This window comes from Heliconius melpomene, chromosome 17, assembly GCF_056956725.1.
Source record: "Heliconius melpomene rosina isolate 202511_hmr_F chromosome 17, ASM5695672v1, whole genome shotgun sequence".
NCBI lineage: Eukaryota > Metazoa > Arthropoda > Insecta > Lepidoptera > Nymphalidae > Heliconius > Heliconius melpomene.
The window spans coordinates 11,091,091-11,379,448 of NC_140405.1; the positions used below are offsets into that span (position 1 = coordinate 11,091,091).

The 288,358-nt window shown below is 33.0% G+C and overlaps 8 protein-coding genes and 4 non-coding genes across 14 annotated transcripts; 6 read left to right on the forward strand and 6 right to left on the reverse strand.

The window, feature by feature from the left end:
• The first annotated feature begins 9,492 nt into the window (after positions 1 to 9,492).
• On the forward strand, positions 9,493 to 127,235 carry LOC146530271 (protein O-mannosyl-transferase TMTC1-like). 2 transcript variants are annotated; one of them, XM_085200363.1, is made up of 15 exons: positions 9,493 to 9,619; positions 45,881 to 46,429; positions 76,746 to 76,923; positions 119,722 to 119,795; positions 121,253 to 121,387; positions 121,781 to 121,951; positions 122,281 to 122,470; positions 122,919 to 123,040; positions 123,379 to 123,540; positions 124,400 to 124,513; positions 124,914 to 125,057; positions 125,707 to 125,906; positions 126,171 to 126,321; positions 126,569 to 126,686; positions 126,944 to 127,235. In XM_085200363.1, the coding sequence occupies exons 2-15, from the start codon at positions 46,140 to 46,142 to the stop codon at positions 127,226 to 127,228; spliced, it is 2,334 nt and encodes a 777-aa protein (XP_085056489.1). In that variant the 5' UTR covers positions 9,493 to 9,619; positions 45,881 to 46,139; the 3' UTR covers positions 127,229 to 127,235. The 2 variants fall into 2 exon arrangements, with proteins under 2 accessions (XP_085056489.1, XP_085056490.1); XM_085200364.1 differs by lacking the exons at positions 9,493 to 9,619; positions 126,569 to 126,686 and having other exon boundaries at positions 46,000 to 46,429; positions 126,944 to 127,066.
• A 3,759-nt stretch (positions 127,236 to 130,994) lies between these two features.
• LOC146530272 (uncharacterized) lies at positions 130,995 to 137,498 on the forward strand. Its single transcript, XM_085201008.1, has 4 exons — positions 130,995 to 131,917; positions 134,005 to 134,224; positions 135,465 to 135,657; positions 136,769 to 137,498. Exons 1-4 carry the CDS (start codon positions 131,246 to 131,248, stop codon positions 136,908 to 136,910), a joined length of 1,227 nt encoding a protein of 408 aa, XP_085057134.1. The 5' UTR covers positions 130,995 to 131,245; the 3' UTR covers positions 136,911 to 137,498.
• A 635-nt stretch (positions 137,499 to 138,133) lies between these two features.
• LOC146530273 (uncharacterized) lies at positions 138,134 to 140,479 on the reverse strand. Its single transcript, XM_085200727.1, has 5 exons — positions 140,190 to 140,479; positions 139,797 to 139,968; positions 138,997 to 139,217; positions 138,740 to 138,870; positions 138,134 to 138,380 (listed from the first exon to the last, which is right to left on the reverse strand). Exons 1-5 carry the CDS (start codon positions 140,331 to 140,333, stop codon positions 138,197 to 138,199), a joined length of 852 nt encoding a protein of 283 aa, XP_085056853.1. The 5' UTR covers positions 140,334 to 140,479; the 3' UTR covers positions 138,134 to 138,196.
• A 216-nt stretch (positions 140,480 to 140,695) lies between these two features.
• On the forward strand, positions 140,696 to 142,990 carry LOC146530274 (uncharacterized). The gene is made up of 5 exons (XM_085200722.1): positions 140,696 to 140,701; positions 141,635 to 141,812; positions 141,973 to 142,193; positions 142,408 to 142,538; positions 142,787 to 142,990. Exons 1-5 carry the CDS (start codon positions 140,696 to 140,698, stop codon positions 142,968 to 142,970), a joined length of 720 nt encoding a protein of 239 aa, XP_085056848.1. The 3' UTR covers positions 142,971 to 142,990.
• A 1,489-nt stretch (positions 142,991 to 144,479) lies between these two features.
• Positions 144,480 to 146,159, forward strand: LOC146530275 (uncharacterized). The gene is made up of 4 exons (XM_085200677.1): positions 144,480 to 144,844; positions 145,039 to 145,249; positions 145,580 to 145,676; positions 145,772 to 146,159. The coding sequence occupies exons 1-4, from the start codon at positions 144,713 to 144,715 to the stop codon at positions 145,881 to 145,883; spliced, it is 552 nt and encodes a 183-aa protein (XP_085056803.1). The 5' UTR covers positions 144,480 to 144,712; the 3' UTR covers positions 145,884 to 146,159.
• A 502-nt stretch (positions 146,160 to 146,661) lies between these two features.
• LOC146530276 (uncharacterized) lies at positions 146,662 to 152,894 on the forward strand. Its single transcript, XM_085200453.1, has 2 exons — positions 146,662 to 146,872; positions 146,953 to 152,894. Exons 1-2 carry the CDS (start codon positions 146,806 to 146,808, stop codon positions 147,288 to 147,290), a joined length of 405 nt encoding a protein of 134 aa, XP_085056579.1. The 5' UTR covers positions 146,662 to 146,805; the 3' UTR covers positions 147,291 to 152,894.
• On the reverse strand, positions 152,870 to 156,349 carry Arv1 (ACAT-related protein required for viability 1). 2 transcript variants are annotated; one of them, XM_085200451.1, is made up of 7 exons: positions 156,048 to 156,349; positions 155,453 to 155,572; positions 155,181 to 155,320; positions 154,693 to 154,829; positions 154,284 to 154,355; positions 153,725 to 153,877; positions 152,870 to 153,300 (listed from the first exon to the last, which is right to left on the reverse strand). In XM_085200451.1, exons 1-7 carry the CDS (start codon positions 156,144 to 156,146, stop codon positions 153,188 to 153,190), a joined length of 834 nt encoding a protein of 277 aa, XP_085056577.1. In that variant the 5' UTR covers positions 156,147 to 156,349; the 3' UTR covers positions 152,870 to 153,187. The 2 variants fall into 2 exon arrangements, with proteins under 2 accessions (XP_085056577.1, XP_085056578.1); XM_085200452.1 differs by lacking the exon at positions 156,048 to 156,349 and adding an exon at positions 155,777 to 155,905.
• A 10,511-nt stretch (positions 156,350 to 166,860) lies between these two features.
• TRNAA-AGC (transfer RNA alanine (anticodon AGC)) lies at positions 166,861 to 166,933 on the reverse strand. Its single transcript has one exon. It is a non-coding gene; the product is annotated as a tRNA-Ala (tRNA).
• A 21,455-nt stretch (positions 166,934 to 188,388) lies between these two features.
• TRNAM-CAU (transfer RNA methionine (anticodon CAU)) lies at positions 188,389 to 188,460 on the forward strand. Its single transcript has one exon. It is a non-coding gene; the product is annotated as a tRNA-Met (tRNA).
• Positions 188,461 to 191,866: 3,406 nt separating this feature from the next.
• On the reverse strand, positions 191,867 to 191,938 carry TRNAM-CAU (transfer RNA methionine (anticodon CAU)). The gene has a single exon. It is a non-coding gene; the product is annotated as a tRNA-Met (tRNA).
• A 6,069-nt stretch (positions 191,939 to 198,007) lies between these two features.
• On the reverse strand, positions 198,008 to 198,079 carry TRNAM-CAU (transfer RNA methionine (anticodon CAU)). Its single transcript has one exon. It is a non-coding gene; the product is annotated as a tRNA-Met (tRNA).
• A 59,942-nt stretch (positions 198,080 to 258,021) lies between these two features.
• Positions 258,022 to 263,756, reverse strand: LOC146530282 (chymotrypsin-like elastase family member 2A). The gene is made up of 7 exons (XM_085200980.1): positions 263,392 to 263,756; positions 262,406 to 262,606; positions 261,836 to 262,061; positions 261,316 to 261,425; positions 260,836 to 261,003; positions 260,113 to 260,269; positions 258,022 to 258,265 (listed from the first exon to the last, which is right to left on the reverse strand). Exons 1-7 carry the CDS (start codon positions 263,629 to 263,631, stop codon positions 258,030 to 258,032), a joined length of 1,338 nt encoding a protein of 445 aa, XP_085057106.1. The 5' UTR covers positions 263,632 to 263,756; the 3' UTR covers positions 258,022 to 258,029.
• Positions 263,757 to 288,358: the final 24,602 nt, after the last annotated feature.

A 288,358-nucleotide genomic window follows, 5' to 3' on the forward strand; every position in this document is an offset into this window, starting at 1 on the left:
CCTTTATGTTTTGTTCTCGACCGGACGTACGGTTTGCGACGACGCGGAGAATCGCCTGGAGGGTTAGTGTAGTATTTATTATGTATTTGTTATTATATTTAGTTGTATTTTAGGGTTCCGTTCTTTAAAAGGTAAAAACGTAAACTCTAATAGGTTCACTTTATTGTCTGTCTGTCTACCTGTCAGTCATATATCTCGGGATCGCTTGAAAGTGTCAAGCTGAAATGAATATCATTAATTCAGGTCTTCGGTTCTCGGAGCAAAGAAAAATCAAGGTTTTTTTGACATTGACATTGCATGCGTTTCCTATAAAATACTGAATTTTTTGCAACATCGATTGCGCCCCATTTCACCTACCTAAAATATAGAAAATATTATATTCTATTTGTAGATAGATATATATTATATGTACTTATTGCAGTATAGTGGTGGAAACCGGTCAAGAGTCCTAACATCGACCGGCCCAAGTACACTGCAATGCTATTACTATGCAAATTGGAGATTCATCCACAAACTTATATTATTTGGATGAATAATACTGGTATTGTCTTCATTGTTCAGTTTTGCTATAAAAGCTTTTATTATTTGTTTACATGTATGTAAATTTGAAAAATTACTGGGCACTCCACTACTGTGCGGTTTCGTAGAAATTTCCTTCCACGCGCTACCGAACTGTGGAATGGCCTACCCGCGGCAGTGTTTTCAGGTCGGTACGATATGAGTACCTTCAAAAAGCGCGTCTATTTCCACCTCAAAGGCCGGCAACGCACCTGCAGCTCCTCTGGTGCACGGGGTCGTGGGCGGCGGTGATCATCATCAGGTGACCTGAACGCTCGTTTGCCTTGTCCTTTTTCCATAAAAGAAAATATACTAAAAGTACAGACAAAATATTTATAATCTAGACTACTCAAGTAGAAAATTCTTCTTTTATACTTCTACTAGTGGACCCGGACGCGGCTACGCCTGCTTGGACTATAAGAATATTTTCGCGTCGCTCATACTCATACTATGTCGCTCGAAGGCTAGGTCATTTCGAATCAGTGACATCTCCTTAATTATTTATTAGAATGTTATACAGTAAACTATAATTTCAATCTACATGAAATGCTGAAAGTGACTATTATATTTATTTTCATAAGGATGAATATCAAAATGTCGTGGTAACGACCGCGGTCGCGTAGCAACGATGGTTGTTATTAACATGGCAGAATAAATTGCATGTCAAATTAGAAAGTACTTTAAAATATATTAGTATATATGTGTAATATAATGTTATATAGCCTATAGCACTTCTGAAGAATGCAGCTTTCATACAAGACAAAAACAAAGTAAATCGGACCAGTAGATCCAGAGATCTTAGCGTTCAAACAAACAAACAAACAAACTCTTCCGCTTTATTATATTAGTATAGATATCAATGAAGTAATATATCTACATATATAGCAAAGACTCATAGTATATACATTTGTGTAAGAGTATGTTTCTAGTATAAAGACTGGTGCATTGAGTGCCCGAGCTCGCCTTTGAGGCTTGAAATCTGTGTCGTGCCTATCTGATATTGCCTACACATAAAGGAATTTTATATATATACAAAAATATATATGTCCGTACGTACGTATATTACATATATATAATTGTTATTTATAAAAGCCGTCGGTTGCCGCTGTGAGTCTAAATTCGATGGTTATGAGTTCAATCCCTACAAATTGAGAAAATAGAGAACTGAGTGTCTTAACATAATGTTCCCTCAGTCTAATTTGCTATGCAATGAAAAAGGTGTCAACCTGCTTTGTTTTACTTGTAGGTGTCATTCTTTACACATTTCATATTGTTTATAGTCATTGACACAAGGTCTTACCAAACTGCTAAAAACCTTGGCCTTTTGAAGTAAATCTTCAAACATCTCGTACAGTTAAAATATCAAAATATGTGTATTAAAATACAAAATTACACAAAAATAGAATTACAGTAACATTTTACAAAAAAAACGACTGAATAAATAGAATTTTACTTCAATAAATGGGACGATGAAAAAATTTAAAGTCTCCAAATCAAATGAGTCGCCCGCCTAATTGTGTTTACGAGTGAACTTTAACTTTTTCTATCTAAAGTTACGCCACTTAACGCTGTAGGGGTGTTTAATTTTGTTCAAAACGCGACATTCCACTCAATTGCAAATGTATTTTTCATCTAAAGGCACTTTCGGAGAGGAAATTTTTCAATTTTAGTGTCTATTCGAGATGAATTATAGAGGAAAAAAGTTTGTGTATTTTAGTACAACGAGTGTTTGTTTCGGTAGTATTTCTTTTTTTATCATTGTGACTGAGTGGGAAATTGTCGGGCTGTAATTACAATGTGTGTGGGTTCAATCAATATTTGGGTAATTGATTATACCTAAATAGAGTCAGTCGTGGCGCAGCGGCCCTAGGGTGTAACTGTAACGCGATGGTTGTGGGTTCGATCCCCACTCGAGGAAGTGAAATATTTATTTACGTTTATATTTCCATTTATTCGCTCTGGTGCCGAGGCAAAGCGCGGCGTTAAGTTCTGTCGCTCAACACGTAATGCCTCCAGAGTTCGGCAGAAAGTGGGGAACGCAGTGTCTTAACACTAGGTTCCCCCTGCTTACCCTGCTGTGTGCGGGAGCTGAAGAGAGCTGAAGCTGAAGCTGATTATTTTTTTTTGTGCTTTTCCATTTCTAGTGAAACAATTACTATATTGGATTGTGTCATCGAGTTCTTCAAAATGGAATGTCCGTCTAAAATAAAGGATAATTGGAAAGCGAAATTTCAACACGAGTTTCCTGTCTAATTTGCCTTGATTGCTATATTATAGTATTGAAGAGATTATTTTTTTCTAGTTTTACGCTGTATCCCGGTCATAGGTACAGCTTACCTGGGAACCTTCCTTACCTCCCAACCTTCGTTCCTCACTGTCAGCCAAATTCTCGAAGCTCGAACTTTATCCCAAGTGACACAGAACCGGGGGACTATTTAAGATTCTTGAAGATTTTAAACAGCTTTTAAATATTTTATAAAATAGAAAATCTAGAAAATAATATGAGCCAACCGCTAAACGGATTGAGCTGAGCCTCAAAGGCGAAGACCAAACAGGTCTTTGAAATATTATATAAAATATATTATAAATGGACTTATAGCTAGTACCTAGAGATGTCAGTGATCGAGGATTCCGTACTAATTACGAGATTGTACATCAATGGGAAATGCAATTTATGCAAGTTAAATATACCTACATGCATATGCACTCATTTTGGATGAAATTAATAACCTTATGATAATTTTTGTTTGTAATATAATTTCTCATTTTTCAATTTTTTTTTGTAAAATGTAAGTTTTCAATTCTTGCCAAATTCCATAATTGTAGGGAACAAGAAGTATTCTATAGGTTTTAATTACGCGGCAGTTTTCTTACAAAATGCAACAAAAACGATGTAAAAATGCTGGTATCTTTTGAATACCTCGACTCAGAAGGTTAAGTTTTTGACCAGAACATTTGACATGAATTTCAGTTTGACACCTCCACGCAATCTCGAAATAAATGGTCAGAAGGATAAGGTAGTCCTATAGGAGTTTCATTTTTTGTGCTTTTAAGACACGGAACCCTAAAAAGTAACATAAATTCCAAACATCAAACAAGCACTTTAGTGCACATTTTACATACTTATATCCGTACTGGTCGTTAGGTGACGATTGCTATGAGAACTCTCCTGGCAAGTGGCTTGTTACACTAAGTCGCCTAAAGCCCGCTTTTGAGGGCGCGTAATAGTTCGTACGCATCATTAGAGCTTTGTTATATATGGTGTTCATTCTTAGGAAGTAATTGGATGGATCTTAAAGGTGTAACGTCTGGCTTCTGTTCTAGCTTTGGTTTGTTTATATATTTATTTAAAACAGATAAAACTTTAAAGGTCGTTGACGCAGCGTTGAGTGCCTCCACCCAATATGTAAAGTCTTAAAAGTTGTCTTAACTTTAGGTTCACTTTTTCTACCTTGTTAATGAAAAAATGTAAAAATAATATTTATATGTGTATGTATGCAGGCAATTCTTTAATTAAATGGAAAGTAAGAATTAATTAAATACGATAAGATAAGAAAGATGCGAGTATTCCTTATAGTTGTAATGAGGCTGTCAGGGCGCAGCGTTACGAGGTTATAAATACGACACTTGTGGGTTCCATTCCCACTTGGGGGAATGAATTATTTTCATTTCCTCGCTGTGGTAACGAGACGATGAGCGGCGTTAAGTTTCGCGCAACACATTCCGACACTCAACAGGCAATGTCTTCGTCTTCTTTGCTAAAAAAAATATAAAGGCTACAGTGTAGAACTAAAATAATGTAGTTCAATATGAGAATCTGCTGTTATGTTAGTTAGTATTGGATCGCTTAATTAAACCAATTTGAGCAATTCGGTATTGGTAGTTCACTGCGGTTTTTGCGGGTTCCAAATTCATACGTAATAGAAAATGTTGTTTTTTTAAATGTCCTAAATTTTAGTAATATTCTCAATGCTTTTCTCTTATTAGTGATCTCTATTATAAGTTTTTTTGTAAGTGTAATGGTTGTAGATTAAGTCCTCATTCGATAAAACAATTATTTTTAAAACTAGATTGTGTATATTTTCTCTGCCTTAACCTGGTATGTGCCGGATAAATAGGAAAATAGGAGAATGGAGTGTTTTAACGCTAGGCGTACCCTGGCTATCTTCCTATACACGGGCTGAAGTGTGAAGCTAAAGAAATAAAACGAAATTTTAAAATAAAATTGTGTACACACACACACACACAAGTGACGAACATATTGAAATTCCGTTGCGCTTGAAATTTTCGTGTGGAATTTCTACATGCTTTTAATCTTTAGCCTTTTCCTATAAGCATTTTATATTTTTTTTTTCTTCTTTTATATTTAATTTCTACATCTTCACGCAGAGCATGGTTAGCACAGATAACCAAGTGTCAAACTCTTTTTTTTTTCAGTTTCACGCTGTATCCCGCTCACAGAAGGGTATTTAGAGAAATCCCAGTGTCAAGACACTCTGTTCCCCATTTTCTGCGAAATTCTGGAGGTATTGCAGTTTCACTCAAACTGGGAACTCAAAGCCGTGCTTTGAGCAATTTAGATGAATTTTAAGGATATTGCATTTCGAAGAGTGGAATGAAAATAAGTTAAATAAGACCAAAATAATGTCAATATAGGTCAGGAAAATGAAAATATTGTTCAAATAAAAAATACCCCCTAGAATATATTGAACTCAAAACCACGTTGTGTACTCAGATACTTCTAATGCGCCTGTTGACGCAGCAAATTCAAATGATATGTAAACTCGTGGTAGTTCTCACTAACGTAGCTCTGCGTCCTAAAACTCAAAGTAAAGTAGGTATTTACGACTGTTTGTAAACATCATTATAATTTTCAAAGTAGGTACTTAACCGATTTTATTACAGTTTACCTGTTTTAATAAGGTCACAAGAAGTTCTTATGGAATTGTGGTACTTTAAATAACGATACTAAGATGGTTGTGAGTTCAAATCCGTACAAGTAAATAGTATAAGCGCAGGTATTGTAATATAGGGACGACGACAGTGTAATATATTTTTTTAGCATCACACTGTTTTTAGCTTCAAGCTGTAACCTGCGTATAGCAGGGTATGCAGACGGAATTAGGAAACCAAGAGTTATGACCCTCCGTTCCCATTACGATACTTTCCGACGAATTCTGGAGGATTTGCATGTTGAATGGTGAAGCTCAATGTCACGGTTATTAATTAGAGCGTTAGAGGTTAATTAGAGCGAGGAAATGAAAATAGTCCATTCTTCCTACTGGGAAATGAACCCACAATTGTTGAGTTCAAAGTCCAACACAGTGCTGGTAAGCCACGACGACACCTATTTGACGCTGTACCATAGTATTAAATTTCGTATTCGATAAAATGGGGTAGGATGCGTGAAAATCCAACAAAGAATAACGATTATATCCTACAGAAAAACCAATTTCTTTCTTTATTGTTCGTCGAAATTCAACGCAAAGCTTCTTACTAGAGCTTATGTCTCCTTACTCACTCACTCACTCACTTTTCCCCGTATGGAAAGTGAACCCATAGCCGTCGCGTTTACAATCAGATGCTGAGCTACACCAAAAATATTAATAATATATACAAAAATAGAATTCACTTACCAAAAACAATCGCCGCCAAACTTCAAACACCATATCTTAATCCAACTTTTGGCTTAAACATCACCACTTGTGTCGGACAAAGCACAAAAAAAAAACCACAAACAATCTGACAAATAATAAAAAATAACGACCAGTAAAGGACAACGGCGCGATAATGAAAACTGTAACGATATTAAAGCTACGTGCCGTAGCCGAGCTTGTGGCACTAGGCTTAATGAAAAATTTCATAAACCGCTCCACCAGCAGTGGTTGCCTTGGACTGGTTGCATATTGCCTGGTACAGCAGGGAGGTTGGAGGCTGGACAATTTCAACGCAAACACAACGTAATGGCCGAAACAATGTTGACTATTTAAGAAAAGAAAAAGGAAAAGTGCTTCAGGAGTATGAAATTTTGGATTTTTGTAATATTTCTTTAAATCAAGTTGAAACTTTCTTGTTTCTGTATTTCTGTATGCAAATAGCAGGCTAGGCAGAGAAAGTGAGGTAACACAATTTACTCCCTCTAGAGAGAAACGAACCCAAAACCATAGCGTTTATAGACAGCCTCAGACAAAATTACTGCATATATGTAAATTACTGTAATTAATAAATAGGTGCTACAGAATAAAGTAGATTTCGGTTTAATTTTTTACACTTCAACGAAATAATAACAATTCATTCTAAGAAATGAAATTCAAACATTAGTAATGTCGTGCTTAGAAACAGACGTTGTGTTGTTTCGTCACAGCGTCACGTGCAGAGACTCAAAAGTGAAAAACAGAGTGTCTTGACACTAGGTTCTTCCAGCTTACACTGCTGTACCTACAGGATAAATCGTAGAACTGAAAAAAATATATACCAAGTAAAACAAAAAGCTATATTTTATAGAACGATGCTAACACCCACGTCTCTATCACGAAAGTAATGGAACTCTGAAATAGAATGGAATCAAATTATATTACTTTACGTTCTTATCTAAAATGTCAATATAAATATCAAAGTAGTTTTTTGTTTTTATCTCTAGGCGTATTCGGATACTTGTAACAAATCTAGGACGGCGTTAATATTTCATTTTTTATGTACCTACTTATATTTTTAGGTTGACTTCAGTACTTGATTTTGCTGGAAATTGACTCTTAATTATAAGTATAAGCAACGACGACATTGAGAGCTGGTGGAAGTTGAAATTTCAGTTTCTTTTCAGTTTTTTCAATCAAAACACACCCAAAATGTAATCGGAAAGTTAAGAACGAACTAGTTTAGCACTACTCTTCTCTGACAGTTTGTGTAAAACTAAAATTGAAAGAAACTGTTAACTATTCCATAGATTTACCTTGCAGGTGCCCAGGGTCCATGGCGTTGCAAGGTGAGGAGCTTATGGAAGTGCCTGACGCTTTTCCACTGCCTGAGTTCTTCATTCTGCCTAATCACATTCAGAGTGATTCATATAAATTTATAGTATGAATATGTTTTTTTTCAACTTCACACTGCATCCCGCATGTAGCAGGGTAGGCAGAAGAAGTTTAGTGTTAAGACACTCTACTCCTCACTTTCTGCCTAATTCTGGAGACATTGCATGTTGAGTGGTGGAACTCAACCCCACGCTTTGCCACGAAGCCATGACAACAAACCTGCTTGTACAGTCACACGCTTGTGTCCCTTTGCCACGACTGGCCTCAATATATATTTAGGTATTAATATATTTTATTTTATATTAAATAAACTTACTTTAAAAAATTAAGCACAATTTCAAATATAGTAGAGTAGCAAATTACCTTGAACTGTCTTCATTACGTTTGTAGCGGACCAGTTCCTTTTCCGTGCCAAGTTATCTTAGAGTTAAATAGCCGTAATATAAATATTTTTACTCTCATAGCGTAGTTGAATAGTGGAGGTTGTGGTTTCAAATTCATTGAAAAAATGCATATGTTTAAAATAATATGAAAAAAAAAATATTTAGTGTTTATCAGTTTTGTAGCATCTAAATAATCATTTAGTTACGCACTGTATTCCACATAATAGCAAGGTACCTAATGTTCACTCCGTTCACTTTACATAGCAGCGTAACTCACCACCGCGATTCATCAGTTACCAGAGAAAGGTGCGTCGAAATACATATTAATGTAAACTTATACTTTTATTCTATTGTATAAGAAAAGCTTAAGCTATCGCTTTCATTAGTCGTGTATACAGCAACACCACAAAATGGAGTTCTATAATTTATAATAAATAAGTATTAACAAGGCTATATAGATAATTTCAATAGGAATAAATGCGGAGAGTTAAAAGTTTAGTAAATTAACATAAGAAACCAACACACAAGTAAATTTTTTTTCAGCATCACACAGAAGAGTAGGCAAAGAGAACCTAGTGTTAAGACAGCCCGTTTCCCATTTTCTGCAAAATACTAGAGCACCGAGCTTTGCCCCGACACTAGATAGGAAAAATATTAAACATGTCATTTCCTCCAGCAGGATTGCAATCTACAACCAGTCGCATTTGGGCCCCTACGCCACGACTGGCTTCAAAGTACAAAGTTCTATCACAAAATTTTCTTAACATACACCCCCACCCTCAAAATTTGAGGGGTAATAATTTTTCAAAGTAATGTACCGATTTGGCCTATCCGCAACTAGAGTCGACTAGACTAGAGTCGACGAGCTTACCACATTGGTGCCAAATTTTGTTTTGCTTTACGCAATAAAACTTCGTATCCGATGGTTGGGTTCTGATATTTATGTAACATGTACTTTAAAAAGTTTATCCTCCTTTGAGATAGTTTTTGTTTTTAGAAGTACGTGGCTTTGAAGACTTTGAGGTTATATAGTGGCGCAGTGGAATAGCATCTGACTATAAACACAATGGCTGTGGGTTTGGGTTCCCAATCGGGAGGATATCATTTCACCGCTTTGGTAGGACAAATTACTCAAAAGATTCCTTTTGAGGAAGTAGTAGTAGTAGTAAGAAAATAGTGTCTTAACACTAAGTTTCTATGCCTACCCTGCTATATTTATTACAAGCCGTATGATCAAACAAGGAAAAAAAATTGCAAATAATTTATTGTTTAAATTTTTAGAGAGATATCCCTCTCCATTCGTCATTTTTCGCTTATACAGGGGCTTGCTCAGTTTTATTTTTATGAATTCTGGCATTAGAGGACACAGTACACGACGTGACATTTTATTATTTATATCACAATAATTAATAATTTCTTTAAACTTTATTAATATAATTCCTTAATTCTAATAATTGACACACTGACCTTAACTGTCATCAGCTGACTAACCCATTTGGGGCAGATTCTGCGCAGAAACGCTTCATGTGGACTGTAACAGGATCCTAACTCTGCAGTACCTCCTCACGCCTGGAAGAGGGCGAACGTTTCGTTACACCCTTATCTAATCTAACGCGTGTGTTGTCGAGGATTTTTTTTTGTGGAATTAAGGTAAATATATATATATTTTGTATTAATTATTTGATTGGTAAATAATAAATTTAAAATCTTTTTTGATTGACAAGTTAGTTTAAGTTGGGAAATAAAGAAGTTTCGATTAAATTAAAATGACATTTGTTGATGGATCTCTTTTATCTGAATTGAATATATAAGTATACATATTTTATGTTTTTATCATAATTATGTTTAATATTTTTTTCTTATATATTTTATTTTTTATTCCTAAAATAACTTGGTAATATAATAATTGGACTCACTAACGAATGTTCGTTGAATTCGATGATTTGTAAGAGAAAAACAAGATACGTAGAAAAATGCGTGAGATTTGTCTTAGAATTAATTTTTCAAGTATAATTATAAGATTATATTTATTTTATCATCTTTCACCTTATGCAGATAATATTAATATAACTATATTTATCAGTATAAAGTGACAGATAAAATAAAATAAATCAATGCTTTAAATATTACTTAGGAAAAAAAATACTACTTAATTATTTGACTCTCTTCGAGGGAATAAAATATTTAATATTTGTATGTCCTCGTTCTGGTAACACTGCACAGCGTGGCATTGAGTGCCAGCGTAGTGATGAAGTGTCCTAATAAAAGAAACGTAGTGTCTTAACACTAGGTTCCGTAGTTCCCTCTGCCTAAATTTCTATGAGCGGGATACAGTGAAAAGCTAATAAAATTATTATAATCATAAATTATCATAATTTTATTAATTTGTTTAATTATGATAATTTATGTGGAAATTATCTAGAATTTTAGCAGTTCCTTAAGTGTCGTTCATATTAGTATGTGATTGTGCGAGTAAAGGACGAAAATTGAATGTGGAACCTGAACCCAAGCCCCTCCTCCAACTTGGACTATAAAAAAAACATAAAATCTCCGTGTAATAGTACTGTGAGAAAATCGGTGCCACCCATAATCTACTACTAGTACTTATAATGAAACGTTTCTCCACTGCGCTAAATAACCTACATTGCATAAATGTAAGTATTTTACTATTCCATGCGATATTTGACGAGGTATATTTAATTGCATTATTTAAACATTTTTAAAATATTATTGCGGACTTAGGAAAGAAAATTACTTTTTTAAAAACAAAGAATTGAACTCAGCGGAATTGGAACCCACGCACGTCTCGTGGAAACCGACCAAGCTTTTAAAAAAAAATAAGTCACAATATAATGAGAACGAGAAATAGAAATAAAAGAAAGCAATAACAAGAGTTGTTTAAGTTAAATTTCGTATATTCCTGATAGTCTCAAAAAGGAATCTACGCGAGAAATAAAAAGGTTGGCAATCAGTGTAAATATTTGATTGCATGAACGTAAAGCGGAGAAAGTAGGTAGCTATAGGCCAAACGGTCTCCAGATTTGATTTGTCAACTGGGCCCTTGTCCTTACGGAAACTGAAATTGATAGCATTGATTTAAGATTGTATCGTTTTTTCTTATTAAATTTGTTTTTTTAATACGCCTTTTTTTATTATGAGAATGGAATGGGAAAAGGGAAATATTGTTTACGGTATTGTAATGGGAGCAGTAAAAATTTTCTTTTATTTTACGTAGCAACGGTTTATATCACGTAGCAACGGTTACTTGATAAAATTGGTTTAATTTTTTTGTTTTATTGTTTTTTTTTTAGCAATATGGGGGGGGGGGGATCTGCGTATAAAAGGGTAGATAGAAGAAAGTTAAGACGAAGTGTCTTAACACTCTGTTCCCAACTTTCCGCCTAATTTTAGACTCGTTGCATATTGAGCGGCAGAACTCAGCACTACAATTTGTTCTGCTACCAAACAGAGGAAATGAAAATAATTCTTGCTAGTTAAAATCGAACCTGCAACCGTCGCGCCGTCATAACGTGTCACGAATATAACTACTAAACGATTTTTATCAACTTTAAAACCTTTTTTGTTGTATTAATTTATTTCTTTAACATTTCATACAAAGAAAATTCTAGGATTCCACAGCATATAGGAATTCCGTTCGTAAAGTATTTCAGGGTACAGCAAACTAACATTTATAAAAATTTTTGAGCTCAGTGACGTTTGAAATTCTTTTTTTATAATAGCTATAGATTGTTTCGTAATTAATGTTGGTCTGGAAATCTATAATAATTAAAATAAATATTTTTAAGGTGCACGCTATATCTAAAAAAATAAGAAGAAGGAACCTAGCGTTAATACACTCCATCCCTTATTTTCAACCCAATTTTCGAGGCATTGAATATCGAGACGGAACCTACCTTACCAGGGCACCGAACTGAAAATAATTAATTCCTCCAAGTGAGAATCGAACCCACAATTTACAGTCAAATGGTGTGCCGTTGCGTCATGTAGGCCTCTATAGGTAAATAAATATTATCATATATCTTCAAATGGATATCTTTAACGTTTCGTTTCCGTTTCCTTTATTTTCTGTGAACATAAATGGTTTTGGGACAAACAAGATTTACTCGTATTATGTCTGTGAGACATTTACTTGCATTTGTCTACAAAATATTATAGACTTTTTGAAAAGGAAAACTTTGAATTGAGATCGAATTCACAGCTATAGTGCCTCTGGGACATGATGGTATTCCCAGGGCGGTTACTTTCAAGACATTCCATATTGAGTGGCGGAACTTAACTACGCCCTTTATTTTGTCTGGGTGGGTCCCCAGGGTGGGAACCGATCCCACTACCGTCGCGTTTCTAGCCAGAAGCTGCCATTGCTAAATACAATTATACTTATAATTCATAGAAATAAGGAAGTCATTTCATGAGAGCCAATGGTCTAACCACCGAGGACGCAAAAGACCGTGCAAAGTGGAGTAGGTTGAGTAGGAGGGATCCTGGCAATAGCCGGGATTGATGCCAGGAGGAAGAAGAAGAAGGAAGTCATTTAAAATAACCATTTACAAACAGCAAAATGGATTTAGTGTAACTCTATCTGTGTAAAATATATATGCAAACAGGATTATAAATCGAGTTCTTATGTTTATTTAATTAAGACGGTGCTGGTTATCTAGTTAACGTATTATGCTTTGAAGTAAGTTTATTATATATACATACAAACAATAAGGGTTTAGTGGTGCATTGCAGATTTTGACCATAAATGTTTGGTGGTACGTGGTAGCGGGATCGATGCCTGCTCGAGGGAATGAATTAAGGAAATGGAAATTCCCCGATAAGATAACGGGTTGAGTTGAGATCTCTATGGTGGTCCAGTGTCTGCCCGTCAACATGACGGTTGTGTTTTCCATTTCCATTTGACGGAATGAATTATTTTCCTATTTTTAATGATTTTCAAGTGTTATTTCACACTTGGGAAATAAAAATACTTTAAAACGTATAAAAAAAGAATTATTTTCGTTTACTCGCTCTGATAAACAGACAGAGGGCGGCGTTGAGTGTCGCTATTAAACATGCAGTGTCTCGAACATTGGACAAACAGTGGCGAACGGAGTGTCTTAACACTAAATTTCCTCTATCTACTCTAGTCATTGTAAAGAGTCGATTAAAAAGTATTAAAACATTTATGTAAAGTAAAACTATAAAAACAGAAACGATAGATTGCACTAGTTGTAACATGTACCATACTAAATATAATAATGTGATGTAAGCAGTATTAAACTACAAGGAAACATAACACAAGTTATAAAGAGACATAATAATTAGTAATTTTAGAACTCTTCCTAAGTACTCTGTTGATCAGCTCACCTTAACACTAACACTGGTACTAAGTGATTCTCTGAAATAGCACGCCTTAATTAAATTGCTGTTTCAGGTAAATTAGTTTTATTATAGACACTATTGTAGCACGGCTCCTTAAGCTGACTAGATGGTTGCGAGTTCAAATCTCAAGTAAAAGAAAAATTGTAGTCATTTTTAGAGCTATTTAGCTTTATAGAAGAAGAAGAAAACTTTTTATTTCATTTTGTTTCATCAATTACGTACAGTACAGTCTTATTTTATTGTAAATGCTATAAAAGAATATAAATAATAATTATTATAGAATAACCAAATAGTTATCGTAGTATGTCTTAACCCTGCCTGATTTAAGTCTACATTTTCATTCCATTATTCACGATTTTTTTTGCTTCACGCTGAATCCCGCACATAAAATTGTGGACAGAGGGAATCCGTGAATTTAGTTTAACCCCGCCGCCCCTCATTACCAGAGCAAAGAAATGAAACTAGTACACATTTCATTCCTTCGAGTTTGAATCGAAGCCACAACCGTCTCGTGTAGAGTCGAAGGCTTGTGCCACTGCGCCACCGCGGCTCCAATCCATTCTTTTAAAGATATATCTATTTTAAAGATATATCTATCTATAATTTATATTATCATCGAGCAATAATAACTGCTTCTATATAATAAATAAACAACTTGTGTTTACTGTAAATAATAATATACGTATATACGTACGTTTCCAACGTAACGTTACTTAGTTGGTATTGACTTGGAGTACTTACTCGGAGTTGCAGCTTGCAGTGGGAGCACTGTCTATTTGCTTTGCAGCGCTTACCTCTTAAACTAATGTGGTGTATAATTGAAAGGGATTCTTAGATTATATTGTGTTATTGATATACTTGTGTGCTTTGAAATATAATAACTAAGCTATTGTAATGTTTGTATTAGCTATTGGATTATGAAGTAATGATTTAATTTTCTCTTTAAATTAAAATTAAATCAGCTTTACGCTATATCCTGTACACAGCAGGGTAGGCAGAGGGAACCTAGTAAAATACTAGGTTCCCAGTATTCCGCCGAATTTTGGAGGTGTTGCGTGTTGAGTAGCGTAACTCAATGCTGATCTGGCCTCTACATTTTACATTTAACTTGTCCATAATGAAGATAAAAAATAAAGCATTATATAAACTTGGTTGGAGAAAGCGTGGTTGAACAGCACGCTTGGGAACCAAGGCAAGGAAAAGGAACATTTTATTCCCCTGAGTTGGAATTGAACCAATAACGGTCGCGTCTACAGTCACTCGCTGTGCAACTGGGTAATATATAAATTCCATTACAAGTTACTCTATCTCACCTGGTTACAGCACCGACAACCAAACTTTCCGAACTTTCCTAACATTAACTAGCTTAAAACTAACTAAGCGAAAAGGAGCTTATATAGTGCATTATTTTTTATCTGCATTATGGGCAAGTTAAATGTAAAATATATTTGTTTGTATGTTGGCAGAAGAATAAGTTGCTCAGGAAAAGAATTTTTTCATTTTCTCGCTCTGGTAAGAAGAAAAACCGTTGAGTTTCGCCACTAAGCACATATTTCGTAGATTGTGATTGATACGTTTTACTCTGTTATGCAGGTTAGAACGTAAAACTAAAAAAAAAAATTGGCAGAGAAAACCCAGTGGCAATCCACTTCTTCCTCCTTCTCCGAGTTGTTTTGAAAGAGAAAATTGCGTGTACATTGTCAGACTGTGGCATATTGGTTTATATGGTTTTAGAAACGAATCTAAAACATAGGTATCATCTAATTTGAAAACTATTTAATTACAGTTATACGCGTCGATTCCATGATATACTTTATCTTAATATAATAAAGCGGAAGAGTTTGTTTGTTTGTTTGTTTGTTTGTTTGTTTGAACGCTAAGATCTCTGGATCTACTGGTCTGATTTACATTGTTTTTGTTTTGTATAAAAGCTGCATTCTTCAGAAGTGCTATAGGCTATATAACATTACATTACACATATAAACTAATAAATTAAAGTACTTTCTAATTTGACATGCAATTTATTCTGCCATGTTAATAACAACCGTCGTCGCTACGCGACCGCGTTCGTTACCGCGTCATTTTGATATTCATCCTTATGAAAATAAATATAATAGTCACTTTTAGCATTTCATCTAGATTGAAATTATATTTCTATAGAAATTATATTCTTATATTTCAAGCAGGCGTAGCCGCGTCCGGGTCCGCTAGTCGTTTATAATTTGACAATATGGAACATAGCAATTAATGCTTTAATTATGTATGACTTGGCGTATGGTAAATCAATATTTCCCTTGAAGAATAATGGTAATGAGTTGATAATGTTGACATGTTGACATGTTTAAATAAAATTTATCATCATCACATATTAATGGATTTTCTCTGCTTAGTGACATCTCTGCTCATCTATATATATAAAATCGAAAGGTCACTCACTCATCACGAAATCTCAGAAACTACATGTGCTAGGAATCTGAAATTTTGCATAGGAGTTACTTATAGGACGTAGGTGCTCGCTAAGACGGGAATTTGCATATTCGACTTCTAAGGGGTTGTTTTTGGAGTTGAAAGTTTCTATGAATCTTCGTTACTACAAATGCTAGGAGTCTCAAATTTTGCATGGACGTCACTTATAGGACGTAGGTACTCATGGAGACAGAAATTAATAATAACGTAGTTCACGCAAGCGAAGCCGCGCGCGGGCCGCTAGTATTATATAATGCGCTAATCTTTTTAGCTTCACGCTGTATCCCGCAATTAGCAGGGTAGGCAGGGGGAACCTAGCTTTAAGATTTCCCAATTTCCACCTCAGATGCTGTGAAATTGCGCTACGACAAATCATTCCGTTGTCTTTATTCCATCTTTTTCTCCATTCACACCATCTCTGGTTTATCCCTCATCCACGGCTAAAACAACAAGAACATAAATCACAAAATACACAATATGAATATTTAACTAAATTCAAGGGCCGTAACAATCTGAAAAGTTGCGGGCAAACAACAAGGTGAGGTATTACGCTAAACGACCGGAACCGTTAAATAATTCAGAAACGGTTAAACATTTAATGCGCTACGCTAAGGGTGACAATCCGCTTACGATGGTTGAGGAATCGATGCTTGTACCTTTATATTTGGTCGTTTTGGACGTTTATGATATTGCGGATCGTGGACTAATTTTTTTATCGTGGGATTGAGGTGAAAAATTTTAATTACAAAGTTAAAATTTTTATTTAAAATAAAGTTTTATGCTTTTTCCCACTTAGCAAGGTCAGCAGATAGACAATCTATTCTCCATTTTCTGTACAGTTTTTTTTGCGCCATTGTTTGTGGAGTGGCGTAACCAATGCTGCGCAATCAAAAAAAAATATATCAAAATAATTTAAATAAATCAGTGGAATATTTATTGAATATTATTTTTTTCTGTGCTAGTTACTAATGTCTCTAATTGGGGGCAGTGTGGAGTATAGCACTCTAACCTCCACGTTGCCCTCAATTATCGCAAAATTTCAACCAGTACCAGAAATAATATTCTGTTTTAATTAGTAGTGTAATTAGATATTTCAATTAATTGATATATTGTATAAACAGACAATAAATAAATGCCACCTATATCACTTTTCATCGAAAACTTTAATTATGCTTTAATTTTTACAATTTAAAAATTGGATGTGCTATGGATGAGTTCACTCGCCAGATTATATCCTCTAATATATAATTGTAACTATAAATAACACAGTAAATGCTGTAATAATTATAATAAATATATTACTTTTTATACCCCGCAAAAACCGACACAACAAAAACTTCACCAAATACAAAGCTTTACAAAAATCCATAGAAGCTACCTTGTTCTAATAACAGTGTAAATTCTTATATTCTTCGCAAATACCAACTCAATTGTGCCTTAACCTTTACATCGGTCAATAGACGCGAGGAGTGGTAACGAAGGGTGAATCCGATTAACGCTATGTTACCGCCGGGACTGGTGTTTCGGATAAGCTAGTTTTACGGTTTGGCCGTTTTGAGAACGGGCGGATTTAGGTCAGAGTGTGTAACATGATGAATGTCAAGAAAACGTATTGACGGTGTTAAATTTATTTACTTTTATGTTTTGGACGATGTAATTTTGCAGTTTTTTTTTGTCTTCATTATTTTTAAATAAAAAATGAATATATTTTAGAACTGTGGCGCTATTTGTAAATGCCGAATGTAAACGCGACGGTAGTAGGTTCGGTTCCCACTCACGGGGAATGACTCATTTTCATTTCCTTGCTATAGTGAGAACAAAAGACAATTGCAAGAAATATCTCAAAAATTAAACGAAAAGTGGGAAACAATAGTTCAATCTAGCTACCTTATACAGGGTGCAGCGTAAAGCTGAAAAAATATTCTCAGTATTTTTATCATGCTCGCTCTTTACAATAAGAATAATATTATTTTAATAGCAGAACTCCCTCTTCAATTAAAGATGTTTCCATTTTATATCAAAAAACAATGAAGAGAAGAGAATAGAAGGACAGAGTGTCTATTACTAAGACGAATTTTACTACCCTCCATTACTTTTCCAACTAGAACAAGGAAACCTTATGTATAAATATTTTCATAAATGGAATTTTAACCCAAAACTATCTTGATATCATTATTTACATACTTTATTGAACACATTATATGCTACAATGGACTTATCGGGAAAGCGATCTCTTTCAGTACTATTGAGAGGGCACGGGTCTGTATATATAAGGTAATATTTTAAAATAAACAAAACATGTAGGTATATAATAAATATAATTTTCATCTTACATCCTCAAAACTCTACGCCGGATTTCTTTTATTTAGAGTCACGCTGCATAGGTAGAGAGATCCTAATGGTAAAACACTCTGCTCTACTCGCACCGCCCTCGCCAAAATTAAAAATTCTTTAAATAATGCAAATCGAACCTACAACCGTCTCGTTACAGCCAGAGACTGTACTATGGCCTCAGAAAAATACTAGTCATTATAAAGTAGGTAAATTATCAGGTAGTGGAGTATCGATTGACTTATTCCTAGAAACAGTGACTCGTTCCATAAAACATAGATAATTAATTGGCTTACAATTGTTTATCATAAAGATATCATGCATATTATGTGTAATTCTATAAACCTATTAAGGAAGCCATGTAGAATATAATAGGATAATTAAATACTTATTATAATATCTTTTTCCGCGGTATACTTTTTAATATGAATAAGTTTAAAGTTATCTGTTTTTACTGTACTTCAAAAGTAAGGGAATAGAAAATCTATTTTTTTTAGACAGAGGGAACCCGTTCCCTTTAAGTCAATTCCTTTCCTCACCTTCAGCCGACTACGCTAAAAAAACAAGAAACTTAGCGTAATAATGCAATTTTCTATAACAATCTTTAAAGCAGTAAATATAAATAAGAAACGGGAAACTGAAGAGAATAGAGCTTGCTATAAATAAATACATTTATTTTAGTTTCTGCTTTGCCTTTGTAAGAAAGAGTTAATTCTATTTACTGCATCATAATGAGGCTAGTTCTAGTTCTGCCTCAGGGATAGAAAAGACTGGCTAAGTAATTTAATGAAGTAATAACAACTAATTTTAGTATAATTTCGAAAGAATGCTGGTTTGAATTAAGTTTTTACGAGCTATTTTGAGTGTGTATGGGTTCCAGCTTAATAAATAAATAATTTTAAAATGTTTATTTATGGTATTGAAGTCAGTCGTGGCTGGGGCACAAGCGTGTAACTGTAAGCGTGACAGTTTGTAGGTTCGATTCCCACTAGAAGAAATGAAGTTTTTAATATTTACATTTCTTTGTCTCTTGTGTAACCTAGTTAAGTTAAGACACTCGGTTCCCTCCATTGCGTGTTGAGTGGCGGAACTCAACGCCGCGCTTTGCAACGTTACTAGAGCGAGGAAATGAAAATATTAAATATTTTAGTGCTCCGAGTGGAAATCGAACCCGCAACCGCTGTATTTTGAGTCACATGCTTATACCCCTGCCACGACAGCCCCAAATACATACATACATATATACTATACATAATTAAGTTCACTACAATGAAACATAAGCACGTAATATGTTGAGGTCAAAAAAACCCGTCCAGGGTTGTTTAAATCTTTGATCATAGAATCCTATTACAGACTCGTTGGGCCTCTGCCCATGAATAAAATATCAGGCGGCGCCTCTCCAAGGAATACTACCGTTAAAACTCACAACTGATGTTCTACAGCTCGCTGTACTTGTAGGTTTCTGGGAACGGAACTTATCAAGTTTTAGATAGGGCTATAATTCCTTTTATTTCATCCTTTTTAGATGTGGATTAGTGGGAATTTAGCAGTGAATATTGAGAGAGATCTAATATATTTTTTTAATATAATTTATTTGCTTATAGTAAAGTACCTACTTCAACTTCACGCTGTATCCCGCACACTGTAGGTTAGGTAGAGGGAACCTAGTGTTAAGACTTTCTGCCGTTCCCCCATTCTGGAGACATTGCGTGTTGAGGGGCACAACTCAACACCGAGTTACTAGAGTAGTAGGTAGGTAGACTTACGTACTTTTATAGGTTTTTTTAAATTTCTCATTTATTTGACCATAAAATTGAGATATAGGATAACTTTATCAGTTTTAAAGACAGTTTTTGTAAGAACAGCCAGTAATACTTATGTGGCGTCTTCAGATATTATTGGAGAATTCGAGCTGTCCTGGCACAGCGTCACAGTATCACCTTTAAGCACGATGGCTGTAAGTTCGACTCCCACTTAGGGGTTAAAATTGTTTCCATTACTTTTCTTTGGAGATAAGACAAAGCGTAGCGTTAGATTCCGTTGAAATTTCTCTACAAACTATGCACTACTAAACTACTAAAGCAGAGTTCTGCTTTTGATGGTGAACTGTGCGTCGTCGGACCAGGAGAAGAAAAATATATTAAATAAAATCTTTTATCCGACGGGAATCGAACCCACGACTATCACAGAATAATCAATGTCTCAAATTCCAAATTTCGAATGACCGTGAGGAAGTGCTTAACACTGTAGAAATGCTAGTAAATTGTTGATTCTCGAGTTTCCCATACATTAACTTTCAAATCCGCAATCTGTTGCAAATCCGCATTCTGACCATGTTTGTTAAATTGGTTTAGCTTATGTCAAATGTTTGTTTAAGATTTTTTTCTAAGTATATTAGTAGTGCTTTTTTGCGTCACGCTTATCCCGCATATAGCAGGTTAGCCAGAAACCGAGTGTCAAGACTTTCCTTTCTCTACTTTTTGTCCTATTTTCGAGATTCGATTGTTATTATTGTAAAAAAACGAAAATATTTGATTCTCTTGAGAAGGAATCTAATCCACAACAGCGTTACAGTCTGACATTTAGACATTTCCGTTTCCCACTTTTCGAAGAATTCTTGAGACATTGCGTATTGAGTGGCTGATCTTAACGCCGCACTTTGCCTGATTACCAGAGCAAAGAAATTAAGACATTAAATAACCCACAACTATTCGCATTTACAGTCACACTTGCGCCACCACCGCACCGGTCTCATTATATATACATCTATTACATAATATAAGTAAAAAGATAAAACACGTCGTTCAGTTCCGCCACTCAACACACGATACCCGAAAATTGGGTGATATAATAAAGTAAATTTACATACTATGAAATACTTATAAATAAATATGATATATCTGAAGCTGACGTCCCCAAATATTTGTATAGGCTGTATAGTGTACACACATTTGTATGTATTACCATGTCTGGTGCAGGTACGGTGGAGAGCATGGTAAAGTCTAGTTGCTTTACTTAAGAGCAATTGTCTGTTTTAGTGCCACTAGCTTTTAGCTACGGCTTCGTCCGCGTGGTGAAATGGAAATAGGTGCCTGAGGTAACAGGTTCAGACGGTCATGTGCTTCGAAACTATTAACATAATGTAATATAGACTATATTTAGTTTTCTTCGATATATGGATTATAAAATACAAAAACATTAATTTAATTCGTAGTTTTTTTTATTCTGTTCTGAGGTTACTTCAAATAAACATTTTTTTTACGTTTTACTGCGCTTAAAATTTTTATACGTTTTCTTATTAAGTATTTTTCTTTCTTAAATATAGAAAAACACTTTAAAAATGTTTGAAAATATTTATAAAATTATTGTAGAAGTAAAAATATATTGAGGTGATTAATTTTATTTAAAAAGTAATATTTTTTTAACATTATCTCCTGTTATAATAATAATATGACCTAAATTAATAAAAATCCTTGTCGAGACTCTTCGATTCATTATTTCATAAAAGTGGGGATAATTGCAAATAATTCATTACTTTGGCTGTTTTACCAAGCTCGCAACAAAAAACGAAAGTAGATTTTGGTACTGGTCACTAGGTTTTCCACTTTATCCATAAAATTAGTAAAAATAGATAAAAATAGAAAAAAGGTAACTCCAAGGCCATGCTTCAAACAACCACTCGAAGACTTAAAAGAACAAGAACAATTTAGTAGATTGCAAAGCGGCTTTGAGATGTCTAAGAACTGACTTATCTTATTATGTAGAGGCTTAAATTCCCGGAAATATAAGTCAGGAATTACACAAATGCTTAACAGTGTAATTGTTTCCTTTAAATATATCAAAGGTTACATTGTTTGAGTAAACAAATTATGTTTTATTCATTTTTCTAAAATAAATAAAAAAAAATACTGTGGTGTTAGTAAGTTACTCAAAGGCGAAACTTAACGCAGCGCTCTATCTTATTATGAGAGCGACACAATTGATGACGTCAGCAACGAGGACCTCAAATTTAAGTCAACCATTCATATCGAGCTACGCTTGCATTTTTTTTTTTTCGCTTCACTCTGTTCCATATATTGGAGAATCGACAGGAAACCTGATAACCTAGTGTTAATACGGAGTGTATTTCAATTCCTATTAATTTTCCGCCGAATTCCCGAGCGTATTGCGTAATGAGTGAAACTAAACGCCGCATTTTGCCTCGATACCAGAGCGAGAAAAAGAAAATATAACAGTCGCAAGCTTATACTCTACGTTAGGATGGCCTCGGCCTCGCTTATAATCTTATACGGTTATTCATCAGTTGTTTTTGTTGTTAGCATTTCTGTAGAGAGATTTTACAAATCTTCGCCACCCAGAGATGAACGAATGAATCCTCCTTCGTGTCTTACTCATTCTTCATCACTCACTCATTATCCAAATTAAAATATCAAAATCCCTATTTCAAAATGTTTATACATAATTACGCCATCCAATACAGAAAATAATACAAATATGATTATAAAGAAACAAAAAAACCACCCTGTATACAATAAAGTAATACAAATTTTCGTAATATAGAAATCCCGACTTCGTGTTCAGGGTAATGGAATGTCATATTTCTTTACTTATGCGTAACATCCACACAAATCATAATAAAGCTAAAAATACAGGTCTATTTGTGTCCTGCTTACAATAATTTATCATGGGGTACATGGTTTTTACTGCTGGCAAGATTTATTTCTTAGATTCAATAGTTTTTTGAGATTTAAAAAAATAAGTAGGATAGAGTCATAGTGATCTGTCACTTTGATTTCAATTGTCCATGTAATTATAAGAGTGTAACTATCAATATTTGTAAGAATTGTACGGTCGGGCTACACGCGAGGATGGATGCTCATTTAGGAAATTAATTATTTTCATTTTCTTGCTCTGGTAATAAGAGAAAGCGCGATTTGGGGTCCGCCTCAGAACATAATATGTTCACTATATTATATTGAAATAAACAATACTAATTCAAAGCACTGCGCCAGTTTCTCGTGTTTTTAAAATAATTTTAGCTAAAATCGTATCTACTGCTTGTAATACTGATATATAATATACAACAATACTTTTCTTTTTTATTTTCACGTTGTCTTCCGTATATAGCATGTTAAGCATAAAGAACTTAGTGTTAACACACTCCGTTCCCGACTCTTCGTCCAAATTTTGGAACGTTACGTGATGAGGAACGAAAACAATTTAAATATAACTATTCCTACGAGTAAGAATATAAACAACCACCGTGTTTTTATCACCTCGTCAGCCAAAACCCCCATGTTATGATAAAGACAGAATCGATTACATACAAATTCTACCAAACCTAACAACCTAGAACCTACTGTAATACTGACAGCTTTATACGAAAATTCTTTTCCTTCCAATCAAAATTCCAGATCCAACAAAGAATATGCTTTACTTAAGCCCAAGCGCTCACCGATGCGGGTGCGGGCTCAGACGTTGCCCGCATGCCAGTAATTGGTTTTCAGATTTGCATCAAAAGAATCAAATTTTGATGTAAAAGGAATCGCTGGTGACATTCAAAATCAGTTGTTTTGAAGATATATTTTAAGTTTCAAGTTTTGTTGAACAGTGCTTGATAGATGAGGGTTCGACCCCTAGTTGAATGTTTATAAACGCGGTGTTCGTTCTAAAAATAATAGTGTACTGCTAAAAATATTAGATATGAATTTTTAATATTAATTTCAGCTTAATATGGGAGGTAAACATTGAAATAAATGGTCTGGACAGACGGATAAAGGAGAACAAAGTCATTATATAAGAGTTTCGTTCATTTTAAAGTAACCACCGAACCCTAAAAATAAACATAATCTTAAAATTAATAACACATCTACAATATAAAGGATGAGAAACGTTTCATATCCTGTCTTTTACCGCAACTCCTAAGGTTCTATAACATCTTAACAACCAAAGTAAGACGCACGTTACATAGAAATGTTAAAGTCGCTATAACAACTTCGTTCCTGACTATAAAATTCAACGGCTTCCCGCACATAAATTTATTTTGTGAACATGTGTTACTGGGACACAGAACAGGGGAAAAGTTTAAGATTTTAGCTTTCTGCTTCACGCTCTATCCCGCATTTAGCAGGCTAGTTGTTAGTGTTCAGATATTCTGTTTGCTATTTTTCATTGAGTTTTCGAGACATTATGTGTGGCATACCATACATTACCTGCTTACATTGTATAAGACAATTAGCGTAACTCAACGCTGCTCTTTTATCTATTCACAATCATCCACAATTATAACAAAATAATTATTATTTTCAACCATCCACTCACAGCCCTTCTCCATATTCTTACTTATCATCTATGATGCACAGATCCTGCGTACATCATACAAGTCGCGTAACTCGCGAATTGGAGTTTCATTTTATATGAACAGCCGGCGGATTTCTTTGTTCATTTGCATTTGTAATGCGATTTTAATGTTTAATTTTTGCGGAAATGAAAATTTTAACGTGGCTGTCTTTGTAATAACTTTTAAATACATTTTAATTTTCTTACGTACGTTTCTAGGTATGATTTAAGAATTCTGCCTTATTATTAAATGTGATATTAAATAAAGTGTGTAATATTAGGCAAGAAAACTTTTGTTTAAGCAGATAGCTTAATTGATGTTTATGGTCGGTTGTGAATAGGTGCGGGTTCGAATCGAGTTATGTTGTGTATCGAATCGTGTACAAATGTTTTTTTATATGAAAGAATCATAATAAAATTGTCAATGTTAATGAAGAATAGAGTGATATTAGTCACTCTGCTTTCTATTTATTCTCCTTATTTCAGAAAAATAAGGTAAGAAAAAAAAAATACACAAAATATTTTAGGCTCTCAGCCTGAAAACGCGACAGTTATGAGTTCGATTGCCATCCGAGGAAATTAAATAATTTCTCTTCCTCAGTCTAGTAAGAAAACAACCTAAGTTCCACCACTTAACACACAATATCTCTAATGCGTAGAGAACGGAGAGTCTTACCATTACTTTCCCTCTGTCTATTTATTATCTATTTCATATAAGATAATATCTTGCATTATTAAACGCTATGAGCGCTCCACCGCACTGTGCATGAAGTTTGCTTATATTAGCTCAACGGCCATTGTTACCAAGTTGAATTTACTTTACTTAGACAAAATTAAAGGTGTTTTCGCGCCGACTAATCCTGAATAAAACGACTCTTGCGGTCTCTGTTTACTTTATAAATTGAAAAATAATGGGAAGTCGGTCTCTTCGAGGTTGAAATTATTATAGGATGGAATATTTTTGTCTTTGTTGATTTAATGCGGGTATTTTGATTTTTTTTCAACTTTCTTCAACTTTTCGTTTGAATACGGAATATTCCGCGCGAATGACGGAATTCAAAGCCATGTCTTGTTTTATCAGAGTCGAGAAATAAAATGATACACACACACATGAAATGATAATTTAGACTAATCTAAGTCGAATTACTTAATATTAAAATAATTTAACTGAGAATTATTATTTTACTTAAATTTTATGTTTTTAACGCAAAGATCTAATACTTTAATCCAAAGAAAACAAACTCACAAAGCTTGAAAACTAAACTTTAAGATCAGAAAGATCTTGATGTCGTCCCAATTTTTGGAAATTGGAATTCGGTACATCTGGTAGATTGCACTCTAAAAATAGTATGAAGCTATTTAAAGGCATGCTACGTTTTCATCTTAGTAATGGAATACGGAATATACTAATTTTAGTCTTTGGAGCCAATCCTTGTTTAGTTTTCTTTATATGATAGTAAATCAAGAAATCTCAATGGGTATAAAAGATAAAGAAAGTAAAATTCCTTTTATAGGGTTCAATCAAAAGATAAGACCATTTATGCACCGAACTTGATGCATTTTGTATGAAAAACGTAATCAAAACCTATAGGGTGCTTTTCGTGGATTTACAGTTATAAAATTTGGCTCGCAGTGTGAGTTTACAATACAAATTAAGAAATCCGAAAAATGAAAATTTAAAGGTAATTCAGAGAAAAAATCATTACAAATTTATATTTATAGTTAATTTCATAAAAAAATAATCCATATGGGCAAACTTAAGTTCGTCAACTTTTATAAGATGTATTTCCCGTTGACCTACAATCCTGAAATTGGTACGGTAGCTTCGGTGGGCGAGTCCGATTCGCACTTAAACAGATTTTTTTAAATTAAAACATAAAAATTTTGAATGAAATTTATTCTGAAGTGTACGAATAAAACTTTGAAATAATAAAGTAAAAAGTTGACATCGTTGCTTAGCAAGAAAGCGTCCTACATTTTAAATTTAATTTTGAATTTTAAAATATTTTCGTTTCTGGTCTAGGTAGACAAACTGGGGAGTTAGGAGTCCAACACTATCTAGGGGGAGTCGCTACCCAACACTATCTAGGAAGGGGATGGAGACTCAGAAATTAAATTATGTATAATTTGGTCCGCTCTGTTAAGTTTGCTAAGATATTCCAGCTAATTATCGCGCCTCAATACTTGCGCCACTTAAACGTAATATCGGAAAAACACCATAAAACACAGTGATTAGTCACTTAACATAAAGTATTCTACGTATACCTATGAAAGAGAAATAGCGAGAAAAATAATGTTGATAATTGCAAACGAAAAAATTTACACATTGCGGCCAAATTGTGAAAAAAATGGTAATGGTTGCTCAATTCACACTCGGGGGAATAAAATACTTCCATTTCCTCGCTCTACGAATATCAATAATCACGGCGTTGAGTTCCACCACTCTAAAAATGGAGAACAAAGTATCCTCACAATGGTAGCCTGTGACTACTCTTCTATATTCAGAATATAGCGGAAAAAAACGAAAACGATATTTTAAAAGTATAATAGCTGAAAGTATAACAGAAATACGTAAATTCCAGTTATTTATACGAGTATAGTATATGGAAGCTTAAGCATGACGAGGCAACATTGATAATTTGCTCTCCTCAATTCCGCTAATGAAGCATATCGTAATTAAATTAATTGAAACCATATTTTGGTATTATATTAACATGATAATTACGTATACATATTCAGTTTCATTTGAGGAGCTGAGAGAATGATGACCTGCTTTTATTTTCAATTTTGTTATATAACATTTATATTCGAGGCCGTAATGGCGCTGGCGTATAAGCTAGTGACTGTAGAGCGACTTTTGTGGGTTCAATTCCCTTTTGGTGGGAATGAATTGTTATTTATTAATATTTTCACATCTTCGCTCTGGTACCGAGGTAAAATCACTGCAAAAAATTACATCATAAAAAATGGGCGAAATGAGGGGAACATGAGAATATGAAGAAAAAAGCTTTATCATATAAAAGTATAAAAGAATAATGCGAACCCAGTAAGTAATATTTCATCAATATTTTCTCACGTTAATATATTATATCACTTTCTATTAATGACGTATTTTGTAATGAAATCAATCAATTCGCTAATGGCGAACATGATATTACTCGCTAGTCATGTTTATCACGTTTTAAATATACAAATATAAGTTAATATTTTGGTAGCTTAACGTTATATCATTTTATTGATTTTGGTAAAATATAATGTAATATTAAAGGTGCAGTTAGAGACGGTTCGATTCCAGTTCGGGGTAATAATTAATTCTATTTCATAAATCTCGTCATAGGACAAAGCCCAGCTTTAATTTTGATTTCCTCCGCCTATGAGACGTTAAAAACATTTTTTTAGACATTTTTTATACAAAATGAACTACAACAGTAGTTTATTAATTATTCATTATATTACATTATATTATAAAGATTAAGCAGTTCTCATTTTTGGCGGCAAAGGTAAACTTTTAGGTTAAGAAAAAATAAGTAAATGATAATATTTACAATATAACCAATCCAAATGTAGTATAAAAGTTAGAAGGAAACTAGTCTTGAGAAATACCTTTAATCACTTATCGCCAATTTTTTAAGACATTGCGGGTCGCAGAGTGGCGGAACTCAAAACTGCGTTTTGTCTATTAGAGTAGAGAGAGTAAATAAAAATGAATAAAATATTCCCCTCAAGTGGGGATAACACACCCATTGAATTGAAAGTCACGACGGCCTCAATAGAATATATAAAATGTATAATTATCTTCACTACAATGTATAATTAGTTAAAAAGTATAAAATCCAATTAAGTTTCAGTAATGGGAACGTTGAATATTGTCACCGAACAATGGGCACGGACGGTCTTTTAATTTTCTAACCCATATTTATGAGCTTTTTCTGTTTTAAGTAACTTACGCTAAGCTTGAGCTGCGTATACTTTTTATAATGAAAAAATAATTTAATTTAAGAAGAGGGAACCTGGAAACATTGTGTTACGGCACTCTGTTCCCATTTAGACACGTTCGGTTCCCACTTTCCGCATAATTCTTTAGGCATTGAGTCACAGAACTTAACGCCACGCTTCATCTACCAGAGAGGGGTAATAAATAGAAATTATATATAATCACTGTTCCCTAGCGGGAATACAACTCGCCACCATTGCGTTTACAATAATACGCTTTTCCACTGTACAGTAAGACGTTGCCAAATCTTCTCCAATTATACATAAAAACAAACAATCTAAAACTCACCAACTCACCAATTTACCAATCAAACAGTCCACCAGTCAACAAACTTCCCATTGATAGCCTTCCCCCCGGAATAACCTTAACGATGCATGAGTATTGAGTATCGACGCCCACGAGTCAGTAATAACGGCGTGTTGTCATCTACTGACACTTGCCAAACGCAATGTACCGTGATGCTGTGATCTGTAGAATTTACTCTGTTCAAGCCATTTTAAACTTTAAGCTAAGGGGTTAGAGTGGATGTTTTGATGAGGTGGTTTATGCACTCATTTATATCTGAATAATAAGTAACATAGGACATTTTGGTTGTTATTTTCTTTCTTTATATTATAGAGTAAGCAGAAGCTCTAGAAAATGAGTCTTACAAGATTTTACATACACTAACACATACTGATACAGCAAGTTAAAGAAAAGCAAAAATAAGCTGCAATATATATGAAAAGAGAAAAATGATTATTCTATCTGAACTTCACTTTCTTCACCAGAACAAGCCTAATAGACCATGTTATGTCAACTTATAGGCGACGCTACAAATAGAATGTATGGCGCGCCAGCATCACCCCACATCGTTTGTCAATCCTCCAATTTGCCGGTGCCAGTAACTCGTTGTAGAGCCAAGTCTTGTTCCGGATTTTTACACTACTGTCTTTTTTATACGTCAATCGCGATTTACATCTTGTTGAGATAAGAATTGTTTTGCTTATAGCTAGGAAAAGTGTCGAAAACAGCTTTTTCTGTTCTTTTTCTTATATTGACACATAAATATTTGTTTACGCTTTGAAAAATATTAATATATATATTTCTGTGGAGGCGGTTTGGAGAAGGGTTCGATTTCTAATAAGGGGAATGAATTCTTTTCATTTCCTGGCTCTGCTAAAAAAACAAACGTGGCTTTTTTATCAACTTCTCATTATATCCCGCATAAAGCAGGGTAGGCAGAGGAAACTTAGTAATAAATAAGACTTAATAAGATATCGTATTTAAACAAAGGTATGTTTATATTTTTATTTAACTTAAGTTGTTACAAAATTATGTTTACTCTATTACCTAATTACATAATTGTAACGATAAACTAAATGTTTGTATTTGTATTCTATTTTCTGTAAATTGTTTATTAAAGTCTGGCAAAACAGTTATAAAAAGCCATTTAAACCTTTTGTACCGAATCAGATTTTTACAAGATAATTCTTGGAATCTGTATTCTTCATTTTACGGAAATTTACCGCGATTTTGTGAACTTTAAGATAAAATCTTTGACTGGCGACCCTGAAGATTTTAATTTAGGCCTACAAGAAATATTTTTTTTAAATTATATAAGAAATAAAAAATGCCTGTCGTGGTGCAGAAATAATAAATATAAATTATATTCTTATAGACACTTAAATATTTATTTATAATTTATTCCCATATTTATTAAACAAAAAGTGATGTTGGATTTACGTAACTAATATCTAATGCCTTCAGATACATGAAAAAGGAATGCCACCTATTACTTGGAATTTTAACCTATTCTGAAAACCGTAAAAGGATATACAATATGATGTAATAAAGGTACAGAATCGTCTTTTTAACCTATTTCTATATTATATTGCTAAAAATCCATATGAAATGTAAGGATAAACTAAACTAATCTATTAAAAAACAAAAAAAAAATCATTACAATAAAGTAAAAAAAAAACACTACAAAATCTATACATCAAAGGTGTAAAACCATCCACCAATCATTACCAAACAGAAGATAGTCCATTTTCTGTCCATTCTGTGTCCATTACAAATAAAAGGCACAGCACAGTTTACACAACGTAGCTTTGTGTTCCACGGAAATAAGGCGTATGGGAAGCAAACGAGCGTCACCGGCCGCACCATTTGTCAGTGCAATTGGTAGAGTCGAACGCCCGTGCGGCTCTCGCATCACCGAATTGGAGCATGTAGTGCTTAAAATCGATTCCGTTTTGTGTGTTTTACTTGAAACTTCATTTTATTTTGTATGTTTTATGTATTTTGCCATTATAGTTTTATGATTGGGTAGAAAAAGATATTTGATACGTTCTAATTTTTTTTAGAATTCCCCCACTCAAAGTGCTGAACGTCAATGTGTTAGTGTAAAGCTAAAAAAAAATTAAAAAAGTATGAAATAACGCTTTAACAATAATAAGATCTATTATTTTTAGAAATAATAAAATCATATATACGAGTATCTATATTATTTATACAACACAATACACGACAGTGGATTCATTGTGAAATACAATCTTGCTGTGATAATGTAAAACTACCCTCAATTCACCACGGAATTAAAAAAGCCGATACGAAATACTGATTGTTATTAGAGACAGCGCAACCCTTTACTCGTCCTCCGCTCAAATTAGCAAGACGCAATCATTTGTGGCCTTGTGATTAAATGGTAGAGTTAATTGTTAGAACTATTAGTTATCTCTAAACACGAAATAAATGTTAATTAAGACAATCTTACAATCGATATTTGTATTTTGATTTTTATAATCTTTTGATAGAAACTGTAAACGCAGTTGTCGGTTCGAGGTCCACTCGGGGTAGTGAACTATTTTCATTTACTGATTCTGGTAACTTTAAAATAGGGTGGAGAGTAGGAAAAGGAGTGTCTTACTAGGTTTCATCTGATGATTCTCATTTAGCCGCTATAAATAACATAAATTTACAGAATTTACAGAAGCTTAAAATAGAATAGATTGAATTTTTGTATCCATAAAAAGAACAAATTCTAATTAAAATCGTATTCCATACTAAAACATTAACGTTTTTTATAGTTCTACCATTACTCGAATAATAGCATTCGATGAAACAACAATACCTTTAAAACTGTAAAAATTGTTCGAAGTCCCATAATAAAAGTATTTATTGCATTCGGCGTGCGATTACGTCGGTCATTTGTGTCGAGCATATTGCTCTACGCCGGCGTTATGGCGATACTAACGTTCTTTTTTCTTTGTATCCGTTGAAATATAATAGTTATAGGCTGTTAAATGGTGCCTTTTTCTCTTTTATCTTCACGCGTCATTCCCATTTTGCGGGGTGAGTTGGGAAATTTTGTGATTTTTTTTTATTTTTTCCAACTTTTTGCCTTTTTAGGTGTAGGACCAACTGAATGCGACAATCGGAAAAGTTATCTTTTTAAAACTGCAACCGTCGTTGCGTCTCAATAGTCTCAAAAAATATATAAAAAGGCGAAATAAATCAATGAGAATGGAATGGAAATGGAAATGGAATGGAACCTGCCTAACTAACCAGGCCTCATAAAAAGATGCTTTAACTAATTCACATAATATATTTAAAATATAATTTTCATATAATATGTTAATAGAGCGATGTCTATTACGCAAAAGTCCACTAGATAGTAATTTAGTCCACAACATTTTGCGGTTAGGGGCTATAATAATAGGTTTTATTGAAATTAAATGGCAATTCAGTTAGCGGTCGAAGCTTAGATAAGTTTTTGGGTAAATAATAAGATTAGAATTGTATGAATATAATTACTTAGTAAAATATTTTTTTGAGGTCGTCACGCCGCAGGGCTCAAGCGTACATCTGTAAACGCGACGGCTGTGGGTTCAATTGACGGTTGCGGCTGACAGAGGGAACCTGATTACCTGACCTAGTGCTAATACACTACGTTCACAACTTACCTCCGTTTTCCACTTTCCGCCGATATAAGAAAAACAGAAAAATGAAATTCCCATACAAATTAAGCCTCTACAAAACACCAGTCTTAATAAAAAAAATAATTGAAAACAAAAACTATTTAAACATCTATCTATATAGGAACTCTTATCTTTTATTCGATAAAATAAATGAATGTGCAATACAAAATGATTTCACGTCACAATAAATGTGAAACGGCACTAAAGCAATCAGTGCTCGAAGTACTAATAAGCGATCGGCTGTATTGAATGGTATTATCAGTTTTTATGATTCCATTTAATAGAATTAGGGATGAACTTCTATATAATTAATGTTTTAGTAGATTTATTTATATTTTTTCAATACTTTGTCTTATTTTATCTTTAATCCCTTGCATAGTAGAGAAGGTAGAGGAAAGATAGTGTTAAGACACTCTGTTGACACTGTGTATCTCACACCTAGCAGGATAGGCAGAAGGACCTGGAAACCTAATGTTAAGATATCTTGTTCCCATTACGACATTTCCGTTTCCCACTTTCACTTTTCGTTTCGGACACAATTCTGGAGGCGGTGCGTGTTGAGTGACGGAACTCAACGTCGCTCTTTGCCTCGTCACCAGAACGAAAAAATTAAATTATTAAATATTTACTTTTTCCTCTAAAGAAGAATTGAACCTACAATCGTCGTCTTTACTGTGGCACCCTTGTAGCTTTGCACCACTGTGTATTTTGTAATAGATAAACTAGATGTAAACATCTTAACTTTAGCCTCCCTAGATACAGCATGAAGCTAAAATAAAAACTAATAAATCTTTCAATATAAATATAACAAACTAAGATTTCATATAAAATCTCTTAATCTTTCCATGATTAATTACAATCTTCTAATTTCGTTGCCAACTAATTTCTCTCGGGTATCAATTACAGAGTCTAGACTCAATGAACTGGGAGCTACTGGAGTGCCTTAAACATAATTAACACTAGATATAACCTATTAGTGTTTCATTTTATTTCATTAGATTAATTACTTTAAGAATTAATCTTATGTTTTTAATTTAATGTTAATTTTAAAGGTAATTATTTAGCCGTAGTAGCACAGTGGTACACCATCAAACTGTTAACGCGATGATTGTAGGCTTGATTCTCATTCGGTCAATGGTTATATTTAATAATATTCATTCTATTCTGATGGACAAAGCGCGGCGTTGAGTACCGCCAGTCAATATCTCGAAAATATTGTATTGTTTTAATACTACCCCTAATTAATACTTAAAAATAATTGGCTAAATAATTATGTGCATAAATTTAAATCGTCTCAAGTAAAAAAAATATGGTATTTCTCTTCTTTCTTCACTTTCAACGTATTTAACAGATATTGTGCCCAAGATGACGTAACTCAACGCTGTTTTCGAATTGGATAACGTGCATCGAAAAACGTTAATATTTACCTGAAAAAAAAAGACAAACCTACAACCACCGCGCATGCCCACGAACGTCTAAATTGCACTACTATAGCATCTTCGAGTTATTTATTCCCAACCATAATAATTCAATTAGACTAACCGAAATTACACCGCAGTAACGTCCATGTAACCGATCGAATCCTAATAACTACAAGATGTGAATCAATTTGTCAAATGGCGGCCGACTGTGGCCGATAAATGGGTCGTAACTTGGTACAGCCGTGTTGTTCCCATTCTGTAATAGTTCTATCCCTTTTGGGTTCTAAATGGTTACAACTTTTTTATTGTTTTTTGATTATGGTTATTAATTTTATGTTTAGTTGGTTTCAATATTTTTTATAGCAATTTATCTAATAAATATGGATAGTGAGAATAATTGTGATAAAATTGTATACGTATTATTTAGATGATCATGTAGTTTAGAGCCCTGGGATATAGCGTGAAAGACAAAGTAAGTATAATATAATCATATAGTTTTTCAAAATGATAACAATGCTTGTAAAAGTTTCATTTAGAATGAGTGGTTCCATTCGAGGTGTATATTGTATGGTTACAAATTAAGATATAATCAAATTGGTTTTACTGAATTCTGCTTTGGCCACCAATTATTTTTGGTTAATTTCAATAATTTAACAAATTACCCAATAATTACTTGACTGATTGGAGTAAATTTCGTTCATATTCATTATTTTGCACATTGTTATAGGGGTCTGACTGTAAAGGCGATAGTTGTATATTCGATTCGTACTCGAGGTAATAAATAATTTTAATTTACACGTAATGTCTCGAACTCAGACTGCTCTAATTTTGAAGACATTTCGTTTTTTGTTAATACAACGAAGAAATTAAAGTGTATATAATTAGTTCCCTTCAGTGAAATCGAACCTACAGTCGTCGTGCTTATTGTCAAACGTACCAGAATACTCAATTATCACGGTAAATACGTTAACAACGTAAAACCTATGGGAGCTCTGTAATCCCATAAAAGCACTAGTGATATATGTTCGTCGGAAGACACATAAATGTGTACATTTTTACGATCTCTTATTTTTCTTTTAATATTCGGCTCCAAGTTGAAAACAATTATTCCCGTATGAATAATTTTTGTTTTTATTATATTAAAAATAACAAAAATAAGTAATTTAATAGGTTATTATTATGTTTTATTACTATAAAAACCGTTCAAATGCGAGTCCTACTCAGCCAAAGAGGAATTCCGCACACGGAACCTGAAACATTAGTTAATGATAAGATACTCCGTTCTCATTAAAATACTTCCGTTTCCCACTTTCAGCTGAATTCTGAGGGCATTCCCTGTGTGAATAGGGGAGGGAGGGGAGGAAATGATAATATTAAATATTTCATTAATCTAGTGGGAACCGAACCCACAACCAGTCGCGCTTACACAGCCTCTACGCTAAGACTGATCTACATAAACAAGAAATAAGCAATATTTTAAGCAAAGATTCGTTGCGGTGATCTAGAATTTGTACCTGGTTAATTATTTTAGGTAAACTCTCAGAGTTGGGCTTAGATTTAGTATTAGCTGTCTCAAGTCTTAATTAGTTGGTAGCAATGGATAGGTCTGTAACTAATCGTCTCAGTGCCGCGATCGATAGTTGTCGTTAATTGAAACGGTGTTCTTTACCTTTACGCACTTTCCTAGAGGGACAAATTATTGTGTTTTTATTCTGTTAATGTTGCCATCTCCAATTTAGTTTTATTACAATTATTTTAGGAATTAGAGTTATTTTAGGAAACACAGGGAACCTGAATTGCAATCGAATCTACAACTGTTGTGTTTACAGTCAGACACTACGCAATGATATCCTCTTGAATAAAGATCTTGAGAGAAAATAAACATTTGTCACGTTAAGGTAAGTTCATATACCATGTATATGAATATATTATAATGTTACAGTATGGCTATTATAATTCATATGTTCTTAAACTACCTTATACGTTTCCTGTCTTTTACAAAACAGACTACAGGCTCATGTGCGTTTAATTAACTGAAACTTGTGATTAACTGGAAACTTCTACCTTCTTGTATCCGATTAGTCAAAGATACAAACCAAAAAATACAAAACTAGGAAAACTAAGATCATTTGAATACTATTTCAAGTGAAGAATTAAATTCACTACTACCAGAATAAGAAAGGAAAACGTTATATATAACTTAAATAATTGTACCACCATTTTTTTACAATCACTATTAAAAATAGACAAAAATTCAACGCTTTCCAAACATTCAACAAATAAATTTATCTACATATGTTTGTGAAGTCTAAATTCGGAAAGCTACTCGCAGCTTTTTCCAGAGGACATAAAACCTCCATTTGTAGATCCTAGCGTACATGAGTGACGCCCGGAGTGCAAAAAGTTCCTCCCACAGAAACTGTTATGCTCAGACGTGAGAGTATCACTGTCAATGTTCCTCTGTAATAGGTACCTGGTAGCCTGGGTACGTCACGTAGGCAATGGGGTCACATGCTTTGGAGCTAGGTAAAGATTTATATTGTGTGAGTTATGTTCATTGAAATTCTGGTTGTAGGGTTTAGGAGTTACTAATTCAATTTGAATAGATTGTGATATTTGGTTAAATTTTAAATATATAAGCATTAAATATTTGACGATCATAAAATTAAACATGTAACTTTTTATTTTGATTTTTTTGACTTTGACATAATGGCTCTTTTTTAGTTTTACAGTAGTATCTCGCAAATAACAGGTTATGCAGAGAGAGAACCCATTTCGCTCCCATTAAGACACTTCCATTTCCCATTTTTTGCTGAATTCTGGAAGCATTATTCCTTGGAGTGGGAATGGAACCCACGACCATCATGTTTACAGTCTCACGCTAGTAGTTACCATCTACATACATGACTAACCATTTAAATTTCACTAAAATAACACGCCCGAAGCGAAAATAATAGAAATAAACAAACCCGAAAGCGTACAAAACGTTTTGGATAATATTAGGGTCGTAAATGTTAAAAACTATTACAAGGTTAATGATCCGCCACCGTTCGGGTCTGTTAGCTAACTACCGCGTCCAGCCTGTATAGATATTTGCTTCACATGACCACGTGGGATACAGTGATCATGTGATGGGAATTGGGAGTGATCATCACAGGCAGGGTAGGCGAGGGAACCTTAGGTGTTAGGATACTCCGCCCTTTCTTGTTTAATGGCACAACTCAATTATCAGATGATGGAAAGGAGAATAATTATTTCTTCCTGGTGGGGGGGAGAACCGTCGCTTTTACGATAGTTGTGTTTCTATTCTAAGTTTCTATTCTAAGATGGACTATATGTTTTATCTTCACGCTTTTTCTATATACTTTTTTCGGCTTCAGATTAGCAGGATAATTAAAGAAAACATTCTAATACTCCGTTTATCATTTTCTATTCTCTCTATTACGTTGAATAACTTAATGCAAATGATAAAATTATCGGAGAATAAAGTTTTTTTGTCATAAAAATGTGGAAACAGAATCCAAAAACACCACATAAAATTTTTAAACTTTAAAATCTATAAATATAATAATTTAATTTAAAACTGCAAATTTGATGTGTATAATATATTTATATACTAATATATTTTCGACGAGGCTTTGCTGATATCGAACTAATAAGAGCGCAGGCTCAAAACTGTCGAACCACTTGGATGCACTTTCCGTAAGTGCCTTTAAATGTCAATGATATGTGAAGTTCTTTTGTTACGACAGCCTAAGCTTAGTTGGGTCGCTTTGTTGCCAAGAATCGATTATTTCAAGCTTCTCAAATCACAAGCATAATTGAAGAAAATAAAATTGAGATGTTACTGGAAAACTTTAAAATAGGATATGATAGTAAAAATGTTGTTTTATTTAGTTGTATCTATCTTTTTGTTTTAGTTTCACGCTGCATCCAGGGTAGGCAGAGGGAACCTAGTATAGAGACACTCCGTTCCTCATGTTCCGTTAAATTTCTAAGTTAAGTTACGCCATATATTAATATGGCTTAACTTAACACCGCGGTTTATCAAGTTCAATGAAATGAAAATAATTCACTCTTCTGAGTAACAGTTTTAAAGTCAGTGTACGTTTTAATAAAACAAGATAACATAATAAACGTTTATTATTGCAGAGAAACAAATTTCAATAAAAACATAAAATATGCACCAAACATGCATTCGTCAACAATTTTCAAACAAATAGAAAATACCGGAAATTGTATACGAACTCAATATAAAGTCGATGTTACCGATTTATTTGCGAGAACAGAGAACGGAAAATTTTCAATTGGACTTGCTTGTTAATCAGAAATTCAATTGGACTGTTAACATTTACCCGTATCATTATCAGATAGAAAGGACAAGGAGGATCAATTATTACAAAATTCTGTTTCCCATTGAAAAATCACCCCTAAATCTTGGCAATAAAGAAGACAATTAAGAAGGAGACTTAAATGAAACGTGATATTTAACAATAATGTAATGCTTAATTGGAGAGGCAATTGTTTAGTTTGAAATTGATAAAGCCGCAGAGAACGGTGATTTATCTAGAGTTATTTATTGCTACGGAACTTAATAAAACACTTATATTAGCTTGCGCTGCTAAGGAAATATTAATATAAATTATTTAGTTCAAAAGAACAGAATTAATTTCGGTTCGTTATTTTAAAATTGATTTTGAGTTGTTAATTTTAGAGCTCGTAAGGGTGCTCTGAAAGTATTAAGTTTTACCATCATTTATCATCCGTGTTGGTCAGCATCAGAATCTTGATATCACATCCTATCCAGTTACCAATATAAAAGTTATCGGATATATTAGGCGACGAAACTTACAATACATAGATATTTTCTAGCCAAATAAAAAAAAATATCCAAATGTGAAAATGAGCCCAGCTTTTGCGTGTGTGCAGCCTGATCTCATCGATTTATCACGTCTAAATCAAAATCTATATTTAAAACTGAACAGATTTCTTCAGCTGCTCAGTGACTGACAGACAACGCATATACGAAACTACTAAAATCTAATTTTGCATTTTGGGAGTATTAACTTTTAACTTAGCATAGCTGATTACAGCCGACCACTGTTTAAATATTCAGTAAATATTTAAGCTAAATATTTTAATAAGTCATCTGCTAAGTGTCCTTATAAATTCTTATCGTGCCCCAAGAATATTCCAAAAAGAATCTAGCTGGTCCTGCGTTACACAATGTCACTATTAAGTGAAGACCGTAACCTGGAATGAAATTCAGGGTATTAGCATTTCAAATAGCGGAGTAACGGGGGGTCTCTGATTCATCAAACTTTTGAGGATAAAAGTCAAGATTTGCCAGGACATTTGGAGAAAAGACCGTCGCCGTTTTAAAGACGAGTTTTTAAATGAGTTCATTATGGAGGAGATGTCAAAGGACGTTTCCTAGTGTATTTTATTTCGACGCTTATTTACTTTTATTTTTCTGCTGGAATTCTTGGATGGAATAATATTTGTTTCATCGTTATTTTTGTGATCATGTGGAGAATATTTTCAATATATACATACTCATTTAATTTTTAATTTTACGTCGTCTATGAACGCGACGGTCACGAATTTGTTTCCCGTTGGGGCAACTATTTTATTACACTGGTGGCAAACTATGGCGTTAAGTTCCGCAACTTAACACGCGATATTTCGAAAATTTGGTGGAATGAAGGAAACGAAATGTTTTAATACTAAATCCCTCTGCCTTCTCTTGCTATTCACAGGATAAACTGTAAAACAAATAAGTAAAGTGATAATATTAAAACAAGTTATAATCTTAAATAAACATTTGACATAAACTAGAGAACTTTAACAAGCTCAACGCCGTGCTTTGTCTACCTGAGTGGTTCAATAAAAAGAATTTAAATATAATAGTTTCCCGAATGGAATTCGAACCTTCCACCATTGTAGTTACAATCAACTGCTTTCCAGCGCCACGAAGGCCTCATTATCTCATTTAAAAGTTATTTACTCCTCACAAATACTATTTGCAAGTCTTCTAAACAAATTGAACTAGCAATTAACCTTTCAGCACTGTACTGTATGAACTCAGTGTGAGTAAAGCTAAGGTGATACGACTACGTTGTTTACCGCTGTAGAGCGGAATGAATGGTTGAAATTCGATTTGTTTACTTTAGAGCTTATCGGAACTACGGCGTCGTTCTCACTAATTATGTTATTAACGGAAAACGGGTGGGAATCTAAGTTTGTTTTTTTATATTGATTTATATATTACCTATGTAGACCAATCTTATAAATATTTAGTCAATCACCAAATCACTCCAATTAACCGTATTTTTTCTTGTCAGTTATTCCGTGTTTAAAATAGTTAAAATTTTACATCACAAACGTATTTTTTTAATTATATAATAAAACTAGTGTCAAGACACTCTTATATAATTTAGAACAGAATTGTTTGTGTTTATTCTTTGGAATATTAATCAGCTCTTCATTATTGTATTTACAAATATAACTTACTAGACATACCGTATGTATTCTAAGACTGGGTTCTACGGTTCATTGTCATACGAGTATGCCTAATTTTTCTTTGTAGCTTCACAAATAATATTATTATATAATTAAAAAAAAATGATTTTTTTTACACGAAACTATCAAAATATTAATTTCCCAAACATTCTTGCTTAACCAATATTTAAGGCTTAAATTATAGGCACGAACGTAATGAAAACTGATATACAACTAAATAAACAACGGCCGACGAACTAACGAGTTCTTAATCGATAAACTTATTCCATGTAATCAAAATTATGGCCGGTTATCCATTTTCACTAATCAACTTCGGTTCCGGACAAATGACCCTCAACTTGGTGATTGATCACGGACTTAGTGTTCTGGACAGCGATAATCCTCGCGGAACAACGTATATTGTATGTCATGGCGGATAAGTTAGATATTAGAATTATTTTACTGCTTTTACTTGTCATGTTAGTTAGTTAGTTTTTCGTTGCGCAGGGGGGTTTGACTGAAATGAATTATGAATTGATATTTTCATTTTTTCGATCTGGCACCAGGTCAAAGAAAACCCCGTCGTTGATTTTCGCCATTCAACACGCAATGTCTCACAAAATTTTGCGGAGAGTAGGGAACGAAGTGTCTTCCCGCAAGAGTTCCTCTTCCTACCTTATGCAGACTGCATATTCGGGATACCTTATGCTCTGACAAAGCTTAAGGCTTTTAGCGTTATACAGGATTAAAGCTTTTAAGCATTTATTAACTTTAAAGATTGAAAAAAAATTGCCATTGCCAATCGACATATTTCAAAAGTAAATGTAAAAAAGTACTTTAGCTAGGTATTATTTTGTTTGAAAATTATTAGCTTCACATTATATCCCACATATAGCAGAATATGCAAAGGGAACCTAATATTAATACACATCGTTTCACAACACCCCCCAATTTTCGAGACATTGCTTGTTAAGGTGCGGTTAAGCTCAACGTCGGGTTTGTTAAGTTACCAAAGCGAGTAAAAAAAATAACAACACTAAACACACATAATATACACACACACATAAACACACACAAATAAACACACATAATATTAGTAAATCAGTTTATTTATTACTTACATAAATTACTTTACCAAAACAAATCGTAGATGTGTCCTAACCCTATATATAGTACACCCAAAAGGGAGTCTCTAAATAATCTGTCCAACCCTCTCCAAACGGGTTACAACATCATTTGCTACATTAATCTTCGCCGGCTGGAAGTGAGCTGAAACCACGCGGAGTTAATCTCCGTAATTCCATTAAAGTTGTAAACTTTCGATGTAATTATGTTTTTCCGTGTATAACTGAAACTGCTTGTCCCAATTTTCGTGAATGATACTCGAAATCAAAACTCGATGGTGCTTTATTATGAGCCGGTAATACTGGTAATACTCTACTGGTAATCAATAATTCGAGCACTTAACAGTTGTTGTAGTCCGAGAGGCAACCGCTTAATTACCTATGCAAAGTGTTTAGCATTTTGCTGTAAGTTGCATCGGTTAAGGTTCTTTTAGTAAAATGTTAATCATCTACTTAATTTAAATGAAAATATGTTAAGCTTGAATATATTATAGATACTCTGCTATACATATATATGTACGTATAGTATATAATTTTAATTTATGCATTTCATATGAAATAAGAGACCATCCTGGCACAGCGGCACTACATCTTACGGTTGTAAGTTTGACTTCTAATTGGGTGAAAAAATATCACTAGTTTTCTTCTATTTATCAAGAATCGCTATTTTATTATGAGTGACTGTTGTCGTTTAATATTATAGCTTTTCCTTATAATTTTCCAAAGTAGCGACGCGTGTCAAGAAAATATTAATTTCACATAATCTAAAAGAAAGAATGTTTTCAGAATTAATATCATTTTCGGTACTTTAATAAATACTTCAATGTTTTTTCTCTTGGCAGAAGTAATTTATATGTAATTGCTCTTGTTTCAATATCCATAGAGGTGAAGTTGAAAAATTATGTGACTATAAATAAATATTTTTCATAGTTTAATACTCAAGTTAAGAAAAGCTTAAAATTTTAATAATATTGTTCAACAAATAAGTGGTCGGGGCGCTGTGGAAAAGCAGGTAAATGCTAATGTCACATTTTAGTTCATTTATTCGATTCAATAATTATATTTAAATATAATACGAAAATTTCTCTGCGGTGAGTTCCGGAAGTACGGAATAAAATGAATGGAAAAAACTTATATATAAAACTAAATTAAACAAATACCACTCCGTATAAAATAAAGAATTATTTATTACAAGAACCAATCTCAAGAGATCCAAGTTTTCCCATTAGTGGCGAATTTTTCGCAAAGCTTCAACTTAATCTTGATAAGCGATTTTTAAAAACAGTTTATATTAGTATAATATGCATTAACGTTTCTGAATAAGTCTCTTCAAAATGATTAATCGCATATTTTAGTATAATAAAAAGGGTGAGAATTTCGCAAATTTTTACACCTAAAAGTTTTCAACCTTCTTCTTTATGGAAATTTCCTATTTCTGTTTTCTAGTTTATCAAATCTGATATAATGGTTGGGTTTATCTGCTGCTCTGTTAATACTGTATTCCCACAGATTTGACTTAAGATCGATCTCAGTCTTTAGGGCGAATTATAAATACACCTATCGCTATACTTTGCCTCAAGAAATAATGTATTAAATATTTTTAATAATATCAAATCTAAAGTCATAATTATTTATTTTTCAAGAAAGAACCCTGCCTCTTCCATAAAATGTATAGAACAAGTAACAAACTCATCAACCGTCAAGAAAAAGACAACATTTTAAATACAATATTCTATTTGTACTCGAATCACAATACACTTACTCGAACGTATACATAATTTATTAACGAATGAAAAAGTTGAAAATTCATTTCACAAAGTAAACCTATTGTTGTGAATTACAAAGTGCGTATTTAAGTGTGCTTTGATGAAAAAGTAATGTTTATATAGATCTTCTTTGTTGGTAGAAAAATACTCTTTAAATGTTATATAGGAAGATTAATATATAAATCCGTTTGCATGATATTCGAAGAATGGAATTAATAGAAAATTTCCATATTTTCTTAAGGGTTTTGTTATGTGTTTTTTTTCATAAATTTCACATTGTATCAATATATTTATCAGTTACTAGGGAACCTAGTGTCTACTTCGTTTCAGTTTTCGTATATTGATAAAGAAAATATTTAAGTAATGTAAGTGAATTTGTAGAATTCGATTGCTAATGGTATTTATACGTAAATAATTTCAATATAAATATAAATTATATATAGTTAATTTTTTTTTCTTATTTTTATAGCTTTACGGGTATGCTGCATGCAGCAGTCCAAATGTTCCAATGGTTTCCACCATTGGAAGGCAGAAAAGCGGGTATACCAATACCCACTTTTCTGCCAAATTTTGAACTGTCTATTAAGTGGAGAGGTTCGATGAAATACTCTATCTTGTTGTCAGAGCAAAGAAATAAAAATAATTCATTCCCATGAGTAAGAATCGAATCTACAACCGACGCGTTTACATTCAGAGAGATCTTAACTGTAACTGTCCTTTATTATAAATTATGATTTAATATAAAATGTATGAAATAACACTGATTGCATTAAAACACTGTATTTTCACTTGTATTAACGATTTAATTATAACCAGTGGAAACGCTATTTACTTTGTGCAAAGTAAACAATGTAATGATGTCATCGTGGCGGAGTACTGATGAGATGATATACGTTTTTCACTCCAAATGAATACTTTTACTCATCAAATTCGCTATTTTTACAATCTCTTCTCTACTTTCCGACCAATTTTCGAGACATTGTGTTTTGACTGGCGAAACTCAACTCCGCGCCATGTCTTGTTACCAGAGCGAGAATGACATAAATTAATTCCACCTAGTATTTTCTCTGAGAGGACTGAATTTCGTTCGAACTTTCGCGTCTAAAATATTTCAAATATTTATCGCTACCAAAAACAAACAAACAAAGACTTTTAACATAAAATATGATAGTAACAGCTACTATTACACTTATACGGATAAACAAGTACATGAAGGGGAATCCCCAATTACAACTCTGCCCAAAACAGGATTATACATGATTGATTAAGAATTAGACGGGAAACTAATGCTCCACGCATGATGACACTGAGACGTTGAGACAAATGTAATAAATATATATTATATACTTATTTTTCTTGGAATAAATATAACTAAAGTTATAATAATGAAATTATTAATAATACACAATGAAATCTATGATTCAATTAAATCTAATTAAAAGGATATGTTTTAAATAAAAACATTTCCCTCGATTCGAAATGAATGAGTAACTTTGGCGCGTATAATCTATAAAAAATATCTTCACATTTTATCCTGCACATAGCTGGATAGGCAGTGGGAACCTGGGAACCTCGTGTCAAGGTACTCCTCTCCCCATTAAGACACTTCAATTCCCCACTTTACGTCGAATTCTTAAGACATTATGTATTGAGTGCCGTAATCAGGGCGAGGATATAAAAATATTAATTTATTATATTCCCTCGACTGAGAATCGGACTTACTAGCTGTCGCGTTTACCCTGCCCCACGACTGGCCTCTGGCACACAGTCATATTTTTCTATACAGTCTAAGTACCATCTAAAATTAAATAAAATTTCCCAACAAAAATGAAACAATACCAAAGATTATGAAACAGAACATAAAGCTATATGAATCAGATTTAGTTCACACTAATTCATAGTTCACATAGAATATGGAACTCTAATTTCATTACCGCGCGGTCTTAATTCAGAGTGCAGGGGTGAATTAGGGAAACATAACATTAGCATTTCAAATGAGATAATTCCGGAATCGTGGATTAAGATCGGCTCTACAGTAGACTAGCTTGTGCCGAGTTTGACTGTACTATAGTTGGCCTAGTTGCTGATCTGAGTTCTAAATTATACATATGTGTTATAAATTATGTGTTATATGTGAATTCATATATTTTTTTAAAATTATTATGGTCTACGTGGTGCAGTTTAAAAATATATTTTTTATTTTGATCAGCGTAATGGTCATAGGCAGCGCTTAGAAATATGGCAAAGCGCGGCGTTTAATTCCAGTAATGTGTTTACTGGATACAATGTCTCAAAAATTTGACGGAAAAGTGGGGAACGGGTTTGTGTTTTAACATTTGGTCCTGCCTACCCTGGAAATAGAAGCTTCGTGAAGTAGCAAAAGTGAAATTATATATGCTCGTATTAATCTATGTATTCTGCAAGTCAATATTTTTTGTTATTAAAGTATCACTATTTGACTAAATTAAAATAAATAGGTTCTTTCTATATATTACTTTTATGTGTGCAATAAAGTATTTTCTATTCTACTCTAAATATTAAAAAAAAATACCCCATATTACATATTTCAAGCACAATAATATTTCACCATCATGTCTAAATAACAAATTTCTTTTGTTTCAGATTACACAGAACATTAATCAAGTTAAAATTAAAACACGGACGACTATTAGACACAAAAACAGTCGACGTTTAGCCCAGTTCGGCCCTCATGAATATGGCATCAGACTCAGACCTTAGTTGACCCACGGTGATTTATGCCCCCAATCCATCATTCTTGGCGAAATCCTCAACTTTACATTGCTAACATGAAACATGTGTTTTATATGAAAACAAGGATTTACAGTACATTTATATTGTATAATGTAATAAATAATTAACAATGCGACGTCGTGCTTTACCAGCTAAGGACACAGGTTCAAAGTCTTGGGGGAACATTTGTGACAGTGAATGGATTGTGTATGTTTTAGTTGCTTTGGTTGGTGCTCTGACATATTCGAACAGCTTGAGCGGTGAGTTCGTTCACGATGACATACCAGCTATAGTGACTAACGGTGATGTGACAAGGAAGAATCCTGTACTGAGGATATTCAAAAATGACTTTTGGGGCACGCCGATGTCAGACACCGGCAGCCATAAGTCCTATCGACCACTTACAACACTCACGTTCAGGTATGTTGTTTACGTTTTGTTTGTGTTGTAAAAGTTTTTTCCTGCGTAGTAGAGTAGACAGAGGGAACCTAGTGTTAAGATATTCTGTTCTCCAAATTCTTTCTGATGAATTTTCGTAAAATTGTTCAGAATACTGAGTTAAGTGGCACAACACAACGCCGAAGTTTGTCTGACATTGCGGGAAAATGAAAATAGTTTAAAAGAATAAACTATTAGTAATAAATTATCCATAGATTGTGACCAGGCCTTGTAACATCGATATTCTAAATAGAAACATTCTCAATTGAACAGCAAACAGAAATTTTGAACCTACTGTCTCTTAATTCGTATTTAGCAGAAAATCCCTAGTCCCTTTGCCCCTTCCATCTTGATTTTTTATAGCATGCATAAATAACTTTTTGCTTATCAGCACTGCCGTTTAAATTACTCCTAATAATTAAAGGCTTCAATCTTCTTCTAAGTAATAAAGCTGAACGAAATAAGAAATAAGCTGTTATTAAAACGGCAGGGCCTATTATGATGGAAATTAATAAAAGGGTGAGTTGATCTCACAGCATGGAGAAACCTGATTAATATTCTAGAAGGTTTTATTGCGTAACCTTCACAGCTCGCGTAGCTATGGATTTTTATAAATAAAATAATTACTTGAAAGCATTTCCTAGCATCTTACTGCTTATACAAACGAAGCTAGTTCTCTATTTTCCGTAGAATTTTCAAGGGATAGCAGGTTGAGTGGCGGATCTTAACGCTGTGCCTTTTTATCTTGGTAGGAAGTCAGAGCGAAGAAATGAAAATAGTAATAATTAATAAATCATTTCCCCTAATGGGGGACACGAAGACGCAACCGTTGCGTTACAGTCACACGCTTGTGCCCCTGCGCCACGACTGGCCTTATTATGGTTATAATGAGTATTTAAAAATATATCTCAAATTATGATTATGAGGCCAGGCGTGGCTAAGTGCTGAAGTCTAAGAGTTTAATCTGGAACTACTGGTTAATCTCATCTCTCTTTGGGAAATGTTTCCGAAAGAGAGATGAGAGGACAGAGAGAGATGAGAGTACACATATTTTATTCCTCAAGTAAGAATCAAATTCACATCTTCCATTCAGATTCTTCTCCACAGCACCATGACAACGACAAATAACGTTTCAAGCATATTTCCCTCTCAACAATATTCCCAATGCAAATAAAGAATATAAATAGAATATGTGCATTTTTGCGGATTATCTGTACCAATCGCCTTTGTCATGCTTCCAATATTCTTCAAGTATTTCACTTGGAAAATACGTAAACGAATTTGAACTTTGTACCCTAGGGTATAAAGTTGAATGTAACAAATTCAGTTCTACAAATATTTTTTCTCAGCAAGAGGAAGCGACGTGCGATATCTAGATGCGTTACCCGTAACACGTGTTTCTTTATTTATAAACTATAGTGAGTATAGTTTTGTGCAAATAAAATTTTCATATTAACTTACGTTAGTAGTAGGTTCGACTCCTATTCTGACGTCTAGAATAACTTAGTACTGAACTTTTAACTTGACTCCTATAGCATATTTATGTTTTTAAAGGGTTTATATATTGTGGACGGCACAAGGATGTGGCTGTAACGTGACGGTTGTGGGACGGATCCCCACTCGAGGAAGTGAAATATTTATTTACGTTTATATTTCCATTTTCTTCGCTCTGGTGTCGAGGCAAAGCGCGGTGTTGAGTTCTGCCCCTCAACACGCAGTGCCTCCAAAATTCGGCAGAAAGTGGGGAACAGAGTGTCATAACACTAGGTTCCCTCTGCCTACCCTGCTGTGTGCGGGATACAGCGTGAAGCTGATAATATATTACAACAAAAAATGATTTTCTAATACCTAATGTAAAAAAAATTGGCAACTATACAGTATTTCTTCAAGTACATTACATTTTCATAGTAACTTTTCTACACGATAGCGTCTAATGTATACGACTTTTAGTAACGGTGGTTATCTTTTGGATGTAATGGATAATACGAAGATGCTGTGAGAATAGGAAAACCGATTTGTTATTTTTCTTTCATATGAGTACGTTGAATTATTTTGTAACAGTATTATGTTCGAGCTTATTTCATTTTTTTAACTTTAAATATTGAAAACTGGTTTCTTTCATATTTTTATTTTCATAAAATAAATACTTAATACATACAAAATACTCGTAAACAGACTAATTAACAAATGAAAGCTAAAAAAGATGAAATGAACTGCATTTTGTTATTTCTGTATAGAAAAATTTTAATAATTCATTTAACATATGTACAGAATTTTGGTTTCTAGCGTATCGTCCGAATTGCTACCTTAACACTTACAATTTAAGGTCGAGAATACTTATGAAAAAATATTTCACTGACCCAATAAGGCAGTATCAGGCATATTAAATTTCTTTAGTATAGACGTTTCTTTGAAAGCGTAGATAAAGAGCGATGGAGTAAAAGGGGGCTTTGTACGTAAGGTGGCGTAATTTCAATTGAAATAGAAATTTGTTCATAATGTTTCACTGTTAAGTTCATAGTCATCGTTGGAAAGTTATTAACATTAAAATTCCTAATAAATTTCTAAATAAATTATTAGTATTAATATTTTTTCTATTATAGCCAATAATTGCTTACTTAAAATAATGCATGTTGAATATAGAAACATAACGCCATATTTACTAAGTTACATTAAAGCAATAGACTATGTAAGAGAAAAAAAAAAACAATTCCAACCAGCAGTTCCTGAGATTAGCGCATCCAAACAAACTTTCCAATTTTATAATATTAGTCTCCATATAGAAATATAGATAGAAAAGAAAAATAATCTAATTATACTATTTACTCTATAATATAAATAAAAAAATAAAATCAACCGAAACGTTTGTAGAGCCACAGTAATATTTTTATCGGCATCAAAGTCATTTGACAAAAAACTACAAGACAAGTACACGGAAGTAGGTCACGGAGATTCTTATAGAGATCTCAAGACAATGGCTGGTGGAAGCGTTCTGTTATAAACGACACTGTGATGAGTAGGTGGAAAAACCCTTGGAAATTAAACACAGTGCTATGATAAATGAGAAACGCTCTAAGGGAAGTGATTTCCTTCAATTCACTTCAATTTTTAGAGGAGAGTTATTGGAAATGATTCTTTTTTGCCTTTGGATCGTCATAATTTGTTAATAATAGGAGATTATATATTTGTAAACGTGCTGGTCATGTTCAGTGGCGTAACTCAACGCCGCGCATTGTTTCGTATACTAACTTTTGTGAAATTATTATAGAGGCCGAGGTCAAATAGACGCTGTCGTGGCGTAATTGTGAGAATTGGACCCCTGTCGAGGAAATGAAATATTTATTTAAATTTATATTTTTCTCTGCCTACCCTGCTGCGTACAGGAATACAGCATCAAACTGATTTATTTATTTATTTCTTATACTTTTAGACAATTTCAACAAGATATTGAAACGAGTCGATATTCTTTTCATATTATTTATACCTTTAGATATAAATAAATCGCACTGCGGTGCGGCCTCACGCGACCGAAGCTGACATTCCGTTTCCGAGTTTCGAAAGTTCCCCGCTCTAATTACTCCAATGCAGACTTTTACTCGGTCACGATATAATTACTGAAAATAAAAAATACTTATTTATATATTTTTTCATTGAGCTTTTAATTTTATATGAAACTAGTGGGCCCGTACGCGGCTACGCCCGCTTGAACTATACGAATATTTATTAAATATATTTATGAAATTATTTTCAGTTTTCAATAGAGAGATGCGTTAAGCAAGCTCATTTTGGGTGACGTTTTCTAACAACAAACTTTGCAAATCGTTGCTTAGCAACGACAGTTGTTATTAACATGGCTGGATAAATTGCATGTCAAATGAATAAGTATTTTAATATATTGGTATATATCGAAAATATTACAAATATGAGAAAAAAAGTATCCTATGTTCATCCCGAGATCCTCGAGTATCTCTATATGAGTATTTTATCGCAATTAAATTAGCGGTTTGGCCCTGATTGCGTAAAAGACAGACAGACAGAGTTACTTTCGAATTTATAATATAGGTATTGATAGCCGTAACGGTTATAGCTTGTTTTGAGCTGTATAAAGTTTTTGTTTCTTTAATTTTATTTTTACTTTTTCAGACCATTCGGGTCTGCTATGAATAGCTGTGTTATAGAATTTTAATTAAATTAGGAAATATTTTAGTGAGGCCGCGACTTCGTTTTGTCAAGAGTTTCTACTTTTCGCATAATTCTGTAGGAATTACGTGTAGTGTGACGGAATTCAACTTGTTAGCAAAAACAAAAAAAATATTAAAATCCATATACTCGAATAGGAATCGAACCTACAACTTTACACGATTATAATCGCACACCTGTGCCCCTACGACCAGCTGCCCTGGTTTTTAAGTATAATCAAAAGCGAAATAACTTAATAACAGCCGGCTAAATAAAAATTTACAAAAACAGTCACGTTTTAAACACTCCCAAGTATGAAAGCTATAAATTGGGTGCTTAATTTCCTAAAGTGCTCTTCTCAACTCAAATTTTGAAGTATATGTACATACGTATGTAAGGATTAAAGATAACGGCGCCAGCTAATTTGTAAGCACTTAGTATATGATAAAGTAAACATTTAGAAATGTGGGAATTATTAAATATTTTTTTACTTTTTTCTTATATTATACTTAAAATAAAATAAATCAGCTTCACGCTGTATCCCGCACACAGCAGGGTAGGCAGAGGGAACCTAATGTTAAGAAACTCCGTTCCGAAAGGTTTTGCGTGTTGAGTATACTTCACACATCTTATTAATATTTTTATAATGTTAGTCTATATTTGGGGAACAAAATACTTTTTTTTAAGTGCAATAATGGCGCAGGGCTATTAATGTGACAGGTTGTGTGTCGATTTTCACTCGAGGAAATAAAACATTTTTTTTTTTTTTTTTACTCAGGGGTTGAGACAAAACACGGCGTTGAGTTCAGCCAATCAACACGCAATTATTACAGAATTCGGCGGAAAATGAGAAACGGAAGTGTCTTAATAGGAACGGAATATCTTGTTAAGTTGTTTAAAAATGTACATTATTTTCTTTCTAAACATAAAAATAAAATATTTAATTAAATGAAAAACAATAAAGAATAAAGATACATTTTTACTATTAGACACAAATATTGTTTGCGTTTGAACTCTCTTTGATATGATATTGGATGGATATTTGTCGGTACAAAGGTCAAAGACAGAAGTATAGGGCATCGCCAGCTAACATTGTATTGTTATATTTTTCCGAATATTCGTGTTTCTACTTTCCAACGATTGCCTTTCATTTTAATTTTCCATTCCATTCCATTCCATTTTGGAATGTACTTTAAAAGTCTAGTTCAAGTTTTTGTTCAGAGGCCAGTTATGGTACAGTAGCACAATAGTAAACGCGACTTCTTGTGGGTTCGATCTCTCCACACGAGGATATGAAATATTTAATTAATATTTTCTAAATATATTTCATATTTTCATTTCTTCACTCTGGTGCCAAAGCAGAGCGCGGCGTTGAGTTCCAATATTCAGTGCCTCCAGAACTTTTTTTTTTATTATAGATAGGCAAGCATTTGTCTCTATCTCACCTGGTAAGTGACGATGCTAACGATAGTGGAGCATGGTTGCGTACGTAGTGTCTATTTATTCGTTCTTTAAAGAGAGCCAGGTTATACTTGTTGGGGAACAGTTCAGCAGGCAGGGAGTTCCACTCCTGGAGAACATAGTGTCTTAACACTTAGTTCCATCAACCTTTTCCCTGCGAAATACAGAGTTAAACTAAACATAATAATATCATAAATTACATCTATGAAATATGACTCTATCAGAATTATGATATATAAAGCTGGTTTATATCGTGCTTGAAATAATGAAGGGGAACTGGGTCTCTGCGCGTCACGTCCTGCGGTGACAGCGAGCGCTGAACGCGGGTTATTGTTCGGTTAGCACTTGTCACATTTTGGTTGATACAGATTGACTTCATCATTTAAATTTAAAGCTTTATTAGTATGTAATAATTATGTTGTTTTTTTGTTAAGATAAATCAATTTTCTTTCTGCTACTTAATTACAATGTAACCAAAGTGGGTGGCGACGAAATATTTACTTCAAATTTAATATATATAATACTAGGCAAAATCTACTATTCTTCATTATTATATAAAAATTATATAAAGACTGCAAATAAGATTAAATATATTTATAACATCCCTTTAGATAAAGCACGTATCTCACTTCGAACTACGGTCGCAGGTATAAGCAAGTAGTTCTATCTTGCTACGCGCTACGAGCTACGTCGTAGAGCTACGAATTGTTATTTTAATACAGCTTCTTGTGAAGAGAATGTCTTTTAATACTAATAATTGTATTGATTTAGATTGAAATTTGTATAGAACAAGTTTTGAATGTGTGTTCATTTTAAGGGGTATATATTTTTGTTTGTTTTTGTCATCTTCATGATGTATCCCGCACACAGCACGGTAGACAAAGGAAACCTAGTGTTAAGACACTCCTTTCCGCGGAATTCTAGAGGCATTGTGTGTTTTGTAGCGGAACTCAATGCCGCCTTTTGCCTCGACACCAGAGCGCAGAAATGGAATTTTGAATTTTGAATTCAATATTTCTTTTCCTCGAGTGGGAATTGAGTCCTAAACCTGCCATTTACGGTCACCTGCTTATGCCACTGCGCTCGTCTGGCCTCAAATAGGGCTATTTGAGGCATTTCCTTGATAAATTAACTATCGGATATAGAAATAACTTTTACTCTTGAGACATAAAAATAATTCTTGAGATTTGGGCGTTCTACCAAACAAATTCTTCAGCTTTATAATATTAATATAGAAATATAGATAAAATAATAAAAGAAATAAAAAAAGAGATGTTATTACTATATAAAACAAGATTTAGTAAGTTAATTGTTAGAGAGCCTCGCATACGTGGGTGGCACTTGTCCACTAAATGTCTGCGTAAATGTTACTTTAATATTAATTTAGTCATGAAAGTTATAAATGAATTTCACATTCTAATTTAGGTTAGAATTATTATAGAAGTATTTGCTTTGCTCTTTGAATATAGTAGAAGTATTGTAACGACCTTATGGCGTAGTTGCCGTTATTTATTAAGTGATAGATGATTAAATTTTATGTTTCTTTCATCTTTATTACAGCATAGTGTTAGGAGATGAAATTGAGATTATAATCACTAAGAGACTTACTATATGCATATTTTTACTTTTTGGCAAGGTAGGCAGAGGTAACCTGTCTAGGTTCCTAGACACTTCATTCCCATTAATACTTCTGTTCTCTACTTTCCGCCAAATTTTCAAGACATTGTAAGTTGAGTGCCCCACTTTGTTCCAATTCCCCCCACTCATAATTTCAAGCCAAAATTAATGTAAAATCTAAATTTTATAAATTAACGATGATCTGTGTAAAGATCTTTCCTCTATTATTTAATTTCACTTCATTACAAAATCGAGTCGAGTTTTATCAAACCGGAACAAAGTCATACTTGGTGGGGTGTGGTTGTCCTGGTGCAGCAGTACTAACTGTTAATTCAATGGTTGTTGGTTCGATACTCATTCAGAATTATGTATTGTTTTGCTCTGATAATTTTTTATTTAAAAATATTTTAAACCTATTAAATATTTTTAAATAAAAAATTATCAGAGCAATAAAAAATAGATTTGTTTAAAAATATTTTAAACCAGAAGAGTTTATTAGAAAAAAATCCTTCCGCTTTATAATATTAATACAGAAAAAAACATAAATGGGTCATAATCAGAAAAGTGGACATTTTCGAATTCGTAACGTAACTGATAAGTAACAACACTGATAATGTTTGTTACGAAACTGATGACATAAGGCATTATACACAACAAAATAAGGATATTATATGAATAAAATATTGTTTTTTTTATTTAATGAGAAACAAATTAAAATTTTAAAGATTCAATCGTTGAATTAACAGATTATAAATGTAAGAAGAAAACATAACAAACTGACAATATGAACAATATAATAATGCTAGTTAGTAACGTAATAAACTTATATTTCTAGTTAGACATCCAAAGTTAATGATAAAATTAAATCCACTTTAAAATATATCAAAATTTGAGTCGTTATCACTGGAATTAAGTTTAATTCTTTGTAAGCGTTTATTCCGCATATCTTCATATTTAATAGGATTGGTCTTTTTAAGACGATCTTTTATGTATTTCAGCACTTGACATAGGAGCCATGACGCTTACTGAAAATACAAAAATATTTATCAAAAAATAATAATCACAAAATCACAACTAATTTCAGGCAGAATAAAAAATATTTTTAACTAAATCGGTTCAGCTGTTTCTGAGATTAGCGTGCACAAACACAGACAAACAAGCAAACAAGCAAAAAACTTAAAAATCATTATTTTTGGTTACTTTACTTTATAAAAAGTCACTAATAGTTTTTTTCATATGCCAGCAATATTTTTTTCTTATATACATATCTTCCATATACAAGCACCGGTTCGATACAATTTTATTATAAACATATATAAGAAAACATTGGTACCGTAATTGTGAACTAGGCTTCATATTTTCTCAATTTCGTTACGTAACGAAATATAACGAAATTGAGAATGAAATCTGAGAAATTCTAACCCTTTTAAATATTTGCTCAAAAGCCACGTGTTGCATCTGCAAGCACTGAAGTTCTTTTTTGAGATTTTGTAAAAAGAAGCAAATAACATAAACAAGAAAACGAAATTATAGAATACTTACCAAAATAAAAGCCGTTTATAACCCTGAGATGTAATTTCACGCATTCCCTCTAAAACATTTGAACCCCTCAACTGCTGCGAGAACACTACTTGTTGTAGCTACGACAGCATTGACTTTTAGAATTATGGTGCCACAACAAAAAACAATATTAAACACCATCCAAAATAATTGCGTTCATAATTTAATTGTACGTTACTAGCCCTGAGTAACAAAAAGACAATATTTTGGGACAAATTTACTTAACTAATATATATTGTTTATTAAATAATGTATCAATAAAAGTAGTTCTATTTAATATTATGCATAAAGTAAAGTAATATAAACATATCTGAAATCAAATAAAACCATAAACATTCGTAACAAATCAATTCTTAAAAAGTAAAGTGGTGAATGGGACACGAAAAATTGTATGGAAGCATTTTGAAAGGTTTTTTGCAACTAACAACAAATACTATTATTTGCCATAATACATTTAAAATATTACAAAATTTCTTTAAGTTAATAAATAAATTTATCGTAAATGGCAAAATATTTAAATTATCTTTAAAATTGTATTTTTAAAACGCATTCAAAGTAGCGGGACAAGAAAAGACACAAAAAGGACACTTTTTCTGATTATGACCCAAATATAGAGTCCAATTGTGAGTTCCATTCCCACTCGAGGAAATGAAATATTAAATATTTTCATTTCCTTGCTCTGGTAACGAGGAAACGCGGCGTTGAGTTTCGCCACCCATAACAATAAGTAGTTCAAAATAAAATTCATAATCTCTAGCTTAGAAGATAACTATCTCCTTTGACTATTAGACTAGCCACGAGAAATTGATATTGAATGAAACGTAAAATAATCTAAACATAAACGACCATCTATAGCAAAATTTCCATAGTAATGTGAGCCGAATAGTTCGCCATTTAGTCCAATTCACTCTTAGCGTATACAATGAAGGCTCAAAGCGAAGCTTAGTCGGACAGAAATGAATAAGATTCAGCGGAATCAGTGTTCTGCACTAACTAGGATTGACGATTATTTGCTGACTCGCAACTTGGAGGTGCCTACAGTTCAATTCAATTGATACTTTTTCACGAAATTTTGATTGAAATTACAATTTACAATTAAAATTATATTTTAAAGTGTTCTCTACTAATATTATAAGTGTGGAAGTTTGTGAGGATGTTTCTTCATCTTTCACGCAATTACTACTGAACGGATCTGAGTGAAACTTTGAGTTAACTGTACGTGGGTATTTATTTTTGGCCAGCACTAAAATGCTCATTTAGTTACTCAAAATTATTAGAAGAACGACAATATCAAAATTTCATTCTTTTTTACATCTAAAAGTCCACGCAAACAAATTTATAAAAATATAAACATAATTCGTCATGTTTTTGTTTATAAAAAAAATCAAATATAGAGGTTCTATTTGAAATTCAATTTCCCTTCAACGTGTTTCATATTGGCGGCGCGACGTGTGCAGTTTTTGATGAATGTTTGGCGAATCCATCACTGCCACTCTAAAATGTAAAGTGTTTTGACAAAATAAATTATTATTTACACTATTTATGTGATCTAAAACACGATAGAGTAAATATATGTTTTAATTTGGATTCCACATATATATGTCAAAGCAAGGAAATAAAAATAGTTCAATTATTTTCTATTTTTAATATATGACTAACTCCTTAAAAAATAAAAATAGTATACTTTACAAGTTGTCAAGCAAACAGTTGCTTTTAGGATTCCTTACCCCAAAAGGTAAAAACGACCCCTTACAGGAACCCTTATAGGATCACTTTGATTTCCGTCTGCCCGGTTGTCCGTCTTTCAAGATACCTCGAGATCACATAGAGGTATCAAGCTGAAATTAATATCAAATGTTCAGGACCATAGTCTTCTAAGTCAACGCAATAAAAAGATATGAGCGGTATGTATTATTTTTGTTACATTTTATATGAAATTCGCTGCGTAATCAAAACCTATAGGGTACCACTACTTCCCGTGGACAGAAATTTGGAACAGAGTGAGAACTTATAATACAAATAAAGAAAAACAACTGAAAAATTGAAATTTGTAGGCATTTCATACAAAAAAATAATTACAAACTTACATTTGTAATTTACCAGAGCGAAGAAATAAAAATAAATTATTTATAATTTAAAATGAAATAACTAACATTACTTTAGCTCAAAATGGTATCTAGAAGATTTTTTCTAAGTAACTTTGCACGTTCCACTTAAAACCACATAACGTAAAGAAAAATGAGAAATACATACTCGTATATAAAACATTATATTTATTGTGTGTATTAATTAAAATTCTGTATACGAGACGCAAAGTGCGCCGTCACGAAATTGACTGGAAGAGGGGATGGAGGGGGAGAGAAGGGGGGAAGAGGGAAGGGAGCGAAGGCTTTTGATTAATTCGTTTAATTAAAGCTTGGGCATTCGAACGTGTGCTATATCGGTATTAATTTTTTTCCCAACGCTTCGGCTGTCAATCTAATTAATGACCTACATTGTGTTTTAAGGGTTACTTTATTGGACCTTATTTATATGTCGGTTTTTTAATGAAATTACCGAGTTACGAACGCAATTAATTTGTCTTGTCCTCGTCAAGCTTAATATACGAGTATGTATACTTGTTAAAATGAATAGGCTAGTAAATTTTATAAAGGTACTAGCCCTTAGGTTTCGTCCTCGTTGATAAATGGAAATACGTTAGAGTTCTGTTGTTTATTTTTTATCTTCACGCTGTATCTCGCACATAGCGTGATAGGCAGAGGGAACCTGGTAATCAAGTGTGAAGACACTTCCGTAAGCCACTTTCCGATGAATGCTGAAGGCATTGCGTGTTGGCTGGCGGAACTTAACGCTGCGCTTTAAATTAAATTATTTAATCGGATTAATCGTGTTTAATTCATATTATACATTTTGGAAACCCATAGATTTGATATTTCAGATAACAGCTTGATACCACCACTATAATGGTTCTATTTTTACTTTTGAGGTACGGAACCCTAAAAGTTGCAGGGAAATAATATTTCATCTTTTTAACTTTTATTGGAGTAATAAAAATTCCGCCTTATATACAAATTATTTAATTACCTACCAGTATAGATTCGCATTCGTGAAAAACATTTAATAATACATAATAACTAAAAACTTACCTTTCCTTACCGTACCTTAAGTAGGTACAATTTGTAAACTCCAATATTACGAATCCTTTTCGACAATTTTCTATAGAAAATACTTATCACTCGAGCATTTAAGAAGTAACTTTCCACCGGAAATTTATATCCGAGGACACCGTACCGTGAAGGAAGAGTTGCATTTCGGACTGGAACGCTACAAAAATACAGTACAGTTGAATTTCTCGACCCACATTTCAAAATACGAGGCTAAATTGAGGTATATTTTGAGATCTTTTGTCACAAAGACTAGTGTGACGCTTTTAGAGATTTGAAATGGTAAACCAAAGATTTTTTTTCCCAGTACTAAAATATTTGTCTGTAGTACGTAATTTACATTTTCTGGGCAGTTTTTTTAAGCTTTGTTTTTGTGGAGAGTATGTGGGTTGACTGTTTGTGATAGGGGTTTAATTATAAGCTTCCATTGTGATGTTTGGAATTATTATGCTTTTTTATAGTCCTAATATAGTCATGATGAAAGGTTTAATTTTTTTTCTAGTCTAAATAAATGTATGTAAAAATATGTAGTAGACGGTACAAATTATTTTTATACATATAATTTTTATTTACACATCATGTTTTGAACGTTGTTATAGCAAATGTTTTTCATATCATACACTTGGTAAAAAGTCTAGCTATAAATCAAACTCCTTTACATATAACTTACCTTATTTTACTGATGTAGGTAGTGGAACTAAACGTATTGTATAATCAGACCAAGGAAACTATTTACCCACCTATGACAAGGCCTAAAGAAGGGTTATGTGTTTAGCGTGTATGTATGTCCGTATATATCCATTTCTTAGTTACTATCAATATGTCATACATACGATACGAGGTATGAGTCGTTGTGCGACGAATTGGAAACATTAATTTAATTTATTGCATTCGTTTCTATACAATTCATTTATTAATTACATCTCAGCTATCTTCAAGCTATCTCATGTTATCTTCAACCAAAATTTAAGAAACGAAGTTGCTTTCGCCTTTAACTTACGCATAAATTTACTGTAGTAAACTACATAGCACTATGCGCATAGAATTTATATCAACAGTAGTAAATCTTGTTTAAAATTAAAACTAAACAAGATTATCATTTACACGCACGGTTCAAATGAAGTTAGTAAAGTTTGCGGAGCGTGTTATTCATATCAAATGACCAACTTGCCGGAGCAAAGTTTTCTAAGTACAAGTACGACTAACTAATATTTATTCATGTTCGTGTTCGGAGTTTACTTTGCGTTTGCTCAAATATTATTTACTTTGGGGCTTGTGGGGCTGTTTCGTTTGTGATTTTCTTTTGCAGGAATTTGAATTTATAGAATTTAGTGATAAAACGAGAAGATAACTTCCTGTTTTTTTTTCGGCATATAGTAGAGTAGGTAGAGGTAACCTAAAAGCCTGAGTAGACACAAATAACCAAAAAATCTGAGGCCACCTAAGCTTTGTGGGACAGCGTCTGTCTTTATGTAATGGTTGTGGGTTCGATTCCCTCTGGGGAAGTAGAATTATTTCATTTTTAGACAACACGCAGCGTTGAGTACCGCCACTCAAAACACAATTTTATAATAGCACCCCTAGGAATACAGTTTTACACCATCTGTACCGCTTTGAGAATATATTCTTCATTCGCATAGCGAGAAAATGGGACACATTCAAAGAACAGAAACTAGAGAACACGTGTTTGCCTTATACAACGAGAAGGAAAAAAAATAAATGAAAAATTTAAAGATTGTCGCAACTTGGACTCAAACCTAAAGCTATTGTAAGTAACCCTACATTATGAACGTTATATCAGTGCCACGAACTTTGTCGTTTATATTTTTCCTTCTTTTTTTTACTTATTGTATATTGTTCTATTATATTAAACGACTGGCACTACCTTGTACGGTTATAAGGTTCTAGGACATTTACCTTAATACGATGTCTGTAGATCGAAAATGTAGGTGTATAGTTTTAGCCAGTGAACCCTTCATCGATTACTGTTTAGGTAGGCAGGGGGAACTTAGTGATAAAGCACTCCGTTCCTCACTTTCGCATTTTTTATCTCCTTACCAGAAGAAAGGAAACTTGAATAAAAAAATAACTATAAAATAAAAAAAAAATCACTATAATTATAAAAGTATTTTTATCTTTTTAACGTTCATATTTAAAAAAAATCACATAACGTTTTCGCAATAAATATACTCATACATAGAAATGAGTGTACTCGTACATACATTTGCTAGCACGAGTTAACATTGACACACTTTCAAAGGTCACCTTTCATATCTGATTTTCATTGGGTCGTGAGATTTCACGTCACTTCCGGTTCAAGGGTTGCGGTGGAATCCAACCCTTTAGGTTAAAAGGAACTCGTCTGTCACCGCCGTTTGATACTCATCCATATGTAATTAATGGAATTTTTAGTTTACATAACATCAAAATGTGGTTGTTAATGTAATGGGTGTTGTTTCGATACCCAAACGAAAAGCGTAATTTATAAAAGTGTTGAACGCTGACTGCACGCACGAAAAAGCATGACTCATTGTCACGTTCCGCCTGAGTCGAACGTGCAAGAGAGAACCTGAAACAAACGATAGAGAGGCACGATAAGCATAAACGTTCGGCCTGTGATCCGTCTATCCATTCATTGTTATTGTAAAATAGCACATTCTTACATATAAGTAATCTATGTAATTTAAGTAAAAAAAAAAAAAAAAATTATATAAACATGCACTCGTTTATACAAAAAAATAAAAATAAATGTTAATTTAAACTGAATTTTGAGTGCAAAAAAAATTAAATTTTTAACTAATTCCTTCTTTGTATTATGCGGTAACTTAATTCAATCGATAAAAGTTTAATTTTCATCAATATGTATCATCTTATTACGATGTCCGTAAATCGTTTTTATTTACCAACTCTGGCATCTTGGCGTTCCTCTTCTTCTTGCTCTTGCCCACGCCCAAGATTTCACTCATAACCTTCGATCCCATATTAGAATTACTCACAAATGATCCATATAAAAAGATCCTTCGTAGAAACTCTGCACATCCAATATTTTCCAGCCGAACTAAAGATTACTAAACTTCACCAATCTTTGCAACTAGTATCAAACTAAAAGCTTTAAACATCATATTATAAATTAGGTATGTCGAGTAACCCAACAAAAACAGCTGACAGCCATGTCCTCGACCCCCACTATGATATAGAAGGCAATTCTAAATTATGTAATACGGTCGTACTACGGTCGACCCTTTAGGACGGCACGAGATATGAAATATTCCCAAGCAAAATATTATTTTATCGACCAACGCAATGGGTTTACGTCACGTGTAACGTTTTACCATATTGAATTGCTTAGATGATGTGTTTGCTGTTTTCTATGAAAAAAAATATTGATTGATGGTTTAGTTAGCGTTTGCGATGTGGGTTCGATTCCCGATCGCGAGAATGCATTGTTCTCCTCGCTCTGGTAACAAGATAGAGTACCACCACTTTATGTCTCAAATGTCAATGTCAATCGCAATTGTCTTAAAAATTGAGTGGTATATTGGTTATGAAAAAAAATAGAGTGATATTGGAACTAATATACCGCTCTGCCTATATGCCGAGGAACTTAAATATTAAATTTCAGCGTTCTACGCCGCGTATTTATGGATGTGCATTGTATGTCAGTCAGTCAGTAACAAAATTCTTTGGCCATTGTGCCGCAGGGATACAAGGGTCCGACTGGAAACTTAACAATTAAATATTTTCATTCCTTCGCTCTGGTGATAAGGCAAGCCCACCGTTGAGTTCCATGATTTAACACAGAATGCCTTCAGAATTTGAAACACAACACGTGTGCTATCTATCACTAGGTTCTTTCTGCCTGCAATGCTATGTGGGATATAACATTGGATACTATCCAAGAGGTGTAGGTTCAATTTTAATTACGTTGAAACTATTAAAAAATTCCACAACAAAATCGAATAAAATTAAAACTCATAATAATTTAACATAACTATTTTTAAAATAAAATTAACACTCGTAGAAATATAAGGTAGACCGTTTCAACCGGTCAAATATAGCGTGAAATTTTCATATAGGATTAACGTCCGCCCTAATCATCATAACGTATTCTATCCCACACTTTCATTATAATAACGAGGGCTTTTTAAAACCAAGTCCATACTTCATCCCTTAATGTCGTTCGTGTATTAAAAGGGGTTTGTTGACTAAATTTGGTATAAGCTGGTATACAAATAATTTTAGCATATTGCCGAGGTAATTTTCAACAATCTTTCACAGTCTAGTTTACACACCTTTGTAAGAATCAAAATATCTGATTTTTATTCCTTTTGAATAAAGATAAATGCAGCAGAGTCGATGCATAAATCCTTCTCTTTTGATTGCGTTAACTTAAAAGTTTGATTTTTTTTTCTGTTCTTTAAGGGACCATAGATTCTGAATATTTCATAATTAATTTTGACCTTTATTTCCTCCACGGAATCCTAAAAAAACACATAAATATACATTTAATAACTATTTTCTCATCACGCATTCGGTGATGTTCACATCCACTTTTTTGCTATCGTATTTTAGTAACTTAACACAAACATACTAAAAACTTCAAATTAAATGTAATAGAAAAGATTGAAAATTAAAAGAAAAATACAAACAAGTAATTTAGTACCAAAATGAAAGCTATTCACATATTTCAAATATACACAAATCAAAGTAATTTTCATTTCGTTTGATGTCGAATCTCTCTGTCGGAATTATCACGTGTCGGTGCTTGGTCACCGCGTCTGAAAGGAGCGTATTCGTGCACGAGTGGATTTAGATACTGATAATAGTTTTTTTTTACATATGCCAAATGGAATATTTGTAGATGGATGGATATGTTTGGAATTGTTGATCTATGGCTATAGTCGTGGGTTAATTTTTTGAGTTGGTAAAGAATGCTTTTTTTACCATTTCTTATGTTTAACTTAGAAAAGAAAAGTCCTACAGTTAAGAAAATATATTATTTTGAATATATTAGCATTAGAACCCGCGCCTCTTAGAAATCGTTCATGTCCATCCGTGGTTTAACCATTAAGAACTTATGGCATATAGTCAAGAGTACGTTTTTTGGTTTTTGAAAAAAGTTAAATGGATAGAATTAAAAAAAAATTCTATGTATATGTACTCCTACGTATCGAGTAGGTACATATTATAATTTATTTTAATAAAGTTTTACTTCAGGAGTTCTCTCAAAGAGATTTAAGAAAAACTCGAGTTGTAACAGGGTTGTTATGAATTATCAGTGTTTCAAACTTGGAAGTTGAAATATATTACATGGAGAATAAGTTTAAAGAAAATTTTTAATATTATAAATACACAAACGAACTTGTTTAACTACAGATCTTAACCGACTTTTAAGAGAAGGAGGTTCTGAATTTGGTTGATATGTTTTTCTTTCTACGACTGACTATGTGGTTCGACTCCCACTTTGAGGAACAAATAATTTTCATTACTTCCCTATAACGATATTTTTACGCAGAACCTTTAGAAAATCACATTTTCTATATACGTACATTACACATGCATATATATATATATGCCCATATATGTGTGAAATTGACCGTTTAACTAAGAGAAACGCCGGCTATTACAGTAAGTGACTATTTGCATTAGTCCCGTTCGCTCCGGAACGCCGTTACAATGCTGATTAAATTTCCTACAAATGCGCTATGCGGTTTTGTAATACGGTTAATATAAGCTATTAAGAATAATGGAGGCAGGTTTGTTTTTGGGGTTAGCAATTTACTAACAAAAACATGCAGGTATAAGATTTAATGTTATAGTATGTGTTTACAGAAACTTATTGGGTAGGCAGAGGGAACCTAGTAGGAACCCGGAATCGTTAGATTCTTAGGATATGTAACAAACAGCTTTACGTTAGTGTAATTCAGTCCAGCTCATCTAAATACTGATGCAACTTTAAACTACTTTATATAAAGGTTTCAGAAGTTTAATTAATTTCTCATTTAAAAGTATTAAAAAGTATTTAATCCTGTAATTATAATTACAGAATGTTATTTCATAGGTGATAGGTTCATTTTAATTTGTATTCATATATTTCTGAGGTATTTGTATTAATATATTTTTATTTATAATGCAAGTCTATGATCCCTTGAAGCACAAAAAAAATTAAGCTTCTAAATCAACACAATCAAAAAATATGAGCTTTTATGCTTTCAGTTATCAATACATATACTAGGGTACTTCCCGTGGAATTACAGTTGTGAAATTTGGCACGAAGTGAGAACTCGCCTTTATCTATCTATATATATAAAATCGAAAGGTCACTCACTCATCACGAAATCTCAGAAACTACATGTGCTAGGAATCTCAAATTTTGCATAGGAATTACTTATAGGACGTAGGTGCTCGCTAAGACGGGAATTTGCAATATTCGACTTCTAAGGGGTTGTTTTTGAGATCGAAAGTTTGTATGAAACTTTTTTACTACAAATGCTAGGAGTCTCAAATTTTGCATAGACGTCACTAGGACGTAGCCATGGAGACAGAAATGAATAATAACATAGTTCACGCGGGTGAAACCGCGAGCGGGCCGCTAGTTTTGTATAAAGGAAAATCCGAAAAGAAAAAAATAAAAATATTTCATACAAAAAAATCTACATAATTATTATATCAAATTACCGCCGACCATTCCTAATTGCCTCACGTATTTCCCTGGATTCTTGTAGTTAGTTAGTTCTTGTAGTTAGTTTAGTTAGTTGCAGTAGTTCAAAGATTGAGGCCAGTTGGTTCAGAGGCAGAAACGTGGCTGTAACAACAACCCGACAGGTTGTGTGTTCGATTACTTTACTATTTTTATTTCTTCGTTCTGGAGTCGAGAATTAGGCGGAAAGTGGGGAGCGACATGTCTTAATTCCTCTGCTTTGCTACCGAGTTATAGTTTGAAGCTGAACAAAAATCTTAGATCTTATTTCATTGTTTTTCATATTCTCATAAAAAAACATCTTTGCATTCCGGCTTCTCCCAAATAAAAACCAGTGTGCAGTTTTTTCTTTCTTTATTTTTTTAAGGTCATAAACTAATTGGACATTGCAATACAAATTTTTAATTTAAATTTAACAACGAATCAACCCTATTTCTTTGCAGAATAATTATAAAAACCAAGTGAAAAATACAAAACAATACTGGACTGAATGGAGGAGAATGCTTTTAACATTATACCAGCCCTCTAATTAAGTCGAGGGGATAATTAAATGTGGTCTTATAAATTTTATACTTTTCATTTTATTTCATGTTTGTTTTTCTTATAGGATTCTTTCTTATATACTGTACTGTACTTTCCTTTGGTTATTTAAGCTGCGTATTTATAGGAAACAGATTAGTCGTGTAAAATTTATATTAGAACTAGTGGACCCGAACGTCCATTATTTATTAAATATATTTATGAAATTATTTTCAGTTTTCAATAGAGAGATGCGTTAAGCAATGATGCGTTTTCTAACAAGAAACTTTGCAAATCGTTGCTTAGTAAAGGTCGCATAGCGACGGTGGTTATTAACATGGCGGAATAGATTGCATGTCAAATTAATAAATATTTTAATAAATTGGTATATATTGAAAATATTACAAATATGAGAAAAAAAAGTATTCTATGTTCATCCCGAGACCCTCAAATATCTCTATATGAGTATTTTATCACAATTATATAAGTGGTTTGGCCCTGATTGCGTAAAAGACAGACAGACAGACAGACATAGTTTCTTTCGAATTTATAATATAGTTATGGATATATAGACGCCATCTAGGCGCAGTTAGAAAGTGTTTGAATGTATACAGTAGGTTTACACAATGAGAATGAATTCAATTCTAATTTATAGAATGTATTATTTTTAGCTTTCAGCTGTTTTCCGCATATCTAACAGTGTAAGCAGTGGGTACTTAGTGTTAAGACACTCCGTTATCCAGTTTTCGCACAATGTTTAAGACATTATGTGTCATAACGGAATAATAATTGGAGGAATACAACGCCCCAAATTATCTCATTGAATCCTCAATCGTCGGTTTTACAGTCAAATATTATAGAAAACTTATAAAAATGAAAGAATTCTTAGAATAAGAATTTCAACGTAGCTTGACGAGAACAACATGGCCCATGTGCTTAGACGGATTCTAAGAGGTGCGTGTTCCAATCCCGTGAGGTCCAAATTTTTATACGTTTACCAAAAAAAAATGATAATTTTACCATTTAGCAATAGCTAGACAAAACAAAAAGATATTTACAATTTACATACAACCTAGATAATCCAATATGCGAAGGAAGCGGAAAGAAAACTAAATTTGTATAGGGCGAAACGTTTTGCAGCTATAAAATTTCATTCCATACATACATACATACATACATATAGAGGGTGGATACTTACGTGCTCGAGAAATTTGTTCACGTAACAGTCTTTTTACCTATGAAGCTCGTATGAGCTTATCTTAGACATGAATATATATTTTTATTTGTTTCTTCTTATTGTGTTATATGTAATGGTTTTTGTGACAGTAGTACTAAGTATAGGATCGTCTCATTGAAAACACATCGGTTGTGAGTTTGATTCCTATTCGAGGAAATGAACTATTAAATATTTTCATTTTTTCGCTCTGATGATGAGACAAGAGAGATGAGATGAGAGATGGTGAATGGAAGTGTCTGAATGGGAATAGAGTGTCTGAACACTAGGGATCCTCCCTTTGCCTACTCTGCTATAAGGAGGATAGAGGATAGGTGTAAGTAAGTGTAGGATAAAAGTGAAGCTAAAAAATATTCTTTAAATAGAACCCATAACCGACAGGTTTACATTGTGATATATGCCAGCTGTGCCACAATGTTTTTTACATATCAATTGGCATCTTATTACAGTCGAAATCTTCTTCGTATGAGAATAGATAGAAGTGTGTGATTTTTAAGCTTGTCCTTTGCAAGTCTTGCGTTTCGAGTGAATTTAAATGGCGGAATTCAACGCTTTTTTTTATTCTATTAGACCCTGAAATTGGAAAAAAATACATCATTCGTTAGCTTTTATGGAAAAAAGAATATATTTTATTTATTATTTACCATAGAATTTGAAAGAAACGCCAACGCCAATTAAATAACCAATGACGATCGCGAATTTTATTGCGCAGCCCCTAATTGTCTCCTCCAGTGTAATTGAAAACTGGAATATTAAAATATTTTTTTCTCTGAAAAAAGTTACTAAATTATTAAACTTATTTACTAAATTATTAAACTTATTTACTAAATTATTATGTATAATTAAATTGTAGTACAGAAGAACCTTAAGTTTGTAGAGTAGAAAAGGTCAGTGAAAATTTGAAAATAGTCTCATTAATTTTTACGCAAATATGAACTGATAAGCATTTCTTGCATACTTTATGTTTACACATTTCTACAAAGAAATCGATAACCTATATACCAACCACCAGTATAACAAAAGAGCTTCACTTCACTTTCCCGTATTAAGGAAAGAAAACCTAGTGTCAAGACACTTCATTCTCCGTTTTCTAGAGCTTCTAGATCTACCAATTTCTCTTCCAAACTAATAAAATATGGTAAATGGGTAAGGCATTTACCACATTTTATTATTTATCAATAGTAGATGCTTTTTTTACTTTTTTTTATTAAAACTGTACTGGTGATATTGGTTTCATATCTATACGTACACACATATATTTTATAAAATACAAGTAATCAAAAAGTACCAATCAAGAGCTCATTCCTGCTTTTTTCATTTATACGATATTTTTGTCGATGATTTTAATAACGTGCTTTTCTTCTATCAAAATTTGAATGTACACGATTGCCTTTTGTTTTTGTATGTAAATAAATTTATTTACATTTACATCTATATAAAATAATATTTAGGTGACGAGTTTGTTTGAACGCACTAATATCAGGAACTACTAGTTCGAATTAATTAGTGTAAATAGATTCTTTTTAGGGTACCATACCTTTTGAGGAAAAAAGAAACCCTTATTAGATCATTTTGTTGTTCGTCTGACTTTCCGTCTGACTTTCTATCTTTCAAGAGCGTTTATATCTGGAATGCTTGGAGTCAGGAGAACGAATTAGTTCCATTTTCCTCACTCTGGTAACAAGACAAAGGTCGGCGTTAAATTTCGCTACCTAACATACAATGTCTGAAAAATTACATGGTGCGTGTAAACTGTGTACTGAACAGAGTATCTTACGAGTAACATTAGGTTCCCTGTACCAACCCTATTACGCCGGAACCTACTTAGCTTTTATTCAATGTACCCTTTCCGTGAATTGACGGTATTGTGTAACAGTTAATTATACAATTACTAGCGACCCTATTGCGGCTTCGCCCGCTTTTACTACTGGATTATTCATATAATGTATGTTTGCAAAGCACTTAAGATAATGTGAAAATTAATTAAACCCTAATGCAACCCGCATTTTCGTAGTTTCAATAAGGATTTTCCAAATGTTTTACACAGCAAGGATTTTTTAGTAGGTACCGTAATTTTAAACCTGTGCTACTAATCTTTTCAAGTACTTATTAAAATATATTTAAATTACTATTTTTAGATAGTTAAATGACATTAAATAATACATTCAACTCGAATTATCCAATACGTGCAAACGCATCTAAATCTTCGTTGCTATAGAGGCAGGCGGGTTTTTTTTTTTTCGAGCTTGTGGTTAATGCTGAAGAAGGTATTCTGTCCCTGATGAAAAGCAAGCACTACATGGCTGCCTGTGACGAAAATTAAATAGAATGCTTCGGCCGGGAATTGAACCCGGGCTGCCCGCGTGGCAGGCGAGCATTCTACCACTGAACCACCGATGCGTGTAAGGCAGGCGGGCGCGGCGGACTCGCTTGTATAAGCATAACGTCGCGAGGCGCGTTGCGCAGCAAGGATTTTTTGATATTGTAACAACTTCTAAAGTACTTATTAAAATGAAAAACAGAAAAGACAGTTTTGGTCTACATTAAATGGCCAACGTAACTAATATACTTATTTATATGCTAAGAGTAAGGGATAAGTGAAACTTGACTCGATACAGTTGATGTGTGAACGGCGTGATGTGTCAATAATTAAATGCGTTTTTCTCTAAAACTATTCGCAATTTCGAAATAGTTTAAAAAGCAAATTTTATTTTCGTTTAACGTAGAAATTTAATAAAGTATTTTAAAGGATAAGGATTAATACCATTATGGAAAAATATCCCTCACAATAAAAAATATATTGAAATTACAATTTTTAGACAGAAATATGATCACTACACGTTATTCTTAAAAGATAAAAATATGCTCTCGCGGACTTTTTTGTAGATCTTATTAAGAGGAACAATACTCCAGTACATTATTTTCATGTACGACTTACCATTAAAGCAGCGCATGCGCGAAAGTGTCTCAACGGGTAGGACTTTAGACACATTTATCGTATTTATGTTAATTTACATAAGAATGTACAAATAATAAACTATATATAAACCTTCCCTGAGAAATACTCGACCTAATGGTGAAAACCGCATAAAAATCCGTTGGGTGGTTTAGAAGAAGAAGAGTTAGAAAGTTCAGACAGACACGAAAAGCGACTTTGTTTTATAAGATATAGGACAATAATATAATTCAACAAATCATACCTTTTGTTATATAAAAACAATACAGCCCGCGTTGTTATTTTGTAATCTAAATGATTGTTTATTGAAGAGTGAAATTTATTGAATATGCGTATGCTTCATAATTGTATTTGTATTGAAATTTTGCTATTTTATCATCAAAATTACATATTTGAGGCCGTCACGCCATTTCACTGAAAACGCAACGATTGTGGGTTCGATTCCCGTTTAGGGAATGATTTATTTCCTAATAATGAATAAACGCCTTGCTATATCAGTTCCTGGAGTGAGACCTCCCGGACGCCCAAGGAAGCGCTGGTTGGATGTCGTGATGCAAGACATGAGAGCCAATGGTCTAACCACCGAGGACGCAAAAGACCGTGCAAAGTGGAGTAGGTTGAGTAGGAGGGCAGACCCTGCCAATAACCGGGATTAATGCCAGGAGGATGAAGAAGAAATAATGAATAAACGAAATATACATACATAAATATATCTCACTGAGAACTATATTCAAACAAAATTATTCGCACCCAACGTGTGTATTCTAGTAAATGTTTAATTCTAGAGAAACTATTTAGGTGCCCAAGTATTCGTAGAGCATTCCCAACTCCAAATGAAACTTAGGACGTTTGGAACGATGAATCTTGCATATTATAGTTAGCCGATTTGTGGATTTGCTATATTAGAAGTAACATTTGGTTATAGAAGCTTTAAAGTAATATATTTTTTAAATATATTTTTTGTGTTTTTTCGTTTTGTGCACCTGAGAACATAAGAACATGGGAACCTAGTGAAAAGACATTCTCTTCTCACTTATTGGATCATCGTAGCGCAGGGGCGCCTGTGTGACGTTCGTTTCCCATTCGGGGGAATGAAACGTTTAATATTTTCATATCTTAGCTTTTGTAACGAGGCAAAGCCACTCAATACGCAATACCTCCAGAATTTGGCGGAAAGTAAGGAATGGAAACGGAGTATCTTAACACTGGGTACCCAGGTTCCCTCTATCTCCCTGCTACGTGCAGTTACAGCTTGAAGCTAAAAAGAAATAAAGAAACTATAATCATACAGAATATGAAAACCGTTCTGTTAATCGGTTTGCAAATTCTAGAAACTGCATGTTGAATGGCGGATCTCAACACCGCAATTTGTCTAGCTTTTGAGGAAAAACGAACATAATCCCTCCATCCCTCCCCACAAATGGTAATCGAAACCATGACCATCACGCCAACAACCATACATTGTCCTAAAGAGGTAAGATAAGCTAACAACATTCATATTATAAAGCCTAATAACTACTTCGTAGTGGTAAAAATGAAAATTCAACGCTAAAAGCACACGTTTAGCTTATCCAGTAATGTAAAAGAATAGGGTCCGGCTGTAGATAAAACGAAGTTAATATAACGTGAAGTTAGTGCACGACGAGCCCAGCCCGCCCATTGCCAGGAATATCTGCTTAACAGAAATTACTATATTTATAAGGTTTAAATATCTTTAAAGATATTTTACGTAGAGTAAATATGTTACTTATTGATTCGAATGCTCAATAGTTTAGCGTTTAGCGTTTCACTGCAAGCGTGGTGATTGTGGGTTTGATTTCATATAGAGGGAATTCATTATTTTTATTTCCCCATTATAAGGCAGGCGTTGAGTTCTTTCACAAATTGTGATGTTTTGAATTCGGTTGGAAAGGGAAGAGCCGAGTGTCTCGGTATTCTACTGTGCAGTAAAAAACGCGAACCTCCAAAAAATGGTAATATATTCATAAAATAGGGTTTTTTTTTTATTTGGATTATAATGGACAATAAATATAATTTTCTCTCTTCCATTTAAAAGTAATATGTGAAGCTTTAGTTAAAAACTATCTTTGTCTTTGTTGACTATTTTTATTTTTTTTGTATTTTTCACTCTCTGTGACGGCTTACCGCAAAAACTTATTTTTCTAAACATTATAAAGCTACTAGTAATATGTTTAAATTATATTTTTTATGAAACTGTACTTAGAGTTTGTTATATTTCATACATAAGTTCGAAATCGCTGATAAAAATATTACCACAATTTTAAACATTCTGTCGAGTAGATTATGAACCTAAAACATGTACCCAATCTAGTACCCAAAGGTTACCTAATTATCAACACGGAGATATATCTCAAGATTTATCCGAAAACACATCTAAAGGTTGATGAACTGAAAATACAGCAAATAACTTATGTTAGCTAATACATCAAGGCGAGAGGCGCTGAAGTCGCATAAATTTCAAGGCTTGATTTAGAACCCTCCCCAGTTGAATTTTAAACGACGTTTTACTTGATTGATTAAGATAAATTTCAATTAGATTATTTATTCAAAAGAATTTTTTTTGTAAATACAAAATACGAAGGCTTTAATGCTAATTAGTTGTTGTGAGGTGAGTGCGTGTTCGATTTTCATTGACATGGGGTAAATTTTTTTATATGTATATGTAGAACTTGCCTTATTACTTAAAAAGAGTAACTAAAAAAACAAGCAGCTTTACTTTTTTTTCTCTACAGTAAGGTAGGCAGAGGGAACCTTGTGTCCTAGCACTAGGTTACCTTTGCCTAATCGATAAGAAACTTCGCGTGATGAGGCTGAACACAACGCCGCGCCCCGTCTACCAGAGTTAATAATTTAGTTTTCTATTACACATATTCTTATGGACCTAATGAGTTAAATAGCAACTCGCTGCCGCAGTTTGGTAAATCAGACTGGGGGAATGTTTATATTTGGAATATAAACATAAACATGAGTGAGCTACATAAACGTAATGTACTGGTATTGCTTGTAATTTAAATTTAAATTACAAATATTCTTGGTATTATATGTAAACAACATTGAAATTTTAAAAAAATAGATTCAGCAATTATTTCATGCTTGTATATGTTTTTTTTACAAAATTCGTTGATTATAATTTGTTGATTATATTTTTTGAGGCCATCGAGGCGCAGTGGTTAACTGTAAACGCGGCAGTTGTGGGTTCGATTTCAAATCTGGGAAATGAATTATTTTCTTTTCATATCATGTATTCCTTTCTTATCTTACTATATGAGGAATACAGCTGAACCTATTTAAATTTAACATATACTATAATTTTAACAATGCTAATTGCATTTTATTAAATGTTCATACTTTTTTAATGTTAATTTGAAACAAAAGATTTCTTATTCAAAAGGGTGAAATTCAAAACATGAAATTCTTTTTAAAATGAAACATCTAAAATCCTCCAGTCAAGTCGAGTCAAGTGGAATCAAAATCAAATTAAACATGTTATATGCATGTTCAACCAACTGTCACAGTGTCTACGAGCTACAGTGGGTAAAAAAAGTATTTGCACACCCTAATTTTTTGATGTTACATCTACAAAAAAACAGAATGCTTTTAGTTAATTATTGTATTTAATAGCTTAATCTATATATATTTCGAATTGGTTAATAAAATTTCTCAGAAAATAGAAATGAAATAATGAGAAGGTATAAACACATATTTTAAAGTCAAATAAGTATTTGCACACCAACCAGCTTGTACGTATTTTGTAAAAAAAAACAATAATAAATGAAAGAAAAGACACTTAATATTTTGTGTGCATTCCATTTGCATCAATGATGGCTTGCAATCTTCTTGGCATCGATTCCAATAATTTGGACATTGTTTAAATCGAGATTTGAGCCCATTTCTCCACCAAAGCACCCTACAAATAATTTTTATTTAAAAAATTCATTTTCCTTAAATTTTAATCCAGCAGATGCCATGAATTTTCAATTGGGTGGATGTTTGGCGTTTATGGCGGAGTTTTCAGCATTCTACGGACATTGTACATCACCCATTCCTTAGGTTTTCATAGCTGTATGCTTAGAATCATTGTCCTACTGAAAGTAGTATGTCTCACTTACGCCTAATTTCGATGCGCTGCAAGACAAAATATCGCGCAACACTTTACCGTAATCTACTGCTTTCATTATGTCTTCGAGAAAAGCCAAGTTTCCCACACCATTTGCCGTCATGCAGCCTCAAACCATCACAAGACCACCGCCGGGATTAACTGTACCAAGCACATGTTTCGCCTGAAGTTCAGTATTTGGTTTGCGCCACACAAATGTTTGTCTGTCCTTTCCAAAAAGATAAAATTTGCTTTCGTCAGAAAAAAATAAAATTGTACCAAAATTCTAAAGGGGTATTTAAGTATTCTTTCGCGAAAGTTAGTCTTTTTGCTATATAGGCCTCACTTATGAAAGAATTTTTCCTCGCTGTTCTGCTACGAAGACCACCATTACCCAGTACGTTTCTTACAGTTTGGGCACAGACAACCTTACCTGAACTTGACGCGATATCATTTGCTAAGCTTTGAGCGCTTGTAAATGGTTTATTTTGTACCGATTTTAAAATTTGTCGCCTTTCTCTCGTACTGAGCTTCTTCGGAAGAACGGACCTTGCCTTATTTTCAACACTACCCATTTCTTCTCGGTTTTTTATAATTTACTACACAGTCGAGTAATTTAATTTTAAATTTGACCCGATTTGGCGATAACTTCAACCTTCATTACGGAGTAAAATAATTTCTTCACGCGTCGATAACGACAGTTCAAATTCTTTCGGCATGTTGGCTTCAAGATTTTTTCTGAACACTAAACAAATGTCTCGTTATTAGAATACGTTTCCCGATGTTCACATGTATACATACAATGTTCACATTTTACCTAAAGTGCCAAAATGTCGCAGGAATAACATTGTATCTAGGGAATGGTTGGTGTGCAAATACTTATTTGACTTTAAAAAAGGCGTTTTTACCATCTAACTTTTTTTATTTATGTTTTCTAAGAATTTTTAATAATCAATTCTAAATATATATAGATTAAGCTATTAAATACAAAATTAACTGAAATCATTCTGTGTTTTTCTAGGTGTAATTTCAAAAAAATTAGGTGTGCAAATACTTTTTTTACCCACTGTACGTCGCGCGTCGCCCGCGGACATGCGAGGACGTCGCCGTCACTTTGACGTCACCTAGTACACGTTAAAGGAAGGTTTAGAAATAAATTGTGCGACAAGCCTTTGTGTTTATGATATGTAGACACGGTGGACATGAGTTCGAATCCAACGTCAGAGAAATTATTTTAAGTTTTTACCTTTTGTACCTACCTCAAAAGGCAAAAACGGAACCCCTATAGGATCACTTTGCTGTCCGTCTGTACGTCTGTCACAACCATTTATCTCGATATCGCGTGAAGGTATCAAGCTGAAATTAATAGAAAATATTCAAGTCCTTAAGATACTTTTTTCCAAATTGTTATTGTATGTTGAGTGGCGGAAATTAACGCCGCGCTTTGTCTACTAGTGGGAAAATGTAACAAATTTAAGTAGCATTCCCCAGTTTTTTATTTCAAGTTATATTTTACTTCAGAGAAAAATAAATTGAGAAAGGAATTTGCCGAGACGGTGGCATAGTGAATAATAAAATATGCCTTGCATTGTTCATAACTGAAACTACTCTAAGTTTAGCCAATATGAGAGAAATCTGGGTTTCTCAATAAAAAAACTTATCTTTTGTGTGAATAAAGTATTCATATTGTCTTTATGTGAACTTATACTTCTTTCTTTATTTGTTTTTTGTAATTAGAAATTCTTTTCTTCTTTCGTTTAAAAAAATGTTCCATATTTAAATATCAAAAAGCGACGTTATTCTTTGAATAAACAGTAATTTAATTACAAAAGTCCCAAATAGTAAGAATTAAAATATTATAAATACATAAAAAGTGTGGCAAGTGTGTGTGTAGCAAATAAGATTTTAAACTGAGAGTTAGTGAAAAAAAAAATACAGTCGAATTGATAACCTCCTTTTCTTACAGAAGTCGGTTAAAAATGTAAAAAAAATCTAATAACTTTTATAGCTGTGCGTTTTTACTGCACAAATTAAGTAAACAGAGGGAACCTAATGTGACACACCATTCTCCACACCAGATTTTCAAGACATTGCAATCAGGAAACCAGACCCTGCACCACTGCCAATACGACCTCACAACTATTTCACTAACAAAATAATATTAAAACAACTACGTACATCATAATACATTTAAAGGCACATTCTAAAGCAATTTCGGCATTAAGAAAATCTCTCTACAGCCGCAGAAACATTAAGCTTTGCGACAGACAATGCAGGAACATTTAAAACGTCGTCCATACAACCCTAAACGCAGAAATTCGGGACGAGAAAGCCTTCTGTTCTAAGTGTAGTGTTCTTGTTTCACTGAAACTTTGAGCTTAGATAAGATAGTACGTGAAATAAAGTGTAGGTTTTCGTAGCAAAAGCTTGGTTCCCATTTAATTTATTTAATTTATTAAGCAACATCTGGCTGGTAAGTGCGTTATATTAAAATATTCATTCATTTTCCGACTCTTGCTTATAAAACAAGGCATCGCAATCATGCGGAAAGTAGAGAACGGAGTGTTTCGACACTATGTTCCCTTTGCTTACCATGGTATTCGGATAAAACGGTTGCTTATTTCATTTAATATATTAACATTAAGCTAAATAATACCGAAAGGCCGTCGTAAGGCACAAGTATGCTTCCTTAGTAATTAAAATATTACAATTCCCTCGAGTAAAAATCGAACCCACAACTCTCATGCTCGTAAAAAATAATGTATTTTAATAATCAATTTTCCTCTTCTAGATTAAACTATATCCTCTGCGGGCTATCAGTGCAATGGTGGCATGCGTCTAACATACTGTTGCACGCCGCGTGTTGCGTGTTAGTCGCGCGGGCGGGGGCGGTGGTCGCGCGCCTGCAGAAACCCTTCGCTGCCCTCGCTGCTTTGCTGTTTGCTGTACATCCTGTACATACTGAGGCGGTAAGTTCTTATTTATTTGTTTTTTTTTTTTCATTTGTATATTTATTTGTTTTTTTTATAAAGATAATAATATCAACAAAAAATGGCCTGAAAACCTAGTTCTATACTAATCTTTAATAATAATGAAATTTCCTCAAGCAATTTGTACTCATAATAATGATATGGAATGGCTTTAGGTCAGACAAATATATAGCTCCGACTAAGCTTAACTAATCGTAAGATATCTAATTTCTTATACGTTTTAGTAAATTTAAATTTTAAAGTGATATATTGAATAGTTTCAGCGTTTCTGAAGACAAAGTAGAATTTAAGGCTATGTTAGATATACGCGTCACGGCGAGCTTTGCGGATCTAGACGATTTAGGATTTCAAAATGAAATATAAGTGGAGTGGATTCTTTATACGAAATATCGTTTCTTTTCAAGCATTTCTTGGAATATTATAAAACTGATGACTGTTTGGTAGAACATGCTAATCTCAAGAACTCGTAGTTGGAATTATAAGCATCTTTTTGTATTACTTTATTATTATAATTCGTTTATCGAGAAATTCTTGTAGACTATAAAACATTTCGTTACTCATTCCCATCTTTACTAAGAGTACTGCTAGTCAAAGATTGTCGATTTTTTTATCAGCTTTCATCAAAATAAAATATAAGCGGAGTAGATTTTATAGTAACGAAATATCGTTTGTTTTCAAGTATTTCTTAGAAATTCTGTTAGAAAACTGAAAATGAATTTCTTTTTCATTGATGTTTTATCACAGATAGTAATTTTATATAAGTCACTAAACAAAAAGCCTTTATGAAAAAAACATTTTTCTTTTAATAAATGCTACTTAGACAGAGTAAAAATTATATTGATAGAACAATTATAGTTCTCGACATTATTGGAGTGTGTGTGTGTGATGTTTTAAACTATGTTTTTTATTTGTAACTGTAAAATCAACTCACTTACGTCACTATTTTCTCCACTTTTCTAATTTGGTTACGCGATGAGCATTTTTTGTCGAGATAAATGAAAAAAGCCGGTCTGCCGTGAATTCCTAGCAGCTCAGCTAAGCCTTAAGAAATGAGTATAATGCCTTCAAAATTGTATAGCTTGTTAGTTATGACGTCAAATTAACGGGCAGGAACTCCTGATATCAAGCCCCAGGACCTTGAAAGAAAATATTAACATTATAAATTATACATGATATTATTTTTCAAATTTTATTTGGAACTATTTTTGCATAAATAATGGTAAGAAGAAGCAGCATAGCAAGGTGATAAAATCTACGTAAGCAAAATTGCGGCAACTAATAAATAATAAATTATACGTATATATTATGTTTATATTTTTCATCAGCGTTCATTCTAACCAGGTATAGGACAAAGTGTATACAAAGTCCACTGTACAAACTGTGTTAACTGCAAAACAAACACCTCATTCGTAACGAGAAAGACACGCTCGTTACGGGCTGTCCACCTGAAGGAAACTTGTATTTTAGTTTGTCCACGGGCTTGTTACCTATATTTATATTTATTAAAATGTATATTTTTGTATGATTCTATGCTATGAATATGTGCAAGTTGGCGGACAGTGGGTAACGGAAGTGTCTTAATGGTATCATATCCAACGAAGTGTCTCTACACTAGGTTCCCAGGTTCCTACTTATATTCGTTCTCTCATATTAGCTATCCCTATTATTCCCGTTTTCATTGAAATTATAATTTAGCAAAGCCAAATTTCCAAATATAGCTTCTACAGCCACAAAGTTGGCAAAGCTTTTAAAATATTTAGTGTCAAAATTTTGAACATTCGTACATACGTCGGGAAGTTTGGAACCAACTTTATAGCACCGGAGTTCATATTTATTGTTATAGTTTAGTTCAGGTTAAATATTTTTGTAGCGTTCGTATAAACGTCTCTAAAGTTTTATATCAACAAAAGAACTGTAAACCTTTTAAGGTTAAACCTTAAAAATTAGAAACTCCCAAATATCGTAGTTTCATTGAAGAACCTATCGTTTTTTTTTAAGGTTTTTAATATCCATTTTGTTATTCAATTAGCCTTTTAAAACATCCATTATTTTCTTTAATTTTTCAAATTTTTATGCTCTATTTTGGGGTACCTAGAGGACACGCAACGCCAAACGCTACGGTCTCTGTATATATCTTTCGCCTTGTCCACTGTCATCAACCTCTTCATACATGTCGTCCTCATGCATCTTATATAAACAGAGGTTGACATACCAAGGTCAATTCTCCCTGTCTCTCTTACCATTATCTATTCCTTTATATTTATTTACAATTTATATAGAAAATTATGTTATTTCAATACAGACGTGAATATAATGTTAACTTTTTGATAGAAATAATAGTAATTGACTTAACTTAAGCTTAAGCTTTCGGGGACTTGTTTTAATGAACTACAAATATAAGTTTATATTGATTTTTACCTGTATATTTCCATGATGACATTATCTTTCTTTACTTTTCACCGAATTCTGAAGGCATAACGTTTACGTTTGTGTGGTGGAACTCAACGCCGCACTTTTAATTCCTCGAGTCGAAATCGAACCTACGACTTGTAGCGTTTACAGTCGCACGATTGTGCTCCTGTGCCACAACCGCACTTACATACTTAGTTATATTTTTTAAGCTCCACCATGTATCCTGCATTTAGCAAGATATTAAGCAGAGAGAACTTAATGTTAAGACATATCGTTCCCCCCTTCCACCTGAACTCATACATTGCGTGTAGAGTGGTGGAACTCAACGCCGATATCACTTATCAGATATTTACATACAGTGCCTCAAGGATTTGGCGGAAAGTGAGGAGCGGAAGGATCTTAATGGTGAACGGAGTGTCTTAACACAAGAATCCCAAGATATCTCTGATTATGCGGTAACGTGTGGGATTCAGCGTGAAGCTAACAAAAATATTATAAGAAAACTGAAAATGTTCACACAGAAAAGTTTGTAGGTCCAATGACGCTATGATAAATTCAGTACACGGCCCGCTTAATTCGCGGGCGTCATACCGAGATCTCCACAAACAACGTTTACCCGGGAGCCCCGGCAGCCCCGGCACTCCCGGTACCCACTCAGTTGAAATGCAAAACGCGGTGTTTCTTTCTGAATAAGTCCCGGAGATGCGATTTATTTGCTGTCTGAATTTAAATTGTTCCACTTGAGCGTTGTCTGTGTGTCTGTCTATTTAAGTATACTTACTAAACTATTTTGTTATTCTACACATGTGTTTTGAGGAGGAAATTTTGTATGTAAAATAGATTTTGCTAAGCAGATTCGGATGGGATTTTTTGTAAATATTTAGTGAAAATTTTAATTAGAGTTGACGTGCAGTAGCGGTACAGCGGATTGTAAACGTAAGACGGTTGTAAATTCGATTATCTTTTGGGGAAACGAATTATTTTCATTTCCTGTTTTGACGTTCGCCGTGAAGCAAGCACAAATGTCTGAAAACTTGGATGAAAACTTGGATGAATACTTGGATGAAAACTTGGATGAAAACTTGGATGAAAACTTGGATGAAAACTTGGATGAAAACTTGGATGAAAAGTGGGAAACTGAGTGTCTTAACACTATATACTATTCAACTTTTACAATCAATTTCAATTTTAATCATTCTGTAATATCAAAACGACATTACCTCATATTAACTATATTAAAGTGCATGTTTCATGTTCATATCATAGTACGTAAGAGCTGAAGCAGTTAAACTTCTCCGTTAACTCAAACAGTAAATCTTACTTTGAATATTACGAGTTATACGATCCTGGCTTATGATTTTAGGACCAGCATACATTTAGTAAGAGATTTGTTCAAATGTACTTTTTAAAATTATACTGTAACCACTATTTTATTATATGGATTATATTTTTGACTTAATTACCAAAAAAATATACGAATATATATTTTTTTTATTTTCTTTCCTTATAACACTTAGATATTTATTTTAGGCTATTACTAGCGATCCTCTCGCGACTTCGCCCGTTTGAATAATTCTATCAAAGTCAAACTCAAACCCACAATCATTCTGTTCCGGTATTCTGAAACTGTTACGTCTTCTTAAATATAATTTTATTAATATGCTTTAAAAAGCAGCACCACAGCCAATATATTTTCATTATAATATATTTTCTAACAACATATATTATATAGAGGAGGAGGGGGAGATAATAGAGGCCAGTCATGGCGCAGGAGCACAAATGTGTGACTGTAAACATGACTGTTTGTGACTTTGATCTCCACTCGAGAAATGGGGAACGGAGTGTCCTAACACTATGTTCCTTCTGCCAACAGTGCTGTGTGCGAGATACAGCATAAAAAACTTAATATATTTATACAAACAACAAATTAAGCGGATATGACTTTTATCTCCTAAGTTCCACCTCGTCGACTAAACGTTGCTCTGTTAAGTGATTTGCAATCAAGCCGGCGCTGATACCGACTTCCGTGTAGATTTATTACCCATTTAGTATATTACGATTACATTGATTAAAGAGATTATCTTCCTTTTAGAGAATGTATGGTCACACTTATTGTTTTTTTTATTGTGCTAAATAAGTAGATTTCTGTTCAGCTCGTACAGCGTGATAGGAAGATTAAACCTGGTGTCAAAATTCTTCGGTACCTGTTTCCAGCCAAATTTTCAAACATTAGGTGTTAAGCAGCGTCCAATTTAATGTCTGAATGTCGAATCTTTGCTAGTATTTTTTTTTCAATCTATGAGAACTATCGCTCTACAAATCTTCGAAATAACATTGGAACAGAAATTTTCATTAAAAAATATAACGAGAATTGTCTAACTCAAAATCGATTTCTTCAGATATTTATCAAAATATTTGTTTTTCTACCAGTCAAAAATAGTCTAGCAATGTTTGAGGAATGTAAATATTTTAAAATTTTCTATATTAATAAGTAATTAAAATAGTTTTTCCCATTATTTTTGTGACTCTTTTAAAACTACTTTATCTAATACATTTTGTTTTTCATTTAAAAACAACACGAGTTTCCAAGGTGCTAACATAAACCACCTCGAGCCAGCACATAAATTTGTGGGTGCATACAAGTTTTCAACTAACGATATTTATCGTGTAGTGAAGATAGAAAACAGAGCCTGGTGATAATGCTTAAGTATTTTAGAAAACAAGTACAAGATTAAACTTTATTTAGATTCACGTTCTGGGATAGAAAGACAGAGAGGCAGAGAAACATCCTGGGAGCCTAGTATTTAGAAGGCCCGTTACTATAAGGCCACTTCTGCTCCCTACTTTCCGCCAAATTCTGGAGACATTGCGTTTGACTCCATAACGCGTTTTGCTTTATTATCAGATGGACGAAATAAAATCATTTAATATTTAATTTATTCAAGTGGGAATGGAACCTACAACCATCGCGTTTACGCGACGCGACGCCTGCGTCATGATTAGCTTTAAAGTTTTTGCTTTTGTTTTGAAAATGCTGCTCAATTTGAGATAATTTTATAAAATAACGAGAAAAACTACTTATCATGGATTCAAGATCCTTATCTTGCACCGCTATAGGTGAAGTCGTAGCTTTTTAGCTAAGAGCAGTTTCTGGAACCTGCGGTTTGTAAAAAATATAAAATAATGCAAGCCAAAAGCATACCTAAAGTGTAATTATATTAGATGGCTTAGACAAATTTAGACAAATCATTTAATTTTCTAAATATTTTAGTGATTTTACCAATTATACTTCTTAGTATTAAAGGACACTTCTTACTGATCTCTAATAATTCATTTACTTTTTAAACCTTCAATATAACCAGTATTTTATATAGAAGTTTATTAAAAATATTCTTTAAATAGATCCAGGATGGCCGGGAAAAGAGCTTTCTAATAGAATCGATTTACCCATACCCGGACTATACAGGCTGGAGCTAACGACAAACTCATTGTAGAGTTCTCGGAACACTCGGAACAATTACGTGGAGATACATTATGGAAAATTCTTGTTTTATTGATGAAAGATGTCGTTATTAATTGGAAGTAGGGATAGAGGGAGAGATTTGTTTCTCTGTCAGAGTGACAGAAACAGAAAATTTGGAATAATCAATATAGGATTATTATGGTTTAGTTATTTGTCGTCAAGTGGAGGACGAAAGAATCTTTATGGGGAACGGAGTGCCTTAAGACGAGGTTCCCTCTGCCTATCCTGATGTAGAGTTGAATATAAGCAAAATATAAAAGTATTTCAATTTTCACAGATATGTATTGAATTAGAGAGGATTTTAACTCATATAAGCCTATAACGCCGATTTACGCTGATAAGTTCGATGATACAAGCGATTGTTATAGGCTAGACTACCAATTAGGATAATTATTTATTGTGGATCCAATGATTCATTTTTATTTTCTTGCTATAGTAACGAGACAAACCGCGGTGTTGAGTTCCACAATTTAACCCACATGTCTTAAAATTTTGTCGGAAAATAGGAGAGCGTAAAGTTAAAAAAAATATTCTTGGTTAATTAGACCTGAAAAATCATAAAATGTAAAATAGGACAACATACATAAGTCATAATGTAAATCTCTCCATATTTTATATTCGACTGCAAATTTACATTTCCTTCTGAAATATATTTTAGAATATTTTCTCAGAGCATCAACATATTTGCAATCAAGTCGCGTTTCGCCAATTTCGTCAGATTAGATGGCTTCGGACAGATTTATTTGAGGAGGAGTAACTCTATCGACGTAATGGACTTTGTTTGAAGACTGATTTTTTAATGTCGCCGCCTTGGCGGTGAAGAGAATTGACTCAGATGTTTTAAGTTTTGGAGTAATGAACAATAAAGTGGAACGGAAAAGGAAAAAAAAAGAAAATTTAATAAAAAATAATAAATATTTTGTAATTTTTTATTTTATTTTAGTTAAATATTTAGATTGACTATCTTTAGTAGTGAGTGTTGATACACTCAGTTTAATTTTTATTTATGTGGAATATATAGGTAGTATGTATGTTAGTTATGTACTTATGGGTTATATATAATATACTGACATATATCGCGTGGATGTCATCGGGCATTTGCAAATGACACCCAATATTGATTACACTCACAGAGTTATACACCGATATTAATATTAGAAAGCCATTCATTCTAATATATAGACTCCCCTTTTAAGGTGCCTTAGGCAAGTATAGATGGACCATTAGACGATTTGAAAAATCATACATACAGAATATACAGAACACGCGCCTCTTGGAAACATTTCAAGAGGCATAAGTTCAAATTTCGATAAAAGTTTCATTCTTTCCTATGTGTGAAATAATAGCTTACAAATATGTAAAAATTGTTTATGTTGAAATTAATATTTATTAGCTCCACGCTAAATTCCTTATATACCACGGTAGTTAAAGAAAATTTAATGTTAAGACGCTCCGTTCTCGATTTTTCACATAATTTTTAAAATATTACAAATAAAAAATTACTCCTTACACAATAACTCAAAACATAAACAACTCTCCATTATCAACCAAAAACATACTTAAAAACATCAAAAACTCGACCAAAAATGCCAAAACAACAATAACTTAAGGCAAATTACACGTTTTAAAGGGCTATACATAATCACATCCAAGCTGGGAGATAAGCAAAAAAAAATTCCCCCATTCGCTTCAGCGAAAGCTCAAAGCTGCCTACTCGCGTAACTTCAAAGACGAAACCAATTAAAATTTGTTTCTCAAACTAAATTAGATGGCGCATGCTTTACTTTGGAACGAGCTCGGCATTTAATTACACTTGAACACAAAAAAACATTATAAAAAGAACATCGGGTTCATTATCTGCCTTTTGTGCTGTGCTTTTTAATGCGGCAAATCATATTATTATAATTAATATTGTATGTAATTATTGGGGTCTCTCTCTCTCTCTCTTCTCTACTTCTATACTTTTTCCTCTCTTTATCTTATACTTTATAGAGTTGAAAGAGATTTGTGGCGCAGCTGCGTCAGTCAGGGTGCAACTGAGAAAGCGATTTTTTTTGGGTTCGATTCTCAGTCGAATGTTTTATCATTTATTAGTACCAAATCCGATTCAATTGATTCATAAGGCCAAAAAGAAAAAAGCACAATCCATACCAATATTATAAATTTGAAAGTAACTCTGTCTGTCTGTCTGTCTGTCTTTTACACAATCAGGGCCAAACCGCTAATTTAATTGTGATACAATACTCATATAGAGATACTTGAGGGTCTCGGGATGAACATAAGATACTTTTTTTTCTCATATTTGTAATATTTTCGATATATACCAATATATTAAAATACTTAGTAATTTTGACATGCAATTTACGCCATTTAATAACAACCATCGCTTTGCGACCGTTGCTAAGCAACGATTTGCAAAGTTTGTTGTTAGAAAACGTCACCCAAAATGAGCTTGCTTAACGTACTGAAAACTGAAAATAATTTCATAAATATATTTAATAAATATTCGTATAGTTCAAGCGGGCGTAGCCGCGTTCGGGTCCACTAGTATACAAATAAATTTATATAAAACAAGATAGGTACCTCTATAAAGAGTTCAATTATAAAACAATATAAAACGTAATGAAACTCAGAATTTAATTATACAGAAGCATTTAACGGAATTTCGAAACACTTAGCGAAGTATTAAAGTTCGAAGTGATCTTATTGTTATAGCTAATTCAACAGTTGCGTAGATTAACAATAAAACGGCAATAAACGTGGGGGTTGGTAATATCTTAGTGAAATATGGCGGCTGTTTCTAACTAATAATGGTGGCAACGGTATGGAATTCTATTTATTACGAATATTGTTTGGGAATATTTCATAATTTTTTTGTAGTGGAAATGAAAATAACGGATTTTGTTGTACGTGTGTCTAATATTTAGTGCGAATTTCCATTTAAATTGATACATTTTTTTTTTCAGCTTCAAGCTGTATTCCGACTACAGCCTTGCATTACCAGCAGAGGGAACCAGTGATAAGGCACTCCGTTCCTTATTTTCCGCTGAATGATACGTAATTAAGAATTTCTTATTTACAGGTTTAAATCTTTATTTAACAGAAAGGAAAGAAAACTATTTTTTTCGGGATTTGAACCCGCGCCTCTTGGAAATCGTTCAAACGGTGATACGTTTTCTAATAAAATTATTTTACGATGGTTGTTCGTAATTAGATTTGGAAAATGCGGTTATAATTTAAACTAAATTTTGTTGAATAAACAGTAAATGTAGTTTTGTGAATTAATGCGTGCGAAGTTCAAATATTAATTAATGAATATCACAGGCGCTTAAAACTACTTTTATACATGGAATTATATTTTTTTATAGGTAAAATAATTAATATTTAGGCCATTTCTAATTATAAACGCGTTGGTTTGAGGTTCGTTATGAATACTTTAAAAAATGGGAAAAGGAATTGTCTCAATGGGAACGGAATGTCTTAGCACTAGGTTTCCAGGTTCCCTCTGCCTGCTATATGAGGCATGCATAGTAAATCTAAATAAATATATATTTAAATCTATAATAAGGCCAGTCGTGGTACACGGATACAATGTAGGACGGGTGTAAACGCGAAAGATAATGAAATATTTATTTAAATGTATATTTTCATTTCTTCTGTCTAGTGACGAGGCAAAGCCTCCGGGATGAGGAACAGGGTGTCCATGCTGTGTGCGGGATACAGCGTGAAGCTGATTTAATTTGAGTTTAACACGTTGGTTTGGGGTTCTTAATAATTTTTAGAAAATGGGAAACGGAATTGTCTCTATGGAAACAGAGTATATTAGGTTCCCAGGTTCCCTCAGCCTACTTTCCTAAGCAGTAAGCTCATAAAAAATATATTATTTAAATCTATAATTCACAGTTTCTACCATACAAATTAGCCTAAGACCTTGTTTACACAGTGCCTCAACACACCCATAACTCATGGTTAGTACCTCTTGAAATTTTACCCAAGATCGATGCTCTCAGCTGAGATATAAATTCGCGAGTTAACAAAGTGGCCGTTAAGATCGGTGGTGGTCGTGAGTTATGTTTATTTCCAGGTATTAGGGGTAATGAGTTCACTAACTTGTAAACAGCGTGTAGTGTGTGACACTACAGTGTTTTTTAGTGTCGTTTGTTTATCTATCAAGTTTTTTTAAACATTTAAGAGGCCGTCGTGGCGCCGTGGCACAAGTGTGTGACCGTAACGCGACGGTTGTGGGTTCGATTCCTGATTATGATTCAACTCGAGGAAGTGAAATATTTATTTACGTTTATATTTCCATTTCTTCGCTCTGGTGTCGAGGCAAAGCGTGGCGTTGGGTTCTGCCCCTTAACACGCTATGTCTCCAGAATTTGGCAGAAAGTTGGTGAAAGTTCGGCAGGATGGAGTGTCTTAACACTAGGTTCCCTATGCCTACCCTGCTGTGAGCGGAATACAGCTTGAAGATGTTTTTTTAAATATTGATTTGATGCGGTTTTATTTAAATACAGATGTAACGGGAAGAATGTTTGTTTTTATTATTTAAGTTATTTTCGTTTAGGTAGTGAACTGCACACACGTTAGTACAGAATTCGATCATCAATCAAATGACTAATTATTATAAAACAATCGATTTCACGGTGTTAAGTTCCACCACTCATTACACAATGCCTCAAGAATACGGTTTCGATTGACAGTAGGCTCTCAGGTATTCCCCTGCGTTAACTGCTATATTTTCGTCTGAATTCGAGACATTGCGTATTAAGGAGCATAACTCAACGCCGCTTTGAGCGCTTTGTCTTATCACAGAGGGAAAATGAAAATAATTAAATCCAACGAGTGGAAATCGAACCTGTAATCAAGTTTCCCACTACGCCACAATAGGCACAAATATTTTTTGTAAATAATAAATAACTTTCCAAAAATCTCTAAAAGCCACAAGGATAACGTCAAAATCGCAACATTAAATATAAACAGTATTCTAAATATGTTTTCGTTGAAGGGACGAAGTTAATTTGTGCCTGAGTTAAGTCGAGAATCCTTTTGATTTTCTATTGCCTTCCGGATTTATAAAGCGACCGTTTCAAAACACTGTATTATACTGGCTTATTATAAGTAATTAATTTGTAAGTTAGTTATAAATTTCGAGGTCAGTAGTGATTCTAAGGGCATTGTGTGTTAACTGGCGCAACTTAACGCTGTCCTTTGCATCGGCACCAAAACGAATAATTTAAAATAAAAGTGTGTGTGTGGGAATCGACTCAACTGTCATTTTACAGTCACACTTTTATGTATATGTATATAATAAGTATAATATCTAAGTTAAAATATGCAATTTTATTAAAATAATTACAACAATTAATTTAATTTAGTTTCCACATAAATAATTTAAAAAAAACTTTTCTTTAAGTAAATTAAAAAATGAGGTCTTTGACTCTAAGTGGCACAAGAGTTGGCAGCCATCGCAGAACATTATATGACTATTCAACCAACGTAACAATATTGCAAGTATTTTGGCACACTCGGTCATTGCAGTGGCTTTAATTAATTTTTTTTTTGTATGTATTTATACAATTTTTTTGCAAGTTTAATTAAAAGAATTTTTTTTAATGGCCATCATATATATGTACCTATATACTTATAAATATTTTCTTGGAAAACTTATCCACCTTTTACTATTTTATATAGAAAACCAAATATACATATATTCAATATTATATACCAAATATATATACTGAGGGGGTTTTGGGTTTCATTCCCACTCGAGGAAATAAAATATTTAATATATAAACCAAACCTTGAAACTGGGAAAGTCTCTAGCATAACTTAAAAAAAACACTAGGTTCCCTTATCCCCTCTGCCTACCCTGTTACGTACCGAATACAGGGTGATGTACTAAAAAAAAAATATTGTTTCATACAAAAATAATACATACGATTGTACAAACAGTATTAGTGTGGAATATGGACCCAGTGGATATACATTCCTTAATTAAACGATAAGTCCCCAAATAAAATATTCATTGAAAATTGGGATAAATCTGCCCGAAGTAATTTTATTACGGCAAATTGTGTTATCACTTATTCATCAAAATGGAATTTAATTAAATAGAATAAAAAAAATCAACGTATTTTATTCGTTTCCATTTGAGTATCAAAATAAATGTTATTTTTAGGATTTCGTACTTGAAATTGTTTTCAGAAAAAACGAAAACCTTATAGGATCACTTTATTGTGTAACTATATACATAGATATATTATAAAGATATTAATAAAGATATAACTAGTTCGAATATTGTATAGTTGGTTTTCCTTTTTTTATTTGTGATACATATTTTTATACCGTAAGTTCTTACTGCTCCTAAAAATTATTCTAGGTTAACGAGATGTGCCTTTTAGTTTCCACCAGGCACCAAAATAAATACCTACTAGCTAACTTGCTGACTAAACGAAGAATACTAGCTTGCAATTGTAATAAAGCGACATCGCGGCATTAAGCTCAACCACACAAAACGCAATGGGTCTAGAATTCGGTAAAAAATGGAGAACGGAGTGTTTTAACACTAGGTTTCCCCTCCCTGCCTACCCTACAAAAAATACCAACCTATCGCTTTACGATGATACTCTTGTATTATATTCTGTAGAGAGCCTTATATCCGGATATTACGTAATACAATCAATACTCTCAATATTACCTTCAAAGGTATTTTACTTAGTGAAGCTTACGGTTACTCGAAATCAAATTGAATTAAGATATCTCAAGTTTAAATTGATAAGACAAGTGTTGTTGAAGCTATCGTAGTGTAGTGGTTAAAATCTTTATAATTGATGGTAGTTATGGGTTTGTATGCCAGCGTATTTTTATTAAATAGATACTAGCTTTTAACTACGGCTTCGTCGCTATGGTCAATTAGAAATAAGGAAGAGATTTGTAGTGCACATTTTAAGTGCGGGAGGTAAAAATTATACAATTCCTTTCCCCAATTCGCTTTTCACTAAGCAGTCCTCAAAAGATTTTTTTTTAACTTTACGCTCTATCTTAACATAGAAGGGTAGGCAAAGAGAATCTGGTAACCTGGTATTAAGATACGTTCTCATTTATACGGAACTCAACGACCCGCTTTGCCTCGTTTCATGAAACAAAAATATTAAATATATAATTGCCTCAAGTGATAATCAAACGACAACACATCGCGTTTACTATCACAGTACTGGCCTTAAAATATAAATTAAATAATTAAATAAAACTATTGTAACCTAACGCCGCATTACCCAATAAGATACAGAAAAGACATAACGACAACAGTTATATACCAAACTATATTAATTACACTAACATAAATTGATTAATCATACTAAAACTATAATATACCTAATTCACGAATTCATTGAAGTCACAATCAAATCCATTAAGCTATTTGTGAGGCTGAACCATTAAATAATAACGGGACAAAGCGTTTATAACTGTAGAACAATACTGGGCTTAAAGGAAAATGGAGTTCTTTCAGCTTACTCCCTAATTGTTGCCTTTTGTGCTGGTGAATTAAGAATTCTATGCACTGGCTGGCTGGTGGTGTGGTGGTACAGTGAGGTTTTGTTTTGTTGGAGTGGTTATGGGTTCAATGCTCAATTAATAGAAATGTATGAAAGTGCATCTAATACTTGCAATATTCAATTATTAACTTTGTATTTCGAATTGTATTACAAAGATAGTACATATATAGTATAGCATACATAATTCAGCATTTGACTGTTAACACGACGATTGTAGGTTCAATTCCCACTAGGGGGAGTGAATTATATTTTTCTTTGCTTTAGTAAAATATAAAGCGCAATAAAATTCCGCCAGTCAACACGTTCTCTCTGCCTCTGCCCTGCGTATGCGGGATGAAGATGAAAAAAAAAGAATACCTAAAATTTTATTTTGTTTATAGTTGTTTCATAATGTCTTTAAATATGAGAATAATCATCTTTGAAATAGACGTGTAAATTATTATGCCACTATACATTTAATACATAGATTATAATATTCTTACTCATTATGCTTTTCATAATTATATGCCAACGCTTTTTTTCGCTTCATAATGTACCCCGTACATAGCAGGGTAGACTAAGGGAACCTAGTGTAGGTTCCTTAAGTCCCTAAGTTCCCTAAGGGAGCTTACACTAGGTTCCCTAGGACTAGGCTAAGATATAATGTAAAGCTGATTTAATTTCATTTTAATTTTTACTAAATAATAGTCTAAACTTCATTCTGCTATTGCAAGTTGTGATATAACATAGTTTCTTACTATGAAATTATATTATATCATACAATAATCAGAAAGTTCACGTACGTACATACATATATACATATATATATATGGCCATAAAGCGCGGTTACAAAACTACTAACTTACAGTACAATTGGCGGAACTGAGTAAAACTTCGCAGTTTTAGTTCTACTCGGAAACGTTGAATTGCTTTCGAACTCGAATATTTCGAGTGGAAATTGCGGTTAGCATATGAACTATAATTGTAAATCCCGGCGATATGCTAACTCGGGGTTAAATTAGCTATGGCTGGGTGTTTTCCATTTTTTTATTTATATGTCTGAAAAAAAAAAATTAGGCCGCAGTGTTAAGACACTCCGATCCCCACTTTCCGCCGATTTTTTCGAGGCAGTTGAGGTTGGAGAGGAATTGGCGACAGAACGAAGAAATGAAACTATTAATATATAATAACTCATTCCCTCGAGTGGGAAACGAACTCACAACCGTCACGTTATACGACGGCCTCATCGTACATGCATAATAATTATATAACGTATTTTTGTTAATAAAATATTTTTCTTGTTTGACCAATCCTCTTATTGAGAGTATCCTTTTGTAATTCTACAAAATTTAATAGGCAATTACTTTCCTTTTTCAATGATTTAAATAGACGTGATGTTGAGGAAAATCATTATTAAAAAATAATTTGATGGAGAATCTTCGCGGAAAATGCAAGAATATACAATAGGTACATAAGAACAACAAATTAATGATAATGAAATATAATGTTTACATAAAGTGATTGATAAACAACTTTTTTATTTAAAAATACGGAATACATATTTTTTTGATAGCTTTTTTTTGTTTATTTAGCGTTAAGCTTCCCCGTTATAACAGGATAGGCAAAAACAATTTAGTGTTAAGAAATTCTCTTCTCTACTTTTCGCATAGCTTTCAAAATTTTTTGTGGAGTTGAGTGGAGAAACTCAACGCCGTATTTATAGTGTTATCAAAACGATCGATTCCCCTAGATGGGAATCGAAGCCACAACCTTCACACTTACAGCTAAGCAATATAAACACATAATATACCTAAACCAATAAAACTTATCACGTGTACGTGTCATATAACTTTCTTAATATAGTTCTACTTTGCGTCGACGTGATAACTTAGCGGGACCATTCACACTGACGGAGAACTGACACCTGTGACAGATCGTTTGTACCTCGTCGTTCATCACACCCATTAAATACCATATATTTACTATATGACGTCATAAGGCTGCTATCAAAAGTAGTTATTGTTCCAGCAGTGATGCTTAGACATGTTTATTAGCGTTGTTAAATAGTATATAGCTGTATTTTACATATTTTGCGTATAATGTTGCTAACATTTTTCTTTTTGGTTATTTTTTTATTGGTCTTTTATAGCCTTTTTTTAGTTTGACGCTATATTTTGCACAAAACAGACCAGTTTCCGAGACATTGCTAGTTGAATGGCGGAACTAAACGCAGTACTTCGTCTTGTTACTAGAGCAAGGGGCAATAAAATACTCGAGCGTTTGTAGGGTTGTCTCTCGAGTGCGAATCGAATACATAACTATCGCATATACAGTTAAACGCCACAGCGCAAAAAAAATATTCAATTACGATTTTTTTTCTTAAAAAAAATCAACAAGTTACAACTATTTCTTTCTTTGTCGTTTTTCCGACAAACCCTATAGTATATTAAATTCAAAGTAGATTTCCACCTGTACACCTGTATATATTAACAAAATAACTCCCTGACGTATGGGGGTAATAGATTGCCATACACCTGTCAGCCGACGACGCTCATTTAACCATTAGTATGGTATGGTGGCGGGACGACGTAAATTATTTAATTATAACACCCCTTGCCAGTACGGTGACGATCAAAGGAAATTAATATAATAACTAAAGTTATTATGGCACATTTGGGATTTGCCTATGGAATAAAATGTTTCTAAGTAAACTATGCAACATCCTACTTTTAGACTTATTTAAAAATATTATTCCGTGGGAAACAGAAGAGGTCTTATATCAATAGGTTGATAATAGTGGACGAGGCGAAAGAGGTATGCAGAGATGAGAGACTGTAGCATTTGGCACTCCGTTCTCTGGTAAACCCAGGGGTGGTAAACCCCACTAGGTATATCGCGTCAAGCTTAGAAACCATAAAACAACACTATGCCTTGACAAAATAAGTTGACGACATTCTGGAAAGTATCCATTTGAGTGCCTATTTAAAAAAGTAATAAGCATTGTATATAAATTTGGTAGGAATAAATGCAAAAATTGACAAACTAACTTTCATTCACAGGAAAATCTTATCTAGATCGAACCTACTATATCAGCCCTAACAGTCAAAACCACTTACAAAACCAACAAACCAGCCCCACTATAGTCAATTAATCCCTACAAAGAACAACCCTACAAACGCTCGAATATTACTAATTATACTTATCGTGTAATCAGGGGACGGCATCACAAACTCCAACCTAACCAACTTTGAAAGGACCAAGAAGTTGGCGTTTAATTTTGATTTAAATAATACACGCGTTTGCACTCAAATGTTCGTATAAATTTAATTAAACAAAGCCTCTTAAGTCTTTTGTTTATTTAACAAAGGGTGAACCGTTTGGAAAATTTTTACTCAAGTCGAGTTGAGATATGAATTATAATGTGGTAAGTGGTTTGTGTGATTTGGAAGGCTCTGAGGTGGTGGGGGGCAGTCTAATTGATTATTGTTTAAGCAAATAAGTAGATTTATATCGTACATCAGGTATTTGTATTGAAAATACACTTTAAGTTATACTTCATAAGGCCGTCGTAGGGCAGGCGCACAGGAATCTAATTGTAGAAACGTGATGTTTATTTTTTATCAGCTTCACGCTACAGTGATGGAACCCAGTGTTAAAACACTCTGTTTCCTATTTTCTGTCGAATTCTGGGCGTATTGCGTGTTGAGTGGCGGAACTCGACGAAATGAAAATACTGAATATTTAATTTCCTTGAGTGGGAATTGAACCCATACATAACTCTCCGTGATAATAAATATTTCTAAGAATTTAATTAGCCAATCATTAAAAATATTACAAGATCACTAATATACAGATAACGCAAAACATTTAGTTAAGAAATAAAACGAACAAGTCCCAACGAGATAAAATTTAAATATTTCAACGGATTCGCTGAAAAATTCCATTAGATAGTTCACTTTGAACGGAACGGATTCCAAAAGGAGATTTCGAGTGAACCTGCTCACTTTATCTAGTATTCAACCCATAAATGGATGATCCGTGGCGGTGTAAAAACCAAATGAATATTCATTGGAACGTGGATGGGGTGAGAGGTTTTTATTAGATCTACGTTCGTGCTTACTAACGCTAGGCCACTTGGATTTGATCTCAAGGTGATGTTTTTTTAATTTTTTTTTTGATTGATTGTATGTGTGTGTCTTAATTTTACTTTTTATTGGAATATGACTGTCAGTCGTGGTACAGGGGCGACAGGTTGTGGGTTCGATTCCCATTCTAAGAAATGTCATATTTAGTGTTTTCAATTCTTTGCTCTGGTGTCGAGGCCAAGAGCGTCATTAAGTTCTAACTTGTTCTGTTGTGAAATGTTTGGAAAATAGACAAAACGAGGGAAACAGAGTGTTTTAGCACTAGGGCCCCTCTGCCTACCTGCTATTCATGGGATACAACGTAAAATTTGTTTTGATTCTCCACTAACGTCATCAAATGATGTAAATAAGTTAACGTAATCAAACGTACCAAGTATGTTATTACGTCAACCCGTCACAGAAATGAGGGGATATTTCGACCAGAAGCTGCACTGTCAGGATGAAATACTCAAACATTTGCCACCTGCAAGCCGAGAGATTAATTCTTTAGAAGATTATCTCACTTGGCCTCTCCCTCAATTAGTTTAGCTTAACTTGCGGCAAGACCACTTAGTTAGGTGACATATTACACTCTTTAGACGTTTATTTTTTGTTCTGGTTTTTAGTTTTTACTTGAATATGGGATATTTTTATATTTAGACTAGCGACCCCCTTGCGGCTTCGCCCGCTTTTACTACTGGATTATTCATATAATGTATGTTTGCAAAGCATTTAAGATAATGTGAAAATTAATTAAACCCTAATGCAACCCGCATTTTCGTAGTTTCAATAAGGATTTTCCAATTGTTTTACTCGGCAAGGATTTTTTAGTAGGTACCGTAATTTTAAATCTGTGCTACTAATCTTTTCAAGTACTTATTAAAATATATTTAAATGACTATTTTTAGATAGTTAAATGACTATTTTAAACGGAAGAAATTATAAACAAAAGCCTACCTACTAATAACTACTACAAAAAATATTAAACCAAATATATCGCGCTGAAATAATACATTCAACTCCAATTATCCAATACGTGCAAACGCATCTAAATTTTCGTTGCTATACCTCTATAGCGGGCGGGTTTTTTTTTCGAGCTTGTGGTTAATGCTGAAGAGGGTATTCTGTCCCTGATGAAAAGCAAGCACTACGTGGCTGTCTGTGAGGAAAATTAAATAGAATGCATCGGCTGGGAATCGAACTCGGGCCGACCGCGTGTCAGGCGAGCATTGTACCACTGAACCACCGATGCGTGTAAGGCAGGCGGGCGCGGCGGACGCGCTTGTATAAGCCGTTTCGCAGCAAGGATTTTTTGATATTGTAACAACTTCTAAAGTACTTATTAAAATGAAAAACAGTAAAAGACAGTTTTGATCTACATTAAATGGCCAACGTAACTAACATACTTATTTATATGCTGAGAGTAAGGGATAAGTGAAACTTGAGTAACATACAGGTGAGGTGTCAACGGCGGGATGTGTCAACAATTAAATGCGTTTTTCTGTAAAACTATTCACAATTTAAAATAGTGTGAAAAGCAAATTTTATCTTCGATTAACGTAGAAAATTAATAAAGTATTTTAAAGGATAAGGATTAATACCATTATGGAAAAATATGACTCACAATAAAAAAAATATTGAAATTATTATTTTTAGACAGAAAAATGATCACTACACGTTATTCTTAAAAGATACGAATATGCCGTCGCGGACTTTTTTGTAGATCTTATTAAGAGGAACAATACTCCAGTACATTTTTTTCATGTAGTACTTACCATTAAAGCAGCGCATGCGCGAAAGTGTCTCAACGGGTAGGACTTTATACACATTTATCGTATTTATGTTAATTTACATAAGAATGTACAAATAATAAACTATATATAAACCTTCTATGAAAAATACTCGACCTAATGGTGAAAACCGCATCAAAATCCGTTGGGTGGTTTAGAAGAAGAAGAGTTAGAAACAACAGACAGACACGAAAAGCGACTTTGTTTTATAAGATACTAGCGACCCCCTTGCGGCTTCGCCCGCTTTTACTACTGGATTATTCATATAATGTATGTTTGCAAAGCACTTAATATAATGTGAAAATTAATTAAACCCTAATGCAACCCGCATTTTCGTAGTTTCAATAAGGATTTTCCAATTGTTTTACACAGCAAGGATTTTTTAGTAGGTACCGTAATTTTAAATCTGTGCTACTAATCTTTTCAAGTACTTATTAAAATATATTTAAATGACTATTTTTAGATAGTTAAATGACTATTTTTAAACGGAAGAAATTATAAACAAAAGCCTACCTACTAATAACTACTACAAAAAATATATCGCGCTGAAATAATACATTCAACTCTAATTATCCAATACGTGCAAACGCATCTAAATCTTCGTTGCTATAAAGGCAGGCGGGTTTTTTTTTTGCTTGTGGTTAATGCTGAAGAGGGTATTCTGTCCCTGATGAAAAGCAAGCACTACGTGGCTGCCTGTGAGGAAAATTAAATAGAATGCATCGGCCGGGAATCAAACACGGGCCGCCCGCGTGGCAGGCGAGCATTCTACCACTGAACCACCGATGCGTGTAAGGCAGGCGGGCGCGGCGGACGCATGGCGAGTGGCGAGTCGTTTCGCAGCAAGGATTTTTTGATATTGTAACAACTTCTAAAGTACTTATTAAAATGAAAAACAGTAAATACAGTTTTGATCTACATTAAATGGCCAACGTAACTAATATACTTATTTATATGCTGAGAGTAAGGGATAAGTAAAACTTGAGTCGATACTGCTGAAGTGTCAACGACGTGATGTGTCAACAATTAAATGCGTTTTTCTCTTAAACTATTCGCAATTTCGAAATTGTGTAAAAAGCAAATTTTATCTTCGTTTAACGTAGAAAATTAATAAAGTATTTTAAAGGATAAGGATTAATACCATTATGGAAAAATATCCCTCACAATAAAAAATATATTGAAATTATTATTTTTAGACAGAAATATGATCACTACACGTTATCCTTAAAAGATAAAAATATGCTCTCGCGGACTTTTTTGTAGATCTCATTGAGAGGAACAATACTCCAGTACATTTTTTTCATGTAGTACTTACCATTAAAGCAGCGCATGCGCGAAAGTGTCTCAGCGGGTAGGACTTTATTCATATTTTTCGTATTTATGTTAATTTACATAAGAATGTACAAATAATAAACTATATATAAACCTTCTACGAAAAATACTCGACCTAATGGTGAAAACCGCAATAAAATCCGTTGGGTGGTTTAGAAGAAGAAGAGTTAGAAACAACAGACAGACACGAAAAGCGACTTTGTTTTATAAGATATAGGATAGGAAGCTATGATGGGAAAATATTAGGCTGAATATTTACCAGTCATGGTAAAAATACCTAAAATCTCTAATAAACAAAAATATTTTATTATAATAAATATAAAATTTGAATGTTATGAAATTTGAACCAGCGCATTTTGGAAACTGTCTACGTGATCTGACCACTAAACCATAGGTTCTTTCGAAGATTGTCTAAGTGTTATAGAATATTATCCATGAATAATAAATTATTTTCTTTTAAAAATGTGGAATACCACTTTAAAATTGAAATATAAAAATATTTTCATTTGACATTTCCATTACACAAAATAGAATATACGTTATACAGTAAATCAATATACAAATATCCACAGCATTGAACAGTACAGTACAGTGCGGTGACTAAATCCTGCGGCATACGATTAATACTGAATGGACGCTGTTGGCTTTCAACTCGTGTTATTTTGTTTGCAATTTGGGAATTCGCAAAATCTTCTATTATGTTTGCATAATTGAAATATAACGTTGTAACTACGGATTTATTATTTTTTATTATTATTTTTTAAGTATCCCCTATTATATATTCCCTATTATATATAACCCGTCGGAATTTAAGTGTTAAGACACTCAGTTTCCCACTTTTCGAGACGCGTTGAGTGATGGACCCAACACCGCGTTTAGACGTTAAATACACATCAATTATCTGTGAAAGTCTCGCTAAAAAAATTATACGTAGTCATCGTAGGATTTAAATATTTAAAGTTATAGATATTTATATTTAGTGCTCTCGTAATAAACTATTAGAGCAACACTAGTGGCAAGTTCGTTATCAGTCCCTATAAAGTCATCTCACTGCCATCGGCCCTAATCAAACTTGGGCGCGCTAACGACCTCAATCAAACTTTCTGCTTGATATGAATATTACCTCATATAAGCATATGATGTAACTAATATTTATGGTATAATGGAGAACGGAGTCTCTTAACACTAGGTTACCAGGTTCCCTCTGCCTACCCGGCCGTGTGCAGGATGCAGCGTAAAGTTAAAAAAAATAATATAAACAAGAGTATAAGAAATATCTTTCATTGGTAAGAAAAAAATCAAATTTCAAAGTGATTCCTAATAATATCCCTAATTATAACCCATCCGCTATCGTATTAACAAATTAAATTTAATAGAAAAAAATATATTGTTAAAGGTATATAATGATATAAAATTATTTTTCAAATATTTGTGTTGTACGACGACTTTTTTAATCGTTGAAAAAAATAAAAATGAATACATCTAAAAGCTACGAAATCCCAAGATCTTACTAAATAAACAACTAGATTATTTAAAAGAACACCAAAAACACATTCCAACAATAGAAAATACTGTAGTAAAAATAAATAATTTAGAGCTTTACAACATTAAAGCTTCATGAAAAGCTCGGAATGGTCGCGAACTATCAGAGCATTTTGGTCCAGAATCCACTTTCGCAATAATAAACTATACTACAGTAGTTGTAAATAAAAAAACCCGTCAAGAACGAATCGCTCGTGCCGACCAAGGGTTCCGTATTAATTTCAAGATTGTAGGTCAACTGAAACGAGAATCACAAAAGTTGACAAACTTAATATTCCGGGTGTATAAGCTTATTTTATGAGCTATAAATATAAGTTTGTAATATTGAAATAACAATATTTTTTTATTATTGGGAATGGTAACTTATAAAAGGTAAAACTTAAGTTTGCGGGTGGTTTATGATTTAAGTTTTGCAATACGGAACCCTAAAAATTGAAGTAGAACAGCGGTCATTCCGGGGCAAGTATCGGCCACAATGGCGCTTCTGAGTCGACGACGAACAACGAGATTTGTAATATTTTTTTAATATTATTTTCATAACAGAACACACAGTGTTTTTTTTGGCGAAACTGTTGAAAGTTGCTCTTTTAAATTTAAGGTTGATGTCGAGAATTTCTTGAATGGCTTATAACTATGTAAGTTATCAGAATTTTCATACAATTATTATTATTATTTTTTAACTTCACGCTGTATTTAGTAGGGTAGCCAGAGGGAACCTGGTGTTACGATACCCTGTTCCCCACTTTGATTTCGTTGGTTCATCAATTTTCGAGATATGTAGTTGCATGTTGAGTAGCTTATCTCTACGAAGCGCTTTGTCTTGTTACCAGAACAAAGAAAATTAAAATATTAAACAATTAATTTCCTCAGGTGCGAATACAGAACCGTCAACCGTTGCGTTTACAATTATACGCTGTTCGTGCCACTGCACTACGACGGCGTCGGGACCGATTATTATTAATTTTTTTTTTGGTAATTCCTTAAAATACTTAACAAAAAATATTCTGGATCTAAATTTGGCAACAATCGGTTATTATTAAGAAACCCTTTCCTCGGTACCATAATTGAATTTTGATACAATAATATACCAAGTATCACACTCGGCGGAATTATAAATGAATATTTGAAGTTATTTTCGATTCCCTCTTCTAGTAAAATAAACATATAAGGTTTAAATGGATGAAAATTTTAAGTAGAGTGTGTTAAGACTTTATTTTATTTTATTGGCTCTATTTACAACTATTATGTGTTATATTTACGTATTCCTCATATACTAACTCCCTTTCTGCCCGAACTCATTGCTTTTCAGCGGTGGAACACAACGCCGTAATCTTAAACTCAGTTATCCCCGAGAGCTGGTCGAACCACCTTTTACCTTCAACAAAAGTCATCAGTCATATTCATCATCATAGTCATCATTTTTTTATTACTTTAAAATATACAAAATAATTTTACAATGTATATAGTTAGTTATACTTCAAAAATTATGTAGCTGATATTTAATTGGATACTTGTAATTGATACTCCCCCCCCCCTCTCTTTCTCTGTCTCTCTCGTACTCTCTCTCTCTTCTTGTTTCTTAAATTTTGAATATACTTAGAGCATATTTTTAACCAGCGCTTTTGTATTTATTTTTATTTAATAACTGAGTGAGTGCCAGACAACAAGTAGGCTCCTATAAGCGACAAGCGAGTACTATAAAAGTTTTTTGAAGTTCCTACGGTAAAAGAGAAGAATGAGATTTTCCATCTTAAATCACAAAGTCTACGGTCGACAACTAGTTCGGTAATCGGTATATAACTCTTAGAAAGAATGTAGCTACCTCACGTACTACTACATATTACGCCTACGTACATAATATGTATACTTGTAGCTTCACGAGATATTTTAATTTTTATAGGTCGGTAGAAAATGGGTCATGTTCATTTTAATTATTTCACATGTAAAAATATTTATAGTTTGGAATTATTTTTTTTGATATTTTGCACTCATTTTCTTTGTTTTTCCTACAAAAGGTAAATCTGTAAACAATTTTTTTATAACATACACTAAAATATTATTTCTACCCATACTACATATATATATATGTGTACATGTTATACTTCCATATTGATACTATAAAATTAGTAATTAGTTTTTTTGGTTGAACGCGCTCATCATCATTTCATCATCATCATTTTTGTTTCACACTGTATCCCGCACGTAGCAGGGTAGAAGAGCAGCAGCAGGCAGAAGAACCTGGGAAACTAGTGTTAAGACACTCCGCTCCCGTTAAGCCACTTCCGTTCCCGACTTCTGGAGGCATTCCGTGTTGAGTTGCAGAACTCAACACCGCACTTTGACTCGTTACCAGAGCGAGGAAATGAAATTATTAAATATTTAATTTCCTCACGTACAGTCGCACATTTGTACCCTTGTAGTACGACTGGCCTCTTTAATTAAATGGAAGATTTTTTTATATCTACCTACATTTATTAAAAATTTATGCGTCTGTATATAATTCAAGTAATGCAGTATGACACAACTTGTATGTACTCTAAAAAGATAGTTCAATCGTTAGAAGTGCTATTGTTTATTCAATTCTAAAGCACAGTACCTTCAGAACTCAGTTTAGTCTGATTAAAAATTTCATTCCAATACATTACACTACTTTGTAAGGGAAGAAATTGTTCGATGAATTTTAATTTTTTTAGTGTCTTGTTTCAATTGCACTTTAAATATAATAAAAATGATAATTTGAACTTTTACTGTTCTATATTTGTTTGTACAGCTCATTGATGGTTGAAATAGGACCCATATTGGTGGGATTGCATTGAGCCATTCAATACTATATCTTGAATTAGAGGAGAAAGTGGAGAATGGAGAGTCTGGACACATCGTCCTCTCTGTATAAATTGAAATAAAGTTTGAAGCTGATTGAAAGTTCAATTCCAAGTTGACTATAGAGTTGAATTGAAAATATTTATCTAATGACAAAAAAAGTTTTACTAAATTACAGACATTCTTTTACCCAGATATATAAAAATCCATAAAAATGGTATCATGTACTAAAATTTACTTAATTGCAAATTTTACAAATCAATAATATCATTATTTATTCATCACATTCCTTATACTATTTTCAAGGCAAAAGTATAAAGATTTTTCAGTTCCCCTAGTAAGTGGATTCAAAAGCACTTGCCACCTGACTTTTGCCAGCCAAAATGCTAAACAAAATTCAATTATTCCCGTTTCGAGAATAGCCAGTTCGTACAGTTCAAGAATTGCTATACTTAGTACGTTTGTAAAAATGGTAGATTATATTCGAAGTGGACTAGAAAAGATATAACAAATATCCTTTTCTACTAAGTCCCCATTACCTAGATAGCAAAATCGAACTCACTATGACCTCCAAACGTTATAATTATACAAAATTAGACAACCAAAAACAGCATTTTCATGTAAAAAATAACAAAGCCACATCAATCATGCCGACACAAATGGACTGGACGTAGATGAGTTCCCGTTCCTTCAAAACGTTTAACGCCCCAAGTGTAACTTGTAACTATAGAATAGAGACCATTTGTCAGTTTTTTTAACCGACTTCTGTAAGAAAAGGAGGTTATCAATTCGACTGTATTTTTTTTTTTTTTTAATTTTTTTTTATGTTTGTTACCTCATAACTTTTAAGTGGGTGGACCGATTTTGATATTTTTTTTTTTATTTGAAAGGTATAGCTTCCCGAATGGTCCCATTTTTTTTTGGTCCATGTCTGACAATGGTATCCATGAGAAAATCACATAAGTCTTAAATTTGCATTATGCATGTGCGCGACTAATAGCCGAATAACTCAATGTCGCGCCAACCGATTTTGATGATTCTTTTTTTATTTGAAAGAATACACTTCAAGGATAATTTGGTGAAAGTTTGGTTAGGTTTCGATTTTGGAATCCGGAGAAAATTGAGAAAGTTTGTTTTTTTTGGTCAAAAATTAATTATACTGTAATAGTTACAAGCAAAAACTTTTTAAATTGATGTCAGAAGTGAGATTCCTGATCGTTGCATTTCTTTTCAACCAATCTCAAAAAAGGGAGATTCCGAATTCACCCGAATACTTTTTATGTTTGTTCTTGTCAATATACCAAAATGTAACTTTGCACAAAAATAATAGCTAATTAAATGAAGTTTTACATAGAACAATCACAACCACTCGTTGACAACCACTACCACCACCATCACCACTCGTTCAAGAAGCATCATTTTAAGATCTACCCATCACTAAAAATCGTAAAATAAATTAATTTTTAACAAAAACAAAAACCGACTTCTAACAACGAACTAAAAAGTGAAAAATAATTATATAAAGATTTTATAATTTTGAAGTCGGTGTCAAACTAATGCTACAACACCCTTACTACAATATCTAATTACTAAGCCTGTTTGTTTTACTTGACACCGACTTCAAAATTACAAAATCTTTATATAATTATTTTTCACTTTTTAGTTCGTTGTTAGAAGTCGGTTTTTGTTTTTGTTAAAAATTATTGTTATTCCATGACTTACATTACTTACAGAGTGTTAATCACTACTTATATTTTAGTGTGAAAACTTCGTGGCTCAGTTTCGTTACGGGTTCGATGCCCTCTAGAAGGAATGACTTATTTGAATTTACTTGGTAGACGAAGCGTTTTAGTACTAGGTTCTCTCTGTCTTTGCTACATACATACATTGATACAGTGCGAAAGTATGAAAAATACAAAAATGTATATTGAATTAGACTACAACATTATTCATTAGAGCGAACAGAAAAAATAATCGATATTTTTTTATTTAATTTATTTATTCAGATCATCTGGCAGTATAGCAATATTTTAACGCTGTCACTCAATACGCAATATCTTCAAAATTGCGGACGGATTACAGAACGGAGTGACTCTATCTCTAGGTTTTTTCCAGAGCAAAAAAATGGAAATATACATTTAACTAGCGACCCTCTTGCGGCTTCGCCCGCCTAAACTACTGAATTATTCATATAATGTATGTTTGCAAAGCACTTAAGATAATGTGAAAATTAATTAAACCCTAATGCAACCCGCATGTTCGTAATGCCAATAAGGATTTTCCAATTGTTTTAAAATAAACACAAATAAATAACACAAATAACAGAAAACTTAAACGAAAGAAATTATAAACAACAGACTACCTACTATTCTCTTACCCAAAAATACTTAAACGAAATATGTAACCAACTATGTCGCGTGGAAATACATTATAATTATTGGATAACTCCAAAATACGTGCAATCACTTCTAAATTTACTTTGCCAGGCGCAGAATTGAAGCATTCTCTCGGCCATCTCCGTAGTAGCTCAGAATGACATCAGAGCGTTGGTCCGACCGTGGTCCCAGGCGAAAACCTGCTTTAGAGCAGACACATGGAAGGGGAGGGGATTGGAATTGAACACTCTGTTTCTTGAGGAAGGCCTAGATTAAACGACCAAGATGACTGCTCATGAGTCGGATTTGGAGGAGGATAGAAAGTCCCTCGGAAGAAGACGTCTGACCTCGGGCGGCCGGGTATGCGGAGTGCTGCTCCTTAGGTGCAGGTGAGCCGATACACCGGCGCAACGGAATACGTTGGACGCGAGGCGACCAATGTGTACCTCTAGGGTTTCTATTTTTAGGTTGCGGTGAGTGGCGCGTGGTGTTCACGTAGTATGGTGCCTGCGTCACTCGCCGGAGGGTGAGGTTCCGTACGACCTACTGGATTCCTCGTTGAGTAATACTCGCTAGGGCATTGTGATGTCATCACTGTATAGTGCGTAGAGAGCAGGTGACAAAATTCTGACTGGGACAACGGCAGCGATCGGGTCGCTGCTAACACTCTCAACTCTCACGCAAAATGTCCTGTCACTTACAAAGCAGAGCGGCAAAGACATGCACGACGTGTTGGGGGGTGCCAGCTCTGAGCACTTTATGAAGTAAGCCCGGGTGCCAGACGCGGTTGAATACGCGTGCTACGTCAAGGAAGACTGCTATTGCACACTCACACTCTCTCTCGGTTGATCACTGTTGCGTAGTTTACCCAGAGTGGTATACCCGCTCGCCAAACTACTCGCTTTTTGGGTGGATGTGTGACTGAAGAAGTGAGAGGAGTAACTTCTCGAACAGCTTGGCGACCGTACTAAGAAGGATTAAAGATCGGTATCCCTCAGCAGCATAATGAGCAGGCCTTCCTTCCATGCCCGGGGGAAAGAAGCCAGGCGGGTGCGGCGGATCCATTATTATAAGCAAAATGTTGCGGGGCACGACGGACGCGTGGTGGGCGGCGAACCGTTAATCAGCAAGGATTTTTTAGTACTGTAATTTTAAATCTGTGCTACTAATCTTTTCAAGTACTTATTAAAATATATTTAAATGACTATTTTTAGATATTTAAATGACTATTTTTAAACGGAAGAAATTTTAAACAAAAACCTACCTACTAATAACTAATACAAAAAATATGAAACCAATATCACGCTGAAATAATACATTTAACTGAAATTATCCAATATGTGAAACGAATCTAAATCTTCTCTGCTATAGAGGCAGGCACTACGTGACTACCTGTGAGGAAAATTAAATAGAATGCATCGGCCGGGAATCGAACCCGGGCCGCCCGCGTGGCAGGCGGGCATTCTGCCACTGAACCACCGATGACTGCTCATGACGCGCTTGTATAAATAAGCAAAACGTCGCGAGGCGCGTTTCGCAGCAAGGATGTTTTAGTATTTTAACAACTTCTAAAGTACTTATTAAAATGAAAAAACAGTAAAAGACATCTACATTAAATGGCCAACGTAACTAACATACTTATTTGTATGCTGAGAGTAAGGGATAAGTAAAACTTGAGTCGGCACAGCTGATGAGTCAACGGCGTGATGTGTCAACAATTAAATGCGTTTTTCTCTAAAACTATTCGCAATTTCGAAATAGTGTAAAAAGCAAATTTTATCTTCGTTTAACGTAGAAAATTAATAAACTATTTTAAAGCATAAGGATTAATACCATTATGGAAAAATATCCCTCACAATAAAAAATATATTGAAATTACTATTTTTAGACAGAAATATGATCACTACACGTTATCCTTAAAAGATAAAAATATGCTCTCGCGGACTTTTTTGTAGATCTTATTAAGAGGAACAATACTCCAGTACATTTTTTTCATGTAGTACTTACCATTAAAGCAGCGCATGCGCGAGAGTGTTTCAACGGGTAGGACTTTAGACACATTTATCGTATTTATGTTAATTTACATAAGAATGTACAAATAATAAACTATATATAAACCTTCCCTGAGAAATACTCGACCTAATGGTGAAAACCGCATAAAAATCCCTTGGGTGGTTTAGAAGAAGAAGAGTTAGAAAGTTCAGACAGACACGAAAAGCGACTTTGTTTTATAAGATATAGGATTCTAGTACAATGGGACACTACAGAGGGAATAAGTTTGCAAGATTAGATACTAACACAAATAATAACTTGTAAAATTAGAAAAAAAATTACTTTCTATACAATAATTTATTTATTGACTATAATATTTTATCACTATCATATAACATTGGCTACCATTAGCTCAATTGCTTTAGGTCATTGGCTATATATGATAACGTCGTACATCAACATTTTACGTCCCTTGTATTACACTATGTACGTAATACAAAACATAAACTATTTTACAACCACCCCTTATAATATTATTAGGGATTAGCTGAACCCTTCGAGATTTCATGTATTGTCTTATCTATAACGCTTAAGGCTTTTATGTCGTCGATTTCTCTGTTTTTCTACTAACTTCGAAGTAAAATGTAGAGAATTTGTCCACTACAAATTCACTTTATTGTTCATTTTTCATATATTTATTGGGTTGTTGTGACGAATTGCGATGGTTGACTGATGTATGCAGGATACAGCGTGAAGCTAATTTAATTTGATTATTTTACCCTAAGCAGAAATCGAACTTGTGAGTACAGTTTTATTTCAGTGGGTACAGTTTTATTTAAACAGTCAAAAACTTTTAAATTGCGTCACAATGAATTAAAGTTTTTTTTTTCATACTGTATCCTACTATATAGCAGGGTAGATAGAGGGAGCCTAGTGTTAAGACATTTTGTTTGCACTTTCCACGGAATTTTCAAGACATTGGATGTAAAAAGGCGAAACTCAACGCTGCATTTTGTCTTGTCACCAGAGAAACGAAATGAAAATATTAGATAATTGATTCCCCTGAGTGTGAATCGAACCCATAATCACGCACACCCTATGCCACTGCAATAAAGTTTTATCTGGTGAAAAATTGTAAACAAGATTAGCTTCCAGTACGGGAAATTCGTTTCGCGTTCGCGTTAATTAACGACATCTGAGCGTTTATTTTTTAGCGCTCGCCATATAAGATAGAGCCTCTCCAGAATAAAATCAAATTTCTGATAAAAAACGAAAACTGATTTCATCGAATACACTAACATGTGAAAAATTAAAAAAAAACTAAAAAACAGAAAATAACATTTGAATAACTTCAAAGTAAAGTAGAACCAATGGTATATACTCGTATAGTTTTTACTTTAAAAAAGTAGTTATTTTTATCTATACCCTGAGTGATAACCAAACCTACAACCAGTTAAAATAACTTTTAAACAGTGAGAAATTGTTCCAATACGGGAGATTCTTTTTCGCGTTAATTAAAGACATCTGAGTGTTTTAGCACTCCGGTTCCCGAATGCCGTTTTAGGGCTTCTAAAGATTAAAACCAAATATGCAGTTCGGGATTTGTTTATTTTTGTGTTAGTTCTATTTGTGTTGTTTTTGTTGTGTTTGTATGTGGATTCGTGTATGTTGCTTTTGTTTGGTTAGTTGTGTAGGATGTTACTTATTTGAAGTTAAACGTAAATAAATTTTAGGGAGGTTTTCCAAGCTTCCACGTACTAGAGTAGATAAACTCCTTTTACCTTATACGACACTGTCAATCATGAAGCAGTGGCATAGTCAGTAAAACGTCTGTCTGTAAAACAGGCGTAGGTTCGGTTCCCACTCAGGAGAATGAATTATTTCAAGGAAATATATCAATTCAAGGTTAATTGAAGATTGGTCATGAAGCTATTTTCTTTTAACCTACGAATTCCACGACTAATATTTCAACGTACAGACACAAAGTTCAGAATTATATTACAAGTAAAACAATGACTTACATTATTACAGTCGACGGCGTATGAAATTCATAATATATTAGATAGAATACGTAATGGCTACGTGACACAACTTCCCTCTTCCCTTACTGTTAAGCTTCCGTATATATTTATGGAAGCTTTTCTGTGTCTCAATTATAGCTGTTTGGATGCAATGATCTTTTTGCTTTGATAGCAGTTTCTATTTTTCAGTGACCAAAGCTTTGGAGGAATTATTAATGTCATTAGGGTCTAATAATCAAGCCGTCATTCTTTAATCCGCTTAGGGTAGGTAAAGGGAACCTAGTGGTAACAGGCTTAGTTCCCTATTTTGCTCCTAATTTTCGAGACATTGTGTATTGACTCAACGACGTGGTTTAATAAAGAGAAGAATTAATAAGAATAAACTCCCCCAAATGGGAAATAAATCCACAGTTGTCGCATTTTCATGTGCTGAGACGGTGTATGACGATTTTCTCAATCGCTTTCTCTTCTACTTTCCTAAATATGGAAAATATGTAAAGACATTAAAAAGAGATTATCACGTTCAATAAGGCACGTCTTACCTACTTCAGATTTCAAGATTTTTTATTCTTAGTCCTAATCTAATGTAAGTCCTCTTTAAAAATAGTATCTTTAGTGTTGGAGAAAGGTCACCGTTCCCCAAAGTGCCTGTCTGAGAACAGTATGTAATGACATGACAGTAATATTTAAGGCACTTTCTTACTTTCTTCACTTATCTTGGTAATGATTTTTTATAAGGGGAAATTCTTTGACGTAAGTATATACTTAGAGTTGGGATTAGGTGTCTTCAGTAAAAAAGAGAGATTTATAACGTTATGTAATATATAGTGATTCCCACATTATAGTGGAGCCCACACCTCAGTAATTACACATCCAAGTGATAAATCTCTATCGTTTCTCTATATATTATTTAAATTTTGTTATAATAGTTTTATTATTATTGATACCCAATGCCATCTGCTATCTTATTAAATTCAAATATATTGTTCTGGTTACGGTCTACTCTTTTATATAAGAGAAGAGAAGTTCTTTTCTCTAATAATAGCGTCTCCCTATATACAGTTATACCCTATATAGTTTTGGGTTCAAATTTCGTTCGGGAGGATGAAGTATTATCATTTCCTGGCTCTGGTAATGAGCTTTTATAGATTATGGTAACTTAGTGCGTGAGTCTGATTCAAACTTGACCGGTTTTTTTCTTATCAGATAAGGCAAGCGAAAGTACTGATTTTAATCGTAATAAAATCCACATGGATGAAGGGGGTTTTATCGCGATTTGTGTAAAAGTATTTTAAATACATAGTTTATATAAATAAAAGCTACAATATAAAAAGTTATAACCTATGAGAAGAAAAAGTATATCTTATGAGATATTTAAGAAATTCCGAATTTTTCAAATATAACCTATCTAAGTACTTCAAAGCGTAGGAAGAGAGCGCAAGTAGTCTTAATGTGAACTATTGGAAGGCAATATTCTTAAACTTTTCCTATTAGCTCGCTGATTGCTGGACTTGTCTCAGCCGGGTTTAATTTGAAAAGTTGCTGCTATGCAATTTATATTGGAACGAGTTTTTCACTTGATTGCCATCAAGATCTCTTTGTAGTACGAAGGACTTGTAAATTAAATTATAGACCGCACGTTATGTTATCGCGGTCGATGGTTGTTGGTAGTTCCTGCTTTAGAGAAAATAAGAAAAATTAAAACCTAATCTGAAAGAAATATATTAAAACGCGCGGCCGCGCGTAGCCAAGTTTTTTTACAAACAAAACTGGCGAGCAGCACCGTGTGTTATTTTACACGAACCATTTGAAGCCACTTTTTACCTATTCGTAACTCAAAAACTATTCCATCTAAAGCTGTCATATTTGGCTCAAATATTAAGACCCCCTACCTGTATACGTGCATTAAATTTCATAAACACAGCTCAAACAGTTATTTAAATAATGACGTCCAAAAATCGTAAATTTTTAGGGGGGTGACTGACCTATAGACCTTAATGTTAACCAAGTTCCAGATGACCTGGAATGGTGAAATTTAGCATCCGGTTAAGTAATTGGGTGTATGTAAAGGAAAAAATCCGAAACTAGTATTTTTTTAACATTTTCTTATAATTTTTCAATAAATAGATTCAATTAGGAACATTTACTTATAGTGTAGCGCCTGCCAACAAAATAAGAGCAATGCATTATTTATATATATTTGCTTTTATTTATGTCACACGTTAGTAAATATTTTATTTGTTTTGTAGACTAACTTCACTATTACTTACGTAAGCCATCTAAAACAACACGATGCTTTCAAGTATATTTTAAGATAAGATATGTCTCCATTTGTAGCTGAAAATGCCTCTAATTTATGTCCTGACAAAGCCTGCCATCATGTGGACTTCAAGGGCTTCACGTAAAAATATAAAAATATAATAAATGGATTAACATCCTTCATTATTATTTATTATAATTTAAACATATGTTTTAGTACTTATTATACTAAGAGTATTTGCATAGTCGATTAACGTATTTGATATTAAATTATTATTACAATATTTAAGTACTAAGTCCTATATAAGATCCTATAAGGGTTCTGTTTTATTGCTTTCGAGGTACAGAACCCTAAAACAGAAAAAAAATACACTAAAAAATAAATATAAAAAAAATAATTATATTGATAGAAATATATATAAAATTTAAGAATAATATACTATCTGTAAGGTCAGTCGTGGCACAGGGGCACAAAGTGTGACTGTTAAACCGACTGGTAGTGAGTTCGATTCCCACTCGAGGAAATGAAATATTTATTTAAACTTATATTTCCATTTCTTCGCTCTGGTGTCGAGGCAAGGCGCGGCGGAGAGTTCCGCGACTCAACACGCAATGCCTCCAGAATTCGATGGAAAGTGGGGTTACTGAGTGTATTAACACTAGGTTTCCTCTGTCTACTCTGCTGTGTGCGGGATACAGCGTGAAGCTGATTTTATTTTTAATTTGATATATTGTCAGCCTACCAGCTATCTTAACAGAAGTAATTATAAAGTAATTATTAACAGTAAAAATTTAAGTAATTGTTAATAAAAAAAATAAGAGAAAAAAAGAGAAAATTAAAAATTACTTAAACAAAATAATAAAAAATAAATAAATCCGCTTTACGATGTATCCCACACATAGCGGGGTAGAGAGAGGGAACCTAGTGTTAAGACACTCAGTTCCCCTCTTTCCATCGAACTCTGGAGGCATTGCGTGTTGAGTTATTCCAACAAAATAATAAAATTAGAAAAAAATATTAATTAATATATCAGATTTCTAAACGCAGCATACATTCATTACTTTCAAATCTGACAACTGTCATTTAATCAACAAAATAAAAACTGTAGTCGAGATTCATAGATAAATATAATCTATTTTCATATATAATTAAATATCGTCTTAAGAGTAATAAAACATAATATTATTGACCATAATAAAAAAGTAAATATCTAATTATATTAGATATATTTTATTGTACGAAGCCGCTCATATTTTAATGGTTTTTTTGGCCTGAGTTTCATGATTTTACTGGTTTTAGGAACACTTGTGAAAACGGCAGAGAACGGAGTCGACCTTGGGATCATATCAATTCAGATTGGTACCGTCAGCACTTAATAAACTTATTGTTTATATTTTTTCCAAGACATGTTGAACAATGAGTCGTTCAATAGAATTGCTTGTGGTTGAAACAAGAACTTACACCGAATTGTTCCAATGCCTCCCGATGGGAGCTGTCTCTTCCATGCTATTGCATATTCTTCGTTTGAGCGTATTGATATACAACAAACTAATAAATTGCGCGAGACTATAGTAGAGTACGTATGTCGTAACTGGAATGATTTAAGTATCTACACTAGCGCTCGAAACGGGAATCCTTACTCTTCTAAAGAAGACATGCTTTGCTTAACTACGTACGGAGCTACTTCCAAAATAAAGGCTGCAGTAGATTTGTACAGTACTAGCGGACGCGCGCAGCTTCGCTTGCTTATTGCTTAGGGGTGAATTCTAATAAACTTTGAAACACGTGTTCAATAAAATATTTTTAAGAGTCTCAATTTCTAATTTTATAAAAATCAGTGGCGATTTAAAGATTTTTCTATATAAAATTTTAACCCCTTATTTACACCCCTAGGGGATGAATTAAAATAAACCACGAAACTTATGTTCAATGAAATATTTTTAAGAGTCTAAATTTCAAATTTTATAAAAATCCGTGGCGATTTAAAGATTTTTCCATACAAACTTTCAACCCCTTATTTGCACCCTTAGGGGGTGAATTCTAGAAAACCATGAAACACATGTTCAATTAAATATTTTTAAGAGTATAAATTAAAAATTTTATAATAATCGGTGGCGTTTCAAAGATTTTTCCATACAAACTTTCAACCCCTTATTGGCACTCTTAGGGGAAGAATTCTAGAAAACCATGAAACATGTGTTCAATTAAATACTTTTAAGAGTCTGAATTTCAAATTTTATAAAAATTGGTGCCGATTTAAAAAAAAATCTATACAAACTTTCAACCCCTTATTTGCACCCTTAGAGGGAGAATTCTGGAAAACGATGAAACACGTGTTCAATTTAATACTTTTAAAAATCTAAATTTCAAATTTCATAAAAATCGGTGCCGATTTAATTTTTTTTCCATACAAACTTTGAACCCCTATTTCACCCCTTTAGGGTAAAAATTTTTCAAAATCCCTTCTTAGTGGATATCCAGATTACGAAAGTAAATATCTGTCCAAATTTCACGTTCCTACGCACAGCGGCTACGGCTGTGCGTGCGTCTTACCTCAGTCAGTGAGAACAAGTCCTTTTATATATATAGATATAGATAGAAGTGTATTATCACAATGGTGTCCTACTTGGTTTATTCGGCGAACAGAAATGTCCTATGAAGCCCTTACTCTAAACTATGTTTTAAAAAGAGCAACTCTTGAGTTTCTTGCCGTAGTAGCTTCCTATAGGAAAAGTACTTATAATGGCCAAATTGAATAAAGAATATTTTGATTTTGATTACATTATAAACCTTTCTACTTATGATTTCTGTACAAAAAGTAATGATATCCCATCAAAAACATAAATGTAAAATGAAAGCCAAGTTCAGTAATAAAACATATGGTTTCAGCGATAAAAGAAGTGAGATGTAAATGTATGCCAAGTTCAATGGTCAGTCCTGAAATTAATTTTAACAATATAAAATATTTTATAACAACTGAAAATGTCCATTCTTCTTACAACTTGGAGACTTTATTTATGTGTAATATCTGACTTGGCCAGTTTTCAAATTAATTTACATCGATATAAATAAATGTATTCAAATTCTATTCTATTCAGATTCTATTGTAAATTTATATGAAAACTGGCCAAGTCAGATATTACACATAAATAAAGTCTCCAAGTTGTAAGAAGAATGGACATTTTCAGTTGTTATAAAATATTTTATATTGTTAAAATTAATTTCAGGACTGACCATTGAACTTGGCATACATTTACATCTCACTTCTTTTATCGCTGAAACCATATGTTTTATTACTGAACTTGGCTTTCATTTTACATTTATGTTTTTGATGGGATTCTAGATTCGCTTTCCAGTGCTGATTTATCTTCACTTTTATCCAAAATTTTGCAAAATAATGAAGTAATATGAATTGGACCTAAGCTGTTAAACTGTTTATTATGCTAATTATACAGATATGGTAAGTACTGTTGGGTGTTCGTACTCGATGTTACATTTACTAAGCTAATATGAATCTACAATTTGCACTTCCTAAGAGAGAGAACCTAAAGAAAAAAAACCATTTTCAGCTATCTCTTCGATACCAGACCAATTAAATGAAAATATTAAATATTTCATTTCCTCGAGTGAGAATTGAACCCACGACCAGTCGTGATTACAGTCACAAGCTGGTGTCCCTACGCCAGGACTGGCCTCATGTATTATTTGTGTATATGTACATACATATTAAGAATGGAAGATCCATTTTATACGTGCATTCTGTTTAAATTAATTAAAGTGTAGCCTTTGATGTGAAAACGCCACACGCAATTGGCAACGTCAATTAGTACAATCGGCGGTATTTTGACTGCCGGAACCGTATGATACAATTCTTTCGTATTTCATTTATTATAATATTTTTTTTAGCGTCATGCTGTATTATGCACAAAACAGGGTAAGAGGGAACCTAGTGTTAAGACACACCGTTCTCATTTGCAGGTTGCATGTTGAGTGGCGAAACTTAACGCCGCACTTTGCCTCGACATCAGAGCGAAGATATTAATATTAATATTATTAATGGGAATATTAAATACTTACAACACAACAATCTCACAACCATTTTCAGTTAAATTTTGTGGCCCAACGCCACGACTGGCCTCAATTGATTTATTATAAAACTAGATATTGTCCGATAGTTTGCCTCCGTGATTAAATACTATTATGAATTATAATACAGCCAAATATTTCTTTAATCTAAACATTATTATTTCAGCTTAAAATATAAACAGGTAATTTAAAATTAAAACGCGCGGCCGCGCGTAGCCAAGTTTTTTTACAAACAAAACTGGCGAGCAGCACCGTGTGTTATTTTACACGAACCATTTGAAGCCACTTTTTACCTATTCGTAACTCAAAAACTATTCCATCTAAAGCTGTCATATTTGGCTCAAATATTAAGACCCCCTACCTGTATACGTGCATTAAATTTCATAAACACAGCTCAAACAGTTATTTAAATAATGACGTCCAAAAATCGTAAATTTTTAGGGGGGTGACTGACCTATAGACCTTAATGTTAACCAAGTTCCAGATGACCTGGAATGGTGAAATTTAGCATCCGGTTAAGTAATTGGGTGTATGTAAAGGAAAAAATCCGAAACTAGTATTTTTTTAACATTTTCTTATAATTTTTCAATAAATAGATTCAATTAGGAACATTTACTTATAGTGTAGCGCCTGCCAACAAAATAAGAGCAATGCATTATTTATATATATTTGCTTTTATTTATGTCACACGTTAGTAAATATTTTATTTGTTTTGTAGACTAACTTCACTATTACTTACGTAAGCCATCTAAAACAACACGATGCTTTCAAGTATATTTTAAGATAAGATATGTCTCCATTTGTAGCTGAAAATGCCTCTAATTTATGTCCTGACAAAGCCTGCCATCATGTGGACTTCAAGGGCTTCACGTAAAAATATAAAAATATAATAAATGGATTAACATCCTTCATTATTATTTATTATAATTTAAACATATGTTTTAGTACTTATTATACTAAGAGTATTTGCATAGTCGATTAACGTATTTGATATTAAATTATTATTACAATATTTAAGTACTAAGTCCTATATAAGATCCTATAAGGGTTCTGTTTTATTGCTTTCGAGGTACAGAACCCTAAAACAGAAAAAAAATACACTAAAAAATAAATATAAAAAAAATAATTATATTGATAGAAATATATATAAAATTTAAGAATAATATACTATCTGTAAGGTCAGTCGTGGCACAGGGGCACAAAGTGTGACTGTTAAACCGACTGGTAGTGAGTTCGATTCCCACTCGAGGAAATGAAATATTTATTTAAACTTATATTTCCATTTCTTCGCTCTGGTGTCGAGGCAAGGCGCGGCGGAGAGTTCCGCGACTCAACACGCAATGCCTCCAGAATTCGATGGAAAGTGGGGTTACTGAGTGTATTAACACTAGGTTTCCTCTGTCTACTCTGCTGTGTGCGGGATACAGCGTGAAGCTGATTTTATTTTTAATTTGATATATTGTCAGCCTACCAGCTATCTTAACAGAAGTAATTATAAAGTAATTATTAACAGTAAAAATTTAAGTAATTGTTAATAAAAAAAATAAGAGAAAAAAAGAGAAAATTAAAAATTACTTAAACAAAATAATAAAAAATAAATAAATCCGCTTTACGATGTATCCCACACATAGCGGGGTAGAGAGAGGGAACCTAGTGTTAAGACACTCAGTTCCCCTCTTTCCATCGAACTCTGGAGGCATTGCGTGTTGAGTTATTCCAACAAAATAATAAAATTAGAAAAAAATATTAATTAATATATCAGATTTCTAAACGCAGCATACATTCATTACTTTCAAATCTGACAACTGTCATTTAATCAACAAAATAAAAACTGTAGTCGAGATTCATAGATAAATATAATCTATTTTCATATATAATTAAATATCGTCTTAAGAGTAATAAAACATAATATTATTGACCATAATAAAAAAGTAAATATCTAATTATATTAGATATATTTTATTGTACGAAGCCGCTCATATTTTAATGGTTTTTTTGGCCTGAGTTTCATGATTTTACTGGTTTTAGGAACACTTGTGAAAACGGCAGAGAACGGAGTCGACCTTGGGATCATATCAATTCAGATTGGTACCGTCAGCACTTAATAAACTTATTGTTTATATTTTTTCCAAGACATGTTGAACAATGAGTCGTTCAATAGAATTGCTTGTGGTTGAAACAAGAACTTACACCGAATTGTTCCAATGCCTCCCGATGGGAGCTGTCTCTTCCATGCTATTGCATATTCTTCGTTTGAGCGTATTGATATACAACAAACTAATAAATTGCGCGAGACTATAGTAGAGTACGTATGTCGTAACTGGAATGATTTAAGTATCTACACTAGCGCTCGAAACGGGAATCCTTACTCTTCTAAAGAAGACATGCTTTGCTTAACTACGTACGGAGCTACTTCCAAAATAAAGGCTGCAGTAGATTTGTACAGTACTAGCGGACGCGCGCAGCTTCGCTTGCTTATTGCTTAGGGGTGAATTCTAATAAACTTTGAAACACGTGTTCAATAAAATATTTTTAAGAGTCTCAATTTCAAATTTTATAAAAATCAGTGGCGATTTAAAGATTTTTCTATATAAAATTTTAACCCCTTATTTACACCCCTAGGGGATGAATTAAAATAAACCACGAAACTTATGTTCAATGAAATATTTTTAAGAGTCTAAATTTCAAATTTTATAAAAATCCGTGGCGATTTAAAGATTTTTCCATACAAACTTTCAACCCCTTATTTGCACCCTTAGGGGGTGAATTCTAGAAAACCATGAAACACATGTTCAATTAAATATTTTTAAGAGTATAAATTAAAAATTTTATAATAATCGGTGGCGTTTCAAAGATTTTTCCATACAAACTTTCAACCCCTTATTGGCACTCTTAGGGGAAGAATTCTAGAAAACCATGAAACATGTGTTCAATTAAATACTTTTAAGAGTCTGAATTTCAAATTTTATAAAAATTGGTGCCGATTTAAAAAAAAATCTATACAAACTTTCAACCCCTTATTTGCACCCTTAGAGGGAGAATTCTGGAAAACGATGAAACACGTGTTCAATTTAATACTTTTAAAAATCTAAATTTCAAATTTCATAAAAATCGGTGCCGATTTAATTTTTTTTCCATACAAACTTTGAACCCCTATTTCACCCCTTTAGGGTAAAAATTTTTCAAAATCCCTTCTTAGTGGATATCCAGATTACGAAAGTAAATATCTGTCCAAATTTCACGTTCCTACGCACAGCGGCTACGGCTGTGCGTGCGTCTTACCTCAGTCAGTGAGAACAAGTCCTTTTATATATATAGATATAGATAGAAGTGTATTATCACAATGGTGTCCTACTTGGTTTATTCGGCGAACAGAAATGTCCTATGAAGCCCTTACTCTAAACTATGTTTTAAAAAGAGCAACTCTTGAGTTTCTTGCCGTAGTAGCTTCCTATAGGAAAAGTACTTATAATGGCCAAATTGAATAAAGAATATTTTGATTTTGATTACATTATAAACCTTTCTACTTATGATTTCTGTACAAAAAGTAATGATATCCCATCAAAAACATAAATGTAAAATGAAAGCCAAGTTCAGTAATAAAACATATGGTTTCAGCGATAAAAGAAGTGAGATGTAAATGTATGCCAAGTTCAATGGTCAGTCCTGAAATTAATTTTAACAATATAAAATATTTTATAACAACTGAAAATGTCCATTCTTCTTACAACTTGGAGACTTTATTTATGTGTAATATCTGACTTGGCCAGTTTTCAAATTAATTTACATCGATATAAATAAATGTATTCAAATTCTATTCTATTCAGATTCTATTGTAAATTTATATGAAAACTGGCCAAGTCAGATATTACACATAAATAAAGTCTCCAAGTTGTAAGAAGAATGGACATTTTCAGTTGTTATAAAATATTTTATATTGTTAAAATTAATTTCAGGACTGACCATTGAACTTGGCATACATTTACATCTCACTTCTTTTATCGCTGAAACCATATGTTTTATTACTGAACTTGGCTTTCATTTTACATTTATGTTTTTGATGGGATAATTAATTACCGCACAGATAAATGTAATTTATAAAGGTATGGTAATGACCCGAAATTTGGGCGAGAAGTAGGTAACGAAGTGTCTCAAGACTAGGTTCCTTCTGCCTACCTTGCTATATGAGGAATGTGTGAAACTAAAAATAATCCATCCATCCAGCCTTTCAACGTCCACTGCTGGATATTGGCCTCCCCTAATTCTCGCAACTCCGTCCGGTCCTGTGCCTTTTGAATCCAGCGGATTCCCGCTGTGCTCTTAAGGTCGTCGGTCCACCTGGTCCGTAGACTAAAAATAATAATAATAATAATTACCTGATGAATGTAACGTGACGGTTGTGGGTTCGATCCTCAATCGAGGGAATTAATTATTATTCATTATTATTTTCATTCCTTCGCTCTGGCACTAAGGCAAAGGACCGCCACTCAACACCTAATGCCTCGAAAAGCGTGAAACTAAAAATAATAATAATAAACACTTACCGTGCAGATAAATATAATTAATAAACCTAATCCCATAGATAAATGTAAGAGGTTTATTGCATTTGGTTCCGTTTGTACCGTAATGGCTCCCAAAGATAAACTGTCCCGTTAAACGTATAAACGAAATCCTAATGCATCCAGGGCCATCCTAATTGCTATGTAGGCGCAATGCGGACTACATTAAACACTTAATGTCCTACTTGGTATGTAAAGTTGGGAGTTATGGGGTTGCCATTTAAATAAAAGGAGTTACGCTGTTTTAGTGTTGCAGGATTTTAATAATGAGAATAAAATGTGGTGATTTTGTCTGTACTCCACACTGTTCACGCTTTATATTCAAGCAGCAGAAAAAATATAGTGTCAGGACACTCTGTTTAATTGTGTTTTAGTATTAAATCGATATATTTCTTAATTTCAGGTGGCAGGTGTGGTTGGTCGCGCGGATGTTCTGGCGTGTGTCTTCTTTCTTTCATCCCTTCTTCTTTATCATGGGTAAGGTTTATTATTTTGATTTTTATATTGATAATTATAAATATTATTTACTTTGTGAATTTGTGAATTTATTCCTATTATTTTATTCCTCAATACCCCTAAGATCCCTCTGCCAACCATGCTATATGCAAAGAAGAAATAATTAGATTAATGCAATTCAGATAAACCATGTCAAAACTACCATCCCTGAGTTAATGTTTTCACAGTTAACGTGTTCACAGTCTAAGTAAGTAAGTACTCCCGTGATATGTCTGAAGACGCCCAGCAAATAGAGGGTTAATGCCGTGTGAATAGTTCGCGCACTTGCCACTACTTGTATAATATTATTATCAACTTTGCCCTTTGTTTTCGAAGAGGAGTTCAGAAAGAATGTTTCGGAGCCAAAGTTTTCTGGTTGCCACATTACCCCAAAAAGGTTAGGAATTGGCGGTAATTGTATTGCAAAGTTGCTGTCGCCAAGTTTGTTCGTTCTTATACTGTTCCACTTTGTAAATGTTAATCGGTGTCTGCTTGTCTGTTAATTAGATATATGAAGTATTATATATTATGAGTTTGAATATACTTTTATTAAATATGAGAATAAATTTTACATTTTTAAATATAAATTATTATAAAAAAGATACATTTAAAAATATAAAAAACCACTCTTCCGAGGGCGGGACAAGGGTCCAAGCCATCGGTGGCTAGGGCTCCAGAGAGAGGAACCGCCGCACAATACGTGCCGTCTCAAGTAATACTGCCTTCTGTATCCGGTTCTTGATCCAACAGCTAAGCGATAGCCTCTTAAGGTGTTGGTCGAGGCTTTTCGCTATTAGACCGTTAACCGAAACCACTATCGGCACAATGATAGTCGCATTGACATCCCACATGGCGGTAATCTCATGGGCTAGGTCCAAATATTTAGATTGTTTTTCTTTTTCGGCCTTCACGAGATTGTCATCATGTGGGATAGTAACGTCAACAATCACTGCGCGGCGCGCCACTCGGTCTACTAGTACTATATCAGGTCTATTGGCAACAATATACCTGTCAGTAATAATAGACCGATCCCAGTAGAGCAAAGCACAGCTATTTTCAAGAACTGACATGGGATTGTACCTGTAGTAAGGCACCTCCAATTCTACAAGGCCATATTGAAGAGCAAGTTGCTGGTGTATTATCTTGGCTACTTGATTGAGTACTACTTATGAGTTTTATTATTTATTGTAAAAATAAACTAATGCAATTTTTTTTTTTTTAAATGTAAATGAAATTTAGTATCTACAAATAAAGTTCTTTTTTTTCTTATGTCGTTTTGTCAAAATGCAAATTGGGCTCTCATAAGCGATGGGCTGATGGTCACTGTACTGTAATCTATATTAAAATTTATTTTTGGAAAAAGTCCATAGAGTATTTAATTGTATCATTAATTTTATTGAAATTAGGAGGAAATTTTTATGTAAAATTTTTGCTTACAGGTCATCGAGCAAGAGACGCGTCTGGTCAAGTGTACTGTTGGCAGCTCTCAGCATGCTGGCGAAGGAGACGGGCCTTACAGCTTTGCTTTTAAATATATCTTTTGATATTTACCGCAGTTGGAACTCGATTACAAGGTATCACTAATGTCTATATCTATCTATCTATCTATCTATCTATTATATATTTAACTAGCAAGCCGCTCGTGGCGTCGCCCGCTTGAACCACACTATTATTTATTGAATTGCTTCGTGTTCTAAAAGCATTACAATTTTGTAGACTCTAAGCATTGAAAACTAAAAAATCATACGATTCAATAAATTTAATTTATCAATTTTGGTCAAATATTATATTTTAAATTGATATTTTTTTATACCAATTCAAATAACAAATTCACTAAATGTTGAGGGAACTTTACCAAAATATAATAGTGAAAAGTGTATTCAAATCGATTAAGTCCGTTCTGAGATTAGTGTGCACAAGCGCACAGACAAACAGACAAATCGACAAAAATGTTACAAATTTTTCAGATCACCATCAAGATGTCGCTGGAGAAGTGACAATGTATGGGGAAGGGTTGGTAAAGGTGTCCTTGTCCTACTTCTATTGGCAGTAGCAAGACTTGCTTTATTACAAGGATCACTGCCTTCATTTTCAGCACAGGATAATCCACCAGCTTTTCATCCTTCATTTGCTATTAGGTAATATATTAACAGAAAAAAATGATATTAGTAATAATGTAGGTAGATTTATTTATAAAATAAGTGAAAAAAGAGATATACGAGCTCAAATTGATAAAAAATAAGCATCGAGTGACGAGGAATGAAGGAACTCAACGTCGATCGTAGTCTACCAGATCACCAAAACGAAACTAATTTAAATATAACTATTTCTCTTCAATGGATTCAAGCCCACAATCGACAAGCCCACATCACGTTTACAGATTATATCACAGATAATATATATAGGCTTACAGATAATATTCTATAATATATTTATATATTCTAATGTTCATATTTTTCAATTTCAGGCTAATGACATTTTGCTATTTGGCTGCTTTCAACTGGTGGCTGCTACTCTGCCCATGGACCCTCAGCCACGATTGGCAAATGGGTTCAATCCCGTTAGTGGCTAGCGCTTGGGACCCTCGAAATCTTATGACTTGTGCTGCCTTCATCACTTTACTTGCATTGTCTTATAAATGTTTTATGGATTTAGAGGTTTGTAGTTAATGTTTTCCTTTTTTTATTTTAATATTGTAAGTAACATTTTTGTATAGTTTTTTGAATGCAGTGAAAATATGGTGACCCATTATTCGTATCAGCTTTATGTTCAAATCGAAACAATTCATCTACTGCTGGCTAAAAGTTTCAAATATCTATATATTATAGTATAAACTATTTGAATTTAAATTAATAACTAACTACTTATATACTCATATATATGATATGGTTCCCTCTGCCCATCCTCCTGTGTGCGGAATACAGCATGAAGCTAAAAAGATTTGATTTGATTACAATCGCACTGAAAACATCTTTTAATTGGCATAAAATTGAAAATTATATTATTACAAATGCCCAAATTTACGTTAAAAGTGTGCATTTAAATGATCATTGACGTCTCTGAGTACATTTATTTTAACTTTATACGTTTATGTTATCATTTCAGCTTCAACGTCACACACCGTTGGTATTGGGCCTGATGCTTCTAGTAATACCGTACTTGCCAGCGTCTAACCTTTTAGTAACTGTTGGGTTTGTGGTTGCAGAACGAGTACTATACATACCGAGGTATTTTTTTATTTTATTATTATATTTTTTAATAATAAATATAAGTATTAAATATATAATTTCTTACATTTTAAATTGTAAGACTTCATTAACTGGTATAGAAGCTATTGATTATTATTACAATTACTATGAATATGAATTTACTCAAATGAGAATTACTACATCCTCCATTATTTTCCTTGAGGATTTCATCGAAGCTAAATAACAACAAATTATGGTGCCAGTTTTAATCCCACTTCGTATAATTTTTTTGTTCTCTAAAAATATGTTTCATATCTTTTTTCAAAAATATTGATAATAAATATTATATATTCTTATTTTTGTCCATTTTTTTCCAGCGTGGGTTCAGTAGTAATAACCGTATACGGTGTACAATTAATATGGAAGAGGGCAAATAGCAGACATTTACTAGTCCTTGGCGCAGCAGTTCTAGTTGCTGCGGGAGCTGCGCGTACGCAACTCAGGAATAGGGATTGGAGGACTAGAGAAAGCTTACTTAGGTAAGATTAATCTAAAATTTTACAAATTCGTATTCACGAAGAGCTCGAACTTAAATCCTAATTACCTCAGAGCCAAGCCAAACCAAGCCATACCTTCGTTAATTTATAAAGCCTGAAAGTTTCTGTACGTATAATCCCCCTTCCTTCTTTGCCCCTGCCCCCATCTAAACTCTAATAAATTATAAGTGCCTACGAATGTAGTATACTAAATATATGCATGTAACTGAACAGAACATTTTATTAACAGTATAAGTTAACTAATGTGTAAAAATATTATTTGCTCCTGGTATGTTCGTAGGCTACTTTTTACATCTTAGTTACTTAAATGCCGTAGGTAGTTACCACCACCGGTGTTTGTGTGTATGCACACAGAAACTGGCTACTATTGGCTCTCCCTCTATAACGAAAAAAAAATATTTAATTTAAAGTGTTTATGACAACACCGTCACGTCAGTTGGAGATTTTGATATCGAGATTTTAGATTAAAGTATTTTCCTCTCATCTCCTTATTATCTTCCTCTCAAAATTTACTGAACCATATCATTCGTGTGTTTTCTACTATACGTGACACTGGCAGGCCATTAAAAAAAAAAAGTATTATCTAGCACTAAGGGAAGCTATTCGTTGTGATTTATATACGTAGTTATATATATATATATATAAAATAAAACTAGATAAACTTACAAATTAAGTGTTAGTTAACAATTTTATAAGTTTTTGGCCTAAATAAATCAATGATGTCATTTCAATAAATCTGTGTTATTCACTTACTATTACTTTTAAGCTTTAAGTTGTATCCAATATTAATTATATACATAAATTTGGTTTATTAAATACAAAAATCTGTGACTTTTTTCAGAGCTGACTTAGCCGTTCTACCACACAACGCCAAACTCCACTATAACTTCGCAAACTTCTTAAAAGATGTCGAGCAACAGGAAAACGCTATCAAACATTACAAAGAGGCACTCAAGTATGTATAAATTGTTTTATTTAAGTACGGTGTTGAGTTACGTCACATAATTTCTTTTTATTTGAAAAATTGGACAGTACGTGGAGATTTGACTTATGATTTAGAAATTATTGGCAATTTTTATATGTTTTTTGTTATGATATGAATTAACTTTCTTCGATTTCTACGTTGTTAAAACTTTTGATTAAAAAGTGTAGGTACATATTTATTAAAGGTATGATTTTCGCTTAATGTCATTCTAATTTTATGACATAGTCTAAAGGTACTATTCAACGTTTTTAAGACATTGCATGTAGAGCGACAAGACTTATAGGCAAAATAATAAAATAATTTATATAAAATATTAAAAAAATATATTACTTAACTATATTATATTTATATTGAACCTTCCTATTTACAGATTATGGCCGAGTTACGCTAGTGCCCACAACAACCTCGGTACTCTAGTACTGGCTTCGGGACGAGCGGAACACCATTTTCTCCAAGCATTGAAGTATAACAGAGACCATGTCAATGCTCATTATAATTTGGCTAAGCTTTATAGGTATTTATAATTGTTATTACTTTAAATTGAAATTAGAATATGTCAAAAAAGTGTAGCTTAAGCGGGCGAAGCCGCGAGTTCATAATAAATAAATGGACAAAGAACAAAAAGGAACCTTGGCCATATGACACATTGACGTCATTAGATTAGATTAAGTGCATATATAATTATTTACTCCGTAATTAAAGGGTATGACTGATAAGCTTTATATTATTATGATTATTATACACAGTGTAACTGTTTGTTTGTCTGTCTAACTAAATATTGTAAAGGGACCCATTGTGTCTGTACTATGAAGTAAATATTATATATAAGCTTTGGCTTCAAATTCTACTTAAATAACTTTGTTTTTATTTTTTTTTTATTTTATAATTAAATAGGATATACAACATCTTTAAATAATGGATGGTGTTTACAAAGTGACAAAGTCACATAGATATAGTAATATCTATTCATAATTAAAAAAAAAAAAAACAAACATATTTAAAAAAAAATCCTTCGAGTGCCTTCAAAATTTTATTTATTTCTAAAAAAAAGTATTTTGTGGAATACCAGTTAAAAATCTAAAAGAAATAGTTACTTCAATAATAATGAAGAAACAAATATTTTTTAACATGAAAAATAACAAGAATAACTTTTTATTTTTTAGGAAAAAGAATCGCCTAGCTGAATCCCTAAAAATGCTAGAAAGATGCATATCCCTAGAACCTCGTTTCGTTCAAGCACACTTGGAACTACTGCACATAACTCCCGAGAATGATAAGAGGCACACTTTAGACAAACTATTAGAATTAGAACCTACGAACTGGGAATACTATCATTTATATGGAAACTGGTTGAAGGGACGAGGTAATATATAAAAATACCTGGAAAATAGACCTGGAATTTTTATGGTCAATGTTCTGAAATCTATATTCCCTTCAGTAGGATATAAATACACACAATGTAATGTGACGAAACTTAACACCGCGCTCTGTCTACCATAGCGAGAAACGAAAATAATTTTAATAAAATCATTCCTCTGGCTGGCAATCGAACTCCCAACCGTCGCGTTTATGTTTTATGGCACACGTCACGAGTGGTATTTAGTATTCATATTTATTTCTTATTCAGGTCTATGGCCGCTATCTCTAACATATTACACGTCAGCAATAAGACTATCAATGGAGCGAAGTGAAAAAAGCGCTTTGCCGGCGTTAAGAACCGCCTGCCTTGTTCTAAGAAATGCAGGGCAAAGAGCACGGTTGCTACAGCTTATGACCAGGTAATATTTTGTTTCGTTTCACGCTGTATCCCGCATATATTAGGGTAGGCAGAGGGAACCTAGTGTTAAGACACTACATCCGCATTGCCACCAAAGAGAGACGTTGTGTGTTGAATGGCGGAATTATTTAATTTCTTCAAATGGGAATCGAAACCACAACTGTCATGTTTGACGTTGGCTGAGTTACATTTATTGACGTTCGGATAATCGATGCTGTACTGTTTTACATATAATGTGTATATGACAGATGGCAAGGCGCGAGTGGCGGGGTAGAGGCGGCGGGGCGGAGGCGCGCGGCGGCAGCGGCGTGGCGCCTGCGCACCGAACTAGAGGGACGTGCCGCCAGATACGCTAGGGCACCGCTGGTTTGAGACATTTTTTACAATATATATTTAAATTTAGCACGTAGCAAGGTAGGCAGAGGGAGGAAGAGGGAATGTTAAGTAAGACTACGTCCTTATTAAAACGTATTAGAAACAGAGGTGTCTTAACAGAAACAGAATGTCCTAATAGTAGGTACCCAGGTTCCCTCTGCCCATCCTTAAATAAGTAGGAATGCTTTCTTACTTAGATCTACTTTTGTAATTTAACTAGTTTCTAATTTAATATTCTAACTTCGCAGGTAACATCAACATGCCTCCATCACAGTCAGCTGGAATTACCTAAACAAAACACAGTGAATACAAACACAAGAACAATAAATAGTGTTCCTTCCCTAGATTTTAAGTCGAGTTGCCAAAAAAATAATCTATACAATAAGAAAAGTTTATCAATATCAGCTCAGTACAAGCCTATACATAATAAATCGGAAAGTGTTAAGAAAAGTTGCCCTTTACATAAGAAAAAAATGAAAAATCCTAACAATTATCCGCCATATGTAACTGATCACTTAATAAAGACTTATTAGTTTTAAATTTGTGTTGTTTTAATTTGATATTCGTTAAAGAAAACTTTATGATTATAATATTTTTGTTTTCCTAAGCTGACTACTATAAGTTTTTTGTTTTTACAGACAGAGGGAACCCAAGGGGATTAAGACATTCTCTATAAAACGCCCATTTTTACCGCCCATTTTTTTAACGCCCAGTTAACCGGCGGAATTTAACGCCGCCCTTTATCTACATTAAAAAAAGAAATTTTAATATAATCATTTCTTCGAGTGAAAATCGATCCCACAACCATTTTTACATATTTTTTCTGTTTTATCACGTTATCCTTGACTTGTGAATATAAAACAAAGAACTATAGTGAAATATATGTGTAGGATAAACAATTACTAGACTTATTTTAATGGAAATCTTACGTTTTGAACAATAATTGAACGTTAAGTTAATTTTGCTTTTATTATTGAAATTAAACATTATCTTTAAGGTTTGTATATAAATATATTAATTTCAACTTTGTGCCATTGTGAATTGTAAAAATCCAAATGTTGTATATACATTATACACTATACAGTACAGCGTCGATTATCCGAACGTCGATAACAAACCGGCCTCTTCTCCAAACTTCTACTGTGCCGTTTTGATATAAAAATAGACTAAAAGCCTATAATTTTTTTAAAGCCTGATATATGATTGTATGTAGACTAAATTTCATCATTAATTCCTCTTTTTAAATAATTATAATTATACACGTAGGTATGTTTTTCATTTCTCTGTGAATCAGTGAAATACGGTTCGATTATTAAAAAAAAACGGTTTCCGAACTAATTAGTTCGGTTAATCGACGCTCTATTGTACCTACATAACTATGTGTATAAAATATAGTGTAATTAAATTACCTGTAATTATTAAGAAATAACTGAATTATTATGTAAATAAAAACTAAAATTAATTGATTCTTTCATCTGTCTTAAGACCTAATAAAACATATCTACACATTACCAATAAGTAATATTTCTATAACAGAAATTCACTATTTTCTCAATAACCTTAGCCTAGCCTCTATATTTGAAACCGACAGTTCTTTAGATTAGCGCTTCCAACCAAACAAACTCTTCCACTTTTTAATATTAGCATAGAAGTATACATTATCCATAATTTCCCAATTAGATTCATACTACCAAAAACTGGATTTATAACGATAGTAGTGAGTTCAAATCTGCATAAAATATTTTGAAAGATGCTTGGAAAATTTACAGCAATTTCCATAGTGACATAATTATATATGAAGGTAATATAATTAAATATTTCAATGACATCATCGATATTTATTCTCATTATCTGGATATGCATTTTATACCAGATTAATTTCATTAGCTTTGGTTTATGTAATAGGAAAATTTAATGAGAGGTTATAAACAGTTACTGTAACTATTTTGATTAGATATTAATAATTATTCTAAAATTTCCTTTCCAAAAAGCGCGGCGTTGGGTACCGCCACTCACTAATCACCGTCTCAAAAACTGGGTGAAAAGAAAGGGGGGAAGCCCTATCTTAGGCTAAGAAACTAAAAGCCTAACATTTTTATAAATAAGTTAACGAGAAAGCGTCGATACTATTTTAATTTGTGCAGAAAATCAATTAGATACAGTCCTAAGCTATTTAGATATGGTTCAACGATTTATTAATGAAAGTTAGTCTTGTAAACAAACTACTTTTCTTTATCATTTTCACGCATCTTTTGCATTTAGCGAGGTGTAAAGAAAATATTGCGACGACTCACTTTCAATTTACCTACACGTTAACGTAAGATTCTGTATCTTATTTTTAGCAACACACCGTATCCCGCAGGGTACACAGAGGGAACCTGGGAAGTCCATGTTAAGACACTACGTTCCTGTTAAATGACCTCCGAATTTAATGAATTCCGCGATCAATTTATATAAATCAAAAGAAGTAGTAATAAAAATTTAAAAGTAGTAATAAAACAGGAAAAAAAAACCATTTGCTAAGTCCGCTCATTTTTATAAACAAAAAGGCGAAGCTTCGCAGACGTGGGACTCAAGTCGCGAAACTCCACCCCTTCTCTTGTCTTTTTCTGATCTTGCAAAGAATATATTAAAAAATAATTCATCCTCCTAAGTGGTAATCGAACCTGCAATCATCGTTTATACCAGTCAGACGTTATACCACAGCACAACGACGGCCAACATTTTGTATTCTTATGTAGTAATCTGTTTAAATTGATGTCATTAGTAGCAAAAATATTTTTGTCCGATACACCTGCACGTCGTCGATCCGAACTCTATATATAGGTATAGAAATCTGTGTTCAGTGTTGTAATGTCTAGCAGGTATAATTTTAGATTCTTGTGAAAGTTCAGTTGAGAAAAGTGTAGAACAGATGTCTTATGGGAAGGTTCCCTGGGTTCTCAGGTTCCCTCTGCCTACCTTGATATATGCAGCGTGAACCTAAAAAAATATTCAGTTAATGCTACTATGACGCAGTGGAGTAGTTAATATCTGTATGTACATATTGTAGCCGTAGATTCGACATCCACTCGGGGTATTGGTTAAAGGTATTTAAAATTACTAAAATTTTGCCCATTAGAACTGAAATCGCTTACGAGAGTTGAGAGTTTCTTAATTGTGAATCAACACTATGTTCTCTCTGCCTACCCTCCTATGCCGGATAAATCGAAAACGAAAAAAGAATAATGAAAGTAGGACGATACTCAGTTTCCAAATCCATGACCTCATATAATAAAACAATTTACTTTAATACAAAATATTACGATACTTTTGGTCAAGGATTATTACAGAATAACTATTAACTCTAATCGATTTCTTATAAAGAATTATATTAAAAAAGATAAAGAATTTTCAACAAACACTTTAGAAATTACAATTCTAATGATTAATTAATTAAAAGTGGAACAGATTGACGCAAAATATAAAAAGAAAAATGTATAAGTGTCTACTGTGCAACAGCTTTATTATTTAGTAATTGAAGTTGTGTATGTAATATTATTAATTATGTGGAACTGATTACTTCAATTCTCTATAGAACTTGGCTGTTTTTTTCTTATTTCTGTTTTTTTTGTTGGTTATTTGTCAATTGTGAAGAAACTAATTTGACTTAACATTTTTTTTCTGCTATAAATAATGTAAGCTTTATTTAAAATAAATTTTAAATTTAAAGTGAAAGAATTGGGTTTTTCACTAAAATATATATTTTTTATTTTTCTTACCAAATTGGGGAAAATGAAAGTAATTCAATTATAACTATTTAATCGACATCGAATCGAACCTCCAATGTCCCTACGTTTTTTTTAAATATTATATTTGAATTTAATATGCAAAAATTGAAATATGGAAAGAAAAATTCAAAGATTTTCTGTTTCCATAGTAAATATTTATTTCTAAATCATCTATGATTAAGTGCCTACCTAATATAACACATACCTACCTATCGTTGATACTAAAATTCAATAATGAATATAAGCAAATCTCATTTTAACAACATAATAAATTTTCTTGTCACAAATTAGCCAATCCTAGCAAAAAATACTACAAAGCAATACCTAATTACGAATAACAAAATTACCAGACGCTGTTTGAAGGTGACGATTGCATATAGAAAAAATATTATACAGACAGACGGTAGACAAAAAACAACGACAACTAAAATTTCAACTCTGACCTCAAATAAGATTTTTCTTAATATTACATCACGGAACGTCACAAAACAGAAATTATCTATAATATTCACGGCCAAAGTTTTTCTGAACCGAACGGAATATCGCGAAAAGCAAGAACGACCCGCCCGGGGCTATGATCGTTTTGTCAGCGTTTGCTCACACAGTCCCTCCACCGCTCTTATCCCGCACGAACGTTGCTTAGCAAACATTACTGTAAAATATTTACTAACCTCACGATATAAAGTCGTGCCGCGTCCGTCTACCGCCCATTTGCCAACAGTGAAAGGCTTATAAGTATATAATAAAAAATAGTGAATAGTTAACCGCTGAGTGTTCAAGATGCGGAGACTCGTTGTGTTGGCTCTCGTGGCCATCGCGGTTGCTGAGATTTCTGAGCCTGTTTTTGAGGAAGAAGATTTGGCAGATGTGGATTACAAAGATGAACAGGACCATGATAGGCAGAAACGAGCAGCGTATGTCGAAGGTCCATATGAAGAGCACATCAGGATTAAGAGACGGGAAGATGAGCCGAGAAATAAGCGTGACGCTGCGCATCGGGAAATCAAACAATATGAAGTACACGAATTCCATGACGAGGGATCCGTACCCTCGCCACCATATGAAGAGATGTTAGCTGCGAGTGCAGAGCATTATCACAAAGTGTATGCCCCTGATAAGCCTCGTAGCCTCCAACGTGAAGTGAGAGCCGGTCCTCTTACTTTTGGAGTCCCCGTTGAGGATCCCGTTAAACCAGCATATGCTTTACCTCCCGCCTCGGCACCAAAATTTACTAATTCTAAATATCACGTCAATCTTACTCCAGCATCTGTACCGGATGTCGAAGGACCTGTGGGCTTCGTACCACTGTCTGCTGCCCCTTTGGTCGTTTCTGATGATTTGTCACCTGCTGCCGGTCATCATCATGAGAAGGAACATCCTAACTCCCATGGATACTCAAGAGGTGGGGGTCGTCAGCAACATGGCAAACATTATGCTGAGCATGGTGGAAAGGTAACTATTTCTTCTTTATTTTCATATTAAGATTTTTTTTTTAAATTTTACTCAATAGATGCATTTTGTCACTATTGGAGTGTAATAATCATCTTTTATTCAACTCAAAGCATATGAAAGACACCGATATTTCATTACATTTATTATAAAAAAAACAATATGTAATTTAATTCTTATAAAAGTTATATAGAAACAGTTCAATAAAGAAAATTAAATTACAATTTTCTTACATATGTATCAATAATTAAATTGAAAAATATTTTAGAACTAATACAAATTATGTGCTTAACAATTGTTTATTCATATTTTAAATGAGTATTTTGTGATGTTCAGGGGTAAATATTTTGCGGGTAGGCAAAAAATTTCCTTGTTATAAAATAAAGTCGGTTCGCTTTTACTCAATTGTTATAATTTTTTAAAAACACTACGTGTATTTCTTTGGTTTACTTCGACAAAGTGCTACATTTTTACGTTGCAATTTTACGAAACATATAAATCAAAAGAGCAACATATTATATTCTATTAATTTATTTTTATTCGTGAGAATCATGTTAATATATACCTACATGTATTATAAGCAATTAAGTACTTACGAGGTGTAGCTTAAGAGGACCGTCGTAACACAGCGAAACAGTGTGGGTTCGATTCCCGCTTGGGAGAATGAATTATTGTCATTCCCTCGCTGTGGTAACGTCGCGAAAATTGGTTTCCCGCCGTCGACTCCCATGCGGGATGCAACGTGAAGCAATTTATATCTAAAATCGAACTTGCTACCACCACCTTAGTAACAGCTAAATATATTTACATATTTATATATGACGCACTCAAAAGTGCGTAAAAACTGTACAAAAGAAAAACTTATTTTTTTAGTCAGTTGCTTACATTTCGTATTTCCTTATTGTAATTATGTTTTCCTCTTCGTATGTAAATGTAATTTTTTTACTTGTTTTTATATTATTTTAAAATTTTATGTTTACTTTTCAAGCATAATAACTAAGGTCAATTTTTTCTAATGATGTCAAAATAAAAATTAAAAGCGACATGTCACCGAGACAAACTATGTATGCATTTAAACATTCAAACCTAAGGCCATCGTATATAAACACGATGATTGTGGATTCGATGCACTCTCGGGGGAATAAATTCCTCACTTTCCGCGGAATTCTGGAGGCATTGCGCATTGAATGGCGGAAGTTAACGCCGCGCTTTGACTCGTTAAATGTCTTAATGGTGAACGCAGTGTCTTAACAGCTTCCCAGGTTCCCTTTGCCTACCCTGCTATGTGCGAACAGTGCATACGTAGTAGGTAATTGACTATGTTGAGCTAAGTATATTTTTCCTTAAATCACTTCTTTTCATATAATTAACCCTCTATTACGCATACTATAATAGTACTTAATTATAACTTAACAAGATAATTATATGAAAAATGGTAATTCTTAAGAGTAATATATTGTGAGGCCTTGTCGTTTTTAATTACATATTGTGTTTATAATTTTTTTATAATGTTTATATTATAATAATTTAAAAACCGGTTAAGTGCGAGGCAGATTCGCTCACTGAGGCTTCTGTCTCCATTTCCAAATTGTAGGTTAACGGGAAGTGGAAGTGCAGGTTAACGGGAAAACAAACATAAAAAAAAACATACAGTCGAATTGATAATCTCCTTTTCTTACAGAAGTCGATTAAAAGGTTGATAAACTTAAATTTGCGAGCATTTTGTATAAAATAAACTACTGTTGTTTGATTTTTATTTGTCTATGAAATGTGCATATTTAAATTCACTTTTCGTTTTTTTTTTCATTTATTTGTATTGTACCCTATATATTAGTTTTAATTACGCAGCGAAATTCATACAAAATACAGAAAAAAACAATGAGTAAATGGTGATATCTTTTGATTGCGTTGACCTAGAAGTTTGTTTTTTTCTGAACTTCAAGGGATCTGAATAGTTATCTTTTGAGGTACGGCACCTAAAAATTGAGGCCGACTTGGCACTGGGTCTCATTGTAAACGCGACGTTTCTGGGTTTGGAAATTCATGATAACGTTAATATTAATTAACAATTATTTCCTTTTTACTTCCAGTCAACTAAAGGTTCTAACTCCGATCACTACTTAGACAAGGGTGCCAAAGGTTTTAAGAAAGATGAAAATCATCGCAAGGAGTATGAGGAAGCCGGTGGTCAGAAGAAGAAACATCATGATGAAGCTAACCATAAGGGATCTCATGATGAGGAAGCCTTCGGTTCAAGAGGAGCCCATTTCGGTGAAAAGAAAGGACATAAAAAAGGACATAAGACTAAAGGTAGGTTAATATAATATTCAAAATATTAATTTGATGCCAGTCGCAAAGGGTGCAACTGTAAACGTGCCAGAATATGAGTTCAATTCTCACTCGAGGAATTGTAATACTTTCATTTAAAATTTCATTTCATCAGCAGACAATGCTTCCATAATTCCATAACTCCTATAGTTTGCGAATAAGACAATAGGCACTAATGGCAATGAAATGAAAATATTTCCTCGAGTGGGAATAGAACCCATAACCTCTCGCGTTTGTGAGTAAGTCTTTTTTCAAAATATTTTTTTTTGTCACCGGAAATGTATGCTTCTAATCCAGAAGGTGTATTTAACATTAATTTATTAAATTAGAATAAAAAATATTCATTCGTATTTCAAACATTAATTATAATAAAATCAAGGTTACATAACAAAGGCGTGGAAAATAGAAAACTTTTCAGTCAAAGAGAGCAAAACAAAAACAAATTATTCAAATTACGATAAGGTCAAACCGATAAATGAGTTTATGTAACGAGACTAATACAAATAATATTCACTTTCTCTCACCGCAAAGTGTCATTTTGTTTACTTTAACAATAGATATTGGGTCATAGAAGAATTGTATAGAACTTTTGTTAAGTCGGCCAAATTGCAACACGACGTTGCATATATAATATGCATATTATGTAAAGTTATTAATTTACGAATACCTACATTGCTTTTGTAGAATTTAATAACTTTAAATGAGTAGAAAGTGGAGAATAGTACCTTGTCACTAGAATATCTCAATATACTGTTTAATGTATTAGTTTGAAGCCGAACGGTTGAGGGTTCGATTTTCGCTCGACGAATAAATTATTTTCATTTTCCGCTCTGGTCTCTATATTGTAGGTAGGGTAAGTTACACCACTACACAATGTCTTGACTTCAACGGGCAGTGTATGGGTAACAGAGTGTCTTATCACTAAGTTCTGCCTTCTCTGCTACGGGGGAAAAAGCGTTAAGGGGAAAAAGTTGTATAATCCATAAAATACTAAGAATTACTTCTTATTCATATCCAATAAAGCTCCTGGTATTTATATAACAAAGAAGGTTTTTTATTAAAGAATCTGACTTCTGGCTTCTTCTTCTTCTGGCTTTTTATTACTAATTTGCTTATTGTTGGCAAAAAAAACCCCTTTACACTATTTTCTACATTGTTCAAATTTATCTGATTTTGAATCTTACAGCTATATATTATTAAAATTTAAACACAATAATTTCAGGTTTCCACAACAAGTACCACAAGGACGAGTTCCACAAGGAGCACAAGTTCTACGACGACTTCCACAAAGGCGGGGAACATCACAGATACGGCAAGTTCAACGCCAAACACGCTAGCGATGAAAGCGGGAAGAAGAAGGTGCATCACGTGAACGCGGGACATGACTTCACCGAACACGGAAAGAAGGGATATAGGTAAAATTAATACTATATTCTTAAATTCAAATCATTTTAAGTCGGCTCCTTCTCCAAGATTAAATAGAAATATATATCCGAGGTATAATAATAAGCCCGCAGGACGGCTTATGACGAGCTGTTGGGGAGTGGTGACCCCATGGACCTGAGACCTCCTGAGAGGAATTGTAACCAATCTCCTTCTTTGGCTTTTCTTTATTGTATTATCCTAGAAAGGGTGAAAGTGCTCAATCTGATGGTAAAATAGATGCAACCCTCTTCACACGCTTAGCGGACCACACTGGTATTGTGCCCAACGTATTACGTCCCTTTGTTGGGGCCCATCTAATAAAAAACCTGTCACCGTCAATCAACTATTTAATTTGGGACCATCCAAAATCCAGTTTGTGGTCCCAATTTAGTTTACCATATTTTCCATAGTTCTTACGCATTATCCGGTTACCATCTCTGGGCAATTGTCTTTGGTTACTACGAGTAAAACATTTTCATATTCTCCAAGGGGCCACTAAGTGATGGACCTGTGTCTCTCTCTACGCAAGCCTTCTAAAAGACCAGGTTCGTTTGAACCCGAGATCCTCAAGACAAGACAGAAGACAACACAAGAGAAATATTATGATAGAAAAGCCTTTATTAACAATTTATAATAATAATAATACAGTTTTTATATTATTGACACCGGTAAAGGTTTTGTGCTGTGCCTGTGTTTTGCCTTAGCATAAGCCTTCTCCAAAGCCTTCCATATATCCTTATCGTTTTACTCAAACACAATCTTCCTTTCTTTCTTTTACTCTCTCTGCCACCTGTTTTATCCATTTGTTGGTTTTATTTCTTATTTTATGCCCAGCCCGACTGGCTTATTTTAAACGAAATGCACTATATGGATGAACAACTATCCAGCACAAAAATATTTTTTTCGATCTGAAACATTAGTGCTTTCAATCAATCACACTTTTTAGCTTTATAATATTAGAATAGACCACACTTAGGATAAAAAACAAGATGCTTAATAACCTTTGCGATATTTTTCTATCGACTGTTGATCGTTGTTCATTAAAATGTTGGCTGCGTTAATATTTCATAAATCAAAATTAATAACTGTTTTATATTACAGCAACAAAGGTCATCTAGACGCCGATCATAAAGGACACCGAGGGAAGAGCGGTCACGAAGATCATAACGAGAAACACAGTCAGTACGGCAAGAAAGGGGGCAAGGAGGGAGGCTCCCAGTGGGGATATGCGAAGAAAAATTAACATAAAATATTTTGTACATAATGTTTAAGGTTTAGCTTTATATGTATAGTTTAGATTAGCAGTGTAATTATAAAAAAAGTACAAACGAAAGATTTGATCGATTCTCTTACATATTGTTTTTGCTTTTGAATACATAATTAAATCAAGGTTTATAAAATACTTTCATTATTAGAGGAAGTACATCACTAACTTGCCAGTCTATAATAATCAAATCTATATTTATTGAAAGGTACATACAGTTAATATTTTATACATATAATGTTAGGAACACCTAATAATTATAAAACGATTGATATTCCACAATGTTCCTAACGGTGGTTTTGAGGTTTTCCTTTAAATAATCTTCATAATTCATATAGATTTTGTTTTTATTTACGTTATATTTAAACTTTAATATATGAATAAGTAACTTTATTTTGAATACTTGAATAGGTTTTTGAAGACTAAAGAGATTTTGTCACATTTCATTCCATCTTAAACATCACCATCATCATCATCATAAAAAACTTATTTTTATTTTTCATAATCTTTGCCATTTATTTAACTTGTATCGTCATATAAATATTTAATAAAGTTTTTTTTAATAAATTTGCTTTTTCCTATATTCTGAGTCCCCTATATACTTAACAATGATATCTTAGCTTTCTTATTTTTCCTCAGTTTCTTGCCACTTTCATAAAATGCATCTTATTGCATTAGATTAGGCGTTTAGAAACTAATTTCACAGTGAATTTGTAAATTAAATAAAAATTTGCGTAAAAACATCGCAGGTAGTTCTTTTCGCGCAATGACCGGAACGATTGGATGAAGCGTTGCTTTATGTGGCGTAAGGTCGACGGTCGCGAGGTTTTTTATCTAGTCTATTAAATTTAGATTACTCAAAATACAGCTATTTTCATAATTTATTTCTTTACTGACTTTTATTTGCGGTTTCACCCACATGGTCAAAAGGAAAATGAGTTAACGTAATTTTCTATATATAGGTGACTACCTATTCCAAAAGGCTTTTTGGAATAGTAAAATAGACTATCAAACCCTAAAAAAATATATCCGAGACAGTATTTCTCGAGTTTAGCACGTTTACCATACAAATTTAAGATTTTATAATATTGGTACCTAAAGATTTGAAACAAAATTATTTTTTGTCATTTACGTTTTGTAAAAACTAACCTGTAAGTATTTATTTTAGGAATAGCGTAAAAATAGAAAAACACAACATTGAATTGTTTCGTCATCCTGTTTTAATTGTTTTGCTCATATAAAAATTGTAACTATTCTAAGAGTTGTTACAAAAATGGTGGCTTGCAAGGCTCTTTTCCTCCCAACAGTGGATCGTAATATTTGGTATAGACGTTGACCGCGTGGTGTGGTCTTCTAGGGAAGAAGACTCTTTGACCAGCGTCGTCGATGAAATCTGAATAATTCATGGACCACTCGCGTTTCATGCCACACTTTTCGCATATTTTTGAACTGAAATAGTAAAATATATATAAATTTTATATGATTTTTCTTTAAATAACATTAAAGATGTCACATGATAGATATCCGCGTAATCGGATAAATAAATGCAATTAAAAATTATCTTACTATTGATATTAATTAAATGCATAACTAAGTCGCCGTGGTGCAGCAGCACAGGATATGGCTGTAAACGGGAAACTTCGCTTCGATTTTTACTAATTTTTACTTCTCTTTTTATTTTTAATAATTTTCATTTCCACGCTTTGGTAACAATTTATAGTGCGACGTTTATATACGCCATTAAACACGCTATATCTCAAAAAGAAAACTTGGATAAAATTTAAAAGAATATTATTTTTGACACTTACGTATAGTCACTAAGTGAAATAACTTGTACTAGAGGATATCGGAGTTCTTCAGCGTGAATGAGAGCAGTTTTTAATAAGAGGGCTCCTACGCCTTGACCGGCGACATCTGATGATGAACCCAGAACCTCCACCTAGGCAAAGTTGAATAAATTTAAATTATCATGTATTAGTTGTTAATGTTCTTTAAATTAGGAAAAAAGTTTCCCGCTGATAAGCGTTTAATCTTATAGACAACCAAAAAAAAATTGTAAACTTACATCATATAAATAACTGACATTATATTTATTAAATAAATTGGGGCTTTTCAAGCAGTGCGCAATAAAATACATCCTATTACGTTCAGGTTTGGACATCGTGTAATGCGCCCATTCCTCGAGCTCGTCTGCCATCCAAGGAAAAGTTTTATTGGCGACGCAAACTCCTACTAGCTTTTTTTCTTTCGTACGTTTTAGGAATTCTAGAGCAAGGAGTCGATCACCTGATAAGATAAAAGTAATTTAATATAATCGAGCACTCGTCAACTATGTTATATATGTATTATCTAGAAATGCATTGATAACCTTATCTTAAAAACTACTGAAATTAATATAAATAATTAATGGTTTTGATCACACTTGGACTTCTTGAATTCCTCAGTGATATGATTTAAATAATCTAGATGCGACTTTTAGTTTACGAGCAATTTATAGACTGTTTCTCTTACGTTACGTCACATTCTCTTAAGTACCACAAGTAAATATTAACTTTAAAGACAATAGATATATCTACTCTTTTTTAGCTTCACGCTGAACCCTGCGCACAGCAGGGTAGGCAGAAGGAACCCAGTGTTGAGACACTCCATTCCTCATTTTCCACCGAATTCTTGAGGCATTACGTGTTGAGTGATGGAATTCAACGTCGCGCTATCCCTCGATACCAGAAGTATATATCGTTCCCTTTACTTACATGCAGCCATCACACTAAGATAGGCTAAGGAGAAGCTAATGGCCTTTAACTAAATGCTTTATATCTATAAAAAATATGAAAATTTAAAATTTATATCACTTAAATTCCGTACCAGAATGTGCATATTTCTCTGTCAGCACTTGAAGATATGGACAGTTGAGACACATCCAAAGACCGACGACGCTGGGCTCTCGCGGCCAGTAGTGGTTGTATAGAAACGATCTAATTAATTTAGCGTGGCATTGGTTCCCACGCTCCACTAGCACCTCGTTGATGTCAAAACACTAAGTAGAAAATAAATTAGAAATTTAAGTGAATTTGAACGTTAAATATTTTAATAGCTTCACGCCGTATCAGGGCCGTTTAGAAGGAACCTGCTGTTAAAACTCTCCGTTCCCCACTCACCGCCCAATTTTCGAGACATTATGTGTTAAATACTAGAAATGAACGCCTTGTTTTATTTTGTCTAAACATAATTATATTCGAGTTACAAGATTTCTCTTACTGGATTCTTTGCCACAGGAACCAAACATTCGTCACATGGTGATCTCTTCCTGAAGCGTTGTGCAGTGAAATTGAGGAGTTGAAGACAGTTTTGCTTTAAAAGAACATTATTTTTCAGAATCTGAAGATTATGATAGACTGCCATTTTTAATTTTACTATTTTTTTATCGCTGTATAAATATCATTTCAGAATTATTTGAATCGATTTATTTCATGTTGACCTCATTTTTTGATTATTATTACTAAAATATTATTATGTTTTTGTAAATTATGTTTTCGATTATATTCATTTTAATGACACTGTCAAGTTGAAATTTATTATTTTTTAGTTTCTAGATCAGTTAGTGAGAGATAACTAGGTACCGTAGATAATAGATTTTTTCCATTCAAAATAAAAATAGTTACTGTATATTAATAATAATTAGCTCATTATTATAAAAGTTAAAAAATAAATTAAATGTCTGTCTGTTGAATGTTGAAATGAACTTACGTACTTTTTTGAACACAATGGCTGTGGGTTCATATACATAATTATGAAGGAATATTTATAATGTAATGAAAAAATATAGGCTTCTGTTTGGACGGAAAATAATACTTATTGAAAAACTATAAAAATACTTTTTACCGACCTTTTTATAGATAAGTAAAGAAAAAATACGTTTGTCAAAATCACCTATCAAAATGGCTAGATATAAAAATTTGTAAACGTATATATTTATTTTACCTAAACACACAAAAAAACCACAAAATGTATTACAAGAAGCATAAATAGTGATTGTACTCTCCTCTCTTCCTTTACAATGTCGTATGTAATGAGGTTCGTAAGATCAGTTCCGAGACAAAATCCTTCATTCCAACCGATCTCCTTAACTAACTGTTTAATTTCAAACTGGAGAAACATTCGAAGAGACTATGCCGACAAACCCAAAGCAGATAAAACCTCAAAACAAATTGTGGTTAGTACAAGTACAACAAATGAAAATGAAACTTATTTAAAAATACCATCTATTTAAAACATTTTTAAAGTGGTATTGCACACTAAGAAAAGAAATATACTTATTTGTAAAATGTATTTTTTTAAACTAACAACATAAATAAAATGTAATTAAACGGATTTTTTGTCTTAGTAGGGTAAATTTGTAAGAAAATGTCAAAGCTGTTCAATTTTTTTTTAAATACACTAGACATAAAGTGCGACACTAAATATCGTATCACAATAAATTTTGCAATTAGAAACACGATGTCAATACAGTGTCAGACACTCGATGTATACACTGAATGTGCCGTGTAAGGGGTAGTCTATTCGTACCTTAACTCCTCTCACTCTTTTTACTTGGGTGTATAACGTTAGGTTCTCTCAACCAAATCCAAATTGGAGAACCAAAAGACCGTGTTTTTTTTTTAAAATTACAAGTAATGGGGAACCTATGTCATTTCATTATTTAGGTAAAAGGAACAGAAGATCTACGTCTACGAGTACGTCGCGCCCGCCCCGCTGATGTGCCTCGCGTACTGCGCTTCGTCAGAGAATACTCCAGGCTGGTGTGGCCGGAGGAGGACAAAAAACCCGCCGTGAACAATCACGTTGTGCTCTCTGATTACGTTACTAGGACACTAGCTCAAGGTTCTTATGTTAATCTAGATTTTAAGTTTAGTGACTAAATAAAATTTTTGTTGAAGTTGAAGGAACTATTTGATATTGGAGAGTATGGGGAAACCATCGTTCAAGAAAGAGAATCTTTATTTGACATAAATAAGTCAATGTTATTTTTATTTTCGCTCAGGTCATTCAATGTTAGCTGAGCAGCAAGAAGCGAAGCTAGGCTGGTCTAGGATACGTGGTGTAGCCCTCTGCAGCGCCACGTGTCCTTGGGACGCGGCTATGCTGGAGAAATGGGCCCGATGCGTCAAATGTGCGAGATCGAAGAAGTTAATGCTGATGACTGCACACTGTTTGAGAGCACCTGGATTGCATGATAAATACAAAGTGCATAATATTATGCAGGTTCTAGTATTTTGATTTAGTTTATTAGTAGGTATAATCGACACTATTTGACTTTTTTTTGGTGGCGTTAAGTTCCAACAGTCAACGCGCATGTTTAAAAAAATGGGCGGAAGGAAGCATATTGAATTTATTTGAATAAATGATTTCGCATTCCAACTCACATAAACATAAGCATTATCATTTAAAATTTTATGGATAATAATTTGAATTTCAGATAATTCTCATAGTTCCGCCCACCACGCCAAAGGCATCAGAAATCACCCAGTTATTAGCAAAGAACTCGATAAATCGAGGAAGAGATTTAGGCTTTCCAGTACTACGGTTCGACGTATCCGATGACTCTGTGTTAGTACATGAAATGGTTACAATCACACTTTATATTCCATTGATCCTCCATCCATAAGCCTTTTAAAGTCCACTGCTTGACATAGGCCTCCCCCAATGCTCGCCACTCCGTCTGTTCCTGCGCTCGTTGAATCTAGCGGCCCGCTGTCTTCTTGAGGTCGTCGCTTATATATCCACAGCCAATATGTTAACCATTTTTTTTAAATCGCCAATAATTCCTCTAACCTTTCGTCAATGTTATGTTACAGAGCAAAAGTACTAGACAAACTGCAACTGAAAAAGGAATACGAATTCAATCATTCAATACTACCAACAGCTTTAAAAGTGCATTCGGAAGACAAGAACAGCTTACCATTAGAACTGAAGGAGAAGAGTGTTACAGTCTACACCGCTTTCACTAGCGCCGATAAATCTTTAACGAAACTGAAATAAATTTTACTTTAATGTTATTAGTTTTTTTTATAGACGTACCGACATGTACATATTATATTCTTTATAAATCTTTGTACGAATATTTTAAAGGAGAGATTTTTTCTATATTAGAAACGTCATTTTTCACGCACCGCTCAATTATTATACCTATGTATTGTGTTATGGGAAACGTAACTCAACGCCGCGTTTCATCTTGTTGAAAAAGCAAATGAGAAAATGCAAATGACTCATTCGAACCCACAGCCATCTCGTATACAGTCCGCAGTATACGTCGACGACAACCTTAATATCTGTCTATGTATAATTACTAAATTTGACCCAAACAAACAAACAAACGGGGTGAGCTAAATAAAACCGTTTAATTAATAACTTATAACGGTATATTTTATAGCAAAAATCTTTATTTAGATGATGCGAAGGATCTGTTAACCATAGAAATAGTAAGAGACAGTATAATAATAATGGACATTAGCATATGCACATTTTTCCAGGGGGAGGCATTGACTTAGATTTGATATTTTTATTTAAGGATTTCTTTTAATTTTCTGTTATTTAAAATTATGCGATGCAACCAGACTAGCCAGGGTAGGCACAGAGCCCAGCACTCAATACGCCAGTGGAAATAATGCCATAATTGCAAAAAATCAATCCAAACAACGATTGCATTATCAGCTGATACTGTTGCTTATATGAGATTGAGAAAGAGATAATTAAGATACAAATTACCTTCACGGGTCACTTGCCCGTGGATAACCGCAGGTGTAATAAGCTATTAGCAATAGGTAGGTATAATACAATGCTATATCTAATCTTTGTATTGGCTTACAAAATAATATCACGCTGTATTCGTAAATCGTATTTTGTCCGCAACATTTATTTGTATTAATTGAAATCGTGTTCACGAAGTTTTGGCAATCCTCGAATCGATATTTCGAAAAACAGGCCGTCGCGTCGTGGTGCAGTGCAGTGTGATAGTATTTGACTGTACACGTGATGGTGGTGGGTTCGATTCCCAGTTGGGGGAATCAATTATTTCCTCATTTTGGTAGGAGGACAACGACGCCCACGACGCCCTCGACGTTTTTATCACATACATGTATTAATATAATACAGTTTATGTCTATAAATGTTCGGAAAGTTAATTAATTTCCTCATTTTATTTTTCTTTATTAATTTTTTTTTTAATGTGTGATAGATCAGGAATCATTCAGGAATTAACAGATTTAGAATCTGTTTCGGTTGTCAGCCAAGTTCAATTTAGATTATTTATTATCAATTTCACACCAAAAAATAAACCAAATAAAATAACCATAGATTTGAGTAACTCCATTCAAAAATCATTGATAAAACCGTAATGCCGTTTTAATTCAAAAGAAAAGTGTTGCACTAAGAATGAAAAAAAAAACTCTACAGTAATGTCATTATTTGAACAATGCTTTATAAAAAGTAAATACGCTAAGAACGACTGACGGGGACCAGAATTGCAAAATAATTTGCAATCGACAGTTATATAAAATACAAGATTTGAAATATAATGTGGAGTTCGCAAAACAGCTTTGAACGGAACAGTTTTTATCGTTGCCAAATTAAAAAAAAAAGCGAAGACGTGACATTTGTGTTACTTTTTTATTATACCAAGCACGAGTTCGATAGTTTTTTAGCCAAATAATTCAAAGATCAACCACAGATTAACACATAAATATAGCTAAATAAAAAAGCTTAGTTTTACAAGTTTTTTAAACATGATTAGTTTTAAGCTACTTGCGTTGGGTTTCTTTCACTTTGCAGTGGCAATTCCAATTTTGAAAGATTTAGAAATGGTGGATGATACAATATCTGTTGGAACGTATGTGCGGGAGGCGAGAGCTGCGCCCGTAAGTACTTTTAAGAATAATATAATTAATAATTAATTCAAATTTACTTGTAAATGTAAAAAGATTTTAGTATTTTTTTTTTTTTATAAATTTTAATATTTGTATTTCTCACTCTTACGCATTACCTTTTTACTAAATTAATAAGTATATAATTATTTTTTTAAAAAATACTTCTTACCATTAATATTTCTCAGCCTGAAAATTTCCACAAATCTTATGAGACCGAAGGTGACGGTGAAATTGGTTACTCACGCAAGAAGACAGGAGGAGGGAAGAAAGGATACCAACATTTCGACTCTTACCACAAAAAAGCGGGCGATCACTACGAGTTAGAGACACAGGACTCATTTGGTCATGATGAAGGTCAAGAGGCAGGAGCTCACAGCCACCCACAAGAGAGACGAGGTGAATTAAGACTAAAACCTTTGAAACGGCCAATAAAACTGTTAAAAAGAGTTTTAAAATGGATTTTTTAATGTAAAAACATTAATCTAAGCTGCTACTTTTGCTCAAATATTTACTTGGAAAGATTATAAAAAATAAGTCTAATTTAAATAAATTAGCGATATAGCGATTTAACTATAAAAAGTGTTCTATTATCTACATTATTAATCACATTATGTAAAATGACTCATGAGTTTTAAATTAACCTAATTATAATAAAAAACGTTAAACAAATGATTTCTAATGTTATTATTTTTTATAGACAAAATTATATGTACTTTGTTCTAATAGAAAAATATCGTGAGGACAAACGTAATGCCAAAGCGGAGGAGGAGGACGAAAGGGACAAGGAAAAAGCACCAGTTGTAAATGATCATGAAGAATTAAGGTAAGGGCCTCTTCAAATTACCTATTATTTAAAATTATTCAGGAACATTTTTTTGTTTATTTATGTTATTTATTCTATTTTAACTCTTTTCTTAGAGAGGGTGCTAGCGATGGCAACGGTGGAGTTGAATCTTACGGCCATGATCCTGCAGATTATGTGCTACCAGAAAAATATACTTATGGTTCTGGTGAAGAATATAACTTTTAAACAACATCAGTGCTTAATTAGTTATTTAAAGAAAGAGAAAAAAAACTACTGTACAGAGTAATAACCAAAGACTGTTACTTTTATAATGTTTCTGAATGTTTTTACTATTCAAGTATTATATTCGTTTTAGACATCAATATACCTATCCTGTTACCTGTAAGCGTCATATCGAGCTATTTTTTTATAATATCTGAAGTGCCTTTAAAATTGCCATCTATCGGTAACTTAAAATGATATTTATAATTATTGTTTTATTAAATAAACTTTTAAAATTTTTTTTCGATAATTTTCTTTATTCTTACATTAAAATTCTACAAGTAAAATATGCCTTCATGTAAATTGTTTAGTTAAATAAACAGCAAATGTTTTTTCAAATATAAATAGCATTGATGAGGCCAGTCGTGGCGCAACAGCACTAAGTGTGACCGTAAACGCGACTGGTTGTGGAATATTTATTTAAACTTATATTTTCATTTCTTCGCTCTGGTGTCGCGGCATAGCGCGGCGCTGAGTTCCACCACTCAAAACTTAATGTCTCTAGAATTTGGCGGAAAGTGAGGAACGGAGTGTCTTAACACTAGGTTCCCTCAGCCTAACCTGTTGTGTGCGGGAAACATCATGAAGCTGATTTTAATAACAAGAACACTTTATAAAATAATGTAAATTTTCTACGCTTAAACTTATGTTTATTTCCATTAAACAATGTATATTATGCGACTGCTTAATGCATTAAGCATTAACAAAACGTTGCAAGTGACGTCAAGCTGACAGCTAACTAGAAGTTATTTTCTGTATGACATTTGTTTTGCTCGCGCGGCTGTATTCGGAGAAAGAAATATAACAAACGAAAGTGAAGTAGATAAAAACTAATTTATCCCGTTACAATTTGTGATGTGAAGCCTATCGAGATAACCAAGCGACAATGGGTTTTAGAACAATCGATATTATAACAGTTATAATATTAAATATTATACATTACGCGTATACGGGTAAGTACCTACAATTATTTAATTGAATCAATTCGTTCAGGACGTGCACGTATATGAGAGTACTTTATTCTTTTTAACAGAGAACATCCTGTTCTGCAATGTGACCAAACTGTCGAATAGTTGCCCGGGAGACAATTACATTTGTAAGGAAGAAACACATCGTTGTGAATGTGTGGAGGGATATACTAACGATGGGGATGATTGTATACCTATTGGTTCTTACGCCTCCAGTCACGACGCTACAGCAGCTGTAGTATCAATATTTACTATAGCTCTTGTGGTATTTGGTCTAGTTCTAGTTATAAGGAAGTATAATCTAGTTGAATATGTTCGGCAGAAAATTAATTTACGTAGAAACAATGATATAATGTATGAGGATGTTATGATTGGTCAGGACGATCCCCCATTGGTCCCATAGTTGCTTAATAAATGTTATTTATTGATATAATAATATGTTATGTGCTTAGATAATTGTTAAAACATCATACATTTTATTGATCATACTTGTATTGTATTTAATTTATTCCAAAGTTTTCCTGCTCGGATATAATGTTATTTTATAAATATAGCTTTTCTAAAGTAAACTTATATAAATTCCGTAACGTGTTTACCTTATATTATTTCCATGAAAATTTATAAAATTGTATATAAATATAGTTCTTACTGTAGTTAAAATGTATGAAGCATTTTTTTTTCTCAATTTCATCATAATCATTTTAAATTTGGATATAAATATAGATATAAGATTCAGATATACTGAATCAGATTTAGTTTCAGTTACAGGTATAAAATTATTTTAAATTATCTATCATTTTTAGATAATTTTGGTTATGGATATAAATTTTTGAAGAATTTACGTTTTAAAAAATCTGTTATTAACAATTTGTGATATTTGTTGTTTATCTTTATCTAGTAAAAAAAGTACTTCCTTCATACATAAGTAGTGTGTCGGCTTGGCCAAGCCAAATCAAATGCCAGTCATAAAATTGCATTGGTGCTCCACCAATATCCAATATCTATCCAGATTATGGCTATAGATATTTTTTTACTTTGGATATACAATAGTTACTGTTGCAAATCACTATAATATACTCAATAGTAATGTTCCATAATAAATTGATTATACATATTTTCTGCAAATTAAATACGATAAGATAGTCACTATTGTTTATTGCGTACACTACTTTTATTTTTAATCATTCTTGTCAATAATGAATGTCATCGAAGTTGGCCTTTAAGTACTTTTGTGATAAATATAATATTTTAATCGCATTATGTTAATGTTTGAGGTTGCTGAATGTGATGGTTATGAGTTCCATTCCTATTTGGGGAAATGTATAATATTCATTTCCCGACTCTGGTAACAAAGTGGGTTCATGCATTTTTTAATTTGTTTTCTTTTATTTATTTTGAAAATTTCTTTTACGAATAAACATTTAAAGTATATGTGTGTAATAAGAATATCTTTTCTATTTAAATAAGAAATATTAATAAAAAAAAATTGGAAATTATTCTGTGTCTACAAGTAAGGTTTTTGTTATAACTTTAGATTTTTTTAGGTTTTTTTATATTAATTATCCACATAATGAGCTCAATTTCACCAAAGACTGAAACAAAGCTGTATTGTATTTAATCTCTTGTGACATTGATTAATGATATATTTAAAAAAAATACTAACAAAACAATGCTAAGGTGAAATAGAAAACATTTTAACATAATAGAAAGTAAATTTTGTAACAACATAAATAATGATAATTAAGGCAGCCGTGGCGCAAATGCACAAAGGGGGTGTGATTGTTACACGAAGGTTGAGGGTTCGATCCTCTATCACGTGAATGAATTATTATTTAACATTATTTTGCTAACACTGCAACCAAGGTAAAAAAATCAGTGTTGAGTTTCGGCACAGAAAAAAGAGAAATGAAGTGTCGTAACACTAGGTTCCTCTGCCTACCCTGCTGTATCTACAGCGTGATGCTGACTTTTTTATTTCTAAATATAATTAATTAAAGCTATGGTTTTTACTTTATAATTATTGATATACTCATATATTGTTTTCATACAATTTTAAGATTGTGATTTCTGAGCAGCTCTTATTTTATTTAAGAATAAATGACGTTATATTCGATTTTTTACATTATAAATAAGATTTTAAATGGGATAGTGAAATTCATAGATTTTTTAAGAATGTACCAAATGTGAATAAATAATAATGTTACTTTTAAAATTGGCACAACATTGAAACAAAAAATCGTGCTTAATTTTGTACTAAAAATTAAACGTTTATTAATTATTATTAAATATAATAAATAATTGATTGTAAGTTTGAGGCTGTCGTAGCTCAGTGGCACATAGGTGTGATTGTAAACGCAATGGTTGTGGTTTGATTCTCACTCACAGGAATGATATATTTAATATTTTCATTTTCTTGCTCTAGTAACAAGGTAAAGCGCGGCGTTGAGTTCCGCCGATCGATAAACTATGCCTCGACAATTTGGCGGGAAGTGGAGAACAAAAGTATCTTAATAAGTCCACTTCGTAAACTAGGATCCCATGTCCCCTCTGCCTAACCTATGTGCGGGATAAAGCGTGAAGCTCTTCGCACTTTATCAAAAAATGCAATTTGATTTTTATGGGACATCTTACCTCTGCATTGTATTTTTATTATTATTTTTTTTAATAAAATAGTTGCGAAACAGAAAAACAAAAAGACATAATTTTTATTAAATTTAAGATTTTAAATAAAGAGGTAAGTTATTCTTACATTTTAATACTGTATTAAAATATTAAGATTAAAAATAAATAGCAAAATGTATATAAATAACAATTTATTTTAATAATTAATCTAGTACATAATACCTAAACTTACTTTATTCCATATAACTTTAAAAACAATCATGCCGCCATTTTATTGCTTTTTTATTAGTAGTAGTATTAAATGTTTGGATGCCTTGCTTAGCCTATTTTATACATTTAAGCAATGCATTTTACCTTTAAATATATTTGTTAATTTATACATTTCATTTATGATTTTTTTATGTATGCTTCAGGGTGGATCACCTCCAGGGTGTTTCCGAAGATTATTATGGCTGCCTTAATTGGTTTCTGGCGGTTTAGAGTGCATTGGATGGTGGTTGTGCCTGGTTGAGATCTCATCTCACCTTCCCTCCTAGCTCCTCCTCCTGGCTCTTGGACAAGTGCGACTCAGATACCTTCCTCTACCGCCATTTTGTATATTTCCGCTATCGCCAGTTTGGAGCGTTGTAGAGTTCGCTCCCGGTCCTATGCGTACCTCTCAAGCGCTGCGTGCTGAAGTGATTGGGGGGCCTTTAGCAATACTAAAGCCTGGAACGTGCTATGCCATCCCATTTTTGTCTTTCTGGGCACTCGGAGCTATAGGCTGTTCTGCGGTTTCTCGGCAAACCTTCCCCGCGTGGTCCCCTCCGCAGTAGCTGCATAGTTCTGTTCCGGCTTTGCAGAGGGTCCGGGTGTGCCCGAAGCCGAGACATTTGGCACATTGCACTAGTGGGGATTGATCCTCCACCGTGCACTTGCCAAAGCCTATGTAGATATTCTCGGTCTCGGTGTATCGCTTGTATATAACTAGGAACACCTGGAGTACGGGATGGCATTCGTGGGGGTTCCGGGCGCGCTTCCTGTAGCGAACCCGTATCCTCATCCGCCTCTTGGATGTTTTGAAGTAAATGTTTGCTCTGGGATCTGGTGTATACCACCAGTTCCTCGTTTGTGAGGCAGCTGAGGACTCCCCTCACGCACACTAACGGGTCTTGATTGGTGGGCTCTTTTATTGTAAGGTTTTGTGATTTTTGGTTGTCTTTTTGTTTGTCGCAGTTCGCGAGGTCCGTTACCCCCTTCTTGATGGTGGCCAGGGTCTGTTTTACCTCTTTGACTGCGAACTCGGTATCTATCGACGGTCTCGGAGGAGTGCTGTCACGGTGCCGCGTATCTCTAATGGTTCGCACCTCAGAGGACATTATCTCTAGTTTTTCGTTTATTTCACATATTTCTGGTGTTATATCTTTCATGGGAGGTAGGGGTTGTGGCATGTTGATTCTTTCTTTGATTTCTGTTAGGGCCGTTCTATCGTCTGCAGGGACTTCGTCAGCCTCGCTCACTCCTCGGTGTCGTTGTCTTTGTTGGGAGCTTGTGTCTCCGATGATCTGTGCAGATTTTCTGACACACGGGACGCCAGGTTGTCCACGTCCCGCCGAAACATTTAAAAACGGTTAGCCAGAGATGTCAGGTGGCTTTCTATCCTCTTTGTGGCTTGTTACAGTTCCTCCCACTGAGTAAAAGGGGTCGCCTCTGCGCTTGTCTGTGTCCCGGCAAGCTCCCAGATGACTTTTGACAGTGATGAGTGTGCCTCTTTTATTTCCGCTATCTCCCTGAATGGTTGTTCGGTCTCGTAGCCCAGCTTCTTATGGCTTGGGCCTCCTTCAGGTTTTCTGTTATTTCTCTCCTGGTACCACTCAGTTCCGACACCAGCTTCTGGCTGATTTAAGCAGGGGGAGCTAAGCAGGGTTACATGGCGGTAGCCTCCTGAGTTCTTGCCCGGTTTCGGAATCATGATGACCAGGCATTTTTTCCACGCCCGGGGGAGATATCCCAGGCGCAGAATGGCATTAGAAAGCCTAGTCAGGGCGGCCTTTGTCCGGGACGGCAGATGTCTAAGGGTCCCATGGGTGATGCCGTCACGTCCTGGGGCCTTCGCTTTCAATTTGCCAATGGCCTTTTTCCTGCTGTCGGTGAAAAGAACGGCGGAGGCGGGAGAGGTAGGACCGGTTCAGTTAGCTGCTGATGATAGACGGGACGGAGACTAGGGTCCGATTTGAACTGAGTGGCCAGGTAATTGGCCAGGATGCCGGCTCTCTCCATATGATCATACCGGAGAGAACCGGGTGAAATAACGGCCTCATCGGTGGTTTCCTCTTGGTGAGTGGGCGACAGAGCCGATTGAGCGACGGCTGGTCAGTGTTGGCCTCACTGATGCGAGCTTGCCAACTATCTGCGGCGCCGTTATCTAGCTCTGTTTTAATATGTTTTAATTTGCTCGCTGGCTCTCGTGTCCTCTGCCACTCGGAACGCGTCCTTCGCTAGCGCTCGAGCAGCAGTGTAATCTTGCGCGGGATTGGTGGCAGTCCTCTAGAAATCGAGAAGGACTGCGGCAAAGCTTCTCGCATGGCGTCGTGGATAGAGGACGTCAGGTTTTCCTCAAGCCGATCGATACTCTCTGCGTTGTCTAGTGGCTCTATTAAGGGTAGATGATCGGACCCGAAGGCGTCGGGATGGGCTTCAAGTTGGATGTTATCCAGACCCCGGTACACTACGAGGTCAATTGTGTTGTTGTGTGAGTAGTGGGTCGGGTAAAGTCGGTGTGGTAGGTCAGCGTCAGGGGGTGCGTAGGCTGGTATTACGACTGACGGCTGTTGGACTGTAGCTGGGGCTTCCTTCCTTTGTTTGCCTTTCCCTCCTCTCTTCTTCTTCCTTGCGCCCGTCCTGCCACCTTTTTCTGTTGGAGGGTTTGCCATAAGGGACGACGCCTGGGATGGCACTGCGTCGGGCCCTTCTTACATCTCCAGGTCTCTATTTATTCTATATTTTATTTTACATAAGTTTCATTTTTATTTTCAATATAATTGATAGGAAAAAAGGAAAACATTTATTACAATAAGTTATAAAAAATGATTGGTATTCTTTTTTTATATGGAAAATTGTCTTAGCTAAAAATATCGTAACACTCAGAATAAAAGTGGTCTAACTCAAAAATTTACTATTTATTAGAAATAACTAATGACATTGCCGTAGGATAGTGACTGTCGTTAAAAGATTAGCAAAACAGAAAATCTTGAATTTTTAGTTAGATCACTTTTTTTAAGAGTGTGATGAGATGCACAATATATTATGTTAACCAATTTGTATGTAACAATCGTAATATTGAAATATTGTAAATCTAAGTAAATAATATAACGATATGTATGCTAAATAAATACTCTGTGATATCTATATGTTTTTAATTATACATTTTATAGCAATTCAACCTACCTACTTACATATTGTCGTTCATAATTACAATTCTGCAAATTAATACTAATAATGTTCGAAAATAAACGAAAAAAGGAGAATGACATGAGAATTTTAAAAGTAAGTCCGAAATTGTTTAAAATTTTTATACATAACGTTGTATCCGTATCCCGTTTTCCAACCAATTTAGATTCCACAACGACCCCAAATATTTTATTAGGTCTACTTATAAAACGAAAAATATATCACTTGCTATATTTTATTTTCATTACTTTAAGCAATAAAACTTCTTATAATAGGCATAATGTGAAACGTAGTAAGATATTTAACTAAATTACTAAGGATTAGGACTAATGCAGTCCCAGCTCGTGGACCTTCGTATAGTACTGTAAAAAATATTTTTAATAATTAAATTTCATCAAAAATAAAACTAATATTTTTGGGATATATATATGTATTTGTGTGTTTTAATAAATAGACGTTATACATAAGGTATTCGTATTTCGGGCATTCTATATAATATAATATTAGTTATAGCATTAGTTTTTGGGTGAAGCAATAAGTTTTAAACGCGCTTTGCCTCGACACCAGAGCGAAGAAATGAAAATATAAATTTAAATAAATATTTAATTTCCTCGAGTGAGGATCGAATCCACAACCAGTCGCATTTACAGACACACTTTGTGCCCCTGCGCCACGACTGGCCTCATATATTAACATTACACTACTTACAATTTACATAATCCAAATTATAAGTATAATGTGTAACTTAATAAATAAATTTGAAAGTGTATGTGTGTATATACAAACCTCTAAACACATTATAACACGCGACGCTGACGTACAACAACGCGGCGCACTGCTGCGGGCCGCGAGCGTCGCGCGCCCACACCAGCGCGGGCAGCGCGCTCAGGGAGTGCGCATATGCGAGAGAGTGGGACTTCGTCAACATTTGGAGACCTACTATGATAATACAAAATGATAAATTATATATAGATATGAGGCCAGTTGTGGCGCAGGGGCACTAAGTGTGAGCATGACCGGTTGTGGGTTCGATCCCCACTCGAGGAAATGAAATATTTATTTAATGGTCTCTGGTGTAGAGACGAAGGGCGGGGTTGAGTTCCGCCACTCAACACGCAATGCCTCCAAAATGCGGCGGAAAGTGGGGAACGAAGGGTCTTAACACTAGGTTCCCTCTGTGCTTTGTACAGGATAAAGTATGCTTCATTTGTTGAAATAAAGAAATAGTAATCTTAGGGAGCAGGCTTAAAGTGTTTTGACACTAAGTTTCCAGGTTACCTCTGTGTGTGCTAGGACTAATATAAATTTTTATAAAGTTAAAAAATATTATTATGTTTTTAAATACCTTTCGTCTTCGATGTATGAAATGTGAGTAAAGTCATCATAAAATGGGATACAAATATGAACATAACAATGCCTGGAAACAAAAAAAAACATACCTATTAACAAAAAAAAGAAAGTAGGTATAATCAAATTCTGTACATTTTATATATTTTAAGGTACTAGAGTAGTCAAACAGAAAAATAATATGTTTCAGGAATTATAAAAGTATTAAAGAACTCATTTAAATTATTTTCAAAATATCATTATTACTTCCGTCACTTCACACACTATGCCTTCCAAATTTGGCGGAGAGTAGAGAAATGATGCAGGATACAGTGTGAAGCTAAAAATAATATTTGTGCAAAATATTAAAGGCAAAAAAAATAAGGAAAATAAAATCATTATACAAAATAAGAAAACATAAAGTATACCAAAAAAAGTAGACAGAAATTGCACATAAAAATCCTTTTCCCATATAAAAAGATCCACCGAATCCCTCTCTGGTTGATTCCATCCTTTACAATAAACATTCCACGATTCAGGTAATGTTATATTTATTGGCAATGTACTGAAATATTTAAAAAAACGTCACTTTAAGTAAGTTAATCATTATAAACTAAGCAACTTTTTTAAGCTAGGTGCTCTTTACATAGCAGTGTAGGCAGACAGACCCTGGGAACCTTGTGTTAAGACAACTTGTAGCCCACTAAAACACTTCCACTCCCCATTTTCCGCCGAATTTTGGAAGCTGTGCCTGTTGAATTGGTTGGTTGGTACTCCTTGTTAACCAGAATGAGGAAAAGAAAACAATAAATATTGCATTACTCCGAGTGGGAAATTTTTATATTATTAAAGCTTATTTAAATTTCACTCTTGCAGTTATAGCATATAGGGCTCAAGTGCCATATAATATACTTACATGAGAGTTTCATTATAATATGTATTATTACTAACAGTTATATTACATATAGTATTAATGGTCATGTTAAATAAGCTATCATTTCTCCACATTGAAAATGTTTCCAACATTAACAATATTATAAACAATTTCCAATATGACTGAAAAAGAAAAAAAATATATATATTTTAAAAGCAAGATCTTTGATTTATAATTTTTTTAGAAACATTTAATTTAAATGATTGCTAATAATAAAACATTATTATTATTATAACTAAACTGTACATACTAACTTTAAATTGTGTATTATATATAACATGCCTTTGGGCTTCTTTAGACATTAGAACTAAATCTATCATCACTATAACAGGATCATATTCTATATATTTATCTACTACTCCTTTGCATTTTTCCTGAAAAATAAATTAAAATGATAAAGGTAATTAAATATACAAATTTATTTCTAGAATAGTTGTGGTTCAGGGGCACAAGTGTGACTATAAACACAATTGGTTGTGGCTTCAGTCACTAGTCCAGAAAATTTAATATATTGCAATTACTCTAGTAAATAATTATTCAGAATAACAAAATGTCCATATATATTCAATAGTTTGCACCTGCAGTCAGTAGTTAAATGGAAATAATTATTGAATTGTGACAACATTCTAAATACTGGTGGTAGTTCTGACTGTAGGTACAGTAGATTATATTGAAACAACTTATGTCATGTCATATAGCGTTCTTCCATAAATGGACTCTCTAATTTTTTTTTTTATTCGGAAGCAGTAGTCACTGAGGCTAGCGTGTTCAAAAAAACAAAACACCAGAACTCTTCAGCTTTATAATATTAAGTACAGATTGATATTTAATATTTTTAAGGTAACTTACACATTTTGTAAGTTTCAGAACTGATGGACCATAAGTCCTATATAAAGCAGCGGCCGCTTCACCGCAGTTGACGCATTTATATGGTTTATTTTCTTCCATTTCTATATATTTTTTTGAAATTATTTCATTTTTTCATTCCTGTATTAATCTTTATATACTCAATTGTATATTTTTTAAAATAATCTTTTTATATAAATAATATAAAAATAAATACTGCTTCTGTTCTTAATAATTAAATATAATGGTGTAAAAATAAATAAATTTTAAGTCTAACAGGTTATGTTTTTGTTTTGACATTTGGTTACTCCATTACAGATAAAAACAAAATGACAGAACATCTAAAGCTTTCTTTCCTTGATTATGACCAAAATAATTAAAATACGGTAATGAAAAAAATAATTATGAAAATTGCAATAATTGTGTTATTTAGTTTTTTAAATTATAATTAAATACTATTTATTAAGTTGTTTTATGAAACAATAATAGAGCTAGCGACATCTGTGTGAAATTTATAAAACCGAATAACTGAAATTTGTTAACTCATTAAAAGTCCATCAGGTGGCGCTATTTCGTAAATTTTATAATTTTCATTATTTATTGAATCATTCTCGGACTTGCGACTCGATTTCTTAAATGACATAGAGTGATTGTTTACGTTATTCTTCACAAATGTGTGACGTTCCCACATAACCCTGGAATCGCTGACCAAGGCTTCCCACAACATTTCCTACACTTAGCATAGAGATCTTAGAATTGAAATTAATCTATATATATAAAAGGACTTGTCCTCACTGACTGAGGTAAGACGCACGCACAGCCTTAACCACTGATGGTAGAAACGTTAAATTTGGACAAAAGTTTACTTTCGTAATCTGGACATCCACTAAGAAGGGATTTTAAAAAATTTTAACCCTAAAGGGGTGAAATAGAGGTTCAAAGTTTGTATGGAAAAAAAATTAAATCGGCACCAATTTTCATAAAATTTGAAATTTAGACTCTTAAACGTATATAATTAAACACATGTTTCATGGTTTTCTAGAATTCACCCCTTAAGGGTGCAAATAAGGGGTTGAAAGTTTGTATGGAAATCTTAAAATTGCCACCGATTTTTATAAATTTAGACTTAAAAATATTTCATTGAACACATGTTTCATGGGTTATTAGAATTCACCCTTAAATAGGCAAGCGAAACTGCGCGCGTCCGCTAGTCTGTTATATGAACCCTCGCATAATTTTTCACCCATTGTTTTAATTAACATTAAAATTAAATGTTATAAGTAATATAATAACATAATATATTTTTCACTTCCTCGTTCTGATAAAGAGCGTGGCGTTGTGTTCCGCTAGTCAAATGCAATGCTCCGGAATTCAGCGGAAAATGCGGAACGGAAGTATCTTAATGGGAACGGAGAGACTTAACTCTAGGTGCCCTATACCGTCATGTGTCGGATACAGCGTTTTTTTTTTAAAAAAAAATAGATATAGGAGTATATAACAATCTAATATTTAGCAGTCTAATTGATTTCTTTTTTATTTCGTTTTTGAGAAAATATAATAGAATGTTTCTTTATTTTTTTAACTTAACCCGTAAACCTAGTTTATAGTCAGAGTTGAGAAGTTAAATGACTTAAAAACACAATTACTACTCTTAGTTCCTATCGGTTTCCGCTCCCGTCGTTGACCGCAATATTAATTTTGTATTTCATGAAATTTTTCACGCCGTTTTTCAAAAGGCTGAGCCGTTTACTATTAAATTCGAATGCGTTTTATATTGTGCGACACGATTTTTCCGTGTAAGGGGCATGTATTGGCTAAAAGCTTTTCGTTTTAAATGAGGGTCCCGTCGATGTGATATACACGTGAACACGTAGTTTATTTAGTAGTAAAATAATTTGTTTACTTTTTTGTTTTGTCACTTAAAAATTATTAGAACCCCCGCTATTAGGAGGGCAGTATGAAGAAATAGATTATAGAGACAAGGGGAAAGACAATATAAAAAATATATTTTTTTTTTATAGAAAGTCGAAAAGAGATTGAAGTTTGTCTAAATAAAAAACACATTAAATGATAAGAATCCAGGCAATTTATCACTGTAAGGCATAAAACTAAATCTACGGTAGTGACTTTATTTAAGCCTTGATAATTACTCTTTGCTAGCGACGAGTTTATCTGTATTAGAGACAGGATTTAAAAGGACAAGCTCGGCATGTCCATGAAAATTTCAAAATGTTCTTATTAAGGCTTACTTTTTGGTGTTGGTGGTTGATTTATTCCATAGCTAGCTTGCACGTATAAATATATAAGCAAAGAGAACTTGGTAAATAATAGTTCAATTAAAATAAACTGTATGGTGGATCTTAACGCTGCAGTGCGACACACCATTTAACATCTATCTGACACGAAGTCATTAAGTATAATGTCATAACGTAGTAGGGGGGTTATTGTAGGTTCAATTTAGATAAGTCCGAAGCATTGTCAGTTCTATAGTCTAGTTATATAAATCAATAATTAATTAGTGCAATATTAATTAGCAAAAGTTTAAAATATAACAATGAACTAGAGTATATCCTAGGTTCTCTATTTTAAAAAGTTTTAATATCAAAAACATTTATAGCGTAATAAATTTTCCCCACAAGCCTTTGCCCTTTTATAGCATGGTAAGTAGACGAAACTTGGAGTTAAAACATTCCTTTTCCATTGCGGGTGAAGGCGGAACACAACGCTGTGTTACTTTGTTACTAAAGAAAAGAAAATAAAACTAGTTCATTGTACCGAATGGGAATCGAACTCACAACCGTCATGCTTACAGTTAAACGTTGTGCCGTAGCGCCTCAATGTTTATGATCGAGCTCGTCTCTTACATCCAGCAGCAAGCAGATACCGGCCGTACAGTGTAACGGCAGCACGAGATTATTCCATTAGCGTAGCTTGGCTGCTTTCGGGCGATTTTAAAATAATTTCACATATAACTGAATCAGGCTACGTGGTTTAGTTGAAATTCGTTTATACCGTCAAAGCGCTCTCGATATTGAATATTTAATGGCTGGTAGTCGATCTTTTTTTGTATTTTTACGCAATTTCTGACGTTTTCAGCGTTTTATGGGCCAGGTAGAGGGATTTTAGTAAATTGTAAATTAGTTACACAATTCTGAATGTTTCCCCGAAGAGATTTGGCATGTTGGGTGTTAAATACAAACACTTGAGGGTTTTTTCTTTAAATCAGGGTAGATAGAGGGAAAGTTTGTCTTACTTTCTTATAGTGATGATACCTTTTTAAGGATGCGCCTTCTGTGTAAGATCTTGACCGGATTGTATGAAACTGTTGGACTGGCAGATGTTGGTTGTCCATGATACTCATAAACCCTGACGGTGCTTTTTATTGACGAACCCCGCCGGCGGGACTTAGTGTTAAGACACGCGTTCCTACTTTCCTCACAATTTTCGAGACATTGTACATTGAGTAGCGTAACTCAACGCCGCACCTTATCTGAAAGAGCAAAAAAATGACAATAATTTAAATATAATCGTTTTGAGTGGAGTTTGAACCTACAACCAAAAGACCAAATAAAGAATATTATTTTGCCTCACTGTATTACAAGGGCCCTCAAAACTCTAAATAAACAAAATCGCAAGAAAAGCTTTTATTAAGAGGATCATCAGCTTTCTTAGTTAAAATAAAGTTGTTGAGTACTCAATAGAAACAACTAATTGTGATTATATTAAAGCCAAATAGGCTAAGCTTCTTTGTATTGTTATTTTAATATTGTGCGTAAGATAGTCTAAGCGATGTCTTACAGAAGAGAAAACAGCGATTTTTATATTAAAAAATTGTATAACGGTAGTTATATTTGTATGAAGTTATTTTTTTTATGTTTGTATACGGTTATATTGTGTTTCGATTCGAGTCACGGTTATGTAAAAATTTTGTCAAAATTATTTATGGGTAATATTAAAAAAAAAGCTTTTAAAAATAGGAGTATTCGTTCACGGCCTTACCTTGTACAGATCATAAATGGCTTTTATATATATTTTTATATATATAATACAGAACTGCGGAGGCGAGCTTTCAACGTAGTTACATCTGAATATAGTTATGAACGTAAAGTAAGTTACAGACTTTGATATATCTAACCTACATCCGGTTCCGGCCAGACCAAGTCAAATTTATCGAATAACCCTTTCTATCGATCCCATATAAATTTGCTTTGCTTCTAACTTATAAGTTCTCTCGTATCATTACTTTCATTGAAATATTGATGTGATTTCCTATATTAATCTTGTAGATTATTATAATATTTGTGGCAGTAGAAATAGAAGAGAAGGTGATGAAGTTATGGGTTCTATTCTATTTGTGGGAAAGCTTGTGTTAATTTTTAGTACGGAAACGAAAATATTCCATCATCAGTCAGATCTCGTCCGCTATCATGGTGTCTAGATGAAATGCAGCTATAAAATAATTATTGCCTACTTCTGTATTATTTATATGGGTTTTTTATATTAAGAATGAAGCTATAAGTAATTAAAAATCAATTTTATTAATATTCAACAATGGCTAATATATTTAATTCAAAATTTTCAATAATTATTGGTATGGTCAGTTTGCTTATCTTCAGGTAACCTAAATGTTATCTAAGAAACAATTTCAAAGGCCGTCCCTTAACAACGTATCCTCTCCCTTATATTAATATTCGTAGTACATCCCTCTCTTACAACCCGCCAGCTTACACTCAATTAAGCCTTTTAGCCGGGATTAGTGTTTCTAGATAAGGCTACTTAGATTATATAGAGGTTCCAGCCGTAGATTAGGTTTAATCAACGTTTATTACTATTCTCACGTGATTTAACAACCATTATAAATGTTTTTTTTACGCTAAAAGAAAAATTATTCAAATATTATATTCTAAGAATACAATGTTGCGAAATGAAATAAAAAAAAATATAACTCGATATCCAGAGAGTACATACGAGTTAAGAAAAGAAGGCAGAGCGAAGAAATAAAAATATTAAATATTGCATTTCCTCGAGTGGAAATCGAACTCAGAACCGTCGTGTTACAGTTAAACGCTATTCTACGCCACAGCGGCCTCTACGTGATATATTAGGTTCCTATAATACCTCATAATAAGCCATAATGAAGACCATAAGAATGTAAAAACATAAATTTGGGAATAATTAATAATATTTTGCGTCTTCTAAGCTTACTCGTATTTTGTATCGTAAATTTTAATTAAGCATACTCCCTAGTAAAACCGTAGCGGCTTAATGTTAAAGCTTTTATTTGTTATTGTATCAATCAACTTTTTATTATCTTTCCGTTTTATTAAATGATGTATTTCGAGTAAATTAATAAATTTAATTTAATCGTTCTGGCATCAAGACAGAGCGCGGCGTTAAGACCCGCCAATTAACACGGAACATCTCGAAAATTAGGGTGGAAAGCGGATACCTACTAGATTATATAATAAAAGAGAAATAAAAAAGCAATATATATTAATATTTAGTACTTTGTTTACAATTTAATTATTTGTCATCACGTTTCAAGTAACTTAAGTTAGTTACGAAGAAAAAATAGAGAATGAATTTCAACATCCATTATCATTGATGGCTCCAAAAAATAAATTAGACGTGGAACGAGGAAGAGCGGTATTGACCCATTTTGTTGTAAATTAAAGGAACTACGTATAGAAAAGACTATGTATAGAAAAGGAAGATTCTTAGGAAAACCTTAATGATGGCCTTCTGGGTGTAGTAGAATAGCGTTTATAAAGGTCACGGTTGGATGTTCGATTTCCTATAGGAGGATTTTATTTAAATCATTTTCGTTTGTCTGTCTTGGTAGATAAAGCGTGGCATTGAGATACACCACGTCTCGTAAATTGAACAGTACTTAGGGAACAGAGTGTTATAACACTAGGTTCCCTTTGCGTACGTAGGGTACGTATGCAGAAAAAGGTTCCGGGTTCCGACGAATTGAGAACCTTCTTTTTTTAGACTCGGTTAAAAATCAACCTTCATTTTTGGCAAAAACTTAGTTTTCAATGCTATCAAAATAAAAAAAAATCAGCTTCACGCTTCAGCTAGGTAAGCAGAGGGAACCTAGTGTTAAGACACTCCGTTCCCCACTTTCTGCCAAGTTCTGGAGGCTTTGCGTGTTCAACGGTACTCAACGCCGCTCTTTGCCTTGACACCACTCGAAATGGAAATATTAAAATCCGTAAAATTGTTCTAAATAGGCTTTGCTATTAATTATTATGTTACCTTAGTAATTTATACTATGAGATATATCTATTGGTACTAAATTGATATTATTAATCAATAGAATTTAATATAATATTTAAATAAACATTTAACCTTACTAAAAAAAAATCTGAATGCGTGAATTTAGTTTTAGAATAGTGATGTCTATAGCTAAACAAAATAAATAGAAAATCGTTATTTTTCACCAAAAAGTTAAAAATATACTATTAAATAGAAAATAGCTTTAGATATATTTAAATTACAACCACAGCTTAAACTAAGTTTAAATTCAATAATAGTTCAATTAGAACCGTTACCGATGTAAACGTCTGTTACCACTCGCGGCAGTCAACTCGACGTAAATATATTTAACGAGCGCCCTCCTTTACTTACGAGTAGATCTTAGATCTACTTTAAAATCTAGTCACGTTGAAATAACTAACTTGGCTAAGACTTAAAGTAATTATTGTTTAAATTTGTTAGGATATTGAAGTGGTTGTGCTTGAGAATGAGAAATAAATGAAAAAATAATAATAATAAAGTTCCAAAAAATCCTTAACGAAGTTAGTAATAAGTTAAGGCAATATGGTGCTGACAGACCGCGTTTAATTGCGATATTCGTGGGTTCGATCCCACTTGTAAAAATGAAATATTTTACTTCTTTTCTCTGATAAACTAGGTGCGACGTTAAGTTCTGCTTTTAAATACATAATGTCTTAAAATTTGGATGTTCAATAGAGAATATAATGTCTCAACATATTTTTTTACCTACTTATAGTAAAAATAAGTAAAAAGTAAAGTATTTAGTTAATTAAAAGAACATAAAAGAAATTTTATTCGAAGCGAGTATTAGCCCAGAAAATATCGGTATTGCTTCAATCGACGGTTGTCGTGAACAAAACTGTTTATCGCCTTAGAAATTACTTCGTAGTAGCCTGGGACTAGATAAGAAATTTATTCTTTTCTCGTATTTAAAGAACTGTATTTCTTAAGTGGTTATTTTTTTAATATAAATAGTGTTAGGTCGAAATAAAGTAATAATACGAAAGAAGGTGTAATTATTATCTTTAAAGATAATATAACATAGTAAAGCTTATTTAGTTTTTATATTCCCAATTTAGCGAGTTTAGCGAATTGGTAAAATTATAAATATAAATGCGTCTCGGGTATAGCATGGTAGGCAGAGGGAACCTAGTTAGACACTCCATTTCCTGGGGCCCGCCCCTATTTTTTAAGACATTGAGTGATTAGTGCTTGAACTCTCCGTCACACTTTGTATATCAAAGCGAGTACACGTAATAACAAATTCTTTTTGAGTGGGAATGAAATCCAGAACCGTCGAATTTACTGTCTAAAGTTGAGCCGGTTCGCCACTACCTTGAAAAATGGAAAACGGAGAATAGTTTCACTGACTTTGTGTACATATTATTAATAAAAAACGCAAATACAGATAAAATAGAGAATAATAATATGTACGAACTATATATTACATTTATTTGGTTATAGGTATTTCATATTAGACCACTGCAGCGCTCTCATTTAAAGTCCTGGCGAATTATTCGAATTAAAATTCAATGCAACTAAATTAGTAGTCAAGTTTTTAATACTTTTAGTTCTTTGAATATCTTTTTTCAGCGGAAATATTGAAAAAGTTACAAGTTACTTTCACAAGTCGTCTCCAACTGCGCTTGGACTTTACAGAACCGAGTTAAGATTTAAATGTAATTATTAAATGAAATAAGTTTTTTAGTTTTTAACACTACATTTTCTACTTTTCGTTTCGTTGGGAAAGGGAAGTTCGCTCTGTGGCAAATTTTATTTGTCATATAACACAGTTATATTGTTTAACTGTTTTTTCTTGGTAAATAATTTTTAGAATACACAAATGCCCGTTTGTCCAATGTCTAAAAATATGTTTCCACTAGATGCACTCCACTTGCCTCGCATTTTTTTTTATTTTAAATATTTATTCAAACAATCCGAGGTTCAGATAAGCATCGGCTTACTGCTTCTAATAAATCAGTTAAAATTTGTACACAGCATGTATCTATCACATTAATAAGACATTATAAATTACGAACCAACCGTGTTGAGGACATGCAAATTTCGAAAATTAACAATTAAGTACAATCGGGTCAAAGAAAAACCGGCGTAGAAGATTTGATGGGACCTTTTTTAAGACAATATTTTATTATATAAAGAGAGCCCAATCTTAAGTAGTATACTAAAAAAGTGATGAACTGATTGGCATCACTAACTTCTATTCCACATTTACATGATCATCCACGATATCTAAGTTTCCCAGCTCTAGTCTCCAGTCTTCAGCTCCAGATAGGTGCTCACAGTGCACACGAGCACACCCGCTAATTACAATTAGAGCACGAGAGGTGCGCTTAGAGCACAATAGCGGTGATTACGCGCTGATTGCTGCCGACATACATACATACATACATACATACGTACGTACATACATTACATATTCGTTAGAATATCGAGTGTAGTTTGTGGTATACGTGATCTGTTTTTCATACCTCTACGTTATATAGGCATCTTTGAAAAGAGAGTTATTGAGGTTTAGTTGGAATTTTGATAAAACTTTAATATGCTTAAATCTATGAAGAATCTAAACATAACACCAGATTATCACCGCCCACACTAAATATAGAAAAGACCCACTATTGAAAAGCGTGGCAATGAGCTCCACCACTCAACAGACAATGCCTCCAGAATTCGGCTTTGGGGGAACCGAGTGTTTTAACACTAGGTTCCCTCTGCGTACCCTGATGTGTGGGGTATACAGAGTGAAACTTTTTTTCCCCCCACTATTGCAATTTCATTCCACGATCTTGGATTGAAGTAAAACAATTACGTTACGTTCTCTATGTATAATACACTTGTTTGAAAAAATTTGGTCACATAGACCTATAACATTAGAATCAAATCTGCGCGTACAGTGCGGGGTAATATACATAAATTAGGGTCCGGGCGTCTGTAAATAAAAACGCTGGCCCCGCATTTATCATATGAACGACCCTTGTAAACAACCTTTTTGTAGCATTCATCTGAGTTCTGTTTCGCATTCTGGATCTATATTCGTAGGTAATAACGTAATTAAATTGTTTATTATGTATAACTTTTATATTTTTAAATATAACTCTTATGTAATAAAGTAAAAAAATATAAATTGCGGCGTTGAACTCTGCGGGATCCAGCTTAAAGCTAAAAAAAACCTCCTCCTACTTTCTGTTTCGATGTCAGAATAATTGTTAGATCAACAGAGTTCAGTTCAAATAAACCTCTTTGAGTCCATTTTCTTTGGAATTTTCTTAGTTCAGAGCAACACAATTACTCAGACGCTACTCTTTAAGCCTTGTTACTATTCCGCCTCACTTCAAGAAAAACAAGACAAGAAACTAAGTTACACTGCAAAATATAATAACACTCCTTGTTCTAAGAAAATTGCAATTTTTAGATGAGAAAGTTATTGTTAGAGATTTTTTTTTCTTATAACTATTTTCTTGCGTTTTTATTAGTATAAATTTGATATAATTTGTTTTTAAGCCGCAAGGCTTCGACGCAAGAGCACAAAGTGTGCTGCAAAATCAACTGGTTGTGGGTTCGATCCCCACTCTACTAGGAAAGGAAATATATATTTTTATTTCTTCGTTCTGGTGTCGAGGCAAAGCGTGGTGTTGAGTGCAGCAACTCAACATGCAATACCAATAATTCGGCAGAGGCGAGGTTCCCTCTGCCTACCATGCTGTGTGCCCGATACACCATGAAGCTGACATGAGTATCCTAACACTATGTATCCTCTGCCTACCCTGCTATTTGCGGGAACAGCGTGCAACAATTTTTTATGTAATATATATTTCAGTAACTCTGATTTAAAGATCTAAATGGTATAATACTTTAAAATTGTAATTTAGTACCGGTAGCATTATTGGATGGAGCTCTGCGGCCGCAAAGCCTTTCATTACTCGCCGCTGCCTTTAATCTTGTTAAGACGTTGTATTCTACACGGCACGCCACGGAGCTAGGACTGGGATCTTATATATTAATATATAATGACCACATTTATTATATGAGGTCGTCTGATAGTAAACGCGACGGTTGTAGGTTCGACTTCCACTTGAGGGAATAAATTACTTACATTTCCTCATTCGAGCTCGGCAGTTTAAGTCTCTAAAGACTATCAGAAAATGAGGAATTGAGTCTCTTAGTACTAGGTTCCATCTACTTATCCTGCTATATGCGAGATACGGTGTGAAAGTAAGAAATATTTTACTTGAACCGGCTATTTTTAACCGATTTCAACAAGGTGTGAGTTCGTCATGTGTGTGCTTGTACTACATTGTCATGTGATTTTCTTAGAATTGAATATTGTTTGAGTATTAAAATTATTTTTTCAGAATATTTAAGCTCTAATCGACAAATTCTGAATAACATGTTGGAACTTAAAATTTTAAATGTAATAAATCAATAAAGCTACTCTATCAATTTTTTTATCTATTATTGTAAAAAAAAAATGTCAAATAACAAACAATAATAGATTATGATTAATGTGATGAAAAATTGGAGGCGCCGGGTATCGATCCCGGTACCTCTCGCATGCTAAGCGAGCGCTCTACCATCTGAGCTACGCCCCCGTTGGTACCAGGTCACAAGTAATGCTATTCCTTACTAAAATGTGCACGACACAGAAAAGAATTTATTTAGTAGTCCATGGATTCACCATGTGGGTGGAAGCCCTCCTCAGAAGTTAAGCTCCTCGCTCAGAGCAGTGTCGTCTTCAATGCCCAAACCTAACTAGGTCTAAAATGAAGTTACGTGAAAATAAAATACTATTTAAAATATAGTATGTACAGCGTGATATTTTTTAATTTAAATGATGGTTTTTTTTTAATTGCTGGAAATTCTATTGAGCTCGAGATCTTTTAAATCAGAATTACGTGTGAAAGTTCGAAACTATCTTTAAAATATATTTTACATACAAAAGACGGTTTAATTTTTAATGAAAGTTTACCCGTAAGGTGAACTTATTATTAGAATAGAATTTTTTTATTATTTATATTAATTAGAATATATTTATTACTTAAGGTCTTCTAGCATTTCTTTATATCCAGTTTCGTTAAGATAAGTGACGTCTAAGTTGCAGCTTGAATTCTGTTCCAAGCATGTCATTAAGAGATTGAACTATCAAATCAGTGTTTTTAAATTAAACTTTTCACAGCTAATAAAAAGATGAGAGGAAACGAAACAACATTATACAAAATTTTACTTTAGCGAATATTTTGAAGTATGAGATTAAAAAAATACATAATGCATGTAATGATAAGTGGAGAACGGAGTGTTTTTACACCAGCTTACCCTTGTCATCACTATTATAACTAAAACAATAGTTTTGTATGCTGGTGGTATGTACTCAGAATAGTTCTGAGTCCAAATTATTTCGATTATGTATTTAACATAGTATTATTATATTTTATTTAGATTCATCTTTATTTCACATATAGAAGGGTATACAGAGGAAACCTAGTGCTAACACATTCCGTTCCTCACTTTCCAACTAGGAAATGAAAATAATTCATTGTAACGAGTGTAAATCGAATCCACAAACGTCACATTTACAGACAGACATTGAATCGCTGCACCACGACGATCTGTCAATAAAATTTTACCTTAAAATATATACATACCCACCACACCGTAGGCATACACCCCTTAACTTGGAAACTTCTGTAACGGCCTTGCGTGTAATTTATATGTAAATGTAAGTAACACTGCAACAATCTCGCGTGCAGTAAATCCACCTAATGAGACGTTCTGTTGTATAATTCTACTGAATTTGTTGAGCCTAAAGTAGCTTTAGACGTAATATACTGAGGGGAGGGGTTGAAATTTAAAAGAATTGCCTTATCCCTGATTTTTGTAATTGAGGCATATTTAGACTTCAAATTTGGTAAAGGTATCAATTCTATGCATATATGCTTTTTCATATGATTATTAATTGCTTTCATACAGAAGAAGTTTAGTTATAAAAGTGATATATTGATATCTATTATCAAGTGCTTTTGGTATTTATAATTTAAATAATATTATTTTAATCTCAATTACAATTAAATATATATAATTTAATTACTATGCCGTAATATGCGTAACTAGCCGCAAGCTTTAAGGGTTCAAATCCCGCTACGTTCAAATTTTTATACGTTTTCTTAATAAGTAAAATAATTTATACCCCTGAGGAACAAACCTACAACCTACAAACATAAAATTTACATTATAAATCTCTAAGAATATAAAATATTTGACAAATAATATCTTTTCATATAATAGAGTAAGGCTTTTAGTTGTGGTGACCTCATATTGACAATTCCCAGACGACGTTCAACAAGTAACCGCACGCCGTTATTATATAATGTTACATAGCAAACTAATGAATTATTAAGAGACCTTGAAAAGCCTTACGCTGGTTTATAATAGGTCTACGAGATTTGATATTTTTAAATGAATCTTTTTTACATTGAAAATAGTCATGAATATCTAAAATTTTGTCTATATTATTTCATTATACTCAAGGCACCGCATAGTTTTCGAGGTCACTTGTTGAGTGGTAGTGGAAATCCATTCCTCCGAGAGGAAATCGAACCCAAAACCATTGCGTTACAGTCAGACGTATAGCCGCTGCGCTGGTAGAGCCTCTAAAGTGTAAATAAACACTTACAAAATCTCTTTAGTCCCATAAAATACCGGCAAATATGTGAAATAGTGCCTTTACGTATTTTATTATACAAGAGTTCTGAGTGTACACTGAAGAGAGCCTGCACTCTCGTATATAAAGTATGCCGTTTGCACGATACTAGCGAGATATGGCACGAAAAGATGAGTATGTTATAATTAACTAGCTTCCCACTCGCAGCTTCGCCCGTATACCACCTATAATTCTTTTAATATATTGTATTTGCTAACAAATATAACATTTATACATTTAATATAATTATAAGTATAATTTATACATTCAATAATTTTTCATAATTCTGAGAGCAAGCACCACGTGGCTGCTTGAGATGATGTCATCATCAACACTAGGTTTCTTTTGCCTACTCTATTACTTGCGGGATACAGCGTGATAGAAAAATTAACATTTCCCCAAATATATGTATAAGATAGATTATAATTAATAATCCAAAGAGCAATATATTGTAGGAATGATCCGAATTCCTTCACCAGATGTCGAAAGCTTCTTGGCTTTAATTTAACCAATTATGAATGAGAATACGACTATAAAAAATTAGTTTTCTTCGTTCGTTCTCTAGAGCTCGCTAGCGTGTTAATGGTGAACTACTAATGCGGACGTATCTACGTACTTTACTAATTTAATTAAAAACCTTTTCAATAGAATGTGTTAGAATATGTAGATTAAGAAACTGGTTTATCTGTTACTACTAAGGTGTTACTTTATTCATTTAACGTTTACTCATCTCATAGAATATGTAATGATATATCACTATGTTTATTAATAGTGCTCAATTTTCTATGAGTATGTAATTTTTTATTGATAACAAATACAATAATATTTAGCATTCACTCTGGTCGACGATATTATGACCTTCACGCTGTATCCCGCTGTATCACGGCAGGGTAGGGGTAGGATAGGCAGGTATAGCAAGAAACAAAACGAAACGCACAAGTTAATTTAGTATTATCAGTATTCTCACTATAGGGCACTTTTCAACGATAAACATTTCAAGTGAGCAATTAGCTTCGATGGTCGGGATTCGAGAGCGACTGAAATATTGTAATTTTATTTAAATGGCGCCACCCCGTTATTTATGAAGACACTTGGCGCTATCTAAATAAGGCTCTTATTATAATACCGACTTGGCTACCGTTTCCCTTTGAATTTTAAGATAAGTTAAAAAACAATATTAAGGTTTTTTTTTCCTGTGGGGCAGTACACCGAGAGAACCTGAACTTTCGTCAAATTTTGTTGAAACTAGGAAAATGAAAACAAATATATATTGTTTTTTTTTTCAAAGTATAACAACTTCATTTTTTAAATGATTTTATTTGATTAATTATTTGAAATAAACAAGAATAGCCGAATAAATCTGCCCTACTTATCCCCGACGAAGCTTCTTAAGCAAATGATTTAGGCGCTGTAAGACATTTCTGAGGAATTAAAGATTTAAAATAACATTTCTCGGTGGAGTGTTTGATATAAAAGGAGATAAAAACGTGATAATCTTTTTGATCCTTTTGTGCTCTCTCTCTCTCTCTCTCTTTACTAGTAGTTCGGTCGATCAAGATATATTAGTTCACTTTATTTAAAATAAATTTACTTATTTTAACAAGAGTTTAAAACAAACCTGTCATCAACATCGGTATCGGTAAAAACGAAATGTACAAAACAAATATATTTTTCCACTTTAAATAAACCAACAAATAAATATTTTTCATATGAACGTCCATATTTGTTTTTCGTAACGGTCGCACTTCGTTACGTTCGAGAGCTTTCAGCTTTTAGCGATATCAGTTTAAACACTATGTATGTGCGTACATATATTGTCAAAATTGTCTTTTTGTATAATCTAATAAAATAAAAAAAATATGTATTTCGAATATTTATGTTTACACAATAGTTTACGTGGTTTTTTTTTTTAATAATACCTCTCTGTTTAGTGAGAAAGTGAGGAGGATTTAGTGTTAAAATATTATAATTTCCACTATTTACCGTCGTGGTGGAGTGTAAAAACGGGTTTTCATAAATGTGACGGTTGAGTTCTTTGTCCATCTTGGGATATTTATTTTTATGTCTCGTTATGGTAGACAAAGCACGTCAAAAAATACGCGATATCTTGGTAATTGGACAGGAAATGGGGAAAAGAACCCTTCTATGCGGGAAAGAGCGTGAAAGTGCTTTTTGCTTAAAAATATATTAAGTCTCAATACCTTAAATATATTCGTTTAAAAAGTTAATAAGCTATACATATTAACATGTATGATCTAATATTGTAACGAAAGTTATGTCAAATTCTAAAAATTCATGCAATTTATTTACTTACACCCTTTTTTTTTTTTTACTTACTCCATTTATTTACACCCTTTGTTAGATAGAGACATGTTATAATTTTTTTTTAGAACTAAGCAGAAAATCTTTTATTTATAATTTTATATATGTTTTACAAAAATTGCGGCGTTGAATTCCGCCACCTAACGTACAAAGTCTCGAACACGAGCAGAAAACGGAGAATAAATCGACATAGCGCGTCTATCTCCACCTCAAAGGCCGGCAACGCACCTGTAGCTCCTCTGGTGCTGCACGGAGTCGTAGGCGGCGGTGATCATCATCAGGTGACCCGAACGCTCGTTTGCCTTGTCCTTTTTCCATAAAAAAAAAGATCGACATGTTACCCACTGCGTCACTACGGGCAAGTTTTCATTACAAATTTAAATTATCAGCGCCGTTGCAGTAAATTAAAGTTTAATCACGCTTCTAGTTCAAGACAGGATAATAGTCGCTTCAAAATTGCGTGCCGCTTGACGTGTAATAGTCGAGTGCCCTATATAACAACTAGCGAAAATGTTTTCTGTACTTTGTTAAAGAAAACAGGTGTTACATGAAAATAAAAGCCAATTGTAGTAAAAGAGGTTACAATTAAATAAAAAATAAAAGAAGTCGTGATGCAGGGGCACAAGCGTTCATCATCGCGTCAGGGTTCATCGGCAGGTTGAGGGTTTGATTTCCACTCAAGGGAACGACATATTTACGAGTAATATTTACATTTCTTCGATCTTGTGTCGCAGCTAAGCGTGGCGTTGGGTTCCGTCACTGAACACGTAATACCTCCAGAATTCGGCGGAAAGATGGGAACGGAGTGTCTTAACTCTAGGCTCACTCTGCCTACCCTGCTATCTGCGAGATAAAGCATGGTGCTGAAAAATAGAATCAAATCACCCAGATCTAAACATACTTCTTGCAAAAAACGTTACTTTTCGACTAAAATGTCGATTAATGAGTACATAAACGAAAACCAAAGGAAAGATTTTCTGCACCTATTTAGAAATGTATGAAAATGTTAAGAAAGAATCTCAGATATTAAATTTTCTATATTAAAAATCACGTAAAAATATTAAACGAAGTTTAAAATCAATTTCAATAGAAGATAAGAAATACAAGGTCGTATCGACGTTCAGATTTGCGATAATCTATCAGTTTGACGCGGAGTGAGTAATGGGGGGGAGGAGAGCGGGTCGTTAATGAGCACTCCTCGCGCGGGCTGGTGTCGAGATTATGCTTATTGTTACATCGTAAGGTAAGCTTTTGGTAAAACTTCTTAATTTTTATATTTATATATTTTTGAAGCTCTTTAACTTTTATCACTTTTCCACTTTCCGCCGAATGCTACAGGCATTGGGTGTTGAGTGGCGGAATTCAACGCCACGCTCTGCCCTGTTAACAGAGCGATGAAAATATTAAATATTTCATTTGCTCCAGCAGGAATCGAACACACAGCCTATCGCTTTGACAGTCGGTCACGTGTGTCCCTATGCCGAGTAAAAATAACTAAATAATCAATAAACCGAGTTATGTCTTTTTCGTAATTAAAAAAACATAATGATGAGTTCACTGAACTTACGGGACCCGAACCCGTGGCCCTTGGAAACTTTCTAAGCATTATGACCACTAAGTCATACGTTCCAATCGCTACGAGTACGTCAAAATTCATATACGTTTATAACAACTTATTTATGTTGTTACGCTTATACAATACTAGCGGCCCGCTCGCGATTTCACCCGCGTGGACTATGTTATTATTAATTTCTGTCTCCATGGCTACGTCCTAGTGACGTCTATGCAAAATTTGAGACTCCTAGCATTTGTAGTAACGAAGTTTCATACAAACTTTCGACCCCAAAAACAACCCCTTAGAAGTCGAATATTGCAAATTCCCGTCTTAGCGAGCACCTACGTCCTATAAATAACTCCTATGCAAAATTTGAGATTTCTAGCATTTGTAGTTTCTGAGATTTCGTGATGAGTGAGTGACCTTTCGATTTTATATATATAGATTAATATTAAAAAAAAAAATTAATAGTAAAAAAAAAATTTCTCCGCAGTACGGGTTATAAGTGAAATTGTTATTAAATAATGCTTTTTTGCTTAGAAATATATGAAACGATTAGCTGGACAAATGTGTTGTATTAAAATAATAAATATCCCTTATGTCCGTGGATATGAGGCCGCGGTGACCTCCATTATGCTTATATATAAACGTTCCTGCAAACATATTAGAATCTATTTTCCTTTTTATATCATTCTATGCTGGCTTCTATTAATATATAATATTTTTTTCCTAAAATTACTTTTGTCTAATATACCGATAGTAATTGTATAATATTTAAAAACACACGCACATATATATGTATATTTATTTCCGTTTTGGCAAAGCTCGAAATATAAGGCTATAAATAAAAGGAAAAGTTAAAACACTTATCATAAATAATGAAGTGGCCAAACTAGAACCAAAGAATATATTATAATCACTATTAAGAGGTCAGTTTGAGTTCTGCCACTCAACACGCAATGCCTTGTGAATTCGGAGAAAATGGAGAATGGAGTGACTTAACATTAGGTACCCTCTGCCTACGCTGCTTTGTGCGGGATTTTTTTGTATTTGAAGTATTTATTGAATTTTTATTCAATTTTCCACTTAATAATAAGTAAATGTTATAGGTAGAATCAACCGCCACTGCGTTTAAAATATTATTAAAATTTATTTTATTACAGTAGGTACATATATCTCAACGCACGTAGTTTCAAAGTAAGCTTTACACAGTACTGTTTACATTTACGAAGTTTGCGAGCGAATGTGGAGACACTGTTTGTTTAAGATGAAACGTCTATGATATACCGAGTCATCTATTCGCTTTTATAACTTGATATTTTAGTTGGTCTGTGCGTATATCAATATTGTTGAGTTGGCGGAGAACTTTACTTAGTTACTATGTTTTCAATTTTAGTATTTGGCTAATTAATTTGGTGGCAAAATAAACCGTGGGATGAACTCTGTGCAGCACAGATCAGAAACACCAGGAACTCCCTGGCTCACTGCAATGATTATTAATTGTGCTCGATCCCAAACATCCTAAGCAATTACGAGTTTCGTCGAGTTTCGCCAAGCACCCTCAGAAGTGTCGGTGTTAGTCAAGAGATTTTGACTTTTCCCTTCTGGCAGGTCGGTCTACATCGGTCTGTCAGGTCTGTTAAGTCAGTGCTAAATAAGAATATCGAGTTCTATAACCTTTTACTAAATATAATTTAACAAAAGAAACCTGAAATTGTTTTTTTTATTGTGAATCCGAAACCACCATATTCCATGACTGGCACATTGACAGAAAGATTATGAAATATCTTTATATTTCTAAAAAAAAAAATATATAATAACATTCATTTATCATTTATTTGTTGTTTATTTTCTACAAAAACCAAAGAAAACGCTTCGTATATCATTAAAAGTAGAATAGAACCAAAAATGGCGGGTCAACTAAAATGAAAAGAAATATTTTGTAGAGAATAATATAACAAAGCTCACAATGGATCTTCATTGCAAGCTCCCATAGACTCGACATTTATACTGAATTCCGTATAAAACAATATTATATTTTATATTTACATATACCTATTTATGGCATAAATATGTGCCTGTTTTGATCTAGAAAAATGTATATTTTATTATATGGTGGCATTGCATACCTATATTATAAATTCAAAAGTAACTTTGTCTGTCTGTCTTTTACGCAATCAGGGCCAAACCGCCAATTTAATTGTGATAAAATACTCATATATAGATACTTGAGGGTCTCGGGATAAACATAGGATACTTTTTTTTCTCATATTTGTAATATTTTCGATATATATCAATATATTAAAATACTTATTAATTTGACATGCCATTTATTCCGCCATGTCAATAACAAGCATCGGTAAGTTACCGTTGCTAGTATAATATAAAATTAAAAAAAAAACTATAGAAAATAATAAGAAAAACAAAGCATAAAAGTCATTATATAGCAGAGATTTTCGATAATCTATCAATTTGACGTGTCGTGATTAATGGAAGCGAATCAGTAGGCGGATAGACGGTAACACTTAACAACGAAATTGGGTTATTATTTTATGAAACTATCTATTTTAATATATTTAAAGACTGAAAAAAATTGTGAGTGTAAAAATGAAGAAGATAAAAATTTTAATTGGATTAGAATTTTCAAAATTGGAAAATGGATTGGAATTTTTAGGATTCGAACCTACACCTTTCCCCATCTGTACTTCAAATTTTCCATATAAAATAATTTATTTGAATGAGTAACACATCACTCACATTATTATGCAGAAAACGTAGCAAATTTCAGCCTCTACGGCTTGTTTTTTCTTTGAGAATGGAAGTTTGCCTTAGGCTAAATTTTGTATTATTTTTTTAGTGTATTTCCCATAGTTTTGATCATTGATTTATTTGATTAGGTTTATTTTGATATCTTTAGCGTTTTGTCTTACCCGTACCCAACCAGTATTCACTCACTAACTTTCACTTAGACATCTACATATACTCGGTGAAGAATTTATAGTGCCCTAGTATTAGATTTCTATACTGTAAAAGAAAAAAAAAGGAATGTTAATAAGACTCTATTTATTATTATTTATAGTACTCTATTGCCTGTCTGTCTTGACATACTTTACCTCAATACCAGAGCTAGAGGACTCCCACATTCTTATTTCTTTCCCTCGAGTGGAATAGAACCCACTACCGAGCGTTTACCGCACCGGCCTGAACATAGGAACTCGAAATATTAAGAAAATATATAAAACAAAGGTGTTTATGTTTAATGCTTCGAATTGGATTTGGATTGGAACGAAATAATTGAATTGGATTATGCTAAGCAATTTAAAGATACCTATATAGATACGTAAAAACACATAAACAGTACAAAAAATAAAAAAGATATAAAATATATCTTACAGCGCTTCCCTGATGAAGGGGTCGTAACAAAAAATAAATCAACTTGACGATTTATTAAAAGTAAAAGGCGTCATGTTATAGAAATAGGAGAGCAGGTGTTATTTATTACACCGCCTTGTAAACCTTTCTTTTAGATTACTTGCCAAATATTATATTTATGTATACAGGGTGTTTTTGTCATCACCACTTTATATAAAAACACAGGTTTCTACTCTATAAATGCCTAATACAATAACAACAAAAGAGATTTTGCCAAAAATGAAAAAGTCATTTTTTCAAACAAAATAATTACGAAAATTATTGTTACGTCATTTGTTAGGAATGTCGCACACATACTAACTTATCAAAGCAACAATATATTAGGTTTATTATGTAAAAAAGGTAATTGCGTAAAACAGAACGAGAGATATCCCTTTCTCGTTCTCGGTCCACCAAACGGTCGCTTACCTCTTTCGCCTCGTCTACTGTCATCAACCTCCTCATACACGCCCTCCGGGGAGTCCTCATGTTTAAATTTAATACAGTTCAAAAACATATTGATAATATGATATTTTTATCAGGTCTGTAGCTATAATATCTTTAAGGATTGTAAATTTAAATCATAAAATGTAAATTCTAGTATAATAAGTCAAATAAGAATTTTAAACTAAATATCTTATATATCCAAGATATAATGAATGCATAAACCTTAATGAGCATTAAATATCTAAGCTGAGTAAATCTTGATTATACGAAAATAATACGTCTGGGTAAATAAAACGATTTAATGTAATTTAAACTTTATTAAGGCTTTTATAACACATTGGATAAGCGACTGACTGTAAGCGCGAGGGTTTTGAGTACGATTCCCGAATAATTATATTATTTTCAGGTTCCCTCGCAAGGGCAGGTACGACGGTAAGTTCCATAATACACAATATTAGAATTCAGTCAATAAACAGAGTATGGAGGGTCTTGAAACAAAGTTCCCTTTCATGCTTCCCCAGTTGTGCAGGAAAATCTGCGAAACTAAAGATTTGAATGGAATTGAATTTGAGAAATACATATTTACTTTAGCTTCCAGCTTTATTCCGAATATAGGAGGACCGACAGAGGGAACCCGGAATTTAATGTTAAGATACTCCGTTCTCGTGAAGATATTTCTGTTCCTCACTTTAAGCCGAATTCTGGAGGTAATGCATGTCAAGTGGCGGAACTTAACGTCGCGCTTTGTGAATGTTGAAAAATCTCTTATACTAGCAACTAAAACTTCCTAATCTAGGCAGGTTATTTTAACTTTTTAAGTTCAATAGTTTCGTCTTCACTTTGCTTGTCACTAACACATAGCTTACCACAATAAGGCTTAGTGATATTTCACTACGTATAACCTTAGAAAGAATATATATTAAATATCCATTATAAACCATTTTTGTAGCTGATGAGAACCGACACACTACGACAATGGAACGAAATTACAGATTTAATATTTGGCGCAAGAACGTTAATTGATATTAATGAAAATTCATATTATCTTCGTAAAAACCTTCGTTATTAATTTTGCAAATTTTGGCGATTTAGGAGTCAACGTTATAATCCACTGTATTGTTTATAATATTATGAAGATTAATAAATCATGGCTGACGGGCTTACCTGGTGTTGTTCTGAAAACGTCTTTGATGGCGGTATAACTATATAATGTTTCGTTATATTGGACAGGTATCCTTTGCCAGTCAAAAGCGAGTTGGAGTTACTCACTGAGGGTTCCGTGTCAATTTCTTGATAGTAAGTCAACGGAAAATACAATTTATAAAAGTGGGGAAAACCCACGTTATATCATGTGTACATTGCAATTTTCAAATATTTTTAGGGTAGCTTACTTTTTTTCACGAAATAAAAACATTTCATCAATTTAATTAAATTAAATTAAATTAAATCAATTTAATTAAATAAGCTTCAGGCTGTATCCCACAGACAGCAGGGTAGGCAGGACAAGTAGGGATCCTAGTATTAAAGTAAAATACTCCGTTCCCCATTTTCCGCCGAATTTTCCGAGGCTATGCGTGTTGATTGGCGGAATTCAACGTCGGGCTTTTGCCTTGGTGCCAGAGCGAAGAAAGAAAATATTAACAAATAATAATTAATTTCCTCGATTGGTAATCAAACTCACGACCATCGCGTTATAGGCACACCATTGTACCCCAGCGATGGCCTCAACAAAAATAAAGCTTTCCCATAATAAAACTCATACTGAAATAACGGTCCCCTGTTGTCAGAAAAGGTTTGGGGACCTTTGTAATATATATCCTGGAGGGACGGTCGTAATCACTTGTAAATTTAGCAAAAGTTACTTTTCTAATGTGGCTTCTCTAAATAAGCAGTTAAATAAATATCTGTTTGTTTATGTTCCAGGTAGAGGGATCGTTTGTATAGCACAAGGCGAGTCAGGAGTTTTCTTATTGACTCGTACTGGGTCATTATTATTTTAATTTATAGACGATAGACGAGACGTCTGTAAATTGGATCTATTTGGGACGGTTAATTATTTACGTTTTTACTCTCTGCTAAGATAAGATTTTGGGCCCCCTATTAAACACATGTCATGAAGTACGGCAGAGAGTGGAGAACGGAGTGTTTTAAAATTACATTGTGAAGCTTTGTTGTGAATTTTATACTAACAATACATCAATTGTATTCTAGAACTATCGAAATATTTTATAATTTGCTATATAATACCCTTATTTAAATGTAACAAAAATGCTTATACAAATTCATAGTCTAAATTATATTTAAAACATTATGAAAGTAAATTAAATAAAATCCTAAAGATTAAATGATAGTCATAGTCACACATACCGGCTGAAAAACATGTAAAAATTCTCCGACGTTCATAAAAAGTCGAGACAGAGCATTAGCGAATAGTCGTTTTGATGTCTATTAAACCTTAAGTACTGGAGCGTTCCGTTGCGTCGTAAAGAACTTCAATAGCTGAACGTACAGACAAATTAATGACATTTTTTGTTTAACGATTCTATATATGTCGAGGACGTCTGGCGCAGGGGCACGAGGGTGTGACTCTAACGCGACGGGTGCGGGTTCGATCCCCACTCAAGGGAATGAATTATTATTTATTATTTATTAATTAATTAAGAATATTGAACATCGTAAAAGAATGATGTACTCAATGTCTCAGAATATGAGTGGAAAATCGTAAACGAAATATCTTAACCTACTTAATCTAATTATTAGTTTCTCCTTTTTTTATTGAAACTTTTTATATTACAGTCCAATTCTAGGTCATACTTCTAAATAACGTAAACCTCGTTGTATTTATAATTCTTCGTGTCATATTATTCCTTACTGACTAGCATAGTAAAAAAAATTAAAACGGTATTGTTGTAAATTTTAGGAATCGAACCCTAAACCGTCGTGTTTACAGCTTTTATTTTTATAAAATCTTAGTAGTAGAATCCTTAGATCTTTTCCACTATCTTCTTTATCACATCTGCTCCGTAAGACATTTATCCACCTTTATTGCTTGTAACTTAACTGCAGCTTAAAACTTAAAAGCTCTTTCCGTCAGTTGTGAGCGTTGAAATAAAACTTTAAGTGGGGTTGTAAGTTGAACTTAAAACTACTTTGGGCGTGCGGCAAAATGATGACAGCGCTGTTATGTAATAATAACATAATTTAACGAAATTATTCGCTTAATATTGAACTATATAACATAATATTAATAATTATATTCCCTTTGTATGATCGAGATAATTGCTCAATGAACTGAAATACCTTAAGGAGGTAGGAAATATGAACAAGATAGCTTTAATGAGCTTTCATATTATGAACGGAAGTTGCTGAAAACCCAAATAAACGACGTATTTAATCATATTAAATTATGAAGATTGTAGCTATTTAGCTGTTTTGCAGCATTTTACTGGAAATACAGCGATTGTAGGTTCAATTCTCATCCGGGGGAATGAGTTATTTACATCACCCCGATCAGGCATGATCATGGCATGCGATGACTGTGGGTTCGAAAAGCACTTAAGGAAATAAATAATTTTCATTCTCGTAAGTAGACAAACTGTGGCGTTAAGTAGCTTCGTCTCGATAACAGAGTAGGCAATGGGAACCTGGGAACCTAGTGTAAAGACATTTCGTTCTCCATTAAAACACTTCTGTTTCCCACGTCGCACGTTTTTGCTCTGGCGCTACGGCGGCTCTTGTTCCGTCTTTTCGAACTATAAGTAAGTTTAACATTTTTAGTAACTTCCATATATTCGCGGTAATACTGAAGCATTGCCATCGTACATCTGGTGCATTTTACGACTTCATAAAATGTATAATAGATGCGCTTTTACGATATTTAACATTTACCACCAAGTTACGGAGTCAGGTGGCGCGAGTTGTCTTATGTTCCATGAAAATTTAGTTTAAACGTTTATGTGAAACAATAATATGAACTTTACGAACATATGTATGTATGTCTAACTTAGGTTTTAAGCTTGTGTTCCTTAGCACATTATGAGGGAGCTTTTTATTAACCATTTTTATTGTCTTTTGTTGTCCTTAAATTAAGAATAGAATAAATTATTTTTATTTCTCCTCAGATAAACATGTCCGGCGTTGGGTTCCGCCGATCAACACATTCCGAGTATCTAATAACAAGGTTAATTAGCCTATATTGTAAAGAAACAGCATGAAATAAAAAATAGAACTTTCAAATATAATTAACTTTTCTGAAGACCTTGTCTCATATTTCGAGTTAATGAAGAGATCTCGCGGTCTCGAGCAGCCGCCGTTAAAAACTTTCACAATGGGGGAAAAATTGCTCTTTTGAGCTTTTTATCGAAAATATTTTAATAAAGTATTAATTTGATTATCTCAATTTATTGTTTCATGAAACGGTGTTTAATGAACTTGTATTTTAATGGACTAAATGAAGGTTCTTTTATCATAGAACTTAATCTAACATCTTTTAAAGTAATAACATTTTTTACAATTATATATACAAAGATTAGAAATTTTATATGTATATAGTACTAGGGGTTCGCTTGCGGTTTCACCCTCGTGAACTATGTTATTATTAATTTCTGTCTCCATGACTACGTCCTAGTGACGTCTATGCAAAATTTGAGACTTCTAGCATTTGTAGTAACGAAGTTTCATACAAACTTTCGACCCCAAAAACAACCCCTTAGAAATAGAATATTGCAAATTCCCGTCTTAGCGAACACCTACGTCCTATAAGTAACTCCTACGCAAAATTTGAGATTCCTAGCATTTGTAGTTTCTGAGATTTCGTGATGAGTGAGTGACCTTTCGATTTTATATATATAGATAATAAATAAATACTACTTTAATAGTTTAGATTAATATTTTCTCCCAATTTAAATCGAATCTATAACCATCGCTTGTACTAAAACTAATTACGCTATAATGAAATGAAATTTTAATAAAGTTTCTCTAAGAAAAAGAACTTAAATCACAGAGCATCCAAGAAAAAGCTATCTTTCAACAACATAGTTAGCTGCAGCGGAATAAAAATGAGTTTTTAATTTCCGTAAACAGTTGATAGTAAGACGCGAGTAATAAACGACTTGAACTATTAACTAAAACTTTGTTGTTACAAGAAGCCTGGATAATCTAGAGTTTCTAGACTTATGTTGTAATAGATTTTCTTAATTAATTTCCATTTTATTCTTCCGTCGTAGCGCAGCGGTAGAGAGTGCGACTGTAAGCGGTTCGATTCCTACTCGAGTTATTACCTACCTGACAAAAAGGTGATTCTTAGAAGGACCGTGAAGAAATATTCTTACTTTTAGCCTAAAAAAATATAAAATATAAATAACATTTAAGAAAATATTTTATTAAAAAATTTATGTTATTGGAAATTAAAAAAATATTTTTGTCCATTTCACGAAATAAAAATAACACAAAATAAAGAAATACATAAAATAATATCAATTTTTAAAAATACTAAGTTGCAACGATAAAAACATTGGTGATAAGAGAACTGAGGAGCTCATTTGCCGCATTGAATACTTTAAATCACCCCCTCACGTGAAGAACATTATTTGTTACGACGACAATATGAAAAAAAATGCTTTGGAAGAAATACATGTGTTACCTTCACGGTTATCCCGCTTCGCAATTTTCGTATGCAGCAAAAAACTAGTGACTAGGTACTACGAAAATTCGAGACATTGTGTGGTTTTTAGTGGAGAACAACACCGCGTTATGCCTTGCTGAAAAAATTGAACGAGGAAATTAAAATATTCCACTCCAGTTCATGATTGCCTTAACGATTACTGAAGTTTCATTGTTTATTAAAGAAAAGTGAAGAAAAATTAAATATATATTTTTTTATAATTTTAATATCTTTACAACACATGGACATTTAAATTGAAATTTGAAACCCACTATTTATCAGTTTCAAGCGTCATATGAGTAAGAAAGATCATTTGTACAAGATCCTTACTTAAGCGGACATTACTCACTTCACGCGGTTGTGTGAGGAAAATGATCGTTTTATAATCTTCCTAGAGTATGGTAATTTCTTTGTCTTAACCAACTTTAAATTTACCGTTTGGTCTAGAAGGTAAGATTTTTAAAATTTTAGTCTATATTTATATGTATTTAGTCTATTCTTTATTTTACTTTGAAATTAAGCTCAAAATCTTTTATTTCATACTCGTTTTATACTTATTTAGTTGTCATTATAAGTTTAATAGTGTTTTTTTTGTGGATATAAAAAAAATTTAAAGTTGGCAAACTCTACAAGTCGTACAATAAAATTGAGTGATTGTAGCGCAAGTAGCGGGTTCGATCCCCCACACAGCTAATTAATTTTATTTTCCGTTATAATGAGATGAAATCCTTCATTTCTCTTATTTTAATTCATAGATTATTAACATAATTATTTCATATCAACTAAAATAATATTCTAAAATATTTAATGTTACATACAACCGTGTAATAGGATAGCTTTACCGACCCAACGTAGCCTTTTATGGAATTTTGTAATTAGATGCGACCTCACATTATACACGTGATTATAGCTTTAATTATCTGAGCAAGGTATACTTCTAAATAAATTGATAAATGTACATTTATTTTAAGACAAAATTAAAATTTTGTTTTTGATTGACTCACTATTTTATCTGGTTTTACTCAGGGAATTGTTGAATTTGTTAAATTTTAGGAACATTTACGTTACAAGTTTAAGTTTAAATTAAAAATATTTTTATTCTGATTAATATTTGAAATCACTTTAGAATCGTCATATAAATATATCACTGGTTCGAAAAACAGTTTAACTGAGAAGAGGTGGCAAGCAACTCAATAGTTACTCTTACAAAAAGATCATTATTCTATGTTTTTTGTAGCCTCACACTGTAGGATAGACATCCTCCACATAGTAGGATAGGCCGAGGGAAGATGGGAACCTAGTTATATTATAGTTCCTCTACTGTTGAAACACTTCCGTATCCCCCTTTCTGTCGAATTATTTAATTTAATTATTAAATATAATAAATTAAAATAAAATTAAAAGTGTCTACCATCACACACAATCAATAATCAGTTGCACCACAAAGGTTTTATACACTTAATTTAAACTTTTAAACTTAAACTTTAAAATGCATAAAATATTCCCAAATATTAAAATACAAACTTTCATAAGCCAAATTTACAGAGTCTAATATAGCGTTGCAGCCGGAGCCTTTTATTTATCCTCACTAAGCACGTCAACCTAGTTCTGCTTATTACAATGAGAAAAGTTTGTTCGTGAAACCTGAAATTATGTGTTAGTTGTATTTGTAAAGTATTTTTTATTTTATCACAGTATCCCGCATATAGTATGCAGAGTGCACCTAGTGCTGAAATTTCTGCTTTGGTAAGGAAACAAGATGCGGCGTTAAGTTTCACCACTCAACATGGTTTTTTCAAAAATCTCATGACAAGTTGGGGATGGAGTAAGACACTGTTTTTCCCATGGTTATCTTGCTGTATGGGAATAAGGCGTAAATATGCTCCTTTTATAAAAAAATCTAATTATTATTTCAAAAATTTTAATTTTATAAAGAACTTAATAGGTTATGCTCATAAACATTTGATCTATTTCTGTATTTCTTTCTACATCTTCTAATGTCAGTGACTAGAGCTTGAACTAAAGCTTCCACTGAGTAGTAAATAACTTTGGGTGAGTTGTTCAGGTGTAAAAATCTAAATATAGAGAAACGTACCGTCGGTTCATACACAAGCATCAATATCCGGCGTCATTCAACTAGAAATACTATTAAGCCAGTAGAGGTCTCTTCTTACTGTATGTTTGTTTTATGTGAAAGCTTTTATACTAAACTAGAGGACGCGCGCGCGTATTTAAGGGTGAATTCTAATAACCCATGAAACATGTGTTCAATGAAATATTTTTAAGAGTCTAAATTTCAAATTTTATAAAAATCGGTGGCGATTTAAAGATTTTTCCATACAAACTTTGAACCCCTTATTTGCACCCTTAGGGGGTGAATTCTAGAAAACTATGAAACATATGTTCAATTAAATATTTTTAAGAGTCTAAATATCAAATTTTGAACCCCTATTTCATCCCTTTAGGGTTAAAATTTTTCAAAATCCCTTCTTAGTGGATGTCCAGATTACAAAAGTAAACTTTTGTCCAAATTTAACGTTTCTACCATCAACGGCTGTGCGTGCGTCTTACCTCAGTCAGTGAGGACAAGTCCTTTTATATATATAGATAGATGTTCTGAAAAGCTAATAAAATAAAATAAAAAGAAAAGACTTAAAATCTCTTTTGTTTTCTTCTGTTTACATAAAAAATGCAAGATCCTCTCGTTCCCTGAGTAATATAGGAGACTAGACTCCTCAAGGAACTCTGTTTAGTTATCTTTGATTTTTTTAAATACTAACCGCCTACTAACCAAAATTAATTTTAAATTTTGCTTTTGCCTTATACTCATAGAGATAATAAAAATAATATTTTTTAATTAAAAAATCTGTAATAACATTGATGCTCGTTTCTGTTAGGTTTCATACTCATATTGGAATTGGATTAGCTGTTCAATACCAAAGAATAAAGCCGTATTAGAAGATACGAAGATATTAATTAATTTCATACTGTCTATTTTTTTATTTGAGGCCAGTCGTGGCGCAGGGGCACAAACGCTCTGGTGTCGATGCAAAACGCGGCGTTGAGCTCCGCCACTCTAGGTTCCCTCTGTTTAATTTTATTTTTGCGAAAGAGGGGAATGGAGTATCTTCACACTAGGTTCCCTCTGTTTAATTTTATTTTTGCGAAAGAAGGGAATGGAGTATCTTCACACTAGGTTCCCTCTGTTTAATTTTATTTTTGCGAAAGAAGGGAATGGAGTATCTTCACACTAGGTTCCCTCTGTTTCATTTTATTTTTGCGAAAGAAGGGAATGGAGTATCTTCACACTAGGTTCCCTCTGTTTCATTTTATTTTTGCGAAAGAAGGGAATGGAGTATCTTCACACTAGGTTCCCTCTGTTTAATTTTATTTTTGCGAAAGAAGGGAATGGAGTATCTTCACACTAGGTTCCCTCTGTTTCATTTTATTTTTGCGAAAGAAGGGAATGGAGTATCTTCACACTAGGTTCCCTCTGTTTCATTTTATTTTTGCGAAAGAAGGGAATGGAGTATCTTCACACTAGGTTCCCTCTGTTTCATTTTATTTTTGCGAAAGAAGGGAATGGAGTATCTTCACACTAGGTTCCCTCTGTTTCATTTTATTTTTGCGAAAGAAGGGAATGGAGTATCTTCACACTAGGTTCCCTCTGTTTAATTTTATTTTTGCGAAAGAAGGGAATGGAGTATCTTCACACTAGGTTCCCTCTGTTTAATTTTATTTTTGCGAAAGAAGGGAATGGAGTATCTTCACACTAGGTTCCCTCTGTTTCATTTTTTTTTGTATTTATTTAAAGGCCGTGGTGCAGCAAGATATAGTAGAGCCATATGCGAGATACAGTAAACCTAAAAAAATAATCATTTTATATCTATTTTTAAGCAGAGGTCTTAATGAACGATTTAAAAAATGTATAAAAGATTTGAAGATAGTACCTAGTATACGGTCGGTCGTTATTGTTTTATACTTATTCGATGAAATTACCTACTACAATTGTCATAGAATATTACCGGAGCTATAAATAAGCTGTTCTACTAGTAGCTTCTGAAGAGTTTCATTATTCAGGTCCTGGTGCCAATAACAGACCAGCTCGAGAATACCATATTATATATCAAAACTTCGTATAACTGCCTAGTTTCCAATGATAAAATTATTACTTAAATACTTAAATTCAGTATATTTTTTATTACGTAGATACAAATCTACCTAATGAAAGCATCTTAAAAATATTTTCTCTTAATATTGGTCTGGTTAAATAAAATATAGAATCGAGGTCCATATAGAGCAGAAAACAGACAACGTAGAGTTTTAACACTAGATACCTTTTATAACACCAGTTAATAGGACCAATGTGCTACGAAAATCAGTTGTCAGTAATTAACGTAATTTCCTATGATTTGGGCACTAAGCAATCAATCAATAACTAATTATGAGTGTGAGCGAGGGCCGACACTCGACAGCTATACATGGATTTCCTATTACGATATTTATTAGAAGATCTATGGTCGAATAGTATTATGATATGTACTTAAACAAAAGAAATATAATGTATATTTATGTTTTAGTATTGACAAAGAAAAAGTACGGCGTTGAATTCCGCCACTATGTTCAGCAAAATCTCACCAATTGGATTATACGTGGGAGTTTATTCACATTAGGTTCCCTCTGCCTACCCTACGGAACTATAAGCAGGATAAAGTGTGAACCTGGAAAACATATTTTATCTTTATACCTACTGCTAAAAGTATTGGGTGATATTCTTCAAACATTTAATGTTTACATTCAAAACTTTGAAACGACAGACAAATTTCTACTACTGTGGTTTAATTTTCACATTAATATCAAAATAATTAAAGCTCGAAAGCAAAATTACAAATATATTTAAGTACTTCCACGGAGTTGTTTAAAGAGCTTTCCTTTACAAAGGCAATCTGCCTGTCTGAGAGTTGGTTTCTGTACAGATAGTCATTTTCATTTAAATATCAAAGTTGCTTCACTTTAAAACGTTGAATTACAAACAAATTGGTAATATTTTAATGTTTAAGTATTTGTTGTTGTAAAATTGTAACGCGACGGTTGTGAGTTCGATCCCCACTCGAGGAAATGAAATATATATTTACGTTTATATTTCCATATATTCGCTCTGGTGTCGAGGCAAAGAGGCTTAACACTAGGTTCCCTCTGCCTACCCTGCTGTGTGCGTGATACAGTGTGATGCTAAAAAAAATTAGGATATGCAGAGGGAACCTAGGAATCTAGTGTTAAGATACGTTCCCATTGAGACGCTTCCGTTCCCCGCAAAAGAAAAAGTTTCTCAAAAAAACAAAAGCTTTTATTTCTTTTACCATACCAACTAAATATACTAGAAAGACTGATAAGATTACTAAATATTCCGGATATTTTTCTATATTTATCATTCTCTATTTCTTTATTTTCATCTTATACAAGAAAGCTAACAAATTTCATCCCAACAATATATTCGAAGAAACTCGCGACAAGTGTTTACAGAAAGGACGCTAAGATTGTATCAAACGATTTATTCTGCTTCCTTTTGTGAATGTTGTGTAAATTATGTAAATTGTGCTGCGAGAGAAAAGGAGAGGGAAAGAGAGGGAAAGAGGGGGAGAGCTCGACAGACGTTGATAGCACCTCAGTTAATTATCGCGGAGAGTTATACTGGTATAAAATTAAATGGCAATTACCAAAATATGTTTTGTTTTAAATGTTATCCTGAAAAAGCTAGGAAGTGTTTAAATATATATATATATATATTTATATACATAGGTGTGCGTTTTTTTCTCTTTACTCTTTATTCTGCATATAGAAGAGTGATAATTTAGTAACAAGACACCCCATTTGCATTTTTGCTAGATCTATGTGTGGACTGCAGATCAAAAATCAATAACATTGGTAGGTACATTTAATACAGAATCTGTACAGCAGAGTGGCGCAGTGGAAGCGTGCTGGGCCCATAACCCAGAGGTCCGTGGATCGAAACCACGCTCTGCTAGTGCCAAATTATTATTCTTTTTTATTGACTATACTCTTTTCTTTCTTTTTATCAAATCAAATTAAACGCTTACTCTATAGCATTCGTAATAGGAATACAGAAAGTATTTAATTGAGCTTTTGAGTAACAGTTACATATTACTATCAACTTAGCTCTACATCTATAACAATAATAACCATTTGGTTCTATAACCGATATAATATACAAGTCGTTAAATCATATGCGTAGTGACGTGTCTCTTGTTCTAAAACTGAGTGTTTTGACACTATAGTGACATGAAAGGTGTCATAATGAGATATTTATGCCGCTGTAATAAAATAAGCGTTAGTTTTCTTTATACTATAAGGCGAATTGTTTCGCCTTTTTTTCACCAATTTCAATACAAGATATTAAAAGTTATTCACGGTGCAGGTTAAGTTTAAATGAAAATTGTTATAGCTCAAACATAATAATAAATGTGATGATTATAATAAAAATAATTTCATTTTGATTATAATAATAAATTATGAGCCTCGAGGATGCGATGGATAGCAGAGAGCGGAATGTCTTAACACCAGTTTCCGTTTGATTGTCTAGCTATATGGGGGAAACCAGTGTAAATAAAAAAAATGCTTTGTTTTAGAACTCACTATTTTTATAACATATATTTTCTAAGCAGCACACATTTAAAAGTATCAGCAAACCACATTTTAAACAAAATTATTGTATATTTTTTACAGAAAAAGTGCAAAATACAAAAATATTATTTCAAATGAAAGTCCTCCGAGATATAAATGGGTAAATGAATTCATCCCGTTATGAATGCCTTAGCGTCGCCGTTTTATTAATTGATATAAATCGTTCGTCTGCGGGCGAATGCGGCGGTTAATTTGAGTTTTCATTTTAACTAAGAATAATAGGGATAAAAGTTCCTTTATACTCGTATATAAATTCTATTAATCAAGGATAACGGGAAATCATTAGAAAATGCCTAAATTTAAATAATTTTTGTTTAGTTTTGAAATCTACATATATAAAATCGAAAGGTCACTCACTCATCATGAAATCTCAGAAACTACATGTGCTAGGAATCTCAAATTTTGCACAGGAGTTACTTATAGGACGTAGGTGCTCGCTAAGACGGGAATTTGCAATATTCGACTTCTAAGGGGTTGTTTTTGAGGTTGAAAGTTTGTATGAAACTTCGTTACTACAAATGCTAGAAGTCTCAAATTTTGCATGGTCGTCACTTATAGGATGTAGGTTCTTATGGAGACAGAAATTAATAATAACGTAGTTCACGCAGGCGAAGCCGTGGCGGGCCGCTAGTGTATTATAATTGTAAGTACATTTATCAGTTATTTGGTTTTCTGTTGCAGCCGTAACCCGCATACAGCAGGATAGACGGAGGGATCATATTCTTAACACTTTTGGTTCCCTACGCGCCGCTTAATTTTTACAGTATCGCGTGTTGTTTTCTTACTAGAGGTGGGTAATGAAAATAATTCATTCCCTCGAGTAAATATCAAACCCACAGCCACCCACGTGTTTACAATTATACGTCTCACAATGTCACGTCGGCCTCACTGCGTCACTGCAGTTTAGTTTTTTCAGCCCGGTAAAATTAATTTAAACTTCCACAGCTCACATCGAATTCACAACCACCATTTTAAACTAAAATGGAAATTAAATATAATAATTATATTTAAATATGTTTAATTCATAAATTTTCTATAGTATTACTAGTTCGAGTAAGTTATAAAGCTTTAGAGTCACGAGGCGAATAACTAATCGTGAGAACGTTAAGCTCGTTGAGCTTGCAGTAACCGCTAACAAGTAACAAGTATTAGCTTCTTTCAAGCCAAACCAACTAAAATTCGTAATGAGGAATGCTGTAGAGGTATCTATGTATACACTAAGGTGTAGAATAGAGTGGCGTTTACCAGTTTAAATAGAAATAATGTTAAGATACGTATGACACATGACACACTCTGAGTGTGGGAGGTGGCTCTGACCTTCGTGACAGCATCACGGTGTGTCAAGTGGCGGAACTCAACGCCACACTTTGCCACGTTAGAATGAGTAAACATTTTTGAGGCCACTGGCCTGGCTGGCCTGGAGGCTGTGATAGTGGCACAGCCTGTGCATGTAAACGCGATGCCCGTGACTTCAAAACAAAAACAGAAACTCAATTACTGTAATTTATTAACAAGTTTTTGCATTTACATACTAAAAGTATCAATGTAATGCCTTTTAAAATAATAAAGAACTGATTTTAAGCTGCAAAACGTATGATAAATCTTACATTTCATGTTAATTCTAAACATCCATCAAGTACGTATTTGTCGATATGAATAGACTTCCTCCGAAGTGAACTTATTCCTCGCGCCTCGAGGCTTAAGCTCTTCAACGCCAATCGAAACGTTTCAGTGTATTTTCTTTAGAAATCCTCTTTAAGTTGCAAATGTTACAACGATCATGACGGCGAGGACAGTGATATATGACTCCTGGGTTTTTACCACCTGACGATTTTTCGAGGTTTTTGCTTATAAAAAGATTTGTCGGTAACACTTTTATGATGTTACTGCATTTAGTAAGGGAAAATCGATAAATTTACGTCATTAGTTCAAATAAATTTTGCTTCACGCACACTACAGGGTACGCAGAGGGAACCTAGTGTTAAGACACTCTGTTTCATTATTACAGTTGTAAATGGTATTCATAGAGCGGTTGTTTATGCAAATCAGCGAAACCGCAAGCACTGGAAGCTTAATTGCTGAGCTTACGGAGACATTAATTAACTGCTTGTTCAAACAGTTTTGTTACATTTGCAAATAAATAAGTACATAATTATGTATACGTACGTGGAAATGGTAAATTTGAAGAGTTTAATTTGGAAACGGTTAATTAGAAAAATAAAAATAAATGCCAATTTATTTTTAAATATTCTTTATTTATTTAATTATTTTTTCATAAATTTTAAAAATTCTTTCGTTAAAAGTTATCATTTTGTTTCATTATCAAATTGTCTGTCGTCATGTCATGTCGGTACCACAACTCTACTACGAAGAACTGGAAATAAATTCAACAGTTGTTTTTTTTAAAAAACATCACAATCATTACTACATACTTTGGTAGGACATCTTTATTCTGCATTATAATTACTTTATATACTTATGTTACATACATTTTCATCCGATAAATATTTCTGAACCAGCTTTACTTGTGTGTAATTCAACTTTAAGCTTTTAAATTATTGAATTGCAATAAATTTTAAGCAAAAATTATAAATAAATATACTATGAAATGAAAATGAATGAATGAAAGATTGTAAAAATAATTATTATTCATTAAAATAATTTTTCAAAACGATAAAATATAAAATATTTTAAATTATTAAATGCATATATTAGCAAAAAAATTTATATAGCAGAGCGTGGTTTCGATCCACGGACCTCTGGGTTATGGGCCCAGCACGCTTCCACTGCGCCACTCTGCTGTACGGCCTCTGAAATGAATGTACCTACCTATTTTACAAATTTTTACACTTTCGGCAATTTGAGAGGCTGAACTCAAAGCTTCGCTTTCTCTTTTTACGAGAACTGGTAAATGAAAATAATTTATGCCTCTAATTGGAACGGAACCTACAACCATCGTGGTTACAGTCAGTAGTGCCTTTGGCCGCTTAAATATTTTTTTTTATTTTTAAAAATAGACATAGATGAAAACATATTTTTATTATATTTATATGTAAATTCAAATTTTATATTTTAAAAATAGCCTAACATGTTACATTCATATAATAACAAAACAAAAACATCGCAATTTCAGGAACTTGTGAAAATGTACATTGAAGTTTTTCACCATTTTTTTAAAATCTAAGTATTTTCAATAAAATCTAATAATTAAAGAGAAATATACATTTATCATTTTAAAATAATACAATATACATAGCTTCTCTAAAATGGCTTTCAAAGTTAAGGCAAATGTGATCCCCGATGCAGCGTACTGCTCGTCTTTACCGACGTAAAGTTCGTCCGGGGTGAATGGAAACTTTGAAACCTGGTTACACCAATGATGTATGGGTGGCTGGATACTCAATCCTTTAGAAGATCACTCAAAGTTTACTCCACCTGCATTACCTTGTATGTATACGAGTAATACCCTTTTGAGACCTTTTGGCATCGCTTTCGGCTGGTCTTTTTCTCCGAATAGCCTTAAATTACTTATTTTACGATAATAAGTAAACTCCAATTACCTCCAGACATCGCAGGCAAATTGATCCTTCAAATTATTCTTTCAATTTCTTAAGAGAAACATATCATTTTGTTCGTAGTTTAAACAAAAAACTAACGTTAGTACCGACGTCGGGCCTGGAGAGGTCGCGACGTAATTTCATAGTAACATACTACTACATTTATTTATGTAGACACAATCCAACTTACTTGTCAACCGGCTGTGGCAGCAGCAGGTCACGGAAAATATGAAAATTTTACGTACAATTTTTTATACATATGAATAATAAGCAAACAAAAGAAACTTTTATTTTGGGATAAAATTGTTAGAAAAGTTATAAAAATTCTGTTAAAAAAACTCTTAAATTTGTCCAAAAGTCCACCAGTTTAAAGAGAAACGTGAATAGAATATATCAGCTCAACGGACCGGCAGTAACTTACCTCACGTCCATTTAAACTTTAAAACACCGCTCCATCCCCTAAGGACTTCAGGAAATAGAATAGTAAACAAAATAGATGAGAATAATCGCAGACGCCAGTCGTGGCACTGGAGCAAAAAGTGTGACTTTAAAATCGACTGGTTTTAGGTTTTCTAGTTTTAGTAGTTTTGTTTTATTTTATTTCCTCAAGTGGGCATCGAACCCACAACCAGTTGGTTTTACAGTCACACTTTGTGCCCCGACTGGCCTCTTAATCTTGTCGTAATATATATGTATATATATATATATATATATATATATATATAATAACAAAACAAAATATATATATATAACAATCATAGCACGAATATACCCGCATAATCGGCTTAATGGAGGGAACCCAGTATAGAGACACTCCGTTCTCCATTTTTCACTCAATTATAGAGACACGAGAAGTAGTGAAGCTCTTTGCCGCGCTCTGTCTTGTTGCTAGAGCAAGCGAGTGAAGATGACACATTCCTATGAGTGAGACAGTGCTGGTACACCATGACATCTTCAAATAATAAATAAAATATAATAATATTAACTATTTTAAGAGAAATACAATAAAGTTAAATAAATAGCCTAAATAATCAATTGTTGTTCATATTTAAGTATCGCCGCTCTGCGCGCCTCCGCTGATATGCCAGACCTGTCTGTCACTTAACTTGTATTTAATATCAAAACAGACGACAGCACCGACGTTAAATGAAATTAATGAAATTTCTAATGTAATCACAATCTGGAAATATTATATAATCTTTGTGCTGAATGCAAATTTAAGTTATTATTCTTATGGTTAGTGTTTGTGTTACGCTTAACACGAAATGAGAGCTGAAGAGCGTGGAGAGCTGATGAGCGTGGAGAACAGAGAGATTGAGATTACTTGTTATTGAAATGCTTTTTTATTTTTACCTAATCACGTGTATATGTAATATGTAAATACATTTAGGGTAAAACCGGGATAGATGCCCTACTTTTTGAAATGTCCACCTAATTAGATGAAATATATTTTTTATAGGAATCATTTTTATTTATTTAGCTAGCTCAATCCTTTGTGATGAATTACTTATATTTTTTTTTAACAAATCAAATATAGATTTTGCAAAAAATAGCTTTTCGTGAAACACTAATTTTGAGGATAGATGCCCACCTATATGGATAGTTGCCCCACTATGAAAATGCTGGGGAGGATAGATGCCTGCAGGTAAAAGTGCACCTAGCACTTTATACCGATTAAATGAAAAAACCAAACCAATTGTTAAATAATTCTAATTTTAAAACAGCAATTTTGTTTCCAACAAACATAATCATAATAATGAAAAGTATATAGTGTTTTTTAAAATCTTATAATTGCTATTAAATTGTAATATCACAAAAATAGGTAACCATTATTAAAATTTTAAAACATTTGTGTAACTAAAATATTAATTCTTTCAACATCCATTATCATATTTTTACAACAAAATTACAATTCTTAATATTTTTTCTTGTAAAACACTAATATTATAAATTAAAATATTATAATATCATAAATACTAACATCCACATTGCACAATTATACATTTTTATATTAAAAAGAACAAAATATAATTTTTAGTTATCTATTCTAATTCTCTAATTATCTCAAATAATAATTATTCGTTATTCCAATTTAATTAAAATTTAGCCAGATAGGGTTTTTATTTTTCCACATCTTGCGCAATAATTTCTGAAAAGTGTACAGGTTTCATGTAGCCAGTTCTGACACATTACACATTGAATCCAGTCGGATTGCGACTTCGTATTTTTATAGTTTTCAAAACATTCTAAACATTCTAATGAAACAGTCTAACTTAGTTTTCAATTGTTTTTGCTTTCTCTTAGCTATATCTTTCTTGTGTTAAAAAAATGCTAATTTAATAAATACTTTAAAAAATATTTTAAAAATATATACCTAACTCCATATACTGAGTATAAAGGGATAGATGCCCCTAAGGGCACCTATACCTCGAAAAATCAGGGCAACTATCCTTTGTGATAGGGATAGATGCCAAGGAATTTTTTTAGTAAATTATAAACAAAATAGAATTTATAAGCACCTAGATACAGTCTTAATGAACCAATACATCGACGTAATAAAAAATATAGCGTAATTGATTACAAATTATAAAGTTATACAACGCAAAATATTAACCTTTAAATCTTTGACGCGTTCACGACTTTCGCCGCGGAGATATTTACTAAAATGTGCTAAACGCGTTCTCATTGCACGAATGTCCGTGAATAACTTTGGTGCGGGAAGACTGTGGCTCCTGCTTGTACAATTATTTTTTTGTCGCGAGTTCGGGAAGTTAGGTATTTTGAAAATGGGGCATCTATCCCACTGCGGCATCTATCCCGGTTTTACCCTACATATTTTTTTGCGGGTTCACGCATTTTCCCGCATGTAGCAAGGCAAACAGAGGGAATCTAGTTCTAAGCTGTCTTAAGGAAATGACTGTTTTCCCTACTTTCCACCTAATTTTCAGAGACATTTCAAGCTTAAAGATGAAGCTCAACGCTGTGCTTTGCCTATCATGGAGAAGAAATGAAAATATAATATATAATGTTTCCCCAAGTGAGGATCGAACTCACAACCACCACGTTACCGCGACGGCAATTACATAATATACGTTGTATGAGAATCTAGAAAACATAAGTACGTGCAACTGAGTGTCAGCGAGAATTATGTGGACTCTAGAGAAACATATGAAACCACTGCGCCGATTTATGAGGGGACGAAATGTCATACTTTATATTACCCGTATATAGGTAGAGACGTAACATTCTTATTGTAAAACGTGATAAAGAGGGTTTGAAAAATGAAATAATAATTTAATTACCTTTTAATTTTTTAGTGAATGCAAATCTAAAACATTTACAAATAAAAAATAGTACCATGTAAATTTCCAATACTGTACTGGAGGAGTAGCTCTCCAGGCCTCGCTACTTTACGACTTCACTGACCCAATTACTACACACCGCATGTATACAGATACAAGTCTGTATATAAACGACACTACGTTACACACACTATTTCTGCCAGTTGAGATGAGATCCTGGCAACACCGTGGCTTTAGAGTGCTGGAAGGAAAGGTCATTCCAGTTTACTTTTAACTAACTTTTCTATTGTCCCAGTAAAGCAACTCCTGTAAGGTAAACGAAGCACGGAATTCGCTTTCTGAATTTTGGATCTTTTGTAAGGTGAGCTTTTGAAAAATACTGTTTGAGCTTTTTTAACTTACCCTCTGAGTTTAGATATAGAATAAAGAATATAATTTATACGTAGAAAAATATTAAAGTTATATTCCTTAGTATTGAAAAAAAAATAAAAATCGTGAGGCTAGTAAAATAAGTAAAAATAAAAAACGACAAAATAATAACTCAGGTCAAATTTATGTAAAATTATATATGAAGCACATTTATTATCGGAGCTGGATCTGAACTTAAAACCATCTTATACAATTAGTAATATTCCAACTCTACCGTAATAAAATCAAATTATTTTTTTAAATAACAAAAAATATTCTTACAAAAGCTTTATAACATACATTGGTATATACATTGAACCTCTTCTATAACTGAATATCGAAGCTACGAGTACATCTCGATACGATTCGTTCGTTTCCAATGAACGAGGCACAATTTTTGTTCGAACTTAATAGCTTTCGAAAACGTCGAATCGATTGTTGAATGCAAATTTTCTTAAAATAGAAGCAAACCTAGTTTCGGAAGCCTTTTGCGTTTTCCTGCATTCGCTAGTTGCATTCCGACCGACACGACTGAAGCGAATGTGATATTGGAATTTTGACTTAATACGTAGTTCATTTGTTCAATATTTTAAAATATGATTTCAACAGAAGGAACCTAGAGACAAGACACTCTGTTGCGTATATGTTGATATTGCGTATTGATTAATGGAACTCAATGACCCGTTTTATCTACTCATCATAGCAGGGATATGAAAAAAATTACTTTACCGAGTGGGAATCGAATCTACAACTGTTCTACGACGACCAGATATGATAGCTTGTTATTGTCTCAAAAGGAAAAATTTTGGCGAGCTACGGCAAACGCAATGTATTTAAAATGGATATAAAATGGAAGCTTGTATAAACACCGACGCGAATTTCATGGCTGTGTCATAAAACAGAAACTTCAAAAGTTAATTAATATTAAAATATCAAACCTTAATAAGCAATATTTATAAATAAATACAAATTATAACGTGGCCCTGTATTATAAAATAACCACTCGTTCATAAAACGTAAATTATTCTCTTCAATTTCGAGTTTATCTGTTATTGTCATTACAATATAAAACATGAGTCAGTAATTCAATAGCTTATTAATACCGCGATGTGCTTTCGAACTTCAATTAATTGGCTGGAATATGTTATACTACAAGTATATTATATTACTCAAATAAAGTGTAGGACAATTAAATAATTATTACGATTACCGTGCAAAGTGGTTAGGGCGGGTTTGTAATTTTTCAGATCTTTTGAAGTAAAATAAGTATATATTTCATTTCAGTTTTCATTGATACACATTTATAGTATAGCAATATAAATAAAATTTAAATATCTACATTTCTGCTATTATGACGAATTTCATACACGATGTGTACGAAATCGAATCTCATACTGGTTAATAGTATTTATGCAATTTTATTTATTTTTTTCATTTATTATGAAGTCTATGTAAGTCTAAATCTGCTGAATATATGGCACAATAAATATTTTTAAATTTTTTATTACCTAATAGTATCAGTTTATTTCTTTTAAAATTGGATTTAAATTCAAAAAATTGTATAAAATGAAATATAAAATCAATAAAAACGCTAAAATAAATATAGCAGAGCGTGGTTTCGATCCACGGACCTCTGGGTTATGGGCCCAGCACGCTTCCACTGCGCCACTCTGCTTCACGATTAAAAGCTATACATTTCAATTATAAAAACATATAAAGTTTATTAAATATGATTTAAATTTTCGTAAAGATCCTGAAAGTGAATTTATACTAAAGTATTATTGTAATCTCTTGTTAAAACTAAATTAAAAAAAAACATATAATTTTTTAATTACTTACAGGGTTGCCCTATTGCTCAGTGGTATATAGTTTTCTTCCTTCAATAGTTTCCGGTTCATATAACAGCGTTGATGTAACGCGCGGTCAACAGCGGCTCGTTAAAATGTTCATGGCTCCCGGCTCGTCAGTGGGCCGTGACGACACTCCAGCCACCCGGCGCTACTACTAAATGACCCTTGGTGCTTGTAATTTTAGTTTTTTAATTAGATATGGAGATTTTTGTGAAAATTAATTAAAAATTATGTGTGAATTTCATAAAATTAATAAATTGAACCTTTGGTGCGTTTGTTAAACTTTATGTGGTTATGTTATTCTTGTTATGAGTTTTTTTTAATATAATTTGTCTAAATAAAAAATATTATTCTAGTTTGAATAAGGTTTTTCTAAGCTTCTCCTAGCTTGTCCTGGCTTTAAACTTTGAGGAACGAGAGATCCTAGTTTGTCAATTAAAACCATAGACAGAGTCATGTTCCGTAGATTTCTTCTATCTAGACGAAAAGCTGGTGATAAAATTAAAAGGTATTTAATAAAAATCTATTTTGAAAATAAATATATTTCATACAGAAAATTAAACAAATCAACATTAGCAATATTCGTAGAGTAATACATTTCGGGTCGCGTCTAATCCCAATCCAATATCTAGAACACAACGCGACGCACGTACTCTACTGTTTATCTTTGTGCGATGTTTAATTTATATTCAAAGTTATTTTATAATATTATCAAATATTAAGTTACCTAATATAGGACTGAATAAAAATATATTTTAAAACTTATTTGTATTTAAATACTTTACTTAATAAACATAAGTGTTTATTTCAGAAATTAATTTTCAATTGTGTGGTTTTCCACGTGGAAAACTTTTTTCTATAAATAGTAAAATAATACAAATAAAATAAAATATTTTCCAACATTTTACATCAGTATGTAAATTTACTAGCATCGATAAATAATACAAAATCAATCACGAGCTTACTTAGTGATTAATAGACTGAAATTACAGGATTTCGCCCGAACTCGAGCCTCGTATATAAATCACAATGCGAACATATTTCTTTTGACCTATCGATGCTGTCCTGCTAGCGTTAATAAATATTTCATACCAGTAGATGAAATGCAAAATATAAGTAAGTAGCTTTTGTAAATAAGTTGTTGTAAAAGCTAGTATATTTTTAAGCATTTTTATATGAAATATTTTTTGAGGGTAGAATAAAATAACAAAAAGTAAGAAAGGATTAGAATATTAGAACAGGCCGTCGGGGCGAAAGGACACAAAGGTGGGACTGTGTGTGGTGGGTTCGATCCCCACTCATGGGAATGAATTATTATTTTCTATTTTTTTTATTTCTTTGCTCTGGCACGTAGACCAAAGCCCGGCGTTTAGTTCCGCCACTCAACACGCAATGCCTCGAAAGAGTTGATGGAAAATAGGCGATGATATATGGAAAATAGGAGAAATAGCGTGAAGCTGATTTATTTTTTAAGAAAGTATTAATTGACGTCTTACAAAGAGATGTCTCGAAATAAGACTACTTTTTTTACCAACAGTCTCTGTTCGTTAAACTTTTATCCCACATAATCCTAACCAAAATTAAATTCACAAGTTAATCTTTATGACATTCAAGTTAGTATTTTGGTTTAATTTTAACTAATAGGTCATAAATTCCTAAGTTTTGGGTAAACTCATAAACTAGTGGGGAAAGGTTGTAAAGCCTATACGGTTTTGTGGAAGAGGGATGCGCCTATCAACGGATATATTGGGGCTTGGAGTCGATTTATGATCGAATAAAAATACCGGCGAGATCGATAGACATACATATACATATGTTAGATGAAGTGTAAACTGTCTCAATTTTGTTTTATATACACATGTCTTACGTATGATATGGACAAATATAGGAAAAACTAGTTTTAGAAAGACCTATTTTAAATGCTTATCAACTGAAAAAATGCGTGGAAGCTTATATTTTAAAAACTACTGGACCGCTTTTGGTGAAACTTGGTTCTCTATGATATATGAATTAAATTGAACAAGATGATATCGATATGACTTACCTATGCTTACATACATCATTATGCTCCAGTAGTACCTATACAATTTCTAAAATATCATTTCTGATGTCTATTAAGTCACTCCGCTCCCCACTCTGTATCCCGTATTCTGCCAATTTCAGGAGGTTTTGCGTGTTGAGTGGCGGAACTTAACGCCGCGCTTTTGCTTTGCCACCATTCGGCGTCATTTAGTCATTAGAATAAAATATGATAAACAACAATAATGATAAATAACAAAAATAAATAAATAAAAATAATAACAATATGAAACCTACTCTAATATTGGTGAAAATTACATTTTTTTCCGAGACGCGGCGTGAAGAGGCGGATAATTGCGTGACACCGAGCTCGGGGCTAGGCTTACATTTGAGCACAACTCGAATAAGTATTTTTACTATTGTTATATTGTTATATTTTCACATGATAATATTGCTAACTAAATGAAATGTTTGATGGCGCCAGTTGTGGGTTTTATTCCCACTTGGGCAAAAAAATATTTACTATTATGATCTAATCGTAGGAAAACATAAGGATTATAACAAAATTGTGAGTTCAGTCGATTCAAGCAACCTGTTGTAATATAGCATTGTGAACGATAGCTCTATATTATATATCAGCTTTCTTATAATTCGGCTCAGTAAAGCCTTTCATAAAAGATCAGATGAAATTGCAGATAAACCTTACAATTCGAATCAATTGGAAAATATAATGTAAGAAATGCGATGTATTTTATGCTACTATTTTGGTATATTAGAATGCTAAGTATAATTGTATTATTCGAACATGTGAAATTTAAAACAGCCTCTGCATCTAGTTAGGCAGGAAGGAACATCACTATACATTTCTATTTTTTCAAAAAAAAATATATTACACACACGTAAGTAAAGAAAATCCTTATATTTGTACAAACATACAGGGCGTCTATTAGGCATTTCAATCTACACCATTAATTACATTTACAAAATTTGGGCGGAAAACTAGGAACGGATTGTCTTAAAATTAAGTTATCTTTGCCTATCCTCCTGCTATATGCGAAATACACCGTTCAAATTTGAAACTGAAAAGAAAATCTTGTATAGTACTGTATAGTATTTTTTTCTTTAAAAAAAAAATTCAAAAGCTATTTTGTGGGAACGATCGTAACATAACCTCTCATAATGAGGCACAAGAAATTCTCGTTAGTCTGTCGTACGAAAACAGGTATTTTGGATCTCCGGATAGCATCTCGACATTACATTCTGTAACTTTGAGGAAATTGGATTGGTTAATCTTAACTCGGTTCGAGCCACTGGCTCTCTGGAAATTATAATTGCTTTATAGTTTACCCGTTTATATCTAAAATTGTAGCTGAATTACCATTTATAGCGTGAAATTATAATTGTATTTAAATTTTAAATATTAAATATTTATTACTGCTCTAAGTTTTATATTCGTTTTCTCTATCTACAAAAGCTATTATTTAGTTCCGCCACAAATCACTGAATGTTTTGAAAATGGTTTTAATAAACAGAGTAAAATAAACTAAAATTTAAAAGTAAATTTCTAAACATTCTCTAGTACCGTAGTAAATACGTGTTATTACGTGTTAGAGTGTTACAAGATTACCATAACAAGCGTGCATTGTAAGTAATGTAACCCGCAATGCTGTGAGGCGTGTTGCAGCGGATATTGCAGTAGGTGTGCAGTGCGCGAGGCGTTATTAAAGAAATTCTACACCTTAGTGAGGATATGTAAAGTAATATACGACGGCTGCGGCGGACTATTCGAGTCAAATTATATTTACTGCAGTGAATTGTGATATTCTAGGTATAAATATCACCTTCTTCATCATTACAGCGGTAAGTAGGGGCACGTAATGTCAGACAATCTGTTCCCTAATTTCCTTTATTTAATTTTTTTTTTTTTTGAGACATTACGGGTTGACTTGTAGACCTCAATACCGAGCTTTGTCTACCAGAAGATAAATAAAAATAATTATTAAAAATGGTTATGGAACCTTCGCATTTACTATCAGAAGTGGTTCCGTTATGTTATGATACTGAATTAATACATATTATATGAGTGTTTACGTGTTCGATATAGTGAAAGGTGGTCTCCGCTTGCCCTCTAAATATTAGAGATTAAAGACATCGTGGCGCAGCGGAAAAGTGGTGGTAGTGATGATTCTGGATTCAAATCCCCCATCGAAGGAATAATGTACACTAATGAAATCCACAACTCACATACAATATCTCGAAAACGGGATGAAGAGTTGAAAACAAAATATCTTAACACTAGCTTGCTTCTGCCTGCCGGGATACAGCGTGGAGCTAAAAACAAAAACTATTTTTTCCCAACTAATAAGAAAAGAAATCAAAATAAGTATTTTCACGTTTAAATCATGATTACACTCTAATTATAAAACAAAAATGCTAATATTAACGATTCATTTAACATTTGTTAGTTCACGCGGAAAAGGGCAAGTTGGGGTGATCAAAGAAATTTTTTAGACAAGGTTAAGAACTGTGAAAGGGACCTTAATTGCACCTTTTGTTGGAATAAGGGCCGTAAAAATTGTAGTAACCTACGATGTCTATTTTTACTTTTTACGATATATAATTTGTAGTGAATAAACAGAAACAATTTCTTTCCGTTTCATGCTGTATGCCGCATGTAGCGGGGCGGAGTAGGCAGAGGGAACCTAGTGTTAGGACACTCCGTGGCCACAACTATGGCGTTTACATTTGGACGCTATGCTGCAATAGCCGTGTTATATGATAGGCATATTTGTGAAGCTGATTTAATTCTAATTTTTTGACAAGTTCTTATTTGTTTATTTAAAGAACGTCCCTTCAATAAAATTCTGCTTTTAATAGAAAAACATAATAAACCAAGCAGCAACCAAGGCAAACTTTCTGAACAACTACCTTGTAAGCAAAGTGTACTACTTTTGAAATTCCAAAAGCTCTTAATACTGATGGCTCAGGAACGCAATCAACAACTTTCCTACGAACTTAATTAAAGAAACTAGACACTGAAGTTTTATTTCTTTCTCTTTCTTTAAAATTGCAGACAGAAAATTCTCTACTTGTTATAAAACTAGATTTACCTACGAATTTCTCCCTTTGGTAAAATAGTTATAATAGAAATAACTAGAGAATTTATCAAATTAGAATGCTGTTCTTGAGATTGGCGCATTCAATCATACATCCTCTGACCTTCATGTTATTATTATAAATAACTTTGTAAAATTTATATCACTGACAGAAATAAAAAGCACCTGAATTTCGAACAAGATTCAGGTATTTTGAAATTCTCTGAAAATAAGAAAGGAATGTAATCAAGGATATTGGAAAGCTTCGATACGTTTCTAATATTTTGTAGAGTCATCGCTTTTAGAATTTGACGGTAACTAAAAACTGAATGGGGGCTTTCGATGTTTGTAATATCGAAAAAAAATATCATTTGGAAAACTGGTGAACTGAAAAACTGTTGCTAGAAACATAGTTAAAACAAATGAGTTGAGAAAAAACAGTAGTTTAAATAAAACATGGTACTTTTTTGAAAATCTTTGTTGATGAAACATTTGAGTTAATCAAAAACGGCATTATGTATAATAATATATTTTTTTTAAAACGCTAAGGCAGCAATGTGAGATATGGGAGAAAACGAGGTTTTCTAAACATCAAAGGGTTCAAAATTCTCTTTAAGTAGAAAACTTTCTTAAGTATGCAATCAGAAAAACTCCCAAGTATTCCATCTTAGAAGAATTATTTTACTTTGTTCTCGTCGAGAATGTAATTTTTATCTAAAAACTTTAATATTTACGATGCCATTTTTTAATTGTACTTTTTATAGTCTACGCAAATTAATTTGCGGGCAACGAGTCGTTTAGTTTATATCTCAACAACACGTTAAAAATATGTTTATTAAATAAGTAAATAGAATTGAACTTATTAATTTCTACCTGAAAATATATTTTATTAAAACATAATAACATTAATATTTTTATTTTTTTAAGTGTTATTCCACACTTAGGATTGTTTTCTTATGACATTTTCAAAAACGTATGTAAAATTTATTATTATATGGAACAAGAATCGAAACAAGATATCGTTTACCATAAACATTTCTATTGTATGAAATAAACTAAAGTTCTGTTGTATAGAAAATCCAATAAGTCTTGATCTTCGCTGTAAGCATACAAAACAGATTTAGGAAAGCTTTACAAAAAAATGAAAACATATGTACGAGTATGCACGTATTATTATTGACAAAAATTGTTTTTTTTACGAAACTTCTATTTTTATATTAAACCTAGCCTTTTGTTAGAACACCACGTAGTTCATTGGATTAGGCTTATGAGAATGTTAAATTTAAGAGTACCAGATTCAAATCCCAGTTTCGATTATAGGGATTCAATAACCGTAAGGAAAAGAGCAAAAGAAGATAAATCATGTATGAATATATATTTTTTCCTTAAAATATAGTCGCTACGGTATCGAAACACGACCCTGGAATTCGAGCATATGATATGAACAGAGTGTCTTAACACTAAGTTCCCAAGCTAAAAATATGAGAAAATATTTTGATGTACGCAGCTTTTTATACCAAATAACCTATCAATTTTCCATACAATACACAATTACTGCAATAGCTCCAATCATACAAGTGAAATCACGTAGCTTTACTTGTAGCGTCACCTCGTGGAAGTTATAGCAGCGTAAGGTAAAGAGGTGAACATGTTTCCAGAAAACATAAATCAATGTCAACCACCTCATGAACGTCGCCATATCTCAGAATTTGTCGCGACATTGGAAGAAATTGTGAAAAATATTCTGAAATATCAATGTATTTTATAAAGTAGATGATTTATATGCACTTATTTTTTTATTTACATTGTTTCCAGCTTACAGAAGAGTAGGAAGGGGGAATTGGTGTTAAGATACTCCGTTCCTCATTTTCAGATCTTTCAATTTTTACCAATAGTAGAATGGCGGACCTCAACGCCGTTCCTTATTGTTTTCAAAAATTTATTAGTTTTTCCCTTGCATCATAAATTTCTTATTCCAAGCTGATATGTTATATGGACCGTTTATTTTGAGAGTGGTGTAAGTCCATTTTCTTTTGTTTCGAGAAAATTAAAGGTTAGTATGTCGATGATTATGCAATTTCATTTACCGACCGATTTTAAGTTGTTCAAAAGATGGGTTTTTTTTGAGAAATTAAACACGGACTAGTTATATATTAAAAAATTACATTAAATTAAGCATGAATTACGTAATAGCTCATTTTTCTCAAAAATGGACTTACACCACTTTCAAAATAAACGGTCCATATATTAAGGTATGATTATAAAGTCGTTCTCCAAATTAATGTAGAAACAAACCCATATATATCGGGTAAAGAAATAAAGCTAGTTTGATTGCGCTGCTATGACGTCTATTGGATGAAAGAGAATTCATATTCTTAATATATCTAATGTAAAATATAAAATAAAAAAATATTATATTTTTAAAGAAAAAAATACATGGTAAACATAGTGTTCTAAGTAATAAACTAAAAAGAACACTAAATACGCCTCAATTCTCTGCTAGATGCAGAGAAGGCTCACCAAACAGTATTTAAATGAATCCACAATATTTCCGTTAGTACTTCGTAATCAAAACAGAAATATATAAATTTTCATGTTAAAATTGAATGAAATATTTTCAGCAAATATAAAAATATTCGAGATGTATGTAGTACATTTTAAAACCACAACGCTTTCAAACATTTTTATGAAAGCTTTGATTCATTATTAATTAACAAAAAATAAATAAAATTCATTGAATAAAAATTCCTGAATATCGGTGTACAATTTATCAATCATTAAAAAATATATATTTATTGATGAAAGTGCACCATTGCGTTTCTTCCATAAGCAACCATTAAGATACTTCCGTTCACCATTTTCCACCCATTCGGAACCCTGCATAGCTAAGCATAAGGTACCCTCTTCCTACTACGCTATGCGTGAAAAAGCGTGATACTGCTTTTTTATAGATAGAGATAAGAGAAAAAAACTTCATAATAAAAATGCTGTATGTATCAAGAAACTAGAACTCTAGCGACACTGATGTATTGTGTAGAGACACTAAATTTAAAATGATGGACGACACGCGAGCAATCACTTATGTAAGACTATATATTACCGCGCTTTTGACTTCATGAAAAGCTCCCAGACGCGATACAGCTCGGCTGTCGGCTGCTTGTTTATGGGACTTCCTAAAGTTGCTGATGATGACACCATTGTTGCTCGGATGGTATTTGTGTAATGTACGCGCGTTGGTGTAGGTTCTATTTCGACTAGGGTTATATTCACATCTAAAATATATTTTTCGTGAACATTCTAAAACTCCTTATTCTTCTCCTCTACTTTAAAATGTGGATTATCAAATATGTTACAGTCACCCACCAGTGCCCAGTGCCTACGCACTACGACTGCCACGGAACCTGGAACATAAAAAAAACCCTATAATCCTAAAACAAACAGCAATTAGTAAACTCAACAATACTCTAAACGAGCTTTAGTGTAGTATAGAAGTTAGTTGTAAACGTTTATCGCGACTTCAACGAAGTACTTTAAACTTTAACTTACAAAATTGTAGTGCAATGGAATTAAAGTTCCAATTCCACACAAAGAGGATGTGGCCGAGTTAGGAGTACGTACTTAGAATAAATTGTATTTATCTTTGTGTGTTTCGTATTATATTTCGATAGTACTTGTACTCGATAGATATTGTATAACAATTAATGTATAGCGCGTATCGGTATTTGAACCAGTGCTCCTCGGAAATTGTCCACAGAAGTGAGCGGGGACGGCTTACAGGAGGTGCGATTCAAATTTCATTATGTTTAATGAATATCTTCTAATAAATAATAATATCTTTAATTTACTATAAACTGTTAATGAAATACTGTAGTATAGGCAGAACTGAAGGGTTATTCAGTTAATGAATATTAATGCTACTCTTAGATGCTACTCTAATTATGAGAAAATCACTTTATATCTACATTTACAGTGTTAAGTTTCGCAACATGCAGTGCCTGAAACTGGGTAGCGTGGGGAACGGAGTGTCTCTAAATTAGGTTCCCTTTGCTTACTCATTAACGTGGAAGAGAGCTTGAATGTTTAACATCCTTTTGTTAATGCAAATTGAATCTCGAAATTAATGGATAATAAATATACATTTGCATATAAATTGAACAATATATTCAAATTTTGTACTTGATTTTATAATGAAAAAGATAGAGAATGTGTTTTACAATGAGAATATTTGTTTTTCATAGTTACACAGACTTGCCTCTTCTACTCCTCGGACTCTTTACATGATCTTCCTCCAGTATCTCAGATACTGTGTTCTTGAAGGTCATCCGGTGACATCTGACTCTTTATTCCACCGTGCCCAGACGGCAATTTCAATTTAAATTTAATTTCTTCTTTGTGAAAGATAACGCAAATATAATATAAATAGAATATTAAAGTTTCCAAGAAGCTTATTACAAGTAATAATGTTTATTACTTTGTATGAATAATTAATTATTATTATTTTAAAATTTCTTCATAATTATATATATAAACCTATTATATAAAATAATATATAACAATAGTAAGAATTAACATATGTAATTAATTTAAATAGCAGAACTTACAAAATTTCAGTGTAGTGTGTAGTATTTGCAAAGTTTGTGAATTCACATTCACAAACTTGAGGCTACCTAGTCGCCTAGCACCGAGGGGCCTCTTACTGTAGAGCGAATTGAACTAAACTTTACTTAACTATAGTTTTCTAACGACTATTGTCTAACTGAAACTGTTTTAAATATAATATTTGATAACAAGTAGTCTTTGTTTATCATTACACTCAGTGGCGCGTAAAGTGTGACTATAATATAAACGCGATGGTCGTGGGTTGGAGTCCTAGTCAGGGCAATGAATTGTTTAATATTTTGGTTTACTCGCTCTTGTAACAAGAACACGGCGTTAAGTGTCGCCAGTCAACACGCAATGACTTGATTCGACGAAAAGATGGGAACAAAGTTTCTGAACATTACGTTCCCTCAACCCCTGGTAAGTTATACTTCGTAGTGCAAGGATAAAGTGTGATTGTAAAATCGACTGGTGTGGATTCGAACACCACTCGAGGTGATAAAATATTTATTTAAATTTATATTTTCATTTCTTCGCTCTGGTGTTGAGGCAAAAGTGCGGTGTTAAGTTCTATCACTGAACACACAATGAAAATTTTCAATCAAATTTCCAAACAAAATTGGAAAAAGAAATATTTAATTCAACACTATGAAATAAATTAAATAATAAAAAGTTTTTAGCCACTGTGGATAATAATTTCTGTTCATGAATTTTAAAGCCCTCTTTCGTATTACATGACAAGTTGTGAATTAAAAAAGTTTTACCGCCGCTGTTCTGTGTAGTTTTAGAAATGTCAAAACTCTAACTTATTCTGTTATCTTTGTTTAAGACAAGTATATGTAATTCCTTTTTTTTATAAAAAAAAAAACTCTAGCACTAATGCACTAATATGCTTGAGAGTTTGAATAAGATAAGATAAGAATAGTAAAGTAAGAAGAATAAAAGTAATAGAAGAATAAAATAAGATTGTGTCTAAAATGGGTCAAGCAAGAAGCTGCAAAAAAGTCACCATATTTTAAGAACTCATTGAAAAATAGTTAATTAGTTACGAGTAAATATAGGGTGAAATATCAGAACTCGCCTGAAGCTAAATTTCCAGTAATATCCGTCGTATCTCCGATTTGAAATCACACCTCGTCGCAATACGAAGAACACTTTTACAATGATTTTCTGTAGTTCAGCTGAACACGAATACTACATACATTCTTCATATGCTATAGTTGAAAAGTTATAAACTTGCTCCAAATTGATGTCGTAACTAAATTTTGAAATAAGACGACTTGAAGTAGTAGAGTTTCGATTCCCACTCGAGAAATTTAATTATTTATTTAAATTTATATTTTCATTTCTTCATTCTGCAGTCGAGGTAAAGCGCGGCGTTGAGTTCCGCCGCTGAATTCGGTGAAAAATTAATTTAAATAAATATTTAATTTTCTTGAGTGGGGATCGAACCCACAGCCAGTCGTTAGTGACACACACTTGTGTCCTTGCAAGGACTGGCCTCGCTTAGAGTTATGTAAGTCTATTATTGCCTATAGGTGCAGTGTTAAACGTCATGTAATAAAGCCTATAGCCTTTTCAATTAGAACCTGTAGTTCCTAAAATGAGTGCGTTCAATTTAATTAATTCTACAGCTTTATAAAATTAAATCTAGATTTAAATGGAAAATAACAGACAACTCTACAGCTTGGCTTCGTTATCTACAATGAATAAAAAACTTGCTACTTCAAATCTATAATTATAAATATAATATAATAGATTATCATAGCTGTATAGTAGAATCTACGATACAATCCCACCTAGGACTACTTAGGGATTTAAATGAATAAATTAATTGGCTTCATTATGAAAGGCTTATGATGTTATTAATTAATATAAATCCCCCCACTCTACAGATGAGGGTTTTATATAAATAAACACGATAAATGAAAAGATGATAAAACTTACTTTGCTTTACTGTAAATAACTTATTGAATAAATAATCAGTTGTATTAAACAAGGGTTTTTAAGGAATAAACAAATACATGTAGTACAATAAATTCGTTCTTAAATCAGTATTTGTTATGAAATATGTATAGAAAGGAGTCAAAATATACAAATTACTACATATTGTTTTGGATTTTTTTCTATATGTTTATAACTAAGTAGTTACAGAAACGTTTTGATCTTCCACCGAAAAATTTAATGATAATTTATCGATCGAAAATTTAAGCCCTAACTATGAACCTGTACAATACACCCTAACTAAAATACATACATGAAGTATGCTTCACGCTACTTTACTGTATATAGTAGGATAGGCAAAGAGAACCTAGTGTTACGACTTTCCATGCCCCATTTTCCGCCCATTTTTGGAGACATTCCATGTTGAAAGATGATCTCAACTCTGACTTTGGCTTTTACTTGAGTGGCTATCGAACCTACAACCATCGAATTTACAGACGTAGTCCCACTGCGCTGTAATGATAAATCAACATATACCATCAAATACAACAGAAAAATCACCTTGTTTGGACAAAACATATAGAGCATAATGTATTTGAACATCTTCACCTGTCTCTTCCAAAAAGAAATCTCTGCCTTTATTTGCAATGCATTACGAAACATCCTATTTAGACCGTACAAAGGATGAAAACTAATCATTTGATAAAATCTAAGCGAGTTCCTTCATAATTTATCCTGTTTTTAGTACAATGTAAGTACAGAAGGAGTATTTCAGAAAATGGTGATTGGGTTATTTAATTTTTTATTATAATAGATAATAGCCAAATATGGATTTTGCTTGTAAACGTTGACAGCATCAGACTATAAATATAGTAATTGGGGGTATCTAACCCAGCCATGATGAGACTAACATAGATAACTCAACTAATTCTCCATATTATTATCGGTTCACACAAACTTTTAATAGGAAAACTCCTTAAAAGAAAACTTCCTAAAGCTAAATGATATATTACCAGCACTTGTATGACTTTTGTTGTTTTTTTTCGTCTCCGTTTAAGTGTTGACAGTGATATATTACAGTCGGCCCACTTCGCCGCTCTACGCTTGCTGAAGTAAAGCCACTTAACCTCACGTGCCTTACTTACTCGAGTGTGTATTTATAATTTGTCACTTGGAAATGAAATTCATGTAAAAGTTTTTTTATTTGCTTCGGAAAATTGTTTTTACCTTATATTTTTAATATATTAGCATTCCTAAAATTATAATTTTATGGCCCTTTATTATTTTGCATAAAACTTCTTACTTTCATACTTCGGTGAAGTTTAGCGAGCACCTGCGGGCGAAACCTTATCGATCTTGTATAATATTTATAGTACTCGCATATGTAACTTTTAGATAAAAAAATATCTTATTTTAATTGAAGCAAAATAAAGGAATCATTCCATTCTCTCCGTCGTGGCTGTGAGTGCGACGATCCAATCAGAGAATTTGATTATTTTCATTTCTTCGGTCTGATAAAAATAAAAAGTTTCGCTACTTAAAACGCAATGTCTCAAAAATTGAGCAGAAGTTGGGAAACGGAGTATTTTAACACTACCTCAACTCTACCTTCCCGAGCATATACGGGATACAACCTGAAACAAAAAAAACTAAAGATATTTAACTATTATAAGTTAATCTATTGTGATACATAAACATAAGTATGTACGATTGATACATCCAAGTAAGATTTGTATTCACAATCGTCGTTTGTAAGTATATATCTTTTAAGTATATTAAGTTCTTTATAGTTGTATATTGTAGAACAACAGCTTAATAAAATTAATTAATTATTAATTATTTTCTTTTGGAAAGAATTAACAATGAAATCTAATGAGAGTCCAGTCTACGCGAGACTGGACTATTTTTCGTAACGAACTATAGTTCGCAATTTTATTTTGGAGTATTTAAATTAATCTAAACAAAACTAAATATATACAGCGTCAACATAAATAAATATCAAATAGGAAAACGTTGTAACAGCCATTCAAGTGAGTGATAGAGCACTTCACTTGTAAATGTTATTCATAGGTCGGCGCGTGTTTATGCAAATGTATGAAACTGGTGCGTCTTCGAGCTTAATCGGTCTACTGTTTAGAGAGACACTAATAAACAGATTATACAACTTCGTGTTAAGTAAACTACGCTTCTGTAGGGTTCTTGTTCATAGTTGAGTGGGAGATATTTTTAGAATTTAATTTAGATATTTCAGTCTGTAGTTCTTTAGCGAGACAGAGTGAAGACAATCCCATCTCCACGTCTTTTATCTTCTCCCACATCTCAACAGAACCACTCACAACCGGAGAGTAGATAACGGCGAAGATATTAATTGAATAACGTTTACGCAGGGATCGAACCCGTAACTGTCGCTATGTGCTGCCGCTCAATACGCAATGTCTTGAAAATTGGGATGAACGAAATGTCTTAACGCTAACTTGCTGGCTCTCTATTTTACAATATTTTTGGAGATAGCTAAACTAATAAAGAAAAAACTAATAAATTTATTCTAATGAATAAATTTAATAAATAACCAATTTATACATCTACAATTTACATGCTTACATGATTTTATATATTCTTTATGGAACTTACATCAATGCGACATTTTAAGTTATCATTAATAAAAAAAATAAGCAAAAATATTTTATATACTCGTATACATACATGTATTTAAATTTTGGTCAACCCCAAAACGCGACCGCTTACTAATGCGTAATTAAATACCGCAGTATTTTGTTTCCCTTCGAACATGCCCGAGCGAATGAATGAGTTACCATAAACAAGTAGAACATGTACATGTAGTTACTACAGGGATGTATTGATATACTATGACGTAAGAGTATGTCATACAAAAAAAGTCTAGTATGAGTAGGTATTTCATTTTCTAGAGTGAAAATTCGTATATAACTGAATAAGAATATTATATTTTATATAAAGTTTAAAGAAAACAATAAAGATATAAATGAAATTAAATTTAAAAATTATATATAGAAATTAGAGAAGTAATTCAGTGATATAGCGTCTTATTATAAGTGGGTTGGATTCCATGGGAATGAAAAATTTTCATTATCTCTCTCTGAGAGCGTCACTGAGTTCTGCCTTCTGGGGAACGCAGTATCGTAACACTTAAGCAATACCTATCCTAGGAGAGAAGACGATTAGCTTAGCTTTAAGCAAGATACAACGTGAAAAAAAAATTAAAGTATCTCACTTTTAAATGCAAATCCATCCCTGATGATGTCCATCTGCGATTTACGAACTGTTTTAGAGTAACTGACATTCATTAATAGTTCGTTAGTGCGGTAGTTTGGTGGAATCGCAACGAGAGTGTATCGATTAGTTGATTAGCGCGGCCCGATATTATTGGTTTTGATATTGCCCTAAAATCCAGTTCGCCGAGCGCAGCTGAAATGATAATGGAATTTTCATTAAAATAACAAATTTTGGTCACATCGTGGTAGTGAAACGTGAAACGATTATGTTTGTTATTTTGTGTTTCCTTCAACAGCTTCGCACTAACAGCAGGGTAGGCGGTTGCGGGTTCGATTCCCACTCGGAAGAATGAATTATCCTTATTTCATCGCTCTGATAATAAGACAAAAAATGGCATTGAATTTTGCCACTCAACAGGCAATATCTCAAAAATTATGTCATTAGTAGAACACTACATGCGAGATACAGCGTAAACTAAAACATTAAGGAAAGATCTATCACTATATTTTTCCATAAATTCCTACTACTTAGAGACTGACAATCAACCCACAGACCATATTAGTGAACATAGAAAGTTAAAATTTAGTACATAAAATTCACGAAACTCTTACGAAAATAGGAAATAGCATGCTTCTACGGTTTACATCTTAAAATCCACATAAAAAAGTTCCGGGTGACGATTACAGTATTATTTTTACTACTAGATTAACATACGTTATGAATCAATGAAATATGTAAAAATAGCCTTTTTACTTTAAAATTATATTGAATATTAGTAAATGATTCCACACCAATCAATTTTACAACACGTACTATTAAAATTGTTATTCTTTCTAAATTATATTTATTAATCAAAAACTCATATTTTTACAGTGATATTTCATATACAAATATGTATATTTTTAATTAAACTGGAATATGCTAATATTGAAACGCCAGTACCGATACCCACATCATTCACTATGTCAGTCGAGCAGCGACGTGTTTGAGTATCACCTCAAGTCAAGTTGGCTGTCAAATTGAGTAATTTACTATTGATGTGTCACCGTTTTAACGTATTGGTATAATAGAAAACAGTATATTTGATGGGTGCTTTAATATATATAATGTATATTAATATACATTCATATATATATATGTATTAATATAGTAAAAACAAGCCGTCGTGACGTAACTACAGTATCGATACCTACTTGGGGCAATAAATTATTTGCACTCCTTTTCTCTGGTAATAGGTAATAAAAAAAGCGCGGAATGCAGTTGCGCTCAACATCTTGATACTAGGTTCCTTCTTCCTACCCTATGAAGCTAAAAAATATATTATTTTAATTTATCGAAGCCTGTTAAAATTAATCTATTTGATGGGCAATATCAAACTGTTCCAATTCAATAGAGTTATATCAAAAAATCCAAGTTTATGAAAACATATCGAAGGTTCAAATCCAAATTGAATATATCAGCTCCAACACTTGTCGTCAGCGTGGAAATATTTTCTCAGCGTATTTATGACATTATTGTAAGTGACAAATATAAGAAGTTATCGGAGCGCTCGTGTCCTATGATTTATGGTTCTCTTACATTTTATTTAAGAAATAGAAGAACGTTTATCAAGCTTATTTAGTTTATCTAAAATATCTGAATTTAGGTCTACATTTGGTGTTAAGAAGATCACTCTATTTATTTACTTACTTTTTTGTTTTTTTTTTTCAGCTTTATCCCAAGAAAATAAGCTTACTTCGTTTATTGGATTTTGATAATTTAGTTTGGTTCTGGATTGGATTTTCTAAATCATGACGTGCTTTAGAGAAAGGCTAGCTTCGGAGTATAATAAAATACGGTTAACATTTTTATTTTAACTTTATAAAATTATATTATTCGATCAAATATTGCAAATACTCATTTTGTATTTATAATCTAAAACTCTTGCATTTTTAAGTATCCGAAATGTGATTCGTATGTTGTACACGTATTATTAACCTCTACTCTATTCTGAACTGTTCTGTGTAATATAGGTTCTGAATATTTCCCAAATAAAACTAAATTAAAAAATAACGTATCATATCTTCGTGGAAATCGAAAGTCGAAATCGTCAAAGCTGGCCGAATTCGTATTGAAGAGATACACAGAACGGAAGGTACCAGTGAGTGGAAAAGAAGACAATGTCAGCCGAAATTTATGTTAAAGAAATTTCGAGGTTAATAAATAACCAATTATCATGAAAAACGTATAAACTCAGCCAATCTCGTGACTATCTTCGTCTTTTCGTGAATGTTGAATTTCGTGGTTTAATTTTAAAGCTATTATTCTGCTTAAATAAATTTCCCAATTACAAAGATTAGGAAACTTCGTTAATTGCCAAAACTTGTTAAGAGTTCACGTTAGCGCTGTGTCATTATTCCAGGCGCTGCTCGGTGAGGGCGAGCCATATCGATAATTAATTTATATTTATTACCTATAAATTGGTCATCATATTATAAGGTTACCTTAAATAAAGTTGGGATATTTTTCCAACTTTTAAAATGTTATTCCGTGCGTAAAAGTGTAAGACAATTGTCAGTGTGAGGGTATTTTACAGAATATAAAATAATAATACCCACATAATTATTTATAAAAGAGGAAGGGAACGGCTATAAAAAGTGACGTTTTTGATGGATTGGGTCAGTACGTCGTTATTCTGCCTGTCGTAAGGTGTAAAATTGTGACAGTGTTCAAGTATTTAAAATCAGTGTCATTGTTGGAACTATGAGTTTTAAACGTGTATAAGTGTAAAGTGCTATATAGAAACAGTGTTAGAAGTGTGTATACGTAAAAGAGGAACAATAAATTGTGGTTATTAAGTATTTTATTATAGTTAGCACCTGACATTTTTACAAAAGGGAGAAATGTTTTCAGAAAACATTTTATGAATTGTACATAACGGATCTTGAACACGCTCATCTTGAATATCATCTAAGTTTCGGGTTCGAATTCAGCTACGTTCATCTATATATATATATAATCGAAAGATCACTCACTCATCACGAAATCTCAGAAACTACATGTGCTAGGAATCTCAAATTTTGCATAGGAGTTACTTATAGGAGGTAGGTGCTCGCTAAGACGGGAATTTGCAATATTCGACTTCTAAGAGGTTGTTTTTGGGGTTGAAAGTTTGTATGAAACTTCTTTACTACAAATGCTAGGAGTCTCAAATTTTGCATATACGTCACTAGGACGTAGTCATGGAGATAGAAATTAACAATAACATAGTTCACGCGGCTGAAGCCGCGAGCGGGCCGCTAGTATTTTTATATCTTTGAAACTATTGCATACATTAAAACAATTTACCAAAATACATACACACTCGTATATTTCGAACTAAAATATTAATTTCGTTCATTAAAATAATAAACAAAAGAGCTCGACCGACGTAAATAATGTCTGTCGGGTACGAGTAAATAAAACAGAGGGACGAAATTGAATTTTTGTTTAAGACTTCACAAAAGTAAAATATAATATTAAAACGTCACAAAAATGGGCTCAATCGCTGTCGTGAAATGTTGGTGAGGGAATGAGGACTTTAATATATTATATTACGTATACAGTGGCTCAGTGGCACAGCTGGTGTGGGTTCATTTAACAAATGAGGGAATGACTAATTTGTTTTTCTTTACTTAAAACCTAAAATGCAATACAAATATAATACATGAAAATATTACATTTTTTGGAGATAATGTATGTACAAAAATTGGAGACAACGTCGAAAGTAAATGGCATAATACGCTGAAACATGACATGTAGGTTCCTTGAGAAGTGTCAGAAAGATAGGATTTCTAAAAATTCCTGGAGGAAGAGACTAAAAGTGGATTTTATATGAATTCATGTAAACGAAGTTAATATGACACAAACATAATGAAAAATATTTGGCTTAATAACAAGCGTCGCATATATATAACACATATACTTGCATTCTTATGATTCTTAAAGTAAAAGCCCAAAGCTTCTTTGCCAAAAAGCGTAACAAGAGTGTCACTTTACGTAACATCGTTATTTATTATTTGTAGACGAAGTTTTCTTTGACAGATTAATGGGTATAAAATAATATGACTTTGGGACCTTTATCATATATTCCTCTAGTTTGAACAGTATTGGTTTCTTTACTTGCTTATATTTCTCGTACCATATAAAAATCTTTATTTATTTACTCTAAAATAGGCTAAAAGTTAAGTCGACTTTACTTTGATATAAGTTAAATATTATTGGTTTAAAACTATAACATTATAAAATTGTACCCAATAAGAATATACAATAATATCGTTTTAATATTAGTTCAGATATATATTATTTAAAGTTTTCTTTAATTTTATAAAAAAAAAGGGAGAGAATTTGATGACGTCATAATTCACGAGAGACCAGATAATAACGGTGTAGCTTCGGTAACTTCCAAGTTTCTGTCTCTAAAGTAAGGCTCGATTTGATTTATGGCTAAAGGTTCTTTATAAAATATATCTTTAGAAATATAAATCTATAATATAGTATTTGTTATTTTTAAGAATATTTTAAAAATATATTGGAAAAATATGTTTAATTTAAACTATTATCGCCGTACGTCAGGTACATACGTAATCGTAGAATATAATTACGCAGACATTCATTTGAAATCGAACTCATAACTATTAGTTAAATGGTCAGAATTGATCATTGGACACAGACATACATAAAAACTAGAACATTTCGTGTACTCGTACATACATGAATAATACTTTGCGTGTAATTGCGCGTAACTTAGCTCTGATATTCTTCAAAGTAATTAATGGCAAGTTTCCATTACGTTAAAAAATATAATTTTATTATCACCCACTCACTATACAAAAGATATCTAGTGTACTAACACTAAGTTCTCCATTTTCCCAAGTCTTGACATATTGTGTATTGATTAGCGAAACTCAACGCTATAATCATAAATTCACGCTCAAAGCGCCATAAATAAAGAACCGAACCGATAATCATAAACCCACTAATTAAACTGTAAAAGCTGAAAATAAATTACATATAATCATTGCTCAAATCGAAATCGAACGTGTAACCACCGCGTATGCACTGCACCACTGAACTACGATGATCTTTTCACAGATAGCGCGCTATACAATAATACGTGAATGAACCCAGACATAATCCCCTAACGTGTAATTGAGCGTAAGTTGGCTTCGTACCCTGCGAAGTGGTCAGCCGTAACTATGGATTCATTTATATTATTGCCTGATATTAAATTTTATAATAAGCTTTAGTAGCTAGTATTTTATTATTGGCTGTAAAAAAAAGGATTAAAAATAAAAACTTAAAAAGTTTTTGTAGAACTTTTTATAAAAAAAACCATTTTTCTTTATTGTAAAAATGTATTTTCTTTAAAAAAATTAAACAATTCCAAAAATTTAACAAAGTCTAAGGATATTAAAAACGTCGACTCAAATCCTATGTATATATAATTTGGAATAGTGTTTGTGTATCGCCGGTACGCGTTTAGTTCTTCACAGAATTCATTTGCATAATGCATCTCTATATGAGTCAACTCTCGTAGAACAAAAAACTTGTTTTTAATTTTTACAACTGGAATCTCGAGTATTTTTCGATGATGTAAAGTTTCTAGCAATATGATTACTATGCTGTTTTTTATTTCATTGGGTAAGTCAATTTATTTTATTAAGTTTTATTTAATATCTTTCGTTCCTATTCTACGTTTAAAAATGTTTAAATATTCAGTAAATTGTACTTAACAACAAAAATAACTAGTAACTAATAAGTTCTAACAACAAAAATACGTTGTTAAAAAAATTAACATAGCTCGTTACGAAAGTAGGGCTTACTTCAAACAACGTTCTTTGTATGAGTTTTCTTAACTATAAAGGAAACATGGAGATATGTAAATGTAAAAAAAACCTATAATCTATATATATATATAAAATAGAAAGGTCACTCACTCATCACGAAATCTTAGAAACTACATGTGCTAGGAATCTTAAATTTTGCATAGGAGTTACTTATAGGACGTAGGTGCTCGCTAATAGGGGAATTTGCAATATTCGACTTCTAAGGGGTTGTTTTTGGGGTTGAAAGTTTGTATGAAACTTCGTTACTACAAATGCTAGGAGTCTCAAATTTTGCATTGACGTCACTTATAGGACGTAGATACTCATGAAGACAGAAATTAATAATAACGTAGTTCACGCAGGCGAAGCCGCTGGCGGGCCGTTAATTAAATATGAGACTTTAAATATCACGAAACTTTTAGTAGTGATTTCATAAGTAATTCTATTTTAACGTAGTATTTGTTTGGTCCATCGTGTATTCATTACAGCAGTTCCTTTACGTTATAATACCGTGTGTCGATAACAAGAACCTAGACATAAGAAATAGGAAAAATCTAGGTCATCCATGCATGTACATACGAGTGAGTGCCGGAGATGACGCGGATGCTGGGGATATTGAGAGGAAATCACGCCGAGAGCCAACTGATTAGTATTTTAAATGGGAATATTTTGTTTTATTCTTCTATTTATATTAGGTGTTATTAATTTAACTTTCATCCTGCCTAACTTTGTTATATTGTATAATTTAAAAATAACCAATCCCGCGCGTGATTCGCATCAACTGCGTGAAATCTATAATGGCTTCAATCTCAACTTGTATTGCACATCCTGTTAAAAAATATCGAAAATATACTAATAAACAGGAAAATATAACAAAAAACCTTGAAATAATGTAATTTGTTGATTGTGGCTTTCGATGTATGTGTAGTACAGACGTAAGATCTATTACTTTAGATAAAGCTCATTAAATTCAGTTACTAACTTAAGATATAGCTTCTACTATATAAAATATATTTTTTTTTAATATAGTCAAGAAAGCTTTGAAAATGTAGAACAAAGCATTAATAACTACCGTCGTTATTACTTACTGTTATACTACCTTTCTTATGAAAATAAAGAAAGTTTAAATTATTTTTTTCATTTTAAGTTTTCTAGTTTCGCTCAATCGAATCATGCAATATCTTTAATTAGGATCGTGAATGAAGTGTTTGAACACTAGATATTCTCTGCGTAGCCAACTATATGCAATAAAAAGCAGACAAATTAAAACAAAAAAGAACAAAACGTAAAAAATAATAAAATAAACGTTTCCTCTCATAAAAGAACACTAAATAATTCAGTGTTGCAACTCCGAAAGCTGAAAGTTCACACATTTGTGACAAACATCCAAATATAGCGTGTGACGCTAATGTACGACGCGCGAGCTCGGGCTTCCCCTTCGCGAGGCTCATATGATGCACTTCGCTTTTGAAACGTGTAAATGTACTTGAACATTTTTTTACATTTTTAAAGTGTTATTCTGCAACAAGCATACAATAATATTTTTTAAATTTTTACGAAGAATTTTTTTCGAAAAAGTTATTTCCTCTAAATAAACGAAAAAAACATGTTATAATCAATCTACTCAGGCCTAACTCTACTATAGAAAGAAACGAAGAATAAAATAAAAATATTTCCATGAACAAGAGCTTTTAGAAAAAGCTCCAATTGGTTAATGTTTTTTCGTGAACAAGAAAAGTCGAAGAGGAAATTAATGACTTGCAAGATTCAAGTATAGCGAAACTTACAGGAAATTGTGTTACAGAATTGAACTTATCTAATACAAGCGAAGTCTAAAGCAATCTATACTTATAATTAAAAATACATACAATGAGTGTTTACTGACTGATACAGCGTGAGCTGAAAAAAAAATCATCATTATTATTTCAACTAATATTGAACGTAGTAGTAGTGTAGTGTTAGAACACTCAGTTCTCCATAATCACTGATCACTGTCAAATATTAAAGATATGTAAATCAGAGAAAAGCTCTGAAAATTGTTAAAAAAAACTGTGCCATACTAGTGTAGATATTACTGTAGGTTTCGTTAGAACTTCTTTCCACGCGCAACTGTGGAATGGCCTAAATGAGGCAGTGTATCCAGGTCGATATGGAATGAGTACTTTCAAAAAGCACGTCTACCTCCACCTTAAAGGCCGGCAATGCACCTGTAACTCCTCTGGTGTTGCACGGGGTCGTGAACGGCGGTGATCACTTACCACCAGGTGAACCTAACGCTAGTTGCCTGGTCTTTTCCCAAAAAAAAAAAGATGAAGATAAGTATAATATAAAAGTTGTATAATTAAAATATCAATATATAGCAATACTAAGCTCCCCGGCACGTTCATTTCCCTACAATATCCGTCGCATCCGCTTAATATCGCCGCTATGCACACTTGTTTATATTTATATATGAAATATGAAATGCTAAGATACCTTTTTATTTCTTTAAGTATAATTATTATAGTAGAATTATTAAATTTACTAAAAAATATTAATATTAATAATTTAAGATTTATACAAATTAAAACAAATTTGAAACAAAGGACTTTCATTTGACCCTAAGCTTACATAACTAGCATTTTTACTGTAACTCTTACAATTTTTTTTTTAACTTCAACAAACAACTTTGATACTATTGTAATATGCAATACGTGTCAGGTTGACATGTATTTAAAACCCGATCACGTAGAATAAACGGGCTTCGTTGTGTACACTCATAAATCTACCGATGGCCGCCATACGTTTGCTGATAGCCGCATCGTCCTTCGCTACACTCATCTAACGCAAGGTTTAAGTGCATTTCCTATACACTCAATTTATTGTAAGCCTGGACTAAAAATATAAAACGAAAAAAGAAATGAAATTGAAAAATAATAATGTTAAGGCCATAGTAATAAAGTTGGTTATCTTCTGAGTATATACACAAAGGTTATAGGTTCTATTCCCACTCGAAGGAATAAATTATTATTGTCATTTATTTAGTAAGGTAAATCCTTCTGTTTGATTTGTCAAGTTTCAATTTCAGAATTCTTCTAAGGGTTTTTGTAGTCATTTTGTGAGTTTTATTTCTTTATATAGAAGTAAGAGCTTTTTGTTCGGTCCCATCTATTATTTAATTTACTTCAACAAAAAACGTTTTCGGTTGCGTGGGTATATTGTAGGTAGGGCTCACGAAAGTTATTGATAAATATTATTTTATTTATTTGCTAAGTGTTAGAAGAATAAACAGAAAAACAAAAATATTTGTATATGTATTCAGGTGTAGCAGGAAAAGAATAACAAGGTAATGCCAACAATGGTGGTTACTTTAAATACACCTATATATTTTTGTATATTACAAAATTTTTATTTTCTTAGCCTTGTCACATATATTTAATTGGGTTTCCAAAAGAGGCGAAGTATAAGTTAATGACAGTAAACATGACCTAAGGTTATTTTCATACTATTTTAATTAATATAAGCTCAAAAACTTCATTTCTATTGAACCACAAAAATTACCAACAAAAATGTAAGTTCTTTAAACTAAATCTGAGAACAATGCTTACTCTTTCAGATTTCTTGAACCAGCCATTTGAGTTTAGCTTAGAAACGGCTCAAGTCCGTACAAAAAATTCCTGCATTCCAAATAGGTTCGTAGAATTCAATAGAAAATTTGCAGAATTTGTTCGGAAATTTAAGCTTTTTTGCTGATTTTAAGTTTAACTATAATTTGGCAAACTTCTGGTATAATTTGAGTGGGTTAAATCAACACGGTCTGTATGCAATTATAGATCCAATCATGAGTAAAAGTATAGTCATGTTGTAAATACTAAAATATAATGCCTTGGAAAAAATATTTAAGGTAAAAAGCGAAAATCATCGTTTGTACCCCTCGTTTTTTTCTACGTAGCAGACATAATCTAGTGTTGGGACACTCCGTTATTTTTCTGGGAACTATGTGGTGATTAAGCTCACAGCCACTGTGTTTACCTAGAGTCAGAAGTTGTAACATTACGCCAAGACGGCATTAGTAGATTTTTTGTTAATAGAATTTCGGAAAAATGGGGCATTTACCCCTATTCTAAACCCTACACATTTCATTTATAAAGCTTTACACAAATATAGCTTCTTTCGTGCTGTGAAAGAAAATAATTGAATCTTTCAAATACCACGAAATCCGCCGGGATCTTTGTTGCTTGTGCTACAAAAGTAAGTAAAAGTAGCCCTGCTCTGCAGGAGACGGGACGGGGAACAGAAGTATCTTAGTGGGAATGGAGTGTCTTAATAGGTTCCCAGGTTCCCTCTGTTAACCCCGCTATGTGGATTATTCGACGTGAAACTAAATAAATAATAATAATGCTTAATAAACTACGGAGCTAAAATAAAACATTGGGATATAAAACTTATCTGAGCAACGACCGCCGCTACGTGACAAACTATGAAAAAAAAGGGAAAATAGAAACTTTATATAAGCTTTATGTAATTTGTGATATCTACTTTGTGTTATTTAGGAAAAAAATATATTTCAAAACAAAGGATAAGCGCAGGCTTAAAAGCTTATTTTTTTAATTTTCAAAATAGACTGTAGGTTTCTACATTAAAAGCTTTGTAATAATAAAATATTTAAAAGTGTTACGTGTTTATTACATACTTATTTGGTTACAAGTCGACCTAATAAAAGTATGTTAATAATTATATAGGAACGAAAATTGCAAACGTCGAGACAATTTCTGCATTGTTCTCAGTGAAAATCTAGGGCATTGTGCGAGGCAACTTAGGAATCACTCGCGTCATAAATAGGCCAATGCTACAGGCGTTCCCGTGATCTGGTTACACAAGGAGTACTGTACTGAATATCTAAAAGTAATGTTCTTGTCTATATTATAAAGAATATTAAATATATATAATTGTATATTTTTTAAATGAAGTTGTATCTGGCATATTAGTAGGATAGACTCGGGACGGTTGAGGGTGACCCATCACTCTTGACTCCGAGACGTGCCCGGGGATATGACTCCCGTAACCCCCACCCTGTGGCGGTAGAGCCTCGTCTTCAACACCACGCTTTGTCTACCAAAGCATGGAGATCAAAATAATTAAACTATCTTCTGACTGTAGATTCGACCTTTACCTTACTAGGCTCCTTTTATTAAATAAATATTCAAGTAAAAACATTAAGGAAGGGACCTCTCATCAATCCCACAATCTAACAGATACTACCGAACAATAGAACTCCATCAAAATCACGAGGGCCCTTCGACGAAATCACTTGAGTTTATTGGAGAAATATATAAGACCGTACAGCGACGTAGCGTAGCGAAGGCTACAATATTTTTCTAGCTTACTTTTCCTATGCTTTATACATCAACTGAGTTTGTCAAAATAATTCACCCAATTCGCACTTAATTTCTCAAAAAGTGAGAAAATCTAAACATTATGTTTTGCCATATCTGCGATGTACGAGATACACAGTAATGCTATTATATATTAACTTGCCCCCCATATACCATTTTCCCCCATATGACATTTTTGGTATAAGACATTATTTTTATAGTAAAATCTTCAATAGAAATCTGAAGTATTGTAAAAATTTAATTATGTTATTTTATAGTACAATTGTTTATGAGTGTCCACTCAATTTCAACATAACAATGCTCGACAAAATGACAACACAATGGCCATTTCATATAGAACTATTATCTACCTCAAAAGGATAGCAAATTTGCCACGTGCTCGAATTTACGATATATAATGGCCGTTTATTCTGCACTTACAGTATTTAGATATATTTTTTATTGTTATTTCTAAATTTAGTATATTGATAATAGTCTTTTCGATAGTTAATTCTATTGGAATGTCCAAGGAGGATGTGTATTTGTACACGAGAAGGTTGCGGGTTCGATATTCACCCTCCTGCATGTGTTAATAACGTATAACGAAAGAAATTGTTTTCAATAACAATAATAACACACTAACTATTAAAACAGAAATTCCTAAAAAGTAAATATGACTGGCCCGAATCCGATGGGAATTTGGAGGCTAAACTGAATATTTTAAAATATATTCTAGGGTCACAAAGAGCAATTGGAAACCTTTACCCATAAATAGTGCCATATTCACACCTACCAGCCATCAAAGCGAATTTCAGGGAGACAATATGGGAATAATTAATAGTGACGAACCTACTATAAATACAATGGGCTCTTCATCAATCGCGACTGGATACATGGACGGCGATGGACAATGAAGCCTCGAGTGCTCTCACGCCATGTGGACAAGCCACTTGACGATATTGGACCTATAGATAGATATAGATATCATATAAAGTTTTTTTTAAATTTAACATGTAATTAGACTATGGAAACGATTTTTTTCTTCGTTATGTCTTTTTCTTAAATGCTTATTTACATATATACAGCTTACCTCGATAAATTTCTTAATTTGTGAAAGAAGCGCGGCGTTGAGTAATAAAGCAACGTAAAAAATAGTATAATATAAATAACACCTAAATCAAAGTCCTAGCGATATAATACGAATTGTGACATTTCCCGGTGTTGTATTGACCACCTTTATCACGTTCAGAGGCGTCGCGGCGTTATCAAACGTTCCGCTGTATTATATAATTTTCTTTAATAAAGCACGTCTCCAAGTTCCGTGAGGAAACTGATGATAAGGTTATAATAATGCAATAGAAAAAAATACTTGTTATTTAAAAATATTTAATTTTGTTAGATATTTACGATTTCATTTTTCATAGGCAGACTGAAACTAGTGTTAAGGCACTCCGTTCTCCACGCAACGTCCCACTTTCATAATATTGTGTGTCGAGAGGCGGAATTCAACTCGCGAGTTCAAGTCCTGCTATAATAATAAAAATTGTAAATTTTATTAGAATATTCAGCAATTTATGTATTGGTATTCTTCTTGAAACACTGTAGATATCTAATGAAAAGTGTAAATAGCTAGCTTATTTAAATTAATATTTTTTTATGTGTCGAATAAATGAAGTTTTTAAAACAAATTCACGCCTCACAGCATGTCAGTCTGTCCATTTTATCTAAAATAGAAACTAAAAAATAATTTTATCCAAATCACCGGTTCGCGTGCATCGCTGACCATAGCCAGGTTTTATATTGTATTCTAATACCAATGAAATGCTTCACGTGTTTTGTTTGAACAATTTATCAACTATTGTTATTTAAAACGGACACTATTATGGCGCACTTTGACTGTAAGCGCGACGGCAGTGGATTCGATTCTCGTTTAGGGGGAAATAATAATTCTTGCTCTGGTACCAAGGTATGAAGATTGGAGCAGAAAGAAAAGAATTTTACTATATGATCAACATAGCGTAAAGATAAAAGAATTGGCACAGTGGCTTAATTGGTTTACTACATACACGATTATTATGTGGTCGGCGCTCACTCAGGGTAACGACTATTATAGTTTTTAGAGAGAACTCAGTGACTAGACACTCCTTTTTCTATTGGCTTCAGTATTCTTAAAATTACGTATTAAATTTGGAAACTCAATGTGACGGAAAGAAATTAAAATAGTTCATACCCCCCCTAATGGTATGTGATGATAGTGGTGAATCCACAACTGTTATGCTTATAGTCAGAGGTTTTCCCACTGCGCCATGACGGCCTTATCGCCCAATAATGGAGGATATGAGAGAAGATAACATAAAAGTGATCGAAAACTTTAAAGCTTTTACGTGTTTTTTGGCTCGGTGTAGATTGTAAAAGCGCACTAGATTAAGTGAGTCAAAAGGCTTAAACTAACACAGACTGAAAAAGATTTTTTGAAAGTGTTTTTTATTATTTATATATGACATTTTTAAACACTATAGAGTTTTCAATCGTGTTATTTTGGTTTTTAGTTTAAATATTATTTTATTGTACATAAATTACCTATAACAGATTCACCCAACCAGAACCTCCAGAGGCCACCAGATTGCAATAGAGTAAAGTACTATTAATAAACAAGTAGTCAATGTCTTTAGATATTTATTTATGGTAAGGAAGCTTCACATTTTTCCCGCATAGCCGTGAGATCTCAGTGTCAAGATACTCTTTTCACTTTCCGCTCTAGGTTTGTAAACTATTGCGTTGCGTTGATCGGCGAAACTCAACGCTGCGAGGTATTTTTCCAAGAAGGCCTTGGTAAAAAGCTTATACGTTCAAATTAATTTGCCAGAATAATGAAATTGTAAAAAAATCCGTTGTTCAAAACCTTTTGAACAGCGCAAATTCTTCCACGATTTTTGCACAGCTTCGTTGTTCAAAGGTTGCTATTTATTAGAATACCTGAATATTAAAGGAAACTACATTTGAGGAGAAAAGAATAAAAATAATAAAAAATCAAGCTCTTACAAATAGGAAACCTAATTACTTTGTATATTAACTATAATTTTTTATTAGGAAAATTAGAGAACTGTTTTTTTATTTAAAAAGAAATATTCCACTATCAAATAAATACAAAAGCTAGCATTGTAGTTAGTACAATGCGAATGAAACACTATTGTGTCTCCGGCAGTCAACAGCGACCTCTCAAAGACGGTAGGAAGAGAGTTCACTGAAGGGTTCTTGTGAAAGGATATTTTCTTATTAAAAAAAAGTACATCTGTTCCTTCTTGAGTAAGCCATAAAAGAATCATGTTAACGTTTTATGTATTTTGTTATTTTATAGATAAAAAGCAAAACAGCTTCACGCTTTTTCCCGTTCAAACACTCCGTTCTTAACTTTTCGCCCAATTTACGAGATATTAGTGTGTCGATTAACGGAACTCAGCACTGCATTTTATCTACCAGAGCGGGAAAAAATATTAGTACAAGCAAATATTATTAATTTAAGCAACGGGGTCGATTTTATGGGACTTAAAAGAATTGAAAGATAAACAACTAATAGAGTACTTTATATCTCGGAATTCCTGAGATATCGGGATTACTTACTATCTTTTTAAAACTAGGAAGGCAAAGAGCGGCGTTGACTTTCAAAACTCAACACCCAATATCTTGAGAACATATACATACATAGCGGAGAACAGAGTATCTTGACACTAGGTCTACACGCGGTATAAAACGAGATGTTAAAATAAAAAAATACTTTATATCAATAGTTTAATTAGTGACATAAGTCAGTGTGTTCGGACATATTCAACGCTATTGGCCGCACTCGCCGGTACATTTGCGGTCGATCACGTTGAAACGATTTACCGCAGCACAGATAACCTATTTAAAATTAATCTATGTATGTGTCTATCGTATCTAAAATATATTTTAAATAATATTAAAGGTTTTATCGTTATTTATATTTTGATTAAATATTCCATATTTTTTGATTTTTTAGGGGAAATAAGAGAACACCTGCTGTCAACCTGTTTTTTTTGTTGTAGATCGAAATTGAAAATATTGTTTGTGCCATTAACTGTATTAACACTCGTACTCTCATTTCCTTATTTTCGTCAAACGGTGTTAAAACTTTTGCTATTAAATGCCTTATCTATCTATATATATAAAATCGAAAGATCACTCACTCATTACGAAATCTCAGAAACTACATGTGCTAGAAATCTCAAATTTTGCATAGGAGTTACTTATAGGACGTAGGGAATTTGCAATATTCGACTTCTAAGGGGTTGTTTTTGGGGTCGAAAGTTTATATGAAACTTCGTTACTACAAATGCTAGGAGTCTCAAATTTTGCATAGACGTCACTAGGACGTAGTCATGGAGACAGAAATTAATAATAACATAGTTCACGCGGGTGAAACCGCGAGCGGGCCGGTAGTTTAAGATATAAAGTCTCTACACGCCTTCTTGAGAAAAAAGATCTTGTCAGACGAATAAAAGTAGTCTTATAATGGTTCCGTATTTTTTCCTTTTGATATACAAATTTTAACTATCTACAGAATTAAAGTGGAATAAGAAATGTTGGAAAACATAACGAAGTCACCGGACTCAAGGGATCGCGACGATTCCCTCCCTGTACAAATATAAAAATATATAAAAAAACATTACTGTATCAGCATTTCATGATTGTGACATTTATTATGTTCTCGGAAAATTCTTTAGGGAAATGCTATTGATGAATATGAAACAAGGTGGCGCTGAACGGTTTTTGACTGTATGTACGATTATTGTGGGTTCAAATCCCATTCGTGGGAATGGTTGTAATATTTTTTTTTCTTGCACTCGCACAGTCCCTTAAACGCGGGCGATGAGATAAAATAAATTTTGTAAATCATTATAGATTTAATTAAGCTAATAGCCTAGATATAGTCATGCTAAAAGCGCCTATTATACAGCTTATATGGACACAATCAATTTTGTGCCCAAATGTGTAAATGCGTGATTTTCATCGAATTTAAGTGTATTTGAATATATAATGATTAGCGACTGAGATTAGTCGGTAATTACACACGTTACATCGAATAATGATGAATATTCGCGAGTTGACTGTACTCGCACATGTTAACGAGGGTTTATGTTATGCAGTGCTTGTTTACAACACTATTATATATTATGTTAATTATGCACTTACTGTTATATAATAGTTTATCAGCTTTTTGCATATATCAGGAAAGGCAGGCAGAAGAAGCCATTCATGGCGCAGGCCAGGCATGGCTCAAGTGTGTGACTGTAAACACGATTGGTTATTGGTTCAATTCCTACTCGAGGAAATGAAATATTTATTTAAATGTATATTTCCATTTCTTCACTCTGGTGACGAGGCAAAAGCGCGGCGTTGAGTTCCGCCACTCCTCACACAATATAGAATTTGGTAGAAAATGGGGAACGGAGTGTCTTAACATTAGGTTCCCTCATTTTTTTACTTAACACCGTATCTCGCGTATTGGAGAAAAGTATCTCAACAGTACATTCTCCGTTCACGTTTATACCACCGGCAAAATAAAAATTATTCATTCGCTTGAGTGAAAATTGAACCTACAACCTCATCTACAGTCAAAAACTCTTCCATTGCGCTGTTGCTACATTAATGATATAAAAATATTACTTTATGTTTATTCAATTATACTGAAACTGACCAAATTATTCACACAAAATACACAAACTAAGTACATTATTAAATAAATTTCATGAAAAATCATATTTGGTAAAAGCGCGGTGAATTTAATTTTAATATTATGAGCGTATTTAGCGATTTAAGTTAAAAGATTTATTTTCAGTGTTATTTACGGTTAAATTATTATTTGTAGTTCGAATATGTTCGTACTGCTAAAGTACTGGCGTTTTATTTAAATAGGTCACGGGGAAATTAAATTTGGATATTTTGCTGTATATTTTAGTTATTTATAGTTAAATAAAATTTTATACTAATATAGCAGGGTAAGCCGAGGGAAAAAGTGTTAAAACACTCCATTTCCCCCACTGTGCAATTTCCAAGACATTTTAATAGTAATTTCAATTTATATTTGGAGGTCATTGTGGGGCAGTGCCACAGTCTCATAACGTTACATAAGTGAGCGGAGAGTAAAAGGAGAAAACTTAGCGTCAAGACACTTTCCGCCCAGTTTGAAAATACTACAAATACTTTTATTTAGTATTTAGTAATGAGGCAGATAGTCAAAATCACAACACGCATCAATCCTGGGTCAAAAAGTTAAACCATTTCTTCGAACCACCCGGTGTCACAGACATACATGTCACTAATGGGGGGGTTAAATGCGTCGTCTTCACAAAGCAATAAGAAGCTGTTCGAGTTAGCTAGGAGTAGTTTATATCTAGTTTGTACTTGGTGGGGGTCCCAATCCGGATGCAGCTCGCTAACTTGTTAGTTCTGACCGCCGCCGCTACTTTAAACTCAATCGAGTTAAACTTCCAAATGCTTAATTAAACTCAGGCTTTGGTGAAACTGTAATGAAAATTATTATGATTATATGAGATGTGATATTACTGAAGAAATTGTTTTATTTTCTTGCAAAGTGACTATATGGAGGGAAGAATTATCTGATTACAAGATTGTTTTTTTTTTTCACTTCTAGAAATTGATTATTTTATTTGCCAAGTGACTTTATGGAGGGGAGAATTGTGTGATTACAAGAGTGTTTTTTTATTCCACTGGAGGAATGTTTACGTAACGAGGCAAATCGTGGCGTTGAGTACCGCCATTCAACATGCAGTGCCAGTTAGTTAGGCGCAAAGTGGGAAGTTCATATTATCTTAAGGGGAACGCAGTGTCTTAACACTAGGTTCCCAGATTCCCTGTGCGTACCCCGCTATAAGCGGGATAAATCGTCGTAAATCTAAAAAAAACTTTTCCATGCGTATTAGTAAAAAATAACAATAATAGTTATGCAGCTAGCCTTCTATTCTATTCAATAACCTAACAAAAGGCACGTGTGTCACGATCGCTTGTTAAGATTAAATTATGCGAAATTAATTAAACCTTTAATTTTTTAGATTTGACACTGTTTTTCCAGTACCACAAAGAAACTATTCTCAAAGGACAAGAATCTTAACTTGAGCTTCCTCATCGTGAGAAACTTCGACAAGAATTGCGACGAAATAGTTTACAGAAGTTAAGAGAACTGACAAGGGTGAAGGATTTGAATTATACTATACTTACTACAAGTTTACGACGACGACGGCAAGTTTTACTTTCAATTAGAGTGAACTTAAGTAGATTTTATTGAAGTGTTGAGTCGTGTTTCAATAATTTTGCCAAAATGGAGAAAGGAATATTAAGAGTGACTAAGTTGTACTCAACGGACTTATGTAAAAATGTTATAAATGTTGGTATAAGGATCAGTTTAAGCGGGCGAAGCCGCAACTGGGTCGCTAGTATACATATATATGTATGTATAAGTTAAAATAATAAAATATTTGTAATACCATTAGCCTTTGTATCGTGTTCCGTAACTATCCAAACTTTACGCTTAATGGACGTTATAAAAGTTTATTTATGTTTATAAGCCAAAATTATTTAAATATTTTTACTTGAATTAATAATAATAATGTAACGGTTACGAAAAAGAAAAGTAGGCAAACTACCTTAGCTTAGGCTTACCAAAGCTGGAAACTATAAAAATAATTCATTCTATCGAATGGGCATCGAATCGATCGAGCCCTAGTCGTGACGCAGTGGCACAAAGTGTAACTGCAAAAGCTATAGGTTGTGTGTTCGATCCCCACTCGAGGAAATGAAATATTTATTTTAATTTATATTTAGATAATGAACGATGTGGTTCTCAATTGTTACAGCATAATAACAGGTATTGCAGTGAGAAGAGATAGAGAAAGATGCAGACAGAGAAAAGATAGTGGTAATATAATGTTTTGTATACTTACAAGCTATTTTAGATATATTACCCAAATACCTGAATTCCCTCAATTATTCTGAAATTTAAACAAAAAAAACTTACTGTTAAACACGTTTTCAGTGCTCATGATGACCTTAAAGTCCCCTTAGTATCCCTAACTATAAAAAAAGTCAATTATAGGGAATTCCTCAGAAGATAAAGCGTCACCTCGTTGAAGCCGCAGCTAGATAAATGACACTCCCGCAGGTACTCGTTAGGTCATTGAGACGGCGACTAATTGCCTGTAATCGACTAAGCTCCATTAGCTCAGAGGGTTTGAATAGTTCCCACTTCATTAAGACTGAAGGTGAAAGAAATTATTAATTAATAGTATAGAATCTTAGAATGAAAGTAATGTTACATATATTTATATGTAACATCTAAACATTGGGGCCCTCATGGACTATAGCGTCGTCTGACTGTGAGTGCGATGCTTGGGTATTTGATTTCTAATCGCCTAAAAATAAATTCCCTCCCTCCAGCAGTCGAAGGGTGGCGTTCAGTTCCACTACTCCACACGCAATATCAAGAAAATTGGTGAGAAAGTAGGGAGCGGAATGTCTGAAGAATAGACCTTTGCTCAATCTACCTTGCTGGGAAATGTTAGGTTGCTTATGACCATATGATCATGAGATTATTAATAACATTTTTGGTATTAGACTTGATAGAGGGTTGAAAACATGCATGCATTTCTACGTCATCATTAATGATACTTCTACAGTACAATTATTCATTAATGATACTTCTACAATATCCACTTGCCAGGTCATTGAGACGGCGACTAGTTCTCTAGAATGCACTCACCTCTATTAGTTTGAAGTGTCTCAATAGTGCTCGTCTCTCACTAGCGTTCAATAGCGAGGTAAAGGTCTCGAAGCTAGAACGGTAAGAGTGGTCATGTTTTGTCTTAATATCAGAGCGAAGAAATGAAAACGATGTATTCCCTTGAGTCGTAATCGAACACCACAACCGTCGCGTTCACAATCAGTATAATGTGCTGCTGCACCACGAGGACCTAAAATATGCTTTTCTTTACTTATCATCAGCATCAGGATGTAACTCAACGGGGGTGCATCATTAGTATCTCATATCCCAACATAATGTAGTTCCTCCTGCACGTCGCGGCAGATGTCGTCCGCAAGCACCGTAATCGCTTGTACTTTAGCTCACTCAATATTATGCTAATATGGCTGAATGTTGGCTCTGCTCAACTACCAACTATTTCATATATTAAATGAGTTATTCGATTAAATAAATGAAGGTAGTTGAGTTTGATCTTGGTTGACCGTGGATTATGTGATAAATTTTTTTAGCTTCACGCGGTATCCCGCATATAGCAGGATAGGCAGAAGGCAGGGAGGATCCGTTTCCCGTGGTCCTTTCGAGTTTTCAAGACATGTGTGTTGAGTGGCGAAACTCAACGATGCACATTGTCTTGTCATCAGCGCAAAGAAATGAAAAAAATCATTCCCCCAAATGGGACTCGAACACCCAACCGTCGTGCTTACAGTCAAACGCTTTGAAGCTGTGGCCTCTAATATATTTCTATATTTCTTCCCTGCAGCTTTTTTGTTTACGTGTAGAAAAAAATTACATATTACATGTATAGAAATATGTGACGAGCCCCTTTTTACGGTTGCAGGTGTAGTCTTTGTTACCAATCTTTTATACACGATTGATGGGGACGTTCTCGATGATATATTAGAATATCGATACTCGCTTTATGACTGCAATATTTTCAACGTTATTGTGACGTTTGTCCTTTTCGAGCTTTTTGGTGTTGCAGTAGCAGACAACCACAGTGAAGAAAAAAAATGACTAAGCCATGATATGCAGTTGTACAGTAAAAAAAAATCTAATACATTTCAATCTTATACATTAATAAAATTCCAGTAACATAGCTACCAATAATGAAAATATAATTACAGCTATTTAATTTTATCCCGCCGTGCTAACAAGCCACTGACTTACGGGATTATACAACACGTCACGTTGAAACACGCTGTGGTGGGTTCGTGGCTCCTTATCGGACGGTCGCGTTGGGCTGGCAACAGGCCAGCTGTGCTCTTTATTTGGTTAATTATTGAAATACTGTATTATTTGTAGTGAAGTAATATCTGATTGTTAGCGCGATGACTACTGGTTCGATTCCCATTCGGGGGAATGGATTATTTTTATTTTCCCGCCTGCTGTAGCTCTGGCAATAAGATCTTCCATCATCCTCGAAATGGACGAGTGGAGCGGATGGTTAAAGTAGAGAACGTAGTGTCTTACCACTAAATAATTTCAATCTGTCCTCGAGTACAGGAAAATATATGAAGTTGTTTTCTTCCCAAACAATAGTTTACAGAATATCAGTATTATCATTTCGAAAAGCATTTATACTGTAAAGTACCGATGGGAAACTCAACAGTTGCTCGTATAAAATATAATTTTATAATATTCTGTAATATTTAAACAGCTCTCTCTCCTTTGAGACTTTCAACAGCGTTCAATTTCATATATTAATATTAATATAATCTCTGGAGATCGAGTTATTGAAATACAATTATTGGAAACGTAATGTTTAATGTAGATTTCATGACAAATTTAAAAGAAACATGACAAATTGACAAATTTAAAATTAAGATTATGTTATTAGTAAATTAATTTTATGTTATTTGTAACTGTTAAAATTGTGAGGGTTGCGGGTGCGATCTACTACTCTGCCAAGAAAAAGGGGGGCGCTTATTTTCGTCGTTTTTCACGTAATATCTTGAAATTTGACGAAGGATAGAGAAAGGAATGTCTTGAGACTAAGTTATCTTTGTTGTAACGTTTTTAAATCATTTTGCTCTATCATTGGATCAACAGAATGTATTTTTTAACTCTAAGATACTAAAATGAAGATAAAATAACGTAAAAAGAAATGTTCACTTTATATTTTAAAAATCGTGTTTTAAAAATATAACGCTAATAAATATGTATAAATTAAACTAAATTAAGTTTTTATATGTAAATTATAAATATTTTATTCAGAATCGGAACGCTTTTAGGCATTCAGGGAAGGCCACCCCTTCATTAGGCTCGTACTCGCCCTAGTCGTTTTTAATTTCAGTGCAGTGTAACTAAACGAGGCCCGCACTCTCGCCTGCATTACGTCTAATAGGGACTTGATGAGCGCACATATACGATCGCTTTTTGGTACTAACTTTATAAGGTTATTTAGGTTTTAGTATCAAATCCGTTTATAGCAAAATTTTGAAGTAATAGATCAATGTAGGATATTTCTATGTTCATTAGTTATTTTAAATGGATATTAATTTAATTTGAGGCCAGTCGTGGCGAAGGGGCACAAAGTGTGACTGTTAACGAGACTGATTGTGGGTTATATGCCCACTTGAGGAAATTTTCATTTCTTCGCTCTGGTATCGAGCGCGGCGTTGAGTTCCGCCACTCAACATGCAATGCCTCCAGAATTCGGCTAAATGTAGGGAACGGAGTTTTTGTCATAAATGTTTTGCTTTTAGTCAATAAATCCCAAATGGTTGTAACCTTGCAATAAAGCAGCTAGTTATGTAGGCTTCAACTCTTAACGTAAATTGTTATCTCGATATCTATTAAATATATCTTTATGAAACCATTATAGATCCTTTATTACATTTATATATCAAATATAATATAATATTTAACAAATGATATACAATTAAACTAAAGCAGAGTATTATCTGCACGTCTCATTAGCGGCGTACATCCAGTGTTAACGGATCAGGGATATTGATTAGAGTAGCTCAGGTGCTGGCAACATACAATTAATGGGGAACGTGTTATGTCGGGTACATCTTGGTAACCAATTGAGTGTTCGATACCGTTGGTGTAATGAGATCTACATAATTGGTGCAAGTGATTGAGGGTGTATATCCAACTATTAATCATCTATTAAATATTTTCATCATCTATATATATAAAATCGAAAAGTCACTCACTCATCACGAAATCTCAGAAACTACACGTGCTAGGAATCTCAAATTTTGCATAGGAGTTACTTATAGGACGTAGGTGCTCGCTAAGACGGCAATTTGCAATATTCGACTTCTAAGGGGTTGTTTTTGGGGTGGAAAGTTTGTATGAAACTTCGTTACTACAAATACTAGGAGTCTCAAATTTTGCATAACGTCACTAGGACGTAGTCATGGAGACAGAAATTAATAATAACATAGTTCACGCGGGTGAAACCGCGAGCGGGCCGCTAGTGTCATATAATGAATAAATAACACTTTAAAAAAATATTTTATACACTACTAACCTTAATTATCAAAACTACTAAAAGCTTAGGAAGCTCAAATCAAAAATGCTGAAACATCACCTAATTAGGAAGCAAGATGAGCTTTCTTAGTTAAATATATATAGTTGATTCAACATTTAGTTCTAAGTAAGATTTAATGAAGCCTCCATTCACACAACACTCCCGCACAGAGCCGCAGGTACTCGTGGACGCGGTAATTACCCGCAATCGATTGCCTTCTATTAAGCAAATATATACTATTGAAATGTAATTGTTAAACTGGAATTTCTGTAGGGAAGTAAGGAAAATTGATTTTATATGATTAATTAATTATAAAACAAGAGAGAATGGTAAGAGGGGTAGGGGAGACTTCAATTGACTTTCGAGAACATAATATCGATAATACTGATGGAAGCTCACATGAAAAGCATGATAAAATCTAAGCCATCCATCCATCCATCAGCCTTTTAAAGTCCACTGCTTGACATAGGCCTCCCCCAATGCTCGCCACTCCGTCCGGTCCTGCGCTCTTTGAATCCAGCGGGTTCCCGCTGTCTTCTTGAGGTCGTCGGTCCACCTGGTTGGAGGGCGGCCTGTACTCCTTTTGCTGAGACGTGGTCGCCATTCGAGGACCTTATCTTATCTTATTAAATCTAAGCATTTTAACTAAATTAAAATACCAAAAAAATAGAAAAACCCTATAATTTTGAGATTGTAACAATAAATACTAATCTAGAATTAATTATTATCTAAATACTAAGCATTATTCTTATAGAAAGTCAAGTAAACGATAATACTTATTACAGCCATAGCTAGTAGTAAGGAGCGAAGTATTCATAAACTGTCATTTGTGGACACCGTCCGGCCAGGGCCAGCGAGCGGGATTACACTGTGCTACACTCGCTATTAACTCGCGCTTAGCCATATTAAAATTTACTTGCCTGTTTTAGTCTTGTAATATCATGTAATAATATATTTTTTGAGATATTTTTGAGATTTTTTATTGACATATTGAATTAGATAGATGTATATTATATTGTTTTCTTTCAGCTTCACGCTTTTTCCCGCAACTCTTATTGAGTGAAAATGAGTGAGAAAAATCGCTAACAAACGCCTCGATCACCTCTCTAGAAGCTAAAGTAGCAATTTATAAATAAAAATGAAAAGGTAAAACTAAATAAATGCGACTTTTATGTTGGCGAATGCAATATCGGAAAACATTCCGCTCCTACCTTGCAGCTTTCTCCTTTCAAGGAATTTATTTATAATAGTTAAATACGGCGCTGTCGTAGAATAGCTACGTGTTTCTAATATTACCTAATATATAAAAGTAGGAATATTTTACTTTATTTGAAGCCAATCATGGCGTAGGGGCACAAGCGTTTAAACGCGACGAGTTGTGGGTGCGATTCTCATTCGTGAAAATGAAATAATTAATACTTTAATTTCTTTTCTCTGATTCAGAGGCAAAACGCGGCGTTAAGTTCCATCACTCAACATTCATTTATTCGGCAATTCGTTGGAAAATGGGGAAGGAAGCATCCTTACATTAGGTTACCTGTACTTCCCTGCCGTATGCGAGACAAAGCTTCACGCTGTGTTCTATTGACACATTAAATTAGAAAGATGTAATGTTATTTATATTGTTGTCCTAAGTTGCCCACTTTTCCCCAAATAATAATTCATTCTCTTGTGTGAGTATACAATTTTCATGTAAATGTTTAATTTAAAATATTCGTTTGTATATAGATTGTGTTTTTTTCTACAACCCTTCAGTTCAGTCTGTCAATATAAAACTTTTAGAGAGCTAACTAAACACTCGAACTAGACTCATCGCCAGATTCAATGCCAAAAATAGATAAAATATTTGCTATATATACCTGTACATTCACAGACTAAGACAACTCTACATAAATCTGCCTATATAATAAATAAAACTACCGTAATTATATAAAATTCGGCAAAAAATGGAGAAGAAAGAGAGAAGTTATTTCATTAAATTGTGGAAAAAGATAACGTTGTATAAATTTAATATATAAATGTAAAGATTGTTTATCGACTTCATTCTCGTGTAGATTTCGGGTATACATTTATCAGGTTAGTTTAGAAAGTTACGAGGAGATACCCGAAGGGAATCAGATATTCTGTCAAAAGTTTTACCTCGTGTAGGGCGGGCTTTAAAAGTCCTTTAAAGTTTATACCTTTTATATGAGACTATTATAAGACCCTACTTCTCTTTAGGACGAGCTTATATAAAAAGTTAAAACAAAGTCCTCGAGTGGGGATTGAACCAAGATAAACAAAACGTTGGTAGGATATTTGATGGTAATGTATTTATTTATTGGTAAATTTTCATATAAAATATTATAATCCTTTTCAAAGAAGAAAAGCGCTTATGTATATAAAATTAGTTTTTTCTATACAATTCGTGACACAAACATTTAGGCGTCGCCGTCACTAATAGCAGGCGTCACTGAACTGTAATTAAAAGGGTGAATTTTATATAGGGCACCGACTGACGCGTTTTATTAAAACCCACATGCCCTCATTCTTCCCGGTCATTAGTTTAGTTGAAATACCGAACGTAATATTGAACTTTTTATTTTGTCATATAAATTTCCTAATCCATAGGTTTTCTGGAAGATATAGAGATTATGTTTTAGAGTGGAGATCCCGTACAAAACGACTGGTGGGACGACCCTCTGCCAGATGGGCCGACGACATAAAGAGGTTGGCGGGAAGCGGATGGGTCCGAAAAGCTGAGGATCGAGTGTGGTGGCGAGAATTGGGGAAGGCCTATGTCCAACAGTGGACAAAAGATCGCTGTTAGTATTGATAGATATGGCATACTTTAAGCATATCAATTAGTATAAAAATGCGTTAAAATCTAAAACGTGTACGTTCTTTATTTAATATTTAATTTTGACAGTTTGTTCATAATAATTTCAGCGAGGACTATTTTCTTATTTCATACTTTTTTGGGTTTTAGTTTTTAAGTCTTTAACTTATTTTGGAGTTACGTGAATTCGTGTTACAAATACTTACGAAAATGCAATAAAAATGACATCTAAGTATATATAATAAAAATAAAAAGAAAAAACATAGAGTTAAATAGAACAAAAGCGTACCCTACAATACAAGACCGCGCTCGGTGTAAAACAAAACGCCTCACAAGTGTTAGTTAGTGGTAGTGACTAGGAGCGGGCTCAGCGCGCATTGTTCGCGGCGACACACTACTTCTGCGACACGCGCTACAGCCTGTATAACGTTACTTCTATTATTCGAACTTTACTATTGATTTGTATGAATGGGTTAGCTTATATTTTTTGTAGAAAAAAAAATATATGTGGGACATAGGACAATTCAACAGGACCACTATAGCGCAGTGGAATTTTCATCGACTTCGACGATCGACGACATTTTGTCAACGTGATGGTGGCAGATTCAATCTGCACTAGAGAAAATCACTGCACTAAAGACTCTAGCTTTGCAAAGCGTGGCGTGAAGTTCTGTCACCACAAACGCAAGGAGTTAAATTTGATATTTTCTAACTTTCGTCCAATTTTCGAGACATGGAAGCCTCTTATGTTTTTATAAACATTATAATTTCAGGAGATAAATAAATAATAAGAATATTATAATAACAGTGTTCTATAATTCAAAATATCAGTGAAGAGAAATCGCTGAATTCGGTAAATCGGAACATGTGTTATCTAATATGAGAAACCATAGAGGAAAGAACATTATATGATACAATTTATTTTTATGAGCACCAGGGACCAGGATAACGGACAGCGACAGTGGACAGCCTACTGAGGGGTCGTTAGTATAGCGTGGTTTGTGAAATAAACTTTTAGTACAACACTGATAGCGACTTCATTATTTTCTTATCTAGGCTTTATCTAGGTATCTTATAACCGAATGCAGGTAGGGTGATAATTATAATATAATGAATACAAAAATAATTTCTCAATTGCAACCCGTAGTTTCGGAGATTAGACTGTCCAACCAAACAAGCCCTTCAGACTTCTAATTATAGTATTATTAAAAAAACATTTCGATGGTCATTATTTTTCAAATTTATTATATATTATATATTATATTTATATATATATTTATATATTATATTTATTATATATTATATTTCATATTACTTGACCTCAGAATCTTAGTTTAAAAAGAACTGACCCAGTTCTTCACTTACTGTTCCTTGACACCATGAGTGTTGATTGGTTTTGTAAATTAAGTTTTACTAGAGTAAGTTGCTCTCAAATGGGAAACGAACCATCAACCATTAATTGGATAATTATACATACAGCTACCCTACTACTAGGTTTTCCCAGCATTGTAGGTAGGCAGAGCAGCTAGTAAGCTTTCTGTTTCCCACGCACCGCTGAATTTTCGAGTCAATTTTTGAGTATTGGAACTCAATATCAGACTTAATCTACCAGAGCGAGGAAATAAAAGTAAATAACATATACTCCTTTGAACAAGAATCGAACACATAAATATCATGTTTACACTACGCCATTGGGTCATGACGGTTTCCCATTATCAGCTCTCAAATTAATTATTATTATAATTATTAGTATGTAATCTAACAACTACGTATTATCGATAATTAATTATTGAAACATTAGAAATACATTAAATATATTACATGAAGCGTGTATTCCAGGAATTTCATATATTTGATACTACTACAATAGGAAATATGTTGAATTTATGATATTAGTATGTTACGAAACAAATTAGTGCTACATACAAGTACGATAATTATATTCTCTTCTAATTGAATCAGTCAATAACTAAATCAATTTAGGTTTAGCTTTTCTGTTTTTTTTAAATTTGATATTAAACAAGAAGATTTCCTCAATCAATATTTAAGAATTAACACATTGAGGAAATATTCCTTAAAAGGTTCCCCGTTACCCCTCGAGGTACCCTCGACAGACATGCCTACCCTACTAGGTGCTACAACGGGGATATAACGTTAAGGTAACAAGAACAATATGAAACTATTCTAATTTTAACGGAACTATCTTTTCCTCTACAAAAAAAAAGAATTAAAATAATAATATAACACAAATCTGTAAGGTTCAGTTCAGAAGTCGTACAAGCCAGAACGTCGCTTGTTAAAAACCTTCGTTACGACCATTGTTGCTACTTTTCTATACAATATTGTACAATGGCGCTACTCTAATTATTTCTTTATCCTCTTTAAGCATCAAAGCTAAAATACAAATATAGTATTTTTCAGTTATTATTTCTCATAAAATAGTAAATATATAAAAAATATACAAATAGAGTCTTTGCTAAGGCTGTCGTAGAGCAGTGAACTCGAACAGCTTCTGTTACGGGAACAATCACAATCTTCTTCATTATTATTTTCAAATTCAAATTCATTGCATATCACCTCTCTAGCAAGAGAAGGCCGTGGTTATATTCCGAAAGTCAATATACATCGTATCAAAATCGGGCGGAAATGAGAAACACTAAATTGTCTCTACTACTCCTGCTTTGTACAAAAAAGACAAGGTACCACAGTGTTTTTTTTATTTTAGTACTGGATTCTTTTTATATAGTAAAATCGTCGTGCCAGTGGCCAGTGTCCCGTTGTAAATATGGCAGCCTTGACTTTTCTTCTTTAAGAAACATTATTCATCACATAAATCTATAAAAATTGGATAAAATTTATAAGTTTTCTATGAAAATCTAGTACAAGTATATGAGATGCATGAAGTGGCATTCTGTCACATAAGAGCAGCTAACGCAGCAGTATCGAAGCTATTGGCAATTATCCAGGTCTGCTCCAAGTGAACAGATTACACTAACTCGACGATCGAGAGGATGTTGGGGGATATTGGCCTCGTGTTAAATAACACTCTTGCTAACCTAATATGTTGTTACAATTAAATTCAAGTAAAAGGAATGAAAGGAAAATTATTAAAATTTTGTATGGGTGTAACGTGAATACACATACAACATATAACATAGTTTAATCGGTAAGATCCTTTATTGTACCGGTCTAATGGGGTAGGTATTTAAATTATTTAAATACTATTATTTTTCCTATTTAGGGGATGAAGAATAAAGTAAGGCGAAAAGAGAATAATAGAGTGTTGTAAAATTAACCTTTCTATTTGTAATTTAAACGCTACAACAAAAAAACTTTAACAAAATTACAATTTAAATTCAAATATCTATTTCAAATTACAAAAATATTTATAAAAGCTTTGTAAGGGTCTATCTACCCTTGGAGAGCTTGGAGTGGGCGATACATTGAAGTTTAATTATCGCCACGTACGGTCCTCGGAGGTATAAATGTCTATAGTTTATTTAAGTTTTGTCTGTAAATGTTTATCTTATAATATAAGGAATTTAATTACAAATTTATTAGAAAAATAAAAAAAGTTGTTTCATTTAAAATTTTCTTCATTTGCAAGCTGTATTCGTATATAAGCAATGTAGGCAGAGGCAAGTATTGATCTCATCCCCAGGCACTGCCCATATCGAGACATTGCGAGACGTAACTCAACGCCGCACCTTGTCTTGTCATAAGCGATAAAATAAAAAACATTATTCCTCCGAGTGAAAACCGAAACCACAACCGCCATACTCTGCACTTTTAGGCCACGACGGCCTTTTACTTCTCAACACACAAATAAAGTAGGGAAGTGATGATTACGAATGATTTTCTTTCCGTATATGAACTTACGAATACGTCAACCTCAACGTTTCCTTTAGTACCAAAGGTACGAATGTTATAATATTACAGTATACACAAATTAGAACTTAGAAGTTACCAAGTTATAATACAACCAGTCAAACTTGTAAGAAAACCATTTAGTAAGAATAAGTTAGTTAATTAATAATTTAACAACAAGACGTCTAAACAGAATATTTAGGCATGATTAATTAATTTAAGGAAATTTTAAACATTTAAATTGGTTCAGCGTAGTATCTACAAAATGCCTTAAAATAACAATAACTAAAAAAAATTAAATTTTTCAATTTTGCACTACACAGTACGTGTTGAGTTGAGTGGAAATCGAACCCGCAACCGTCTTATAGTCACACGCCTCAAATAATATAATTAATTATTTTAATTCATAGTAAAAAAGCTTAACAATGTGAACTAGTGCATTGTATTGTCTACGATTATACAGTAAGACGGACAGACAGTGAGATACGCCCGTCCTGTGACATCCTGTAGTGGGGCTGCGGTGAGGAGAATGGGGACACAAAGGTGTGCCCGCATTGAGATGTACGCTCCCTTTAGATGATGATGGCCACGAGACTTGGCATATGGTGGAATAGAATGTTTTAAAAAGAACATTTAAAAAACGCAAGATTTACTTGTTTTAACAATTAAAAAGCAGTCCGGAATAGTCAATAGTTGTAAGACGTATGTGACCAGCTTTTGACGAAATATATTTTTTTATAGTTGAATTTAATATAATAATATTTTATTTTGAATATTTAAATAACTAACTTAAATAATATATTAATTTATATAAATCTGTACTATTGTAATATTGTAACTGTAATAATGTAATCGTCTTCGAAACGATCCAATCTACACCACTCCAAACAAGTATGCTTAATTTTGTTAAACATAAAAATATAAATAAAATAAAATAAAAAAAAAAACAATTAAATAAAAAATATCGAAAAAAGAATTATTTACTTAACCTTAGATGCCTAATTCAGTTACTTTTAACATTCACAGAAGTAGTAGAAGTAAACTCTCATAATATAAAATCAATTATTCCAAGCCAAATTGAAACTAGCACTCCATCTATCTTTTGAATGAATAGCTTTAAATGGAAAACTGTAAATGATTTGAGAACGGAAATTCCGCAAATATCGTCACACCTGGTCTCTCTATCGGTATCTCGCCCGCGGCCTGATCGAGTTCCATCGACGCTCAGGAAGTGTTCTGGACGGTAAATGTACGTATTGCCCGTGGGGATGCAGATATGGGGCTTAACGCCGTAACAATAAGTGTCAAAGTAGAGAAATGTCCTTTCAATAGTGTATACGCAAACTTGTTCAGGGTAAAGCAGAGAATTGAATTTACTCATGAAAGGTATACAGTACAGTGTTACGCGGCTCACCTAGTCTTGTTTTATTTGAGCTTTTGTTTTTACTTGTGATATCACGTTTGTATATTTTTGTAGTGCAGTTTTTTATTACGAAAATATGAAAATATTTATTTAAGAAAACGAGAACGATAGTAGGTTGAAAACGAACACGAGCACTCGACTACCGAGGCTTTCGTACCAATTTCTGGATTGCTGATCAACGGAAAGTACAAGTTACAAAAGTTTACCAACTTAAGGTTGTGAGTATGTGCACTAATTTTGTAAGGACTGAACTACAAATATAGTAACTAATTTTAGCTTGATATATCGATGCAATAGCGAGATAAATGGTCTTGAGAGGCGGACAAGTATACAACAAAGTTATCCTATAATATATCTTTTTACCTTTTGAGGTACCAAACTCTAAAAAGGATTTGTAAATTATAGTATTTACATATTCTATCCTGATATAATAATTGGCTTTATCAACTTAGAAAGATATAGCCACATGTACATATCTGTTGACTGATTCAAAAGGTAAGTGTAGGTTCACAGCCTGCAATTTTTTTGTACAAAATTTTAAAATTTACGCGTATTTCAACCATTTATATTCCGAAAGACGATAGTAAAAATGTTTATAATTTAAAATAATAAACGTAGGTCTCTTGCACCACACGGCCAATAATAATATCAGCCTATTCTCTCGATTAGCGCGCGCTTATTCATAATTTCGCTTTCATTTCACAATATAATGTAAGGAAACAAAACGTATAAGCGAGCGTTTATAAACACCTCTAATATTTACCCTAAAACGATCAAACAATGGTTCATTATTAATACTGCTACGGCGATACCGCAGCGGATGCAGGCTCACCCTATTTGTAGAGGAATGAATTAATTCTTTTGTTTTAAGGTCAAATTACCCATTTTAGGTAATTTAATTAAGTGGGTGTGGCTTAGTGGAATGCAGTCGAACTTTAACGCGATAGTTGTGAGTTCTATTCCTATTGGAAGGAAAGAATTGTTTTCTTTTTTTACATAATATATTCTTATTTTCTGGTAAAGTATTCGCGATTCTCGCAGCTACAAATCTGCCTTAAATAACCTTTCTATGGAAAATTAATTTAGAGAGGAAAACGTTTACTTGTCAATTTATTTTCCATTTGAGCGTTGTTTTTGGTTAAATGAGATATTTAACGAAGTAAGTATTGTGAAGTATATTTTGATATTTCTTTTATAAAACTGTCATTTTAAGTCATAATGTAGAAAGAAGGCTTTTCTTAGCTTTTATTTAGCATCTTATGAAAAGTGTTAAAAGCCCCCTTATTACCTACAAGTATCATTTAATCCTACAAATATTATAAAAGAGAAAGTTTGTAGAGATGGATGAAGGGAGTGTCTTAACTTACTACACTATTTTAAAAATCCTTAAACAAATGAAAAATGTTATTTTTTGAATTAACAAATGTGCCGAGTAATTGAGTTTAAGACGATTCCAAGCTGCAAAAATAAAAAAAACACAAGCTGCAAAAATAAAATAAAAAAGGAACATTGATATTTATATTTTTAACCGACGTCCTGCAAGAAAAGGAGGTTATCAATTCGACTGTATTTTTTTTTATCCCCAATATTTTATTAATCCTAAGTAAGAAAAACATTAATTCTTTATTTTATAGTGATATAATAGTCGCATATATTTAAGTAGGTAATATTCGTATTTTCTTTTATTAAGTGCCCAAAAAACATAAAAAAAAACAATAAATAAATAACCATACTGTCTTGAATTGAACGAATTTAGTTCGAAAAGTCGATAATAATTGATGCAAAACAAAATATTATTACAAAAGTCCTGTTCCATTTCAATGAAAATTCAATAAAGAAGAGCACAGGGTCGCATCAAGAGCTTTAAGTACGTCTCTCCTATTAGGTGTACCAACATTGAAAGGATTTTTAACATCAGAACATATTTTATCGATAGATCTTTTGTTTACTCTCCTTTTAACTTTATCGTTGCTTGTTTCGGTAGTTTGTATTATTAAAATGTTTTAAATTGGATGGGGAATGCAGTATTAAAATTCCACAGGGTTCCTTTGCTTCATTTGTACGAATATGCGAAATATTATGTAAAAAAAGTGCTGACCAAAACGTTCTTGAAAAAGGTCTAAAAACTTAGGCACGTAACCCTTTACACCCGCGCTTATACGAGCGTGAGTTTCACTTTAAAAAAATTCTGGCGCCAAACCATTTACTATTTTGCGAACGCAACCGGCCTCGATCGTCCGTGAGGATGTCTCGATGCGACATGTAAATCGTGGGGTACGGGAGGGCGATCAGTGTCCTGTGAGACACCATGGGAGATGGCGGCGTTTTTTGACCCTCGCAGCGTCACGGGTAAGTACTTGTTTCGTATATTATTTGTTCAGTAATGTATTATATTATTTACTAAATTACAAGCTAAATAAACACCAAATAAGTGAGTTATTTTAATTTGATTAATTTCGTTATGATTTCGATACAATTTATTAGTAAAGTTTGTCTGCTACAATCGTGTGGCTTCGGTTGTACATGCATATTAAAAAATTTAAACAACGTAACCGTTATTTGTCGGTTTTGCTTGGATTTAGTCAAAAATATCATTGTTTTTATTGTTTTTAGGACGGAACTTAAATGACGATCAAATATTGCAAATTTTGGGCGATGGCAACCTTTCCGAAATTGAGGATTTTGATGAAGACGACGATGATTTTGCACCAAATGTCATGGGTGACCTCAACGACTTATTCTGTGGCATGGAACCTGAACAAGAACCTGAGCTAGATCCTAAGAGATACGTGGACGTTTCTGCTCCGAAAGTAGTTGAGAGGTACAATCAGCACATGGGTGGGGTGGACGTACTCGATCAGCAGATGGAGTACTATAGAACTTCTATTAAAACTAAAAAATGGACGTTGAGGATCCACTTTCTTGATTTGGCCATTGTAAACTCTTGGCGGCTGTATCGCAATGATTATCAAGAAAATAATTTAACCAGGAAAGACATTTACCCTTGTTGGATTTTCGTTTGAACATAGCTGACGGATTATCGAGTATCTCATCCAGAGAACGCCGAATGTCAAGTGATACTGAATATAATCCACCAACGGAAAATGAGTATCTTATTAGAAGACACTACAGACCGGCAGACAAACCCTCTGATGCAAAAAGATATGATGGGTACCATTACTTTCCAGTGTTTGACGAAATAAAAGCTCCAAGAATGTGTCGTCATGAATCTTGTGGCAGTCGCACGAAGATACGATTCGAAAAATGTGATACTTATCTATGTATTGCACGTGGAAAAGACTGTTTTAAATCGTATCACCAAAGAAAATAATTTGAATAGTCGTTAACAAAGTACAAACTAGTTAAGTTTTGAAAGTTTTTGTTAAAAGTTATAAACTTTGTCATGCAAATGTTGATTTAAGGTTTATATCGTAAGTTCTTTTATATAGACTGACAACAAAATGACTGATTAAAGTACTAAGCTCCTAAATGAATAAAAAAATGTTTTATTAATTATCCAAACACCAAGTTAAACCTTCAATTTACATTACCCTCACGATCTTGAGTAGATCAAGTTGTACCTGAAACTCACTATCGTGAGGGTTAACTCCTGGATTAACTATAAACCAAATTTTTTTTTTACTATTTTTTTCTAACTATTTAGACTATGTAGAAAGCAATAAAAACTATGACATAGAGGATTTCGAAAAAAAATACCTTCGGGTGTAAAGGGGTAAGGGTATAGGAAGAAATTTCTGATGTTATTATTATGATTTTTTAAAATATTTTTAAAGGCTCAATTTAACCTACTTTTACGAGTTCACTAATGACAGACCTCGAGTTTGAAAAAATATAATTCATTTGATAAGGATCCTCAGAACTTCCTCCTTTGAAGTCGGTGAAAAAAGTAGTAATATTCAAGTTGTAGGCTTAACTATTGACTATTTCGTAACAAGCTTTTTAACTTTTCACTTTTAGTATTTGCAAAGCTACAGTTATCTATAAAAGTAGAGCAAATATTTCATTGAAATGCTAAGTTTATTTATCAATAAATTAAAACAATTTGCAATTCATAGTTGAAATGAAATATCAAAGCACTAAAGTTTTACTATTCATAAAGTACACTCAACGAGACAGCAAATTGAAACAGCCCGAAACTGCACAGTTTTTGCTATTGGAACATCCACATTGTCGCGCGATACATTACGTATATATATTTGTATATACTAAAGTTTATTTTGGCCATAGCTTATTTTTATTGTATTTTTAACAAATATGTCTATTTTTTTTTATTTCAGGTCAGCTTGCCTGTGTTATCCAAATGATAGTAATAATGACAGTTGCTCGGAATGCTTAGGCCTAATACAGGGCGCGAATTTAAGAGGGATATTTTAAAATAACAGCGACAAATAGGGTTTTCTTTAACTTTAACTCACAAATCTTCTGGGGGCTCAATTGGACAAAGTTCCTTTCATCACATGAAGAGACATTCCCCAGGGGTATCTCAATAAAAGACCCGCTCTGTTAAAACGAAACACGTCTAAATATACACCAGTAACTCAAAGTTAGAAAATAAACTCACCATTTCATATTATTTCTTTGCCCCTATTGATAAAAAACCTCGATTTCGATTCGATCGATTAACCTACCGACTATATACGAGTACTAGCGGCCCGCTCGCGGTTTCCCTCGCGTGAACTATGTTATTATTAATTTCTGTCTTCATGACTGCGTCCTAGTGACGTCTATGCAAAATTTGAGACTCCTAGCATTTGTAGTATATCGAAGTTTCATACAAACTTTCGACCCCAAAAACAACCCCTTAGAAGTCGAATATTGCAAATTCCCGTCTTAGCGAGCACCTACGTCCTATATGTAACTCCTATGCAAAATTTGAGATTCCTAGCACTTGTAGTTTCTGAGATTTTGTGATGAGTGAGTGACCTTTCGATTTTATATATATAGATAACTAAAACGTCATTTGAATTTATACAAAGCTTTACCAATCCATTGTACTTAGTAAAAACACAAGAATAAAGAAAAGTTTTAATATTCCCATTTAAAATACTAATCAGTCCGCCCTCGGCGTGATTTCCTCTCAATATCCGCAACATCCGCGTCATCTCCGCCACTCGCTTGTATGTACATGCATGGATGACCTAGATTTTTTCTATTTCTTCTTCTTTGCACTTGTTATCGATACACGATATTATAAAGGCGAAAAGCGGAAAAAGGACCCTAACTCTACCTACATACCTATTATACAACGTGTAACTAAAAACATATTCGATTCCCATTTGATAGAATATTTAAATATGATATTTTCGTTAACCATTACTTTTTTCTATGTTTAAGATGTCTTTTTGTTTTTTTTATCCGTAAATTTTGTGTCTCCTATTAAATGGATAGCTGAAATATGGCTGAAAAGTAAAGAATATCTAAACTTTTAACAACAGATTATCTCGGGTTAACTTTCTACTCGTATAATTCATATTACTTTAGTACCGGCAAAGCGTATACTTAAAGTGGCGATTGTGGGTTCGATTCCCGCTCGGAGCAATTAATTATTTTCATTTTCTTGTTCTGGTAAGCAGATAAAGCGCGGCGTTTATATCCACTACTCAACACACAATATCTCGAAATAATGGATGGTGCATGTAGAACGGAGAGTCTTAACACTAGGTTCGATCTTCAATTTTACCTGATATACCGTGAATCTATACAATTAATATAATTATAGTATTATAAAATATTCATAATATTTACATAATTTATCATAATTTATAACTTTTACACCATCTAAAAATACTCGCGATAACAATTGTAAAAATCAAACAGAAGTTTTTTGTTCCACGTGAGTTGATTATCATAGAAGCACTATGTAAATGAGTGTAACGTAAGTATAACTATAAACACTATTCCATACTACTTCATTCAAATCATACAGGATGTGAGTCGACACTTTTAATATCCTTGCGCTTAAAATATTGGAACTCCATTGTTTTTCAGTATTTTTGTCTGAAGAAAAAAACCTGCAGCAAAGAAAAAATGTAATATGGGTAGGGGGATGGGTGTGAAAACACTACATCGAGACACAATTCGTGAGATGTGGAACTTAGCGCCGCATTGTGTCTACCAGTAGTGTAAATAAAAATAATTTAAATATAATCGTTCTCAGGTGAGAGGATTACACTCACAACGAATACAATAGACACTGCCTTCGACGGCTTCAAAACATCTTTATATTTTTTAAAAAATTATAGACATTGTATAAAGCGTTGATTTTAAACAAAAATTCAATTTCGTCCCTCTGTTTTATTTACTCGTACCCGACAAACATTATTTACGTCGGTCGAGCTCTTTTGTTTATTATTTTAATGAACGAAATTAATATTTTAGTTCGAAATATACGAGTGTGTATGTATTTTGGTAATTTATTTGTTTAATTGTATGCAATACGTATGACGAATAGTTAATTAAATTATTATTCAGACTAGTCTGTTAATAGTTAATACATAAATGCAGAAAAGCAGGATTTTGATAAACTGAAATTATCAAAATATTTTTTATATGAAAATAGGCGATATTAAACACTATTTATCAAAATTTACTACTTATTTGAATTTAAACCTTTCATTCATTAAGCACACTGTACACTTAAATGTATTGTTCTAGCCACAACCCAGTTGTCTTTGTTCTGCGATCCCTTCTCTTGGAAACGAGGCACTGTCGTTATAGCGGAGACGCGCTTTGTCCACGCCTTCTCACTGACAGTCCTTATTTAACTTACGTGCTTTACTTATTCATATGATGAAATTGAATAAATATATTTATTTTTCACACTAGGTCCAGCAAGGCAGAAGGAATCTAGTGTTATAATATTCCTTTCTCCGTATTCCACCCGGATACAATGTCTTGAAGACGCAATGTCTTGAATCCGTGTTAAAATATAAGAAACTAGCGGACGCGCGCAGCTTCGCCCGCTTATTTGTACCCTTAGGAGTTGAATTAAAATAAACCACGAAACATATGTTCAATGAAATATTTTTAAGAGTATAAATTTCAAATTTTATAAAAATCGGTGGCGATTTAAAGATTTTTCCATACAAACTTTCAACCCCTTATTTGCACCCTTAGGGGGAAAATTCTCGAAAACGATGAAACACGTGTTCAATTAAATACTTTTAAAAATCTAAATTTCAAATTATATAAATATCGGTGCCGATTAAAATTTTTTTCCATACAAACTTTGAACCCGTATTTCACCCCTTTAAGGTGAAAATTTTTGAAAATCCCTTCTTAGTGGATGTCCAGATTACGAAAGTAAACATCTGTCCAAATTTCATCTTTCTACGGACAGCGGTTACGGCTGTGCGTGTGTCTTACCTCAGTCAGTGAGGACAAGTCCTTTTATATATATAGATAATTTATCTAATAGAAAGGAGTGGTTGTAGTTCCAATACGTATAAATTTTTGCACATTTTATAAAATTATTTTTTTCTTTCAGATTTATGGACTAGTAAAATACTCGAAATTTAGTGAGATCAACGGCCATGAGATGACAAGATCCCTGACGATGACATTTTCGAGTTTTATTAATGCCTAATTTATAGGTAATAAATATAAGTTATAATAATATTATAAGTGATATAATTATCGATATAACTCGCCCTCACCGAGCAGGGCCTGGAATAATGACACAGCGCTAACGTGAACTCTTAACAAGTTTTGGCAATTAACGAAGTTTCCTAATCTTTGTAATTGGGAAATTTATTTAAGCAGAATAATAGCTTTTTGGTCGAAATGCAAAATTTTACTTCGAAAATGTAGAAGATAGTCACGAGATTGGCTAAGTTTAAACGTCTAATATGATCTCTGGTAAGTCATGAACTTCGCTACCGATTTTTCAAATACAAATTTTGGCTAACCTTTTTTAAAAGGTGAGCTGAGCGACAAAATATATGTGATAATTTTATATTTTTTAGTAAATAGCATTATATAACCATAAATATAATATAAGTAATATATCAATTATTTGGATGTTCATTTTATATATGGGGTATTTCATACTAAACAGAAAAATAAAAGAATTTGAGATCTTCGATTTTGGTTATTTTTTAATATGTTAGACCTGTATGGGTCCTCAACACAATTGCATAATATTTTGATAGTACACTGTTTAGTTTAGGAGTTATGTGTGCTCGAAGTCGTGAGTGACTCTGACATGGACTCTTTCAAATTTCATTATCCAGTACTAATAAGTGACTAATAAATAAATAAGGTAGTGGAATAGATTCCTTATTAAATTAACTTTTAAGTGGTGTTTTAGTTAAATCTAATTATTCTATTTTTCATAGAAAAAAAATGGTTTTCATTTTACGAAATAAAATTACATCAATATAGCATTGAGATTTTTTGAGAGAGACTGAACCCGTCCTGCACTTTGAATTCTAATATCTTGGATTCTACTATATTTTAAATAAATTGATTCAATGTTTTTAATTGAGAAATAAGTAAAGGCTAGAACATGCACATGATAAAACATGAAAAAAATCTCAATGCTATATTTCTGAAATTGTATTTCAAGGGCACAATAAAAATATTACTTATCATATTTTTATTGTATTCTCAACTTAGCCTTTGCCTTAAGTACGTCATGACTAACCAAATCCGACCCAGAAACAAATTAGGTTGTAAAATTCCAATAAACGGAGTAAGCCTATTTTCTTGGGATTGTTTCTCAATAATAATTCTTGAGCTATTTTCATATAAATTTGGATATTTTATTACTTTTCGAAGATATTCAATAATATTAATTAACTTTATAAAAATTCTGAATCAAATTCATATATCTCTCCGCCTAGCAGGGTAGGCAGAGTGTCATTGACACGGAATATTGATTCCGTCCCTCATTTTCGGCCGAATTTTCGAGACATTGCGTTTTAGGCAGCGGAACTTAACGCCACGCCTCGTCTTTCAGAGTATTATTATAATATTTTTTAAAGGATTTATTTTTCTTTTTATCTTTTATAAATTATTTGAATTGTGATATACACATTTAGTATGAGGCAACATACATACTGAAAATTGGAAGTGCTTTAAAAGTTTGACCACGTCGTCATAGTGAATGAGAAACAGGTAATTTTGATGGAAAGTGCAGAGCGGAGGGTTTAACACTGGATTCCCTTTGCCTACCCCTGTATACGCGATACAAACTGAGCTAACATAAAACAAATAATAACAAATATATTTTTATTAACAATCTTCTTAACACCAAATATAGACCCAAATTCAAACATTTTAGATAAACTAAATAAGCTTGATAAACGTTCTTCTCTTCCTTAAATAAAATGTAAGAGAACCATAAATTATAGGACACGAGCGCTCCGATAACTTCTTATATTTGTCACTTACAATAATGTGATAAATACGTTTAGAAAATATTTCCACGCTGACGACAAGTGTTGGAGCTGATATATTCAATTTGGATTTGAACCTTGGATATGTTTTCATAAACTTAGATGTTTTGATATAGCTCTAGGGAATTGGAACAGTTTGAAATTGCCCATTAAATAGACTATTTTTTACATACCTCAACAAGTTAAGATAATGTATATTTTATTCTTGCTCTATCCCACTTATATGGTAGAAAGACGGAAGCCAGTATTGAGACACTTGACTCTTACTCGCGCTATTTTTGGGACATTCCGAGATAAGTAACGCAACTGAGCTCCGCGTTTTGTCTTACCAGATAATTATTTAAAACTACTTATAAAATAAAATATTTTCTAACATACGTCAATACGCTAAAACACACTAACAGTAAATTACTCAATTTGACAGCAAACTTGACTTGAGGTGATACTCAAACACGTCGCTGCTCGACTGACATATTGAATGATGTGGGTACTGGTATCGGCGTTTGACATTAACATATTTCCTTTCAATTATAAATATACATACATATTCATGAGATAGCGCAGTGACAATATAACTTTTTTAATTAATAACTGTAATCAAAGGAAAAATATTTTTAAATATATTTAAAATTGATTCGCTTTCATAGACTCCCTAACCTACCTGCATACGAAATTTCAACTTTCTATATACACTAGTATTGTCATTGTGAGTTCAACGATTATGGGTTCAACAATCATTCGAGCAAAAAAGAATAACTAAGTATTTTACTCTACCAGACAATGAAATATGTAAATTAAATTCTAAAAATATCTCCCATTCAACTATAAACAAGAACCCTACAGAAGCGTAGTTTACTTAACTCGAAGTTGAATAATCTGTTTATTAGTGCCTCTCTAAACAGTAGACCGATTAAGCTCGAAGACGCACCATTTTCATACATTTGCATAAACACGCGCCGACCTATGAATAACATTTACAAGTGAAGTGCTATCACTCACTTGAATGGCTGTTACAACGTTTTCCTATTTGGTATTTGTTTATGTTGACTTTGTATTTATTTTGTTTTATTTACTTTAATTAAAATTAATTATTTTTCCTACATAGAGAATTAAAATCAATTTACATTATTACATTATGTATTGGGGAACTCAACGCCTCTCAGCAACTCAATTGCCCAGCAGAATGAGAAAGACAGTTCGACGTTGTCCCATTAGCTATTTAAAAACGTTATCTAGATTATTACGGGAATAATTTAAGTCCACAAATTAAAATTCGTCGTATATAAAAATAGTCCAGTCTAAGCAATTTCATTGTTATTTTTTACAAAAAAAGATATTCAAATGTTATTAAGCGGGTTTTCTTACAATATACAATTACAAAAACTAGCAGTGGACAACGGAGAATGTAGAGAATCCTTTGTTTCTCTATGATCAAATTGAGATAAAGATTTATTTAAAAGTTACATGTAAAAGTATTATAGATGTAATACAAAGTCGATCAGGTTTCGCCCGCAGGTGCTCGCTAAACTTTACCGAACTATGAAAGTAAGAAGTTTTATGCAAAATAAGTATCATAAAACGTGAATGTGCAACGTTAAATAGATGTTCCCATAAAATTCTGATTAAACTATTAAATTGTGCTTGGGAACGATGCAACTCTAATCCAGTATTATGAAATTTAAAGAATCCATGGAGAGCAACGTGGAATGTCTGATATTAAACTCTTAGATATAAGTTTATTAAATTATTTACATTACTATTATTGTCATACATTATTCTCTCATGAGGCCAGGCGTGCCGCAGGGGCACAAAGTGTGACTGTAAATGCTACTGGTTGTGGCAAAACGCGGCGTTAAGTTCCACCATTCAACACGCAATGCCTCTAGAATTCGGCGGAAAGTGGTTCAGCAAAAATATTAATAAGTCCCCGAGCGGGACTCAAACCTACAATCGTGGCATTTACAAACATTCGCTGTGTTACTGCTGCTATTGCGCGGCAATGCATTTAATTATTAATACATTTTTTTAAGCTTCACACTGTATTCCGCTCATACATGGTAGGTAGAGGGAACCTGGAAACCTAGACACTTCCATTCCACACTATCCGCCGAAATCTAGAGCCATTACGTGTTGAGTGACGGAATAATATAATTTGAACATAACCACTACAATAAGACATTAAGTTTAACTTAATAGTACTTTAAAATGTTTAATTATGTATTTTAAATAATCCTTTATACAAACAAAATAAAATAAACATATCTAAGCATTTACCTTTAGTTATAAATCATTATATTTTGACATCTGCTCTATTTCAACGTAAAGGGATCGCTCTCGTAAGGTAGCACAGGTGCCGGCTATGGCCTAAGAATTGAACCACAAGTTATTTATAGGCGTAATATATCATTATTTTAATTTATAGTTTAAATCTCATAGTCAAATTTCCTCATATGGTAGGATAGGGGACTCAGTGCTTATACATTCTTTTCTCTATTTCCAATCAAAGATAACATAAATCTGTTATCACCATTATTGCTTTTTTTTCAGCATCACCCTGTATTATGACACTCCGTTCTCCACTTTTGCCTTAGTACGAGACAAAAGAAATGAAAATATTAATAAATAATTATTCATTCCCCGCGTAGGAATCGTGCGCTATGCGCTATGATGCACGACGGCCAGTTTTCGAGCATTACTTTTTATTAATTTTTGAATGCTGCTATTGTATATTAATGTTTTCATATAGTGAGAATTAATTAAAACTTGGCTGCGGAAAAGTAGATAATGATTTTCATTAGAAGAATGACTCCTAAGCAATGGAAATCGAGCCCCCAATCAAAATCATTGACTACTTTTCGACCAGCTTGAATTAAAATTCAAACAAAACAGTTTAAACATTCAATAAGTTTTATAGCGTTAAAACCAATTTCGAACTTCCATGAAAAACCCAAAATGTTATAATATTCATAAAAAAATAAACGATAAACGCGAATCGGACTCTCGCACCGAAGATTCCGTACCAGTTTCATAACAGGTAAGGAAATATGAGCATAATAATTTTTGTTGTACAAATTGTATTCATTTATTAAACTAATAATTACTGATTCTTCATCTTTTTTCAGCTTCACGCTGTATCCCGCATATGGCAAGGTAGGCAGAGTGAATATTTTATGCTGAACAGTGAAGGCGTTGCGTTTTTGAATGGCGGAACTGAACGCCGCACTTTGCCTCGACACCAAAGCTAAGAAAGGAAAATATTATATATTTCATTTCCTGATGGTCACCCTGCGTCACGACTGGTCTCCGATGTTCTATTATTAAATTTATCCTTTAATTTCTATTATTAATTATCACTTTATATCAAATTTCACGATACTAGGATAACGGGAAGGACATAGGGTTCTTAGATATTTTATGGTACGGAACCCTAAAAGGCAACAATTTTTATATAAAATTATGCTAAAACATATTTCCAGTTAGTAAACTTTATTAATATTTATAAGTTAAATAAAAATTCTCAAAATCGACGTCTTAGAAAAGTACAAAGAAAAAGTGCGTACTTTGTTTCAAACTAAACTTGTGGGAAGAAACACTTCATTATACAATTTTGAGATACTCTAAAATTTTATATTTTTCACGTGAATACAAAAAAAAACATTACCACCATTTATTCCCGAGTGTATAATATATAACAATATGAAGAATAACCAAACAACTTTCAACCACTCTCTCAAAATAAATAAGACCATGATTAAATAAATTTTAAAACAGCATAAAATACCTTAAATATATACTATGCAAAATATTTTCCGAAAATATGGGTATTTTATGGATTAAAGTTTAAAAAAAAAAACAATAAAAAAATCACTCATTCATATATTTCAATATCCAACTTCTGTATTTAGCGACATCAGTGTACACAGTGTACGCTTGCGGATCACAAATATTAATATCTTTTTGAACCAATGTCACGGATACTATTCCTTTGATGTACCAAGCTCCTGGCTTAAGTTGGGGCCGTAGTCTTGTTGCTCGCTCTTTATCATCTTCTACGAATACTACGAATGCTCCCCCACTGTCCCCGTTGCAGGCCGCCGTACCTAAAATTTGTCGATTGTTATTCTTTATTTGAATTACAGCGCTGAACTCCGTTAGTCTACAAGCAATGTTGAAATCGGTTGACAAGTGTTGATCGCAGTGCGTTATTAGTTTTTATCTATTTACCAGAAGGATCAAGGGTAAACTTGCAGCATATTCTTAACATTCTTCCAGTGAGAGATGTTTTCATGTTTTCACTTGTCACTCAGTTTTGAGACCATATTTTGTCTGGAAGAAGAAGACAGCGGGAAACCGCTGGATTCAAAGGGTGCAGGACCGGACGGAGTGGCGAGCATTGGGGGAGGCCTATGTCCAGCAGTGGACCTTAAAAGGCTGATGGATGGATGGATGGATTTTGTCTGGACCAGATCAGACCAGACTAGACTTGGAGAATGAAAATGTCATTTCAATAAAATATCTACCCTCAACAGTGTACGATGTATATGAAACAATTTTTAAAAATATTTTTATTAAAAAAAAGTATAAAAAAATTTTTAAGTTAAACGGTTTTATATTGCAGATAAATGTACTAAACGCTAAAAAATAGTTTCATAGAAATTATGATTACTAAAATTTAATCGTGGGGCACGTCCAATATCTACAATTGAAAGACATAGCGTGAGACTTCACCCACCTAGTGGTAAGTAGCAAGTGTCCCCACGATTTTATTTTAGTAATCATAATTTCTATGAAATTATTTTTTAGCTTTTAGTACATTTATCTGCAATATAAAACCGTTTAACTTAAAATTTTTTTTATACTTTTTTATTTTTAAGTTTTTAGTTTTTATTTCTCATGCTATTCAATTCGTTGAAATGAGGCTCGATGTCTCATTATTGCAAGGTTAATGGAGAATGTTACGAACGACCCCCCCAGAGGTCCAATAGAGGGACAAGGCTATGTACAACAAGATGTGCCTGAATCTTGAGGGGAAAACGCTAACGACATATCATTTTTATCCACCTAGTGCCATACAGTTCTCGGCGCGCTTTTACCTTTTACCTTGGGTGGTACCCCTAGCGACGTATCATTTTTAGGCACCCTATAGCCACACAGTCCTCGACAGGATACCAGATCTTGACTTAGGTGGGAGATTCATATTGTAATTGTGTATAGTATACTGTATTATACTTACCAAGCCCTTTATTTTGATACCCATATTGATGGGATTGAAAACTACATTATCCGCCATTTTGTAGCAGTGGCCATCTTTGATTTTGATTTTGTATAGTGCACTGAATTCTACTTGACAAGCCCTTTCATTTGATACCCATATTGATGGGATCGAAAAAACTAACTTGTCCGCCATCTTGTAGCGGCGGCCATCTTGGATTTTGATTTTGTATAGTCCACTGAATTCTGCTTGACAAGCCCTTTCATTTGATACCCGTATTGATAGGATTGAAAAAAACTAACTTGTCCGCCATCTTATAGTGGCGGCCATCTTGGATTTTGATTTTGTATAGTCCACTGAATTCTACTTGACAAGCCCTTTCATTTGATATCCATATTGATGGGATTGAAAAAAACTAAGTTGTCCGCCATCTTGTAGCGGCGGCCATCTTGGATTCACAATAATATTGAATATGGATAATTGTATTGTCACCAGAATCAAAGGCGTATACCAAATTTCAGATCAATCGGTTAACGGGAAGAGGGTTAAATTTCAATTACTAAATTTGACCCAAACAAACAAACGGGGTGAGCTAAATAAAACCGTTTAAAAAGAATACTTCCTGCACATTTCTAATAAACTTATATATTTTTTAATTTCGTTATTCAAATTTACTACACAATCAGTCACAGTAAATCGATACAAAAAATACCTGTATTTAAACGATTTCCTCACCGTTCGCATTTCCTGCGCAAAACTTCTTCCCGTTTAGCAAATTGGCGTAAAAAACGGGCTCATATCTTATGCAAGTAACATCTGGTACTATGGGCAGTTTTGCTATACGAAGATTTTTTGATAGTGACTCCGATTGATCAATACCCCAACCTACTACCTGATTACGAGAAAATTATAGTTATTTATATGAAACAATACAATATTTAATAAAAGTGCTTTAAGTTCTATTGAAAGAGTCTAGTCTTCTAGTCATTTTATCTCAATATGTCGCGAAGAGATTACGTGTGTTATGAATTTTCCTATATTTATAAGGTAAACTGTTTTATACTTTGTATCGTGTATGTCCACCCTAATAAAGCTTAAAATCTTTTGAGTCTATTACAGCCTGGGGTTTGTATTTGTAATATGCAAGATTTCACTAACTTAATTAGATTTTTTTGCAAATTATTGATGAATGATGTAAGCAACCTGATCGTGTCGATGTTTGTAAGATTATAAAGATGATGATTATGAATATTTTTTACACTTTAGTACATTAGATTCATTATGTAAGCTTATAAGCGATTCGATTCGTTCGATTTATAAGCTCTGGTGGTAATATGCTGTAAAGTTTTTATTATTTGTTTTACTTGTTTTGTAAGCACGAAGATATTACGCTTATATAAAATGTTTCATAGCAAAAAACTGATTAGACGTGATATGTATGTAAAGAATCATTATTACCGTGCCAGTTATTTCAAAAGAGGGCATTTTGTCATATATCCCGTCAAACCAGATACAAGCTGGTTGGACAAAGTTGTTGAAACTGACTTCCGTGCTCAATTTTAGTAAAGCTATATCGTTATTTAAAGTCCTCTTATCAAAATCAGCGTGAACTATCACTTCGGATACCTATAAAAGAAATGGTAATTATAAAGCTTAAATATAAAAGTCCCATATAAACTTTAAAAAAATCATCAATCAAAAGTATGTATGTGTTCCTTAGAAGCAGATCAATTTATTTGTTCTTTTATCTTCCTTACTGCTTTGTCATAATTCGTACTTCTAAGGTCAGGCCCTAATTTTATGTAATGTATGAAACCTTCACATAACTCCTTCATTTTAATAGTGTGACATTTAAAATATGCATATTATTAATAAAGTTGATTTACTTATTATTTTCTTATATAGTGTGATGCACCAAATGATAAGTAAAGTTACAACCTTGTTTTCTTGATTGGTTACTTCAATGTCGTATAGACTATGTTTTCCTAGAACTACTCCAAGAGTTTCCGGATTTACAGCCACGCCCCGTATTGTGGCACAATGGGCCGCTGTAAAGTTGGACCAACTATAATAATTATATGAAAAGAATATGACATCTATATTCTACTAAGGTTCAGCGGTACAGGACGTATGTAGGTGTAGTTTCCAATCAGGAAAATGAAACATTTTCATTTCCTCGCACTGGCAAAGTTTATTTAAGTTTAGTTTGTAAAATTGTTAAGCCGGTCCATAAAGACATTTATTTACTGCGTGTTTAGAAAGTATGGCTATTTTATAGTGAATTATATATAGAAGAGAATTGCTTCACTACCTAGCAATATTTTAGTACGTATAAAGTTGTCTCTCGGATAGGAGAAAGAATGAAGCAAAGGAACAATGCAATCTATAGAATTTAGGTTTCCTTTCTCTCTGTCGACTCCGCTAAGGATAAAGCATAGAGTCAAATTAACATAAATACCTGTTAAAATTAAAAACTTTGATATGAGTGATCCTCCGCAAATATATGTTTGTTCGCCTTTTGAAAGTCTATTTATTGCCGCGTGCCAGGGCCAGTGACCTGCTCTCGTCGAGGTACCACTGAAAATTAAGGGAAGAGACTCATCGGTTACTCTTCGCCTTCCACAAAATTTATCAGGCGCATCAGGCCATAGTTTTATTACATCCGTAATTTTCTCAAAGTATCCCTGGAAGTTTGATTATAAATTTAAATAAAAAAAATATAAAAAAGAAAACACTGAACTGCGAAAACGCATACGAATAATCCAAGGTCAATAGTTTATTAGGATTGGTCTCCCACTCAGTAACTAAGGTAACTTAGCCCTAGTTAAATTTTGTGTTCGCCAATTAAAATGTGAAACAGAAGTGTCTTAATAAGAACATAGTGACTTGACACTAGGTTTCCAGGCATCCTCTGTTTCCGTTTGCTTACGCGTTAAGATATTTCCGCCGTTTTATATTTTTTGCCCAAAATATAAAACTAAACGAGGACCAAGTTACCTGAAAATAGTCAAACATATTAGTAACGTACACGAACAAGATTTTTGCAGACTTCTTCTCCGTTGATCTTTAAGCTACTTATGTAGGGTGGGTGATTAGGATGAGGTCTTCCCTCTACACTAAAAATATAAAATTTAGGTTCTCCCGTTGTGACAAAGGAAAAAACATTGTTGATCAGATCCAATTTTGATGTAAATTTTGAGCCATAAGAATCAGCTAAGTATTGATCTTCCTGGAAATTAAAGTAAATATATTTATATCTGGTGTACATATTTCTATTTTCAATACATGTGTATGTAAAATCTCCGAATACGTAGTTCATAGTTCATTGTTCCACATTCCCGGTCCGGTTCAGTTAGATATTCGCGTGAAACTCAAACTCGTTTTACCCAAAATAAGCAATGTCAAATAATTTAATATACAAGAACCGGCGCAAGAAACTCAGCGGGACTTTTTTTTAAGGTTCCGCATCAAATTCATGATTTTAAATTTTGATCCCTTTGCACATTAAAATTGGCGTAAAATAAATTGTGAATATGCTGCTTAAATCTATGATCTTTTAATGAAACACCTATAAAAAAAGCGTGTACTATGTATAAATAAATAATCACTTTTAATACTGTCTTTATATATATTAAATAAAACGTATTAGTTTCATATAAAACTAATACAAATAAATTAATTATTAATACTATCTATTCTCTAACTCTCAAACTATCAAAATCATTTAAAACTCTAGTGCTTGCTTACTCTACCACATTCTTACTTAACTTTCGTTTTAATAAAACATATATTTTTATTAGTATGTATTTTAAAAGAATTATTAACTTATTAAAGTAAACAATAGTAACTTAGTTTCATGTTAATATTGCACATTAAGAATGTGAATTTGGAAAAAAATTAAATTTGTGATTTACCTCACTTGTATTCTATGAGATATGCTACATTTTAGTGATACAGGTCACCATAGGATTTGTCGACTAAATGAAGATAAATAAGAAATATATATGAACTTACTGTAAACACGTTCCCAACAGAATCAAGCTTAACTTTAATTTCTGTTGATGGTGGTAATTTTCTTCGTATTATAACTCTATATCCACGAAATAAAGTGGGAGTAGTTGATGAAAAAATATCTGTGACTCCCTCACAGAAATCGTAACTCGGCTGAGGTATGCTATGGGCTTGACCATTTACGCCGCAAATAACACAAGCGATCACAGTAACAAACAAAAGTTCATTTTGTTCAAGTTTCATTTTAAACTATATTCCTTTAATTATTATTTAAATAAAATATTAAAATAAGCTTCATTTAGTATCATCTTGTAGAAACAAGTTTAATGTGTGATATAAGGAAAAACATAGCGAGCGCCGACATCCGTGATAAACAAGTTTTTAATATAATACGAGTACAACCTTCTGTTAAGATGCGTTCCCATATTTTTATAACATATTTTAAGCATCATCAGTTCATTCTTCATTTAAAATTTTATAATAATTTAAATAAGAATAATTTTAAAATTGTTCTTATATTTATTTGTATATGTAATTATTTAAACGAGTACTTTATATATTATTTATTATAATGCCAATAAACACTGGCAACACCTGATTGGTCTGTTACTATCGATATCAATGATAATTAATCATAGGTTCTATAACGATTCTCACTCGATAGAACTGATAGAATAATTTAATTTTATTTAAATTATATTCTTTAAATTGGAAAACTTAAGTGTCTTAACACTTTTTTGAGTTCAAGAGAATTAATTCTCTTTAATTATTCTGCTGTGTTAGTGATATAAAAACATACCTTGAAAATCATAGAATGACGCAGTTTGACAGCGTCCGACTGTACAAACGATGGTAGTGAGTTTGACATCTGCTCGGGCAATGAAAATTTTATAAATTATTTATAACTGGATCTCCTTTTAACTTACATTCTCCATTCTCCTATTATCGAACATTTTCCTTTTTTACCGTACAACCTTTGTGTGTTTCCGATACAACGGCAACGTGATAATAGCGAAGTGATTAGTACTCAACTGGCAAAACAGAACAGAAAATAACAGAACAAACTCTACACTTTTTTTGATAAAATGGGAAAAAGTTTATTAAAAATGTTTTTTGTTTTTTCATATTTCATGACTTAAAAACAAATCAATTCCATATATTTCTGTTTACGTGTGTGTTGGATGTATTTTTTATTTAGCATGCAACTGTTCCACGAATTCTGATTCTGCTTTTAACTAATAAAGCAATGAGCTTCCTTTTTGAACCCATATTAGAAAAAGTTCGAAAAGTTAAAAAAAAACATAATATAAAGTAAAAGCTCGCTATTTACAAAACTTACAAAAGCTCACCAAAGCAACATTTACGAGCGCGCGGGGATAGAACAGATAATTGCATCTTTTGTGACCTCCGAAGAGACCGCCGTAAAAACGCTTCGCTATTTACAGACTTCTTTTATGTATTTTAGACATTTACAAAGATTGGGGTAAAATATTACTTTGAAATTTCGTTCTTTTATTACTAAGATAGAATGATAAATTACTTGTAAATAAAAGTAACTTCACGAGTTTATAAGGGTAAAGCCCTAATGGCAGGGTAGGCAGAGGGAACCTGTTGTTGAACTAAATTTTGTGTAACTGCAATGCGTCTGTTGTGGGATCGATCCCCACTGCAGGAAATAAATTATTCATATTTTCATTTCTTCGCTCGGACAAGACAAAAGTCCGGCGTTGAATTCCGCCACTCAACTCACAATGTCTCGAAAAATTCGGAAGAAAATGGAGAGCGGAGTGCTTCAAACTAGGTTTCCTCTGCCCTACCCTGCTGTACGTGGGATAGCGTGAAGCTGATTTAATTTTAAGGATTTTTTATTAAATTTTGCAATGGACTATCATAAAATTTTTCTAATTACCTATTAAAAAATATGAAAAAGCAAAGTAATAACCAATTTTTTGTATATTTAAATTTTTTCTATACAAAACAGATAACAAATACCGATCCAAGGACGAATATATTTAATTATTTATGTTTGTTGTAAAGTCAAAGTAGGTTTCATCATATTTTCATTTATCGCGATTGTTTATCAGCTCTCATCTGCAGAGCGGGGTGATTTATATCAATTAATAACAGCGTAAGCCTTTCGTAATAAACCAAATTAATTTATCCATTTAAATCCCTAAGCAGTTAAGCACGGCTAGCTGGGATTGTACCGTAGAGTTGGCATAATCCTATCCTATATCTTATAAAACAAAGTCGCTTTTCGTGTCTGTCTGTTGTTTCTAACTCTTCTTCTTCTAAACCACCCAACGGATTTTGATGCAGTCTTCACCATTAAGTCGAGTGTTTTTCGTAGAAGGTTTATATATAGTTTATTATTTGTACATTCTTATGTAAATTAACATAAATACGATAAATGTGTATAAAGTCCTACCCGTTGAGACGCTTTCGCGCATGCGCTGCTCTAATGGTAAGTTCTACATGAAAAAAATGTACTGGAGTATTGTTCCTCTTAATAAAATCTACAAAAAAGTCCGCGACGGCATATTCGTATTTTTTAAGAATAACGTGTAGTGATCATTTTTCTGTCTAAAAATAATAATTTCAATATATTTTTTATTGTGAGGGATATTTTTCCATAATGGTATTAATCCTTATCCTTTAAAATACTTTATTAATTTTCTACGTTAAACGAAGATAAAATTTGCTTTTTACAATATTTCGAAATTGCGAATAGTTTTACAGAAAAACGCAGTTAATTGTTGACACATCCCGCCGTTGACACATCAGCTGTATGTTACTCAAGTTTCACTTATCCCTTATTATATTAGCATATAAATAAGTACATTAGTTACGTTGGCCATTTAATGTAGACCAAAACTGTCTTTTACTGTTTTTCATTTTAATAAGTACTTTAGAAGTTGTTACAATATCAAAAAATCCTTGCTGCGTAACGGCTCGCCACTCGCCATGCGTCCGCCAATAATCCAGTAGTAAAAGCGGGCGAAGCCGCAATAGGGTCGCTAGTATCTTATAAAACAAAGTCGCTTATCGTGTCTGTCTGAACTTTCTAACTCTTCTTCTTCTAAACAACCCAACGGATTTCTATGCGGTTTTCACTATTAGGTCGAGTATTTCTCAGGGAAGGTTTATATATAGTTTATTATTTGTACATTCTTATGTAAATTAACATAAATACGTTAAATATGTCTAAAGTCCTACCCGTTGAGACACTTTCGCGCATGCGCTGCTTTAATGGTAAGTACTACATGAAAATAATGTACTGGAGTATTGTTCCTCTTAATAAGATCTACAAAAAAGTCCGCGACAGCATATTTTTTTCTTTTAAGGATAACGTGTAGTGATCATATTTCTGTCTAAAAATAGTAATTTCAATATATCTTTTATTGTGAGGGATATTTTTCCATAATGGTATTAATCCTTATCCTTTAAAATACTTCATTAATTTTCTACGTTAAACGAAGATAAAATTTTCTTTTACAACATTTCGAAATTGCGAATAGTTTTAGAGAAAAACGCATTTAATTATTGACACACATCACGCCGTTCACACATCAGCTGTATCGAGTCCTGTTTTACTTATCCCTTATTCTCAGCATATAAATAAGTATATTAGTTACGTTGGCCATTTAATGTAGATCAAAACTGTCTTTGACTGTTTTTTCATTTTAATAAGTACTTTAGAAGTTGTTACATTATAAAAACATCCTTGCTGCGAAACGCGCCCCGCAACGTTTTGCTTATACAAGTGCGTCATGAGCAGTCATCGGTGGTTCAGTGGTAGAATGCTCGCCTGCCACGCGGGCGGCTCGGGTTCGATTCCCGGCCAATGCATTCTATTTAATTTTCGTCACAGGCAGCCACGTAGTGCTTGCTTTTCATCAGGGACAGAATACCCTCTTCAGCATTAACCACCAGCTCGAAAAAAAAAACCCGCCCGTTATAGAGGCATAGCAACGAAGATTTAGATGCGTTTGAACGTATTGGATAATTGGAGTTGAATGTATTATTTCAGCGCGATATATTTGGTTTCATATTTTTTGTAGTAGTTATTAGTAGGTAGGCTTTTGTTTATAATTTATTCCGTTCAAAAATAGTCATTTAACTATCTAAAAATAGTCATTTAAATATATTTTAATAAGTACTTGAAGAGATTAGTAGCACAGATTTAAAATTACGGTACCTACTAAAAAATCCTTGCTGTGTAAAACAATTGGAAAATCCTTATTGAAACTACGAAAATGCGGGTTGCATTAGGGTTTAATTAATTTTCACATTATCTTAAGTGCTTTGCAAACATACATTATATGAATAATCCAGTAGTAAAAGCGGGCGAAGCCGCAAGGGAGTCGCTAGTCCATTTATAGTTCTTTTTCTTTTTGTTTTAGCTTTACGCTGAAACCTGCACAAAGCAGAATATGCAGAGGGAACCTGGGTACCTAGTTTTAATATATTTCGTTCTCATTGTGACACATCCAATCCTCACGTTTCGTCGAATTCTGAAGGTATTGTATGTGGTGTAACAGAAATTACCACCGCGCGTTGTCTTGTTACCAGAGCGACTTTTAGCCAATACTTCTTTTTATGGTCGCTATTTAAAGTAAAATTACAATTTTTTAACTGTAATATTTGTAGAGTACATGTAGAATATACTTGCATATATATAGTTGTAAAGTAAGCTCGAAATTGCGACGCGGTGTGATACGAGAGGTATTACTAAGAATTTTGCTTCGGACGAGTTTAGATATTTCACACTGTTTAAGTTACATTTTCATTGGATTCTAAAACTAAAGAATTTGTTTGGTTGAACTCGCTAATATTAGAAACTACTCGTTCAAATTTATTTTCTATTAAAGTTTCCATTAATTGAAGAAACCAATATGCAATATTATATCACGTAGGCTTAAGACACTAAAAACACTAAAAAAGTACTATAACTAAAAAAATGTGTATATACGTATGTGTCATATAAAATTCTTTCTTATTTTTATTTAATAACGGGGGCCAAGTCGCAGGTAAAAGATAGTATAAATATATAATCATCCATCCTCAATGTAAGCTTCATTCGAAATATTGAATTGCCTTATTTGAATTTTCTAGATCTGTTTCCGCACGTTATAGATACAAGTTTCTGCAATTACTGAACTTCCTTAATCTTTTTATAATGGCATCCTTTTGAAAGACGCTTCGTGGGGGCTGGTAATGTTCGTTTTACAGCTTTTTGTTATCATTGGAAATTATTGTCATATTTTTTGTTATATTTTCATTTTTATGTTATTAAAATAGTCTGTTTCGGTGTAAAGTGGGGAGCGGAGTGTTTTAACACTAGGCTATCTCTGTCTACCCTGCTATACGCTTAAACATATTTACTTATTGTAGCCTATGTTTTATTCTGATGTATAATCTATATTACTAAAAAGTTTTATCAAATTTAATTCAGTAGTTTTTGCTTGTAAGTGGTACAAACATACACCCTCACAAGCATTCACATAAAAAACAAACAAATATTAGTAGAATACACGAAGAAAGCTGATTTTTTAAAATTGTCTCATTGAAAAAAAGCCGGTCAAATGCGAGTCGAACTCGCCCACCGAGGCTTTGGTACCAATTTCAGGATTGTAGGTCAACGGGTATACCTATATATATTGGTTTTGATTACGCGGCGAATTTTTTACAAAACGTACCAAAAACGTAGAAAAACGTAAAAAGTATTCTAAGGTAAACTGTAAAATTGAATAAATATTAAATAAACCTTGTTACTTCCACGCAAACTAAAGTAATCCTATCCGGGAAGTGATCCGTTTTTACCTTTTGAGGTACGGAACCCTAAAACTTATATAGGTATCTTAATTTTTATTGGGGTGAATTATTAACCTTGCATATATCTTATTTAAAAGTAACTAAGCTTAAGGAAGGCAGAGAACCACCATCCAATTATACTGGAAGAATGAAATACATTCTATTCAAATGACATTATACTGTAGTTTAAATTAACTGATTGCTCTAGAACAATATTAGTTAGATCGACGTTGCGGTAACTAAATAGTGGCTTTAAGCAATCAATTATAGACATTTGACATCGTCTACTAGAAATTGCTTGTACAGTAGGAGTTAATTATTAAAATCTTATTTTCATTTCGAGATTGCGAGGAAGTATAAAGCTGAAATTAATATTAATTATTATTTAGATATTTGGTTCCTAGGAGTATAAAAAAAGCTTTTATGGCAATGCAATCAAAAGATACACTATGTATTAATAGATATTGCACAAAAAAACATTACAAACTTATATATATAGTTCTTTTAAATACAAAGTAAGTGAATATGATAAATTTGTCAACTTTTATAACTTGTACTTCTCTATCTGAAATCGGTACAGAAACTTTGGTGGGAGAGTTTTTAGCTTTAAGTTTCCGTAAAGCTATAAAACAAACATACGAAAAAATTTAAATCCAAATAATCTTAATCGATGTTACACAAACTATGAACAAAACTCGCATTGTTCACGTCTCATACACGTCGGCCATCTCGACGTTTATTATAAGCGAGCGTTTTTCCGCCTCGTACGTCACTTTGACGTGTAATTTACATACAACTTGTATGACGGTCATTTTATATAAAAACTTAATTAAAAAAAAATAGCGTATTGTTTTATATAATTATGAAAGCTTAAGTTACCTTACTTGGAGTATTTAGGGGAGGTTGGTAGGTAGGGAACAGAGTGTCTTAACACTAAGTTCTCTCTACGCCTCCTATTCGACACAGTCAGACGTGCTTTTATAAAATATAATATTTAATATCATTTTAGTCAAATTTATTTGTAATTTTAGTCAAATTTTGCTCTACAGTAAGTGGCCCCTCGGTGCTAGGCGGCTGGGTAGCCTCACTGATCACATTCAAAAACTTTGCAAACACTACTACACACTACAATGAAACTTTGAAAGCCCCGCTATCTGAATTAAATAGGAATGTTAATTTTAACTATTGTTATATATTATTTTAGTTAGGTATATCAAATAAAAGTAAAGAGAATGTTATCACTCGAGCTTTTGTAGCCCAGTAGCAATGGGGTAGCGCGTGACTGTTGATGCGATGGTCGCGGATTCTTTCCCCACTTGGGGCAATGCATTATTTTCATTTTCTAACTCTAGTAATAACACTGAGGCAGTATTGAGTTCCACCACTCAACACACAATGTCTCAAAAAAATTATGGAAAGTAAGGAACGAAGTGTTTTAACACTAGGTTCTCTGTCCTTACCCTGCTATATGAGAAGCTACTTATTTAAAATTTGTTACTTTTGCTATAGCATATAATTTTACCATCAAACAAGTATTAATTCAACTAATTTATTGTTTAATAATATTTAATTCTCATTTTATTAAAATTTTCAGCAATCTAATTCTCGAGACGACGTGTGTCTGTTAAAAGAAAGAATATAAATGATTATTCCACGAATATTACATTTTTAATTTGCAAGTCAAAAGCAATAAATCGACCTTGTTTTTTGTTCTTTTCATTATAAAATATTATTTTTGACCTGTTGTTTGAGCGTGTGACTTCTATACGTCTATCTTTCTTATATAATTCTTCAATTTCTAAAAGGTGTTAGTTCAAATTCCGTTACGTGCAAAATTATTATACGTTTTCTATACAAGGATTATCTAGATATATCTATAGTTTATATCTTTATATAGTATGTATTCCTAACTCGGCCACCGCCTCTTTTCGGGGCAATGGGAACTTGAAAAATAGTATTTTATTTTAATTATAACTGTAAACTAAAATAGCAAATATCCACTAAAACACATATCTCGATCGTCGTTTAATCTCCCTGAAAGCGTCGCGTTTCAAGTGATTTGCATTCCAGTGACACTCGTTCCGCTTCGAATCGATACGATTGGCTTCGGCACTTTTTAGCCTACTTCTAAATACTAGGCACTTTGCCACTATCGCATATATACATAAATCTTATATATTATAGTACATACGTGTATTAAATTAATAACAAATATTTAATTCTATGTTCCCTTAAATAATAAAAAAACCAAGCTTCTACGTCAAAATAGAAACGCACTTTTATGATTCCATTTTACTTTATTTTGAATGAAATTTGTCGAGTTATCAAAACCTACAGGGTATTTCCCGTAGAGCTACAGATATGAAATTTGGCACGAAGTAAGAAGAACTTACAATATAAATAAAGAAAAATATCCGAAAACTAAAAAAAATATCGACATTTCAATAAAAAAAGGAGTAATTCCCATTGACAATTCCCAATCCTCGAAGCCTTGGCGAGCGAGTAACTCCGTAAATGAAGATTTCTCAAGTGATTTTCATATAATTATAGTGTCATCTAATAGTAGCATTAATATTCATTAACTAAAGACCCTCCAGCTCTGCCTACACACAGTGTTCCGTAAACAGTATTTGACCCACAAGGAATTACTTAAGCCCCAGATTAGATTAATAGGTCTAAATAACTGAACACGCTTCGAAATTGACACCGTTTTGGTTTAGTGGACGTTTGCCTGATTTATTGTAATTATTTTAGGTTCCTTTCTGTGATTTTGTGATCGATAGTTAAATTATTTGCTTAGTTATGAATAATATTGAACGTTTCAAAGATTTTTTTTGAAAAACGAGGAAATGATTTGTTTTCATTTCCCTCAAGCTGTCCTCATCCATTTCTGTGGACGTTTTCGAAGAGGCGCCAGTTCAAATTCTACTTCGTGCAAAATTCTTAAACGCTATCTATATAGGTATTATCGAGATATATCTCCAGTTCTATTACCATCTAGAATAATACGAAAAACGTATGAATATATATATTAATATTCTAAGTACGTACTTACTCGACGACAATCTCTTTAATTTCATCGCACTACAATTTTGTAAGTTAAAGTTTAAAGTAGTTAATTGAAGTCGCGATAAACGTTTACAACTAACTTTTATACTACACTAGTGCTTGTTTAGAGTATTGTTAAATTTACTAATTGCTGTTCATTTTAGGAATATAGGAATTTTTATATTACGTCTTATAAGATAAAGTATGAATATTTTAAAATAGCTGGACTATGTTTATTCGTCGCAAATGTATGGCTTAGTGGTTAGTGTACTTTGAAATTAGCAAGAGAATTTTTTTCCGACTAGGAATCAGACTTACAAGCATCGCTATGTCTTCTCATAATATTTTAAAGTATATAGATGATGGACTCATTAATAAACACTTTGATACTAAATGATAAATGAAGAAAGTATACTAAACGAATGCTTTTTTTTAAATATATATTTAAATCCAAGCAAAGTTGGGGGCTAGCGACTTGTAATTTAATAAAAGCTCGTGTAAAAACTTAATACCAGTGAAGTGGCCAGCGAGAGGAAGCGTCTTACTTACTCACAAACATGTAATATTAGATTTCAGTTTAGGTATAATTTTTCGAAATTTTATGTTATTTGATTCAAAATTATTGTGAAAATCGAAATTTCTATATTTTTTTATATTACATATACATTTCAATAGACCGAACGTACAAAATGAAGTTTATATCTTTTTATTTTAACCTTAGTAGGTCGGTGAATTAATTTCAACCTTCTGATAATAGCTGTGGTGTTGAGTTACGCCACTCAATAATTAAGTTTCTATGTTGAAAACAAATTCAAACAAATCAAAATTGGAAATTGGGTGGAAGAAAAGAAGCTTAAACATTAGATTGATATATCACCTTTTTTGTAAAAGAAAATCTATACTAGCCACAGAAAATTCCCACAAGCAAAACTAAGAAAGTAAGAAACACCACGTCTCAGATATGAAACACGCCCGTAAAGTGCATGTGGGAAGGAATAAAAGCGTCAATTTTCAGATTTAACTTTTACAACAACTTGAGCGTATTGAAGTATAAAAGTTTATGAGCAGTAAAGATATGACAATAACTCTCCGTCTGCGTCAGGTGGGACTACCGTAGCGGTCGCGGGCGGCTGTAAAGGATTTTACGTGTCCTTACGTGTGAAGCTCTGGCTTTATATAATAAAATATGTTAGATAAAATTGAAATTTTTGTTTCTTAGTTAATTTTCAATGGAATTATTGTCGATTCTAAAATTTGAAACTGCATTCACGCGGTATCCCTTATAACACGGGGTAGCTTTAGGTAGCCTAAACGATTAGAATTCAAGACTTTTCGAGATATTGCGTAATAATTGGAAGAATTAAACGCCGCGTCTGACCGGAGAGCGGAGAAATGAAGATATATTTAATTTAAGCACTCTCCCGAGTGTGAATCGAATCCCCCACCACCATGCTAGTCAGGCATATATCCCACTACGCCACGAGGTTCTCCGATCTACAGTACCGCAGGCGGTTAAATTTTCAAACTTTTATCGTATAAAATAATAGTCAAGAGTAGTTTTAATATCCCCTGAAACAAAAGTACTTATTGTAAGTTTCCTTGAAAATGTAATACTTTTGTTGTGCAAATATTTGCAAGCTAAAACTGAGCTGAAATGCAGAGAGCGTCGCTGGGTTTATTAAAGCGTTATTAAGACGATGTCTCGCGAAAGAACGAATTTACGATTTAAATAAGAACTAACTAATATGAGTTTTAATATTATATTTAAATTTAACATATAATAAGACATATTAAAACTTCAGGTTTGTATATACTCTAGCTAGTACTATACTATACTATATTTGCAAGCTAAAACTGAGCTGAAATGCAGAGAGCGTCGCTGGGTTTATTAAAGCGTTATTAAGACGATGTCTCGCGAAAGAACGAATTTACGATTTAAATAAGAACTAACTAATATGAGTTTTAATATTATATTTAAATTTAACATATAATAAGACATATTAAAATTTCAGGTTTGTATATACTCTAGCTAGTACTTGCGGCTTTACCCGCATGGTAAAATGGAAATATCTAAGATTTCTAATTTCCAGTGTAACTTTGACCACGGATACAATTCGCTTCTTCCGTAGATGGACTACTATCCACCTTTTTTTTTAAACATTCAGTCTTAAAAATTGGTTACAACGTTAAGATGGAAAAAATATTAATAACAAATGCATTTTCTTGTTTATGCATATAACTTTAATATTTTAATATTCTTTAGATAAACTCCTTACTTTCATTTGCAATATCCTGAGATTAAAACATAAATGAGCTTTAATAAAAGCTTTCAAAGTATTATATTGTAGTAAAAGCGGACAATCCTCCGGATGTACTTAATGTTGATTAACATAAAATGAGATAATAATATTGCTTGGAACTTTTGTGAAATGGGTAAAATGAATGATAAATTACTATGTAATTATCAGATTTTTTTTTAAATTAAGAGAAAATTCCCTATATGCCGAAATATAAGCCTAAATAAGACAAAAACCAAAAAAAAGCTAGTTTCTTCAAAAAATCTCCTTTCTTTCAACGTAGCCTAGCGTAGGCGGAAAGTAATTATCAAGTTATAATGGCAATATGATAATATATTCAAGACGCGACGTCGAGTGATCCCATTTGTATGACAAACATTACGAGACCTCCCTTATTACCTTCGAGTGTGTCTTTGTGATGGCAGTTTTTGTTTTTTCACGTGGAAAATTATATATTACGTCCCGTATATTTACAGAAAGCCCAGAATATAAATTAATGCTTAAATATACATTTTAATAATTAAACATACAGCTAGAAGCTAAAAAATAAATTATTTATTTAATTTATTAGAAATTTAAATACTATACAATATGATATTTATGAATGAAATACTAAAAGCCTAGCATAGTCGTTATCTGACTATAAATGCAAAGATTCTGGGTTAGATTTCCGACTCGGGTGATTGAATTATTTTCATACCTTAAATCTGATAGCAAGACAAAGAGCGGCGTTGAGTTACGCCATTCAATAAGCAATACCTCAAAATGTGGGCAGATTGTGTTGAGCTGAGTATCTTACAGCGAAAACGAAATAAAACAATACAATTTACGGAAAAACTCGATTGTTCCTAAAACAGCATCCCTCCCACTTCATTTAAGATGAGAAATACAAATCTAAATTCTAAAAGGAACCTTTATACATAATAATAGTTAATTTATAATTAAACTCGAAATCCGTTATCTTCGTGAAACATACTAATTGTTCAAAAGCCAGCTCGAAATGGAAGACACAATATGAAATACTAGTGTAGGTAGACGTAGTAGGTCGTACGTACAAAGCTGATGTCAGAACCACTCTACAACGACGGCAAAGCGAATGTTGTGCTGGAAATGCTGCAGGTTATAACATTGCCTTTATTGTTTTGATAAGGTTTTATGCCGGAAGTAAGTAGAATTAGTGAGAAAAGTAAAAAAAGGATACTTATATTTTAGATATATTTACGGTATCCTCAATATTCATTTTTTAGGTACTCGCTGTATCCCGAATATATAGCAAGATAAGCAGAGGGAACATAGAAATAAGACACTCCGTTCCCTGATTTCCAAACGGCGCCTCACTTTGTCTTATTATCTTGTTAATTACTATATTTTTTAAGATAGAGAAGAAAATCACATTTTACATATAAAATAGTTAATCAATTAATCACAGCGTTGTTTTCCGCCAATCAACAAACAATACGAATCATCCCGAATTCGGGCAAAAAGCTTCTAGCAAAGTGTAAAGAATTCCTTTTGGTTACATATTTATAGTCACATAATACAATATTAAGGAAAGGAAATAAATTTAGTATTAAAAGTTAGAGCTCCTGTGGGAGACTTTTCATTTTCTACGGAAAAATATAACCTATATGTTTCTTGAATTTACTACTTTCAATGATATTTTGTACATAAAAATGATATACAAGCGACAGTATACGGCTACTATTGATTTTATATGGATAAGCTTATATTTAGAGCTTATAATAATTTTTCAGCTAGGAATTGAAGGGAACTTTTAGGAAACACTTTTTGTTATTGATAGGCCGGACAAGGCTCTGCTTAGTTTAGTAATAAGGTGTTAATCGGGTCTCTGGGATTCGCCACTAATAATTATAAAAGTTTCAACATACGTAATGTATCTATCCTCGTTTTAAGGTTTTGGGCTGAAAATTGTTTGGTTGAACGTGTTAATCACAAGAATTATTAATTTTAATTGAAAAAATATTTTTGTATTATATAATTAATTTTTCTAGGAAAGATAAAGCCTTAAAGGCTCTGTTACATAACACTGACCGTTTGAATGTAAAATGGTATGGCACAACTTAAAAATAATTAAAAAGTGTAATTTGCCATATACACAATTCTGGAATGACATACCTGCAAGGCAGCAGTGTTGCCAGGTCGATTCGATTTGGGTACCTTTAAATATATATTTTTTTATTTATTTTCAAATGTAATTCCAAATCTCTTTCAGTTATACCAAGACAAAGTTAGGTAAAGAAATGAAAATATCCGAACGAAATAGCGCAATCGAGTCACGTGGCCGCAGATCTATAAGAAACTCGATCACGCTCGCGTTAAATTAAAATAAACGTGGTCACCGTAATTGCAAGCTATTGTATATTATTTTTTATTGGTTTATACATTTTGAATTATTTTTTTATTCACAATTGGAAATTGTGTCACTTGTAGTTAAAAAATATATTCATTACGTCAACAGAATTTTTTTGGATAACTGTATCTCCTTCGTGTGTTTTTACGTGTACTGGCACGCTCGAAACGCCATAAGTTAAGAACTGAACTGAACTGGATAACTGTAATTATTTTAGATTATAGTTAAAATAACGTAAACTTCTTATGTTGCACTTGCACTTTTTTATTTTCAATTACTCCTGTAGGTATACATTTTTATTGAATACTTTGTTGGCTGTCAGTCTGTCTGTCAAATGTCTATCTTGAGCTCATGTGGAAATATTAAGTTATTCTAGACCATGGTTCCTTAAAACACAAAAAAAAATAAGCATCTAAGTCAACGCACTGAAAAGATGCAGGCGTTTATATGCATGTTATTACTTTGTTATTGTTATTATTGTACGAAGTTCGCCGCGTAAAAACCTGTAGAGAACTTCTCGTGGTCGTCTTCTTAGTTACTTACTTAATTTTGAAATTTGACAGGATAAGAAAACCACCAAGTCACTCTGAAGTCGTATTTTACTGAACCATAAAACATATCTTACATATGAATATTACCCTAATCGAAATAGAACCAACAATCATCACGCGTATACTACATTTATAACATCCGAGCAACAATGGTGTCATCATCAGCAACTTTAGGAAGTCCCATAAACAAGCAGCCGACAGCCCAGCTGTATCGCGTCTGGGAGCTTTTCATGAAGCGCGGTAATATATAGTCTTACATAAGTGATTGCTCGCGTGTCGTCCATCATTTTAAATTTAGTGTCTCTACACAATACATCAGTGTCGCTAGAGTAGAGAAGTAATAATTTTTATGATATTCTCTTGCTGTCTATAAAAAAACAGTTTCGCGCTTTTTCCAGCATAGTGCGGTAAGCAGAGGGGACCTTTTTAAAACAAGCAATGTTGAGTGGTAGAAGTCAATAACATATTTTGTTTAATAGAGCGGAATTAAGCAAATAATATTTTTTTTATCATTGGGGATTGAACCCAGAATCACTGCTGTAAATAAGTGTTTATATGTTTATATGGATTGTCTGACAAGTGCACTATGCGGGGTTTTATAGTGCACTTATACACTTGGGGTGAAGAAACGTGGTTAAATGATGATGATGATGATGATGATGATAAAAGTTGGGAAAATGATGTCTTAACACACGGTTAGTTTACTAAACTACCCTGAAACTACTCTCCTATACGCAGAATACAGCGTATAGCTAAAAAGGCATATAAATCATGTACCTTATAAAATATATTGATATTTCAGAATATTTTTCACAATTTGTTCTCGAGTCGCGACAAATTCTGAGATATGGCGACATTCATGAGGTGGTTGACATTGATTTATGTTTGCTGGAAACATGTTCACCTCTCAAGACTACCCTACTTTAACTACAAAGGGGCGACGCTAGTACTAACCCTAATATTAAAAATAATAAATAAATGAAGGCATTTTAACAAAAAGCTAGGTTTAATATAAAAATAGAAGATTCTCAAACTATCGCATGAAATAAAACAAATTTTGCCAATAAAATTATGTATATTTGCGTCTTTGTAAATCTTTCTTATATTTGTTTTGTATGCTTACAGCGAAGATCAAGACTTATTGGATTTTCTATATACAACAAAACTTCAGTTTATTTCATACAATAGATATATTTATGGTAAACAGTATCTTATTTTGATTTTTCTTTAGTAAAGTAATGTATTGGGGTTGCTGCGGTGAAGAAGTCGTCGTGGCGACAAGTTGTGGGTTCAATTCCGTTGGGAATTAATAATATTTAAAATTTTCATTTTGTCGATCTGGTAACCAGGTAAAACGCGGCGTTGAGTTCTGCCATCCACCTTAATGTCTCGAAAATGCAGGTAATGGAAGTCTTAATGGAAATGAAGTGTGTTAACAGTGTAATATTTGTTACTTTTTTTAGCTTTACGAACGAAAATTTAAAACACTCGTTCTCCACTTTACAAGTTGTGTGGATATACTCAACAAGAAAAGTGAAATGAAAATAAAATTAACCTCTCCTCCGAGAATATAATTGTTTACGGGAAAAAGCACGAAGTTAAAAAAAAAAACTGAACCCCAAAAAAAATACAAATACCCACTTTGATGTCAATTTTACTTACCCAATAGTAACGTTACTGAATAAACGTTATTACAATAAGCCGTAAGAAAAATATTTTCCATTTACCTTCCATTCCTTATTTCGTATAATATATTGAGTGCGAAAGTAAGTTCTTCATTCATGTTCATGGTTTGAGCAATTTGCACATCTCGGCTATTTATTTATTTTGGGACTCGGCTAATTTGTTTCTGTTGAAGCTAGTTGTCGTGGCGTAGGTTGTGCGACTGTAAGCGTGACAGGTTGTGGATTCGATTCCCAGTCGAGGAAATAAAATATATACTGTTTTAATTTCCTCTCTCTTGTAACGAGTTGATTTTCGCCGCTCAAAACGCTCATACGTCAGTCTCTGGAATTATATAATATTAAAATTATCATTTTAAAAGGAAGTCCTCGTTTTTGCTTATGTAGACTGACTTCCTCCCGTACTGTATAGCGGAACCTAACGCCGTGTTTCGCTTAAACAGACTAGAGAAATATCTACATTTTTTCACTTTCATATACATATGTATGTATAAATATACAATTGAATTATTATTCTCGTTCATTGCTCGTATGATAAGGAAGATGAGTGATAATGAAAATAATCACTATTATTTTTTAAAGTAAATAATTAACAATACAAATAAATAACAAGAGTTTTTAGAACTTTAAAAATTTGCATTTGCACTTAACTATTAATGAATTAATTCCATTCCATTCACCTTTCGGTTTTCGATTCACCTTTTACTATAGACCAAAAGCGATGTCTCTACAAAATATTAGAAACGTATCGGAGCTTTCCAATATCATTGATTACATTCCTCTTCTTTTCCAGGATCACAACGAAATAGCTGAATCTTGTTTAAGGTATATCTTATTTCTGCCAGCGATAGAAACTTTCCATATTTACTAATATTATAAAGCTATATAGTTTGTATGGATGAATGTGCTAATCTCAGAAATTACATATTCGAATTAAAAAATCTTAGTATTACATTGTTAAGTATGACTCGTGCAATAGACAAACGAAGATGTAGGTAAAAACTAGTTTAAAAATAATAAAGTAGACAGCTTCTCTGCAGTTTTAAAGTGAGAAAAGTCTAGTTCCTTTAATTAAGTTCATAGGAAAGTTGTTGATTGCGTTCCTGCGCCATCAGTATTAAGAGCTTTTGAAATTTCAGAAGTGGTACACTTTGTTTACAAGGTAGTTGTTTAGAAAGTTAGCTTTTTTACTTGGTTTAGTATGTTTTTCTATAATAAGAAAGTTTTTACTTAAAATACGTTGTTACATTATTCTAACAAAAAAAAATAAGATCACACCTCACCTACACTATTTTTATTTATAAAATTCAATTCATCCAGTTCTAATCTCCCTGGGGGGTTGTATTATTATGAATTCCTCACTTTAGTAATAAGACAAATAATCTTTAAAAATTGGAGGAAAACTGAAGAATGGAGTAGCTTAACATTAGGTTCCCTCTACCTACCCTATTATGCAAAAAAAAAAAAATGATTCGGTATAAAATATTATGCAATAATCACGTATATTGCAGTAAATATAAGTCGACGTCGAATACTTCGCCGCAGCCGTCGTGTATTACTTTACATATCCTCACTAAGGTGTAGAATTTCTTTAATAACGCCCCGCGCACTGCATACCTGCTGCAATATCCACAGCAGTACGCCTCACAGCATTGCGGGTTACATTACTTACAATGCACACTCGTAATGGTAATCTTGTAACACTCTAACACGTAATAACACGTATTTACTACGGTACTAGGAAATGTTTAGAATCGTGGTGCAGCGGTACAAGGGTGTGACCTTTCTTCGCTCTGGTGCCGAGGCAAAGCGCGGCGTTAAATTCTGCCACTTATGTAAATTTTAATATATTAACTAACTTTGCAAATCGTTGCTTAGCAACGGTCGCATACCGACAGTTGTTATTTAACATGGCGGAATAAATTGCATGTCAAATTAATAAGTATTTTAATATATTGGTATATATCGAAAATGTTATAAATATGAGAAAAAAAAGTATCCTATGTTCATCCCGAGACCCTCAAGTATCTCTATATGAGTATTTTATCACAATTAAATTCGCGGTTTGGCCCTGATTGCGTAAAAGACAGACAGACAGAGTTACTTTCGAATTTATAATATAGATATTGATATAGTATCTCTAGTTACAGTTTCCTAATAAAAAAATAATTTCCAAGCTAAAAATGGCAATTCAGCTACAATTTCGGAAATAAACGGTCAAACTATAAAGCAATTATAAGTTCCAGAGAACCAGTGGCTCCAACAATAAACGACGCTCGAACCGAGTTAAGATTAACCAATCCAATTTCCTCAAAGTTACAGAATGTAATGTCGAGATGCTATCCGGAGATCCAAAATACCTGTTTTCGTACGACAAGCTAAGGAGAATTTCTTGTGCCTCACTATGAGAGGTTATGTTACGATCGTTCCCACAAAATAGCTTTTAAATTTTTTAAAGATTCCTTTTTTTTCAGATTCACAGTTTCATGCTATATCTCAAACAACAACCTAATTTTAAGACATTTCGGTACCCACTTTTCGCCCAATTTCGAGATATTGTGTGTTGAATGAAGGAACTCATTAACGCGTATTTGTCTTGTGTTCTATGTATTGCAGAGCCTCGCTGGTCTCAGAATTAATTCCTTTTCTGAATATTTTTTTGTGCTATATAATACCTAAAGAATATGGCGGAAGGTGGGGAACCCTCTGCATATCCTGCTATATACGGGAAACAGCGTGAAGCTGAAAAAAATACTCAGTCACTTAATATTGATAATCTCTATGATCTTCGAATAATTCAATTGTACTTAAAGAAAATTAATCAGCTTTACGCTGTACTATCCCGCACACTGCAGGGTAGGCAGAGGGAATCTAGTATTAGGACACTTTCCACCGAAGAGGCATTGCGTGTTGAGTGGCGGAATTCAACGCCACGCTTTGGCTCGACATAGGGATCGAACCTACAACCAGTCGCGTTCACAATCACACTTTGTGCCCCTTCCACTGACCTCAAATATATTTAGCGTTCTATTATACAAAAAAATAACAGAAAATACATCGCGTTTTTTACATTATATTTTCCAATTGGTTCGAATTGTAAGGTTTATCTGCAATTTCATCTGATCTTTTGTGAAAGGCTTTACTGAGCCGAATTATAAGAAAGCTAATATAAAATAGAGCTATCGTTCACAATGCTATATTACAACAGGTTGTTCGAATCAACTGAACTCACAATTTTGTAATAATTCTTATATTTTTTACACGATTTGATCATTCGTCGTAATATTTAGGTATATAATAACACAATTAAAGTTGCCCAAATTTCCGATTTAGAAAAATCTGACAACATTCGTGGTGATGGTGCGTTCGAATCCCACTCACAGCAACATAAATTATTATTATTTTCCCCATCTGATAACGTATACGGCGTTGTGTTCCGTCATCTATCATAGTAGACAGAAAGTGGCGCACGAGATGTTTTAAAATTCTTTTTGCCAATCCAGAAAAAATATGACTTGGCTAATGATGAGTGATTGTGAAAAAAATTTTTTTTTTATATTACATGAGTGGAGTTTTGAGAAATTGTCACTTAGTTCCCCATAGATTCCCCATGTAGTTTACGTGCCAGATGGCAGCTATTTAAAATTGGTCTAACTTTGTTTTAAATTACTTTTTCCTTTATTTATGCATATCGTACGTTAGGCATGGGAATATAAAATAAATTTGAGAACAGTTTACACTTCATCTAACATATGAATATGTATGTCTATCGATCTCGCCGGTATTTTTATTCGATCATAAATCGACTGCAAGCCTCAATATATCCGTTGATAGGAGCATCCCTCTTCTACAAAACCGTATAGGCTTTACAACCTTTCCCCACTAGTTTATGAGTTTACCCAAAACTTAGGAATTTATGACCTATTAGTTGAAATTAAAGCCAAAATAGTTACTTGAATATAATAAACATCAAGTTGCGAATTTAATTTTGGTTAGGGTTATGAGGGCAGAAGTTTAACCAAGACAGGCCTGTTGGTAAAAACAAAGTAGTCTTGTTTCGAGACTTACTTTATACTACTCTTAAAAAAGATTTAGTAGCTAGCTTTGACAACAAGTTATTTACAAAAGCTACTCATTTAAATTTTAACATCGATAGGACAAAAGAAATATGTTCGCGTTGTAACTCTTTCAGGACGAAATCCTGTAATTTCAATCTTTTAATCGCTAAGCAACCTTTATTAAAGTAAGCTGATTTGTATTATTTATCGATGCTAATAGGTACTTTTTTCCCCATGCGCCTTTACCTATAAAAATCACAGTAGTATTTATTATTATATTTTTGCGTACAGCATAGATTGAAAACTTCCTTTTCTTTCTATTCATTCATATTTGGGACATTAAATGTGAACAACGGAACTTAACGCCGCGTCTTGTTTTACCAAAGTGTAGCAATGATTTATTTCCGTTTTCTGAACGTATCACGTTACTCTGAGCGGGAGTTGAACACACAACCACCGCCACCACAAATATATAATTTTTGGGATAATTTGGTCATGCTTTACTGTGACAATGGTTCAGAGTTCATATTTAGTTTAGGAAAATCTATAATATTAAAAGAGAAATAAGTCTATCATTAAATTCCCCATATAATAACAATAGAAAACCAAAACAGAAAATACTAAAATACCCATTATTTATAAATATTTACAGTAAGAGTTAAATGATTTTGTTCCGTGGCCGCTCCCTAACAACATAAGTAGTTCACGTTCAGGTACACGTCGGGTCTCTCACATGGGACGTTGTGAATAATATTTTATTCCCTCTAGCTATTTACAAAGGTAAAATAGTCCTTTTGATGATATTGTTTTGTACTTTCATTAATTCTGAATACATTTGGTTTTGTGTGACATATATGTGTACATATGTATGGTTAAAGTAAATAGGAAACAATATTTTCGTCTTGAGTGGAGCGGAGAGTTTTAGCACTAGGCTCCCTTTGCCTACCCTGTTACAGATACAGCATGAAGCTGAAAAAAATGAATTAAAAGTATATTATGGTATAATTGGTATATTAAATTGGTGTATTAAAATTATGGTATAATTCTCTTCATGTTTAAGTCACTTTTAGAAAGTTTATTTGAAAAATAAATACTGAAAAGTTTATCGAATGAGATTAAAAAATTAGAAGTTGAAAACGATCACGCGATAAGGTATTTCTGACCTAATTCTACCGATCGAAAAAGTAGGTTATTTAAGCCAGTTCTCGATTATAGTTTTGTGAAATACAAGTGACTGCTTGGTGCATAAGTTTTTAGTAAAAGAACCGGACGTTCTATTAATTTTGGCTCCCTTTAGTTTATAGTGTCGAAATACGCCTTTTTTGAGATATAAACGGTCATATCTTTTTGTTTAAATTAATGTAGAAATACATTTTTTTTCAGGAAATCAAGAGACCATTGAATTTTAACTCGATATCTCCAAGATATCGAGATCGAGATAATTCGCACTCGATTCGCAATAAAAATTTAATATTGTCATTTCTACGCTCTAGTGTCGAAGCAAAGCGCCACTCATTCGGCGGTAAATGGGGAACGGAGTGCCTTAACACTTGGTTCCTTCTGTCCACCCTGCTATGCACGGGATACAGCGTGAAGCTGAAAAGTAATAATAATTTTAATTTTGATAAGAAAAATGATAATAATTTTAATTTTGATAACTAAGGAGGAGATTACAAAAGTATTAAAATTCCATACAAAAAAATCATCGTGTACATACCAAAAAAGTTTACATTCAATGAACATATTTGAAATTGCTTGAACACGCCAATAATTCCTTCTCATCCCAAATGAACCTGATCTGAATCAGCAACAAAATTTCATATTAGACTCGAATATAATCCGAGAGTAATCCTTTCTCTCATCGAAATATTTTATTAGCGAATCCTCGATATAGGGAGAAAATTGTCGCCTTAATATGAAACATTTCTCCAACCCTTATACTATACAAGGTAAACGTACTGTGTAATAAAAAAAGTTATTTAAAACGTTATTAAACTAACTCCAAATATCTGTAGATTACTAAAGTAATTTGATTAAATATAAGGAAATAATAAAGATTATTTGCATATTTTTTTTGGAAGAGTAGTGCTTATCTGTCGTTGTAGAAGTATTGTAGAAATTAAATACTCCATATTTTCATTTCCCCCTCTGATAACAAATGAAAGTGCGGCGTTGAGTTACGCCGTTAAAAGATTTTTCAATTTTAAACTAGGCATTCAGAAAAAAAATATATAAAAAAGCAAACACCACTGAATAAAACTAAAAAGAACGAAACAGGCCCATAATTTTACTTTGAAATTCAGATAATTATAAAATAAACATGTTTTTCAGTCTCAAATTGAAAGGACAATAAATTAATAATTGAAAAGAGAATAATATAACTTTGAATATAAATTAAACATCGCACAAAGATAAACAGTAGAGTACGTGCGTCGCGTTGTGTTCTAGATATTGGATTGGGATTAGACGCGACCCGAAATGTATTACTCTGCGAATATTGCTAATGTTGATTTGTTTAATTTTATGTATGAAATATATTTAGGTATTTTAAAAGTAGATTTACATTAAATACCTTCTAGTTTCAAAGTCAGGGTTTGGTCAGCAGCAACATCGGCAACTTATGGTATCGCTTCCTACTCTCCGGCTCCGTCATTAGGCCAATTGTAACATTATATCTATTATTTTGGTTCCTGGTGTCATTATTTACCAAGAAATTAAAAAATTTCATGATATTTAATATATGAATACAATGTCTTATTTTTAATTAAACAAATAATACTTCAAAAAGTCCTCATAACTAAAACTCAAGTACGTCAAGTTTAAAAGTTCAAATTCCATTTCTTAAAAAAAATACTTGTATTTTTCATATTATTTTCACAAAAATCTCCATATCTAATTAAAAAACTTAAAATTACAAGCACCAAGGGTCATTTAGTAGTAGCGCCGGGTGGCTGGAGTGCCGTCACGGCCCACTGACGGGCCGCGAGCTGAACATTTTAACGAGCAGCTCTTGACCGCGCGTTACATCAACGCTGTGATATGAACCGGAAACTATTGAAAGAAGCAAACTATATTCCACTGAGCAATATGGGAACCCTGTAAGTAATTAAAAATTATATGTTTCTATGTTTAATTTTGACAAGACATTACAGTAATCATTTAGGACAATTTACAAAAATCACGATGACATTTTATTGTTAGCGTGCTCATGTAAAAAGTGGGTAGATGGTGAAAAAGACAATAAAAGCAGTGGAATTGTGTCAAACGGGAACAGTTGCTTGTAGGAGGAAGCCCTGATTGGAAGGCATCTAGTGTGTAGTGTTGTTATTGAGTGATACATGTGATATGATACACTTATTGTAATTACGTGGAACCTCTAGCCGAGTACGTTGGAAACATATAGACGGTATGTGTTTTTATCGTGTTTTCTAAAAATGCTAACCGCTTCCAACTTCTAACACTATATACTATAATACGAGTACATATTACGTCTTGCATTTTTTTATATTTGAAATGAATATAAATGTATAGCTTTTAAATCGTACAGCGATGATGAAATTTTATTTATATTGCTATAATATAAATGTGTATCAATGAAAACACTGTAACTCACAAATGCATTATATTTATTTATTTTACTTTAAAAGATCTCAAAAATGCCCAACTTGCCCTAACCAGTGCGTGAAGTGGTAAACATAATGATGATTTATTTGTTCTACATTTTATATGAGTAATTTAATCTACTTGTAGTATAAAATATTCCAGCCAATTAATTGAAGTTCGAAAGCACATGCGGTATTAATAAGCTATTGAATTACTGACTCATATTTTATATGTTATTGTAATGACAACAATTTTGATAGCTCAAATGAAGGCAATTAACAGATAAGCTCCAAATTGAAGAGAATAATTTACGAATATGAACGCGTGGTTATTTTATAATAGAAGACCCGTTATAATTTGTACGTACTTATAAATATTGCTTACTAGCGGCCCGCTCGCGGTTTCACCCGCATGAACTATGTTATTATTAATTTCTGTCTCCATCCTACGTCCTAGTGACGTCTATGCAAAATTTGAGACTCCTAGCATTTGAAGTAAACAAGTTTCATACAAATTTTCGACCCCAAAAACAACCCCTTAGAAATCGAATATTGCAAATTCCCGTCTTAGCGAGCACCTACGTCCTATAAGTAACTCCTAAAATTTGAGATTCCTAGCACTTGTAGTTTCTGAGATTTCGTGATGAGTGAGTGACCTTTCGATTTTATATATATAGATTAAAGTTTGATATTTTAATATTAATTAGCTTATAAAGCTATCTGTTTTATGACACAATCATGAAATTCGCGTCGATATTTATACAAGCTTCCATTTTATTAAACCCCGACGCAAAAGGATGGGTGTTATAAGTTAGATATATATGTGTGTTTGTCTTTGACATTGTAATTAGGCAATTAGGAATGAAGTAGGTAGGTAGTAAAATAATATATAGATATACATTACGTAAAGCATATTGTCCCGTGCGAAATATTTTATTTGTATTATTAATATAAAAAAAATATACTGTATAATAGTGTATTTGAAATATTTGACAAAATACTTTTACAACTTGTTACAATAATTACTTTTGTACCTTGTTACAATAATAATTTTTCGTTTTCCAGCCGTCGTACATCAGTACGGCATCTGACTGCTAAGGCGATGATGGTAAGTTTTTTTTCTTTTCCTCAATCGTAGCATCGTCCTCGGAAATAATTGTTTTAATATTTAATTCTATAAAATGCAGTTAAATATACGTTCAAAATTTGCCCTTTCTGGAAAAAAGTGATTTTTCTTAACTATTTTGTTTACCATTATATTTCTCGAGATCCTTAGAGGATGGGGCGGTGTTTTAAAGTTTAAATGGACGTGAGGTAAGTTACTGCCGGTCCGTTGAGCTGATAAATTTCGGTCACACTTGTGTGACTAGGGGACTTTTGGATTGAGTTAAGAGTTTTTTTTAACTTAATTTTGAAACTTATTCTAACAATTTTAGTCAAAATAATAGCTACTTTTGTTTGTTTTATTATTATTCAAATCTAAAATAATAAAACATTAGGGTTCCGTACATAAATAATACATATAACAACAATTATTTACAAATACT

Bases quoted from the DNA above. Each gene is read 5' to 3' on its own strand.
- LOC146530282 (XM_085200980.1), bottom strand. From the start codon at position 263,631: ATGAAACTTGAACAAAATGAACTTTTGTTTGTTACTGTGATCGCTTGT. The intron at 261,426-261,835 runs GTATTTATGTTA...CCAACTTTACAG, and splicing joins AAAGTTTTTAATTTTAACAG to CGGCCCATTGTGCCACAATA. The intron at 258,266-260,112 runs GTGAGGAAATCG...GACAAATTTTAG, and splicing joins TTGCGCAGGAAATGCGAACG to GTACGGCGGCCTGCAACGGG.
- LOC146530272 (XM_085201008.1), top strand. From the start codon at position 131,246: ATGCGGAGACTCGTTGTGTTGGCTCTCGTGGCCATCGCGGTTGCTGAG. The intron at 131,918-134,004 runs GTAACTATTTCT...TTTTACTTCCAG, and splicing joins ATGCTGAGCATGGTGGAAAG to TCAACTAAAGGTTCTAACTC. The intron at 134,225-135,464 runs GTAGGTTAATAT...CAATAATTTCAG, and splicing joins AAAAGGACATAAGACTAAAG to GTTTCCACAACAAGTACCAC.
- LOC146530276 (XM_085200453.1), top strand. From the start codon at position 146,806: ATGGGTTTTAGAACAATCGATATTATAACAGTTATAATATTAAATATT. The intron at 146,873-146,952 runs GTAAGTACCTAC...TCTTTTTAACAG, and splicing joins TATACATTACGCGTATACGG to AGAACATCCTGTTCTGCAAT.
- LOC146530275 (XM_085200677.1), top strand. From the start codon at position 144,713: ATGATTAGTTTTAAGCTACTTGCGTTGGGTTTCTTTCACTTTGCAGTG. The intron at 145,250-145,579 runs GTGAATTAAGAC...TTGTTCTAATAG, and splicing joins CCACCCACAAGAGAGACGAG to AAAAATATCGTGAGGACAAA. The intron at 145,677-145,771 runs GTAAGGGCCTCT...CTCTTTTCTTAG, and splicing joins AATGATCATGAAGAATTAAG to AGAGGGTGCTAGCGATGGCA.
- LOC146530274 (XM_085200722.1), top strand. The intron at 141,813-141,972 runs GTTCTTATGTTA...ATTTTCGCTCAG, and splicing joins TACTAGGACACTAGCTCAAG to GTCATTCAATGTTAGCTGAG. The intron at 142,539-142,786 runs GTTAGTACATGA...GTTATGTTACAG, and splicing joins GACGTATCCGATGACTCTGT to AGCAAAAGTACTAGACAAAC.
- LOC146530271 (XM_085200363.1), top strand. From the start codon at position 46,140: ATGCGACGTCGTGCTTTACCAGCTAAGGACACAGGTTCAAAGTCTTGG. The intron at 121,952-122,280 runs GTAATATATTAA...TTTCAATTTCAG, and splicing joins CATCCTTCATTTGCTATTAG to GCTAATGACATTTTGCTATT. The intron at 122,471-122,918 runs GTTTGTAGTTAA...TTATCATTTCAG, and splicing joins AATGTTTTATGGATTTAGAG to CTTCAACGTCACACACCGTT.
- LOC146530273 (XM_085200727.1), bottom strand. From the start codon at position 140,333: ATGGCAGTCTATCATAATCTTCAGATTCTGAAAAATAATGTTCTTTTA. The intron at 138,871-138,996 runs GTAAGTTTACAA...AACTTTGCCTAG, and splicing joins ATGTCAGTTATTTATATGAT to GTGGAGGTTCTGGGTTCATC. The intron at 138,381-138,739 runs GTAAGTGTCAAA...TTACTATTTCAG, and splicing joins ATTTCACTTAGTGACTATAC to TTCAAAAATATGCGAAAAGT.
- Arv1 (XM_085200451.1), bottom strand. From the start codon at position 156,146: ATGGAAGAAAATAAACCATATAAATGCGTCAACTGCGGTGAAGCGGCC. The intron at 155,321-155,452 runs GTTAGTATGTAC...TTTCTTTTTCAG, and splicing joins TATATAATACACAATTTAAA to TCATATTGGAAATTGTTTAT. The intron at 154,356-154,692 runs GTATACTTTATG...TTTTGTTTCCAG, and splicing joins ATTTCTGTCTACTTTTTTTG to GCATTGTTATGTTCATATTT.